The sequence below is a fragment of the Musca autumnalis genome, unplaced genomic scaffold (genome assembly GCF_047663935.1).
Source record: "Musca autumnalis isolate F117 unplaced genomic scaffold, ASM4766393v1 scaffold_3, whole genome shotgun sequence".
Classification (NCBI taxonomy): Eukaryota; Metazoa; Arthropoda; class Insecta; order Diptera; family Muscidae; genus Musca; species Musca autumnalis.
In genome coordinates, this window is record NW_027411866.1 from 7,444,674 (window position 1) to 7,713,122 (window position 268,449).

General features: G+C 34.3%; 1 protein-coding gene and 1 long non-coding RNA gene across 3 annotated transcripts; one reads left to right on the plus strand and one right to left on the minus strand.

Moving 5' to 3' along the window:
- Nucleotides 1-1,062: 1,062 nt before the first annotated feature.
- Atf3 (Activating transcription factor 3) lies at nt 1,063-120,031 on the minus strand. Of its 2 annotated transcripts, none has more exons than XM_073979450.1 (6): nt 118,323-120,031; nt 91,826-91,842; nt 69,715-69,735; nt 39,267-39,837; nt 39,084-39,173; nt 1,063-18,489 (listed from the first exon to the last, which is right to left on the minus strand). In XM_073979450.1, the coding sequence occupies exons 4-6, from the start codon at nt 39,468-39,470 to the stop codon at nt 16,972-16,974; spliced, it is 1,812 nt and encodes a 603-aa protein (XP_073835551.1). In that variant the 5' UTR covers nt 39,471-39,837; nt 69,715-69,735; nt 91,826-91,842; nt 118,323-120,031; the 3' UTR covers nt 1,063-16,971. The 2 variants fall into 2 exon arrangements, with proteins under 2 accessions (XP_073835551.1, XP_073835553.1); XM_073979452.1 differs by lacking the exon at nt 118,323-120,031 and adding an exon at nt 97,250-97,323.
- Nucleotides 120,032-129,136: 9,105 nt separating this feature from the next.
- On the plus strand, nt 129,137-147,327 carry LOC141400046 (uncharacterized). The gene is made up of 3 exons (XR_012412066.1): nt 129,137-129,305; nt 145,409-145,672; nt 145,736-147,327. It is a non-coding gene; the product is annotated as an uncharacterized lncRNA (long non-coding RNA).
- The last annotated feature ends 121,122 nt before the right edge of the window (nt 147,328-268,449 follow it).

Below are 268,449 nucleotides of genomic sequence, written 5' to 3' on the forward strand. Positions count from 1 at the left end.
TGGTTACCACTCTTGTTTACCATACCCTCGTAACAATTGTTGGATCGTGTAAAAGAGACCTTACAAAGAGAAATACATCTTATAGTACGTTTACATTTACGAAATCCACTCGATTTCAACTGTCAATTCCATTGCTCCAACGTCAAATGAAATCCAGTGATTTTCAGATGACTTTTCATTTGACGTATACACAAAGAAATTGACAGCTGAAATCCACTCGCTTACAACTCTTTCTCTCTGGGTTTTGTTTACAAAGGAAAACAGGTGTCGTGTGGGTGGTTATATTAGAGTTCGTTTACACGGTTGCAACAACAAATGTCGCATGAGTGGCTGAAGTGGAAACAAAAGTTGGCCAATATCACTCGGCTTTGCCAACCAATCTTCTAATTTCATGAAATTAAATGACATGAAAATATGCGTCTATAGGCGAAGGGAATGAGGGAAAAATAATAATAGTTCCTTTCCCTTATCTCCTTTGCATAAAAAGACATGATTTCATGACATTTTATTTCATGAAATTATTGTTTACCATTTTTTCGCTCTCTTCCTCATTCAATTATTATGTTCTGGCCAAGAGAAAGGGAGTGTTTTAATAGATTCTCTTGTTTGGGTTTACAATTTAAGTGTGCTTATTTTGAAAAAAGGAAAAAAATTATGAAATTTATATTTTATAACAAAATTGGGAACATTTAACAAAATTATTGTATATAAAAAACAATTGAATTAACAAAAAATATTAACATACAACAAAATCATAGTATATCGCAACAGTTTAAAAAATAAAAAAAAGAATAATCATAAAAATGAAACAAATGCTCTGTTCCAGAACCTGCAAGAAGCTACTATTTTTTACTACGATAACAATTTTTCCTTTATGTTATCGGAAAAAATAGTAAAAATTAGTAGATTCTTGCAGTACTGGAACAGACCAAAAGTAAAATAAATTAAAAATATTAAAAAAATATTTTTGCTCTTGTCAAAAATATCATAATACTTAAAAAGACTTCTCTCTGTACTACGTGTGTGATATATTTTTTTAGGTAATTTTTTTAAGAAACCTTATTTTTGTTACTTTTAGGGGACAGCGTTGGGAAAACTTCTTAACTAAGACACAATTACCAAAATTTTTGTAAGGAATTGGTTTTTGATTGTAGATTTTTAAAACAAAATTAGAAAAAATCTTTGAGCTGGGAGAAAACAATCGAAAATAGTTCTTTGACTTATAAGAAAAAATTGAAAGACGAAACAAATGGGACTTTTTGTGGACGATAAAAAAGTCGAATTTTGTATTCAAGGTATACATACATACCCGAATGACAATGAAGATGCATCAGGCGACCTCAGAATTATTACTTCCTTTTTATGGCCAAAATAAATAAGTCAGTTCAATTGCTATATGTTGAAGATTAAAGAGAAAGCTCTTTTTAATAAAAAAGGGGTGAATTTGAACTAATTTAAAGAAAATTATTCTTAATATACAGGTACATTGGTAGCGCCAAGAAAAATAGGTTGTTGTCAACCTTTTTTTCGTATTAAAAAGTATTTAAAAGTTAAAAACATTATTAGCTATAATTTGTAATGATGAGGAGGAAAGTATGAAAATGTGTAAAGATAATTCTTTTTGTGGATAATAAATAAATTAATAAAAAATTAATAAAATATAAGTTGAACTTCAAACAAGTTCATATTTTCTTTTAGAGACCGGCCATGAAATTTGCGAACTAATTAAAATGGGTTAATTTTTGTTTTATACAAATGCTCTATTCCAGAACCTGTAAAAGTCTAATATTTTTTTAAATTTTGAAAAATGTTTTTAAGTTAGTGAAAATTATTTAAAAAAATGAAAACGCAAGAAAAATTAAGAAATACATAGTAGCTTATTGCAGGTTCTGGAACAGACCAACCAGCATTACAATAATAATACATAGCATTCTGCTTTGAAACAGACCATGGCACAATTACCCAGGTAGTGGCATCGTAAAATCTTGAATATGTTATGTCAAAACTTTCTTTATGTTGTTGGGGAAATTACAACAAAAATATTTTTTTTTTATAAAGGGATTTGACTTTTCATATTTGATCAGCTGGTGTGATACCACTACCTGGTAGTTCTGTCATGAAACAGACATAATCTCACATGAGAGACGCACCCCTACAACTACTCGAAGATGGAATGTTAATAAACTCAACTCGTCTATTCTGCTTACTCAATTAGATAGATTAGCGGGAGAATGCTTATCCACAGATGATGCCACGCAAACAGCAAACCAGGTGATGTCGATGATCACAACCTGCTGCCATAAAGCAAAAATATACCAGGGCAAGAAGAAGAGGTGAAGCCGAAGCCGAACAAAGGGCATACAAAGATGCAAAAAAGAATTTACAGAAGTGCATTGATAAAAGCAAAAGAAATAAGTGGGAAGAACTGCGAAGGGACATCAATAATAACCCATGGGGTCAGAGATACAAGATCGTCATGCAAAAGCTCCGGGGGAGAAGCTCGGTTGACACGATAGACGATGAAATAATGAAAAACGTCCTAACAGCATTATTCCCAACTCATGATGACCGATGCGAGGAAACGGATACAGAGCCTCCGACAAATATACCACTTTTCACAGCTGAAGAATTAAAATCTGCCACCCGTGCACTTAAAAACACAAAGGCTCCCGGTCCAGATGGAATACCAGCAGAAGTCATTAAGGAAGTAGCGCTTTACCGACCAAACGTACTCTTATGGATGTACAACAAGTGCATAAGCGAGGGTATCTTTCCAGATGTATGGAAAACGCAGAAGCTGGTCTTGATTAACAAGGGTAAGGATGACCAAACATCGCCGTCATCATACAGGTCACTTTGCATGCTGAACACCGCCGGAAAAATGTTCGAGAGGCTACTGAAACCTAGACTACACGAAGCAATTAGCGGCGCAGGAGGACTCTCAGAAAGACAATATGTTTTCAGACCAGGAAAATCAACAATTGGAGCACTGAGTGAAGTTGTAAGTACTGTTGAATCAACACACCAAGTTAACCACTACTCCAGACCAATTATCTTGTTGGCAACGCTGGACATCAAGAATGCTTTTAATAGCTTAAGATGGGCCGATGTTCTCGATGCTTTTGACAAAATCTTCAACATTACATAGTACTTAAGAAGAGTAATAGGCGACTACCTCAAAAATCGTATATTGATATACGACACAAACCAAGGCACCAAAAAGATGAAAATCAGCTCAGGAGCGGCGCAAGGATCAATACTGGGGCCAGATCTGTGGAACGCCACGTACGACGAAATCCTAAAAATAGAGATGCCAGAAAACACCTTCTTGGTGGGCTATGCCGATGACATTGCAGCAGTTATCAACGCAAGAAGCACCGACGAAGAACAACGGAAACTTTGACAAACTATGATCCGTGCAAAGACTTGGCTGGACAATCATGGCCTGGAACTGGCGATGCAAAAAAACCGAAATCATATTGCTCTCCAGTAGACATATGACTACAGAAGTCGATATGCGTATTGGTGACTTAATAATTCCCACCAAGCCCTTCCTCAAATACTTAGGAATGAGGTTGGACACAAAGCTTACTTACGCCAAACAGATTGAGCATTCAACAACAAAGGCGGCAAAGATAACAGCTCAAATGAGTAGGTTGATGGCAAACACTGGTGGTCCCCTACCGAGCAGAAGGAAACTACTCATGAATGTGATAAACAGCATACTCCTTTATGGATGTGAAATCTGGGCAACGACGCTGGAAAAGCAGTCGCGAGCGAGAAAATTATTAGGTAGAAAACCGAAATCATATTGCTCTCCAGGAGACAGAAGTCGATATGCGTATTGGTGACTTAATAATTCCCACCAAGCCCTTCCTCAAATACTTAGGAATGAGGTTGGACACAATGCTTACTTACGCCAAACAGATTGAGCATTCAACAACAAAGGCGGCAAAGATAACAGCTCAAATGAGTAGGTTGATGGCAAACACTGGTGGTCCCCTACCGAGCAGAAGGAAACTACTCATCGAGATGATAAACAGCATACTCCTTTATGGATGTGAAATCTGGGCACCGACGCTGGAAAAGCAGTCGCGAGCGAGAAAATTATTAGGTGTACAAAGAACTGCTGCGCTCCGCGTGACATCAGCATTCCGCACCGTATCAGCAGAAGCCATCCTGGTAATAGCTGGCATAATTCCTATCGATTTGCAGGCAATGAAGCGACGAAAGGCTTACATCGCGAAATTAGAAAATGTAGCCAAATCAGATTATACACATGTTATACCAGATGAAACAATGGATATATGGCAACTCCAATGGACGAACGGAACAAAAGGAAGATGGACACACAAGTTGATCCCCGATCTCCGAATGAGGTCTAACAGAAAACACGGCGAGGCAAATGACTACATAACGCAGATGCTTCCGGGACACGGTTACTTCCGAAAGTACCTGTACGGCATGGGGAAATGCAGTACACCGTACTGCATCTACGAAGAGAAAGAAGTGTTTGATGACGCAGAACACACTTTTCTGAAGTGTGAAAGGTGGGCCTCAAAACGAGCACTACTGGAAGCAGAGGTTGGAGAACTGAGTTGTGGCAATATTGTTATCAAAATGGTGCAAGATGAAAGAAGCTGGGAAAATATAAAGGTCTTTGCAGAAAATGTTCTGCGAGAAAAGAAGACAGATCTTGATGGAAGTACTCAATGAGCAAGCGCGGGACCTGGACGCAGGTAAAAACAAGATGAAATGGTGCATCGACACCAATTAGGGGTTGCACCTCGAAGTAATGCGAAAGCGGTTCCGAGGTGGTGGTAATCGCCGGGGTGAAAGGAGGTGGGTTTTTAGCTGGTATAACACTCGAGTCCGGCATACGACGATTGTGACGACATCGCCAGATGCGTAAAGGATTTTCCCAAAAAAATTATTATTATTATTATTATTTTTATTATTCTTATTATTATTATTATTGTTATTATTATTATGATTATTATTATTAAAATTTTTTCCAAATTCAACATTTTCACTTTTTATATCCTTTTTAAAGAATATAATAATATATTATTATTACTATGATTATTATTATTGTTATTATTATTATTATTATTACAAATTATCCCAAATTCAAAATTTTCACTTTCTATATCCTTTTCAAAGAATATAATAATGACTTCTATGACGATTCGAAACCAAATTTTTGCGAAATACTAACGATTTCTTCTAATTGAAAACAAAAGTACATTCAATTTTTTTTCAAAAAATAAAAGTTTGGCAGAAAATCCAACAAATTTGGTTTCGAATCGTTTTTCACTTTTAATTTCCAGTTTAAACTTCTTTCTTATTTATTATCCACAAAAATTCCTAATTGAAATTGGTTATGAATGATTACTTTCTTATCAATGCAATTTAAATTTTTTTTGTTATTTTTACCCCTTTTTATTGTATTTAAAACATGAGTATTTAATCTTCAACAATTAGCTGAACATCATTTGCAAATTTTGCCTGAAATTGAATTTAGATGATTATGTTTTTTTTTTCTTCGTTTTAATACCCAAAACTGGTTTAGAACTTGCAATAAACAGAATATTCAATACACAGAATATCGAAAAACAGTCTGATTAATTGAGTCTTAATTGCAAAGAGATTAATTATTAAAAATAGCATAGAAGACAAAAAACATTGGATATTATAAAAAATCAACAAAAGTAATTTTTTCGCAAATCTCAACACCATAGCAATCAGACAGTCAGCCAATCAGACATATTAAAAGGTTACCAATGACAAATGGAAAAAAATATATTTTTAAAATTGAAAGTGAAAAAAATGATAAGAATAAAAAATTTTGAAGGAATTTATATGGAAAAAACCTGTAGGTCGCACTTTCAATTTGAATTGGCTTTCAAATAATTTATTTTGGTGGAGATGTGTTGAAATTCCTAAAAAATCAAATTTTTTATTGGATTAAAATCGGAACAAAACTGCATTTCCAGGATTTATGGGCATCTTAACAACTTCCATCTCCCAACTTAAAATATACTTCCATTTTTGACAATTTCAAAGGTTACCAATGACAAATAGAAAAAAGTTCATACCTAATTGGAAGAGAATACAAATATTTGTGTATTCCTTTGTAAATCACTATTTCGAGAATTTTTCGTTTTATGATCATTTTCATTGATACTTGCTAATTTTCAGTAATGGTGAGACATGTGGGTGAATTATCATTAAAATTTTAATTTTTTATCACTTTCATACAGAACATGAAATTTCGGACTTTTTTGGGAAAATAATAATGCCAATTAAATATTATTTACTCTACAACACCTTTATATCGAATTAGGCACTTTAAAGTTCATGTTCATTAATGACATATTTGCATCTGATAATATTACAATATATAAAAAAGAAAACTACAATGAATGGGGGGACCATTATTATCTTTCCATATCCTTTGTTGACTTCTTCTTTCATTATTTCTTAGAAATTATGCACTCCCACCTCTGTAAAAATATTAACAGCCTGTTTCTGTATGTCGAAAGAAGAATGTGTGCGAAAGAAACACGTCAAAACTCTTGTGTGTTTTTCAAAATTGTTTTTTGTTTTGAAGCAAAAGGAAAGGTAAAATTATTTCGAAAACTAAAGTTCATGCGTTTTTCATTCGCACGCATTCTTCTTTCGATATACAACAGAAACTGGCTGTAACTTGCAAGGAGAGTGATAGCACGAACTCCCCATGATAACGCCTATTTGCCAGCCCTTTGACAATTGAACACTTCCATCCCTGATTGATGTTAACCGTTAGCCATTGTGCCATGCCGTCACCGTGTAAAACATATCAAAGTGTACAAAACAGTAATGTCAATACATACTTAAGAAAAATCGTCGAAAATTCTTTTGGTATTGTGTCTTAGTTTAGAGTTCTTTTAATGGGGATTTTGTAATGTGATTTTTTAAGTATTGGGAATTTGATATATCAATTATTTTTATACATATTCAAAAACATTTACTGGCATTTTATAGTTAACAACAATTATAGGTGTTTTGTATGTTTTTTTGTTTGTTTGTATTGTTCTTTGTATAGTAGTTTTTGTTTTTTCTTTTATACATTTAAGTAATGTTTGTCAACATGATAATTTGTTTGTTGTTTTGTTTTTGGATTTGTTTTATAATGAGGTAATTTGATGCTTTGATTTGATTTCATTTGATTTGTTGTTGTTGCTTTGATTTTTAATTACATTTCAGCATTATTTATGTATTTATAATGTATGTATGTAGTTGCTTCTTGCTTGTGTACCTGTTTGACATTTATTTATATTTTTACAAATTTCTTTTATAATATATGTTGTATAATATGCAAGTTGAACCTATTCTTTGACAAATAGGAAGGCATGTTTTGTTTTGATATTTTTCTTTATTAAATTTGTTACTGAATTTATTTTGTAACTTCTAACGTCAATAAAAATATTTGATGCAATTTTTGTTGACCTTTGTTATCTTAGTTTGGCTTTTTGTTTTTTAATTTTCTGACCTAAAAGCCAAACTAAGCCAACAAAGATAGTCAATAAAAATGTTGTTTTCAAGAAAAGGTCATAATTTATTTAAAATTATTTCAAAAACCCTTGCTTTGGCGCCAATATTTAAAATGCGTGTAACGGAAACGGTGAATTAATTGTCAACCTTAAAATTTGAAAACTCTTGTTACACAACCTATTCCTAAAATAATCGTTGTTTGTATAGTACATGAACTAATATTCTGCTTCTTTATGTCGATTCGAAAATATAAGGGAAGGAAATGCTACAAACTCTACTTGGGTGCTTTATTTTGGAGTAAAAACTTTGAGGAATAGCAACTCTAACGAATAAAAATTATGATGAGGATTGGACGTTGGGTGCCAAGTTTTTCTTTAACGAGTTTTTTGACAGTGTATCCTATGATTTTTGACTTTCTTGACTGTTAGAATGTATAATGTTTTAGAATGAATAATTTCTTCTCTAGCATTTTAATAAATACCTTCAAAATTTGACTTATATCTTTCCTAATATATGTATATATCTGCAATTCGAACCAAAAGTTTCGACTGGAAAAAGAGTTTAGATAGTCATTTCGGCTACATGAATTTTTACTTATTGCATTGAAGAAATTTTTCCAAAGATCTTAAGGACAATCTGTATTGATAATGAAGCCGTATGAAGCCTAAGTTATTTGCACTATACATTGACTAGTTAAGTCAAGTTATGTATACAATACATCGTTGTTTTGAAGTCATATACATATTTTAAACGGAGGAAATATTTTTGATACTATAAAATGGAAATAATCAATTCTTGCAATTTTTATATATCTTGTAATGAGATGTCCCAATTTTCTTAAATTTAATTTTCCAGATGATAATTTTCTACGAAAATCGATTTTTTATCGAGACGAAATTTTGTTTCTAGTGCGGTTTAAAAGTTTGCTAATTTGAAGGAAGGACAAAGAGTCTTGTCTTCCAGTTTTGCTCGATTTCAATTATAAAAATACATATTAACATTATTTTGAGACTTTCTTTCTACTTCGAAGGACAATTTAGGGATTTTATATTTTATCTTTTGTAATTTTTCAGATTTTTTAACAAGAAGTAATTTTGTTTCTATTGCGTTTTACGTGCGTGCTAATTTGGAAGAAGGCTTCCCATGCAGTCTTCGCCGATATAAAACATTAAAGTTCCTAGTAAAATTATTTTGAGACATTCCTTCCATTACGTAGGACCATTTCTCGTTTTTTTTTCTAATTTCTGGAACAGGTAAAATTTGGAACAGGTTTAATATTTGTTTATACATTAAATACTTTTTTTAAATGATCGTTCTTCAATTTTTTTCTAAAACAAGAACGATTCAATTAGTTTTATAATTTGTTGATTTTTTTAATTTAAAAATACATAGAAATCTGAAGATACCATCGACAAAGATGAAACTTTATTTCCAGATTTTCCTTCTACGTCGAAGGATCAATTCAATTCGGAGTTTTGTTTTTGTCGGGAATTAAAATATTTGTGCTTATTACCCACAGAAATGTTATTTTTCTCACTTTAAAAAATAGAAATATAAAACACCTTCCCTAACATCTTAAATTCTTTAAATGTCATTTTATAATTTTTCTTTTCAACTGTAAAATATCAAAGAAACCCTTCTTTACACACCTACGTGTCTAAGAAATTTAAATATTTTTTTAGCTAGGACTTTAATTAACTCCGAAGTTCCATCAATAATTTTCTTCTAGAGATGTATAGTTCACGAACGAACTAGTTCAATTGAACGATATAGTTCATTATAGTTCAGTAGTTTACTGAGTAACGACGGAAAAATAAAAGAACGATCAACGAAGGAACGTTTCAATCTAGTTCAGCACGTCACGTGTGCGTTAAGCGACGCCGTTGACTGAGTTAACTGATGCCTTTGCACGCAAAATATTCATCTGTTGTTTCTTTTTTGTAGTATACAGCGATCAACGATCACAAAGTACAACTCTTTTTTTTCCGAATTTCCGATATGAGAAGTAGACTTCCTTACTTGGAAATAGTTGACTTTATATTATTGCCAAGGATGATTTTTGATCTAAAAACAAAAAAAATCTGTAGTTTCTAGAGTTGTGTAGATGCGAAACAAAGAACTATTGGAACTATATCCAGCTTTGTGTGCATATAGTTCAAGTCGTGCCTTTAATTCTTAGAGTTCCTCTCCTTCTGTAGTCTCTGAATATGTAGTTTGTAGAGTTATGTACATAGTTCCGAAATAAACTAGTTCCAAGGAACTATATCACTTCGATCTTTCGATCACGTCCCTTCCGTTCATTGTTCAGATGATGCCACATTGCAAAAATAAACGCGAATCATATGTACATTACATAGCTGCAATTTATTTATTTTGATGTCAATTCATCCACCAAACTATAAAAACAATACAAAACCATGAAAGAGAATGATTCGTTGAACTATTTCCATCTCGGAACTATTTGGAACGAAGGAAACAAAATAAACGATGGAGGAGAAAGATTAGTTCCATGAATCGGTCTCAGAACAATTGGAAACAATATTAGCTTTGTTCCTTTACTTTTTAATGGTAAGAGTGGTAAAAGAAAAGTGTCAACATTGCTCAAAATTGCTCTCTCATGAACATTTTTACCAGAAAAGTAAAGGAACGGAAAAATGGTAGATCTGGTAGCAATGTCAAAACGAAACATAAAAAATCAATTTTCGTCTTTTATTTCACAGTTTTTAATTTAGTTTTGTCAGCGTTCGACTTTTTCTTCTGTTTTTAGACCATTTTTTTCTTCATTGTGAAATAATCGTCAAACAGTCGAAAAATCAGTTCTACCATTTTTTACCTGCAGAAATTTGTCTGGTAGCCTGTGGCAGAAGAGAAAGGCATATGTGTTAAAAATTTCTGCCTGTTTTACCACTTTTTGGGGTTAATGAACGCTTTGCAGGTTAAAAATGGTAACAAATGGTAAAAATGGTAACCTCAGGTAAGTAAAGGAACACAGCTATTAAGTAACTGGTTCCTTGTGGGAAAAGGAACTGGATAATCTATCGAGGAACTAGATTGTCCAACTCTAATAGTTTCTATATAATTATTCTTGCATACAGAAAGAACTACCAATTCTCTTCTTAAAAAAATTAATAAACTTGAGCTTCGTTCCACAACCAGAAAGTTTATACTATTTTTTTCTGCAAATTTTTATGAAAACGCCGTTTCCGTATTCCAAAAACTAGCAAAACTTCGGCTTCTCATTAAACAAAAATGGCGCTGAATAGCTTTCTCTTTAGAAATTGTTTTTACACTTCAAATTTGGGCAAATAAAAAGTAGCAACAAGATTGATGGCTTCTCATTGGTTATATATTGATTTTTACATTTCTTTCAGAATTTGTTGACGTTTATTTTTCCGATCCCGTACTTTTTTTTAACAAATTTGTATGTGGAACTCATTGTGGGTAGTTTGCAGCTGGACAGAAAAAAATCTTGTTTTCATTAACGAGTTATTTAAAAAAAAAATTTAGAAAATTTTTAACAGAAATGAGTGCACGGAATGAAAAAAATGGTTTCCATTAACAAAACTAATTAAAACAATTTCTAGAATCCGGAATTCTTTTTACATTTGTCTTGAGATCGGAAAGATATTTTATTTTCGATATATTTCTTCCGTTTTCTTGTTTTAAACTCCTTGGTGACGTTTGGAAATAAAGAAAAATAGTTTTGACTTGTGTAAGCTTCAAAATAGTCTGACCTAATGTCATTGTTGTTATTTTAGTATTTTAAAACAACGAATGAGAAGGGTTGTCTTGTTTCTTTCGTTGAATAATATGGGATTGCCAAAGAAAAACTTCTCATGGAGATTGTTTCTTTGGTCACTCTTATATTTCGAGCCAACAACTGATTTTTGGCTATGAACAGTTTTTTTGGTGAAGAAGTTATTGAAAAATAACTTCGGTGGAGAATATTCACAAACAAAAAACAAGGGAACTAATGAGTTCCTGTGGCGGGGGTCGGAACTCTAGTCTTCCCTACCTTACCCCTTGGCGAAAAATTACAATAAATTCGTTGTTTTAAAATATTACAACAATGGGACTAAGCCAGACTTTTTTGAAAAACAAAATTGCAACAGCTATCCCAATAAAACCCCACCAATACTCTTACTATGTTTTAGTATTGCCAAATTCGAAAAGTCTGTCTGCTTTGGGCAGCTCCGTCCAAGTACTATTTCTGAATTTTTCATTTCAAGGTTATGTTTCTTTCAATAGGCCTTTATTTGGCCTTTAATGATTTTCCCAAAATGTACCCATTGTATACCATTAACGTTTGAAGTTACAAAATAAATTTCGTATTATTTTTCCAAAAAAATTTTTGAATTTTTTATTTTTTTTTTTTATTTTACATAAAAAATATTATTTTTTGTTATAAAGTGGTGGTTGCAAAACAAAAAAAAAAAAAATGATTTCTTATAAACTGCTGCAATAAAAAATAATTCCGCATTTCTTATTCTTATATTTTAAATAATTTTGTTTTTAGTTTTATTTATGTATGTATATATAAAGCACATTATGTTTTGTATTTAATGGTTATAGTTGTTTGTTGCTCTCTTATAGTTAAATGATTTTTTTTCTTTATACAAATTATTTTAAATTAAAAAGAAAATAACAAAAAATAATTTAAAGCACTTGTATGGATTTGTTTATATAAATTTATATGTAAGGCTTTTGTTTTTAGAGTTCCCAAAAATATTTTAATTTATTTGAGTTTTGAAGACACTTGTTTTTGAAAGGAAAAATTAACGAAAAAAAACTGAAAACAAAAACGCTTATTTAACACTTAATGTGTAATTATGATTCAGGCGTTGAAGGTTTGGTTTTTCTTAAATTTTAGACACATCTAATGAAGAGAAAAAGTTTAATATCGTCGTTAAATTGTTTGGTTGTTTTGTTTGATACCTAAAATTAATTTCCTTTTTTTTAATTTTTATAATAAAATAAGAGCACATTTAGTAGTTTTAATGAGTGTTTGTTTTGTTTGTAAAATAGATTTTTTTAAATATAATTTATTTTCAACATTTAAGGCATTATTTTGTTTTCCGTTGTTTGTTTTGTTTGTTTAGGCATTCATTGTTAGTTTTTTTTTAGTTAATAATAATTTGTGTTTTTTGTCTATCACTAGGAGTAATGAAATATCATTTTTTTGTTTAAATAATTAAGAATAGGTAAAACATAAAGATAAAGCCGAAAGTTGTGTTGTTGTTTGGGGGTAGTATAATTTTCAGTTTTTCTTTACAATTAATCTCGTTTTTTTTTCTTGTTTGGTTAAACTTAAATTTTAGTTTATAATTTAATTAATTTTTGCACACACATAAACTAAAAATAATAATTACTGTTGTAGGTTCTTCAAACGTTTTGTTTTGATATTCCAATTTTTTGTTTTGTAAGTATTTTTTTCTCTTAAAAAGAAAAAATTCACAAATAAATTAAAACTTTTTTAATGGAATGCATTGAAAGACAATATTTAGTATATAATTATTGGTTTTTTATATTTCATTTTTGTTGTTGTTGATTTTTTGTAAACAAATTGAGGTAGTTGGGCTCTAAAATGGCATACTTCATTAATAATCTGTGGGTGGATTTTTTGGTTATATTATTGCAAAGAATGGCAACCCTATTGGGATGGGGGAAAATGTCTTCTAACCAATATTCGAGGGCCAAGGGATGTGGCAAACACAACACAAAACCAAAACTCACACAAACGCAATCCTATTTCACAAATAAACAGGAGAGTTATATCCAAGAACCGTTGATGGGGATTATAAGGAGAGGAGAAAGTGGTCAGAGTAGGAGAGAAATGTGTGTGTCATGATGGAAAGTATATAACCGTTATTGATTCTATGGTTGTGTTTTTTTAAGATTTTTTAAAAAATTTTTTAAATAGGGCAGGGGAAGTATCAAAAAGTCGAAGAGAACAAAATAAACCTTGCGAGGGAGAGACCTGTTGAGAAATAATTCTCTCTGTAAACAAACAGAAAAACGGAGTTTGTCTTCGGACGGCTCACAGCACAGACATAAATTTCAATAGAATTCACGCCTACGGGCTTAAAAAATTGACAAAATGGCGGTGTTAAGTTTTCGCTTGGCATCCCACGTGCTTTAATTATCAAGGATTCATTCCTAAATATACGATTTCTTCGCAGAAGAAGACTTCGTAGTTCCCAAGTGCTATAAAGCCGACGTTTTAAATTAAATTAAAAGTTTTTCTTAATTTACTAAACGCAGTAACCGCGAAACTTCGGAAATATCGTTTTTTGGAAAATAAATGTAGACTAAGTCTACGTAATTGGTGGTGGCTCTAAACTTCTATCAACACCAAAGGAAGTGGGCCAAGGAGAAGTTCTCTTAACTTAACTGAGGAAAAAAAAAACAGAAAAACGAAAAGTGACCGATGTTTGTTACAGTGATGCCAAGTTGTTTACCAACACTAATAGGAAAGCGACAAGAAATAAGGACATTTAGACAGTGATGCTAATTTGTCGTGTTTTTTTATAGGATGTGGAGATGGATTAAGTGGATAGTAATGCTAAGTTGACGTTTTTAAAGTGAGGATTAATGAAACCAAGAGTCTTTTAAACAAATAGAGCCAGACTTGCAAAAGAGTGACAGTGATGCTAATTTGGCGTATTTTTGCATGGATGTGCAGATGAATTAAATCCGAAAATTTACAGAAATTAAGGTAAATAAGAGGGAAATAGGACGGTTTATAAGAAAATATTGACAGGACAGTACATTTTTTTAACAGTTCTGACTTGTCAGGTATGTGGAGATGAATTTAATCCGAAAATTTACAGAAATGAAGGTAAATAAGGGGGAAATAGGACAGTTTATAAGAAAATATCGACAGGACAGTACCTTTTTTTTAACAGTGATGCTGACTTGACTTATTTTTTCCTTGGATGTGGGGATGGATTAAGCGGACAGTAATGCTAATTTGACGTTTTTAAGGTGAGGACGAATGAAATCAAAAGTCTTTTAAAAAAATAGATTCAGGCTTTGCAAATGAGACACTGTGTGCAAATTTGAAGTGTTTTTTTTTTCAAGGATGTGGAGAGGGATCATGTCCGGAAATTTACAGGAAAACGTCAAAAAAGGAAAAATATGGACAATTTATAAGAAAGTGTCGACAGTAATGCTAATTTGACGTTTTTTAAGAGATGTTGAACGAAATCAAAAGTTTTTGAAACAAATATAGTCCGGGCTGCAAATGGGTGAAAGTGATGCCAATTTGGCGTGTTTTTTAGGTATGTGGAGGTGGATTAAATCCGGAAATTTATAGGAAAAGTTAAATAAGGGCGAAATTTTGACATTTTTTAAGAGAGGTTGAATGAAATCAATAGTCTTTGAAACAAATAGAGTTTTATTTGCAAATGGGTGACCGTGATGCAAATTTTACGTGTTTTTTGATCAAGGATGTGGAGGAAATGCGAGAATTTACAGAAACAATGTAAATACGAGGGAAATATGAACACTTTATTGGAAAATAACGACAGTTATGCTAATTTGAAGTTTTTTAAGTGAAATTGAAGGAAATCAAGAGTCTTGGAAACAAATAGAGTGTGAGTGATGCTAATTTGGCGTTTTTTTCAAGGATTAAATCAGAGAATTTACAGAAACAATGTAAATAAGAGGGAAATATGAACAATTTATAGGAAATTAGCGACAGTAATGCTAATTTGGCGTGTTTTTTGAGTGATGAGCAAATTTGACATTTTTAAGTGAGGTTGAAAGAAATCAGTTGTCTTCGAAACAAATAGAGTTTGACTTGCAAATGGATGACAGTGATGCTAATTTGGCGTGTTTTTTCAAAGGATGTGAAGATGAATTAAATCCGAGAATTTAAAGAAAAAAGTGAAATAAAGGTGCGATATGAACAATGTAAATAAGAGGGAAATATGAACAATTTATAGGAAAATAGCCAAATAGTAATGCTAATTTGGCGTGTTTTTTGAGTAATGTGGAAATGGATTAAATCCAAGAATTTATATAAAAGGTAAATGAGGGAAAATAAGGGTAATATTTGAAAAAAAAACATACCCCCAGTAATGCCTATTTGACGTTTTTTAAGTGAGGTTTAAATAAAAAAACAAATGAGTGCGAGAACCCATAAACCTTCTAAACCCACAGAACAGACAATAATTTGTTAAAAAAATGCATTTTATACTTCCTATGTTTACGGAAAGTTCAAGTGCAATCAAATAAAGCTTCACAAATTTGGAACAACATGTCAGTGCGTCAATTGTGCGTTTTTGTTAAATTTTACGTAGCAATAGCTTTATCATTTTGATAGATTTGGCGTCTCTGCCGACAATTTTGCGCACAGAATGATCACTATCAAGTTCAAAGATGGCAAAATGGAAGAGTTAACGGTACACAATACTACATTTTTCAGAAAAGGAAGATGACTTGTATGAGAAGAAAGGACAATTAATACAAATATGGAAATATTTTCAGTGTTGACAACTTCGCGGAATATTGAAAAACAAAGGTATTGGACTCTATGGGGGATCTGTGATTGGTGTATAAGAGGTAAAAGAAATAGTGTTGAAATGTATTTCTGATAACAACAATGAATTTGATACTTTCACAATTTTGAGGTGGGATGCTATAATCGAAGAAGAAGCCTAGAGAGCCATAGAAGACTTAACGGAAATAGACAATTATTATTTTTTAAAGAAATGATTTGTACACACATACACAACTACATACACAACTACAAAAACCAAAAATAGCTAAATAACAATTAAGGTGGGTCATTGAAATTAATTGGTAAATAAAAAATGAACGAAATGAAGCAAAACAAAACTACAAAAACAAAAATTCTAATAAAATAAAAATAAAATTTTAGGCAACTATCAAAAATGGAAGACACAAATTGCTTGATTTAACATTAACTCAATATAAAATTTTGAAAAGATAACTTGAAACCCTATGCAGCTGTGGGGGGGTAGAAATGGAATGATGGAACTTAAACTCTGCAGCAAAAAAGAATTAATACTGCTGTGATAATCGTTTTTGTGTTGAGATTGGTTGACACATTTTGGTAGGTAGTTAGCCGGCATTTTCTTTTCACTCCGCAGGGAAAATCACCATTAATCACACCCAATATATCCTCCTCAGATTGCAACTTTAGAAGTACGACTTTAGGCCTTGTTGCGGTTGCCAACCGATCTTTTTCAATATCTCTCTCCACTAACGCATCTCTAGCAGCCGTATTTTTTTTTTTCACTTACAGACAAATCTTATTTCTTTTTGACCAGCAAAATTACAAAGAAACAAATTGTTGTTGTTGTTCACATTAAATTAAAAAAATAATAATAATACAAAAGATAATATTACATACATATATAACACTGTTAGCAAACCTTAATTGGTAAATTAAAAAAAAAACCGCGGCATTTAAGCCAAACAGCCGCCATTCGCCATAAACGCAGCTGCCACTCCAGTATCCAAATCCACAAATTCAGCAGCATCTCCTGTCAAATGGGCCAGCAACTCCGCATCATTTAAATAATCATTTTTAATGGAAATTTGTTCATGAAAAGGTACAATGCTGCTGCTACCGTTACCACCCATCAGCGTGGTGGTAAAGTCCAAAAGATTACTACCTCCATTGGAGTTCTGTAGCAGAGTTGGACCACCGTGATTATGGTTAATGGGTTGATGGACATTCACAGCATGCTTGATGTCAACAAAACTATCACAATTACTCTCAAATAGAAATCTTTCGGCCGATTGAGCTGTCGTATAGGGACTCTGGGAGTCGACCAATTCATTCTTAACAAATTCGGTGGCTGTGGTGGGTGTGGAGACACAAGACATGGGACTGGCCACACTGGCCAATAGGGCACTACTGTCACCGCCATTGCTGCTGCTAATGGGCGTCCGGCAGGAGGTGGGTGTGTGGACCAACGACAGACCCAGTCCGGAGTCACAACTTGGAATGTAATCGGCCAGGGAATGGCCGCCAACTAGGCTGGAAGCTGAGCTGTTAAGGGCATTCTGGTGGGCGGTGGGTGTGCTGGTATTGCTGAGATGTGTCTGTGTGTGCAATGCTGCTATGCACAACGAATTGCTGTCCTGTGAGGGTGAATTCAAATAGGCCAATTCTTGATGAGTGGTGGGTGAGGGTTTACAATAGCCATTGGGCAATTGTAACGCAGCACTCTGGTGCTGATGCATGGGTGATAGTGTTTGCGTTAGACTGGGAAGTTGAGATACAATTGAAACGGGATTGGTAAGAGCGGCGGAGACCACAGCAGCTGCGGCCTTGAAACCATTACTGCGTGAAAATTTAATTGTAGACATCGGTGGGATAGCGGTGCGTTGTGGTTGGGGCTGCAACCCATTTGTGGTGCTGTTGTTGTTCGCCCCACTTGAAGAGGAGTTCACAGCGGACGAGCTGCTCGTGCTGCTGCTGATGGCATCATCCAAATTCAAATCCGCCAAATATTTAAAAGCAGGTGATTGTAACAATTTTGAGGGTAAATTTAAGCCACCCGGGTGTATGCAATTCGGTTCATGGGCCTTTAACATATCGAATAACTTACGTCGCTCTATTTCCAATTGACGTACCTGATTTTTTAAATCGACATTTTGATTGTCTAGCTGTTCGGCTTCTTTGATGAGATTTTGGGTGCGTTCACGTTTCTTCATGCGACATTTGGTGGCGGCGATTTTATTGCGTTCACGGCGACGACGACGCCGATCCTCATCTTCGGGTGTCAAACCCTTGATGCTGCCGTTTGCGCTACTTTTCTGTTCGCTATCATCATCGGTGGTTTCGTCGTATTCATCGTTGGGACGTGAACATTTCGATAGAGGTTGTTCAGAACCGGAACTTGAATCACAGGTGGATAATTTCCGTTTACTTTGGATGGACAGCTTGAGACCGGCTTTGATTAATTGTGAACAGGTCTGAAAAGGAGAAGAGAAATAAGAAAAATGGGTTAGAAGGTTAGAAGGGGTGGAAAACTTCGTAGACGAAATGTTGAAATGAGGAATGTTGGTCCTTAAATGAGGTTGATGGGGTAAAGAATGTTGGAAAATTTTATGTATGGAAATTTTTGCAATAAAGGCAAAGGTGACCCAGACTAAAGTCCTCGTCTAGAAAAAATAATGTTTTTTAATTGCTCTGTTCCAGAACCTGCAAGAAGCTACTATTTTTTACTACGATAACATTATTTCCTTTATGTTATCGGAAAAAATAGTAAATATTAGTAGATTCTTGCAGTACTGGAACATACCAAATAATTTATTGGCTTTATGGCAAATCATGGGGTCCCCTTTGTATAGAAGACCAACAATATTCAAAATCTTATTGTTCGCTTGTTTCCATTAAAACCTGGTTTTGACACTTGATTCCTTTTAGTGACTTGAACTTAGCCACTGTTATTATTAGTATTTTACAAAAATGGTAATAAATCACAACAGCTTATGACTTGTAAGTGGCTACCGAGGTGTCACATGAAGTTATGGTTTACAAAACTTTGTATTACTTTTTTTTTGTTATCGTGAGAATTACTCAGATTATCATGGTTTTCAAATCGCTGCAATTTGAAAATGTTGTTTTTCGTTTCAATTCGATTTTTGACATTTAAAGAGACATCACATGGTGGTAGTGAATGAGGTTTCTTTTTGGAATGAGGTTTGAAAAATAAAGAGGTTTTGGCCGTCAGTTTGTCAATTGCGAATATTTTTTTACAAATCATGCACAAACCCAACGTGTGATCCCAAAAACATCTCGACCAAGTTACCAATTTTGGTTAAACAAATAATAAAAAAACATAAAAACGCAGTGTTGTTTGTTGCACAGGTATCAAATACAAAATTAAATGGGTCTGATTGAGGGTTGCCAGAGGAAAATTAAATGTTTTCTACCAAAAAAATTCTTTAAAGATAAATTTATCCCAAAAGGGGTTTGAATAAATCGAAGGACCAAATGTAAAGTGTTGCTCGATTTTTTTTTCACCAAAAAAAAAAAAACGCGTTTGAACTTATGAAGGAGACCTCGAAGGACCAAAATACCAGAGTCTTTGAATTCATCTATGTATTTAGGTCGAAGGACTAATCACACTGAAACTAAAAGGAAATTACGAGTCAAACTGCGTACAGCCAAAACAGTTAACCAAGCGAAGGACCAAATGTTCAACCACATAAAGCTCATGTATGCCAAGACCTCAAAGATTGATAAAATGCCTATAAATCGAAGGATCTTATTTGCCCCCATTGAAAACTTTAAGAACATCGAAGACTTTTTGTAGATTCAAAATGTAGAAACGAAGGTTATTTTTTGCCTTAACATTCCTTTCCATTTTTTATTCTACCGCCAAGAATCACATGCAACCGACCAAAATTCCCAAACCCAAAACTCTGTTTCGCTTACCTGATGCCTTGTTCGCTTTCGTCTGTCCTTTCGTCCCAACAGTTTAATTCATTTCAATTCTTTTATAGCTATGCCGAACACAACACAACAACAGCAAACATCCAAATTGCCACGAGAGAGGTAGAAATAAAAATCTTGCGTTTTCAGTACGGATTTGGTTATTGGTGACAGACGAGTTTTACGTTTTGGAGACATGTCAGATTTAAGACGTAGTTAAGCTTATAACAATATTTATTTTTTTGTTTTGTTATGTGAAGCAGCTTTACGTAGAAACAGAGAAAAAACAAAAACAAATGTTTCGGTGTTCAGATTTGCCGGCTGAAAGGCGACAACGACTGAGTGACTTTTTTGTAAACATTTTGTTTTTGTTCAGGGTCGCATAAATACAAGGCAGGTAACACAAAAACCTTTTTTCTGTGGAGCGAGGAATTTATCTTGGGGCTCCCCAAGTTATACATTTCGGATAGAGGTATGATATCCCAATTTGAGGTTAAAAGGATCGAGGACCTCAGTCTGGGTCTCCTCAAACCAAAAATGCCCGATATAGACCTTAAATTGACATTTGAGATAACTCTAAGGATCAACACTTTGAAAACATTTTCAGGAAAGTATCAAACTGAGAAAAGTTGCCATAAAGGCCAAGAAATAAAATAAAATCGTTACTTTTTCTAGACGAGAACCTTAGTCTTGGTCTCCTCAAACCAAAAATGCCTGATAAAGACCTTCAATTGGCATTTGAGACACGTCGAAAGACCGAAAATTTGATAACATTCTCAAGTACCTATTCAACTGAGAATATTTGCCACAAAGGCCAATTAATAAAAAGAACTATTCTTTTTCTAGAGGAGGACCTTACTCTAGGTCTCCTTAAACTAAAAATGCCCGATAAAGACCTTAAATTACCATTTGAGACACCTCGAAGGACCAAAACTTTGAAAATATTCTCAATAACCTATCAAATTGAGAATATTTGTCATAAAGACCAAGAAATAATTAAAAATATACCTTCTTCTACACGAAAACCTTGGTCTGAGTCTACTCAAACAAAAAATCCCCTATAAATCCCCTAAATTGGAATTTACGACACCTCGAAGGACCAAAACTTTCAAAAAATCTCAAGAACCTATCAAACTGAGAATACATGCCATGAAGCCCAAGAACTAATTTAAAAAATTGCTTTTTCAAGACGAAGACCTTAGTATGGGCCTCCCCAAATAAAAAAGGCCTCATAAAGACCTTAAATTGGCGTTTGAGGCACATCGAAGGACCAAAACCTTGAAAATATTCTCAAAAACTTTATCAAACTGAGAATATTTGCAATAGGACCCAAAAAATAATTTAAAAACATTCCATTTCTAGACGAGGACCGTAGTATTAGCCGATACAAACCTAAAACTACTGATAAAGACTTTTAATTGGAACTTGAGACACCTCGAAGGACCAAAACTTTGAAAATATTCTGAAGAAGGTATCAAAATGAGAATATATGCCATAAGGGCCAAGAAATAATTAAAACACATTTATTTTTCTAGACGAGGACCTCAGTATGGGCCTCCCCAAACAAAAAAGACCTGATAAAGACCTTAAATTGGCATTTGAGACAACTCGAAGGACCAAAACTTGGAAAATATTCTCAAGAACCTATCAAACTGAGAATATTTGCCATAAAGACCAAGAAATAATTTAAAATGTACTTTTTTTCTGGGCGAAAACCTTAGTTTGAGTCTCCTCAAATAAAAAAAATCCCAATAAAGACCTTGAATTAGAATTTACGATACCTCGAAAGACCAAAACTTTCGGAAAAATTTCAAGAACCTATCAAACTGAGAATATTTGCCGTAAAGATCAAGAAATAATTAAAAAAAACATTGCTTTTTCAAGGCGAGGGCTTTAGTATGGGCCTCCCCAAACAAGAAATGCCTGATAAAGACCTTAAATTGGCATTTGAGACACCTCGAAGGACCAAAACCTTGAAAATATTCTCAAAAACCCCTACCGAGGTCTTCTATTCTATAGAAGACCTTTACCGCGGTCTTCTATTGTATAGAAGAGCCCAACTAGGTCTTCTATTCTATATAAGACCACTACAGAGGTCTTCTATTCTATAGAAGACCCATACCGATGTCTTCTATTCTACAGAAGACCCCTACGATGATCTTCTATTCTATAGAAGAGCCCTACCGAGGTCTTCTATTCTATAGAGGTCTCCTACCGATTTCTTCTATTCTATAGAGGTCCCCTACCGAGGTCTTCTATTCTATAGAAGACCCCTACAGAGAGACCTCAACCGAGGTCTTCTATTCTAAAGAAGACCCCTACCGAGGTCTTCTATTCTATAGAAGACCCCTACAGAGGTCTTCTATTCTATAGAAGACCCCTACAGAGAGACCCCAACCGAGGTCTTCTATTCTATAGAAGACCCCTACCGAGGTCTTCTATTCTACAGAAGACCCCTACCGAGGTCTTCTATTCTATAGAAGACCCCTACCGAAGTCTTCTATTCTATAGAATACCCCTACCGAGGTGTTCTATTCTATTGAAGACCCCTACCGAGGTGTTCTATTCTATAGAAGACCCCTACCGAAGTCTCTATTCTATAGAAGACCCCTACCGAAGTCTTCTATTCTATAGAAGACCCCTACCGAGGTCTTCTATTCTATAGAAGACCCCTACCGAAGTCTTCTATTCTATAGAAGACCCCTACCGAGGTCTTCTATTCTATAGAAGACCCCTACAGAGAGACCTCAACCGAGGTCTTCTATTCTATAGAAGACCCCTACCGAGGTCTTCTATTCTATAGAAGACCCCTACCGAGGTCTTCTATTCTATAGAAGACCCCTACAGAGGTCTTCTATTCTATAGAAGACCCCTACAGAGAGACCCCAACCGAGGTCTTCTATTCTATAGAAGACCCCTACCGAGGTCTTCTATTCTACAGAAGACCCCTACCGAGGTCTTCTATTCTACAGAAGACCCCTACCGAGGTCTTCTATTCTATAGAAGACCCCTACCGAAGTCTTCTATTCTATAGAATACCCCTACCGAGGTGTTCTATTCTATTGAAGACCCCTACCGAGGTGTTCTATTCTATAGAAGACCCCTACCGAAGTCTCTATTCTATAGAAGACCCCTACCGAAGTCTTCTATTCTATAGAAGACCCCTACCGAGGTCTTCTATTCTATAGAAGACCCCTACCGAAGTCTTCTATTCTATAGAAGACCCCTACCGAGGTCTTCTATTCTATAGAAGACCCCTACAGAGAGACCTCAACCGAGGTCTTCTATTCTATAGAAGACCCCTACCGAGGTCTTCTATACTACAGAAGACCCCTACCGAGGTCTTCTATTCTATAGAAGACCCCTACCGAGGTCTTCTATTCTATAGAAGACTCCTACAGAGAGACCCCAACCGAGGTCTTCTATTCTATAGAAGACCCCTACCGAGGTCTTCTATTCTACAGAAAACCCCTACCGAGGTCTTCTATTTTATAGAAGACCCCTACCGAGGTCTTTTATTCTATAGGTCTTCTATTCTATAGAAGAACCCTACGGAGGTGTTCTATTCTATAGAAGACTCCTGCGGATGTCTTCTATTCTATAAAAGAACCCTACGGAGGTCTTCTATTCTATAGAAGACCCCTACCGAGAGCTTCTATTCTATAGAAGACCCCTGCCGAGATCTTCTTTTCTACAAAAGACTCCTACCGAGTTCTTCTATTCTATAGAAGACCCCTAACGAGTTCTCCTATTCTATACAAGAACCCTACCGAGTTCTTCTATTCTATAGAAGAACCCCACCCAGGTCTTGTATTCTATAGAAGACCCCTACCTAGGTCTTCTATTCTATAGAAGACCCCTACCGAGTTCTCCTATTGTATAGAAGAACCCTACCCAGGTCTTCTATTCTATAGAAGACCCCTACTTAGGTCTTCTATTCTACAGAATACACCTACCGAGGTCTTCCATTCTACAGAAGAACCCCACCCAGGTCTTCTATTCTATAGAAGACCCCTACCTAGGTCTTCTATTCTATAGAAGACCCCTACCGAGGTCTTTTATTCTATAGAAAACCTCTACCTAGGTTTTTTATTCTATAGAAGACCCCTACCGAGGTCTTTTATTCTATAGAAGTCCCCTACCGAGGTCTTTTATTCTATAGAAGTCCCCTACCGAGGTCTTCTACTCTATAGAATACCCCTACCGAGGTCTTCTATTCTATAGAAGACCCCTACCGAGGTCTTCTGTTCTATAGCAGACCCCTACAAAGGTCTTCTATTCTATAGAAGATCCCTACCGAGGCCTTCTAATCTATAGAAGACCCCCACCGAGGTCTTCTATTCTATAGAAGACCCCTACCGAGGTCTTTTATTCTATAGAAGACCCCTACCGAAGACTTCTATTCTATAGAAGAACCCTACGGAGGTCCTCTATTCTATAGAAGAACCCTACGGAGGTCCTCTATTCTATAGAAGATCCCTACAGAGGTCTTTTATTCTACAGAAGACCCCTACCGAGGTCTTTTATTCTACAGAAGACTCCTACCGAGGTCTTCTATTCTATAGAAGGCCCCTACGGAGCTCTTCTATTCTTTTGAAGACCCCTACCGAGCTCTTCTATTCTATAGAAGACCCCTACCGAAGTCTTTTATTCTACAAAAGACTCCTACCAAGACCCCTACAGTTCTTCTATTCCGTAAAAACTGCTAAGGGTCTTGGAAATTTCCTGAATAAATTCCTCCTTTATCACAGAAACCACTGTCCTCGAGCAGATAACTACTCAATTTCTTCTAGCGCATAGTTTCAACACCGCAACAACAACAACAAACATGATTTCTTCATATCATCCATCGGCCATCAAAAGACACTCCCTAAATATGACATTAATACATAAAAGGCAATTTGAAGAGAAATACGAGAAAAAACCCTTTGCGGCGGCGGTATGTCACCTGACATACCCAAACCCAAGTGATGTGAAATGATAGTATTGTGTGGAAAGACAGACAGACAAACAGATGAATGCCTGGTTGCCTGCCTGCCTAGCTATCCCGTGCAAAAAAGCGCGTGTATATTAACAATTCAACAAAATCCCCCAAAAACAAGACAGCAACAGCAACAACAACACCAACATTTGGCAATTTGATGGCCTACAAAACTCCCAAAAAAGCCTTAACAGTTCGGAGACTATCATAAAAAACCAAAACGCAACGAAAAATGTTGTTAAATCATTTTGAAAAATCTTGATCACGCATTCGATTCATTGGAAATGTAAACAATTCCAAAAGCGATGAGCGACAACATGTCGCAGCCACCAACCAACAACTATCGTGGTATAATACAATAACAACAATCAAATCAGCTGAAGCAGCAGCCGCATATTGTCAAGTGTGACCTACATTTAAGGCAGTCAAGTCAGTCACTTGCAATTCCATTGATTTACTCACTGCATAGCTAGATGGTGGCTGGCTGGTGTGTGCAGCAGCTTTGTGGCTAGCTGGTGGGTGGAAGTTGCTGTTGTTTGTGGTGAGAGTGCAGCAGCGAGCAGTCAGTGCAGCAGACACCTTATACGGAAATGTCTTGTTATGTCTGGTGCATGTCTTCTTTCCAAACCATGGCTGCATTTGGGGTGATGATCGATGGCTTCGACACAACAATAAAATAGCCTCCAAAGTGAGCAGGCCATGGATAACTGTCGGCTGCTTGGCAAACAGGCGTTTTAAAGATTTATGCATTTTATTGAAAAAATTGAAAGTTTTGTTGCAATACCATAAGTTTATTGAAAAAAGAAATATTGTAGCTTCTTTTTTGTTTTGTTTTATTGTTCTGCTTACAAACTCCTACAACAAAATGCGGTTTCCCTTTTTATCATAAATATTCAATTTAAATGGAAAAAAGAAAAATGTTTTGTGGCCTCTATGCGTAACAAGTGAAAGAGATTTGTAAGGGTCTTCCCATTGTTGCTACTCCTCCACATGACATTACAAAGGTGCATAAATAAAATTAATTGTCTTAACGACAAGCTAGGCAGTCGGGCAAACCTGCCACAAATCATGCCAAACCATTGAATCTGATTTCCAGATATTTTAACCTCAATTTAATTTTATTTTTCTGCTACCTGAATTGGAACATGTTGCAGAAGCCAATGGTTGGTGGTTTGGTTTATTGATATGACCATTTTTGGTTTATGGAAATCAAAAAGCTATTTGTTTTGTGGTATGCTTACAATGCCGTTTGCGTTAAATGATTTTCACCAAATTCACCAGCAAATGATCGATCGATCATTGCCACAACGCATGCCATATGCCGCAGTAGCCAGCCACAGTAGTAATGGTCCCCTTTTGATGATGATTGTGTAATATCGTAATTCTCTACTTCTTCTCTTCCATTGCCCATAAATGGCTGTGATAATTTACCAACCAGTGGCAATATGTTTTCCCCATTGGGTTTTGTCACATTTTCACAATCGCCAAGCGAATTTATTTCATCAGCTGGCACAAGAATTTATGGCAGGCGTAGATATTTTCACTTTTTTTCGTTTTAAAAATAAATATTTTTGTTTAACAAGAAAAATAAAGTAATTAAATTAATAAATTTTAAGCCGAAAACAGGAAATAATAACAAATGGTTGTGTGGGAAATAATGGTCCTTCGAGGCTCGGCATTTTCAAAAGGGGGAAAAAATAAAGCTAAATTGGTGGAAAATGGTTTGAAGAATATTTAGATTTTAAGGTTAAAAACAATAGTTCTTCGAGCTGACATTTCCAAAGGGAGGAGGAGTTCTATTCTACAGAATAATCCTACGGAAGTCTTCTTTTCTATAGAAGACCCCTACGGAGGTCTTTCATTAAATACAAGACCCCTAAGGAAGTCTTCTATTCTATAGAAGACCCCTACGGAGGTCCTCTATTCTATAGAAGACCCCTACGGAGGTCCTCTATTCTATAGAAGACCCTTCGGAGGTCCTCTATTCTATAGAAGACCCCTACGGAGGTCCTCTATTCTATAGAAGAGTCCTACGGAGGTCTTCTGTTTTAAAGAAGACCCTTACGGAGGTCGTCTATACTATAGATTTACTAACTGCATGGCTAGACCCCCTACGGAGGTCTTCTATTCTATAGAAGACCTTTACGGAAGTCTTCTCTTCTATAGAAGGCCATTATGGAGGTCTTTTATTCTATAGAAGAACCCTACGGAGGTCTTTTATTCTATAGAAGACCCCTACGGAGGTCTTCTATTCTATATAAGACCCCTACGGAGGTCTTCTGTTCTATAGAAGACCCTTACGGAGGTCTTCTATACTATAGATTTACAAATTTATTTTTGTTTGTGGACTTTTCTATTCTATAGAAGACCCTTACGGAGGTCTTCTATACTATAGATTTACTAACTGCATGGCTAGACCCCCTACGGAGGTTTTCTATTCTATAGAAGACCACTACGGAGGTCTTCTATTCTATAGAAGACCCCTACGGAGGTCTTATATTCTATAGAAGACCCCTACGGAGGTCTTCTATTCTATAGAAGACCCCTACGGAGGTCTTCTATTCTATAGAAGACCCCTACGGAGGTCTTCTATTCTATAGAAGACCCCTACGGAGGTCTTCTATTCTATAGAAGACCCCTACGGAGGTCTTCTATTCTATAGAAGACCCCTACGGAGGTCTTCTATTCTATAGAAGACCCCTACGGAGGTCTTCTATTCTATAGAAGACCCCTACGGAGGTCTTCTATTCTATAGAAGACCCCTACGGAGGTCTTCTATTCTATAGAAGACCCCTACGGAGGTCTTCTATTCTATAGAAGACCCCTACGGAGGTCTTCTATTCTATAGAAGACCCCTACGGAGGTCTTCTATTCTATAAAAGACCCCTACGGAGGTCTTCTATTCTATAGAAGACCCCTACGGAGGTCTTCTATTCTATAGAAGACCCCTACGGAGGTCTTCTATTCTATAGAAGACCCTTACGGAGGTCTTCTATTCTATAGAAGACCCCTACGGAGGTCTTCTACTCTGTAGAAGACCCCTACGGAGGTCTTCTATTCTATAGAAGACCCCTACGGAGGTCTTCCATTCTATAGAAGACCCTTACGAAGGACTTTTATTCTATAGAAGACCTTTACGGAAGTCTTCTCTTCTATAGAAGGCCATTATAAAGGTCTTTTATACTATAGAAGAACCCTACGGAGGTCTTTTATTCTATAGAAGACCCCTACGGAGGTCTTCTATTCTATAGAAGACCACTACGGAGGTCTAATATTCTATAGAAGACCCCTACGGAGGTCTTCCATTCTATAGAAGACCCTTACGAAGGACTTTTATTCTATAGAAGACCTTTACGGAAGTCTTCTCTTCTATAGAAGGCCATTATAAAGGTCTTTTATACTATAGAAGACCCCTACGGAGGTCTTTCATTAAATACAAGACCCCTAAGGAAGTCTTCTATTCTATAGAAGACCCCTACGGAGGTCTTCTATTCTATAAAAAACCCCTACGGAGGACTTCTATTCTAAAGAAGACCCCTACGGAGGTCTTCTATTCTAAAGAAGACCCCTACGGAGGTCTTCTATTCTATAAAAAACCCCTACGGAGGACTTCTATTCTATAGAAGACCCCTACGGAGGTCTTCCATTCTATAGAAGACCCCTACTGAGGTCTTCCATTCTATAGAAGACCCTTAAGAAGGACTTTTATTCTATAGAAGACCTTTGCGGAAGTCTTCTCTTCTATAGAAGGCCATTATAAAGGTCTTTTATACTATAGAAGACCCCTACGGAGGTCTTTTATTCTATAGAAGACCCCTACGGAGGTCTTCTATTCTATAGAAGACCCCTACGGAGGTCTTCTATTCTATAGAAGACCCCTACGGAGGTCTTCTATTCTATAGAAGACCCCTACGGAGGTCTTCTATTCTATAGAAGACCCCTACGCAGGTCTTCTATTCTAAAGAAGACCCCTACGGAGGTCTTCTATTCTATAAAAAACCCCTACGGAGGACTTCTATTCTATAGAAGACCCCTACTGAGGTCTTCCATTCTATAGAAGACCCTTAAGAAGGACTTTTATTCTATAGAAGACCTTTGCGGAAGTCTTCTCTTCTATAGAAGGCCATTATAAAGGTCTTTTATACTATAGAAGAACCCTACGGAGGTCTTTTATTCTATAGAAGACCCCTACGGAGGTCTTTTATTCTATAGAAGACCCCTACGGAGGTCTTTTATTCTTTAGAAGACCCCTACGGAGGTCTTCTATACTATAGATTTACCCCCTACGGAGGTCTTTTATTCTATAGAAGACCCCTACGGAGGTCTTCTATTCTATAGAAGACCACTATGGAGGTCTTCTATTCTAAAGAAGACCCCTACGGAGGTCTTTTATTCTTTAGAAGACCCCTACGGAGGTCTTCTATGCTATAGATTTACCCCCTACGGAGGTCTTTTATTCTATAAAAAACCCCTACGGAGGACTTCTATTCTATAGAAGACCCCTACTGAGGTCTTCCATTCTATAGAAGACCCTTAAGAAGGACTTTTATTCTATAGAAGACCTTTGCGGAAGTCTTCTCTTCTATAGAAGGCCATTATAAAGGTCTTTTATACTATAGAAGAACCCTACGGAGGTCTTTTATTCTATAGAAGACCCCTACGGAGGTCTTTTATTCTATAGAAGACCCCTACGGAGGTCTTTTATTCTTTAGAAGACCCCTACGGAGGTCTTCTATACTATAGATTTACCCCCTACGGAGGTCTTTTATTCTATAGAAGACCCCTACGGAGGTCTTCTATTCTATAGAAGACCCTTACGGAGGTCTTCTATACTATAGATTTACAAATTTATTTTTGTTTGTGGACTTTTCTATTCTATAGAAGACCCTTACGGAGGTCTTCTATACTATAGATTTACTAACTGCATGGCTAGACCCCCTACCGAGGTCTTCTATTCTATAGAAGACCTTTACGGAAGTCTTCTCTTCTATAGAAGGCCATTATGGAGGTCTTTTATTCTATAGAAGAACCCTACGGAGGTCTTGTATTCTTTAGAAGACCCCTACGGAGGTCTTCTATACTATAGATTTACCCCCTACGGAGGTCTTTTATTCTATAAAAGACCCTTACGGAGGTCTTCTATACTATAGATTTACTAACTGCATGGCTAGACCCCCTACGGAGGTTTTCTATTCTATAGAAGACCCCTACGGAGGTCTTCTATTCTATAGAAGACCACTACGGAGGTCTTCTATTCTATAGAAGACCACTACGGAGGTCTTCTATTCTATAGAAGACCCCTATGGAGGTCTTCTATTCTATAGAAGACCCCTACGGAGGTCTTCTATTCTATAGAAGACCCCTACGGAGGTCTTCTATTCTATAGAAGACCCCTACGGAGGTCTTCTATTCTATAGAAGACCACTATGGAGGTCTTCTATTCTAAAGAAGACCCCTACGGAGGTCTTCTATTCTATAGAAGACCCCTACGGAGGTCTTCTATTCTACAGAAGACCCCTACGGTGGTCTTCTATTCTATAGTAGAGCCCTACGGAGGTCTTCTATCCTATAGGAGACCCCTACGGAGGTCTTCTATTCTATAGAAGACCCCTACGGAGGTCTTCTATTCTATAGAAGACCCCTACGGAGGTCCTCTATTCTATAGAAGAAAACTACGGAGGTCCTCTATTCTACAGATTCTATAGAAGACCGCTACTGAGGTCTTCTGTTCTATAGAATACCGCTACTGAGGTCTTCTACTCTATAGAAGAAACCTACAGAGGTCCTCTATTCTATAGAAGACCCCTACGGAGGTCCTCTATTTTATAGAAGACCCTTACGGAGGTCCTCTATTCTATAGAAGAACTCTACGGAGGTCCTCTATTCTACAGATTCTATAGAAGACCCCTACTGAGGTCTTCTGTTCTATAGAATACCGCTACTGAGGTCTTCTACTCTATAGAAGCAACCTACAGAGGTCCTCTATTCTATAGAAGACCCCTACGGAGGTCCTCTATTTTATAGAAGACCCTTACGGAGGTCCTCTATTCTATAGAAGAACTCTACGGAGGTCTTATATTCTATAGAAGACCCCAACGGAGGTCTTCTATTCTATAGAAGACCCCTACGAAGGTCTTCTATTCTATAGAAGACCCATACGGAGGTATTATATTCTACAGAAGACCCCTACGAAGGTCTTCTATTCTATAGAAGACCCCTACGGAGGTCTTCTATTCTACGGAAGACCCCTACGAAGGTCTTCTATTCTATAGAAGACCCCTACGAAAGTCCTCTATTCTACATAAGGCCCCTATTGAGGTCGTCTATTCTATAGAAGGCTCCTACGGGGCTCTTCCATTCTATAGAAGACCGCCACGAAGGTTTTTATTCTATAGAAGAGCCCTACGGAGGTCTTCTATTCTATAGAAGACCCATACGGAGGTATTCTATTCTACAGAAGACCCCTACGAAGGTCTTCTATTCTATGAAAGACCCATACGGAGGTCTTCTGTTCTGTAGAAGACCCCTACAGAAGTTACCTTTGATTTCTTTTTAAAGACTTCCCTCAACTCGTCCATAAAGTCTCTTGGGTTCGCCTATAAATACTGCCTTATGTAAAGATTCATTTTTGCTCACCTCTAGTATACCTCTCAATTTGTCTATAAATAGTCGCATTAGTTCCTAAGACTCTCTCAGCTCGTCTATGAAGATTATTTTTCTGTCATACCTTTGGTCTGAGTTCATATACATATAACGAGTATAACCACTGTCCTCCACGAAAAAAGTGGAAAATTTTCTTAAAAATTAAAAAATTTAAGGTACAAACTTCCCATAAAATTTAACCACAATACAAGGGAGGTTCACACATGATTGAACTTCAAGTCAGGTCTCATGTTGCTCTCGGAAATATTTTCTCTTTAATTTATTGTTATTTTTATTTGTAGACTTTTCTATTAGGAAATTGAATCTTCTAAGGTTTTCGATTTAAGCTTCATCCCTCAAGGAGCCAAATACAGTGGGTCGAAGGACCAAGTTTATAAAGATAATCGTGGTCCACAAGACCTCACTTTACAGCTTAATAACGAGGACATTTATTTAACGGACCCCAAATAGAGCTGTCGTAGTTTGCTTACAAATTTCAAATAGAAAGTAACTAAAACACAAGGGAGGTTCGCATATAATCGAACTATAATGAGAGTCTCATTTTGGCTGCAGAAATAATTTCCCTTTGAAATACTTTTATTGATGGACTCTTCTATTAGTACAATATATTCTTGATTTCTTAAGAAGTCAAATACACTAGGTCGAAGGACCAAATTTAATAGAAAATTGAATAGAGAGTAAGAAAGCGTTCAATCATTTCATAAATTTCTTAAAACATTTATTAACTAATACTAATATTAGAGGGAGGCTCACATAGTATTAATTTTAGTGACAGTCTCATCAAGTCGGTGGAAACATTTTGCCTGTAAAATACATCACTTTTTAAATGTTTCTATGGGAAAAATTGCTCTCCTAGAGTTTACTTTTTGATCTTGAAGATAAAATGAGTCACATATTTATTAGGCGAAGGACCAAATTTTTAGACACAAATTTCTGGGATTACAATTAACAATAAATTAAAGAAATAATTATTCAAATTTCTCATAGCAATTCGTTGGAAATTGAATTCAATATTTAGTTGCACAAATGTCAGTCACAAGCTTTCTTTACACAAAAATTTATTACAAAAAACCACAATAATTAGCTTCTTAATCATTCATCCGTTGTGGATACTTCATGTGAATAACTGGTCAATTGGTAAACAAAAAAATTTGAATATACATATTTTTTTTAAATATTTGTTGTTTAAAAATTTGAAACATTTTTGTCGATCCCTTTTTATTTTGTTTCATATATGTCTTGTTGTATTAATTTCATTTCTTTTTATAAAGAAACAGCCACAGTTTCAATATTTGCCTACAATGTTTGGTTTGGTCGGAACGCAGTTGTGTTTCTTTTTATTATTGTTTTTTTTTGCATTTCTTGCTGCATGCATTTAAAGTGCTAAAAATTACTTGACAGCAACAATATTTGGTTATTAGTGGTTGGTCTGAACGGGGGTTTTGGAATATTTCACAGTGTTTTTGTGATATTTTTTTTTGGTTTGGTTGCAAAGCTGCTGAAATATTTGGGTATATGAAAATTTGCATAGTAGCAGTTGAATGTGGTGAGACACAGTCTTCTTCATTTATTGTGTTTCTTCTTCTTCTTCTTTATCATCAACATAGTGTTAATTACTCGTATAAATATTGACTTTGCGTTATGCGGAAACCAACAGCAGAAAAAATTATTATTAATGTTGACTGAAATGCTTATTTTTTATCAGTTATGCATGATACTCTGCTCAAAAAAATTAATAAAAAAAAAAACAAGACAATTTGTTTGGTGGGTAGCAGATCGAATGAATTATGACCAAAAGCAGAAATATGTGTTAACAAAATATTGGAAGTCGGCTGGAAGGAATTTTTTGTTATTTTTAACTGTTTTATGTTACTTTTGCTGAAATAAATTTTTTTCAAACAAAATTTGGATATAAGCAACTGTTACTTATAAACGTATTTTGCTATTTTAGGCTGCATTTTTGTAACAAACGTTCGTATAAATATTTTCTACAGTCTAATTCTTATTTTGTTAGCATAAAATATACAAACCCAAGAGATTCTTATAAATGAATTGAGGAAACAAAAGGAAAAAGTACATTTTTAGTTTAATTTGATATGAAAACCAATGATAATATTCAAATCAAACTACAAAAGAAGCATGAAAAGCATCTTTTTCCATCAAAGGGTCCTTTGTATATCCCACGTATTACGCAAACGTTTTCAAATTACTATTGGTCTTCATTTTAACTATCGCATTTGAATAAAATAGGAAGAAGTGCTTGTATTTAAATAAATTTGATTACTATTCTGATGATTTTATTCGATCAGAATAAAAACAAAAGTTCTCAAATTGCTTAAATCTAAATTCCCCTTTAAAAAATCAAAATTTTTCCTAACCAAGTCAATCATCATGAAACGTAATTGCAACCCTGCACACTCAGCCTCCCCAAGTTTAAAACAACAACATCAATTATTTATGAAATTTGCATTTTACTATAAAAATCAATAATAATTAAAATCATTTATTTATGACATTTAACAATTTATCTATCTAATTGCCGGTAACTGGCGAGATGAGATGTGGACAATGAAATCCACCAAAGAAATAGGCAACAGATGCTTGGCAGCCAGCTTTTCATGCAATATGACGCACAAATTCCCGCACTCTTTCTCCTCCGGTTCACAAAACATTTAAACTTGTGGGAATTATGAAAATTATTAATAACAACAAGAAGAGAAAAAAAGTGCGATGTGCCTGCAACAGCATTTTAGAAACTGGCAGGCAACAACATCATTAAGGCCAATGTCGATGTATTTAAATGTTGTTTTATTTTCTAGTTTTGTTGCTGTTGTTTTTGCAAAGCAAAAAAAAAAAAATATTCTATATTATTTGATGTGTGTGCTGTTTTGCGGTTATGAGTCTCACTAATCTATATGTGTGTATGTCCACTGTACATGTTCTGGTTTATGCATGCATATGATGCACACGCATTTAACTGTCACTTTTTATGACATTTTACAATTTCAATTTGTTCTTATATTGTATAAGAAAAGAAGAAGGCGTGAAATCAAACGAAAAAAAGTTAAACAATTTTATAATTTTTCTGAGAAGTGACAGTGGGACCTTAAAAGCAATAATAGACTGGGCTGCAAAGACTTCATTTTGTTAATCATTCTAAAACAGATTATATGGCTTTCTAAAAATAGTTTAAAGCAATTTACTGTTGTTTTATTCATTTGGGCAGGTTTTTTTGTTAAAAATACGGATATAAGTAACTGTTGCTTATAACCGAATATTGGTCTAAAAAGTTGTATTTTGGCAGTTACAACTCATGGGATTAAGTTTTATATTATTTCCCATAGATTAAAATTTATATAATATAGGATAAAGTTTTGGGAATAAGTTTTAGATAGTTTCCCATTAATTTTTTAAGCCTCAAATGCTGTTTTGTTTATTTTTATAATAAATGACCCTACACAGAAAAAATCCGGCGATAAGAAAATTGTCAAATTGACGAAATTCGATAAAATTATTTGATCACAAAGTAAAAATACAACTGATAAAATATTTCACATATTGACTTAAATATTTATCGATTTTTTATAGAATTTTTTTCATCAAGAAAATATTTTTTGTTTTCAAGGAAAATGTGGAATATTTTAATAAATATTTTTGTCTATATGTGAAATATTTTATCAGCTGCATTTTTACTTTGTAATCAAAAAATTTTATCGAATTTTATCAATATGAAAATTTTTTTATCGCCGGAAAATCGATAAGTTTTTGACTGAATCTTTGAATTTTTTTATCAAATGGCAACAATTTTTATTCGGTGTAAATTGGGATGTGGAGCATCAACAACAATTTTTAGAGCAATATATAATTTCCATTAGATTTTAGCACAAAAAATTTTATTTTTTTAGGCTAGGTAAACGTGGTGTTTTTTTCTTGATTTTTGAAATAAATCACCCCAAATTGGGATGTGCAGCACCAAGCACAATTTTTTGAAGCAATTGCTACTTCTAATTTCTTTCAGAAATGTTTTTTTACACAAAAAACGGATATAAGTAACTGTTGCTTATAACCGAATAGTTGTGTAAAAAGTTGTATTTTGGTATATCGAATTCTTTGAATGCAGTTTTTTGCTATTTCCATAGCCTTCATCTCTAACGAGAGACCAGAGCTCCGATTTATTCGCGAGTGAAAAGTGGTAAGTTTTTTGGGTGCAATTTTTTGGTGGGGGTGTGGTAAGTTTTTCTTTGGTGGGGGGAGGAGCAAGTTGCTTCCCTCAACTTGCTCGAATTCGAGAAGAGTTCCACTCGCGAGTCGAATTCAAGCGAGTATTGGGAGCTCTGCAAGATACTGTTCTAGTAAACCAATAATCCGAAGAACACGGTTTCGGACCTTTGGAGGCCCAGTCATCCGTTTTATAACCACAATTCTTTGATAGTCGCAAAAAGGTCGACGTCTTAAAGAGCAGAACATGCAAATTATCGATAATAGATCAGGATGCTTTTAATGAAACTCTATGTACTTCCCAAGCATCCTTTGAGGCAGGGAAATTCCGAAGAGTCAAACCCTGCGAAACATCTAGTGTCTGAAACTAACCAAAACCAGCTCGATGTTGACAAACGGCAACCAGGCAGTGGTATTTTCTGCGAAGCCTGTGGAATCTGAAAAAATACTGACTTGAATGTAGCAATTGAGGCCAATATCTTCAGTTAAGTGCACCACTGAAATGTGGCAGGCTGCGAATGATATTGTAGACTCTAAACATTCCCTTAAAATCCGCTGAAGCCCATAAGAGGAGCTGCATACTGCTAAGCCGTTGATGAATAACGTTCGCCACAAAGGCGAGTCCGGAAAGACGAGTTCGAGGCGTGGAAAGGCGAGGAGGAAACTTTTAAAGGGCCTGGAGGAAATTACAAAAGGGGAATAGGACAGTTTTTCTATAGAAGAACAAAAATCTCTCCATAGTATACAAGGTCATCTAATAGAAAGAAGAGTGATATGTCTTCTTATAGAAAACCACCAGGTCTTCATGTAGAAGATAACCAGGTCTTCTTCTAGAAGACCAATAGATCTACTTTCAGAAGACCCCAAAGTTTGCTTACGGAAGACCAGAAGTTCTTATTCTTATAGAAGGCCACCACCAAGTCTTCTTCTTATAGAACACCACCAGGTCTTCTTATAGAAGACCAAAAGATATTCTTACGAAAGACCACGAGGAGTTTTTATAGAAGACAAAAGATCTTCTTAGAGAAGACCTCAAGGTTTTCTTACTAAAGACCACCAGGTCTTCTTTTAGAAGACCACCAGATCTTCTTATAGAAGACCAAAATGTATTCTTACGGAAGATCACGAGGAGTTCTTATAGAAGACCAAAAGATCTTCTTACAGACGACCACAAGGTTTTCTTACTGAAGACTACCAGGTCTTCTTATAGAAGACCATCAACAGGTCTTCTGATAGTCTTCCAATAGAAGACCACCAGGTCTTCCTATAGAAGGCCACCAGGTCTTCCTATAGAAGGCCACCAGGTCTTCCTATAGAAGGCCACCAGGTCCTCCTATAGAAGACCACCAGGTCTTCCTATAGAAGACCACCAGGTCTTCCTATAGAAGACCACCAGGTCTTCCTATAGAAGACCACCAGGTCTTCCTATAGAAGACCACCAGGTCTTCCTATAGAAGACCACCAGGTCTTCTTATAGAATACAATCGGGTTTTCTTATGTAAGACCACCAAGTTTTCCTCTTCTAGGTCTTCTTCTAGAAGACCACCAGGTCTTCATATAGATGACCATCAGGCCCTCTTATAGAAGACCACCTGGTCTTCTCATAGGAGACCACGACGTCAACCATATCATCTTATAGAAGACCACCAGGTCTTCTTATAGAAGACCATCAGGTCTTCTTATAGAGACCACCAGGTCTTCTTAGAGAAGACCACCATGTCTTCTTATAGAACACCACCAGGTCTTCCTATAGAAGACCACTAGGTCTTCTTATAGAAGACCACTAGGTCTTCTTATAGAAGACCACTAGGTCCTCTTATAGAAGACCACTAGGTCTTCTTATAGAAGACCACCAGGTCTTCTTATAGAAGACCACCAGGGCTTCTTATAGAAGACCACCAGGGCTTCTTTTAGAAGACCACCAGGGCTTCTTTTAGAAGACCACCAGGGCTTCTTTTAGAAGACCCCCAGGTCTTCTTCTTATAGAAGACCACCAGGTCTTCTTCTTATAGAAGACCACCAGGTCTTCTTATAGATGACAATCAGGTATTCTTATAGAAGACCATCAGGTCTTCTTATAGAAGACCATCAGGTCTTCTTATAGAAGACCATCAGGTCTTCTTATAGAAGACCATCAGGTCTTCTTATAGAAGACCACCAGTTCTTCTTATTGAAGACCACCAAGTCTTCTTATAGAAGACCATCAGGTCTTTTTATAGAAGACCACAAGGTCTTCTTATAGAAGACCACAAGGTCTTCTTGTAGAAGACCACAAGGTCTTCTTATAGAAGACCACCAGGACTTCTAATGAAAGACCATAAAGTCTTCTTATGAAATACCACAAGGTCTTCTTATGGAAGTCCATAAGTTCGTCTTATGGAAAACTACAAGGTCTTCTAACCACAAGCTCCTTTTAAAACAGGCCACAACCCAAAGTCTTGTCTTCTTTTTATAGAATCCGACAAGGTTTTCTTCATATAGAAGACCACAAGGTCCACACAAAGTATTTACCTTATAGAAGACCACAAGGTCTTCTCATAGAAAACCACAATGTTCTCTCATTAAAGACCACAAGGTCTTCTTATGGATTTCAATAAAATCTATACCTTCCTAGGGAGAGCCAGATTTCTTTGATTGGTCCTTCGATCCAAAATATTTGAATTTTAAGTTGAGGCCCATTTACTTTACATCCCTTCCTTCTCCTTTCATTCTTTTCCGTTTCCATGGTTCTAAATTGTATTTCTGTTTACAAAAAATGGTTCTTCGGTCTAAAGATTAATGGAGCTGAGGAGGATTTCCTTACAATTCATTTGTTCCACATATTTTGTTTCCACTGCCCTGAATTGCGTTTTTTTTTTAATTTACGCCTTCAGTAAGCTGTCAAAATTCGATGCTCATGAAAAAATAGCAACAACAACGTACTTGCCGGCGAGTCAGCCAGCCAGTCATTGAGGCGTGGGCGCATTTGGCAAACGTCTCCAATTAAATGGCACCATTTCAGTTGAGCTCTTTTTTATGTTTTATTTATTTTTTTTCTTTTTTGTGAATGAATTGAATGAAGAAAATGAGTTGTTGTTGTTGTTGTTTGTGGCGGACATCAATGAAACACAAAACAAACATTGTGATGAGTAATACTACGATTTGCATATAGAGCACAAAAATACGTATGTTCATATACATATATGTATGTAAGATGCTATAAAAATTGTGTTTAGGTGTGGGTGTTTGAATTAGAAAATGCCATTTGCCTTTTCCTCTGAGGCTTACCTGTTGTACACTGGGAGTAAAATTTGTATTAGCAGGTGAATCCAATGGTGTTGAGGAGCTGCTCGAATGACAGCTATCCTGGGAGATATTCTGTAAACAGAAATTTAATTACATAATTAGTTTAGGGGAAATTGGGACAATAGTTTTTTTTTTGTTTTTGTTGTTGTTTGTGTGTGTACCCACCTGGTTTGTAAAATTGCGCACTGTCACCGAATTCGGTGTTGAGGCACTGGAGTTATTGTTGTTGGCATTAAAATTATAATTATCCAAGGGATTTGTCATGGCAATTAGAGAATTGAGAATTTCGGGTGTATTGGGCTTGGAGCATAAACCTCCCGAGCCTTCCACACCCAACAACGATGAAGGAGGTATATTTAAATTAAACATTTTGTGTGTGTATTTTGTTATAGACTATTTTTTCTGAATTTAAATTTTTTTGCAAAAAATAAGGCTGTTGTTTTAGCTTCCTCTTCTTGTTTTTTGTTAAGCTAAGATTTTGTTGTTTGAAACACTTATAAATTAAAATCACAGTTTAAGGCCTTCGTTACAAAATATTTTCTTCGTTTGCTTTTGTTCTTAAAAAAATTTCTTCTTTTGGTTTTTTTTTTTGTGGGGAAAGAAGCAAATTTTGCGTTTTGGTTTTTAGAATTCTAATTTTTTCAATTTGGGATTATGGTGAGCTGCTGCTGCTGGGTATGCTTTGTTGAATCTCTTTAGGCGTTGACAATCCATTACCCAACAGAGACAATTTAAACTGCAAAGAAAAGCAAGAAAAAGAGAGAAATTAATACATTATAAAAAATTGAATAAAAAATTTGTACTTGAAAAAAAAAAAAAAAATAATTGAAATTTATGGGAAAAACATGTTGTTGTTGTTGCTTAATTGCAGCAGAGACTATTTAATCAAATCAATTAAACAATTAATGCTCAGCGTGGAGAGACTTTGAGCAGTCATTAAGGCGAGTGTTGGTGTTTTCCAAATGTATATTGTACGCGTTTTTTTGGGGGAATTTATGTCTGTCCGTCTGTCTGTCCGCTCCACCAAAAGGTGTGGTATTGTGGTTGTTTCTTTGCCGTCTTCTTCTTGTTCTGCTGCCTTTGTCCATATTTAACCCCCATAATGACTTTTTTATTTATACATATTAAAAAAAGAACATTTCCTATCCCAACCATGCTACGTTTAGAATAACATGTTTGGCATTCTTCCACATTTCTTGTGAAAAAATACAACACAACAAAACAAAAAAAAAAAACAAAGAATATTGAGAACTCAAGAGAAAAAAGAACTTGTACATGTTCAAGTAGTTCCATACGGGAACAATAAAAACTCATAAATCATAATTCTTTTTTGGTTTTTCGTGTGTGCGTCGTGTGTTTTTTCTATTCTTTTTTTTTTTTTTTGAGTTATGAATGTGTGTATCTCTTTTAAGAGGTTTGGTATACAACTTTAAATGGAACACTCAATGGAAAAACATTTATCAGAGTAGTTGGGCAATAATAGCACAAAAGTTCAGAATATATGAAATAGCTTAAAAATAAATTTTTCCCAAAAAAAAAAAGAAATTTCAAAATAATTTTCTTAAGAAATATTGTGGAAAAATCATCAAAACCTTTTTTAAACACCATTTAAAATCATGTAAACTATTCCAAATTGAAAATATGTTGCTTTTAAGCAAAAATTCGGATATAAGCAACAGTTGCTTATAAGCGAATTTTGCTTGAAAATTATTGCTTATGTTACCAAAGCCACAGAAAAGTTATTTGCAGTTTCTTATAAAATATTTTATATATTCCATTTTAAATATTTTGTCAAACTAAATGAATTTTAATAATTATTATAAAATTTAATAATAATTAATAATTATTGTGGACCTCATAACAACATAATACACGGGAGGCACACCGAAAATTAATAATTATTCTAAAAATTCCCTTTTCATTATTCTCATTGTAATTAGTTCATCGAAAGTTCCATAAATAAAAAACAGAGTTTTAGGAAAAGCTTCGTATTAGTCATTCAACTCTTTTCCCCACCCATAAACTCAGTCCCTATCCCATGAACTTTTTGGAGCGAAATTCCCAAAAAAATTTTAAAATTGTCCTTGTGGTATTGTGTGAGAAGCTCACGTTTTCAAAATATTATAGCTGACATAACAAAAAAAAAAAAAAAAAAAATAATAAATAAATAAAAAATAAAAATATGTAAATTCCAAAGGGCAATTGTTAAAAATTTATATTGCTGTGGTTTTTATGGGGGAAGCTTGACTAACTAGACGAACGAGACAGCTAGACTACCACATGTTTTCAAAAGAAATATTTGACATACTTCCTTGACAGACACATAAATTAACAGGCAAAATTGATGTATTAAAAAAAAAACACACAAAAAACAAATTGATGTATTTCAAAATTTTGCAAACAGGAACTGGGAAAGTGATCAAACAAACAACAAGCTGTGAAAAAGTTTGCGGATTTGAATTTTTATATTAAAAATTTAGCTGAATTGATTTTTTCAACAGAAAAAGTTCGTTGAATTGACTTTTTCCATAGAAAAGGTCCTTTGAATTGAATTTTTCTATAGAAAATGTCCGCTGAATTGACTTTTTCTATAAAAAAAGTTAGCTGAATTGAATTTTCTATAGAAAAAGTTCGTTGAGTTGACATTGAGACATTGAGAGTTGACAATAGAATGGAATTTTACTGTAGAGAAAGATAGCTGAACTGGCTTTTTCTATAGAAGAGTTAGCTGAATTGACTTTTTCTATAAAAAAAAGTTGGCTGATTTGACTTTTTATATAAAAAAGTTAGCTGAATTGATTTTTTCTACAGAAAAAGTTCGTTGAATTGACTTTTTCCATAGAAAAAGTTCGATTAGTTTCTAGAGAAGAAGTAAAATGAGTTGCATTTTTCTAGAGAAAAAGTTGGCTAAGTTTATTTTTTCTATAGAAAAAGTTAGCTGAATTGATTTTATCTATTGAAAAAGTTAATTTTATTGATTTTTTTCTACAGAAAAATGTTGCTGAATTGTCTTTTTCTATAGAATAATTCCGCTGAATTGTGTTTTTCTATAGAAAAAGCTTGCTGCATTGACTTATTTAATAGAAAAAGTTTGCTGAATTGAACTTTTTAAAAAAGTAAGCGGAATTCAAATTTTCTATAGAAAAATCTTGGTGAATTCAATTTTTTATACAAACAGTTTGCTGAATTGACTTTTTCTATAGAAAAAGTTTGCTAAATTAAATTTTTCTATAGAAACAATTTGGATTGGTAGACCTTTTTTGGCGAAAAAGTTAGCTGAATTGTATTTTTTTAAAGAAAAAGTTAGCTGAATTAGCTTCTTGTATAGAAAAATTTTGTTGAATTGCATTTTTCTAAAGAAAACAATCTTTAAATTAACTTTTTCTCCAGAAAAAGTTTGCTGAATTGACTTCTTCTACAGAAAAAAGTTTTCTAAATTGATCTTTTCTATAGAAAAAGGTTGCTGAATTCAATTTTCTATAAAAAATTTAGCTGAGTTCAATTTTTCTATAGAAAAAGTAAGCTAAATTATATTTTTCTATAGAAAAAGTTCGTTTAATTGACTTTTTCTAGAGAAACAGTTTGGTGAATTCAATTTTTCTAAAGAAACAGTTTGCTGAATTGACTTTTTCAATAGAAAAAGTTTGGATTAGAGAAAAAGTTAGCTGAATTGAATTTTTCTAAAGAAAAAGTTAGCTGAATAAGACTTTTTTGTAGAAAAAGTTAGCTGAATTGACTTTTTCTATAGAAGAAGTTCGATTAATTGATTTTTTCTAGAGAAAAGGAGCTGAATTGTATTTTTCTAGAGAAAAAGTTGGCTCAGTTTACTTTATCTATAGAAAAAGTTCGCTGAATTTTTATTTGTTGAAAAAGTTCATTTTATTGATTTTTTTCTACAGAAAAATTTTGCTGAATTGACTTTTTCTATAGAATAATTCCGCTGAATTGCCTTTTTCTATAGAAAAAGCTTGCTGCATTGACTTATGTAATAGAAAAAGTTCGCTGAATTAAATTTTTTATAGAAAAAGTTAGCTGAAATCAAATTTTCTGTTGAAAAATTAGCTGAATTCAATTTTTCTATAAAAAAGTTAGCTAAATTCAATTTTTCTATAGCAAAAATGTGCTAAATTTAATTTTTCTCTGGAAAAATCTTGGTGAATTCCATTTTTCTATAGAAACAGTTTGCTGAATTGACTTTTCCTATAGAAAAAGTTTGCTAAATTACAGTTTTCTATAGAAAAAATTTGTATTAATAAGACCTTTTTTAGAGAAAAAGTTAGCTGAATTGTATTTTTCTAACGAAAAAGTTAGCTGAATTAGCTTCTTGTATAGAAAAATTTTGCTGAATTGCATTTTTTTACAGAAAACAATCTTTATATTAACGTTTTCTCCAGAAAAAGTTCTTTAAATAAACTTTTTCTCCAGAAAAAGTTTGCTGAATTTACTTTTCTACAGAAAAAAAGTTTGCTTATTGATCTTTTCTATAGAAAAAGGTTGCTAAATTCAATTTTCTATAAAAAAATTTAGCCGAGTTCAATTTTTCAATAGAAAAAGTAAGCTAAATTATATTTTTCTATAGAAGAAGTTCGTTTAATTGACTTTTTCTAGAGAAACAGTTTGGTGAATTCAATTTTTCTAAAGAGACAGTTTGCTGAATTGACTTTTTCTATAGAAAAAGTTTGGATTAGAGAAAAAGTTAGCTGAATTGTTTTTTCTAAAGAAAAAGTTAGCTGAATTAGTTTCTTGTATAGAAAAATTTTGCTGAATTGCATTTTTCTAAAGAAAAAGATCTTTAAATTAACTTTTTCTTCAGAAAAAGTTTGCTGAATTGACTTTTCCTACAGAAAAAAGTTTGCTAAATAGATCTTTTCTATAGAAAAAGGTTGCTGAATTCAATTTTTCTATAAAAAATTTAAGAAAAATTAAGCTAAATTATATTTTTCTATAGAAAAAGTTCGATTAATTGACTTTTTCTGGGGAAGTGAAAGTGAGCTGAGTATGGAAAAGCAATGCTAAATTGATCATTTTTTATAGAAACACTCTGCTGAATTGCATTTTTTTAAGAAAAGATAGTTAAATTTACTTTTTATCTAAAAAAAACGTTGCTGAATTTATTTTTTATAAAAGATAACTAAATTTAATTTTTCTATAGAAAAACTTTGCTCAACTTTGTTCAATTTTTCTCTAGAAAAAGTTGGTGAATTCAATTTTTCTATAGAAATAGTTTGCGGAATTGACTTTTCCTAGAGAAAAAGTTTGCTAAATTAAATTTTTCTATAGAAAAAATTTGGATTAATAGACCTTTTTTAGAAGAAAAGTTAGCTAAATTGTATTTTTCTAAGGAAAAGGTTAGCTGAATTAGCTTCTTGTATAGAAACATTTTATTGAATGGCATATTTTTAAAGAAAAATTTCTTTAAATTAACTTTTTCTCCAGAAAAAGTTTACTGAATTGACTTTTTCTACAGAAAAGTTTGCTAAATTGATATTTTCTATAGAAAAAGGTTGCTGAATTCCATTTTTCTATAAAAAATTTAGCTGAGTTCAATTTTTCAATAGAAAAAGTAAGCTAAATTATATTTTTCTATAGAAAAAGTTCGATTAATTGACTTTTTCTAGGGAAAAAGTGAGCTGAATTGTATTTTTCTAAAAAAAGTTAGCTGAATTGACTTCTTGTATAGAAAACCATTGCTAATTTGATCTTTTTATAGAAACACTCTGCTGAATTGCATTTTTTTTAAGAAAAACATCGTTAAATTAATTTTTTATCTAGAAAAACATTGCTGAATTAAATTGAATTTGTAGAAAAACTTTGCTGAATTAAGTCCTTCTAAAGACAAAGTGCTCAGAATTTACTGTTATTTAGAAAAAGTTTTCTGAATTGACTTTTTCTCTAGAATAGTTTCCTGAATTGACTTTTTTGTAGGAAAAGTACGCTGAATTGACTTTTACATAAAAATAGTGCACCAACTTGACTTTTTCCACAGGAAAAATTTGCTGAATTTACTTCTTCTATAGAAAGACTTAGCTAATTGACTTTATCTATGGAGAAACTTTGCTGAACTGACTTGTTCCACAGAAAATGTTCGCTTAATTACTTTTTCTCTAAATAAGTTCGATGAATTGACTTCTTTCTTTAGAAAAAAAATGTCGCTGAATTTACTTTTTCTATAAGAAAGGTTCGCTAAATTGACTTTTCCATAGAAAAAGTTTGCTAACTTGATTTTTCCCACACGAAAAGTTTGCTGAATTTACTTTTTCTATAGAAAAACTTTGGTGAGTTGGCTTTTTTCTATAGAAAATGTTAGCTGAATTTAATTTTTCTTTTGAAACAGATCGATGAATTGACTTTTTCTACAGAAAAAGTTAGTTTGATTGATGTTTTTACGTTTTTAAGTGCCATAAAAACCCAAATTCATTTTGTGAAAAGTTTAATTCAATAATGAAAATGTATTCCCCTTAAACATTCTGGGATTTATGGTATCTTTCGTCGGCAATGGCAAGGATAAGAAATACTGTGACATGGTTTCTCAAGGATTTTAGTCATGTCTGACATGATTTTCACACATACAAAATTTTTATTAAAAGCAATGTAATAAAACCAAAAAAACATCAGCACGACATAAGCATGAACTCGATAACACAGCAAATGCGTTTGTTGATTGTTTACAACTTCCCGCGGACGTGATCAAATTTTGTAAAATGTTCACGCATAAAACCATAAACATTGAAATGAACAAAAAAAAAAAAAAACAACAACAGCAAAATGACAAATTGAAAATACAGACTAATTTTGGTTATATTAATGGCCAGGCGCAATGAATAACAAACTAAATGGCAACTTACTTATGCAGGACACTTTTGGCAAGAAAGAAAGAAAAAAAACAGCAAAATTGCAAATTTAATAAAGAAAGTTTTGAGTTTTAGGCCGTCGTTTGGGAGGTTTTTATGTTAACAACATAAAAACTTTAATGCTATTAAAAACAGCAAAATTTATGGTTCGGACTAATGCCACGAATACTAATGAACAAACGAACGAATGAATCAAACTTTGTTCCCAGCAAAATGGAATTGAAATTAGAAAAAAAATCAAAAAAAAAAGAACTTTTTATGGTAGCAGTAATAGCTTGCAAATATGGTTAGGGGGTTTGGTGCAAAGAGTAAGGGCAACAAACAAAGTAAAAACAAAAAACCAATTATCTGTCTTTAAGTGACTCTAAACAACAGTTCGATATTTATTGGGAACTTACTTTATTGAACGAAAGAATGAAGTAAAGAAAACGCTTAGAAATTCTTTATTGATGAATCGTAACAAACAAATAAACACAGCAGGAACAATGTACCGGCACCCAGAGACACAGAGAATGCTACCATTACCACCGCACCACCATGCCAACCAACAACCATCATCTTCCTCAACCAGACTCATTATCTTTGCCTGGTTATTTGTTTCTTTTTCTATCTCAACTGAGAAAACTTTAATTAAAGTGTAAAAACTGTATCTAAACATTGAGTGAGTCAAACCCTTGGCCTTTTGTAACCCCTGCAACCCCACTCTCTATGTCTCAGGGTTTGCAATCTAAACTAAACTGTGATGGAAAAATAATTGAAGAATTTTTATGAAAGAACTAAGTTTGGCCATAAAGTCATCTGTTGTTATTGTTTTTCGAAATTTCCTCGAGTTAAGGAGGGGTTTGGGGGCGGTAAAAGAAGCATAGAGGAAAATCCAAATAATCTCTGGTTTATTTTCCTTGTGCGTCAACGATATCAATGACATTAATTAGAAAATCGTAAGAAAATTAATGGTAAAACAAAAGAAATTGCGGCAGATCTATAAAATATCTAGGAAAGATAGCTTATTGATACAAGGCAAGAGAGGAAAATGAAATTAATCGGTAAAAGATTTTTAATTAAAATTGCTAAGTCTAATAAAAATAAAGTGGTAAATGACCTCTTGCAAGGTTTAACGTTTATTAAATTCGTATTTGTAAGAAAATATTTACTTGGAAAACTAACTAACTACATTCTTTTCTATCGAAAAGATCAACTCAGCGGACGTTTTCTATAGAAAAAGTCCATTCAGCAAACTTTTACTACAAAAAAGGAAATTCATGGAAAAAGTAAATTCAGTGAACTTTTTCCATAGAAAAAGTCAATTCAGCGAACTTTTTCTATAGAAAAAGTCAATTCAGCGAACTTTTTCTATAGAAAAAGTCAATTCAGCGAACTTTTTTTTATAGAAAAAGTCAATTCAGCGAACTTTTTCTATAGAAAAAGTCAATTCAGCGAACTTTTTCTATAGAAAAAGTCAATTCAGCGAACTTTTTCTATAGAAAATATCAATTCAGCGAATTTTTTCTATAGCAAATTTCAATTCAGCGAACTTTTTCTATATAAAAAGTCAATTCAGCCTACTTTTTCTATAGAAAAAGTCCATTCAGCAAACTTTTACTACAGAAAAAGGAAATTCAGCCAACTTTTGCTACTTTTTCTATAGAAAAAGTCAATTCAGCGAACTTTTTCTATAGAAAAAGTCAATTCAGCAAACTTTTTCTATAGAAAAAGTCAATTTAGCGAATTTTTTCTATAGAAAAAGCCCATTCAGCAAACTTTTACTATAGAAAAAGTAATTTCAGCGAACATTTTCTACTGGAAAAGTGAATTCAGCGAACTTTTTCTATAGAAAAAGTCCATTCAGCGAACTTTTTCTATAGAAAAAGTCCATTCAGCGAACTTTTTCTATAGAAAAAGTCCATTCAGCGAACTTTTTCTATAGAAAAAGTCCATTCAGCGAACTTTTTCTATAGAAAAAGTCAATTCAGCGAACTTTTTTTATAGAAAAGTAAATACAGCGAACTTATTCTATAGAAAAAGTCAATTCTGCGAACCTTTTCTATTGAAAAACAATTCAGTAAACTTTTTCTATAGAAAAAGTCAATTCAGGGAATTTTTCTAAAGAAAAAGTTAATTCAGCGAAATTTGTCTATAGAAAAAGTCAATTCAGCGAACTTTTTTTTATAGAAAAATTCAATACAGCGAACTTGTTCTAAAGAAAAAGTCAATTCAGCGAACTTTTTCTAAAGAAAAAGTCAATTCAGCAAACTTTTTCTATAGAAAGAGTCAATTCAGCGAACATTTTCTATAGAAAAATTCAATTCAGCAAACTTTTTCTATACAAAAAGTCAATTCAGCGAACTTTTTCTATAGAAAAGGTCAATTCAGCGAACGTTTTCTATAGAAAAGAAAATTCAGCGAACTTTTTCTTTAGATAAAGTAAATTCAGCGAACATTTTCTATAGAAAAAGTCAGTTCAGCGAACTTTTTCTATAGAAAAGGTCAATTCAGCGAACGTTTTCTATAGAAAAAGTCAATTCAACGAACCTTTTCTATAGGAAAAGTCAATTCAGCAAACTATTACTATAGGAAAATTTAATTCAGCAAACTTTTTCTTTGGAAAAGTCAATTCAGCAAACTTTTTCTGTAGGGAAAAACTATTCAGGAAACTTTTTCTATGGAAAAAGTATGTTCCGCTAACTGTTTCTTTCAGCAAACAATTTCACCCATTTTTTTTCCTAAAGAAAAATTCAGTTTTGAAACATTTTTTCTATAGAATAAGTCAATTCAGCCAAGTTCGCTCATAGAAAATATCAATTCAGCTAACTTTTCGTTGAGTAAAAATAAATTCAGCAAGTTTTTGTGTTCTATATTTGTTATGATTGTCATACAGGTCTCACAATCACTATTGTCCACTGCAAGGTCATTACGAAAATAATCGATAAAAATCTTCCAACACCTTAAAGTCCATATGATTTATTGTAAACCTGAAACAAATACTTATGTGGCGATCATATCTCGGCACTAAAGCCCAATGAACAGCAACATAATTAAACTTTTTGCTTATCATCTAAAGAGAATTACCCATTACAAGTGGTCTCTGGTATCTAGCAGAAGTTTACACTGCCTTTGGAAACACAATCAAACGACAAGACGTTACCAACAACACGTAAGCGTAGCATGCAGTTGGGAATCGAACCAGTCGGTATTGAACTTACAACATAGTGTTTTTCAGGGCACTGAAGTTTGTTTTGCTTGAAATCAGAGAGACAGACAGACATGAAAAATGTAATTAATTTCAACATTAATTCATTTGTGACACTCGCAAAGAGATTAAAAAGCTTTTGTTTTCTTTTAAATGGAGTGGTAATGGTGCCCCGAGGCAGACGAAAAGGCTTATGGGGGTAGATAATGGTTAATTGTTAAGTAATCTTTGGCATTTTTATAAAGCAATTTTTTTCTTAAATGAGGGGACATTATGCAGGGAAATTGATTCTTTGTGGCACTTTTCCATACTTCCTTCCTCACATTCAGGGGATGATCTGTGAATGGCTTGACATCTGTCTGGCCCAGTTTTTTCTTATTTCCATTCCTTGGAGATTCGAACATTAATGCATTTTAACAATGAACGCGTGTCATAAGGCAGCTCGTTGTAAAGTCATAAAAATTTTAACCCCCTTCCCAAACTTTCCACCCCCATCATCACCATCATGACAAACAATTTGTTTGTGAGAATTATTATAATCTGCTGAATTTGTTATCCGTCCAACCATCCATCGATCCATCCAACCACCAGATTAAAGTGATGAATGAAAAGCCCTTCTTCTGTTTAATGCATTTTGGTGGCACTCAATCTTTCTTTCTACTTTAATGTGTGTCCAGCACATCCCTCGCATATTAAATTTATTACAGGCATTATATTGCTCTGCAAATGAGTGAGTGTGTGTCTGTCCGTCCGTTGTAAAACATGCTGCAATGCATAAAGTAGCAACACAGCAGACGTGCTGTCTGTGACCCATTTTTCGCATTCGGAATTGTGTAAAATAACTGCATGACTTGAAACATGGAATAACTATCAACGACTATGCATAACAAAAGAACAAGAAGTAGGAGAAGAAGAAGCAAAAAAAAAGTTGGGAATAAGGAGTAGAACAATTCTTGTTAAACATTTATTGCAAAATGTTGCTTGTGTTCACAACTTATTTCAAACTTGTGACATATTTGCTATGTGAATTTTTCAAAACGGCGTTATAAGTTGTAATAAAACAAATTTTTGAGAACATAGAGGATGGACAATCACAAGAAGATAATAAGCAAAATAGGGGTGGATATTTGCTATGTCAAAAAAACTTACCTAAGTTGAGTTTTTCTATACAAATAGAAAAATCCGCTTAATTGAATTTTTCTATAGAAAAAGTTCGCGGAATTGACTTTTCTATAAAAAAAGTTCGCTGAATTGACTTTTTCTATACAAAAAGTTCGCTGAATTGATTTTTTCTGTAGTAAAAGTTTGCTGAATGGACTTCTTCTATAGAAAAAAAATCGCTGAATTGACTTTTTCCATAGAAAAAGTTCGCTGAATTGACTTTTCCATAGAAAAAGTTCGCTGAATTGACTTTTTCCATAGAAAAAGTTTGCTGAATTGACTTTTTCTATACAAAAAGTTTGCTGAATTGACTTTTTCTATAGAAACAGTTTGCTGAATTGACTTTTTCTATACAAAAAGTTTGCTGAATTGACCTTTTCTATAGAAAAAGTACGCTGAATTGACTTTTTCTATAAAAAAAGTTCGCTGAATTGACTTTTGCATTAGAAAATGTTCGCTGAATTTATTTTTCTGTAGTAAAAGTTTGCTGAATGGATTTTTTCTATAGAAAAAGTAGGCTGAATTGAATTTTTCTATAGAAAAGTTCGCAGAATTGAATTTTTCTATAGTAAAATTTCGATGAATTTACTTTTTATGTAGTAAAACTTTGCTGAATGGACTTTTTCTATAGATAAAGTTCGCTGAATTGACTTTTTCTATGGAAAAAGTTCGCTGAATTGACTTTTTCTATAGATAAAGTTCGCTGAATTGATTTTTCTATTGAACAATTTCGCTGAATTAACTTTTATCCATAGAAAGGGGCGCTGAAGTGACATTCTCGATAGATAAAATTCGCTGTATTGGATTTTTCTAAAGAAAAATTTCACTGAACTGAATTTTTCTATAGAGAAAGTTAGCTGAATTGAGTTTTCGATAGAAAAAAGTTCCACGAATTGACTTTTCATTATAAAAGTTTCGGTGAATTTGATTTTGCTTTAGAAAAACTTAGCTGAATTTACCTTTTCTATGGGAAAAGTAAGCTGAACTAAATTTTGCGACAAAATAGTCCGCTAAATTGATATTTTCTATGGAAAAAGTTAGCTGAATTGTGTTATATAGAAATAAAGTGTACGTTGGATTGTGTTTTTCTATAGAAAAAGTTAGCTGAATTGAGTTTTCGATAGAAAAAAGTTCCACGAATTGACTTTTCATTATAAAAGTTTCGCTGAATTTGATTTTGCTTTAGAAAAACTTAGCTGAATTTACCTTTTCTATGGGAAAAGTAAGCTGAACTAAATTTTGCGACAAAATAGTCCGCTAAATTGATATTTTCTATGGAAAAAGTTAGCTGAATTGTGTTATATAGAAATAAAGTGTTCGTTGGATTGTGTTTTTCTATAGAAAAAGTTCGCTGAATTGGTTTTTGGTTTGACTTCTTGTATAGGAAAAGTTACCTGAACTGACTTTTTACAGAAAAATTTCGCTGAATTGACTTTTCTGTAGCAAAATGTTGTTAAATTGGTTTTTTCGATAGAAAAAGTGCGGTGATAAGACTTTTTTATAGGAAAAGTTCGCTGAATTGTCTTTTTCGAAAATGTTAGATAACTTGATTTTTTATATTGAAAAATTTCGCTAAATTAACATTTTTCCATAGAAAGGTGCGCTGAAGTGACATTCTCGATAGATAAAATTCGCTGAATTGGATTTTTCTGAAGAAAAATTTCGCGGATCTGACTTTTTCTATAGAGAAAGTTGGCTGAATTGAGTTTTCGATAGAAAAAATTTTCGTGAATTGACTTTTCATTATAAAAGTTTCGATGAATTTGATTTTGCGTTAGAAAAACTTAGCTGAATTTACCTTTTCTATGGGAAAAGATAGCTTAACAGTATTTTGCGACAAAAATAGTCCGCTAAATTGATATTTTCTATGGAAATAGTTAGCTGAATTGTGCTATATAGAACTAAAATGTTCGTTGGATTGTGTTTTCTATAGAAAAAGTCCGCTGATTCGGTTTTTCCTATAGAAAAAGTTTGTTGAATTGACTTTTTCTATAGAAAAATTTCGCCGAATTGACTTTTTCTCTTGAAAAAGTTCGCTGAATTGACTTTTCTATAGAAAAAGTTCGCTGAATAGAATTTTTCTACAGAAAAAGTTTGCTGAATTGTCTATTCCTATAGAAAAATTTTGCTGAATTGACTTTTTCTATAGAACAAGTTCGATGAATTTACTTTTCCTATAGAACAAGTTGGCTGAATCCACTTTTCCCATAGAAAAATTTTGCTGAATTGACTTTTTCTATAGAAAAAGTTCGCCGAATTGACTTTTTCTCTTGAAAAGTTCGCTGAATTGACTTTTTCTATAGAAAAAGTGCGCTGACTTGACTTTTCGCTGAATTGATCTTTGATGTTGAAATATTTCGCTGACTTTTTCTGAAGGAAAATTTGCTGAATTGACTGTTTTCTATAAAAAAAGTCTGCTGAATTTACTTTTTCTATAGAAAGAGTTCGCTGAATTGACTTTTTCTATAGAAGAAGTCTGCTGAGTTTACTTTTTCTATAAAAAAAGTTCGCTGAATTGACTTTATATACAGAAAAATTTTGCTGAATTGACTTTCCCTATAAGAAAACTTAATTGCATTGTATTTTTCTACAGAAAAGTGGGCTAAATGAACTTTTTTGATAAAAAACTTTGCTGAATTTACTTTTGCTATAGAAAAAGTTTTCTGAACTATCTTTTCTATAGAAAAGGTTCGCTGAAATAATACTGCCTATAGAAAAACCGCGCTGAATTGATGATTTTTCGATGGAAAATCTTTATCAAATTGACTCGAAGTGCATTGAATTGACTTTCCTACAGAAAATGTCAGCTGAATTGACTTTTTGCTATAGAAAAGTGACTTTTCCTATAGAGACGTTTTTGTTGAATAAACTTTTTCCATAGAAGATTTAGCTGAGTTGACTTTTCCGATGGATAAAGTTCGCTGAATGAAAAGAAAATTCGTTGAGTTGACTTTTTCGATGGAAAAAGTTCGCTGAATTGTCTTTTCTTATAGAAAAAGTTGGCTGAATTGACTTTTTCTTTAGAAAATGTTGCTTTAAATAATTTTTCCTTTTGAACAAATTTAATCTCTGTTCCTTTGAGTTTATTTTATTTATAAACTTGACTCCATTTTTGTTTCTCTCTATTTGTTGTAGTAAAGTAATTTTCTCTATATTTTTTGTGGAATAATTTAATTCCAAGAACACTGCATTTTAACGATCTTGACCTTAAAAATATATTAATCAATCAATTTTGTTTATTTTCTAGTTGTGCATAGAGCGAGAAAAAAAATGTAAAATAGTTTTTTTCTTCTTTGCACTCTAGGCAATTATTGTTGCATTTCAAAGAAATCCCATAAAATGCGAATACGCTGAATGCAAACAGAAAACTTTGTTGGCTGGCTTGCTGGCTGACTAGTTGAGTTGTCTTATTGGCAAACATTTCCAAATACGTATCCGCAGAAATCGAGTTGATTACAAGATATTCTATTGACACAAGGCGATAAAAATGAACTTCTCAAAGATTATTTCTTTTTTGTTTTGCAGTTTGTTTTCTACCTTTAAACAAATAAATTAGCTTGGGGGTTTATGGCGGCCCATCCGTACAAAACGGAAAGAGAGCGTCTGTCTGGTTTCATAACACTGAGACGAGACAATTGGCGTACATGTGTGGTGCTGAGGCTGCTGGTTTCCCCCCCCCTTTGGTGTGATTTACTGAATTCATTGTAAATTTTAGATAATTTTTTTTCGTTTCAATTTCATTGACAGAGTTTTGTGGCATTTAAACAGTTCAATACTTATCTGGGGGTATGTAACAACAACAGGTTTACAAATTTGTTGCCGTTTTTATTCTCTCACTATGGGGCACGACGACAACAAACAAGCCTCTCTGCGGCCACAACATTTTTGTTACGTTTCAAAGTATTTTATTTTTCTAAGCCCTGACCTCAAAATGCGTGTGTTGTAAAGCTTCAAATCTACGCACTTTTGTGCGTTTTGTGGCTGAGCGTTTTTTTGCCACTCCATTCCACACACACCATACTTAGACGCCACAAAACTATTTGAAATATTTTTTCAAATGAATTGAATTTATTCTAAATACAGTGTAGGCCAATCAAGTAACGAAACAAAAAAAAAAAAAAAAAAAAAAAAGAAGAAAAAAAGCTTGGTTGCAAAATTTATTAGCTATCATTAAAACACAACCTTTAACATCAACTAATTGCCAGCTTAAATGTGTGATTAGATGTTTGCCAATGATGATGGTGGTGTATACGTTTCCTTCCATAAGGCCCTTTTTCCTGATACCATGTGGGCTCTGCTAATTACCAACCAGTTACACGCTTACATTGGGAAATTAGTTAAACAAAATTAATTGTTCTTAAACATGATCATCATTTAGTCTTCATTAAAAAAGTGTTAAATTTTGTTGTTTTTTTTTTTTTTGAACGCTTTAAAATGGCAAAACAATTGATAGTCCGCGTTTGAAACAAAGTTCGAGATAAAAAACAACTAACAATGTGTATTTTAATTAATTATTAAATAACTTAATTGCTGCCTTTAATAGAACCTTTAATTAAATGTTTAATTTATGTCAGTTATATTTTTTTGTTGCATTGTGTTGTTGCTGTTTTGTTTAGTTTTGCTCTCAAACAACTTTGGCCATTCATAAAATTCTCGCCGTAATTGTCTTTAATTGCAAAATTCTATTTAGTTTGGCATTTTTCTCGCTACGTTCAAACGTGCCAGGAATTTATGGCGACCAGGTCATGTTTTCCATCAAATGTTTCAATTAATCGATGAGAGTGGAGAAGATGATTTGATTTAAAGGAAAAGCCAATTCAACAAACATTTTCTAAAAAAAAAACAATTCAGCAAACAGCGAACTTTTCTATAGAAAATTCTACTCCAGATACCTCCCTTTGTAAACATTTGTTTCCCTTAATATTTTTCAACAAACATTTTTATATATTTCTGGCACAATGAAATGAAAGAGGCGTGAAATCTACAATACTATAAAATACATCACAATCAAAAAAAAAAAAAAAAAATAAATAAATTAAAATAAAATAAAATAAAAATAAAAACATTTAAAATTTGCTTTTAAAATTCCTCTTGTTCATTCAATCGAGACATGAAATAACGACTTATATTTTTTCTTTGAAAAAAGCAACAACAACTGGGACTTTGCAAGTCCCAAAAACGTGCTTATTTTTTGGCAATTAAATGTAATGATTTGTGCAAACATCGAAGCAAAAAAAAAAAACATCTTCCAAAAAACACGTTTTTATAACCCACACCAACAACACATTTTATAAACAATAACAACAACACATCATTCATAATATAAAATTAAATATGCAAGAAGAAGAAGCAAATATTGAATTCTTTATTCTTTAACGATTTTTATGTAATGAGAATAAATTAAAAGGAAATAAAATAACAGCAAAAAAGCATGAACATTTCTGACAAAAAACTATATCAAATTACATTTTTTGGAACCAAAAAGATAACAAATTTTACGGTTTGAAACAAAAAGCTAATTGAATTGTGTTTTTTCTGCAGAAAAAGATAGCTGATAGTTAGCTGAATTAAGTTTTCCTACATAAAAACTTAGTTTTTCTTAAAAATTTAGTTTTTCTATAGGAAAAGTCAGCTGAATTAAATTTTTCTTTAGGAAAAGTCAACGGAATTGTGTTTTTCTAAAGAAAAAGTTTGCTGAATTGACTTTTTTTGTAGAACAAAGTTTGCTGAATTGACTTTTTCTATAGAAAAAGTTCGCTGAATCGATTTTTCTATAGAAAAAATTCGCTGAATTGACTTTTTCTATAGAAAAAGTTCGCTGAATTGGCTTTTTCTATAGAAAAAGTTTGCTGAATTGACTTTTTCTATAGAAAAAGTTCGCTGAATTGATTTTTGTATAGCAAAAATTCGCTGAATTGACTTTTTCTATAAAAAAGTTCGCTGAATTGATTTTTCTATACAAAAACTTCGCTGAATTGGTTTTTCTACAGAAAAAGTTTTCTTTTTCTTTAGAAAAGGTTCTCTAAATTGACTTGTTCAATAAAAAAATTTGCTGAATTGAGTTTCCTGAATTGACTTTTTTATAGAAAAAGTTCGGTGAATTGAATTTTCTATTGAAAAATTCTCTGAATTGACTTTTTTTATAGAAAAAGTTCGATAAATTGACCTTTTAAATAGAAAAAGTTCGACGAATTGATTTTTTCCACAAAAAATGTTCGCTGAATTGACTTTTTCTATAGAAAAAGTTCGCTGAATTGACTTTTTCTATGGAAAAAGTTCGCTGAATTGACTTTTTCTGTAGAAAAAGTTTGCTGAATTGACTTTTTCTATAGAAAAAGTTCGCTGAATTGACTTTTTCTGTAGAAAAAGTTTGCTGAATTGACTTTTTCTATAGAAAAATTCGCTGAATTGAGTTTTTCTATATAAAAACAACTGAATTAGATTTTTCTGTAGAAAAAGTCAGCTGAATTGAGTTCAACAGTAGACAACGTCAGATGAATTGAGTTTTTTTACTGAAACAGCCAGCAAAATTGTGTTTTTCTACAGAAAAACTTCACTAAATTGATTTTTCTTAACAAAAACATAGCTCAATTGAATTTTTCTATAGAAAAAGTTCGCTGAATTAATTTTTCTATAGAAAAAGTTAGCTGAATTAACTTTTTCTTTAGAAAAGGTTCGCTAAATTGACTTTTTTTGTAGAAAAAGTTCGCCGAATTGACTTTTTCTATAGAAAAAATCCGCTGAATTGATTTTTCGATACTAAAAACTTCGCTTTATTGACTTTTCCATACAAAAATTTGCTCAATTGAATTTTCTATGCAAAGTGTTCGCTGAATTCACTTTTCTATACAAAAACTTCGCTGAATTGACTTTTTCTGTAGAAAAATTTTGCTGAAGTGACCTTTTCTATAGAAATACTTGGCTATATTGACTTTTTCTGTACAAAAAGTTGCTTAGTTGACTTTCGCTGAATTGACTTTTTATTTTTTTCGCCGAATTGAATAGAAAAATCTATAGAAAAAGTTCGCTGAACTTAATTTTTCCACGGAAAAATTCGCTGAGTTGATTTTTTCAACAGACAAAGTTTCATAAATTTAATTTTTGCAGAAAAAAAGTTCGCTGAATTCACACTTTATATAGAAATAGTTCGCTCAATTGATTTTTTCTGTAGAGAGAAAATTAATTCAGATTAGATTTTTCATAGAAAATGTCAATTCAGCAACCTTTTTGTGTAGGAAAAGTCAATTCAGCGAACTTTTTAAAGAGAAAAATTCAATTCAACAATGTTTTTGTATAGAAAAAGTCAATTCAGCAAACATTTTTTATAGAAAAAGTTTATTCAGCAAACAATTTCTATAGAAAAAGCTTATTTAGCGAACTTTTTCTATAGAAAAATAATTCATAATTAATTAAAATTAATTCAACGATTTTTTTTCTAGAGAAAAAATAAATTCAGCTAAGTTTTATCATTGAAAATATCAATTCAGCGAATTTTTGTTTAAAAAAAGCAAATTCAGCGAACTTCTGTTTATAAAAAAATCTATTTAGCCATCTATTTCTATAGAAAAAGTCAATTCAGCGAACTCGTTGTATAGAAAAATCAGTGCAGCAAAACTTGTCTATAGAAAGAATTCATAATTAATAAAAAAAAGTAAATTCAGCGAATTTTTTCTATAGAAAAAGTCAATTCAGCTAAATTTTTCCATATAAAAATTCAATTCAGCGAACGTTTTCCATAGAAAAAGTCAATTCAGCGAATTTTTTCTATAGAAAAAGTCAATTCAGCCAACTTTTTCTACTGAAAAAGTCAATTCAGCGAACTCTTTCTATAGAAAAAGTTTATTCAGCGATGTTTTTCTATAAGAAGTCAATTCAAGGAACTTTTTATATAGAGAAAGTCAATTCAGCAAACTTTTTCTACAAAAAAGTCAATTCAGCGAACTTTTTCTATAGAAAAATTCTATTCAACCAACTATTTCTAAAGAAAAAGTCAATTCAGCGCAGTTTTTCTATAAGAAGTCAATTCGAGGAACTTTTTCTATAGAAAAATTATTCAGCGAACTTTTTCTATAGAAAGAGTCAATTCAGCCAACTTTTTCCATAGAAAAAGCCAATTCAGCTAACTTTTTCCATAGAAAAAGTCAATTCAGCTAACTTTTTCTATAGAAAAAGTCAATTCAGCGAAATTTGTCTATAGAAAAAGTCAATTCAGCGAACTTTTTCTATAGAAAAAGTCAATTCAGCGAACTTTTTCTATAGAAAAAGTCAATTCAGCGAACTTTTTCTATAGAAAAAGTCAATTCAGCGAACTTTTTCTATAGAAAAAGTCAATTCAGCGAACTTTTTCTATAGAAAAAGTCAATTCAGCGAAAAAGTCAATTCAGCGAACTTTTTCTATAGAAAAAGTCAATTCAGCGAATTTTTCTATAGCAAATGTCAATTCAGCGAACTTTTTGTATATAAAAATTCAATACAGCGAACTTTTTTCTATAGAAAAGGTCAATTCAGCCACCTTTTTTATAGAAAAGGTCAATTCAGCCACTTTTTTTATAGAAAAGGTCAATTCAGCAAAAATTTTCTATAGAAAAAGTCGATTCAGCGGATTTTTTCTATAAAAAATAATAAGTTTTTTTTTTTGAAAAAAGTTTGCTGAATTGACTTTTCCTATATAAAAAAAATAGTGGGATTGTAGTTTTCTGTGGTGAAAGTTTGCTGAATTGACTTTTTCTATAGAAAAAGTTTGCAGAATTGACTTTTTCTACTGAAAAAGCTTGCTGAATTGGCATTTTTACAGAAAATGATCGCTATGTTTTCTTTTCTGTAGAAAAAGTTTGCTGAATTTGCTGATTTGAGTTTTCCTTAAAAAATCGTTGAATTGACTTTATCTATAAAAATATTCCGCTGAATTTTTGTAGAAAAAGTTTGCTAAATTATTGTTTTTTATAAAAAAAAACTGAATTATTTTTTCTATAGAAAAAGTTAGCTGAATTCATGTTTTAGTTAGAAATATTTAGTTTAAGTGATTTTTTCCACAGAAAATTTTGTTCAATTGCCTTTTTCTACAGAAAAAGTTGTCTAAATAGTCTTGCATTTATAGACACAATAACATCAACTTTTTAAAACACACCCGAAAAACTGTATTCAGCATATGGACATTTATCTCCTAAAAATTAAGGAGAAAAAAAGCACAACCTCCAACTCCTGCTTTCAAACGAAACAAACAAAAAAAAAAGAGTGAAGTCAAATTAATTATTGCCAATTTACAGGGGCTTAGCCATTATCAACATAACAAATGTCCAGGGTGTGTTTTTTTGGACAACAGTTCAAAAGGACTTTTGGGGTTAAGTAGCCTAAATCCTGTTATAAGGGTGTGCGAGTGTGCCTGTGCGGTTTTACGATGTGTGTGTGGCGTGCAGCAAAGTCCTTAGAGATTATCCATGTTGATATAACAAACAGCAACGGAAATGAATGCGTTCTTAATTCAGATGGCTAACATTTCTCAAAAACCAAAACCTCGAACCCCCAGCCTAGCACACAACAGCAACCTTGACATATTTTATGTTTTTTTGTGTTCTCGGTGTTTGTGGGCTTCTTCTTCTTCTACTTCTTTGTTTGATATTTCATTCATTTACTTAACATTTGACTGGCAACTTTTGCTTTCTTGTTGTTGTTTTTGTTTATAATTCCAAATAACCCAGTTTTAAAAAACTATATATGGTATGACTTGCATGTAATGGTGTTTGTAAGGACCTCCTAATGTAACAACTTTGCTTTGGCTTCTGCTGAATTTTGCTTTGAGGAATTTTTTGGCTTCATTTTTCATGCACGTTTTGTGGTTTAGTTTTCATTCCTTTTGGCTGTTTGGCTTTGTGTTTATTATATACAATGTCGTCCTTGTTTTTGTTGTTAGTTGTATGCATGTGTCCTTAGGATGACTTTGTTGTGTTGATTTGGCTTTCTCATGTCCTGTTTTTTGTTTTGTTGCCTTTTTTCTCTCCACTCCATGGTTATGTGGTAACCTGACACTAATGCTATTTATTTAACAGCTTTCGTTGAGTTTTAATGGCACTGCCATCGTGTATGTGTGTGTGCGAGAGTATTTACTTTCACCAGATATGTGTTTTTGTTTTTTTGGAAAGAAAGATCTTTGGCTTCGCCTTGGCTAATGACATGGAAATATTTTCTTAGCTATTAATTTTGACATTTCCATTCATTGTAATTTTTGCATTTATCACACACACACACTGCCCAAGAGAAGGAAACAAAAAATCTCTCAATTTAATTAGACACACCACATGACAGGTCAGAAAAGTAAATACTCACACAACAGCGTATCCTTGCATTCCGTTTCTTACGGGGGAAATTAAAATTGGACCCAATTAAAATATCAAATAACTATGAAAATGTTTGTTTTAGATATGGATATCCAATTAGAAATGAAATTTAGTAATCAGATAAGGTAATTCAGGAAAAGATAAATTTCACAACATAATTCAAATACAAGGTTCAATCCAGCTTACTTTTTTTTATGGAATTTTGTCAATTTTGGTAAATTTGTCTCGCCAAAAGTCTATTCAGCAAACTTTTTCAATAACTTAGGTAAGTTATCTACGTTTTTGCAAAGGAAAAAAATCATTCCATTTATTAATTTAATTAATTTATTAACAATTATATTTATAAGTAATAATTACAAATATAATAAGGATAATAGCTCTGGCTACTGAGGCCTAAAAACTAGTTCAGTCCATTTAATTTTAAGGAAACGCTCACTTTTGGAAGCATTTTCTATAGGAAACGTCAATTCAGCTATTATTTTAATGAACAAATTCCATTCAGCAAAATTTTTCTATACAAAAAGCCAATTCAGCAAACGTTTTCTATAAAAACGCCAATTCAGCAAATTTTTCCAATAGAAAAAGCCAATTCAGCGAACTTTTTCTATGGAAAACACTAATTCAGCTAACTTTTTCTATTGAAAAAGTCAATTTAACGAACTTTTGCTGTTGAAAAAACCGATTCAGCTAACTGAAAAAGTAAATTCAGCTAACTTTTTTTTTTGAAAATTTCAATACATGAACGTTTCCTATTAAAATAGTCAATTCAGCGAACTTTTTCTATTGAAAATGTCAATTCGTAGAACTTTTTCTATTGAAAAAGTATATTCAGCTAACTTTGACTTTTGAAAAAGTCAATTCAGCTAACTTTTTCTATTGAAAAAGTCAATTCAGCGAACTTTTTCTACAAAAATAATTTATTCAGCAAAAATTTTCGGTAGAAAAACTCGATTCTGCGAGCGTTTCCCATAGAACAGGCCAACTCAGCTACCCTCTTAATTACAAAACTCAATTCAGCAAACATTTGGTTGATTATTTGTTGAATTATTCACTGAATTTAAAATTTCAATAGAAAAAGTTCGCTGAGTTAACTTTTTCCATAAAAAAAGTTCGCTGAATTAACTGAATTAATCGCTGAATTGGCTTTTACTATAGAAAAAGCTCGCTAAATTGACTTTTTCTATAGAAAAAGTTCGCTGAATTAATTTTGTCCATAGGAAAAGTTCGCTGAATTGATTTTTGCTATAGCAAAAGTTCGCTGAATTGATTTTTTCTATAGAAAAAGTATGCTGAATTAATTTTTTCCATAGCAACAGTTCTCTGAATTAACTTTTTCCATAGCAAAAGTTCGCTGAATGAACTTTTTAACAGAAAAAATTCGCTGAATTGCCTTTTCCTACAGAAAAAGTGAGCCAAATTGAATTTTTCCATTGAACAAGTTCGCTGAATTGACTTTTTCTATAGAGAAGGTTCGCTGAATTGAGTTTTTAAATGAAAAAGTTCGCTGAATTAACTTTTTCCATAGCAAAAATTCGCTGAATGGACTTTTTGTATAGAAAATGTTCGCTGAATGGACTTTTTTCATAGAAAAAGTTCGCTGAATTGATTATTGCTATAGCAAAAGTTCGCTGAATTGATTTTTCTATAGAAAAAGTATGCTAAATTAACTTTTTCTATAGTAAAAGTTCGCTGAATTAACTTTTACTACAGCAAAATTTCGCTGAATGAACCTTTTAACAGAAAAAATAGCTGAATTAATTTTTTCTAAAGAAAAAGTTTGCTGAATTGACTTTTTCCATTGAAAAGTTCGCTGAATTGACTTTTTCTATAGAAAAGGTTCGCTGAATTGAGTTTTTAAATGAAAAAGTTCGCTGAATTAACTTTTTCCATAGCAAAAATTCGCTGAATGGACTTTTTGTATAGAAAAAGTTCGCTGAATGGACTTTTTCATAGAAAAAGTTCGCTGAATGGATTTTTCCCATGGAAAAGGTTCGCTGAATTGAGTTTTTCTATAAACAAAGTTCGTTTAATTAACTTTTTCCATAGCAAAATTTGGCTGAATTGACTTTCTCTATAGAAAAAGTTCATTGAATTATGTTTTTCCATACGAAAAGTTCGCTTAATAAAATTGTTTACAGAAAAGGTTGGCTGAATTAACTTTTTCCATTGAAAAGTTCGCCGAATTGACTTTTTCTATAAAAAAGGTTCGCTGAATTGATTTTTTCCAAAGAAAAAGTTCGCTGAATTAACTTTTTACTCAACAAAAATTCGCTGAATGGACTTTTTGTATAGAAAAAGTTCTCTGAATGGACTTTTTCTATAGAAAAGGTTCGCTGAATTGAGTTTTTCAATAGAAAACGTTCGCTGAATTAACTTTTTCCATAGCAAAAGTTCGCTGAATTGAATTTCTCTATAGAAAAAGTTCGCTGAATTGACTTTTTCTATAGAAAAATTCGATGAATTGACTTCTTCTATAGAAATTGTTTGCTGAATTTACGTTTTCTATGGAAAAAATTCGCTGAATTGACTTGTTCTATGGAAAGAGTTTGCTGAATTAACTTTTTCCAAAGCAAAAGTTCGCTGAATTAACTTTTTCCATAGCAAAAGTTCGCTGAATTAACTTTTTAACAGAAAAATTCGATGAATTGACCTTTTCTACAGAAAAAGTGAGCCGAATTTCGTTTTTCCATTGAACAAGTTCGCTGAATTGACTTTTTCTATAGATAAGGTTCGCTGAATTGACTTCTTCTATAGAAAAAGTTCGCTGAATTGACTTTCTCTAGGAAAAAGTTCGCTGAATTGACTTTTTCTGTAAAAATAATTCGCTGAATTGACTTTTCTATAGAAAAATTTCGCTGAATTGACTTTTTCTATTGGAAAAGTTCGCTGAATTGACTTTTCCTATAGAAAATTTCGCTAAATTGACCTTTTCTATAGAAAACGTTCGCTAAATTGACATTTTCCATACAAAGTTTCTCTAAATTTACTTCTTCTATAGAAAAAGTTTGATTTGCTTTAATGTGTTCCGTCATTTTGATAAGTGCACACGGATAGGGTACGCGTGCAACCCTGATAAAAGGATTAATTTCAATAACACTAGCATTTGCATAACTTCGGTCATACATCTGTCCATCAAATTAGTAAAATGTAATGGAAACAATGATAAAACGCACGAGAAAATCGCACACAAAAACAACAAACAAACAACAACACGGTTAACATATATGTAAACGGAAATAATGGCGCCAACATTATCATTTCAATATTAAAGTTGAATTGCGGTTTAGTGGGCAAAACAACAGCAGTCAGCAGCCGCCGCCAGCCGCAGTCAATCCGCAATCAACGCATGTTTGCCATACATTTTCCTGTGCATTGTTGTTGTTGTTGTTGGAATTACTATTTTGCTAAACATTAACATGACGTTTATCATAATTACATTTAACTATTACACATTCTGTTGGTCGAATGGTCGCTTGGTCGTTCTGTCAGTTACTCTGTTCCGACATTAGGGGCAGTGCGGTATTTGAAGCTGTAAAACGCTTCAGCAATTTTCAAATGCATTTTTATTCAGCCGAAACTGGAGCCTTAGTAGCCACAACTAACAAACAACGTGAGCAAAAAATGCCCGCCCCATAGAAACACAATAAGTGTGAAAAATTGTTTGAAACACAACGACCACCGACCGACCAACAAAATATTTTTCGGAATAATGCAATCGTAAAAAAGTAATAAAACAAAAAACTTACAACAATTTCGCTCCATAAATTTTAGTGGCAATTCTGGGTAGAAATTTTAATAAAAAACAGAATTTGTTGTATGTGCGGCAGTTGTTAAATTCTCGAAACTGACAGAATGAACAGTACTGGATGGAAGCACTGGTTTTGAAATGTGTCCTTAGTGTTTGTCTGTCATTTTTTATATGTAGGTGATAGCTGTGCTGGTGGTGGTGGCTAGTGCGTGTGTTGTACATAAAAGGACATTTTTTGCGTTAAACAAGGAAGTCGTTTCCTTTTTTACAACACATTTAACGTGGCGCCCAATTGTCTGTACTACCCCCACTACCAAGCCAAAGAAGTTATCAGCAGCACCACTACTACTGTGAGAGATATCAATAAAAATTCACTCAACACACACACACACGAAGGCCCGCACACACTTATGCAGAAGGATACAGGCGTTTGGAGGAAAAAGAAAACAAAAATTGTGTTTATGCTGCCGACAATAGAAATTAACAGTTATGCTGAAAAGTTTGGGAAAAAAGCTGAATAAAGTTTTTCCAATAGGAATTCAGTTGTGTTGTGTTTTCCTGTAAGAAATGTTAGCTGAATTGAATTCTTCTACAGAAAAAGTCTAATAAATTTTCTTTGTCTATAGAAAAAGTTAGCTGAAGTAACTTTTTTTAAAGAAGAATACATATTTCTATAGAAAACGAGAGCTGAATAACTTTCTTCTATAGAAAAAATCGGTTGGATCCAGGTTAAAAAGTCAGATGAATTCTTCTTTTTTATAGAAAAAAATCGACTAAATTGACTTGTCTTCTAGAAAATTGACTTTTCCAAACAAAAGGTTTGTTGAAATGACTTCCTCTATAAAAAAAGTTCGCTGAATTGTCTTTTTGTATAGAAAAAGTTAGCTGAATTGACTTTTGCTATAGAAAAAGTTCGCTGAATTGACCTTTGCTATAGAAAAATTCGCTGAATTGACTTTTTCTATAGAAAAAATTCGCTGAATTCACTTTTGCTATAGAAAAGATCAGCTAAATTAAATGTTTCATTAGAAAAGGTCAGCTGAATTCACTTTTTTGATAGAAAAGGTCAACTGAATACTCTTTTTCTATAGAAAAGGTCAGCTGAATTCACTTTTTTCGATAGAAAATGTAAGCTGAATTCACTTTTTCTATGGAAAAATCAGCTGAACTCACTTTTTCTATGGAAATAGTCAGCTGACTTCACTTTTTCTGTAAAAAAGATCAGCTGAATTCACCTTTTTGATAGAAAAGGTTAGCTGAATTCACTTTTTCTGTAGAAAAAGTCAGCTGAATTCATCTCTTCGATAGAAAAGGTTAGCTGAATTCACTTTTTCTATAGAAAAAGTCAGCTGAATTCACTTTTTCTATACAAAAAGTCAGCTGAACTCACTTTTTCGCTAGAAAAGGTCAGCTGAATTCACTTTTTCGCTAGAAAAGGTCAGCTGAATTCACTTTTTCTATGGAAAAAGTCAGCTGAATTCACTTTTTCTATGGAAAAAGTCTGTTGAACTCACTTTTCCTATGCAAAAAGTCTGCTAAACTCACTTTTTCTATGGAAAAAGTCTGCTGAATTCACTTTTTCTATAGAAAAGATCAGCTGAATTCACTTTTCTATAGAAAAAGTCGCTGAATTTAATTTCTTTACAAAAAATGTCAGCTGAATTAACTTTTTCCACAGAAAAAGTTACGTGAATTCATTTTTGCTATAGAAAAAATCGCTAAAGTCACTTTTTTATAAAAAAATTCAGCTGAATTCTCTTTTTCTATAGAAAAGATTTGCTAAATTCACTTTTTCTGTAAAAAAAGTCAGCTGAATTCACTTTTTCTGTGGAAAAAGTCAGCTGAACTCACTTTTTTATGGAAAGGGTCATCTGAATTTACTTTATCTACAGAAAAGATCTTCTGAATTCACTTTTTCTATAGAAAAGATCAGCTGAATTTAGTTTTTCTATGAATATAGTCAGCTGAATTCACTTTTTCTATGGGAAAAGTCAGCTGAATTCATTTTGTCTATAAAAAATGTTAGCTGAATTCACGTTTTTATACAAAAAGTTAGCTGAATTAACTTTTTCTGTAGAAAAGATCAGCTGAATTCACTTTTTCTATAGAAAAGGTTACCTGAATTCACATTTTTCTATGGAAGTAGTCAGCCGAATTCACTGTTTCGATAGAAAAGTCAGCTGTATTCACTTTTTCTATAGAAAAATTTAGCTGAATTCTCTTTTTCTATAGAAAATATCAGCTGAATTCGCTTTTTTTGTGAAAGTAGTAAGCTGAATTCACTTTTTCTATAGAAAAAGTCAGCTGAATTCACTTTTTCTATAGAAAAGGTTAGTTGAATTTATTTTCTATAGAAAAAGTTAGCTGAATTCAATTTTTCTATAGAAAAAGTTAGCTAAGTTCACTTTTATTATAGAAAAAGTTATCTGAATTCACTTTTTCTATAGAAAAAGTTAGCTGAATTCACATTTTCTTAGAATATGTTAGCTGAATTCATCTTTTATATGGAAAAATTTGCTGAATTCACATTCAGTTCAGTTTTTCTATGGAAATTCGGTTTTGTATGGAAAAAAGTCAGCTGAATTAACTTTTTTCTGTAGAAAAAGTTAGCTGAATTCACTTTTTCTATAGAAAAAGTCAGCTGAATTCACTTTCTCTATAGAAAAAGTCAGCTGAATTCGTTTCTTCTATAGATAAAGTTAGCTAAATTCACTTTTTCTATAGAAAAAGTTAGCTGAATTCACTTTTCTATAGAAAAAGTTAGCTGAATTCATTTTTTCTATAGAAAAGTTAGCTGAATTCGCTTCTTCTATAGATAAAGTCAGCAAAATTCACTTTTTCTATAGAAAAAGTTAGCTGAATTCATTTTTTCTATAGAAAAAGTTAGCTGAATTTAATTTTTCTATAGAAAAAGTTAGCTGAATTCAATTTTTATATAGAAAAAGATAGCTGAATTCACCTTTTCTCAGAAAATGTTAGCTGAATTCGTCTTTTCTATGGAAAAATTTGCTGAATTCACATTTTTTATGGAAAAGATCAGCAGAATTCAGATTTTCTGTGAAAAAAGTCAGCTGAACTCAATTTTTCTATGGATAGGGTCACCTGAGTTCACATTTTCTACAGAAAAGATCTGCTGAATTCACATTTTCTATAGAAAATATCAGCTGAATTTAGGTTTTCTATGAATGTAGTCAGCTGAATTCACGTTTTCCATGGAAAAGTCAGCTGAATTCATTTTGTCTATAGAAAAGGTTAGCTGAATTCACTTTTTTATAGAAAAAGTTAGCTGAATTCACTTTTTCTATAGAAAAGAGCAGATGAATTCACTGTTTCGGTAGAAAGTGTCAGCTGAATTAACTTTTTCTATGGAAAAAGTCAGCTGCATTCACTGTTTCGATAGAAAAAGTCAGCTAAATTCACTTTTTCTATGGAAAAGTCAGTTGAATTCATTTTGTCTATAGAAAAAGTTAGCAGAATTCACTTTTCATATAGAAAGTATTCACTGAATTCACTTTTTTAATAGAAAAAGTCAGTGGAATTCACTTTTTCTGTAGAAAAGGTCAGCTGAATTCGCTTCTTCTATAGATAAAGTCAGCTAAATTCACTTTTTCTATAGAAAAAGTTAGCTGAATTCACTTTTTCTATAGGAAAAGTTAGCTGAATTCACTTTTTCTATAGAAAAACTTAGCTGAATTCAGCTTTTCTATAGAAATGGATAGCTGAGTTCACCTTTTCTTAGAAAATTTTAGCTGAATTCATCTTTTCTTTGGAAAAATTTGCTGAATTCACATTTTTTATGGAAAAAGTCAGCTGAATTAACTTTTTTCTGTAGAAAAGGTCAGTTGAATTCACCTTTTCTACAGAAAAATTCGGCAGGATTGTACAAAAAGTATGCTGAATGCACTTTTTCTATACAAAAGATCAGCTGAATTCACTTTTTCTATAGAAAAAGTAAGCAGAATTAACGTTTTCTCTTGGAAAAGGTTTGCTGAATTAACTTTTTCTCTTGGAAAAGCTTGCTGAGTTGACTTTTTCTATGGAAAACTGTGTTTTTCCTCATTTATTTTCCTCACTGTAATTTGTCATATTTTGCCATTTGCGTTTAAGTGTTAGTTTCATTATTGCAATATTGAATGGTACGGGGATGGAATGAAGAGAGGCGTTATAGGAAGTTCCGGCTTTCGGCTATGAATATAAAAATAACGCACTATAAAAGAAAGTTTTGTTGTTTTGTTTTTCCTCGACAGCCAACCCAAAAAGTAAAATATTTACACAAATGATATTAAGACAAAGTCATTTGTTGTTGTTGTTTTTCCCTCAAGGAAAAAATACTACTATATGTGTGTATATGTATGTATATAGATGAACTCTGTTTATGGATTTTCTTTGTGTGAAGGTCAATTTGTTTGCCTTCTTCTTCTTTCCATTTCATCAGATTTCCAAAGTAAAAAGAAAAAGATAATAAACAAATGGAAGAAAAGTACTAAAACTAAGAGGAAGAAGTTCATAGTAATAAATGAAATTCTGGAAATTTTTATTACGCTTCAGCTTTTTTCCTTAATTTCCACTTTCACTACTTCCTTGATTGAGCGAGTGGCAACAGAATGGCAAATGACTTCCAGAATATATTGTCTTGTTGAAATTGAGTCATCCGCCAGAGCAAACAACCAGCCAGCCATTTAGCAATCCATCTATCTAGCCATCTTTTCATCAATTTGAGTTTACTTTGTGTTTTGTGATTTAGGATTTTCATGGCAGATTGAAATTTCTTGCAAGGAAAAATGCGTAGGTTTTCGAGGGGAGATGGGAAACTTAATTCGATTCTAAATCCCAATTGCTCAAACTCTTCATTGATCAGAATTTGCAATGATTTATTTCATAGTTTCCCTTTCCATGCATTGCTTTCTTGCTTTGATTCCCATAAAGTATTTTCTGCTTTTACACAACTTCTACGAATGAAAAAAAAATTGCTTGTGGAACATTGAGATCTGGGGTCTTTTCCTTAGCTTCTGTTTCTTATTAATTGATGGCGTGTTGTAAATTGATTTTGATTGATTGAATGGTTGGTTGGTTGGCTGGTGGTTGGTTACAGCTGTGGGTCAATAGGCAAAATGATTTAATAAGATTATGTTTAATGAAATAAAATGGAAAGGAAAGAAGAAAAATTGCCATTGAGCAGAGCAAATTCAATCATGATTCATTAATTTGCTAAGGTGGCGTATGATTGTTATTAATTGTTTAGCTGGTGAGAGCCCAGGTGGCGTATATTTAATATTAATTTAAAATTTTATGAGATATTATAAAGAAACTATTATTATTCTTTTAAACTTACCATAATTAGAAATATTCAAGGCTGCAAAGAGAATGAGAGAGAAGAAAATAATTAATTTCAAGTTGTAAAACAAGTAAAAGAAAAAAAATAAAACAAACATTAAACAATAATCAATTTCCGTTGGAAAATTATTACCTTAACAGAAAAAAAGAACAAACAAATAAACATTAAAAACTCATTATATGCCAAGCAATTTGGGAAGCTCAAAAACACTCTGACAACTTGTGTTAAGACCAAAAAAAGAGTTCCCCCTCTTTACAAAACTTTATAAGGTAGCGCAACGTTTAATTTAAACCGGGCCTTTAATTTACACAACTTGCCTAGAATATTAAAATGAAAAACCTCACAACATACACACAACTTTTTAAAGGCATTTAGCAATTAATAAATTATTAAATGGCCATTACCTCTATAGGTATGAGTGTTCAGCAACGAAAGGGTGTTTGAAAAAAATTTGTGAATTTTGTATTTGAAATGAATCACAAAAACAAAAAATGCAAATATTTTTTACTGCTTGCTTGATTATTAATTAATATATCCATCCAGTGATTAGTCACACAGCATTTTAGATGTATAGAAACAACGACGACAATGATTTTTTAAAAATCCTCTTAATTTCAACAACAACAAATATTTTAAATACTTTTGTTGCAAATTTTTATTCATGATTTTTTATTAATTTTTTATTTCATGCCATCCGTGGTCTTTTAAGTGGGAGTTGGCAAATTAATGTTTTGTTGTTTTTTTTTTCTTTTTATTGTTTACTTTGATTAATTTAATTTATTACAGTTTCTACGCTAAATGACACTCACACGGGTTGTTAAATTCTATTTGATAGATTAGAGCGAGGGAGAGAGGAAGGAAGGTGGAGAAAGGTATGGATTTTCGTAATTCATTTTTAATTTGTGAAACGAATTTTGTAGTATATCAACACATTTGCATTTAACGACCGAGAGAGAATCACATAGATAAATTATTCAATTGTCGTTATTTTAACATGTGATGGCAATTAACACATCAAATTTTTGAAGGTTAACATGCAATGAGAAATTTGGATCTTTCATTCACAAAAATTGCAATTTTTTTAGACAACGAAACGAAAGTTATTACCGCTTGTCTTCAACATAAAAAAAGATAAAATGGTCCTTCGAGCTCGTTCAAATGGTCCTTCAACTCTTAGAGAGTGAAATTCACATGTTTATAGAAAAAAATTAATTATCTTCAATCAATAATTTTTTTTTCATAAAAAGCTCGATTAATTAAATTAATTAAATCTCACAAATAATGGCCTTCGCCCCTAAAAAGGCAAAAAAAAAATAAAACTTTTTTAATTGACTTGAAAACATTTTATTTTTTTGCTTGTGGAAGCCATTTTGTAGAAAACGTTAAAGTGGTCCTTCCAGCTCATTTAATCGTCTTTAAATCCCCCATAAGCCAGACTTTCATAGCTTTAAATTATAAACTCCTATATCAATAAAGCTAAAATGGTCCTTCGAGCTAGTTTTAATCATTTTTCAACCTCACAAAAAAGAAAATTTAAAAATTTCATGGAATATTTTGCACTTTCGTGATTAAAATAAAAATGTTTTTGTTAATTTTTTTATTTTCTTGAAAATCTTTATTATTTGATATTTATTTAAAGAAAGAAAAAAAAGAAACTGAAATTATCTTTATGCTGAATTATCAGTTTAAATAGTGACTGTAGATCAGTCATTTTACGTTTTTATGATAAAAATTATGATTTCTTATACAAATAAAACAAAAGGGTCCTTCGAGCCCATTAAGGTGATCTTTCGATTAATTTGGGAAAAATTCTAAATCTTGCCAGAAATAAGGTTTTATTTTGAAAGAAACATCAAAATGATTTTTTATACAAATGAAATTAAAATGGTCCTTCGAGGCCTTTAAAATTATCCTTTGATCAAAAACTAATTTTTATTTGGAAAAATTCTAAAACCTGCATATATAGCACATTCTTTAGAGTTTATTTTTATACCCTCCACCATAGGATGGGGGTATTTTAAGTTTGTCACTCCGTTTGTAACTACTCGAAATAATCATTGTAGACCCCACAAACTATATATATTCTTGATCAGCGTGCAATTCTACATCGATATAGCCATTTTGAATGTATTAGTCCCATTTGAGCACCGAATTGGCTGTAATTTGGTATTTTGTGTCTCCAGAGGCTAAAAAACATTTCTACCAAAGTTTGTTTATATAGGTCCACGTTTTGGTAGAGCCCCATTAACGCCCCATATATAGTAGAGTTGTACAATCTACTTCATTTGAAAGATCTAGTTCAATAGCTCAGCTATTTTAACTGAACTAGTTCAGTAATCTAGTTCATGGTTCACTATCCAGTTCAATCATTCGGATCAGAATCGTTCACGAGCTCTTAATCGTTCTCTTGATGAAAACACATACATACATCAAATAGGAACAAACATTAGAATAGTATAATTAAACTACAAAAATATTATATTTAGATATTTTTATTCCATTCATAAAGAAAGATTAAGTTTAGAAAAAAACATCCTTCGAAAAAAAATGTAATTACAATTTCATTTAAGTGGCTGGCAAACAAATCTTACGATGTGTGTTTGTAGAATTTATCACTGTATGTATGTTTCTTTTTATTTTTTAATTTTTTTTTCTATCCAAAACAAGGCACATTGAATAGGTAATGGATTCGATATATTGGGATACGATGTGTTTAAAATGCTCTTAAAATTTATTTTTATTACAATGGGGGATGACACTTCACATTGATCCAAAACATAAACAAAACTTATTCATTACGAAGGCGTCACTTAGCACAGAGGACGGCGTCACTTTATGTGAATGGCATGCTGAACTAGATTGTGAATCGTTCGTTCGTTGATCGTTCTTTGTGGATCTTTCGGTCGGCGCTCAGTGAACTATTGAACTATAATGAACTATATCGTCTGATCTATTTCATACGCTCTTTTCAATGAATCGTTCAATTGAAATAGTTCATTCATGAACTATACAACTCCAATATATAGTACGCGTCAATTTAAGATATTTTGAATGTATTAGTCCCATTTGACCACAGAATCGGTTGTAAGTTTGTATTTTGTGTTTCCACAGCCTTAGAAATATTTCTACCATAATATGTTTATATAGGTCCAGGTTTTGATATAGGACGATATCTCCCGATTTTCGGTATTTTGAAGGTTTTAGCCTCGTTATCGCAGCGAAATGACTGAAATTTGGTATTTAGTCTTCGTTGGGTGTATACAACTTTCCCCCGGAAATTTGTAGGTATAGGTCTACGCCTTCATATAGCCCCCATAGGACGGTACCTCCCGATTTTCGGTACTTTGAAGGTTGTGGCCTCAATATTCCACCGAGTTGGCTGAAAATTCGTGGTTACTCTTCATTTGGGGTATAAAATATTCCATATGAAATTTGTCGGTATAGGTCTACGCCTTCATATAGCACCCATAGCACGGTACCTCCCCATTTTTGGCATTTTGAAGGTTGTGGCCTTAATATTCCACCGAAATGGCTGATATTTCGTGGTTAGTCTTCACTTGGGGTATAAAACATTCCATATGAAATTTGTCGGTATAGGTCACACGCCCTCATATAGTCCCCATATAACGGTATATCCCAATTGTTGGTATATTGAAGGTTTTAGCCTCATTATAACACGGAAATGGCTGCAAGATGGTACTTAGTCTTCGTTGAGGGTATAAAACTTTTCACCTGAAATTTGTCGGTATAGGTCCATGTCTTCGTAAAGCCCCAATAGAACGGTAACTCCCGATTTTCTACATATAGCTCGTTCTCCACCAAAATAGCTGATATTTGGTATTAAGTGTTTGATAGAGGTATGAAACATTCCAGCCGAAATGTGCCGATATAGGTCGACGTCCTCAAATACCCTCATAGTTGTGGCCTCAATATATCACCGGTATGACTGAAATTTAGTATTTAAATTGCCATGGATGTATAAAATATTGCAGAAGAGAAGTATCAGTATAAGCCCTTTTCTTCAAATAACCCCATAGAAGCGTACTTTCCGATTTTCGGTATTTTAAGGTTGTGTCATCAATATCCCATCGAAACGGATGAAATATAATATTTAATCTCCATTGGTGGTATAAAACTTTCCACCTGAAAATTTCCGGTATTGTTCCATGTTTTTATGTAGCCCCTATAGAAAGATTCCTCCCAATTTTCGGTATTATGAAAGTTTTAGCCCCAATATTCAATAGGAATAACTGAAATTTGGTATTTAGTCTTCGTTGGAGTTACGAAATTTTCCTCCAGAAATTTATCGGTACAGGTTAACGTTTTATACAGCCTCCATAGAACGGCACTCCCGATGTTGTTAACTATCCAAATCCAGAATATCCAGGTTTAGGTCTAGTCGGTTTTGCCCAATTTTATGTATTTCGCTCAATTCGGAAAATTGTAAATATTGGCCCATGTTTTGGAAACAACAAAAATGTCGCCCCATATTAGCTGTTTTGAAGGGAGTATTTTCAGTTCAGATATATGTACTACTCGTGCAATAAAAGTAAGAGTTTAGTACTTTCATAAACGAAATAAAACTTATCGTTCCTATTCACTTCAATACAGTTCGTGGTGGAGGGTATAAAAAGTTCGGCCCGGCCGAACTTAACGCTTTTCTTATTTGTTAATTTTCTGAATCTCACCCTTCCTTGGGTAATAATTTAAGAACTGGGTCCATCTTTTGTATTAGAAAGGCCCTTCCAGCTCAAGAAAATAGTTGTGAAGCCGTTCCGATTCTTCAATATAAAGTACTCTGGAATCTTTTTCCGATGTCTAATAATTTTCCACTTAAAAATGAAAAACCTTTTTGGTCCTTCGACTTGTACTGCAATACTCATATATACGAATTTTTCTTGGGCTTTTTACCTTTATAAAACACTTTTTGGTCGAACTCAGCTTGAATTGATTAATTTAAAATATTTAGAAAATATTTAAAATATTTTTTCGTAACATTTTTATCCTTTAAAATCAAATGTTGCACGTATGAAATAGATACAAACAATTTTGTAGGAAGTTATGGGCCTACTAATGGGATCAAAGGCCAATTTCAAGAACGTTTGATTTACTTTTTGGGTTCTTATAATTTTTGTCTAATAAATTCTTGGTCCCTTTAACTGGGCGTAATGCTTCATTTGCCAATTTTTGGCAAATGAATAATTTCTAAAGATATTTAAGTTTTTCAAGTGATGAGATGACAACCGGCTGTTAATCGGAATTTTTTAGTTCTGAGAATGCATTGCAGCAAGTTTTGAAATGATTATTCATACTCATTATTCTAAATGATGTGAATGGTTTTTAAAAGACATTTAAAGTTTTCAAAGGATGAGTTGGATGATTCCTTCAATATTTCCAAAGGGTTAAAAAGACTTTTGATCTTTTGAATGCCGTCGAAAATCCCCGCAATTGTCTCCTTGTTTTGAATGATTTTGGCGTAATAAATCCGAAAAAATACTCTTTAAAATGGTATATAATGGTTTATCGAATTTAAAATAATTCTTATCCTGATGCCACTAACTGAGACTTGTTTCTTTTGTTTATAAAGTTTTGTTGACGATGGACTTGATTTTATATTCAAAGGATAAAGAATTTATTTATCATATTTAAAACTTTTATCCATAATCAGTAGGATTATTTCATCCATCTCCTTTAGAATTTATTCATAGTCCTGAAATTCAAATTGTTGCAAGAATTTAATAAAGGTCTTTCTCTAAACTCAAAATCTAGAACCGAACGTTTCCTTGTCAAAGACAAATTTGTGTGTTCTTGTTTTATTTTGGGAAAATGTTCTCAAACCCCAAGAACTTTGAAAACACATGCAGTTCGCAGCCGTTTTGCAGCTGCTTTATTTGATCACCATCACATTAATTTTGTGGTTACTAATTCATCTGCTGAATGTAGTAATTTTCTTATGAATGAAAAGTTCTTTGTGGCTTTACTTCTGACCGGAAGTGGAGGTGTGTGATTGATTAGTTGTTGAAATGCCCTTAAAATCATTTGGTGGCCATGGGTATTTGAATTTGGCTGCCAAAAATTGCTTTTGCACTCTCTTTTTTGGTTTTCTTTAAAAAAAGACTTTAAACTTTTGTGTGTTATGCCAAAAAAATATATTATATCTCGGAGATCTTTTTGTCACTAATGCCAATTTTTTGTGGTTAATTGATTGAAGGGGTTTCTTATAAAGAAATTCCTCACTGTTTACTAGAGAAGGTGGTTTTTCAATTTCATTCATCATCTTTGAGGAATAAAAAACAACAAATAAAACTCATTAGCAGCAGTGTGTCAGATCTGCAGCCAAAATAACTTGGGCATGAGAGGGAAGTGAATAGGGGGTAGCATCGTTTTTTTCAGAATGCTGCGTTCTTTTCATTTAAATCCCATTCATCATCCATTGAATGAATTAAATGTAACTCTTAAGCGCCACAATGACACTTTTTAGAACAAATTTGTTGTCATCACACAAGTGTGCCACACACTTTTTCCGCTGCTCCCCCTTCGGATTGTTGTTCGTTCCTCCGCTCACACATCTTAGGTTAAGAATTTAATTTTGTCGTTAAAAAAAACACTAGTAAGAGGTTCGTTAGTGAGTTTGAAGGCGTTGCGCGCTTCTCAAGTGATTACTGATCGTATGGTTGTAGGCAGAGACAGACAGGCAAGTTTGTGGACTGACTATGTAGCATGCCACTTAGGCATGCAACGAATGCACGCTAGATGTTGTTGTTGTATTCTAGTTATCGATGTCGTGTGTTGTCTATGTGTGAAAAAACACTGACACTGAACACAAAACCAATATCAATTTTCAACATTTGAATGACAGGCAGGGGTACCGACAGACTTTTGGCCACCATTGCCTAGACTTGGAGCTGCTTTCATTTGGCATAGATTCAACAGAGAAAGGTTAGTTAATGGGTCAAATAGTTGTCATAGATTCTTGGGCGGTGTTGTTGTTGTTGTTGTCGCTGTTTTGTGTGCACTCACAACAAGCGGAATTCTTATATCAACGACATTTGTGATTGAATTTCGAGAACAAAGTCCATTTACATTGTTTTAGTTGAACATAAATTAGGTGCTTAAAAGAATCCGAATTGCAACACTAAAATATATTTTGTTGTGTTCAAAGTTCATGTTAGTTCTCGCGCAAAACTCAGCTACATATATACACTCAAACTTGCCATAATAAAATCCCACAACATTGTCATAGATTTGCAACAATTTTATGGTCATTTACATGCCGAATATGGGTTGCATTTGCTTGTCATTCACTGCTGGCTGTTGCTGTTGCATTGGTCATAGATCTGTCATGGCTCATTTTATGATCCTAAGATGACAGGGGGTTCGGTCTAGCTGCAGTACCACAACATCAGGCACATTGATGGTGTTTGGCCGGTTTTTATGAGTTTTTCAAACAACATTTTTATAGCTGCATTTGCCAGCTATTTGAGTCATAAACGTTTGATCACTTGTGCGCGTGCAAAGTGACTAAATTTCAAGGCCAAAGGATGCATAAAATTGTCTTCTACTCATTAGAATGTGTTAATGTTGTTGTTTTTTCCGGCCATAAGTGTAAAATTTCTTGAGGGGTCTTCAATAGAAGAATAATTTTCAGATTGATGATGAGCCATCATTTACACAAAGTAACAAAGCAGGCATTCAAAAAGAAGACATTTTCAAATGTTAGCAATTACAAGGAGAAAATGGAAATTTTAATTCAATCGAAGGACCAAACAAATTAGTAGGGTTAATAGAAGTATCTAAGAGGTAAAGCAAAATTCGAAGAACTTAAAAGGACATTTAATGAACTATTCTAATATAAATTTATTTTACAAAGACTTCTTCGATATTCACTGGAACTTGTTCTCAATAGATATGATTTCGAGTCGGTCGAAACACCATTTTTTTCTATTTATCATAAGTAACACATTTTTTACGATCTGTATTTATAGCTGTGTTCCTTTACTTACCTGAGGTTACCATTTTTAACCTACAAAGCGTTCCTTAACCCCAAAAACTGGTAAAACTGGCAGCAATTCTTAAGATAGTGAGAGAGGAGAGAGAGCACATATGCCTTTCTCTTCTACCATAGGCTACCAGACAAATTTCTGCAGGTAAAAAATGGTAGAACTGATTTTTCGACTTTTGTTTGACGATTATTTCACAATGAAGAAAAAATGGACGAAACACAGAAGAAAAAGTCGAACGCTGACAAAACTAAATTAAAAAGTGTGAAATAAAAGACGAAAATGGATTTTAATGTTTCTTTTTGACATTGCTACCAGATCTACAATTTTTTGTCCCTTTACCACTTCTCTTTTACCACTTTTACCATTAAAAAAGTAAAGGAACAAAGCTTATGTTTCATGGGCAGCACTTAGAAGTTATTCGGGTTCTAATTGACATAAGGATAATTTTTGACGGTAGTCGAAGGACCAAAATATTTTTTAAACCTTTTAAATACTCAATATATGTACCTCAAAGGCCATTTGAACTCAACTGTTTGAATGTTAAAGAGTCTGAATGCTTAAAAGAGAGTTTTCGGCGGCAGTTGAAGAACCAAAGGTCGTTTTAAAACTTGAAAAAATAGGCGGAAGGCTTCTACTGATCACTTGAAGGCCCTAAATATATTTTAAAAAAGGATTCAAAACAGGGAGAGTAATGAGAAATGCGGCAAATTACCATTTGAATCCAGTCAAATGCTCCAATAATCGTTGCAATGCATTTTGCGAACTAAATGGTCTAAGATGCATTTTTCGGACCCAATGTGGTTTAAAACTTTGAAAAATAGCCGGAAAACTTCTATTTCTACTCATCACTTGAACACCTTAAACGTATTTATTTATATTAAAAAAAACAAAGTCAAATTCTTAAAATGTTTTTTGTAAAAGTAAAAAAAAATTAAAGAAAAAATCGTATATGTATATGAGTGCTTCAGATGAAGTCGAAGAACCAACAAGTTTTTTTTTAACAGTGAAAATGGCTAGGACAAATACTTTAAAACCCAGAATATATTAAAGGCTATTTTAAATTAATCGTTGAACCGTTTAGTAGAAGCATATAAGGTTTTCAGCTGAAGTCGAAGGACCAAAAATGTTTTTAAAAGAAGAAAAATTTTTATATAAATTTTCGTCTGAAGTCGTAGGAACAAAAAGTATTTTTAAAATTAAAGAAATGCTAGGACAAATTGTTCCAAACCAGAAAAAGATTCAAGAGTACCCTATATGACTCGATGAAAATGAGCCAACGAATATAATCAATACACTGGATCCGTTTGGTGAACGGAATGAAAAAATCGTCCAACACTAGCAACCCCGTACTGCATAAAACCGATGGACCAAAATTAGGGTAATTATGTTTTAAAAGGATAAATAAACTATGTAAACATTAAAATTTAACTAATTTTCTTAATCTTGTGCCTAAGTAAGTACTTAAAAATCTATTTATATTACCCACTTTATGAATAATTTTCTTTATTTTCCTGCACTTCTCCTCCAAAGACTTCTGGTCTTCAGTTGTTATTATGACAATAAACGCTGTTGACATGGCTTAAAAGACTAATGACCTAGCTAGCCACCTAACTAACCAACTATCTAGCCAGCCATTGAGGCAACAACTTGTCGTTATGAACTTGTCATTGACAACTGTCATCACATTTCTCTTTATGTGTGTTCTTGTATTTGTTGACAGTGGAGTAGAGTGTGGAATGTGGCTTGAACTTTAGTAATATTACTTTTTTCTTCTTCTTTAAAACCCCTACCCCACCTAACACTTAATGTTTTGCTTTTATCAGACGGACAGAGAAAAAAAACATACGCATATTAATAAATTATCGTATGGATAACTATTGAATTATTTATGAACCGGATAATATATAAGCTGTTTATTATGATGGTGATGATGTTGGTTGGCGGTGTGGCTAGGTAGCTGGCGGTTTGTCAGGCAGTCAGTTCAGCCAACCAGTGTGGTCTAAAGTTTGTTCGCCTAGTTGTCTGGTAGTTGGACTAATTAAGTTTTAAGTTAGAGCGGGCTTTTTGGGAAGTGTTTAAGTGGAATTTGTTAGGTGTTGATGGGGAGGGTGGATGTGATTTTTGTTTTGTTATGGGGTAAGTGCTTGGGCTAAAGAAATGAATAAATCACAAGAGGAAGAATATTGTTAATTATAATAAAATAAAATAATTTTTTAAACATTTTTATTAGCATCTGAAAGGTGAATGAATATGCTATCAAAAGACAATGTCCTGATATTTCTTGAAATCTTGCAGAATATTGAATGATATGTATGTGGTAAATTGACATTTTAAAATGCTAAATGCTATGTTAATAAGAGATAGCATTGGCTACTATGGCGATCGCTTACAATGTGGATTTTATTTATCATAAAATTTTACAAATGAAATTTTTTAAGTGGTTGGTTTGTCTGTGTTTTCTGGAGATAAAGGCGATATAACCTTTTATGAGATTGCCTGGTAATTTTTTAAATGCATCTTGGAGATGTGACCTTAGCTAAGCTTTCTTGTTCGGTAACTGAATAATTGTGTTGAGCTTGATTGAGTTTCCTCGACATAATGGCAAATTTACTTGTTCATTTATGAAAGGTATCTTGGAGATGTTAACCTATACTTTTTTGTTCAGTAACTGAATAATTGCGTTGAAATTGATTGAGTTTCTTCGACATAAGGGTGATATGATCTTTAAATTGTTCTCATTTTTAAAATGTACTTTGGGGATGCGACCTAAGCTACTTTTTCTTGTTGGTTCAATGCATTGGGTTTGATTGAGTTTCCTCGACATAAAGGCTATGTTACCATTTCTCTCATTTTTAAATGACATTTGTTTTGGTTGCTAAATTGTTGCTTTTAATTATGACATTTATTAAATATTATATCTATGTTTACAATCAGATCTGTGTGGGAATTCGAAGACTCTTTACATTGTTTTTTTTTTCATATTTTTCTTTTTCCCTTCCTTGCTTGCCAACTTGTCTCCCATTTCTGTTAATGCTCCCAATATTTGTTTTCTTGTGATTCAAATGATCCAAAGCTATTGAACTGGCCAATTTTGTAAATTGTTCAATAGCTATGATAGTCACAAATTAGGTCTTCTCAAAAATAAAAATATATTTTGCTTTTAACGTGGGCAATCATACCAAATTTGCCTAATGCTTATGGCCAATATTTTTCCTACAACTTGGACCAAATTCATTCACTGTGAACAAATAATTTGCATTTTTATGTTGTTGATTGGTTTTTATGAGGAGAGATTCAAGTTAATTTCAATTTTTGTGAATGAAAGTTCTGAATATTAAAATAATTATTGCAGAGACAAAGAAAAAATATTAGCATAAATGTTTTTTGATGACGGTTAAAATGGCAATTTATGTGAACGTTAAGAAAAAAAAAACAGAAAAAATGATTTTGAGTCAGAATAGTTTTAATAAAATTATAAAAAAGTCTTAATTATGATAAATAAAAATGGAATATCCCGTTTAACAAGCTGTGAATGATTTATTAAATAAAAATGTTTGAATATAATAACTGCATAAGTTTAACATTCAATTCAAGTGGTATTTTGTTTTAAGTAAACAATTTATCAAATATTTCAAATTTGCATAAGCACTCAAGCACTAATTATAAAACAAAATATAAAATTATTTTATTTTAATCTCCCCCCCAGCAAACGGAAGAGTGAAAAATAGCTTGCATAATGAGTTTATTGTTTTAATATAAAAATTTGAAATTAAAATATTTTATGAAAATTAACAAAAAAGCATGGACTGTGGCATACTTCCTGTTATTAGTAATAATAATAATTAAATCACTAAAATATATTAACTATGTTAAGCCACAGACAGCCATAACTTTATGGTATTTTAATGAAATTGGTTAAAAGATTGAAAACCTAGCCATTTCATTACAAATTCCCTAATGATTTATGTTTACAAGGTGTGAAAATAACTTTAAGGGCCCACCAACCGCGAGGAACATAACCCAATACGCTGCTGCTGAGTGTTTGACATTTTAATAATGATTGAAACTGATATATGTGACAAAAGAACATTTGGCAGCCTTTCAAATCTGTTAAATGACTAGATTTTATGGACAAGTCTTGTAGCGTCACCACCAAGGAAAGTGTGACTGACCATTGGAATGGGGGGACTTCTGTTCAAACAAAAAAATCCCTGGCCTTTTTGTTTTCATGCCAAGAAAACAACACCAAAAAACATATTTTATTTATTTTAAATTAGCCATAAATCATGTTTTTATTAAGGTTGAATTTTCTATATTTTGATGACAAATATAAATACACATAAAATACCATATTCAAACAAAACAATAAAACTAAATAAGCAAATCAAAAAAACATTCAATTTAAAAGAAAAACTAAATTACCATAAACCCAACCCACCTATTAGCAAGACGGGGGACACATGTTATGCTCAGCTACAAACAAACCGGTCCAAAAACAAAAAATAGTTTCATTAATAATTAATTTCCAAAGTTTGTCATACTTTGTGAAGATGTTTTATTGTCGTTACTCACTCCCTCGTTTTACATTGTAAGCTTGTAAGGGACCTTGATTTGACAATAAATATTGACTGAAGTGTAGATAAAGGTGTAAATTATGGTTAGATGGATTTTTATTAGCATAAAATATATAAATTCATAAAAAGAAATACAAAATACTTCCGCAAGTCTTTTTTGAAATAATAAAACATGTTTAGCAAACAACTAAAATTTTTTTATTTAATATATGTTAATTATAATAAAATAAAATAATTTTCTAAACATTTTTATTAGCATCTGAAAGGTGAATGATTATGCTATCAAAAGACAGGGTCCTGATATTTCTTGATATATTTGCATTTAAAGTTAAATAAATTTAAAGCTTTAAAAACATGTAAAAATAAATCTTAGAGGTTGCAAAAGATAAAAGAGGATCCTCTTCTATTTTAAAGTTTTGCGGAAAATCAATTGAATAAGTTTTTTTTAATTATTTCTCTTTCGAGTTGAGCTATTATGACCTAAGAACAATTTGTAGCCTAACCAAATTCCCACACATCTAAGCATAATACCAGGTTTCCCCGGGTGCTTAGTTCGGGGATATTAGACGTCAGTTTATTGAGTTTGATTGTAATGCTAACAAAAATTTGGATTTCGATCCTTTGTTGTAGCAGGAATCCATCAATTCACTCACAAAGAGATGTTATGATATGCCATATCTAAAACAAAATCGATTCTTTTCTCCTCCCACATTCCCAAATAACTCTTAGTAAATTCCATGTAACTGTCATTTTGTGCCAGAATTTTTATTATGCCTTCAATGTCAAATAAGTGTTTAGGTAGAATCACTAAGTTTGCCATTGTTTTCAGTTAAACTTTACGACAACAACGACGTGACATTCTTCTTAACACCAACAACCGGCCGCCCACCTTATAAAGACAACGTGTTATTTGATGTTTAGCTTCGTCCGGTGGTTCGTTTCAATCAATTACCCGGTGTTGTCCAGTATTTGCCTAAGGTACAACACATATTTTTTGCCGTTTGCTGTAGTTGTTGTTGCCATTATTGTTTATTAACAATTTACAACAAATAAAATGTAAATATAAACCGGCAATTTTGGTAAACAAAAATATACAATACATACATATATAAAGCATGTACCTTACAAAAAACTACAGCGACAACACTTAGGTTTCAAATTATCAAAAGCAAAACAGAAAAAAAGCAAAGAGACACAAAATCTTCAAAGGCTTTTACGCCTGAAGCCGCCACCCGCCATTTGGTCAAGTTGAACTGCTCTATGTTGAAAACAAAATTGCCATAAAGCACCCTGCTGTTTGTATTCGGGGGGTGTAAGCAAAGCAAGGAAAAAAATATACAACGGGGAAAATTGTTTTTAAACGCATGTGCTTTGTCTGGGGTTACAGTTGTGGAAAGAAGTAAAATACTAGTAGAAAAAATAATGTTCTAATTTAATAATACTTTTTTTCTTTTCTAGATATTTTAGATGGATTGTAGGGTCCCCTTGGATTTTTCTTGACATATTTGCATTTAAAGTTATTTGAAAGGCGTTATTAAAAATATGTCAGTTTTTATAATAAGTTTTTTTTTAGTGGAAGAAGTTTTGACGAGCAAAAATAAAAATATTTCAAAATTGAGAGAAGTAGTGAGAAGAAGTAAAATAATATTAGAAAAAATAATGTTCTAATGTAATAATACCTTGTTCTTTTCTAGATATTTAAGATGGATTGTGAGGTGCCCTTGGATTTTTCTTGACATATTTGCATTTAAAGTTATTTGAAAGGCGTTATTAAAAATATGTCAGTTTTTATAATAAGTTGTTTTTAGTGCAAGAAGTTTTGACGAGCAAAAATAAAAATATTTCAAAATTGAGCTCAGAAATATTGATGGCTTCAGTAGGTAGCTAAGATCAAAGACGACTGAGGCCATTACAACCTTATTCGGTACTAGGAGTGCTCTTGCTGGTCTAGCGCGCTATGAGTCTCCTTCAAAAAAAATTGTCTTTAGAAAATTGTTTTTAAACGTTTGTGCTTTGTCTGGGGTTACCGTAGTGTGAAGAAGTAAAATACTAGTAGAAAAAAGAATGTTCTAATGTAATAATATTTTTCTTTTTCTTGATATATTTGCATTTAAAGTTATTTGAAAGGCGTTACTAAAAATTCTAAATGGCCTTCACATGCCAGTTTTTATGGTAACGTTTTTTGCGGAAGAAGTTTTGACGCGGAAAAAAAAAATATTTCAAAATTAAGCTCTGAAATATAAAGACGACTGAGGCCATAAAACCCTCTTGCTGGCCTAGACCGCTATGAGTATCCTTCAAAAGGTAGTGGAAAGAAAAAAGAAATAATTAAAAAATGTAATCATATTTTTTCCTTTCTAGATATTTAATACGGATTCTGAGACACCCTTGGACATATTCGCATTTAAAGTTATTTGACACATGTCAGTCTTTATAGGAATGTTGTATTTTGCGGGAGAAGTTTGACGCGGAAGAAATAAAAATATTTCAAAATAATATATGAAAATGAAGCTCAGAAATAATGATGGGTTCAGTAGGTACCTAAGATGAAAGATGAGGCCATTACACCCTTATTCTGTCCTGGAAGTGCTTTTGCTGGTCTAGCGCGCTATGAGTCTCCTTCAAAAACGGCTTTAGAAGTCTTCCTAAGGCCCAAATTGAAGTTTTCTTAGGTGTGTAAAACATTTTTGGAGCTTAGAAGCGGCCTTTCGCGTCAAACAAAGTATACAATGGTTTTTCCCGCATAAGTCATAGGCTTGGTTAAAAAAAACAGTAATTGATTTCGAGCGTGAATAAAGCAATTAAAAATAGAATGAATGGAGGCGCAGAATCAAAAAAGGGAGAAACTTCTTAAAAAAATTTTAAATTTTACACGATCAGCTCAGTTACATATCTAAACGAAGCAATGGTCCATGAAAACTATTTATCCTAATTTAAGGTTTCTTGTTCGGTAAATGAAAAATTTGGGTCCCTCTTCTTTTTTCATATATAATTGAAAATTGCATTAGGCTTGGTTGGGTTTTAGAAAGTCTCCTTATAGAAATCCCTTGTATACTGTTTCTTAAGTTAAGGTTTCTTGTTCGGTAACCGAATAATTGCGTTGGCTCCCTCTTTTTTTCATATATAATTGCATTAGGCTTGATTGAGTTTTAGAAACTCTCCTTACAGAAATCCCTTGTGTACCATGGTAGAACAAATACAAGGTAAAGTAAATACTACAACAAATACAACTCGAACAACAACCACAAAGGAATTTGTTTTTGTTTGTAAACCTTAGTGTCAACGTAAATGTAAACAAAACAAGGAAATGTCTATAAATTATTGGAATTTAAAAAACTAATAATTTTTCACATTTGATTGAATATTTTGGAAAACATGAATGAAAACTCGTTAGATTTTCAATTTGAATGTTTCCATATCATTCCACTAAATGCATAATTTCTCGCAGAAAGTAGAATACTTGCAAAAATGTTTCGGGTCGCTGGTAATTCATTGAAAAAAGAGAAGATGTTTCAATCATTTGCTTTTGAAAACAAAAAAGCACATGTTTATTAGGGCTTTATTCTTTTCAAGTTTAAGAAAATACCACACATATTAACAAATATTGTACCGCTTCTATAAGCGGTGTTTTAGTGTGCGGCATGTCGTTCGGACCTGGAGGAGGTTACATGTCAATGATATGAAGCCGTCTATAGTTTTTTTTTCTGATGAATAAATTTGTTCTTCAAAAATATATATCCCTAATATACATCGAACATAGAAATAAATACATAAAATGTCGAATGGAATTTGACACTAACACTACAACCCAGTTCAGTCAGCTGGGTATTGCTGCTACCTTTTCTTGTTCTACCATGCTTGTGTACGTTGTTTACACATACAAATCCAGCTTTAGCATAATTAAATTATTATCATAATTAAAACATTTAAGAGATCATTTCGACTTGGTATAGTTCCTGTCGATTTATGTCTACCACACCCTTTAGACTTCCCTTTAAGAAAGACAAATTCTCTACGATTTAGCTACAAATCTCCTCTCTGCAGTATTTGTAAAAAATAAGCATGCCTACTTTTTCCACTTACTGTTTGCATGCTTGAGATTACTCAAATTGCTCTAAAGTTTCTTGTTTCGGCGTTTCGTTATTTTTTTATTATTTGGCATGCAAATTACCACCATGAAATTCTTAACAGAAATTGCATTTTTAAATTGAAATTCGTGTTGAAAATTTAAAAAGCCTTACAATGTTTTCTGTGCTGCGCTGAACGATTTTATGATTGTTTCAAAATACACATACATTATGCATATTGAAATGTAAATATATAATTTTTTCTGAAAACTGGAATGTGTGGCACACTGACAGTCTGTCAGCAAGCTAGCTAGCCAGTCTTTATGTACATTCATACAACTAATATAAACAAATTTTCAAATGGATATTTCAATGCAATATGTATATTCTTCTTCAAACAAAGTGAAAAACAGCTGGTAAACATTTAACAATAATTTTAAAGCTCCCTAGTTCCTTCCTTTCTACATACATATTTAGGTCATTTCATATGTTTAAAACAACAGCATTTAGTTCCCATGTAAATCATTGTAACATTTCTCACATGGCTTTGGGTTGTTGTTATTGTTTTAGGTTTGGCTCATGTGGTTTTCTAAATGTTTAGTGAGATTGAGGAAAGTTTGCTTTCTACTTGCCCTCTTCGTCAAGTTACAATTGCCCACAAATGTCGGGTGTCTAGCGACAAGTGTCTTCCCATAACATGTTACAGCAGCACAGCACCGTAGAGTTGTGGTGACAGCTGTCAGTGTTTTCAATTTTGACTTGTCGTTCAAATGCCATTAGCAATTTTCTATTGTTGTTGATCATTACAGACAGCATTTATTTTATATTTTCTGCTTTACAAAGTGTAAAACACAGCGCAAAAATAATAGTAATCATATCAAATATCAAAATGATGGCTTGTATAAATTGTTTTTTTTTTTCAATTCATTTTAAAAGCTGTTAACAATTATTCTAACAAATATCTATGTAATTTTGTATTATTACACTTAGTTTGCAGTCATTCATTCATTGAACCATTCCAAGTATAAACATTTCAATTCAACACCATTGTAGGCCTTACAGTCGACTGGCGATAAATGTAACCGAATTGAAACATACAAATTTGCTTGATGTATTTGCATTTAAAGTTAATTTTGAAAATAATTTACAAGGCGAAGATGTTAAGAAGTTTTGTTTAACGCAATTAAAACATTTTAAGCTAGTTTGACCAGCAGGAACTAAAGAAGGATTACGATCGTTTAGATCATTAAATCTTTGCTTCAATAAATTCCAAAACGTTTCTCCCTAAACCAAGTTTCATTGGTATAGACCCAACTGTAATTACAATTACAAAATAAGCGGTATTTAATTCATCCAACATTTAATCAAGTTATTATTATTATTGTTATTTTTTGTTATTGCCAACAATTATTAAACCATCAAATACAAATTCATCACATTTTGTTGCTGTTTTTACACTAATCTTTGATTTAATAGCTTTAAAAAAACTTGATAGATTTACTAATCATTACAATGAAAAAGATTTACACCCACTTATGTAGTTATATCTGCTTTAGAAGTGGGTTATCGAAGCATCAATAAAAAAATCTAATGATTATTTTTTATGAAAGGAAATTTGATATGGCCATAAGCTTTATTTGGTCAGAACAACAATGGGAGATTAACAAAAAATGTAATCTGCACAGTCAAATTTGTTAGTCAGTATATATTCTATTTAAATTTTAATAGGCAACGGAAATTGGGGGTTAAACCGGTGTAGAGTTCTAGAAAAATTGTTGAAAATGTCTTGTTTCACAGAAGCTTCTGGCGGTACTTAGCAAATGAGTCTTCAACTGACGTTGCAGCATAAAGCTAGGCGTCAATAGCTGATTTGACAGATATTGCGTTTGTTTTTCTCGCATTAGCCATAGGCTTTCTTGAAAAAAGGACGTCCCTAATTTAACTCATGATCATTGCAGCATTAGCAAGATTACTTTACATTAAGTGAGATCAAACGTGAACAGAGGAACTGAAAATAGAGTAAAAATGAGGCAAAGAATCAAAAAAGGGACAAACTTTTTAAAATACCTTTCAAGTTTACACGATCTCTTCAGTAACCTATCTGAACGAAGCTATGTATAGTGCTCCATGAACTCGACTTTTTTCCTATGCTAAGATTTCTTGTTCGGTAACTGAATAATTGCATTGGGTTTCTCTACTTTTTTCATATTTTATTGAAAATTGCACTGGGCTTGATTAAGTTTGTTCGACATAAAGATTATGGTCTCAGTTTTGGATGATATCAGGATATTTCGAACGGTTATAGTGAACTCATTCCCTTGGTCATAGGTTCTAAATATTTCACGCATCTTATCTAAAAATTCTTGTTCGATAACCGAATGATCCTGTCCGGCTTGATTAAATTTCTTTGACATAAATATCGTATTAGCTGTTTTATGTCCCATTAGGCGTACACATATGTACATTGTACGAATAACTTTTGGGAGGAAACAAAGGGCAGAAATGGGTCTTAAAATAATATATAAGCATTAAGCTTTACTAAATAGAAAACCTCTTCCACTTTCAATAAATTCCTAGCCTTGAAATAAATATCTCCTGAGGAAACAAATCTGATTGGCAATATTTTTACTCCCAATTATTGCCAATTTGAACTTGTTAGTAATGTATAATAAATTTATCACCACTTAATAAATCTTATTATTAAACATTTGCATTATAATTATTATAAACACGTAGCAAAATGTTACGTGCAAGTGTAGTGTTTTTTATCTGCTTAGCCATATTGTAGCTTTGCAAACAAGGACAAAATATAAACTAATTCTTTAGAATTGCGTTTTTTGTTTTAAATTTGCTGTTGCACGTAATTAAATTAACCATAAAATAAACTGCAACATTGGCAAATCTTTTCAATCTAAATTGTTCAATTAATAGTCGTTATTTAAGACAATTTATTGGTACACAGAGCTTGTGAACAATAATACAAATAAAAAAATGTAGATTTAATGTTAAACAAATTGTTGATTGAATTTTAACAAAACTTGTAAATGAAGGAAGATTGCTTAAGGCCTTGCTGAAGATAATAGCAACAGCGGTGATCTATAAAGTAAAATCTTTTATTACCAAATGTGGACTTGTAAAAGTTGTTGAGGGTTTTCTGAGTGGTAAGGTAATTACAAGTGGGCGTCTTTTGTTAAAATTAGATAATTGTTATGCTTATAAGGAGGTAATGGCGTCTTAGAGAAAATTGTTTAAGATCATAAGTAAATGTTAAGTTTTAAAAACTTCTTACTATATCAAAAGTCATACGACAAAGAGAAAGACTATTTACAGAAATGGCCCATTAGTTATTATAGGAACTCTAGACTTCTAAGGTTGCGTTTGAACCAGGTAATGTATTTATTTATCATAATTAAAACTTTTCATGAAGAATAAAAGTGAACAAAAATCACTAATTTACTTCCTCTAAGCTAGACTTTCTTGTTCGGTAACTGAATAATTGCGTTGGGCTTGATTGAGTTTCCTCGGCATAAAGCCGATATTACATCTTTATGGGGCGTATTTTAGATGGTATTATTATCAAATAAACTATCTATTTCGGAGCTTAAGCTCACGACTTTGATATGCGATTTCCTTTTTTAACATATTATTAAGGATAAGTGTTCATGCTCGATTACTGATTAATTGCACTGGGCTTGATTGGGTTTGTTAGGCAAAGAGGTAATGCTAGCTATTCAATGGTCTAATTTTTAGAATGCCTATTGGTTTTTCGATAGGTTATAGTGAACTCATGTCCTTGGTCGTAGGATCTTAATATTTAATGTATATAATTCATGCGTTTCACTATTGATTTTTCTAAGAAATGAAAGCCTGCTTAAGCTTCAACTTGGGGTCCTTTCAATATTAAGATTTTATTGATTACCATTGTAATGCAATTGAAAACTATGTTCGTAATAGATTGAAATTAAGTAAAGAATGTCTTTAAAAGTTCACTGACATCAATGTCTTTGTTGTTTTTTTTTTTTCTAATTATTTAGAAGGTCAATTGTCTAAAGATATATGACAAATGATCTTAACCACATAATAGTTAATTATGTTTTAGCATGCACACCTTTTATTATAACCAACTAACCAACCAGCCAACTAATTTACCACTTAAATACATATCTCCTGGTTTAGTGCATTTTAATGCTTAATTAGTTATGCACAAATAACAAAAAAAAACTCTAATGCTCCATCTCTAAAGTGTTTGTCTATGGTTTGTTTGCTAATAAAACAAAAACACAAAACAATACTTCAAAAAACGATTACGAATTATACAACTATATTTTTCAATTCTAAGTTTCCGTATTGTTCGTCTTTTAAAGGTCTTTGAACTACATGACAGTTTGAACAAAAACAACAACAACACAAAAGAAGAAAAATCAGTGGGTAATTATTATTTTTAAATAAATAATTATTAATAATAGAAAAAACGCAAGCCAGGAAACACAAAACAACAAGAAACACCAATAATACAGCAATTTTGTTATCATGCACCAAACATGGTTTTATGTGGGCTGCTATAACTTTGGGTTTTAAGCGACGGCGGGCGACCAACCTGTTAGTTGGCTTGGTTGGTTAGATTTGGTGTGGTGGCGGCGGCGGTGGTGTTGTTTGTGTTCTCTTTGCTGTCTTATTAAGTTGTTGACATTTCATAGATAAACTGCATGCAGTTCGATTTTTTTTCTGCATTACCAATAGTTTTTTGACAGTTCAGTTCTGAAGGCGTCTATTTAAGCGAGGTAACCAGGTTTTGTTTTAACTTAGGCGTTTTTACACATTGTAAATAATGTTTGGAGGTGTATAAATTTTCATATTTTACTACACTTACTACTTAGCATATCTAGATTCGTCATTCATTGAAAACGAAAAAAAAAAACGTTGTTACATGACATTCATTCATAAAACCAGCCAGCAAAATGATGCATCCACCACAACATGTCTGCATCGGCAACACACAAATACTAAACATTACCACGTTTTTATTTTCAGTGCCATAAGGTCTTGAACCAACCAAACCGAACGAACTAACCATATGACCATGTGGGTTGTCTCATGTGTTTATTGTTGGTATAATCGTTTTCTTAATACGTTTTACATGTTGGCGTAGTAAAAATAAAATTTTTTCATTAACATTTTTTGTTTGTTTGCTTAATGGAAATATCATAAAATTGGCCACACAGCGGACATGACAGAAAAAAATGTGGTTAAAAATGCTATTTTTCCTTTACTAAAAATTATGAATGAATGTCTCGATATGCCATGGAGCCCTAATGTATGTTCTATAAATTAAACATAAAGTGATACTGTTTTACAAAATCATGCTTAAATATCCCAATATGCCTCGGAAGTCATAGACCAATGACTTCATGAAAGGAAGAAACAGCGACATTAGCATATTTTATAAACAAAAAATGATGCTTACCCGAATATTTGGAAATTCTGTAAACAGAGAAGAGAAAACAAAATATTTAGTAAGTTATTTTACAACTTGACATATTTGCATTTAAAGTTATGAAAAATAAACTATTCTTATAGTAAAAGCTATATTATCGATTTTATTGCCAATTTTTATAGGTTATGCTCTTGGTTATACGGTCTAAATATTTCACACGTCTATTTTCTGATATTTCTCTTAAGCTAAACTTTCTTGTTTTGTGCGTTTCTCCGGCATAAAAGTGATGAGAGAGTAATGCATTAATTTGTTGAACCAACAAACCAATGAATTGTAGACCTATGAACTCACGACTTCGATAAGACGTCCCCTTTTTCGCCTATTTTTGGGATTTAGCAGATTTTGTTAGCTATTCAATTCCAATTTTAAAATGCAATTTGAATTTCCGACCGATTATTCCTGCCCTTGGTCATTGGGTCTAAAAGTTTCCCACATCTAATTCTTGGGGTGCCACCGTGGTGCAATGGTATTCACACCCGCCTTGCACGCTGAAGGTCTTGGGTTTGATTCCTAGACCAGGCAACATCAATAATTTCAGCGGTAATGTTGGCGACATTTCCTGAGTATTTCAGCCATTTAAAACATCTCTGTAAGTAGTGTCTTAAAACACGTTGTTCGGACTCGGCAATAAACAGTAGGTCCCATATCATTGAGCTAATATGAATCGTATGTCGTATGGGATGTTTGTGGGACAATTATTATTATGTATAAATTCCTGCTACAAATACTGGTTCGGTAACTGAATAAATGTGTCGGGCTTGACTGAGTTTCTTCGCCATGAAAGCAGCATGGTTTGGTCTAATTTTTTCTAGGATCGTGTAGTATTGAACTCCGTATTATTGATACTTAACATTCTTGTTCGGTAAGTAAATAATTGCGCTGGGCTTGATTGAGTTTCTTCGACATAAATGCCGGTGTGACCCTCTTCAATTGTCAACTTTTATCTTCTGACATTGGTTAAAATATTTGTAAAGCTATAATTACATAGAGGTCTTGTTCGGTAACCGAATAACTGCAATTAGCTTTGTTAAATACTGTCATCTTAAAATAATTGGCAAATTATGACAGAACTAGGAAAGGTGATAGACCTCTTTTCCTTACTGATAGTAGGATATGACTTTAAGTCTTCTTCACTATTTTATTCAATAATCCTCACTTAGCATTGTCGCCGCTAAGCATTCTCATTCGGTATCTAATTAATTGCCTTGGGCTTTGTTACATTTCTTGCGGAAAACTAAATTGCTTTAATAAATTTTAAAGAAATTACACAATTTTCTATTCCCCCAAGATTACAACGGTAAATAGGTCACTTATTTATGGAAGTAATAGAACACAGCCAAGTAGTGACCCTACCCTTCTTCGTTTAGTTTTTTTCTTAACAATTCTAACTGACAGTTGTGTGGTTTGGTGGGTGTCCGTTTAATTTTCTTTGCATTAACTTTTTTATGGGTCATTTCCAGTTACCAAACAATTCTGACAGTTCTTCTTCTACAACAACTCCATATTAAGCTTAAACTTGATAGGTCGTAAAAACCAAACAAATGAAATTAAAGAAACAGAAGAAGCTTTGCTAAACTCAGAAACATAAAAAAGGCACAGCGAAAAAAATATGTAGCAAAGAAGAAAACAATAAAACCTAAAGTAAGAAAAAATATATAACGCCGCTCCCTTGCTGCTTTGTGTGTGTGCTTTATTGTGGAACTAATGCACAAGGCTTGTAATACCCTTCCCTCAGCCATTTAGCCAAAGTGGGCTATTATTTAGTTGGGAGACGCTTTTTGTTTTAAAGAACGAACACATGTGTTGGGAGAAGCCCAGAAGCGTTACTTGCATGTCGCAAAGAAATGAAACTTTTAGTGTGATGAAGAAATCGAAGCAGCAAAACAACTAAAACAACTTAGCAAGCCAACCAGCCAGCCGCTAACAGTTGTTAGTTTTTTTTACGGAAATCCGGTGGGTTTTTGTTACAACAAACTTTCAGGTCTAGCTATTGCTGTTTAGCATTGTGTACCTAATGTGTTGGTGGACTATAAAATTACTGTGACTTACAGTGTAGGTGATTTGAATAAGAACAGTAGAATAAATTAAAAATATTGAACTATTAGGAAGGAGAATTCATTTGTAAGGGCTTTGAATGAAGAGATAAATGAATAGGAATGGAAAGGAAAAATTTTTTTCTAGGCAACACAGAGAACATTTCACTATTGTGGAAGTATAGGAATTAAATTACAAAATAACTATTTGGAACGCAAAATCTTTTCCTATCTCATAACTCCTTGGTGTACATACATAAATATGTATGTCAAATTAATGTGCTAATTTCTTTTTTAATATGTATAAGAGCTGCCAACTGTGTCTTCCTTTACTGCCACTAAACCTCCACACTTCGTTTTCGAAGCAGCCGCCAACCCCTTGCCATAACTATTATCACATACCCAAAACTGTCTCAACCACCCACGTACTATCATTAGCAGGCGTTTCTAATTAATTGAGTTGGATGGTAGACCATTGTGTTTTTTTGTGTTGTTGTATTTTTTTTCGCTACATATTTAATTATGTATTACTTTTTTATTGTTTTCTATGTCTGCTCATCCTCTTCTAGTTGGTTGAAGTTGTTGTTTTTGTATTCATTTAATTACAATTTATTTCAATTTCTTTTATTTTTTCTGTTCTATTTTGTTGTCGTTGTAGAAAAAAATGTTTATTGTTTTTATGGGTTTTGTTGTTGTTGCTGTTGTTGTTATTCAAATGCTAATGATGACCTTCGTTGTCAGACTGATAACTTGATAGCTGACTCTAAAATAAATAAGAAGAGGACAAGAAAGACAAATGGACAGTTGTATTGTAGGCTGCAGAAATGTGGATGGCTTAATGAAATTATTGGTTTTTACTCATAGAAATGCAAGGGATAAATTATGTTAATTCAAAAGGGAAAATAAAGTGGCAAATAAAAAGAATAAGAACTAGTTTTTGGAATCCAAAATTTGTAGTTTTTTCAATGATTCCACAAAATTTCTTTTTTTACAGTGTTTCATTTAACTTGCTTTGGTCCGTTTAGTTCAAATCTGGTAACTCATTTTTATTTTAGTATTTTCTTATATTTAGTTACCAAAAGAATCTATCTATTCAATTAAAATTCTTTTTATTTACTCCCAGATCTTAGTTTCGCCGCCACTGTCTTACATTCCCGACCTCGAAAAAATGTGTGTCATTCTCTGTAGTCATATTTATTTTTTATTCTGTCACTTGTTATAATTTATGGCTATTTTTTGACATTCTTCCAGCACTTACCCCCTCGACTAAGCTCGAGAAGTGTACATTACTCAGGCAAAAATAAATAAAAGCAAATTTTTCTTTAGATTTGAAGCAGAACTGCAGCATGTGTTTTCTAGTAAATTTATATTTAATTAAGCTTGAGAGTTTGTACCTTAGCTTTTTTTGGCTTTGGCAGCTAGACATTCTAAATGCCATTTCCATTCATTACTTGGCAAATTGTCATGATTTGTGGGTTTGCATAATTTTTGTTTTGTGTGTGTGAATTGGAGCATTGCTTTCTTTGCAAAAACCAAGTTTTCTACTGAAGTTATTCATGCTGCTCATTAGTTATTCAATATATTAGACTGAAGCAGGGTCGTAGCTATATGGTGGGAGAATTGCGATTTTTTGTACAAGGGATTCAAGTTTCCATTCATATTGGAAACAAAGTTTAAACATTTGGAAAATTTATATGAGCCAATATTATTTTGGTCATTCCGTCCCCTTGGAAGTCATTCATGGACGTTTATTTTCACATTGCATTGTATTTGTAATAGGTTAAACATAATCTTATCAGCTTTTCAGCATTTTTGCAGTTTTATTGTTCTATCTCAGAGCTTTCTTCTGGCTCGCTTATCAGGCCTATGTTGTGAGAACATTTTGCAACATATGGCCTTGTCTTTTTTCTTTATTATGAATCAACTGTTGGTAAGAGCTTGTTTTATTATCAGATCTTGATATAGGGCTTGTCTTGCAGCCGTATCAAGTACGTACTTCAGTTGACATTATAAGGTGTTTCTTGTTAAAATGCATGGCCTATATTTAATACTTAAGCATATGTGGGTTAGAAGCAACCATATTGGAGTCTAGGGTCTTAAACAAGATATATGTAGGTTATATGGGTTATGGAATTTTTATTTTTTAACAGCATAACAGTAGGTATTGTTGAGGCCAAACTTTAGTACTCAAGACTTTATGGCAAGGAAAATATGACTAACAAGATTTCGTTGTTATTTTAGAGACATCAGCAAACATTTGTTGAAAGTGGTTAATAAGGGGATTCAAAATAAATTCTTTAACGGATGTTAAACGTTTGAAAGATATATAAAAACGTGTGAGAGAGTGTAATAGTAACTGTAAGTAAAATCATTAAATAACCCAGAATTGTATGATTCCAAATTTGGTAGGCTAAAAGAAATGAATCAGGAAGAATAATAAAGCTCTGACATATTTTGACTAAAGTTGAAGATGAAATTTCCAATTCCTTGATATATTTGCATTTAAAGTTAATTTTAGAAATAGTCAACAAACACAGACGATAAAAAAATATAAACACGGGTTCGTAGAATAACTTAAAAATCTACTGTTCTGATATTTTGGAAAGCTATAGTTATTTTAGAGACTTCAGCAAAAAAAAATTTTTGAAAGGTCTCAGAAGATGCATTAAAAATTCCCTCTTTCTTCATTCACGTTAGATCTAGAGGTCAAGTATTTTCCCACGTTTTGTTTTGGACATTCATGGACATGCTTGGATTAGTTTGGCCTTCCTTTAAGGTGATGTTTACAATTCAGCTGTCCCATTTCTAGAAGGTTGCATTACCACGATCTCACATTGGGCTCGGATTTACCGAGAGATTTCGGGGAGGTGAAATAGCTCCCATATAGTTAGAAGTATTATTCTGGCGTTAATAAAAGCCACGTTACTCCCTACTGATGCTTTTATGATTTTACTCGGCTTAAAACCATTATAAAGCCTACCGTTCCTTATAGATTGGCAGAAATGTTTTTCTTGTTCGGTAACTGAATAATTGAGTTGAGCTTTGTTGAGTTTGAGAATCGTCCCTTTTGGCTATAGCTTTTAGGAAATTTTAATTTATGATTTCCTTCAACAATCCCCAATAACGTCCTTTGGTATATTCAACTCCTTCAGGCGCCCTGCAATTGCTGCCATTATTACTTTATGTTCTAAAATTCCGCTTCTAAGCCATTTTTTTATTTTCATTGCACAAAATTTTCTACGCATTATAGATTTTTTTTTTCAAAATCACTTTTTGCGCCCCATAGACTTAACAAATCACTCGAAAAAGTCAATGAAAATAAATTTTAATTTGCAACACTTGAAAGAATCCAAGCTCTCACCCGCCGGCCGGTTGATCAGTCGACCAACTGTCTGTATGTCTCTGTCACGGTGTTATCTAAATTAGCAATCTTTTGAAATACAATTCTCGCTTGTCTATGGCAAAGCATTGGTGGATGGGAACGAAATAACAAAAGCAACAAAAACTAAAAACGCTAAGGCGAACATTGTGAAGGCAGCTAGCTAAAAACAAATCTTCTACAAAAACAAAAAGCTAGAACAGTAAATAAATTTCACATTCAACTGTCAATTAGAAAATATATTAGAAAAAATAAAAACAATAACTTGAGCGATGGAAACCCTATGCCCCACTACCCACAATGCTGTTAGATTTTTTCAGCTATAAACAAAGGCCTATTAAAAGCAATTTTTAAACAATTATAGAATAAAGGTTTGTAAAATTGCAGTGGCTAAGGAGGAGAAGCCCTTTCTCTAGCTTCTGAGACATTCACAGAATGGCGTGAATTGTGACCATTCAATGAATAATTTTCTATACAGTGTTGCAAGCATTAATTGCTTTTGTTCAAATTCAAACATTCGCCTTAAGCTGCTCTAAAAAAGGCGTGGGTGGTTGTTGTGCTGCTTGAGAGTCAAGGTAGCTAGCTGAGAGTCATGGTGTGGTGGCTGGAGGTGTTTGCGGAAAACCAAATGTTTTGATGACTGACTGACAGACTCTGGTGTATTGAGTTGAATAGGTGGCGTCTTGGTCAGCTGCCGCCGGCAGGCATTATCAAACATGTCATTAAATATCTACATTAAGGTCTCTCTTTACGAGGGAACACCCAACCCAGACGAAAACAGCGTTTGTTATATTTACTGCTAATGATTGTTGGCAAAAACTGCTACGATTTGGTATATGAAAAAATTTGTTTTTTTTTTTGTTTTCCATTAAGTAAAACATGTTTAGTTTAAATAATTTGTTTTGTTTATTTAAGTTAATAGACGCCGGCGGTATTTTTTCTCCGGTTGGCTGGCCTAACAAAACAATTGGCATCTCACAACTAATGGCTATGATTAATTATTTTAACATTGATTTTTGTTTTTGTTTCCAATATTCCACAGGTGTGAGAAATATTTTTGTTATATCTTTTGGCTATTTGGAATAAAGGAAAGAAATATTACAAAACAAAACATTTTTTCTCACTTTAAAAGGTTGAGCAAAAACAAAACGCTTTAACTGCATTTTGTAAACAGCGTTGTAGAAACGAAATTCATTTAAACGATTTTCATGTTTTTCGTGCGTTTCCAATGCGATATTCGTGCCACCCATAAGGGGATTTAAAATAAATTCTTTAATGGCTGTCAAATGTTTGAACGAAATAAAAAAACGTCGAAGTGAAAATGTAATAGTATGTGGAATTAAAATCAAGAAATAAAATAGAATCGTAATATTTCAAAGTTCGTAGGCTAAAGGAATGAATCAGGAAGTATAATGAAGCTCCGATATTTTGGTTACATTTGAAGATGAAATTTCAAATTTCTTGATATATTTGCACTTAAAGTTAATTTTAGATATAGTCAACAAACACGGACGATAAAGATATGTAAACACGATTTCGTTAAAATAACTTACAATTCTGAAGATCTGACATCTTAGAGATCTGAATAAAAAAAGAGCAAAAAAATAATATTTTCGAAGCTAGTATTTAAAATACCCCTTTCTTTGAATAAACGGTAAGCTGTGTTGAATTTAGTCGACTTAAAACCGTTATAAACCTCGAAGAATAGACTAGCATTCTTTTAGACTTGTACAAACTTTTTTTCTTGTTCGTAACCGCATAATTGCGCTGGGCTTCGAGTTTCTCGAACTTAAATTCGTTATAAACCATAAAAAGTCACATTCCTTTGCTCCTTTCCTGCTTTCGTTTTCATTTTTGCTCTTTACCCACTTCTGAAGTTATCTTGTTTTTTTTCTGTTTACTGTTTAGCTTGTTGTTTTCAACAATTATTTCCGTTTCAGTATTAAATTCTCATTGCTTATAGGTAAGCATGTAAAATTACTGAATGAATGAATGGATCTTTGTTAGAGTTTCTTGTTGTTTTACTTCTTTTTGGTGTGTTTCTTTGCCACATTTGTTTTTGGCCATTATTTTCAGCGTTGTTTTTTGGTGTCTGTATATATCTTTTCCGAATAGTTTGTTGTGTGGTATCTTTTGTTATTGTTTTTTGCTCTTAGTTGCTTAATGAACTTAACTTTGAACTTCAAAACAACAGCAACAGCCAAATCATGTAAGGCCATTGGTGTTGTAAAAATTTTAGAATTTTTTAAGCATTTCGTTTCGAACATAATCAACGGAAATACTACTTCCCTATTTCGCTACGTTAAGGTATTTATTTACAAGTTGGAGGCCTTTCGGGCGAAGACTTCGTGTCATTAGACATACATTTTGTGTTATTACAAGACAGAAATTGCTTGTAATATTATTAAGCAATTTTCAAAAGAGACCAAAAACGGAATTACAATTTATTTTGTATGGGTGGGGGGAACTACACGAATTTTAATAAGTTACTACCTGGCGTTTGGGTTAGGGACTTAAATGCGTCGTAATTTTTAGTTTTTGGTGGTAATAAAAATTAATGTTTTTGAGATATTTTAATCTGTTTGGAAATTATAAATAATTAAAAGCCATATTTAGAGAAACGCCTCTTTTTTGAAACCACGTTTTTAATTTGCAGTTCTAAAATTATTTCTTGGAAACTGTGGGAATGTTTGGTTAACCAAAAAATAATAATTTTTCTAAAATTGTAGCCAAATGATAATGCGTAAATATGTAACAAAAAGGAAAACCCCAAAACAAGTTCTGTATTCAAGTTCATATTCATTATGTTTGTTTGGTTTGGCCGGCCCCCTTTCCAGCAGCCACCAAGCACTCAACAACACATTTGCTTGACATGTGAATCAACGAAAGGAAAAGTAAATAAATTATTCAAATCACAATAAAAATGAAAAGCCCCCTATATAACATTGCCACTCTCTGTTTCTGCTACATCCCGCCATATCCATATCGTGTATGCCAAGAGCTGTGGGTGCCACAACAAAATATATTGCGGGCTTGTTTTTTGCCGAGTTTTTCCTCTATTGTTGTTTGGTTTTGTTATACTCATCATATCATTCTTTGGCTTTTTGTTTCTTTTGTTATAGCATTTCAAACACAACAAAAATGTTATACCGCCTTTGTTGTGGTATATTAAACCCTAAACCCAAACAATGCCATCTCTTCCCAACCGTGACGAAACGTGATTAAGTATAACCAACAAAAAATTACTGACTGAAATGACAGTCGCATTTTTCTTTACCACCTTTGCCGAAACTGTGGCAGGGTGAGTAGGAAGATCTACTAGATTTGTGTTTGGTGCGTAATTTATTGTGGGACTCCCATAGAACTAGAAATGAGACTGAATAACCTAATGTCGGCCAAAATCGGAGTTTTTGCTGTTATTTCCATTAACGATTAACTCGCTAATTTTGTGTCTTATTATGAATTGTGAATTAAGGTTCATAAATCGGAAGAATAGCATTATAAAATCGACCTATAATGTCCGATTATTAAAAGTCTTGTTTCCATTAACGAAAAAGTTGAATAATTTAAATAGAAAAATGTAAACAGGTTTACACTTCCGGGTACCTAATCAGCTTTTATCTCAGGGTTCCAGAGATTTAAAACCACTACAGACCTATTAGGGCCTATAATTTTCATCTTCAAAAATCTTGTTTCCATTAACGAAATAGATGAAGAACTTAAATATCAATCTAACGATTCCCGAGGGAATATCGGTCAGGTGACATCGCAAGAAAACTATAGTTTTTTTCTTAATCTTAATTTTCGTTAATGTGAAGAATCCAAACAGCATCTATCACAGGGAGATTTCCAACCATTACAGTTTTTCCATAACTCACAGAAGTAGAATTAAAGTTCTACATAAGGTCCATTAGTGCCAATCATTTAAAAAATCTTGTTTACATTAACGAAGTTTTTGAATAACGTAAATATCATTCGGATTATTCATGATGACTTTGCATGAGGATAATGCATTTCCCTTATTTCTATATAATAATATTAAAGGAATATTTAAAATATTTTATATAATTTTTCATTCAAAACCCCATGTGTGGTCCACCTTATATCGCAGAATTGCAATCAGCCCGATCATGAATATCAACTACACGCGAGTTTCCTCACTCTCTCTTTTAAAATGCAACCGTAGAGACACAAAACTCACGGGAAGTTTACATTCACGATCGGGCTGAATAAATTTCCAATAGTGTACAACTTATGTGACCCCCATATTATAAATCCTGCTTATCCCTTGACCAAAAACTACTTACGAAAAATTAGTTAAGGTTTAGTGAGAAGTTTCTCAAGTTCCCGAACTAAAATTTATGACTGGCATAAATTTTGTTTTGTATTTTTTTGCTGGCTTAATTGTTGTTGCTGCTTCTTGTTTTGGTTTTATGATTTTGTTTCAGTTCTTATTTCGGTTTTTCTCATGTTCGTTGAGCTGGCCAAAAACATAACAACAAACCCTCATTAACAATTTCGTTGTTAGTTACCACAAGAGACAGCAAAATGAGTTTTAGAACTTTTGTGGTGTGGTTTTTGGTTTGGTTTTTTGAAACTGTTTTTGACGACTTCCCTTGTGAATACTTGATGGCTTTTCGAATTTGTGCGAGACGAGTTGGCTATAATTTTTAAAATTTTTATTGTTATATTTTTTTAATGTAGAAATTTTTAGCACGTTTTTTTATTTTTGTGAGAGCCAAAATTTAATATTTGAAGTGTTCCCAAAGAAACTTTAAGGCAAAACAATGCGTGTTTAAATAATATATGTATTTGTTCTTAACATAAATTAAGTATTGCCTGAATATCAATCCCCCTGCTTTAACCTTGAATTTTATATTAGAAAACAAAAAAAAACATAAATATTCTCTCTACTAAATACCCTCTGGCACCACCTCATGTGGTGAGTTATTTATGTTTGTGTATATAACGTAACAGAATATTTGTTAGAATTCTCATAATTTCTTTTTTAGAGTAATTTTTATTCCGTCAAAATTTGACCGAATGTTTTTAATACTAAAGTATTATTTGGGGTGAGAAACCTTCAAAATATTATTATTTTAATTTAAAATTTAAGTAGCTGCTACTTAAGTCACACCTTTGGCACAAAATTTCAAGATCATACAGCAACAACATACATATATTGAAAATGTAAACAAAAAAATTGGTTTGTGCAAGAGTGTTTCCAATGTATTGCAATTGAATACTAATAATGTATAAGAATTAAAAACAAAATAAAAAAATAATTATTAAAAATATTAATCTTGATATATTTGCCTTTAAAGTTAAATTTAGAAAAATATTTTTCCATATTTAGATTCTTCTTAAGAAGATGGCAGATAAACTCAACTGTAAATTCCAATAGCATTTTTGATAGAAATAAGAAAAATGTGAGAGGTTGTGCTTAACGAATTCTATTTGGCACTGTTTTTTTACGAGAGATTCCCATTACATTCAAAAGCATATAATGTAAGATATTTTTAAGAAACTGCGGTAATGAATCTAGGGAAGATACATATGTAGTAGGTCTTCTTCATGAATTTGATTGTAAAGTTTGACTAGGAATGTAGCTGCTTTTTCGTAATATTTTCTTATAAAACTTTTTGTTAGAAATAAGTCCATATTTACATTAGCCAATTTTCTTTGCGGCAATTGTCAGTTTGAAGGTGAGAGAGGGTGTTGAGAGGCAAAGAGTTACCATATGCCTCAACTCTCTCTCCATCAAACTGACAATTGCCGCAAGGAAAATTGCCTAATATAAATATGGACTAAACGAAAAAGTTTCCTCACGAATACAGGACGCTCCGGCATACATAAATTAGTAATAATATTAAAGTCGTAATTTTTAATGTTCGTTAATGGAAACAAGATTTTTTGACTGCATATTTGGTACTCGGATAATCCTTCCTCATGTACATACATATTTCAATAGTTTCTTCCGAATTATTTCCCGCAATTCAACAATTGAGGGGCTGCAAAAGAGATTCCTTAAACCTCTCTGAGACTTTTCTTAAAATTGCTATATTGTTAGTTGTAGTGAGTATTTTTAAAGTTTGCTCAAGTATTAATATTTATTTTGCTAATGTTGATGTTGTATATTTTTATTTGCTTTTTTATTTCGTATTTGTTTAGTGCTCACATATTTTATTGTTTATATAAATTCAATAAAATATTTGCTAAATGCTTAATAAACCAAAATACAGAACAAAAAACAAAACTGAGGGCATAACACGTGAGCTTGATTGAAGTTAAATGATGATTTCAATGTGAATTCTTTCACGTGACATTTTATTTATTATTTTTTGTAGCTTTTTTATTTCGCTCTGACAAACATAAATTGCTTTAGTGAAAAGGCGAAAAGAAACGCAGCCAAGATAATCACTTTAAATGAGTTTTTGAGACTTTTAACCCTTAACAATTTTGTGTCAAGGGGGTTCTTCTTTGTTGAAAGGAAGTTGGGTGACAAAAATGCAATCGAAATAGGTTGTGTTATGCTTTCTTCTTGTTATTATTATTTTTCTTGTAATTCATTTTAATGATGATTGACAAGCCAAGCAGCAGACGAAATGTGTTAAATTACTTGGTAAAGTGATTTTCAGGAGTTTGGTTAAGAATTTTTGTTTTTATAAAACTTGTTATGCCATTTTATTATTTTTATTAAGCACTGAAAGCCATACAATAATAAATAATCTTAGCTGAAACAATAACAAGCGAAATATGTATAAAAAATGGGTTTTTATTGTTGATTGATCTACAGGCCTGACTGTTTGCCCTACACAAATTTTCTGTTGTTGTTTTTGGTTTTTATTATATTTTCTCTGATCATTTACTTGTCAGTCGCCCCTCAATTTGGGTTTTTCTCTGCTGACATGTTAACACACATTGTGTTATAAAAAAAGCGACGAAACACAAAATAAAAATCCAAAATATTTATTACTGTCTGCCATACATTCTCAAAACAGAATGAACCCCCCAAAAAAATGTTGCCTGTAGTAATAAAATACGTTGGATGTTTTTTGCTCATTGCTTTTCTGCCAGTTTGAAAGCTAAAACCATATCAGCACCAGTAGCATTTTAATTAGTAATGCCCCAAGTGACGTTCAAACTGCTGGACAATACCAATCCAGAATAGTATTCGTATTTTTTACATGAATCAGAAAAATACTCTTCATTCTTTGTCATTAACGATATATTTATATTCATCAAATATAGATTTTCTTTCAATTAGTCCAATCTTGGCATATTTACATTTTTAGATACTTTCGTAACTTGTAGAAAAAGTAATCTTTAAGATATGACGAAAATTAATTCCCATTATTGGAGACCCACATGAGAAGAATCATCAACATGATTCAATATAATATTTTTATATCTAGTATACAGAGAGGTATATTAAAATTTTCGTGAATTTTAACTATACAAACCTTGACATTAAAAGTTTACTTTAAATTAGCAAAGGGAAGAATTATACAATTAAAGAGGTATTCCTTTATTGGAGTACTCTTTTGTTTATGCATCTGCCTATGAGGGATGCTTTTCTACCAAAATCTCAACATACCTCTATTTTTCCAAGACGCATCGCAAGGCCTCCAATTCGAAAATTTTGGTAATTTAACAATCAAGTTGGACAGCCAGACAGACATATGGACAAGCAAACCGTCACAACAAAATACATACAAGAGCATTATGAAAATAAATGTATACAATTGAAATGAAAAGTCATATGAAACTGTGGACAAGAAAGCCAAATGGAAGAAGGAAGTCAGACAATAAATACGCAGAAAAAAAATCTTGTTTCCATTAACGAAATATATAATATAAATTTTGGGAAATATTAAAAAAGAGTATATAGCAAATCTCCATGATACGGTGTATTTGGAGATTTGCTATAAACTCACTTCTTCTGAAAGAAAAAAGTCTTGTTTCCATTAACGAAAAGTATAATACATTAAATTTACATGCTGGTAGAAGGGGATCTTAACCACAAATCTAAAAATTTATATAACAAAAGTTTTTCCATGGGACCTCGAGGTTATATTAAAATAATAGAAAAAGATTCTTTGAGCATTTTGCGTCTTACCAAAACATCGTGTTCAGAAGAAAGGGAGAAAAAATGGTATTTCCTTTAATGAGAAAATAGAAGGCTCCAAAGCAATCACAAGTACATAAAACATTTTAGAGAGTTTTGGTTACAGGCTTCTTGAACTGCCGAACTAAGTTGTCTTTAAATAATATCATTCTTTATTTGTTTTTAGATTCTAGGAATAGGTACTATGGAATACCAAAATCTCAAACAGAGAAAAAAATCTTGTTTCCATTAACGAAAAAATAAGGGACACTAAAGGTATTGTCTGAATGAAATTGAAGAAATGAAATTGAAGAAATTAAATGCCTAGCATTTCATAAAATAGTTTATTTAAAAGTTTTACATCCCACAAGTGGAAGGAAACAAAATAGGAAGATATATGATTGCTTCTTAAGAAAAAGAATTTCCTTAGAATTACATTTCGGTTGTTCAGTTATTTCGTATTAGTCAATGGAAACAAGATTTTTAATGATCGGCGGTAATGATCTTAAAAATGTTTTCAATCTTCTGCACAGATTTGGTGATTAGTTTCTAGTGCTAGAAAAATCTGAGCTTATTTATTAAATGGGCAATTTTGAGTAAAACCTTACAGAGAAGAGATATTGTTGGAGCAATCATATTCTGAGAACAAACAATGTGAAAATACTAAATTTTTCGTTTAGAGTGTGATTACTTCTACAACATATTCTCACCTCGCGAAGTAGCCAGAGAAATAAGAGTGTTAGTTATTCTATTTGTCTTGATAAGAGGGTTCAAATCTACATAATGACACTATACTTATTGTAATATTTACTTAAAATAGGCTAATGGAATCAAGTTTAACTGATTAGACCTGGGTATTTCATTGTAAGAGGGACCAATCAAGAAGATATTGCTACTTTGTGTGCCCTGAGAAAAAGGCTTTAGGTACAATAATAACATTGCGGTTGCATAAATATTTGAAATTCGTTAATGGAAACAAGATTTTTTCTTGATAATTTCTCTACGCGAATCATTTGCTGTGGGACTAAATTTGGCAAGATATTTTCTTGGCCATAAAGGTGAGTGAATTTTACATGTTTCTGATACAAAAACAAAGGAAAAAGTAGACAATCTCATCAAAAATTGGAAATGGGAGAGTCTGACTCACTCGGTGAGAAAAATAGCGTTTGATTCTCCAGCATATGGAATTCCCCCACTCCAACTTTTTTCACAAACTACTTTAAATAATTTCCATCTTTCGGATTGTTTCCACTTCCTTTAAACTTTTAACAAAAGCGTTCGATCGCATTTCTTTCATCTCTTCCTCAATTCCAATTGAGATAGTTTTTATTATCATTTTATGTTCTATGAGAACTAATCTTTAAAATCAATCTATCTATTCAGCAAAAAAAAAAAGAACAACACAAATCAATAATGAAAAGAAAGAAACACACTACAAATTTAAAAACAAAAGAAGTTTCTGTTATACATTCATTTATGCCTTAGTTTTGTGCGTCTTAGCAGAAACAGCAACAGCACTTAAATGACTTCCCTTCCCAGGCCATTTTTCAGCTAATGAAAGACTTACTTTGTTTTGAAACAAGAAAACAGATTACAGACAGAAATTTCAGCCCCTTCTTTCAGAAAAAATACGAAAAAAAGAAACTTGGACATGCTGCTGTGTTGTGTTTTGGGTTTGTTTTGAAAAGCATCATAAATCTAAATCAATCATATAAGGCAAGGCCGAGCAAACATCCAAAACCAACTAACCATCCAGGCATGTAAGTCAAGTATAAAGCTAATGCTTTGCGGAAGGGGATGGGAAGATATCGTTTTTGGTAAATATATTCTGGATATATTCAACATTTGTGTTTTAACATAAATCTAACATCTTACGCCCCGTTTTTTGGTTATTTGATGTATGCTTGTGTACGTTTGAGGTTAGGCCCATAAAATCTTTAACGTGTCATTTACTTTTATGTATTTTAAGCATGAACAATATTTACTAGCCAAAAAATGTTGTCACATGGAAAATGAAGTTTGGCTCTAAATGCTTATCATAATGAAAATCAATTGGTTTTACTTGATATCTTCTTTCTTTGGGTAATAAATTGTGAGCACTTGTCTATGGGTATCATCTATTTGGGGTGACAATCAGTCAAACAAACAACCACCACCACCATACATACCATACGTCGGTATACATAGTATCATCCATCCATCCCCCCTGATGATTTGTTATTCATGTTGTATTTTGGCAAACAAAAATCTTCACTGTTTGCAAATTCGTTATGCATTGCATGGTTATTTCAAAACACAACTCAATTTTTGTTTTATAGCATTAGTTCCCAGCGCAAGTACAACAAATCTCACCCCCATGGAAATAAATACAAATATACATTTTTATGAAACGTTTCTAAATATTAAAATGTTTCCAACATGTGTTAAAGCTAAAATCAATTGACTGCAGGCAAAAAAAATCACTAGCACAGCAGCAGCAAAAGTCTTTTCCCCCAATTTTTTATTCTGTTTGAATTTTAGTGCGGAAATTTCAAGTTGCGACACCAACAGACTTTGTATATTAGAAAAACAAGCAAATACAGTAAGGAGAAAATGTATGAAGCAAAAAAAAGCATCAACAAGCTAATACATGTTACCATAACAATGGTATATCTGCATTGAATGCAACCTAGGGCTGGGGTACGCCATAGAGACCTGTTTCAAAACGAGTGTAAGGTAAGGATGCTGAAATTATGCCAAATATTATTTCCAAGAAAACAAGGCTTCTTAAGAAGTTCGTTTTGAAGAATCTTTGGGAACGTCGAATAGTCCTTCACTTTTTGCAGCTACTGTAACTTTTGTGTATATCTTCTTTTTCATTTGTCCATACTAATGAAAAATACATGCAAATATAATTCACATGTGTGCACAAAATTTGGAAGAATATTGAACAAAACACACTTGAGGCATTCGTAAACAAAAAATAAATGAAATACATATAGACAAAGAGCTACGGAACAAAAGCAGAACGGCAAACATTGATTCATCGAGTGGAAAAATGGAAAAATTTGCAGGCAAGCATGTCAAAAAATCTTTAGGCAAAAAAATATAAAAGACACATTTTCCTCTGATAAAAAATATACACAAAAATCCTTAATATTTTATGAAATATATTAAAAAATTAATATACAATATTTTTTCAGAAATTTTCAATGCACAAAAATATCCATAAAATGCTGAATATCTTAAGCGACTCACCAAGCCCATTAAAAAGTCGACGAATTATGGCATAAATATTTTTTTTTGTGAAAATTTATTTTTTTGTATACTATACTGAAAATGGTAAAACCTCAAGACAGCCATAAGATTGGACACGCGCAAATTTTGGTCATTCAACATTTAAAAATCAAGTTGGACAGCCAGACAGACAGATGGACAAACAATCCCCCCTACAAAAAATACATACAAGAACATTATGAAAACAAATTTATACACTTGAAATGAAAAATCATACGAAATGGTAGACAAGAAAGCGAAATGGGAGTGGTGGGGAGTCAGATAATAAATGCGCAGAAAAAAAAACCTTGTTTGCATTAACAAAATATACAATATGAACTTTGGGATATTTAAAAAAAGAGGGTATAGGAAATCTCCAAGTGCTCAGTGTCTCTACACTTACTTCTGCTGAAAGTAAAAGTCTTGTTTCCATTAACGAAAAGTATAATAACAAATTTAAGAACATATTGGAAAGTACTATGACACTCCTCCACATAACATGCAAGAACATCTAGAAAGGGCACTTATCCACAAATCTGAAAAAAAACCATTAATAATGTTTGTCCTTTATACAATGTGGTTCTTAAAAATGCCTGAAGAAAGGAAGAACAAATTTTACTTCCCTTAATGAAAAAAATCGAATACTTCAAAGCTATCACAACTTCATAAACTTTTTTGAAGAAATTTGGCTATTCACCTCTATAGCTTTATAACGAGCTTGCATACGATAACAGGTTTGCTGTTATATGGAGTGGCGAGCATCAAAACCACAAAGACCGAAGAAATCTGGTTTCCATTAACGAAGAAATAAAGGATTCTAAAGTTATTGAAGGTACGAAAACATTATTAGGAAATTTGGCTTCTTAACCCAAATATTCCCAATGTCCTATTAAATGACACACAAAATTATTGCTTTCATGATACGTCAGCTTTATCAAGTACCCATTTATTGTTGACTTCAAGGATATAGCTAAAAATGCATCTCGACACCAATTCGGGGAGGCTACAGTACATAGAAACAGAAAAAAATCTTGTTTCCATTAACGAAAATAATTCAGTACATAGAAACAGAAAAAAATCTTGTTTCCATTAACGAAAATAATTCAACTTGTAGAGGAGTCTATCATGCCATCCTTTGTGAAGTAAAATTGTCCACACTGCAAGAAATAATCTCCTGTCTTTAAAAAATTATAAAACAAATTCTGAACAGTTTTACATCCTACTAATGCGGACTGGTAGTCCCAGACGAACAGAGAATGAACAAATCTTGTTCACACTGCTGAAAATGACTCTGATATATTCATGCCTTTAACAAAACCAATAAACAAGTTTCTTTAAAGGATCTAAATCCTACGAATACGGGCGTGGAGCCCCAACCAAACAATGGAATAAAAAAATCTTGTTTCCATTAACGAAAAAAATAATGCAATCTGATATCATGGTATCGTGATATCCTATGTGAAGAAAAATGTCTATACTGCAAGAAATAACAATAAAAAAATTACTTTAAGTGATTTAAATATTACGAATGCGGAGTGGAGTTCCGCATAAAGGACGAAAAAAATCTTGTTTCCATTAACGAAAACATAACCAGGGCAATCACGAATAAAAATTCCGTGCGGAATTTGTTCTCATTCGCCAATTTCACAATTTTTATTTCCAAATTTACGTTCAATATGTCGATTCAATGAGAATATTCCTTAATTAAGTGATTTCAGTCAAAATATTTATTTTAAAAGAATTTCACTTTTTTAAATTATTTTACTTACGGAAAATTCCGTGCGAATCATGTACCTGAATACTGCTTAGGTCTATTTATCAAGTAAACATACATGCATACATATTTCAATGAAAAGAAAATTCTATACTGCAATATATGACTCTAAAAATTTTGTTTTCTGATGTTTTTAAATCTTTGATTAACTCAGCAACAAAAAACTTACTTCAAACAATTTTCAACCTACCCTTGCATGTCAACAAATTAACAAATTTACTAATTCCTGTCAAAAATGTCAGAATATTCACCACTAAATGAAAAATTTCTCTCATATGTCCAAAAACAAAGATCAAAGGAAAACAAAATAGTCAATATGTTTTTTCTTTGAAGAAAAGAAGAATGCATATTAATATTCCCATCTATCTTTATTGGTTCATGGTCTTACCTTGTGGTCCAACGACAAGAGTCACATGAACAGTTATTCATTCATTCAAGGTTTTTTTGTTTTTTTTCTCTATTATATAAACCTTTTCACAAAAATATTATTATTAAAACAAAACACACAGAAAAAGACATCAAAAGAAATAGATTTTTAACACTTCAAGTCAATGGCTAATCGAAAAACTTAAAGTGTTTTTGACGAATGATGAGTAAATCAATAGGTTAGTCACAAAAAAGAATAGTTTTTTATTTGAAAAATATTAAAAATAAATGAAATCATATTTTGTTTAGAGCTATAGTAGATTGTAAAGGTAGAATTGCCAACAATTGTGTGACACAATCTGGATATAAATCAGAATATAGACCCATAACAAGTTCCCTAAAGACTCTATGGATATTGTCGTAAAATTTGCATATAACTTTGGCAAGACAGATTTCAAATTCAAGAATAGAACTAAGTAAGATATAGTTACCTATAATCTTCATATATGTAAATTTCAAAAGAATCAGTTGATCAAATGTTCTTACACTTAGACAGCTAGGACATTATTTCAACGTTCCATTGAATTCCTTTCTGCATTGAGATTATTGAATTTTCATTTCCTCTTTTTCTGAAGGAAGCCAAAAAATAATAATAACAAAATTTTAATGTAATAACTCACATAAATGAATATTCTTGTATAGAAATAAATATTTTGATTTTGTATCATCGATTGGGCACACAATTTCTAAGTAAACATAATATCTGCGATTTAACACGATTCGCCACCAACTGTAATCAATTAAATTGAAAACAAATAAACATTTTAGAAAAATAAACTAAAACAAATCGCCACTACATTTGCATGCAGCAAAGATTTTTCAAGAAAATCCCAAACGTAAATAACTAGAATTTCGCACACGCAAAATTAAACGCACACACATAGCATTCTAATATTTCCACAAAACGTGAAATTCTAATTGAAAAATTCCACAAAACGCGTGTGTTTTCAATAAATTATGCTCAAGGCAGCCATATTTTTTGGAGGATTAAATTTAAAAATTTATTTATTTTTATGAAACTGAAAAATAAAAAAAAAAAAACGTTTTTCACTTCTCTTCAATGTGCTGGCTGACTGATGACTGATGAAATTGGCCGTTAAACAAATCTCTCTGCTAATATAAATTCTGATTTTGGAATCTAAACAATGTGAGATGAAATCGTTTGGTTTTCATTTCACATGGACAGAAGTGCGCGACCCACCAACCTGAATTTGCACATCATTTATTTCCTCTACTTCCTTCCCTCTCAAACTTCCTCACACATTTTCTTTTCGAATACAAACAAAAACAACAAAAATTCATAATAACAAACAAAAAAACAAAAAATAATAAAGAAAATAAAACACCTGTTAAGAATTTTACCAAACAGCTGCCTAAGAATAACACACACAGCAATAATATGTGCCATTCAACACAGTTCTCTACCCAATTTTGAATCTCCTACATTTTTATAGGCCATTATATTGTTGTATTGCACACGACGTGTACGATTTGACGCAACTCACACTTTGTGTCCACCACCAGCACCATCAACCCTGTCAACGTGTGTGTCTTAAACAAAAAAAAAAAATATTATATTTATCTATATATTTTTTTTTGTTAAATAGAATTATTCAAAAATACATAAATTAGTTTTAATTACTTCCTTAAGAAAGAAAATAAAACAGCAGCAAATTTTGTGCCAAGTTCGTAAGAGCATTTTACACTTAAGTGCTAAAGTTTTGGGTCATTTTAAGTCTTAATAATTTACTTTTATGATTTTTGTTTGTAAATAAAAAAATCTTGTTTCCATTAACGAATTTTTAGACAGAGACGACTTGAGATGTTGAGAATTAAAATCGAGTTTAATTTTTTTCTATAGGAAAACACAGTTGAATGATTTGGAAAGTTGGTTCGTTAACTTTTTCTATTGAAAACAGATCAAATCTGTCAACTTTTCAGTACAGAAAATAATTTGAGCAAACTTTTTCTTGTTTTGGGTCATTTTATGTTATTATAATTTATTTCGTTGAGTTTCGATTGTAAATAAAAAATGTTTCCATTAAATGATTTTTAATTAAATTTTTAATGTTAAAAAATTGCAATCAAAGTGATTTTTTTCTGTAGGAAACACAAGCGTTCGTTCATTTAAATAGAGATCATCTGAAATCCGCGAATCCCTTTGTACAAAAAATAATTTCAGCGAACTTTTCCTTGTTGTGGGTAATATTAAGTTATTACAATTTACGGAAGTTATACCTGATTAACGGATATTATGAAAATTGTAATCAAATCCAATTTTTCTATAGAAAACACAATCGATTGTTGGTAAAGTTGTTTATTGTCTTTTTAATAAAGAATAGGTAAATTCTGGGATCATTTTGTGCACAAAGAAATGATTTCAGCGAACTTTTCCTTGCTTTGGGCAATATTAAATTATAACAATTTTTGTTTGTAAATAAAAAAATCTTTGGGCAATATTAAATTATAACAATTTTTGTTTGTAAATAAAAAAATCTTGTTTCCATTAACGAACTTTAAAGCAGATATTATGAAAATTGTAATCAAATGTTAGAGAAGTTCTTTCCTGTTTTTAATATGTCAAATCTGCGAACTATTCCTAGGGAAAAGTCATTTCACTATAGCTTTTTTAATGAAATAGGTTATTCATTTAACTGGTATTTAAGTATAAACAATTTTCAAATGTAATTAGAAACACTTCACTTGTAATTCGAAACATTTCAATTGCAATTTGAGAATTTCATTTGTAATTCGAATTAGTCCATTTATAATTTGAATTTTTTTTTTTCATTTGTAATTCGAATTTGTCCCATTGTTATTTGAATTATTCCATTTGAAATTCGAAAAATTTTACTTGTAATTCGGAAAACTAAATATAAAGTCAATGTTACATTTGTTCATTTTGAATTGGAAATAGAATAATTCGAATTTCAAATGGAATTATTCGAATTACAAATGGAATAATTCGAATTTTAAATGGAATAATTCGAATTAAAAATGGAAAAATTTGAATTTCAAATGGAATAATTCGAATTACAAATTGGAAAATTCTAAATAAAATTGGAATAATGCAAATTACAAATGAAATTCTCGAATTACAAGTAAAATCTTTCGAATTATATCTGAAAATGTTGTAGTGTTTAAAGTAGTATTATTAGTATTTTAACTGAGATGTATAAAAAATTGAGCTCACATGAATTTTTCATAGAAAAATGGTCGCTGATTCGACTAACTCTGAGGACAACGTTTGCTGTATTGACCTTTTTCTACAGAAAAGTTTGACTGAATTGACTTTTTCTGTTTGTTGAGTGGAGTTTGTGTAGAAAAAGTTAGCGTTTTCTATAGACTTCTTTTACAGGAAAAGTTAGCTGAATTGACTTATTGTAAAGAAAAAAATCGCTGAATTGACTTTTTCTATAGAAAAAGTTCGCGGCATTGACTTTTTCTATAAGAAAAATTTGCTGCTTTGACTTTTTCTATAGAAAAAGTTTTCTGCATTGACTTTTTCTATACAAACAGTTCGCAATTTTGTCTTTTTTCATGGAGAAAGTTTGTTGAATTGACTTTTTCTATAGAAAAATTTCGCCAAATAGACTTTTCTATAGAAAAAGTTAGCTGCATAGACTTTTTCTATAGAAAAAGTTCGGTGAATTGAACTTTTTCGCTGAATTGGCTGATTGCATAGAAAAAGTTCGCTGAATTGACTTTTCTATAGAAAAAGTTCGCTGAATTGACCTTTTCTATAGAAAAAGTTCGCTGAATTGACTTTTTCTATAGAAAAAGTTCGCTGAATTGACTTTTTCTATAGAAAAAGTTCGCTGAATTGACTTTTTCTATAGAAAAAGTTCGCTGAATTGACTTTTTCTATAGAAAAAGTTCGCTGAATTGACTTCTTCTACAGAAAAGTTCGCTGAATTGACTTTTTCTATAGAAACAGTTCGCTATTTTGTCCATGGAAAAAGTTTGTCGAATTGACTTTTTCTATAGAAAAATTTCGCTGAATAGACTTTTTCTATAGAAAAAGTTTGCTGAATAGACTTTTTCTATAGAAAAAGTTTGCTGAATAGACTTTTTCTATAGAAAAAGTTTGCTGAATAGACTTTTTCTATAAAAAAAGTTTGCTGCATTGACTTTTTCTATAGAAAATATTTGCTGCATTGACTTTTTCTATAGAAATTGTTTGCTGCATAGCGTTTTTCTATAGAAAAAGTTTGCTGAATAGACTTTTTCTATAGAAAATGTTCGGTGAATTGAACTTTTTCGCTGAATTGGCTTATTCTATAGAAAAATTTCGCTGAATTGACTTCTATATAAAAAGTTCGTGAATTGACTTTTTCTATAAATATAGTTCGTTGAATTGACTTTTTCTATAGAAAAAGATCGCTGAATTGATTTTTTTCTATAGAAAAATATCGCTGAATTGACTTTTTCTAAAGAGAAAGTTCGCTGAATTGACTTTTTCTATAGAAAAAGTTCGCTGAATTGACTTTTTCTATAAATATAGTTCGTTGAATTGACTTTTTCTATAGAAAAATATCGCTGAATTGACTTTTTCTATAGAAAAATATCGCTGAATTGACTTTTTCTAAAGAAAAAGTTCGCTGAATTGACTTTTTCTATAGAAAAAGTTCGCTGATTTGACTTTTTCTATAGCAAAAGTTTGATGAAGTGAATTTTTCTACGGAAAAAGTTCGCTGAATTGACTTTTTCTATAGAAAAAGTTCGCTGAATTGACTTCTATATAAAAAGTTCGCTGAATTTACTTTTTCTATAAAAAGTGCGCTGCATTGATTTTTCCTGTAGAAAAAGATCGCTGAATTGACTTTTTCTATAGAAAAGTTCGATGAGTTGAGTTTTTCTATAGAAAAAGTTCGCTGAAATAACATTTTCTATAGGAAAGGTTCATTGAATTGACTTTTTCTACAGAAAAAGTTCGTTGTATTGACTTTATCTATAGAAAATCCGCTGAATTGACTTCTATACAAAAACTTCGCTGAATTGACTTTTTCTATAGAAAAATTTCGATAAATTGACTTTTTCTATAGAAACAATTCGCGGAATTAACTTTTTCTATAGAAAAAGTTCATTGAATTGACTTTTTCTACAGAAAAAGTTCGCTGAATTGACTTTTTCTATAGCAAAATTCGCTGAAGTGACTTTTTCAATAGAAGAAGTTCGCCGAAGTGACTTATGCTATAAAAAGGTTCGCTGAATTCACTTTTTTTATAGAAAAAATTCGCTGTATACATTTTTTTTTTATAGAAAAAGTTTGCTGAATTGACTTTTTTATAGGAAAAAGTTTTATATTATTCTATAGGGAAAGTTAGCGGAATTGAGTTTTATATAAAAAAAATTCTGAATAAGCCTTTTCTATTGAAAAAGTTAGCTGAATTGAATTCTATATACGTTCTTTATAGAAGTAGCTGAATCGCTCTTTTCAACAGGAAAGTGAGCTGAATTGCCTTTTTCTTTAGAAAAAGTTCGCTGAATTTACTTTGGAATAATAAAAGTTAGCTGAATTGCTCTTTTTATGGAAGAAGCTGACTTTTTCTATAGAAACAGTTTGCCAAATTGACTTTTTCTATTCACAAAGCTAGCTGAATTGTCTTTTCCATTGGAAAAAGTTCGCTAAACAGATTTTCCATAGAAAAAGTTAGCGGAATATCAATTTTCTTTCAATTTTGTTCGCTATTTTGAGTTAGCTGAATTAACTAAATTGATCATGAATTAACTGTGTATTGTGTACAAAATATCATTTTTGATATTTTTCCTACTCGATGCAACTAAATTGAGTATTTATCCAAATTTCTGTCCATTAAAGATAGAAAAAATGTGCTGAATAGTGTTTTGTAATTTCTTTGGCTAATCATGATTGAAATAAGTATTTTCCTAATAAAAACCTTAGATGCATTGTGTTTCCTAGTGAATCTAGTAGCTGAAATAAGTTTTTTAGTATTGAACAATTGGCTGAATTTAAATTTTCTTTAGACAATGTTTGCTGAATAGGCCTTTTGTGGAAAAGTTTGTTATTTCTTAGGGTAATCATTGCAGAATAGAGACTTTTTGTAATAAAAAAACAATAGCTGAATTGGGTTTATCCTACTAAAATTTGTAGCTGTATTATTAACAATTTTTGGAGCAAATTACCTCGTTGAATACAGATTTTCAATACAAAAATCTTGCTGAATAGAAGTTTTGTATACAAAGTTTGCAAAATTGTAGATAAATCATTGTGGGCAGGGAGTTTTCTCTCAAAAAATGTAGCTGAATTAGGGTTTCTATCAAAATTAGTAGATAAATAAACTTGTTCAGTAGTAAAAACTCTGTCTGAATTAAGATTTTCTATAAAAAATGTTAGCTGAATAGAAGTTTTCTATAATAATTTGTCGCTGAACATAGTGTTTTCCATTAAAATCTGAAGCTGAATTGGGTTTTCTACAAAGTTAAAAAAGTTTTGGTAGAAACAATTTTTGCTGAATTAGGATTTCTCATAATAAAGGTTAGCTGAATAGTTTTTTTTTTAGAAATGATTATTTTATTTGTATAAATATTGCTGAGTAAAGCGTTTTATATTAAACACCTTAGCTGAATTGCGTTTTCTAACCAAATAAGTATTAGATTTAACTTTTCTGTAGTAGAAGCATTGCTGAATTGAATTTTTCTATAGAAAATCATAGCTGAATAGGCTTTTTCTATGGCAAAAGGTGCTTAAAAGAGTTTTTCTCTAGAAAAGGTTTGCCAAAATCATTTTTTTCACAAAAATGTCTGCTGAAACAAGATTTTTTTAATAAAAATATTACTTGAACCGGAGATGATTTTACTTTTTTGTACTAGAATCATTGCTGAATTGAGTTTTTCTATAAAAAATCTTAGCTGAATAGGCTTTTTTCTATGGCAAAAGGTGCTTAAAAGAATTTTTCTCTAGAAAAGGTTTGCCAAAATCAAATTTTCTCATACAAAATTGAGATTTTCAATGGGAAAACATTAGTAAAATGAAACTTTGTTCACCAAAAAATCAGTTAAATGTAATTTTTCATAAAACTTTTGATTTTTTTATTGAAAAAAGTTTATAATTCCGCTTAAATCCCAAGGAAAGTAATAAATTAAGCTTTACTTCGTCTCCTGTCTCAATTAAAATTTCGTGTTTTCATTTTTTCCTGTTTTATTTTTAAACCCAAGTGAATTTTCTGTTCCTCAAAAATTAGCTAAATTAAAGTTTTTTTGTAAAGTTTTGCAATATTTTTTCTGAAAAATTGTCATAATTTCCTTAAAGCCCCCTGGAAAATCATTAATTACAACTACATTCCCCATTTTTCAATCAAAAAATTCTTATTCTCTGTTTTATTTTTCACCCCAAATAAATCTTCAAAATCCCCTACTTATCTACCTTACCCCATCAAGGTGTTAATGTATTGGGACCATTAATTAGGCCTATCCTTCTCTCAAAGTGTGTTTTGCGGTGTATAGGTGTGTATGTGTGTGAGTGTACTTACCGTTAAATTGAATATCCGGAGAGAGTAAACAGCTGATTGATTAATAAAAAGAAAAACAAAACAGCTGTTCTGCTTGCTCTGGAGGAGCTCAGAGCAAGGCGTAGGAGAGGGTGGTTTGTTAATAAATATCCAATGATTAAATGTGTTATTATTTTTTTACTGGTTGTTGTTGTTGTGGGATGCAATAATATTGCTTTAATAAAAAAACTCAAACACACACAAATACAAAATTGTAGGCACTTTTTTAATACAGAAATAAATTATATAAGTTTTAAGTTGTTAAATAATTTTTGATTTTGTTTAAGGCTAAGCCGGTTGTTGTTTTTGTTGTTCTGAAATTTTTAATTCAAACATTAATAACGTTGTTGTTGTTGTTATTTTTTATATTTTTGTTATTAATAAGGGCACTGTGGTTAACGTTGTTGTTGGTTTTTTATTTCAAATTTATTTTTTTAGTTGTTGTTGGTTTTTTCGTATGTAAAAATTGCACTTGGTGATTTTGAAGGGGATTTGTTTTATTTCTTCTATAAATCCCTTTCGTGTGTAACTTTTCAGGCACTTTATTATTTTGTTGTAATCTTTTTAAGAATTTCTTTACATTTCGTTTTTTGGTTTTAAAAAATCTTCATTTTTAAGAAGACTTTTTGTGGACTTTAGGGACTAAAGCATGACCATTTTTTGTTGTTGTATATTGCACAGATTTTCGTTTACGAAATTGCTATGGTAACACTTCTTTCTATGTGAGAAGGGGTTCTAATTACAGGCCATTGGTCAAGAGGTCACTAGAATTTTTTATATTTTTTTTCAAATTTTCTTTAAATTTTCAAATTTATGATTTCAAACATAGTTTGGTATACATAGGTCAATTTTTTTTATTTATTTATGCTTCTTCTAAACTTTTTATTTTTGTAATTTTCAAATATTCCAAGTTTAGCGCTAACACGAGTGTTGCTTACGCGACGATTTCAGCTTTTTAAATAAACGCTTAAAATCAAACTGAGCATTCACGTTAACACTTGCGAAAAAATACTTAATGTTCGTTGTACACAAACACACACACGGCCACACTTAGAGACGACAACAACATGCCTTGTGCTGGCTGCTCTTCTATATTCTATCTACCGGATTCTAATACATTGTAAAACCATAAGAATCATAGGCGGGAGGGGGTAAAAGGGGGGTCATGCCATAAAGAACTGAAACCGAATGTTGTAGTTATCCCCCAATAGAGAGGTTTGTGTGGCTGTGTTTTTGTTATGGATGTTGTTCTGTTGTTTTTTTTGCTCTACTACTCGAAACGTTTGCTCACTTGGGCGACCGAAAATCTAATGAAAATCCACTGAGAATTAACAGCATGTATCCACCAGCCACCATTTGCCGAGCAGAAACTAATAACCGAAACGTCGTCTCACAATACTGTTACAGAGAGCATTAGTACGGCCACACACACTCAGAACACTCGACCATAAGTCAATGAGAACAACTCTAACAAAAGTCAAATGAAATGATATATCATTTGGTTGGAACACGAGGGGGCGTCTAAGAGGTTATTCTCCCATATTCCCACACACTTTTGGATATCTCTCACAAAAAGTGTGTATTTTTTAAACAAAATTGTTTTATTTACTTTTTTTCCAAACTTCACGAGTTCAAGTGTTTATGTTTTTTGTTATTGTTGTTTGCTTTTACTCTCTACTTCTAGTACCACACATGTGTCTCTGGCTCTGCTCTATGTACGACCATGGCTACAACTTAAATAGAACTGACTTTGTGGCAAAAGTGAACAACGGCAAAACTTGACAACAAACAAAACGAACGAAGCGACCCAGCGACCGACCAACGACGAAATACACACTATGCGATGCGTATTATTCTCATCATATCAAAACAAAAACATCCACACAAAAAAGAAACAATAACAAAATGTTTAGCAAAGGCGCATACTCCACCAAAAACAAAAATCACACAGCAAAAAATAAAGAGCAGAGAGAGCCAACCAGCCACCCATTAACCCATTAAAAGAGAGCACACCACCAATAAGTTTGTTTTCTTTTGTAAAAATTTACTTACAAAAACGAGGGAGGAAATAAGCGGAAACCACACACATATACAAACACACATGCATTGGCAAAAGAAAACTTCTTCTTAACCAAATGTTCTGCTTCTTCTTGTTTTGACTGTTTTACACCACACTTTTAGGGGTAAAGTTAATAAATTGTCCAGTTGTTGTTGTTGGTGACAGTCAGTGGTTGCAAAGAGACAAACCACCACCAACCATCTCCATTAACAACCCACACAGAAGCACACTCTCCCTCTCTATTTCGTAAACGAATAAGAGACAACGAGATACCACATACGCCACGAATTCTATGGTTTGTTTTAACAGCGCAAACGTAAAAGTTAACCGGTGACACCCTACATTAGTTAGTTAACGGCTCAGAGAAGGGTAAATGGAAATGCTGGGCTGAAAAAAATTTGTGAATATGGAATATTTAAAGCTGGGTCGACCAAGAGAGCCTGTAATTTATGCAATAGAAAGATATGATGGTCATCCATGATTTAACCCAGATAAAGCCACTGGTCGTTTAAACGCCACAAAAAATGGTTGCAAAAATTGACGTAAAACTCTGTTTTTTTCGAATATTTTTGTGGGGCATTTTGTTATAGTATTGTCTGTTATCTGCAATTTCACGCTGATAACGCTTCATTTGACTTACGCATTTCCACGCAATTGGCCAAAAACCCAAGCTATTCAAAAAAATCGACTTTTTGGAAATTTCGACTTTTGATGAAAAATTTAAATATGCGATAAAAATTTAATCAAAAATGTTAGAATCATATAAAGTCAGGGATTTGTTAGGAATATAGTAAGAGTATTTTCTCAATCAAAAACCAAGGGGCTGGCATGTAAGGATACACCTATATTACCCTCCAAAGTCTTTGGAACTTTTAAAAGAAGGCCCGATTGCAGGAAAACTATACATTTTAGAAAAAAAGTTACTTTTTAGAAAAAGCTTAAAAAATCTCAAGAATATAATTTCAAAAAAAATTCTCGGCGCTAAGTGGGTTAAAGCCTCTACATTCACTTCTCTATAAAAAAACAGGAGTTTGCTGAATTGCGTTTTATATGCTGTCGAGATGAATTTTTATTTCAGAATTTTTAACAGAATTGAATTTTTATACATGACAAGTTATGCGGTTTGCTTTTTTCGGTTGGCTAAATAAGTGAAGTACCTTTCAGATTTTAGGTTTTCACGATTTCGCTTGGAATCCTATCGATGTGGGACTAATGAAAACATTGTAGCTATGAAAATGCTCTACAAGAATGACCTTTATGATATTTTCGTAGGTTTTGCCGCTATTGAGATAAGAAGTTCAAATTGGGACAATGAATTACCTGTATCGCTTCCTTATAAAACAATGTCATATGTACATGGTGCGCCTTAACTAACTTTAAGAGAAAATCCGCTTACACCTGGGAAGTTTTTGCGGATTTTGAAACAACAATGTTCATAGGTGAGAAAAATCCAACAACTAGAAAAAATCAAAGAACAAGAAATCAAATTGATCACGTTGTGATAGGTGGAAGACATACATCAAGCGTGTTGGATGTACGATCGTTCCGAGGATCAAACATAGACTCGGACCACTACCATGTTGCAGCAAAGGTACGCACCCGGTTAAACGTAGCAAACAAAGTACGAACAGACACAACACGAAAGTTGGACATCGGTAAGCTGCAATCACAACAGATAGCCACAGCATATTCCACTCAACTAGCCCAATTGCTTAATCAAAGCAATCCTCATCCCGATAACATATCAGCGCAATGGCAAAGCATTGCCCACTCCATGCAAACAGCCTCAAAATCCATACTTGTATACCAGAGACCTCCACAAAGGAATCCATGGTATGATCAGGAGTGTCGTGCTGCTTCCGAAGAGAAAAATGCGGCATATAGGGCTACTTTACAATCCGTAGCAACACGCAGCGCACGAGAGGGAAATCGTGAGAAAAGGAGAGAGGGGAAACGTCTTTTCCGCAGAAAAAATAGGGATATGGAAAAGCGGGAGTGTGAAAAAATAGGGATGTACAGGAACCAGAATGAAGACCGAAAATTCTACCAAAGAGTCAAGCATCAAACTGAACAGCAAGGTAATTTGGTAACTGATACAGATAGTGTGCTAAGGATATGGAAATAGCATTTTTCCAAACTGTTGGTATCCAATAGTAGCGAAGTCGACGAAGATGGTATTGAATGTGTACCACCCGGCCAAGATGAGGTAAAGACAGCAATAAACCCGGCTGAAGAATAATAAGGCAGCAGGAGCCGATGGCTTACCAGCCGAGCTGTTCAAAACCGGAGGCGACGCGCTGATAAGATGTATTTATCAGTTAGTTAGCACCATCTGGCAGGAAAAACGAGTACCCAACGATTGGAACCTGAGTTCACTGTGCCCCGTCCACAAGAAAGGCGATAAGACCCCAGCAAAATGTTCGATGCCAAAGATGCCATTCAATCATGGGTGCAAGCGATCTGGCATGTCATCTTTTTAGCATCTTCATCGATGAATTTTATATGAGCGTGGACCCCAAAAGATTCTATTCATTTTTGCTTTGACATGTCATTTCCACCAATGCTTTGGCATGTCATTTTCACCAACCCTTTGCAATGACATTATCATTACGACGAGAGTTTTAACAACGTTGGTTGTGATTTCGAGTCTCCGACAACATCAAGCATATTGTAAATAATTCATCTGATATGTTAAGAAAAATTTGAATTAATAAAACACAAAATTCATCTCTATTGGATCGCTGGAATGGGTTCAAATGCTGATGAAAAGATCGGATCTTTCAGGAATTCCTTAGCATTGGTTCAAATGCTAATGAAAAGATCGGATCTTTCACGACTTCGTTTGAACCAATGCAAAAGATGCCATGAAATCACGTCATCGCATGGAACCCCTTCCCTCAAATTTTGCTGGGACTGTATGCTCTAACTATAGGGACATAAGCCTACTCCCTATTGCCTACAACATCGTGTCAGGGATGTTCTGCGAACGACTAAAGCCTATGGTCAACGAAATAATTGGACCATACCAATGCGGCTTTGGACCTGGCAAGTCCACCATTGACCAGATATTTACCCTGCGGCAAATCCTGGAGAAGACCCAAGAGATGCAGATCGAAACCTACGACATTTTTGTCGATTATAAAGCAGCCTTCGACAGCCCGCTGCATTCAAAAGTATTCCAAGCCATGTCTGAGTTTGGTATCCCCGCAACCCCCTTGTAAAATGACCCCCTTTGTAAAATGACTCTAACTGACACAAGATCTTCAGTTAAAAGAGTTTTGTACCAAAAGAGGTTTCAGGTAGTGTGATCTTTTCAACATCCTGCTGGAAAAGGTTATACGAGAGGCAAACGTCAAAAGAAGTGGCACAATCTACACCAATAGCCACATGTTACTTGCTTATGCTGATGATATAGACATCATGGGACGATCAGTAAAAGAAGTAACTGATACCTTTATGAAGATCGAAGGGGAAGCTGCTAAAGTGGGTCTGGCGGTAAACGGTGAGAAGACCAAGCTGATGGTGTCGACGCGCAATGCGTCCATTGAGAACGGACCAACTATGGAAGTTGGTTCCTATAATTCTGAGGTAGTAAAAGACTTCGTCTACCTCGGCACCTCCGTAAACACAACAAACGACATCAGTTGTGAAATAAAAAGAAGAATTGTATTGGCCAACAGATGCTACTTTGGTTTAAGTAAGCAGTTTAAAAACAATGCCACATCTCTTCAAACAAAAATAACGCTTTAAAAAACACTTATACTACCCGTGCTGATGTATGGCTCCGAAGCATGGGTACTTGCGCAAGCAGATAAGGCCATGCTTTGTGTGTTTAAGAGAAAAATTCTTCGAAAGATCTACGGCCCAATCTGCGTTGACGGTGAATATCGACGTCGCATGAACCACGAGCTGTATCTGCTATATAACGACATCAATATAGTTAAACGTATCGAGATGCAGCGATTGCGTTGGCTAGGCCATATCATAAGAATGAGCGAAGTTGAACCCGCTAAAAAGGCGTATAAATACGAACCGCTTGACGGTGCACGCAGAATTGGCAGGCCAAGGAATAGATGGCGCAAACAAGTGGATGAAGAGATTAAAATGCGCGGTATTCCAGAGTGCGAAGCAACAAATAGAGAGAATTGGAGATATTTTCTTAGTTCGGCCTATGGAACAAATGTTCTGTAATGGGCCAGCTAAGTAAGTAAGTAATTCAGATATTCCGTTTGAAATTCAGATTGTTTTTTCTTAACTCAGAAATTCCATTTGTAATTCATATATTTTATTAGTGATAGAGAAGGTAGGCAGAATATTAGAAACATCATTTGCACGTTCAGGTTGCGCTGTCCCAGCCACTTCAGATTTTTGATGATGTTGTAGATCAAGCAGGTTCCACAGTTGAGTAGAAAGTTAGACACGGTGGAAAGTGAACACCTATTAACCTATGTCGTCTTTGAGCCAGGGCTGGACAACGACACAGGAGGTTCTCGATCGTCTCCAACTCCTCCTCATCCTCACAGAGTCTGCTGTGATGGGAAAGGCCCTGATATAGCAGTGTCCAGTGATGACTCCCGTCCTTACTCTAACTTCAGCTTTACTCAGGTTCAACAGAGAGTTCGTTCTTTTGACTGACAGAGACGGCCATATGGATCTAGCCACAATGCACCTAGGTTCATTATGCCACAATTCAGTGGCTCTTTCGTCAGAGAACGCTTCAATTTTTTTTGGAGGAAATGATAAATGGGTGGTTTGATGGAGTCAGCGATAGCTAGATCAGTAGACTGCGATTCATCTGCTCTTTCATTATATATAATCGCGGTGTCCTGGTACCCAGCATAGCCGAAAGCCGTTAGCTAGCGTTCCCAGGGCTGATCTGCACTTAAGGACAACATCGGATTTGATGTTGCAGGATTTGATGGCTTTAAGAGCCGCTTGACTATCCACAAAGATAGTCACCGGTTCAACGATTACTGCAACCAAACTTTTTATCAATTCCGCTGCCTTCCAAATCGCGAAGATTTCAGCCTGGAAAACACTACAGTTGCTGTCTAGCCTGTAGGTGTACTCAAGAGATAGCCTTTCACAGTAGACGCCAGCCCCGGTACCTTCCTCCATCTTGGAACCGTCTGTATAAAAAGCCAGACCGTCCAGAGGGGGGATGATATATAGTCGCTCAGTTTCCCGCGTTGGTTCACATTTATACCTGATTCGTTCAGGATACATCCATGCCCATAGGCACAACCCCGCCAGAGATCCTGTTCATGCAGCCGTAGGGCACTGCGAGTTGCCTGACACTTAATGCTGAGACTCAATGGTTTTAAGTTCAGCATTGCGTTCAGAGCTGCCTGTGGTGTGCTCCTGGTGGCTCCAGTTATGAGAATCGCAGCAGCACTTTGCACTTTGTCAAGCCTACTGGATGTCGATTTTTGCCGCAGTGAGTGCCACCAAACAAGAGAACCATAGGATAAGATGGATCTAACCACGGTGTTATACAACCAGTGTATAATCGATGTGTTTAGACCCCAACTTTTCCCAATAGAATTCTTGCATGAATAAAGCGCAATCAATCCTCTCTTCGCCCGCTCATCAGCATTCCTGTTCCATCGCAGTTGACAGTCCAGGATTGTGCCAAGGTACTTTGCCTCGGGCGAGAGCTGAAGCTGCACTCCATCCAGTGTTGGTGGTACAAAACCGCCGAGCTTACGCTTTCTCGTAAACATTACCAGTTGTGTCTTTGTTGGGTTTACTCCAAGGCCATTGGCCTTAGCCCAGCGCGACAGCGTCGATAATGCTCCCTGCATAAGCTCCGAAATGGTTGACGGAAACTTACCGGAAATACTTGATTGTCCAGGTTAGTCAAAATATTGTTAATAGCAAGTAGCCACAGTAACGGTGAGAGCAACCCGCCTTGGGGGGTGCCTCTAGTTACTGTTTTCCTAATTTTTGTCTCCCCAATGCTGGAGTTTATAATTCTGCTTTCTAGCATATTATTTATCCAACAAGTTAGAGGTTCAGGTGTCTTAACTTTCTTAAGTGAGAGTTTTATGGACTCAAGTTCTACGAGTACGTTGTTAAAAGCTGCTATGTCTAGAAAGGCAGCCAAGGTAAAGTTTAAGTTTTCCATATTCCTCTCAATGAAGCCAACCACCTAATGCAAAGCAGATTCCACAGATTTGCCTTTGATATAGGCGTGCTGTGAGTTGCTTAAAGAGGCGGTGTCTACATGGCTCCTTATCTTCAGATCGATCAGTCTTTCGAGAGTCCTAAGGAGAAAGGATTATAAACTGATGGGTCTGTAGTCCTTTGGTGCAGAGTGACTGGGTTTTCCCGCTTTGGGAATGTAAGTAACTTTAACCTCTTTCCACAGATCCGGTACATACAAGAGTGTCAAACACGCCCTATAGATCTCTTCCAGGATTTGATATAAAAGTGGCGATGCAAGTTGGAGCATCGCCGGCCTTATACCATCCGGTCCAGGTGACTTATATGGCTTGAAAGTGTTGACAGACCATTTAATCTTATTTCTGTTAACCACCTTATCAATGAGATCCGAATCCATAGGCTCTTGAATTTGGAAGTCTTCACATTTATTATTGATGGTGTCCCCATCCTTACAGCCTGGGAAGTGCGTCTCTGCCAAGATGTTAAGAGTCTCAGTAGCAGAGTCAGTCCACGCACCATCTAGCTTCTTGATACTTCCAATGGATTTAGGGTCCTTGGAGAGTAATCTTTGAAACCTAGCTGCGTCGTTGACTCCTTCCCACAGAGTGCCAAAACCCTCAACTGTCCGAACAAGAAAATCTCGTGACTTCTTGTTCAGACAGTTAATAACCTTGACACCCTTTCGTAAGAAGGCGCTTCCAAACTGTCGGTCTTCCTGATCTTCCGGTCCAGAAACTATGGCAGACCGAAGACCAGTTTCAAAAAGCAACCAGTGACTGTCGCTGATTCTACCATTTGGGTCAGCTCGGTCGATGATAGCCAAATGAAGGTCTTTGTCATCTGCCACTGTGATCGGTCTACTATATGGCTTTTTGCGTCCTTGGCCGCGCGTTAACTTTTCCAGAGGAGGATTGTTGATGTAAATAAACCATATCATATTTAAATTAAATTTCATAAATTGATTATTTTGTGCAAAAATAATTGAAGGGCTCTGAATTTAAAATGAAATATTTTGACTTTGCAAATGAAATATTCTGAATATCAAATGGAATATCAGAATTACAAATAAAATATCTGTATTTCAGATAGAATTTCTGAATTACAAATAAAATATCTGAATTTCAAATGGAAATTCTGAATAACAACTGGTATTTTCTGAATTACAGTTGAAAATGGTGTAGAAGTTGTTGGTAGTTTCAGTGTTGCATAGTGTTGTCTATAATTTTCGTCTGTTTTCATAATTCCCTCAATAATTGCAGGGTGTTATTAATCCAACAAGATCGTCTATTTTCACAAACTTCGTTTGGAACAACACCAACAATACTTAACCGAAAAAACATACTGTATCCGTTCGTGTGTCTAGCACTTATGGGGAGAGCTCGGGTGGTTTGTGTGAATATTCATATTCAGTATATACTTCTCCATTTGTTGTTTGTTCTTTGCAATGTTATAAAGAACTTCTCTTCTCCCCAATAAAGAAACAAAAACAATACATAACTCCCAATGTAATATTATGAGAATAACTGAGGGAGCACCACGAATATGGCAAAATGAGATATTTTTTAAATGAAATATTAAATAACAAACATTCACGCATACACACATCCATACATATATATTTGTACACAAAATGTGTGTTATTTCGGGGGAGGGGAGCATTATTTGCCTGCTATGTTGACAATATTTACGGTTCCGTTGTGTGTTTGGAGAGTATAGTATAAAAGGGAGCGCCCATGCCATTTTCTCCTCTCCAAAATAAACACTATTCTCTTTTCACACACATAAAACTAAATTTACTGGTCGGATCGGGTAGTCGGAGGTTTGTGTTTTGTTATGAATTTTTTTTCTCGTGTCTATGGGGAGATTTTGGAGCACAGATAAAACCACACATCGGCTAATGCCGGCAAAATTCTCCCTTCTCTACTCAAATGCTGCAAAGAGAACAAGAAACAGTAAAAACAATACAATGGGTATCGTATCTGTATCTTTTGAATGCATTAACATAGAGGGAATATTGGAATATTTGTTCTGCTTGTTGTTGGTGTTTGTGTATGGGGATGTATTTTTTGCTTTGCATTAACTTAGAATGTATTTGCGCTAGTTGTTGTTATTGTTATTTTTTTGGCAATTTTTCTCTTGTTGTTGAAGTTAAGTTGAAGGTCACAAAAACGTTGTGGCTGCTCCTTGCTTTTTTGTTTCGGGATCCCCATTGTTCATTGTTTTGTCATGTTGCGCCTGCGCTTTTATGCATTCCCTCTACCGAAACAAAAAACACAAATGTTAGTCATTCAAAGTCATTTATCAAATGCATAGAAATTGTCTTCGCGTATGTGTGTGTACATTTAAGCGAATGAGTGATTCTTGTGTTGTGCGCAGGAGGTGACCTTGAATATCTTGAGTGTATTTGTTTTGGCTTTTTGATGTTTTTTTGGCAACCAGAAAAAAGAAACAAAAAGCGAAAAGCTCATGCACGAAATTTTGTTTTTATCTGCTGTTGCTTTTGTTGTTATTTATTTTTCTTTTAACAAAAATAAGAGTAAAACAAAAAAGAAAAGAAAACAAAATATAACTCTGGTGTAATCAAAGTGTTGAAGAAGATGTGAAAGGTGTGAATATTTGGCCGGCTGCTTGGTTGGATTCTTCTTCTGAGTTGAGTTACTTAAGTGGAAAAACATAGCGTAGTTGGTTGCTTTGCCTTACTTATCGGTGTGATATTGGGATTAACAATATTTAAATTAAAAGTAAGTGGCCTCTGTTTTTGTTTATAAACAAGAATTCTGTTTGTTTACTTTTTCTTGATGGACACAATTGTAAAGATATTTTAAATTTGGGTAAATCATAAATCATGGATGTTGGGGATTAATCATCACTGTTTACTAACTGTTTCAGCTTGAAAAAAAAAAAAGCTGAAAGGTGTTTTCATAGAAAAAGTAAGCTGAATTGATTTTGTTAGTACAAAAAACTCAATGGAATTATTTTTTAAATATAAAATTGTTCAATCGAGTTTTTAAAAGAAAAATTTTGCTGAATTGACTTTCTGTCTAGCCAAAATTCTCTAGCCATTTCTATAGAAAAATTTCATTGAACTGACTCTTTCTTTCTATAGAAGAAGTTAGCTGAATTGACTTTTTCTATAGAAAAGGTTCGCTGAATTGAATTTTTCTATAGAGAAAGTTCGCTGAATTGACTATAGAAAAATTTCCCTGAATTGACTTGTTCTTTTCTATAGAAAAAGTTCGCGGAATTGACTTTTTCTACAGAGAAAGTTCGCTAAATTGACTTTTTCTATAAAAAAAGTAATCTGAATGTACTTTTTCTATAAAACAAATTTGCTGGATTGATTTTTCCTATAGAAAAAGTTTGCTGAATTGAGTTTTTCTATAGAAAAAGTTTGCTGAATTGACGTTTTCTTTAGAAAAAGTTTGCTGAATTGACTTTTTCTATAGAAAAAGTTTGCTGAATTGATTTTTCCTATCGAAAAATTTTGCTGAAATGACTTTAGCTATAAAAAACTTTGATGAATTCACTTTTTCTATAGAAAAAGTTCGCTGAATTGACTTTTTCTATAGAAAAAGTTTGCTGAATTGACTTTTTCTATAGAAAAAGTTTGCTGAATTGACTTTTTCTATAGAAAAAGTTCGCTGAGTTGACTTCTTCTATAGAAAAAATTCACTGAATTGACTTTTTCTATATTTCAATAGTTTGCTGAATTGAATTTTTCTATAGAAAAAGTTCGCTGAATTGACTTTTTTATAGAAAAATGTAGCTGAATTCACTTCTCCTATAAAAAATGTTTGCTAAAATGACTTTTTCAAAAAAAAAGTTTGCTGAATTTACTTTTTTATAGAAAAAGTTTGCTGAATTGACTTTTTCTGTAGAAAAAGTTCGCTGAATTGATTTTTCTATAAAAAAAGTTTGCTGATTTGACTTTTTCTGTAGAAAAAGTTCGCTGAATTGAGCTTTTCTATAGAAAAAGTTCGCTGAATTGACTTTTTCTATAGAAAAAGTTTGCTGAATTGATTTTTTCTGTAGAAAAAGTTCGCTGAATTGACTTTTACTATAGAAAAAGTTCGCCGAATTGACTTTTTCAACAGGAATATTTCGCTGAATTGAGTTTTTCTATAGAACAAGTTCGCTGAATTGACTTCTTCTATAGAAAAAGTTTTTGAATTGATTTTTCTATAAAAAAATTCGATGAATTGATTTTTCTATAAAAAACGTTTGCTGAATTGACTTTTTCTGTAGAAAAGTTCTCTGAATTGACTTTTTCTATAGAAAAAGTTCAATGAATTGACTTTCCTATAGAAAAAGTTTGCAGAATTGACTTTTTCTATTGAAAAAATTTGCTGAATTGATTTTCTCTATAGAAAAAAGTTAGCTGAATTGACTTTTTCTATAAAAAATTTGCTGAGTTGAATTTTTCTATAGAAAAAGTCAATTCAGCTAACTTTTTTCTATAGAGAAAATCAATTCAGCAAACTTTTTTCAATAGAAAAAGTCAATTCTGCAAACTTTTTCTATAGGAAAGTCAATTCATTGAACTTTTTCTATAGAAAAAGTCAATTCAGAGAACTTTTCTACAGAAAAAGTCAATTCAGCAAACGTTTTTTATAGAAAAATCAATTCATCGAATTTTTTTATAGAAAAATCAATTCAAAAACTTTTTCTATAGAAGAAGTCAATTCAGCGAACTTGTTCTATAGAAAAACTCAATTCAGCGAAATATTCCTGTTGAAAAAGTCAATTCGGCGAACTTTTTCTATAGTAAAAGTCAATTCAGCGAACTTTTTCTACAGAAAAAATCAATTCAGCAAACTTTTTCTATAAAAAAAGTCAATTCAGCGAACTTTTTCTATAGAAAAGCTCAATTCAGCGAACTTTTTCTACAGAAAAAGTCAAATCAGCAAACTTTTTTTATAGAAAAATCAATTCAGCGAACTTTTTCTACAGAAAAAGTCAATTCAGCAAACTTTTTCTATAAAAAAGTAAATTCAGCAAACTTTTTTTTTGAAAAAGTCATTTTAGCAAACATTTTTTATAGGAGAAGTGAATTCAGCTACATTTTTCTATAAAAAAGTCAATTCAGCGAACTTTTTCTATAGAAAAATTCAATTCAGCAAACTATTGAAATATAGAAAAAGTCAATTCAGTGAATTTTTTCTATAGAAGAAGTCAACTCAGCGAACTTTTTCTATAGAAAAAGTCAATTCAGCAAACTTTTTCTATAGAAAAAGTCAATTCAGCAAACTTTTTCTATAGAAAAAGTCAATTCAGCGAACTTTTTCTATAGAAAAAGTGAATTCATCAAAGTTTTTTATAGCTAAAGTCATTTCAGCAAAATTTTTCGATAGGAAAAATCAATTCAGCAAACTTTTTCTATAGAAAAAGTCAATTCAGCAAACTTTTTCTAAAGAAAACGTCAATTCAGCAAACTTTTTCTATAGAAAAACTCAATTCAGCAAACTTTTTCTATAGGAAAAATCAATCCAGCAAATTTGTTTTATAGAAAAAGTACATTCAGATTACTTTTTTTATAGAAAAAGTCAATTTAGCGAACTTTCTCTGTAGAAAAAGTCAATTCCGCGAACTTTTTCTATAGAAAAGAACAAGTCAATTCAGGGAAATTTTTCTATAGTCAATTCAGCGAACTTTCTCTATAGAAAAATTCAATTCAGCGAACCTTTTCTATAGAAAAAGTCAATTCAGCTAACTTCTTCTATAGAAAGAAAGAGTCAGTTCAATGAAATTTTTCTATAGAAATGGCTAGAGAATTTTGGCTAGACAGAAAGTCAATTCAGCAAAATTTTTCTTTTAAAAACTCGATTGAACAATTTTATATTTAAAAAATAATTCCATTGAGTTTTTTGTACTAACAAAATCAATTCAGCTTACTTTTTCTATGAAAACACCTTTCAGCTTTTTTTTTTTCAAGCTGAAACAGTTAGTAAACAGTGATGATTAATCCCCAACATCCATGATTTATGATTTACCCAAATTTAAAATATCTTTACAATTGTGTCCATCAAGAAAAAGTAAACAAACAGAATTCTTGTTTATAAACAAAAACAGAGGCCACTTACTTTTAATTTAAATATTGTTAATCCCAATATCACACCGATAAGTAAGGCAAAGCAACCAACTACGCTATGTTTTTCCACTTAAGTAACTCAACTCAGAAGAAGAATCCAACCAAGCAGCCGGCCAAATATTCACACCTTTCACATCTTCTTCAACACTTTGATTACACCAGAGTTATATTTTGTTTTCTTTTCTTTTTTGTTTTACTCTTATTTTTGTTAAAAGAAAAATAAATAACAACAAAAGCAACAGCAGATAAAAACAAAATTTCGTGCATGAGCTTTTCGCTTTTTGTTTCTTTTTTCTGGTTGCCAAAAAAACATCAAAAAGCCAAAACAAATACACTCAAGATATTCAAGGTCACCTCCTGCGCACAACACAAGAATCACTCATTCGCTTAAATGTACACACACATACGCGAAGACAATTTCTATGCATTTGATAAATGACTTTGAATGACTAACATTTGTGTTTTTTGTTTCGGTAGAGGGAATGCATAAAAGCGCAGGCGCAACATGACAAAACAATGAACAATGGGGATCCCGAAACAAAAAAGCAAGGAGCAGCCACAACGTTTTTGTGACCTTCAACTTAACTTCAACAACAAGAGAAAAATTGCCAAAAAAATAACAATAACAACAACTAGCGCAAATACATTCTAAGTTAATGCAAAGCAAAAAATACATCCCCATACACAAACACCAACAACAAGCAGAACAAATATTCCAATATTCCCTCTATGTTAATGCATTCAAAAGATACAGATACGATACCCATTGTATTGTTTTTACTGTTTCTTGTTCTCTTTGCAGCATTTGAGTAGAGAAGGGAGAATTTTGCCGGCATTAGCCGATGTGTGGTTTTATCTGTGCTCCAAAATCTCCCCATAGACACGAGAAAAAAAATTCATAACAAAACACAAACCTCCGACTACCCGATCCGACCAGTAAATTTAGTTTTATGTGTGTGAAAAGAGAATAGTGTTTATTTTGGAGAGGAGAAAATGGCATGGGCGCTCCCTTTTATACTATACTCTCCAAACACACAACGGAACCGTAAATATTGTCAACATAGCAGGCAAATAATGCTCCCCTCCCCCGAAATAACACACATTTTGTGTACAAATATATATGTATGGATGTGTGTATGCGTGAATGTTTGTTATTTAATATTTCATTTAAAAAATATCTCATTTTGCCATATTCGTGGTGCTCCCTCAGTTATTCTCATAATATTACATTGGGAGTTATGTATTGTTTTTGTTTCTTTATTGGGGAGAAGAGAAGTTCTTTATAACATTGCAAAGAACAAACAACAAATGGAGAAGTATATACTGAATATGAATATTCACACAAACCACCCGAGCTCTCCCCATAAGTGCTAGACACACGAACGGATACAGTATGTTTTTTCGGTTAAGTATTGTTGGTGTTGTTCCAAACGAAGTTTGTGAAAATAGACGATCTTGTTGGATTAATAACACCCTGCAATTATTGAGGGAATTATGAAAACAGACGAAAATTATAGACAACACTATGCAACACTGAAACTACCAACAACTTCTACACCATTTTCAACTGTAATTCAGAAAATACCAGTTGTTATTCAGAATTTCCATTTGAAATTCAGATATTTTATTTGTAATTCAGAAATTCTATCTGAAATACAGATATTTTATTTGTAATTCTGATATTCCATTTGATATTCAGAATATTTCATTTGCAAAGTCAAAATATTTCATTTTAAATTCCATTATTTTTGCACAAAATAATCAATTTATGAAATTTAATTTAAATATGATATGGTTTATTTACATCAACAATCCTCCTCTGGAAAAGTTAAAAGTTAACGCGCGGTCAAGGACGCAAAAAGCCATATAGTAGACCGATCACAGTGGCAGATGATAAAGACCTTCATTTGGCAATCATCGACCGAGCTGACCCAAATGGTAGAATCAGCGACAGTCACTGGTTGCTTTTTGAAACTGGTCTTCGGTCTGCCATAGTTTCTGAATTGACTTTTTCTACAGAAAAATTTCGCTGAATTGACTTTTTATAGAAAAAGTTCGCCGAATTGACTTTTTATATAGAAAATGTTTGCTGAATTGAGTTTCGCTGATATTTCGCTGAATATATAGAAAGATTTCGCTGAATTGCCTTTTTCTATATAAAAAGTTAGCTGAATTTACTTTTTCTATGAAAAAAAGTTCGCTAAATTGATTGAAATTAGGTTAATGCAGTCGACTTGTCATCGCAAATTAAAATCAAGCTCTGCCACTGCTTCTTCTTCTTCTTTTTCATTATTGTGAATATATGTTTTCTATGCTCATTTAGATTGGTTTGAATGTTCAGTTTCGTATTGAACCGTAGGAATTTAATGTTTGCATTTTATTATTAGAAACCACAAGGTTCAAGGTCTAGGAGGAGCCTCTATACATTTCCATGAATCGCTAAATTGATTTTTTCCATAAAATAGTTCGCTGAATTGCCTTTTTCTGTAGAAAATGTTCGCTGAATTGACTTTTTCTATAGAAAAGTTCGCTGAATTGACTTTTGCTTTAGAAAAAGTTTGCCGAATTGACTTTTTCAATAGGAATATTTCGCTGAATTGACTTTTTCTATAGAAAAAGTTCGCTGAATTGATTTGTCTATAGAAAAAATTCACTGAATTGACTTTTTCTATAGCAAAAGTTCGCTGAATTGATTTTTCTATAGAAAAAGTTTGCTGAATCACTTTTTCTATAGAAAAAGTTTGCTGGATTGACTTCTATAAAAAGTTCGCTAAATTGACTTTTTCTTTAGAAAAATTTCGCTGAATTGACTTTTTCTATAGCAAAAGTTCGCTGAATTGATTTTTATACCCTCCACCATAGGATGGGGGTATATTAAGTTTGTCACTACGTTTGTAACTACTCGAAATAAACATTGTAGACCCCACAAAGTATATATATTCTTGATCAGCGTGCAATTCTACATCGATATAGCCATGTCCGTCCGTCTGTCCGTCTGTCTGTCTGTCCGTCTGTCCGTCTGTCCGTCTGTGGAAATCACTCTAGCGTCCGAACGGATTGACGTAGGTTGATGAAATTTTGGGAAAATATGTTATATTTACGTAGGACTTTTGGTATTGAAAGCGGGCTATGTAGGTCCACGCTTTCGTATAGCCCCCATACAAAATGACGCGTGACGCGTCGTCGTTTTAAGGAATTTTTAAGATATTTGGCCCATTTTACCACCGAATTGGTTGTAATTTGGTACTTTGTGTCTCCAGAGGCCAAAGAATATTTCTACCAAAGTTGGGTTATATAGGTCCACGTTTTGGTATAGCCCCCATATAAGGCCCCATATAAAGTACGCGTCATTTTAACATATTTTGAATGTATTAGACCCATTTGACCACAGAATTGGTTGTAATTTGGTATTTTGTGTCTTCAGAGGCCAGAAAACATTCTTACCAAAGTTGGGTTATATAGGTCCACGTTTTGGTATAGTCCCCACATAAGACCCCTTATAAAGTACGCGTCATTTTAGTATATTTTGAATGTATTAGACCCATTTGACCAAAGAATCGGTTGCAACTTTGTATTTTGTGTTTCCAGAGGCTAAGAAACATTTCTACCATAAAATGTTTATATAGGTCCACGTGTTGATATAGCCCCCATAATACAAATCTCCCGATTTTCGATATTTTGAACGTTTTAGCCTCATTATCACACCGATATGGCTGAAATTTGGTATTTAGTCTTCTTTAGGCGTATAAAACTTTACCCCAGAAATTTGTAGGTATAGGTCCACGCCATCATATAGCCCCCATAGAACGGTACCTTCCGAATTTCGGTATTTTGAAGGTAGTGGCCACATTAATCCACCGAAACGGCTGAAATTTGTGGTGGAGGGTATAAAAAGTTCGGCCCGACCGAACTTAACGCTTTTCTTACTTGTTCTATACAAAAAATTCACTGAATTGACTTTTTCTATAGAAAAAGTTTGCTGAATTGACTTTTTCTATCGAAAAAGTTTGCTGAATCACTTTTTCTGTAGCAAAAGTTTGCTGAATTGACATCTCCTATAAAAAGTTTGCTAAATTGACTTTTTCTATAGAAAAAGTTAGCTCAATTAAAAAAATTCGCTGAATTGATTTTTTCTAAAAAAAAAATCGCTGAATTGACTTTTCTATGAAAAAGGTTCGCTGAATAAACTTTTTCTATAGAAAAAAGTTCGCTGAATTGACTTTTCCTAAAGAAAAAGTTCGCTGAATTGACTTCTTTTATAGAAAAAGTTTTCTGAATTGACATTTTCTATAGTAAAAGTTCGCTGAATTGACTTCTTCTATAAAAAAATTTCACTGAATTGAATTTTCTATGAAAAAGGTTCGCTGAATAAACTCTTTCTATAGAAAAAAGTTCGCTGAATTGACTTTTCTATAGAAAATGTTCGCTGATTTGATATTTTCTATAGAAAATTCAGCTGAATTGACTTTTTACATAGAAAAAGTTCGTAGAATTGGCTTTATAGAAAAAGTTCGCTGAATTGACTTCTTCTATCGAAAAAGTTTACTGAATTGACATTTTCTATAGTAAAAGTTCGCTGAATTGACTTTTTCTCTAGAAAAAGTTTGCTGAATTTACTTTTTCTATAGAAAAAATTCACTGAATTGACATTTTCTATAGAGAAAGTTGTCTAAATTGACGTTTTCTACAGAAAATTTCGCTGAATTGACATTTTCGCTGAATTTTTTTTTCGCTGAATTGAATTTTTCTATAGAAAAAGTTTGCTGAATTGACTTTTTCTCTAGAAAAAGTTTGCTGAATTCACCTTTTCTTTAGAAAAAGTTCGCTGAATTGACTTTTTATACCCTACATCACTATGTGGGGAGGGTATTATAAGTTGGTTTTGGCCGAAAAGTAACGCATCGAAATAATGGTCGTAGACCCATACATATATATATCAAAATGAATGTCTCGAGTCGATCTGGCTATGTGTGTCCGTCGATCTGGCTATGTGTGTCCGTCCGTCCGTCCGTCTGTCCGTCTGTCCATCTAAACCTTGTAATCACGCTACAGGTCGCAATTTTGATCGGATCGTCACGAAATTTTGCATGTTGATAGGGGTCCCGGAGGGGAAGAAGCCTATTGATTTTGGTGATGGTCGGATAATATTTAGGGGTCGGAAAGGGCAAAAAACTTAGGTGGATAAAATGACAACGTTTTTTTCCAAAGCGAATATCTCAGCTTCTATACGGGGTATACCAAAAGCAAAACCTGACAATGAAAGAAGAAAATATCATCTTTCTAATGATGTAAAGCAGGTGCTCGTAGGTAATCAAACAACGAAGATATAACAATAGTAGCAAATAAAACCCCAATTTTCGTTTTTGCTATAGTAAAAGTTCGCTGAATTGACTTTTTCTATAGAAAAAGTTCGATGAATTGACTTTTTCTATATAAAAAGTTAGCTGAATTGATTTTTGAAGAAAGAGATCGATGAATTGGCTTTTTCTGTAGAAATGTTTCGCTGAATTGACTTTTTCTATATAAAAAGTTAGCTGAATTGAATTCTTCTATAGAAAACTATTAGCTAAATTGACTTCTTCTGTAAAAAAAGTTCGTTGAATTGACTCTAGAAAGTTTGCTGAATTAACTTTTTGTTTAAAAAAAGTTTGCTGAATTGACTTTTTCTCTATGGAGTATTTGTTGCTAAATAGCATTGCCCCAACGCCAATTTAAATCCAGATTATTCAAAGTTGCTCGGTTTCCTTTCCATTAACATTTTTTTTTGGTTTTGATTGATGAGTAAAGATGCGTTTGACGTTTGATTTTGTTACTCGCGCACACACATATTCCACGCTTCAATGACAGCCTATGAGGCAAGCCATTCAAGCAGGAGTGGAAGACAGCACACAAAAATAAAACTCGTTGTCTGTTTTTATGGATACCCTATGTTGAAATTATGTTGAAACTTTTTTTTAAAGAAGCTTCTTGTTGTATTTGAAATAGTTTCGGTGCATAGGACAACGAGGGAAAGTGAAGGGAAGCAGAATATAAACGAGCTGCCAGGCAGGCATGCCAAGCAAGCATGTGTGGAATGCGCACAGTAAATGTAAAAAACAACCAACCAACAACGAAAACAAAAACTTTAATGTCGGAAATTAGGTTAATGCAGTCGACTTGTCATCGCAAATTAAAATCAAGCTCTGCCACTGAAAGTCAGCAGCGTCATAAACAGATGTTATTGCTTCTTCTTCTTCTTTTTCATTATTGTGAATATATGTTTTCTATGCTCATTTAGATTAGTTTGAATGTTCAGTTTCGTTTTGAACCGTAGGAATTTAATGTTTGCATTTTATTATTAGAAACCACAAGGTTCAAGGTCTAGGAGGAGCCTCTATGACAAATTAAAAGGGGGAATTGAATGGCTGAAGTAACTTGTATGAAAATTGCTAATGAAAAGCGCGCTGAATTGAAGTTTTCTCTAGGGAAACAACAATGTAATGACTTATTATATAGAAAAAATCCGCTGAATAGACTTATTCTGTAGCAAAAGGCGGACCTTATCTTTAGAAAACATTAATACAGCATTAACGTTTTCTGGAGTTAGGGTCTGTCGAATTGACATTTTGTATATAAAAGTTGACTTCTATATAAAAGAGATGGTGCTAAGTTATTATTTTCTATACAAAAATTCCGCTGAATAAACTTTTTATATAGAAAAAGTGCGCTGGATTGACTTTTCTGAAGATAAACTGCGCCGAATTACTGTAAATTTATTGCCTTAGTGTAAATCGTGTTATCTGACAAATATCTTCTGTGACTAACTGTGGAATGTTATGGAATTCCATAGTTATCAACTATTTTTGTTGTTGTTACTGTTATATGTTCCAGCTAAAGAATACCCACCCTCTATACCAGAAGAAAAAAAAAACGGAAAAACAAAAGTAATTATTAGCCAAGAATACCCAGATAAGAAAAAGTCACAGTGTTTGCAAAGAACCTCGGAACGTGTTTATCACCGAAACACAACCAAAATGCTTATCTCTGATGATTGGAGATAATAAATTCAGAGGTTTTTTCGCGACAATATGTCTAACTATCTGTGGCATTGTCTGATTAGGCAAAACAATTTTATATATTACACCTCATCATCAGAATTCCGAAGTGACACATTCAGAACAGACCACCAAAGGCCCGTATGATATTCAACGACGACCCCCTTCTTCTTCTCTTAAAAATAATTATGTTATTTTCTTATGGAGAATCTCTTTGTGTGCGGCAATAATTTAGTGTTTGATTTATTGCTGCCCATTGTCCACTTTGATGGACATGGGAATGGAGGTGAACGTGACAATTGATTTCATTGCGTTCTGTTTGATTTCAATGATAATGATTTGTAATACCCGCTGGTGCTATCAGTGAAAGCTTGCTGTTGCCCTGCTTGTTTTTGGCCTGATAAGAATTGAATAAATGATTGTACTTTTGCAATTGCCATAATGATACGTCATTGTAATCGTGGCCCTAAAGATAAGACATTATAAATTGAGGAACCCGTCCGTAAAAAAATAAGAAGGAAGGTCATTTAGTGGTCGGTTTTATGTTCTGTTTGCTTAGAAGGGGTATTGATTTAAAAAGCAAAACAAATAAAAAGGGAAATATCAACGTGAACTTAGTTCAACCGGTTTTCGGAAGAAAATTCAATTCAGCAAAGGTTTCCCCTAGAAAAACTCAATTATGTAAAAATAAATTCAGCAAACTCTTTCAATAGTATAAATTAATTTGGCAAACTTTCCTCTTACAGAAAAACTAAATTTAGGAAAAAATTTAGCAACTTTTGCTATGGAAAACAAGCTTGTTCAATAAGCTATTTATACAGAAAAACTAGATTTGGGAAACGAATTAACTAGAAACCCTATTTTTTCTATGAAAAAGTTCGCTGAATTAACTTTTTGTATAGAAACATTACAGAAAATGTCAATTTAGCAACATTTTCTAAAGCAAAAAGTCTATTCAGCGAACTATGTCTAAAGAAAAAGTCAATTTAGCGATATTTTTCTATAGAAAAAGTTAATTCAGATAACTGTCTCTATAGATAAAGTCAATTCAGCAAAATTCTTTTTTAGAAAAAATAATTCAGCTAACTTTTTCTATTTAAAAAGTTAACGTTTGTCGACGTTTTCTATTGAAAAATTCAGTGAACTTTTTCTATAGAAAAAGTCAATTCAGCTAACTTTTTCTATAAAAAAGTTAATTCAGCGTACTTTCTACAGCAAATGTCAATTCAGCAAACCAATTCTATGGAAATTTTAAATTCAGCGAAATTTTTCTACAAAAAAATTTAATTCAGCGAAATGTTTCTATAAATAAGTCAATTCAGCGAAGTTTTTTAATAGAAAATCTCAACTCAGTGTACTTTTTTCTATAGAAAATTCAATTCAGCTTACTTTTTCTATAGCAAATGTCATTTCAGCGAACTTTTTCTATGAAAAAGTCAATTCAGCAAACTTTTGCTATAGAAAAAATCTATTCAGCGGAATTTTTTCAGCGAAAAAGAAAATTCAGCTAACCTTTCCTATAGAAAAACTCAATTCAGCAAATTTTTCTCTTAAAAAAAAATAACGTCGACTAACCTTTTCTCTAAGAAAAGTCAACTCAGCAAATTTTTCCTACAGAAAAATTCAATACAGCGAAATTTTCTATAGAAAAATTCAATTCAGCGATCTTTTTTTATAGAAAAAGTCAATTCAGCGAACTTTTTCTTTAGAAAATTCAATTCAGCGATCCTTTTTAATAGAAGAAGTCATTCTGCGAACTTTTTCTATAGTAGATGTAAATTCAGCTAACATTTTTATAAAAAAATCAAATCAGCAAACGTTTTTCAGAGAAAATGTCAATCCATCAAACTTTTCCTACAAAAAAGACAATTCAGCGCTCTTTTTCTATAGAAAAAGTCAATTTAGCGCAATTTTTCTATTGAAAAATTCAATTCAATTCTATAGAAAAAGTCACTTCAACGAACTTTAAACGCACTTTTTCTATAGAAAAGGTCAATTCGGCATAGAAAAAGTCAATTCATCAAATTTTTCCTACAGAAAAATTCAATTCAGCGAACTGTTTTTATAGAAAAAGTCAATTCAGCGAGCTGTTTTTATAGAAAAAGTCAATTCAGCGCACTTTTTCTGTAGAAAAAGTTAATTCAGCTCACTTTTTCTATAGACAAAGTTAATTCAGCGAATTTTTTCTATAGAAAATAAATTCAGCTAACTTTTTTATGGAAAAAATCAATTCAGCAAACTTTTTTCAGCTAACTCTTTTATACAAAAAATCAATTCAGCTACATTTTTGGGAGAAAGGGCCAATTCAGTAAATTTTTCTACAGAAAAATTCAATTTCGCAGACTTTCCTACAGAAAAAGTCAATTCAGCTACATTTTTCTATTGAAAAAGTAAATTCAGCGAACTTTTTATATTGAAAAAGTACATTCAGCTACTTTTTTATAGAAAAACGCAACTCAGCAAACTTTTTTCAGATAAAAGGTAAATTCAGCGAACTTTTCATATAGAGAAAGTCAATTCAGCGAAATTTTTCTATAGAAAATCAGTTCAGATAACTTTTTTTATAGAAACTATCAAATCAGTTTACTTTTTCTATAGAATAGGTCAATTCAGCGAATGTGTTCTACAGAAAAAGTCAATCCAGCGCACTTTTTCTACAAAAAAAGTCAATTCAGCGCACTTTTTCTATAGAAAAATCAATTCAGCGCACTTTTTCTAAAAGAAAAAGGCAGTTCAGGGAACTTTTGCTATAGCAAAAGTCAATTCAACGAACTTTTTCTATGGAAAAGCCAATTCAGTGCGCTTTTTGTATAGAAAAAGTCAATTCAGCGCACTTTTTCTATAGAAAAGGTCAATTCAATGAACTTTTTCTATAGAAAAATTCAACTCAGCAAACTTTCCTACAGAAAAAGTCAATTCAGCTGGCATTTTCTACTGAAAAAGTCAATTCAGCTAGCTTTTTCTATTGAAAAAGTAAATTCAGCGAACTTATTCTATTGAAAAGTTACGTTCAGCTACCTTTTTATAGAAAAACGCAATTCAGCAAACTTTTTTCAGAGAAAAACTCAATTCAGCGAAAATTTCCGATAGAAAAAGTCAATTCAGCGAATTTTTTCTATAGAAAAATTCAGTTCAGATAACTTTTTTATAGAAACTACCTTTTCTTTTGAAAAAAGTCAATTCAGCGATTTTTTTCTATAGAAAAATTCAGTTCAGATAACTTTTTTATAGAAACTATCAATTCAGTTTAATTTTTCTATAGAATAGGTCAATTCAGCGAATGTGTTCTACAGAAAATGTCAATTCAGCGCACTTTTTCTACAGAAAAATCAATTCAGCGCACTTTTTCTACAGAAAAAGGCAATTCAGCGCACTTTTTCTATAGAAAAATCAATTCAGCGCACTTTTCCTAAAAAAGAAAAAGTCAGAAAAAGGTAGTTCAGCGAACGTTTGCTATAGCAATAGACAATTCTGCGAACTTTTTCTATGGAAAAACCAATTCAGTGCGCTTTTTGTATAGAAAATGTCAATTCAGCGCACTTTTTCTATGGAAAAAGTCAATTCAGCGCACTTTTCCTAAAAAAGAAAAAGTCAGTTCAGCGAACTTTTGCTATAGCAGAGAGAAAAATCAATTCAGCGCACTTTTTCTACAGAAAAAGGCAATTCAGCGCTCTTTTTCTATAGAAAAATCAATTCAGCGCACTTTTCCTAAAAAAGAAAAAGTCAGAAAAAGGTAGTTCAGCGAACCTTTGCTATAGCAATAGACAATTCAACGAACTTTTTCTATGGAAAAGCCAATTCGGTGCGCTTTTTGTATAGAAAAAGTCAATTCAGCGCACTTTTCATAAAAAAGTAAAAGTGAGTTCAGCGCACTTTTTCTATAGAAAAAGTCAAACCAGCATAGAAAAAGTCAATTCAGCGCATTTTTTCTATAGAAAAAGTAAATTCAGCTAACTTTTTTATGGAAAAAATCAATTCAGCTAACTTTTTTATAGGAAAAATCAATTCAGCAACATTTTGGGAGAAAAGGTCAATTCAGTGAACTTTTTCTATAGAAAAAGTCAATTCAGCTAGCTTTTTCTATTGAACAAGTAAATTTAGCGAACTTTTTCTATTGAAAAATACATTCAGTTACCTTTTTGTAGAAAAACGCAATTCAGCAAACTTTTTTAAGAGAAAACGTTTATTCAACGAACGTTTCCCCACAAAAAAGTCAATTCAGCGAACTTTTTCTAGAAACTATCAATTCAGTTTACTTATCCTTTACAATAAGTCATTTCAGCGAATGTGTTCTATAAAAATAGTAAATTCAGCTAACTTTTTTTTATAAAAAAATCAATTCAGCTAACTTTTTTATAGAAAAAATCTAATCAGCAAAATTTTTCGGAGAAAGGGTCAATTCGACTTTTCCTATAGGAAGAGTCAATTCAGCAAACTGCTCATATAGATAATTCAATTCAGTAAACTTTTTCTATAAAAAAAATTCAATTCAGCGAGTATGTGCTATAGAAAAAAATCAATTCAGCACACTTTTTCTATGGAAAAATCCATTTTTTAATGGGAAAAGACAATTCAGCAAACTGTTTCTATTGGAAATTCAATTCAGCAAACTTTTTCTGTGGAAAAATCAATTCAATTTTTTATGGAAAAAGTAAATTTTTCAAGTCTTCTGACTTTTTCCATTGAAAAAGTTAATTCAGCAGACTTTTTCTATAAGAGAAGTCAATTTAGCGGACTTTTTGGAAGATCAAAAATATAACTCCGACGACTTTTTCCATACGAAAATTAAATTCAGTTTTTCAGAATAGTCTGGCTTAATCCTATTGTTGTTTTAAAATTCAAAACAACTAATTTATTAGTGGAGAAAGTTTGGAATTGTTCGCCAAGGGGTAAGGCAGGGAAGACTAGTTGTGATCCTCGCCACAGGATCTCATCAGTTCCCTTGTTTCTTGTTTGTGGATATTCTCCACCGAAGTTATCAGCAATCTGTCTCTGTAGAAAAAATCGTTTTAGTAATCTTCTTTGATAGAAAAACTCGACTCAGAAGAATTTTTCCATGAGAAAATTCAATTCAGCTGACTTTTTCCATTGGAACTGCAAACTCATCAGACCTGTATTATAAGAAAAATAAATTCAGAGGACTTTGTCTTTTGAAACAAACACTTGTCAGAGAAAAACTCAAATCACAATACTTTTTCCATAAGGAAATTCAATTCAGCTAACTTTTTCATAGGAAGTGATAATTCTGTAGACTTTTCTATACAAAAAGTCAATTCGGGAAGTTTTTGATAGAAAAACTCAATTTTTTTTAATAGAAACTCAGAAGATTTGTTATTGGCTATTGGAAAAATCTTATTTAGCAGACTTTTTAATTAATTCTATTCAACGATCTTTTTCGATAGGAAAAGTCAATTCGGCAAACTTTTTCTGTCGAAAAAGTCAGTATTTTTATTAACTTTCTCATTTAGAGTTAAGCTTGATGATCAAAATTGTTTGCAAGTGGAAAAGGAAAACCAGGATTTAGATTTTGTTAAAAACCCAAGTGACGGAAGAACAGGCCATTTAAGCCGATGTTTTCTATGGAGAAAGATTACCCCAAATCCTAGGGACAAACTTCTGCCTTCTACTTTAATTCCTTATAAAACAAAAACAATAACAACAAATACTTATTGTATTGTTCTCCAAAACAACAACAACCCAACAAAACATGAACATCTCACAGCGGCCAGACAAAGAGCAGCAAAGAAAGAAGGAGTGTCCGGCGACTGGCTGTAATGACTGGCTGGGCGTAGGTGATACGCAAAACAAAAACTGCGACGTTATTTAAAAACGATACGTTTCAGATGTTAAAGATTCACGAAGCATTTGGACTGCATGCGACATGGATGGAGCACACACAGAAGAAGTATCGAAAATAAGACAAACAGTACGCTAATCAAGCAAGCAGCAGGGCAGTCATGCGGCCAGCCAGCCAGCTAGCAAGTCGGTCGGTTTGTTGTGAGCGAGAATAGATATCATCCTCATTAAAAAAATGTATTTATCATTTCAGGCAAAAGCTTAATGGATGACAATAACGGCAGCAGCAGCAACAACAACAACGAAGCTAGAGAAAACGACGATGAAACAAAATAAAAGCAAAACAAAAATTGCAAATAAAACCGCAACCGGTCGGTGGGTCTAATGTTAAAAAATTGTAAATTAATAAAAAAAAAAACACAAAAACAACAAAACTGAAGAATCTACGGACGCACACATCAACGAAGCTGGCTAAGTACACATGTGCCACCATAAAGAGCATAGAAAACAGCAACAACAAAACCCAAAATAAAACAACATTTAACGAAAGTCCCAAATGCATGTTTGCGAATAGAAGTCCGCACACACATCGATACTCCCACTCACACTTAGCCAGGCAGCCAGCCAGTCAACAAGCCAAGCAGCCAAACCATTTGATTCACAACAAACTATCCATCCATCCGTCCAAGACACAACTAACACACATTCTAAGTGTCTAATTGGCATTCTCACCATTTGTCGCAGACACCAAACCACATTCAGTTGGGGAAGACAGTCGTCTCACCTACCCAAACGACAACAACAGAGGCAACCTACGAACCGTACGAATAACAAACAGCATGCCAACATGCACTACGACAAACAGGTCCCCCAAGACCCCCACCCAACCCGAGTACATCAAAACCTATTCAGCAACCAACAACAAACCCAGTTGAAGCTCGCGAGCCACTGTCAAACGTAACAACCAACGACGAGACACAAAGTGGGTCTAACATTCATTGAGACTCGTCAAATGCTGTATTTGGCTCCGCTTCGTTCACAATTCACACACTCGTCCCGCAGAACCAGCAACAACAAAATCGCAGCCAGGCTATTTTTAGCAAATTCTCTCATCATCATTCGCCTATGATTTGCCAACGATCACGTTATGCTCAATGCTGATTGGCTAGCAAAAATGTGGCACTCGCGAACGTTTGGCAGAGGTATTTAAACGACAACCAGTTTTTGGAGCAAAGACGAACATGGTGGGCAGCCAGTTTGAGGGGGGGAGAAGCTCTTAAGGCAAATAATCGCATACATGTGAAAGCAACAACAACAACTGGCATACAATGTGCAAAATAACAACACGAACAACAACCACGAAGCCGACAACAACGACGACAACACAGTAATAAACAAACGGCAAAAGCCGAAAGCGAAACGAATTTGAAGCAACAACAAAACACGAAAGAACAAATGAACCACCTCTTACCGCTCACCACACCACACCACCCCCAGCAAATACAGTAAATTGAACAACAACAACGTAAGGCAATAAGTAAATAAAGTTCTTAACACTTCTTCGGTAGGTTCTGGTTAGGGGAAGAGTGAGGATGGAAAGGTGGGGAATTTGTTAGGTTGACAGTGCAAGGTAGTTGTGTCGTTGTTGTTGTTGCTGTTTTTCGTTTCTTTTTTGCGAACAAACATCGTAGGAAACGAAACACATTTGCAAACACACAGTTTGGGCCAATCCCCGACCGCAAAAGTAACGAAGATTAACGAAAATCAAACAGAGACACAGTGGTGTGAAAACGGCAAAAACTGACGTTTTATAAAAAAAATAAATTTCAGGGAAAATATGGAAAATTTGTATTGGAAAACTGGGACTGATTTTTGTATAGAAAATTAGAGAGATAATTCAATATTTAATAATTCTACAGAAAGTGCCTATAGAACCACCTTTTCTTTGAGAAAGGGTCTATAGAAGCACCCTTTCTTTGAGAAAGGGTCTATAGAAGCACCCTTTCTTTGAGAAAGGGTCTATAGAAGCACCCTTTCTTTGAGAAAGGGTCTATAGAAGCACCCTTTCTTTGAGAAAGGGTCTATAGAAGCACCCTTTCTTTGAGAAAGGGTCTATAGAAGCACCCTTTCTTTGAGAAAGGGTCTATAGAAGCACCCTTTCTTTGAGAAAGGGTCTATAGAAGCACCCTTTCTTTCAGAAAGGGACTATAGAGGCACGCTTTCGTTCAGAAAGGGACTTTAGAAGCACCCCTTCTTTCAGAAAGGGTCTATAGAACCACCCTTTCTTTCAGAAAGTATCTATAGCCCACCCTTTCTTTCAGAAAGTATCTATAGCCCACCCTTTCTTTCACAAAGGGTCTGTAGTAGACTTGGGTAATCTAGTTCCTAGTTCCTTGTACTAGTTCCAAACGTATGAGTAACATCATGAAATATAACGCGAGATGGTAAGTATACGCAGTTTGTTCAAAGAAAAAATGTGGGCCGTTGGAACTGCGAAGTGAACTAGATAGTTCCATATAGTTCCTTTGGCACAACTCTAGTCTGTAGAAGCACTCCTTCTTTCAGAAAGGGTCTATAGAACCACCCATTCTTTCAGAAAGGGTCTGTAGAAGCATCCTTTCTTTCAGCAAGGGTCTGTAGAAGCATCCTTTCTTTCAGCAAGGCTCTGTAGAAGCACCCTTTCTTCCAGAAAGGGTATGTTGAAGCACCCTTTCTTCCAGAAAGTATCTATAGCCCACCCTTTCATTCAGAAAGGGTCTGTAGAAGCACCCCTTCATCTATAAAGAGTCTGTAGAAGTACCCCTTCTTCTATAAAGGGCCTATAGAACCACCCCTTCTTTCAGAAAGGGTCCATAGAAGAAGCCTTTCTTTCAGAAAGGGTCTATAGAAGCACCTATTCTTTAAGAAACTGTCTATAGAAGCATTCTTTCTTTGAGAAAGGGTCTATAGATGCACTCTTTCTTTCCGAAATGGTCTATAGAAGCACTCTTTCTTTCAGAAAGGATCTAAAGCGCACCCTTTTTTCCATAAAGGGTCTATAGAAGCAACCTTTCTTTCAGAAAGGGTGTATAGAAGCACCATTTCTTTCAGAAAGGGTCTGTAGAAGCAGCCTTTCTTTCAGCAAGGGTCTGTAGAAGCACCCTTTCTTCCAGAACCACCCTTTCTTCCAGAAAGGATCTATAGCCCACCCTTTCTTTCAGAAAGGATCTATAGCCCACCCTTTCTTCCAGAAAGGGTATGTAGAAGCACCCTTTCTTCCATAAAGGGTATGTAGAACCAACCTTTCTTTCAGAAAGTATCTATAGCCCACCCTTTCTTTCAGAAAGGATCTATAGCCCACCCTTTCTTTCAGAAAGGATCTATAGCCCACCCTTTCTTCCAGAAAGCATCTATAGCCCACCCTTTCTTCCAGAAAGGGCATGTAGAAGCACCCTTTCTTCCAGAAAAGGTATGTAGAAGCACCCTTTCTTCCAGAAAAGGTATGTAGAAGCACCCCTTCATCTATAAAGGGTCTGTAGAAGCAACCCTTCTTCTATAAAGGGCCTATAGAAGCACCCATTCCTTCAGAAAGGGTCCATAGAAGCACCCTTTCTTTCAGAAAGGATCTATAGCCTACCCTTTCTTTCAGAAAGGATCTATAGCCCACCCTTTCTTCCAGAAAGCATCTATAGCCCACCCTTTTTTCCACAAATGGTCTATAGAAGCAACCTTTCTTTCAGAAAGGGTCTATAGAACCACCCTTTCTTCCAGAAGGGGTTTATAGCCCACCCTTTCTTTCAGAAAGGATCTATAGCCCACCCTTTCTTTCATGAAGGATCTATAGCTCACCCTTTCTTTCAAAACGGGTCTACAGAAGCACCTATTCTTTAAGAAACTGTCTGCAGAAGCACCCTTTCTTTGAGAAAGGGTCTATAGAAGCACTCTTTCTTTCCGAAATGGTCTATAGAAGCACTCTTTCTTTCAGAAAGGATCTAAAACGCACCCTTTTTTCCATAAAGGGTCTATAGAAGCAACCTTTCTTTCAGAAAGGGACTGTAGAAGCACACTTTCTTTCAGCAAGGGTATGTAGAAGCACCCCTTCTTTCAGAAAGGGTCTATAGAAACACCCCATTTTTCAGAAAGGGTCTTAAGAACGCTGGATCTGAAGAAGCACGCTTTCTTTCAGAAAGGGTGCTTATAAGCATCCTTTCCTTCAGGAATGCAGCCTTTCTTTAATATTTTGCATTTTTAAAGTGGGAAGCCGTGATGCCTATAAGCAATAATAGCATGCGTATTGTTTTTACTACTGTGGTAAAAATTTCAATCGCAAATTTCTTCCAGAAAGGGTATGTAGAAGCACCCTTTCTTCCAGAAAAGGTATGTAGAAGCACCCTTTCTTCCAGAAAAGGTATGTAGAAGCACCCTTTCTTCCAGAAAGGTTATGTAGAAGCAACTTTTCTTCCAGAAAGGGTATGTAGAAGCACCCCTTCATCTATAAATGGTCTGTAGAAGCACCCCTTCTTGTATAAAGGGCCTATAGAAGCACCCATTCTTTCAGAAAGGGTCCATAGAAGCGCCCTTTCTTTCAGAAAGGATCTAAAGCGCACCCTTTTTTCCATAAAGGGTCTATAGAAGCAACCTTTCTTTCAGAAAGGGTCTATAGAACCACCCTTTCTTCTAGAAAGGGTCTATAGCCCACCCTTTCTTTCAGAAAGGATCTATGGCCCACTCTTTCTTCCATAAAGGATCTATAGCCCACCCTCTCTTTCATAAAGGATGTATAGCTCACCCTTTCTTTCAGAACGGTTCTACAGAAGCACCTATTCTTTAAGAAACTGTCTATAGAAGCACCCTTTCTTTGAGAAAGGGTCTATAGAAGCACTCTTACTCTCAGAAAAGATCTATAGAAGCACCCTTTCTTTCAGAAAGGGTCTATACAAGCACCATTTCTTTTAGAAACGAAGATTAACGAAAATCAAACAGATGCACAGTGGTGTGAAAACGGCAAAAACTGACGTTTTATAAAAAAAATAAATTTCAGGGAAAATATGGAAATTTGTATTGGAAAACTGGGACTGATTTCTGTATAGAAAATTAGAGAGATAATTCAATATTTAATAATTCTACAGAAAGTGCCTATAGAACCACCTTTTCTTTCAGAAAGGGTCTATAGAAGCACCCTTTCTTTGAGAAAGGATCTATAGAAGCACCCTTTCTTTGTGAAAGGGTCTATAGAAGCACCCTTTCTTTGAGAAAGGGTCTATAGAAGCACCCTTTCTTTGAGAAAGGGTCTATAGAAGCACCCTTTCTTTGAGAAAGGGTCTATAGAAGCACCATTTCTTTCAGAAAGGGACTATAGAGGCAAGCTTTCGTTCAGAAAGGATCTATGGCCCACTCTTTCTTCCATAAAGGATTTATAGCCCACCCTCTCTTTCATAAAGGATCTATAGCTCACCCTTTCTTTCAGAACGGTTCTACAGAAGCACCTATTCTTTAAGAAACTGTCTATAGAAGCACCCTTTCTTTGAGAAAGGGTCTATAGAAGCACTCTTTCTCTCAGAAAAGATCTATAGAAGCACCCTTTCTTTCAGAAAGTGTCTATACAAGCATCATTTCTTTTAGAAAGGGTGTATAGAAGCAACTTTGCTTTGAGAAATGGTCTACAGAAGCACCCCTTCTTTCAGAAAGGGTCTATAGAAACACCCCATTTGTCAGAAAGGGTCTTAAAAAAGCTGGATCTGTAGAAGCACGCTTTCTTTCAGAAAGGGTGCTTATAAGCATCCTTTCCTTCAGGAATGCAGCCTTTTTTTAATATTTTGCATTGGGAAGCCGTGATGCCTATAAGCAATAATAGCATGCGTATTGTTTTTACTACTGATACGCACCGTAGTCTCTTTTATCTCATTTTTCCGGTGGTAAAAATTTCAATCGCAAATTTCTCTAAAATGTCCTCCCAAAACAAATATTTCTCCTAGAATGTTCAATTGCTCTGCTCCACTGTGCACCACTACGATGATAAATACTAAGCTTTAATTTATGTTTGCTAACTAAAAAGATTGCAAACCACAATTTTGCAAAACCACAATTTGCTAATTCACGAACACACTCACCCACCAGCAATCGGTACCGGCAAAAAGCCATTTATCTCTTTATACACTGCCTCCACTGTACCCAGCCTCCAAGAACAACACACACTCTCATGTATGGTAATAATGATAACAATAATAACGGAGATTATTGGAATTACTTTCTCTTCTACTCTCACAAACGGTATATTCTCATCAGACTACACTGTGTTCCACAACGGTGCACAACGTTGCTTTATTTACCACCCACCCACCAGAGCATATGGAGGGGAGAAAGAGATAATTACTTATACGTACCTCAGGACTTGATGTAAATCGAGAGTTCTTCTTGTGTGTGTGTGTGGGTGTGAGCTGGGGCTAAATTATGAGCACGACAAATGCAATATAGAAAAGTGAAACAATAACAACACGAAATCGTTACTTCTCTTCTCAGATGCCATATGCAAATCGTTTTTTTTTATATTTCCCTACCAGTGGGAATATGCGTTGTTTTTGCTGTTGGCCTGTTAGAGAGTGAATAGAGTATCCCTCGAATTACAGTTTTGCTAATTGAATGAGTGAGTAAAAAAGCGAACAGATGGAAGAGACTTTCATTCTGACATATTGCACACAACTTACTTGTATAAACATCGAATTGTCATGACTCTCGTTAAAATCTCGGCGAGTCCTCTCTGAAAGAAAGGCTGCTTTTATAGTCCCTTCTACAGTCCCTATCTGAAAGAAGGGTGCGGCTAAAGTCTCTTTCGAAAAGAAAGGGTGCGGCTAAAGTCTCTTTCGAAAACAAAGGGTGCTTACATAGTACCATTCTGGAAGAAAGGGTGCTGCTATAGTCCCTTTCTGGAAGAAAGGGTGCTGCTATAGTTCCTTTCTGAAAGAAAGGGTGCTGTTGTAGTCCCTTTCTGAAAGAAAGGGTGCTTCTATAGTCCCTTCCTGAAAGATAATGTGTTTCTATAGTCCCTTTCTGAAAGAAAATGTGCTTCTATAGTCCCTTTCTGAAAGAAAATGTGCTTCTATAGTCCCTTTCTGAAAGAAAAGGTGCTTCTATAGTCCCTTTCTCGGCAAATCCTATCTGAAAAAAAGGCTGCTTTTATAGTCTCTTGAGCAGACCCTATCTGAAAGAAAGGCCCCTTTTATAGACTCTTGAACAGTCCCTATTTGAAAGAGAGGGTGCTGCTATAGTCCATTTCTGGAAGGAAGAGTGCTGCTGTAGTCCCTTATTGGAAGAAAGGTTGCCGATGTAGTCCCTTTCTGGAAGAAAAGGTGCTGCTGCAGTCCCCTTCTGAAAGAAAGGGTGCTGCTGTAGTCCCTTTATCGGCGAATCCTATCTGAAAGAAAAGGTGCTGCTGTAGTCCCTTTATCGGCGAATCCTATCTGAAAGAAAGGGTGCTGCTGTAGTCCCTTTATCGGCGAATCCTATCTGAAAGAAAGGGTGCTGCTGTAGTCCCTTTCTCGTCGAATCCTATCTGAAAGAAAGGTTGCTTTTATAGTCTCTTGAACAGTCCCTATTTGAAAGAAAGGGTGCTGCTGTAGTCCCTTTCTGCAGGGAAGGATGCTGCTGCAGTCCCTTTCTGGAAGAAAAGGTGCTGCTGTAGTCCCTTTCTGGAAGAAATTGTGCTGCTATAGTACCATTGTGGAAGAAAAGGTGCTTCTATAGTCCCTTTCTGGAAGAAAATGTGCTGCTGTAGTCCCTTTCTGGAAGAAAGAGTGCTGCTATAGTCCCTTTCTGGAAGAAAAGGTTCTTCTTTTGTCCCTTTCTGGAAGAAAGAGTGCTGCTATTGTCCCTTTCTGAATGAAAGGGTGCTGATGTAGCCCCTTTCTGAAAGAAAGGTTGCTGATGTGGTCCCTTTTTGAAAGGAAGGGTGCTGCTATAGTCCCTTTCTAAAAGAAAGGGTGCTGCTATAGTCCCTTTTTAAAAGAAATGGTGCTGCTACAGTCCCTTTTTAAAAGAAAGGGTGCTGCTACAGTCCCTTTTTAAAAGAAAGGGTGCTGCTATAGTCCCTTTCTCGGCGAATCCTATCTGAAAGAAATGCTGCTTTTATAGTCTCTTGAACAGTCCCTATTTGAAAGAAAGGGTACTGCTATAGTCCATTTCTGGAAGCAAGGATGGTGCTGTAGTCCGTTTCTGAAGGAATGGGTGCTGCTGTAGTCCCTCATTGGAAGAAAGAGTGCTTCTATAGTCCATTTCTGAAAGAAAGGGTGCTTCTATAGTCCCTTTCTGAAAGAAAGGGTGCTTCTATAGTCCATTTCTGGAAGAAAATGTGCTGCTGTAGTCCCTTTCTGGAAGAAAGAGTGCTGCTATAGTCCCTTTATGGAAGAAAAGGTGCTTCTTTTGTCCCTTTTTGGAAGAAAGAGTGCTGCTATAGTCCCTTTCTGAATGAAAGGGTGCTGATGTAGCCCCTTTCTGGAAGAAAGAGTGCTGCTATAGTCCCTTTCTGAATGAAAGGGTGCTGATGTAGCCCCTTTCTGACAGAAAGGGTGCTACTATAGTCCCTTTCTAAAAGAAAGGGTGCTGCTATAGTCCCTTTCTAAAAGAAAGGGTGCTGCTATAGTCCCTTTCTAAAAGAAAGGGTGCTGCTATAGTCCCTTTCTAAAAGAAAGGGTGCTGCTATAGTCCCTTTCTAAAAGAAAGGGTGCTGCTATAGTCCCTTTCTAAAAGAAAGGGTGCTGCTATAGTCCCTTTCTAAAAGAAAGGGTGCTGCTATAGTCCCTTTCTAAAAGAAAGGGTGCTGCTATAGTCCCTTTCTAAAAGAAAGGGTGCTGCTATAGTCCCTTTCTAAAAGAAAGGGTGCTGCTATAGTCCCTTTCTAAAAGAAAGGGTGCTGCTATAGTCCCTTTCTCGGCGAATCCTATCTGAAATAAATGCTGCTTTTATAGTCTCTTAAACAGTCCCTCTCTGAAAGAAAGGGTGCTGCTATAGTCCATTTATGGAAGGAATGGTGCTGCTATAGTCCATTTATGGAAGGAAGGGTGCTGCTGTAGTCCGTTTCTGAAAGAAATGGTGCTGTTGTAGTCCCTTGTTGGAAGAAAGGGTGCCGAAGTAGTCCCTTTCTGGAAGAAAAGGTGCGGGTGTAGTCCCTTTCTGGAAGAAAAGGTGATGCTGTAGTCCCATTCTGATAGAAAGGGTGCTGCCATAATCCCTTTCTGAACGAAAATGTGCTTCTATAGTCCCTTTCTGAAAGAAAGGGTGCTTCTATAGTCACTTTCTGAAAGAAAATGTGCTTCTATAGTCCCTTTCTGAAAGAAAGGGTGCTTCTATAGTCCCTTTCTGAACGAAAATGTGCTTCTATAGTCCCTTTCTGAAAGAAAGGGTGCTTCTATAGTCCCTTTCTGAAAGAAAATGTGCTTCTATAGTCCCTTTCAGAAAGAAAGGGTGCTTCTATAGTCCCTTTCTGAAAGAAAATGTGCTTCTATAGTCCCTTTCTGTAAGAAAAGGTGTTTCTATAGTCCCTTTCTGAAAGAAAATGTGCTTCTATAGTCCATTTCTGTAAGAAAGGGTGTTTCTATAGTTCCTTTCTGAAAGAAAGGGTGCTTCTGTAGTCCCTTTCTGAAAGAAAGGGTGTTTCTGTAGTCCCTTTATGAAAGAAAGGGTGCTTCTGTAGTCCCTTTCCCGGCGAATCCTATCTGAAAGAAAGGCTGCTTTTATAGTCTCTTGAACAGTCTCTCTTTCTGAAAGAAAGGGTGCTGCTATAGTCCTATTATGGAAGGAATGGTGCTGCTATAGTCCATTTGTGGAAGGAAGGGTGCTGCTGTAGTCCGTTTCTGAAAGAAAGGGTGCTGTTGTAGTCCCTTGTTGGAAGAAAGGGTGCCGATGTAGTCCCTTTCTGGAAGAAAAAGTGCCGGTGTAGTCCCTTTGTGGAAGAAAAGGTGCTGCTGCAGTCCCATTCTGATAGAAAGGGTGGGAAAGGGCCATAGTCCCTTTCTGGAGGAAAGTGTGCTGCTGTAGTCCTTTTCTGGAAGAAATGGTGCTGATATAGTCCCTTAGTGGAAGAAAAGGTGCGTCTATAGTTCCTTTCTGGAAGAAAATGTGCTGCTGTAGTCCCTTTTTGAATGAAAGGGTGCTTCTATAGTCCCTTTTTAAATGAAAGGGTGCTTCTATAGTCCCTTTTTGAATGAAAGGGTGCTTCTATAGTCCCTTTTTGAATGAAAGAGTGCTTCTATATTCCCTTTTTGAATGAAAGGGTGCTTCTATAGTCGCTTTCTGAAAGAAAATGTGCTTCTATAGTCGCTTTCTGAAAGAAAATGTGATTCTATAGTCGCTTTCTGAAAGAAAATGTGCTTCTATATTACCTTCCGGAATGAAAATGTGCTTCTATATTACCTTCCGGAAAGAAAAGGGTGCTTCTATAGTCGCTTTCTGAAAGAAAATGTGCTTCTATATTACCTTCCGGAAAGAAAAGGGTGCTTCTATAGTTCCTTTCTGAATGAACGGGTGCTTCTATAGTCCCTTTCTAAAAGAAAGAGTGCTTCTATAGCCCTTTTCTGAAAAAGGGGTGCTGATGTAGTCCCTTTCTGAAAGAAAGGGTGCTGATGTCGTCCCTTTTTGAAAGAAAGGGTGCTGATGTTGTCCCTTTCTGAAAGAAAGGGTGCTGATGTCGTCCCTTTTTGAAAGAAAGGGTGCTGATGTTGTCCCTTTTTGAAGGAGAGGGTGCTTCTATAGTCCCTATCTGAAAGAAAGGGTGATTTTATAGTCCCTATCTGAAAGAAAGGGTGATTTTATAGTCCCTTTCTGAAAGTAAGGGTGCTGCTATATTCCCTTTTTGAAAGAAAGCGTGTTGATATGTTGCCTTTCTGAAATAAAGGGTCCATCTATCTCTATCTCCCCCTCTCCACAAAAATTTTGCTTTGTGGGAATTTAAATTATTCTAAATGTTTATTTATTTAACACTCTATTTAAAACAACTTTCAATATATTTTTACTAATCTGATTTTTTTTCTAATGAGGTATGTCCTATTTTTATAAAGTAAAAACATTATTCTTATTGTTCTAATATCGCCTTGTTTTTATTATAAATTAATTTAATTGAAGTGACAGCTGTCATACCAACTGTTGTTTATTCTTACAATAAACCAATATTTTTTTAAGAGTTTTTTTCTATTATTTTAAAAACAACAATTAGATTAGAAAGTTTATCGTATAATTGTCCTAGGTTGCTGAGCTTTTATTGCAATGGGAAGTTCCAGAACGGAACATGAGTTTACTTGTGTGTTGGTAGCATGGAACGTCACTCCTTTCTTATCGAAAAAGGCCAATCAATATCAATCAAATTTTGCTATCAAGGTATTATGACGCTCTCCAAGATATATTCCTAAAAATGATCACATTTTAAAAATAACAGCGAATCATTTTCTGAATTTGTTGTTACTAAATCTTAACTATTGGTGTGATAACATTTTCAATTCCATATGTCAATAGAATAATAATAATAATGAAAATATGTAGTAATGTGTACAACATTTATTATCGCAAAAAGAGAGATTCCAATGATATTTAATGGGACAAAGTTCTTAGGAGTTGTTAAGCCCTAAAACCTATTGGCCTATTGTATGGCCATGGGTATATAAAGTAGTTATTATTGCTTGGTGTTTTCAAATGTAAACCAGGTTATAAAGTCTTTCCAATGAATCAATCGGGTCGTCTTTCTAATTAGGGATCTCCCCAACATAAAAGAAAAACTATAAGCATTATTTATGCCCTTGATTCAGAATAATGCATTATTTTTCTTTTTCTATTTTTGAGACTTACATGGTATGACCCGCAATCTATTGTTGTCCGCAATGCATAGCTCACTTTGGTTAGTTGTCAATTTTTATATCAAAAAATCTAAATATTGATGGTTTGTTGTCGCATTTTTGTATGTTTTGTTACTGGTTTTGGTTTTAATACCCTTTTAATTGAATAATATTCACACTTCTTTTTGTTGCTGCTGATGGTGGCTCCATAAATGCTGTCGTCAGTGATATTCCGTTTGAAACATAATAATGTAGCCAGTTTTCTTAACCGTTCAATAGTTGCTTATGGCCAAAAACCGCTAACGACAGGTTTTTTTCTTCTTCGTCCATTGGAGATTTATTTTCTTTCCCTCTCTCAATTTATTCACAGCCAGCCATTCAAGCATATAAATTAGCGGAAGTATAAATTATCAAAAAGAAAGAAGACTGGTTATGACCAAAACGCAAATAAGTAGCATGTTTGGGAACTGGTAGTTGTTGTTGTTGCTGCTGTCGCTATTTATCAAATTACCTTCAATGGCGCTAATTGTAAATTTACATTTCAAGAACAAATAATCAATCTACTAATCCCCCAAATTTTGACAAGCAACTTAACCTAACCCATAATTGTTATGGTGGTGACAAATGTACGGGAACTGGTTCTGTGAAATCAAAACAAATAACACAATAATCAATTATCTGAAAGCCATGCAGCGAAGGCCTGATAAACTCTGTTACATTGTAAGCACAATGTTATGGAATTTTGTTTCATTTAGTTTTCAAGATAAAAGTTTGAATTACAAGGGCTTAATTGAAAAAAAAAAAAACACATTATTCTATAGAAAATATTGTTTTTTTTCAAGGTGAGCTCTTGAATTGGACCTGGGACAATTCTGTGATTATAATATATGCAAATATAAGCATAGTATATGGGGTAAGATAAACATATATTTTCTAAAGACCTTTTCTGAAAGAAAGGGTTCTTCTATTGACCCATTCTGAAAAAAAGGGCTGCGTCTAAAGGCCCTTTCATAAAGAAAGTATGCGTCTGTAGACCAAACCCGTTCGTTAGTATTGATTTGGTTACGAAGTTTTTCGGCAAATCACACACACGCGACCCGAACGCAAACTAAGAGAGCAAATGTTTTGATTTTTTACTTCAGTCTTGTAGCAGGTTGATGCCGCTTTATTTGTTTTTTTAGGTACACTGAAAAGATTTTGCAGTTGTACAGCAAATATGTGGAGGGAAGAATTTGAAAATGATTTTTTGTTTTGTATTAATATTTTTAATGACGCAGAATGCCTCGTCTGGAATGCAACAATAAAAAATGTATATCCATCTTACCTTAGGCGTCATTATAATACGCATACAAAATATCATTTAATGACGGGAAATGTGCGAAAAAAATAATATGCCAACTTAAAGATAATTTAACAAATAAAAATAATAGGTGTCTTAATATTATAAAAGACAAAGGCAATTATGATAATGCCACAATCAAGGCCTCATATAAAACTGCTTTGGAATTGGCCAAGAAATGTAGACCTTTTGAAGATGGGAGGTTTTTTAAAGAAGTTTTTATGACAGTATTACCATTTTTTGGAGATACTGGTAGAAAAATGGAAGACATTTTCAAAGAGGTGCCTTTATCTCGGTCCACAATAGTCCGCCGCAACGAGTCAATAGGGAAATTCATAGAACATGAAACAAAGGAGAGGATTCGAAATGCAGTATATGTATCTGTTTGCTTTGATGAAAGCACTGATATAAGGGACACAAGTCAAATGCTAATTTATATTAGAACCGTAAACAATTTGCATTTGAAGAAATTTTAAAGTTGAAATCCTTTTATGGAAATGTAACTGGAAAAGCCATTTTTGATGCATTCGAAACGAAACCCTGTTCTGTTCTGTCAGTGTAATTTTACCCACACATAAACAATTTAAGCGCTCGCTCTTCTTGGTCGGCTATGCTGTAGACCAATGCCGTTCTTTGGTATTGTTGAAGTTATTAAGTTTTTCGGCAATTCACACACACACGACCCGAAGGCAACGAAAGAGCACACAAAAGAGAGCAAATGTTTTGAGTTGTTTTTGTTTTGCAGCATGCGTGCATACAACCTTACTAACACACTGTTAAAATATGCCAATATTCAGAAATTTGTGTGCCCTCTTCTAGGTCGGCAGTGCTAAAGACCCTCCCTGAAAAAAGGGACGTCTATCTACCCCTTCCGAAAGATGCTTTGGTTAGGTTGGGTTGAAAAGAGGGGCAATATAAAAATCGCCACATGTCCGTGAGGACATACACTTAAGCCAGGATAGGTCTGTTGTGCGCTCTAATAACGGAATTCTGAAAAAGGAAAATGTTTTATTGAATTTTCATCAGTTTAGAAACTCTGTGCCATTGACAAAATCTGTTGTTTTTGAACTCGCTTGCCCTAATTTGGTTGAGTTCTTGTATCGTGTCGTTTCCAATGAGATGGTTTCTCAGCGTTGCGAAAGCTGAGCCTGACAGAGGTAGTGTTCCAACGTTTCGTCGTTCTCTCCGCATGCTCTGCATTCACTGCTTTCTGCACAACCAATTTTGTGCTTGTCAGTCTACTGATGTCTTTTTACTCATTAGAAGTAGTTCCTATGTTTTATCATCGTCTGGGTTCCCCCATAGGATTTTTTTGTTTTTTTTTTCATTCTGTTCAGTGTTCCAGACTCTAGACGCTCGGCTTTAAAGGGCTTAGCATTATCTAAGCTTATTGTAGTTTGCTCCCTGGCGTTCTCTGCCAAGGATTTAGCTATCTTGTTCCCACTAATCCCTGCATGTCCTAGTACCCATATAATGTCAACCGAACCATGATGGGAGTAGTTGTTGATTGACTTTTTACACTGCAAGTCAGTTTTTTATTTCAGCATCTTGCTTTTATACACTCAGCATTTATGCTAACGAGCAGGGACGTACGCAGGGGGGGGGGGGCACGGGGGGCCCGGGCCCCCCCCCGAAATGGTTTGGTCGAACAAAATTTATTAAGCTACTGTAACCAATTATTAATTTTTTTCTTTGTCATAAACATTTTTTATGTTAGGAGATTTCAAATGAAAACTTATATATCAATCTTATATATATGAAGTTTCTGTACAGAAAATGTACAGTCAAGTTATGTAAGTTTTTTTTTCAAATTTTTTGTTTGTATACTCCTTTTGGGAGAAACTTCCAATGAAATCTGAATTACGTCTTCATGCCACATCATTCCACTATTAAATACGAATTCCGCAATGAATATACTCCATATTTGTTATGTCTTATTCAAGCTATATTGAGGTCTCGAGGCTTTACACTTATCCTGAATCCAAAATAATTCAGTATTGTGGGAATGGAAGTGCAAGAAAAATTTCTATTGGACAAAATGTATGAAGCGTTCTTCGTGGACTATATATTGAAAGCCAATTAGAAATTTGTTTCGCTGCCTTCACCAACATTTGTTTTACTTGTTGCTAAACAAGAGGAGAAAATTATGAAGAAAAATGAATTTGTGTTCGTCAAAAACTGCTAAAATCTGCTATATGTAGCATACTCACTTGCATTTTTTCCCTATAATTGCACATATCGCTCATTTATATTTCAAAAAATCAAGTTTCGAGAAAAACGCGTTTTAAGTTGCGGAATAAAATTTGACTTCCCAACTTAAAAAGGTTAATACACAAAAAATAAAATAACTATTGGGATCATCTTTTGTACAGATCTTGCCAGATATTCGTGCTAACTTTCTGTGCAAGATCAAGCATGATTCGAATTGTTTTAGTGCTTTAAAACCTCAAAAAACCTTTTTGTTGATTTATGCCAAACTCCTAGAAAACAAGCTGCAACTCGTTGATTTTTAGAGATATCAACATAAAAATTTGACACAAGATAAAATAGAAGTCGTAGAAAAAATAGAAATTGCTAACTCAAAAAACCCGTTTTTTGAGTTATGCCACTCTTTGAGTAAATGAGCGATATGCATCGCAGTATTTCTTCCAGAAATATATGGAACCCAAAATTGATTATATCGGTCCAGTTAAATAAATAAATTATTTTTCCAAATGTACAACAAGTTCCAAGAGAATATGTGTGGCCAACATCTTCATGTACGTCCCTCTCAAAATTAAACATAAGTGCAGCTTAAGACTGATCCTTTGGACTTTTTTGAAATTTGTAGTCTTGTTTACTGCGATATCAAATTTTGAGGGGGAAAGTCCATGCTTTAAAGCTCTAAATACTAAGGAGACCAACTAAAATGGCTTGTGAGCGCAGTAACTATTCATAGATGAGAAAAAAAACAAACAAAAAATCGCCGGAGGAATTTTCAAATAAATCGCGATCAAAGTTCACATTTTTGGGTTATTTTAGGTTTTTACGATTTTGCGTGGGAACGACAAGTCCTATCGAAATGGGACTAAAGAAAATGTTAAAGAGGATTTTCACTGCTACAACATTTTCCTTAGTTGCCTTTCGATAGGACTTGCCGCTTCCAGCAAAATCCTGAAAATCTCAAATGAACCTAAAAATGTGAACTTTGACCGCGATTTATTTAAAAATCCCTCCATCTATTTCCCCAGGTATAAGCCGTTTTCAACTAAAGTTAGTTAAGGACACCATACATGACATTGTTTTATAAGGAGGCGATACAGTCAGTACATTGTCCCAATTTGAACTTCTATATCTCAAAAATGGTAAAACTTAGGAAAAAGTAGTAAAGGCCAATCTTGTAGAGAATTTTTACAGCTACAAAATTTTTTAGTCCCATTACGATAGGACTTGCAATTTCCAAGCAAAACCGTGAAAACCTAAAAGACACCTAAAGATGTGAACTTTGACCGCGATTTATTTAAAAATCCATCCAGCGATTTTTTTCTTGTTTTTGGATTTTTCTCATCTATGAACATTGTAGTTTCAGAAACTGCAAAAACTTCCTAAGTGTATGCACCTTTCAATTAAAGTTAGTTAAGGCGTTCTTTAACATTATACCAAAAGTAAAGAATGCAGCCGGAACAACAATCATGAAAATTTTCGACTTATATTATTTTGCCACGACTTAGCTAGAGTTTGCCAATTGGTTTCTGAGATATTTGATCGACCATGCTGTGGCTTAGTCCAAACATGAGTTTTGTAGTCTCAAACCGTACTCGTCCGTTTTTAAATTTCTAAAGTTTTTAATTAATCAAATTTGGCGTGTTTATGGCATTAACGAATAGTTTATTCTTAGGTTATCGACACAATAGCTAGATATAGAAGTCCAATCTGTGTTCGCAGATTCGTGTTATTCTTCTTTTTAAAGGTAATTAATTTATAGAAGTCGTATGGGTATTTCGATATGTAATTAAAAAAATGAGGCGTTATATTCGGGTCGAACTATACCCCTATACCCTATAACTCCTGTATAACTCAATTCGTCCTACTCGCGAATATAGTTAAGTAGGGATTGGATTAAAACGTGGATATATTTTAACCACTTTCTGCATGGAGGCTCTTTCAGAAAAAGGAATCCCAAAATCCGTATTACAGCTGATATTCTAAAAATAAAAATTAGATTAAGAGCTTTGAAATACTGAAAATCTTGCGATAGCAGAAATAATGGCAATTCTCTGTACTTTTAAAATTTTGGGATATACCATAACGTTGACCTATATTTTTTAATCATATAGGTCCAAAATACTGAAAACGGGACGCAACTTTTATATGGCGACTATACCAAACGTGGTTTCAATATATTTATTACTCTGTAAAAAGTTAAAATTGTATCCTAAATATTGTGATCTTTCTCTACTGAATTTTTATACTTTGTGTCAATATTTCATATAAAATCAACAGCAAAACCTTAAAAAAGCTGTACGTAACCCTACACACTATTTTCAATTTTCATGATTTTTGGTCAAGTTGGGCCCCCCCCGAAATGAAATCCTGCGTACGTCCCTGCTAACGAGGGTATATACACTTTCATAAGGGCAAAATGTGCCTCATCGAAATAATGGTTTTAGACCCCAAGTATGTTTGGACGAAATCCGTTTCAGACAACTTGGAGTCGATATTGCAATGTCCGTCTGCCTGTCCGTCTGGCTGGCTGGTGAGCACGATAACTCTCGAACGAATGAACCGATTTGGTCCAATAGTTGGCTATCGCAATAGTTAGTCCAAACTTAGTTTAAGTTCGAAGATGGTTAGTTATATCGGTCCACTCCTTCCGGTACCTCCCCCACAAAAGTTCGAAAATGTTCGGAAAATTTGTGCGCACGATAACTCTTGAATCGAATAACCCACTTGGTTAATACTTTGTACATCGTGATATTTCTACCAAACTTAGATGAGTTTCTAATATGGACTCAATCGGTCCACGCCTTTGGGTACCTCCAACACAAAATTTCGGAAAAGTTCAGTTTAGGACCTGCTCTCGAATCGCTTTGATTTTTGTTGCAACAACTTGTATTCACTGCCCCCCATAAGACGGTGCAAGTTTCATCAGGGGCGAGTCCATACTTTCTGAGAAAATAGCTTAAAAGTTGCAAAGAGCCCCTATCATACCGTGTGTAGTGGTTGGAGCGCAAGATAACTGTCGAAGGGATCTGCAGATTCGGTCCAAAATTTGGCCAAACATAGTTTAAATTCGAAGATAAGCCATATCGGTCCACTCCTTTAGGTACCTCCCCCACAAAAGTTGAAAAATGTTCAGAAAAATTGGTGCGCACGATAACTTTTGAACGGTGTGACCGATGTAATCCATACTTTGCACATCGTAATATATCTACCAGATAAAGATCAGGTTCGAATATGGACTATATTTGTATACTCCTTCTGGTACCTCTCACACAAAATATCGGATATGTTCACTTTAAGACCTGCTCTCGAATCACTTTGATTTTTGTTGAAGCGATTTGCATTCGCTACCTCCATTACGACGGTAAAAATTTTTTCAGGGGCAAGTCCATATTTCTTAGGAAAACAGCCCGAAAGGTGTAAAAAATTCCTATGTCTCCTTATGTGGCTGTCGGAGAGCACGATAACTCTCGAACTGTTCAACCGATTTGGTCCAACATTTCGTCTTCGTCATATTATATCCAAACTTAGTTTCATGTGGCAATACCGGTCCACAACTTCCGGTACTTCTCCCCAATATTTAAAAATGTCGCTAAAATGCTAAGACGATATCACTTCAGTGGGGCAACCAATTTGGTCCAAACTTTGCATCTCCAAATATTTTGTCAAAATTTAGTTTAACTTCTAAAATGGCTCATATCATTCCTCCCTAAGGGTACCTCCCCACAAAAGTTCAACATTTGTGCCGTAGTGCAGTTAATTCCTAATCCACATTGGTTTGGTGGTATTTTTGGTGGTCCCTTCCGATCCACACGCTCATCGACTTAAGTCTTATAGCTGCGATAGCTGCTCCATACCTTACCTCAATTTCTATTGGGTGTACGAACAAAATTGTCTCTAAATTGTCGCTAATACTTAACTAGGCGTTTACACCAGACTGTTTGCATTCAAATACAACTTTAATATACTAACACATACATACATTTGTCGGCTGTCTCCCAGCTGTCAAATTTTTGACACTTTTGTGAAAAAGAAGAGAGATGATAATTTAAATGTGTTAAAAACAAAAGAATACGTACAAAAACAAAATATCTGAAATATGTGGGCTTTTGACAATCAATACATGAATTCAACTGTCATGTCTTTTGTAAACGCAGGGTAAGCAACACATTCTTGGGACTTTTGCAATATACCAGATACTACAGTTGCGTAATTTAGAATCGGTCTAATTACGCTTCTGTATAAGCAGTGTATCATACTAGGATTGAAAACCCATTTTGAGCCTATGTACAGGTTGACCAACATCTGTGGCCTATATTAGGCCTTTTCTTAATGTGGTCTTTCCATATCAGTTTTCTGTCCAGGATTACTCCCAGGGACTTAACTGTTGTAGAAATCGCTATTGTATCTAGGAAAACGGGTTCTTCTTAAGCTCCTACTTTCTTGTGAAAATACATAGTTCTGTTTATTGCGGGTTTACAGTTAGACCTCTCGGTCTAGCCCAGTTGTAAGCTATTTTATCGCCTTTTGCCTGGCCAGGCTTGGAAGCGTCTCTTACCAGGCTATTGGGGAACACGAAAATTTTAAATTTTAAGCAAGCGTTGAAAATCTCGACCATATTGGACGACTTTCGAAGTAAGACAGGGAAGATCTGGTCTGGACCTGCTGCTTTGTATGGTGGGTGAGTAGCTCATTATTTTTTCTTTAATCATCAAGTTGTTGATTTCTGGTGCTCCTTCTGATGTATGCGCTACCTCCGTCGATGGCACTATGTAAGCCGTAGTGCTCGACGGGAAATGTGTTCTCATCAGAAGGCTTAGAGTTTCGTCGGTTTCTTCCATCTTTTTTCACCTTTCATCAACCATAAGCTCGGGTTGTGAATGAGTTTTGTATGGAAACTGTTTGATTTTTGAAACATCACTTACGCTATCTATCTGTTCATAAAAGAGTTTCCAGCAGTTCTGTTTGGCGTTTCTTGTTTTTTAGTTGCATTCTTTTAATTTTGTTTGATAGTTGTGCCAGAATACAGCTGTTTTTTTTTGCTTTTTGCCCTGTTGTAAAGCCTTCGGGCCTCTTTGCCTTTGTTACGAATTTCCACTCTCTCGAAGTGGACAACTTTCTTCGAATGACCGTTTCGCTCCGATAGAGGTTTATCTGGATGACCTCAATCATTGGTCATCCAGTAGGTGGGCTTCTTGAGAGTCGCTGATGGCTTCGGCTCCTCTTCTGTGTTGCTCGGTGGATTATCCTCCTAGCAATTTGTTGGCCATCATCTTCCTCTCCGACCCTTGCCCATCCAACTATGAACGTGACTGCATTGCAGATGTAGTACGCCTTGCCCTTTGCCTTTGATAGACTGGCTAGGTAGAGGTCGTCAATTCCCACCACATCCATCCTCTTTCTCCTCCCTATGGAAGACTTGCCACCTCTTCACTTCCAAGGTCTCATTCTGCTAAAGTAAGACCTCGAGCATGCCTTCTGTCTCGAACTTCCAGCCAAAACCTTAGACGTAAACCGTCGCTTCAGTTCAGAGCTCCGAATACTCGCTCGAATTGAAACTCTTTTCGAATTCGAGCAAGTTGAGGGGATAACTTGCCTAGTTGCCAAATTTTCACTCGCGAGTAAATCGGAGCTCTGCTTTAGTTAGGTAAGGTATCTCCCAAGGATTTGGCACGCTGCTGACCACTTCCTCGAAATTGCGAGCGGGCCCAAGTTGTATAGGTCCCTCTTAAGCTAGCTGCTGGAAAATTTTATTGGTCCATTTCTTTAGATATGTTTCATTTTTTAATGATCGGCAGATGCTTCTTGGGTATTCTGCTGGACCCTGTAATGGCTACCTTGGCGTAAGAGGATGGCGGCTCCGCTCCAGTCTCCGCGACCATCTTCCTCTTCTGGAAGGTCGTGGGCTTCTTTTCTGGCTCCTTGGAACCTCCAGAAGATTCTGCTCGCCCTCTCCATGTCCGAGCAAGCCTTTTCGCCCTCCGTCGAAGGGTTCTTTAGGCTTGATCGGGGCATTTGAGAGAGGGTAGCTCTTTTTCTTCTTTTCGCGGTACTTTTTCCCTCTGAAGATCTAATCCTTTTCGCCGCTTCCGATGATGTGGAGGAACTCTTTTGGTGCGTCCCGCTGTACTTTGTTTAGCCGCGCCCGGATCTTCTTGTACTTCCGTCGCTGGGCTCTAGAACACCGCACTCGTTCCGTCGTAAATTTTTCTATGAATTCGCTTACTTCGTCCACCATCTTGTGGACATCCTCTTTAATGGGGGTTTCCACAACGGTCGTGTTAATTTTACTGCTGCTATCAGATTCGAAGTCAGGGTCGGTCCCATTCTATGATGGTTGGGTTAAGATTAAACTCTCCCTAAGCTTTCATTTCTCTTCCCCCCTTTTTACGTTGTAGTCGTGCCGCGCTTGTAGTCGTGCCATCCACCACAGATGCCAAGCCACCTACATCTGTGCGAGATGTTTGCACACGATCGCTTGATGACGACGAGGTGTGACTCGCAGGTCCCTGCCGGCACTGGGTTATTTGCGCCCTGCACCGTAACTTTTATTTCTTTTCCATCTTCCATACTTGTTTTTCCATCTTCCATTTTGGTTTTTTGCTTTTTTGTTTAAGAGGAACACCCCTTAGTCCGTTTTTTGTCCGATGGAAACTCAAGGTTTTCAGAGGTGGGCGGTCTTGCCACTCCACCCTAGAAAGGTCATGTCACAAGTGATTTCCCCCGTTTATGATAGAGTAGCACAATAATCCCCTACCCGTCGGTGGGGACCCTCGGGCTGAAAAAAGGGATGTTTCCATAGACCCTTTCGGAATGAAGGGATGTTTCTATAGTCCTTTTCTGAATAAAAGGTGCTTCTGAAATAAGGGGTGCGTCTATAGACCCTTTCTGAAAAAAGGGTGAGTCTGTCTACCTATTCTGAAGCAACGTTTCTATGGACTTTTCTGAAAGAAAGGATGCATCTATAGATCCTTTCTGAAAGAAAGGGTGCATCTATAGATCCTTTCTGAAAGAAAGGGTGCATCTATAGATCCTTTCTGAAAGAAAGGGTGCATCTATAGATCCTTTATGAAAGAAAGCGTGCATCTATAGATCCTTTCTGAAAGAGAGGGTGCATCTATAGATCCTTTCTGAAAGAAAGGGTGCATCTATAGATCCTTTATGAAAGAAAGGGTGCTTATATAGATCCTTTATGAAAGAAAGGGTGCATCTATAGATCCTTTCTGAAAGAAAGGATGCATCTATAGATCCTTTCTAAAAGAAAGGGTGCATCTATAGATCCTTTCTGAAAGAAAGGGTGCATCTATAGATCCTTTCTGAAAGAAAGGGTGCATCTATAGATCCTTTCTGAAAGAAAGGGTGCATCTATAGATCCTTTCTGAAAGAAAGGGTGCATCTATAGATCCTTTCTGACAGAAAGGGTGCATCTATAGATCCTTTCTGAAAGAAAGGGTGCATCTATAGATCCTTTCTGAAAGAAAGGGTGCATCTATAGATCCTTTATGAAAGAAAGCGTGCATCTATAGATCCTTTCTGAAAGAAAGGGTGCATCTATAGAACCTTTCTGAAAGAAAGGGTGCATCTATAGATCCTTTCTGAAAGAAAGGGTGCATCTATAGATCCTTTATGAAAGAAAGGGTGCATCTATAGATCCTTTATGAAAGAAAGCGTGCATCTATAGATCCTTTCTGAAAGAAAGGGTGCATCTATAGAACCTTTCTGAAAGAAAGGGTGCATCTATAGATCCTTTCTGAAAGAAAGGGTGCATCTATAGATCCTTTCTGAAAGAAAGGGTGCATCTATAGATCCTTTCTGAAAGAAAGGGTGCATCTATAGATCCTTTCTGAAAGAAATGGTGCATCTATAGATCCTTTCTGAAAGAAAGGGTGCATCTATAGATCCTTTATGAAAGAAAGGGTGCATCTATAGATCCTTTCTGAAAGAAAGGGTGCATCTATAGATCCTTTCTGAAAGAAAGGGTGCATCTATAGATCCTTTCTGAGAGAAAGGGTGCATCTATAGATCCTTTCTGAAAGAAAGGGTGCATCTATAGATCCTTTCTGAAAGAAAGGGTGCATCTATAGATCCTTTCTGAAAGAAAGGGTGCATCTATAGATCCTTTCTGAAAGAAAGGATGCATCTATAGATCCTTTCTGAAAGAAAGGGTGCATCTATAGATCCTTTCTGAAAGAAAGGGTGCATCTATAGATCCTTTCTGAAAGAAAGGGTGCATCTATAGATCCTTTCTGAAGGAAAAAGGGTACTTCTTTTCTGAAAGAAAAGGTGCTTCGGTATTTCCTTTCTGAAAGAAAAGGTGCTTCGGTATTTCCTTTCTGAAAGAATGAATTCTTCCCTATTTCCTTTCTGGGAGAAAGATTGCTTTTATAGTCTTTTTGTTAAAGAAATGTTGATTCTATAGTTTTTATTCCTCAATTCTTAGAATATAAAAATGTTGTGAATATTGAAGACTAAGTTCCCCTATTATTGTCGTCAAAGGAAGTCATTTATCCTTGCAAAGGTCAACCAACAAATGCGAAGCAATTCATCAAAATGCAAAAATAAACAGGGCAAGAGAAGAAGAAGTTGCAACAACAAACGGGGATTTGTAACAAACAGGGTCACACACATCTAACGGATAAGCGGCAACAACAACAAAAATCCTCCCAAAGGCACACACCCACTAGAAAGCAGCAGCAGCGCCTAATTGTGTTAGTTGGATGACATTCTAGAAGGTAGATACGTGTGTGTGAGTAGGTGGATAGGTGTGAGCTTTTAATAGATTTGTGTAAGGACACTCGGTGGTATGCGTTACATGATTAATGTTACTCATACGCCCTCCAGACTCGTCTTGGGGAATTCATAAATTTACTTTTGGGTTGTTTGTTTACATTGTTGTGGTTTTATTTAGTCCAAAATGTTGTTGTTGTTACTTTTTTCGTTTCTTTGCTTTAAATGTCTTTGCTTTTAAATGACTTTAGTTTCACTTTTTTATGATTATTTATGGGCCAACTACTGAAGACTTTTATTATTTTTGTTTTTGGCATTGCCGCAAAACTTTATGACAAAAGTTTTTCTCTTTACCTCCTGTTGTTTTTGTGTTGCAAAATTTGTGAGTGTGTGTGTTTATACAAAGAATGTACATATGTCGCTGTGTTAAGTTCAAATGTGTAATAAAGTAAAGTTATTCTTAGTAATTGTTGATTATTTCCGCAAATTGTTGTTTCCCAACTGTAAACGATACTCTCGAGGCATGGTGGATAAATAGATGGATGCCACCACCCACATACATTCTAATTTAGTGTAACTTTAATTTTTCTTCTTCTTCTTCTTCTGTGTTTTGTTCTGCAAAGTTATAAAACAGAAACAACCATAAAGTGTATAAGTAAACGCGGTTTGGCCTTCACAGTGTGGAAGTGTATTCCGCCTGTCCTCATGATTGGGAACATTTTACCACTGCCACACTTAGTTAAAGGGCCGCCACAGAGACTTTCATCGCAGATACTTTGTTTACTTTGTAATGGACTACTGATGATTGTAGGATGATTAGCATGCATTACGTACACAGAGACTTGCAGGAAGGAATATGAATGTGCATTAACATTGTTGTGGAGATTTCTTTTATCATGTCATTGGGAAGTGCATATAAGTTTGGATGAATGTTGGCCATAACCAAATTCAAATAAACTAATTGAAGGATACGGATAAAACAAACGTAAATGTTGCTTCGTTTAAAAAGAGGAGATGGATAATGATCTCCCGAAGTTTATATATAAAAATTATAAGAAGTTTATATATAAAAAATTATAATATAATGAAATGTAATAGTTGGATTGAAATAAAGACGTTGTGGATAAAAATTAAACACATAGAGAATATTTTGGATAAAAAACGGTTTTAGACCCCAAGTATGTTTGGACGAAATTAGTTTCAGGCATTTGGAGTCGATTTAGCCATGTCCGTCCGTCGGTCTGTCTGACTTGTGCGCACGATAACTCTCGAACGTATCAACTGATTCGAACCAAATTTTGGGTATCGCAATATTTTGTCCAAAATTAGCTTAAGTTCTAATATGGGTCTACTCCTTCGAGTACCTCCCTCACAAAAGTTCAACATTTTTCTGTAAAATGATGTGAACGATAACTGTCGAAGGTCCAAACTTTGTATTATTTCTTCCAAATATATATCGGGTTCGAATATGGACTGTATCGGTCCACTCATCCAGCTCCAAGAAACCCTGACGGCAACAACTGAAATATCAAGTCCGCAAGATAATTCTCGCAGGGAGTTTCTGATTGGTGCAGACTTTGCAACCAGTCATGTATCAGGTTGGAATATAGACTATATAGGTCCACTCTTTCGGGTACCTCCCACACAAAATTTGGATAAAGTGAAGTTTAAGAGCTCCTCTACTCTCTGTGGAGTCGGAGTCTAGTAAATTTTTCTGGAATCGGAGTCGGGAAAAAAGCTCGACTCCGCCTCCGGGCAATTTTTTTTTAAATTATAAAAAAGTATGTTATTTTTATATGATAGAGAGATGAACTTAAATTACATTTTGGTGATCGCTTATTCATTTTATAAGAAAACTATAAGAAAACATTCCTGATTTTTTACGTATTTCGTGGGTTCTTTGTCACATATTCGGATTGAAATATGGATACAAAAGCTTTATTGGGAAATGTGAGCTTAATTATTTCACAAACTAAAGGATACTAATTATTCCAATTTGTTTCAATACAACTCATGGTGATGGGTAAAGTTTTTCCCAGCTGAACTTAAAGCCATTTTTACTGGTTTTTATTTTAAAAAGATAATCTGTAGTGGGATTCTCTAACGCATTTTTTGGTTATCGACAAAAATATTTAAAATTACCGAAATTATAAGTATTTTAATTTTAACGATTTTTGTCGATAACCAAAAAAAAGTACTCGCAAAGTTATACCGATAGCAACAGTGATGTCAACTTTTATTTGCACTTTTCATTCATAAGTTTGCCTTTTAATTTGACCGGTTTTTTTCCAAAAAATGCCATAGAGAATCCAACTACTGATAGCATATATTTGTACATATTTTTCGGCAAAACCGGAACATTCTAACTTTTTTCTGCTGCTACTTTTCTATGTAAGATACAGCTGAATAAATTATGAACATGAATTTTACCTAATATTGCAGTACAAAGTACCTAGGAAAAACAACAGGTAAGCATGTAAGGCCCAAGTATAGGAAAAAGGAAGTAGAGGAAAAAGTTAAAAAAAATTGTGCATGTTTTATGAATTTTCAGTGGTATAGGAAATTACCCTCGGAGTCGGAGCCGGAGTCGAATTTGTTAAAAAACTGCCCTTGTAAAAAAACTGCCCTGGTGACTAATACTATTTACTGCGAATGAGGCACACGTCTCCAGTAAAATAAATTGGAAGTAGTGCAATGTAGACTAGTTCTTTCACGGCATGTTTTAATGCAGTTCAAACGGAGTAGTGAAAAAGGCACTCCATTCCCGACATTTTAAACGCATTCGGATTCGATCCAACGAATTACATCCTTTCCTCACATTTTAACAGCATCTGGATGCAGTTCAAACGGAGTCGTGATAAAAGCACTCCAATTCCATACAATTTAACAGCATTTGGATGCGATCCAACGATTGACACCCATTTCTCACATTTGAATTGCATCCGGATGCAGTTCAAGGGAGTCGTGAAAAAGGCACTCCGTTCGATACATTTTACAAGTAGTTGCTAAGTGATCCTTACAAACAAGCAAGCCAATTTGTAGATACCTACAAACAACAACAGAAGTTTTCCAAAGAGTGCATCAATTTCTAAATGGAAAATGGAACCAAAAGTTGGGAACAATTTTATGGTAACTCACGAGAAGAAAATTTCCTAATGAAGTGCTGTTGGAGTACTTGTCGAAATCTCAACTGGTGATAGGACGACAATATAAGAACCCCTTTAGAAGATGAAGCAAAAACATTTCAACTTGGATTAAATGGAGAGCGGACGAAACAGACTCAGTTGAGATTGAATTTAATGAAGAAATTTTATAATTTGTGTTAATGTAATAAAGTTTGTAATATTTTTGTTTCACACAAATACAAAATTCTTTTTATTTTGAAGTGAACTGAATAAAAACACATTCCGAAGAGTGCCTTTTAACTCCATCCAAAGCACTGGATCAAAACACATGCTTTTTATGCAAATTGGATTGCATTCTATTTTACCCTAAAGAATGAGAATTATAGTGGAAAACTGATTATTGCTAAATACTTTGAAGTGAAATTTTTTACTATGCCGACCGACCGCTGTTAAGTCCTGCAATGGTAGTGACAGAGTGTAGGAATATATGAAGTGGTCACGTAACAAAGATCGCCTTAAAAGCGTTCTTCCCTAAAGTGAAATCCTCTATTCTATAGAAGTTCAAGGGGTAATTTTGTATCAATAAGCGGAAGTGTCATATTTGATAGACGACACTGAAAGGCAGGTCATCCACAACCCACATAAAGGGAGACTTGAATTCCTCTTCATAAATATTCTATAGAAGAACCCCTACAGAGGTCCTTTTACTACAAATAGTAATAGATTTCGTTTATATATAAAACTTCTGCAGAAGTCTTCTGTACAATAACAAACTTCTGCGAATGTCTTATTTTCTAAATAAAACAGAGAAATCTCATTTCGAATATATAAGTCTTCTTATCTACAAAATACAGAAAGTTTCTTTTCCGTAGGAGTCTTCTGAACTACAGAAGGCCTTTACTAAAGTCTCATATTCTATTGAATATCTTTACAGATTTTTATACCCTCAGCCTTTAGGCTAAAGAGGGTATTTACACTTTGATACGACCAAAAATGTGCCTCATCGAAATAATGGTTTTAGACCCCAAGTATGTTTGTACGATATCCGTTTCAGACAATTTTGAGTAGATCTAACAATGTCCGTCTGTATGTCTGTCTGGCAGGCTGGTGCGCACGATAACCCTCGAACGGATCAATCGATGCGGTTCAAATTTTGGGCATCGAAATATGTTTCCAGATTCGAAGATGGGCCATATAGGTCCATTCCTTCAGGTACCTCCCCCACAAATGTTCGAAAATTGTCGCAAAATTGAGCGCACGATAACTCTTGTAGGGTATAACCGATTTGGTCCATACTTTGCATATCGTGTAATTTCTATCAAACTTAGATGAGGTTCTAATATGGACTCAATCGGTCCACTCCTTCGGGTACCTCCCACACAAAATTTCGGAAAAGTTCAGTTTAGGACCTGCTCTCGAATCGCTTTGATTTTTGTGTACGCAAGTTGTATTTGCTGTCCTCTATACGACGCTGTAAGTTTCATTAGGGGCAAGTCCATACTTCCTGAGAAAATAGCCTGAAAGTTACAAAAAACCCTATAACACCGTGTGTAGTGGTTGGAGCGCAAGATAACTCTCGAACGGATCTTCCGAGTCGGTCCAAAATTTGGCTTTCGTAATATTTTGTCCAAGCTTAGTTCAAGTTCAAAGATGTTTTATATCGGTCCACTCCTTCCGGTACCTCCCCCACCAAAGTTCGAAAATGTTGGGAAAATTTGTGCGTACGATAACTCTTGAAGGAAATAACGGATTTGGTCCATACTTTGCACGTTATGTAATTTCTGCCAGACTTAGATGAGGTTCCAATATGGACTCAGTCGGTAAACTCGAGTACCTCCCACACAACATTTCGGGAAATTTCAGTTTAGGACCTGCTCTCGAGTCGCCTTGGTTTTTGTTGTAACATCTTGTATTCACTGTCCCCTATACAAAGGTACAAGTTTCCTCAGGGGCAAGTCCATACTTCCTGAAAAAATAGCCTGAAAGTTGAAAAACAAACCCTATGACACCATGTTTATGGGTGGAAGCGCAAGTTAATTCTCGAACGGAAATGCCGATTCCGGCCAAAATTTGGCCTTCGTAATATTGTTTCCAAACTTACTTAAAGTTCGTTGATAAGCCAAATCGGTCCACTCCTTCAGGTACCTACCCCACAAAAGTTCAAAAATATTCGGAAAAATTGTGCGCACGATAACTCTTGATGGTAGTGACCGATTTGGTCCATACTTTACACATTCTCATAATAACTACCAGATATAGATCAGGTTCGAATACGGACTATATTTGTCCATTCCATCCCGTACCTCCCACACAAAATTTTGGATAAGTTCACTTTAAGACCTGCTATTGAATCACTTTGATTTTTGTTGAAGCAACTTACATTCGCTGCCTCAATTACGATGGTAAAAGTTGTTTCAGGGACAAGTCCATACTTCTTGAGAAAACAGCCCGAAGGGTGTAAAAACCGCCTATAGCACCCCCATGGTCTATGTCGGTCCATTCCTTTAAGTACCTTTTCCGCAAAATTTTTGAACTTTAATCCTAATCAACATTTTTGTCGGTTCATACGACCAAATTTTGAAACCCCCTAAATACATAAGTTTTTTGTGAAAAAGGTGTTTCAATTTGCACGGTGAGGTTATATCTCTGTCGGCAAAGCCGACTGATACTTTTTTACTTGTTTTACTATCAAATAACACAACAGAGTTATTTTTCTGTGGAAGGTCCGTTAAGAGTTGTTCTATGTATTCAATACCATAGAAGACCCTTAAAATGTTATTTCTTTCTATAGAAGACCCTTAAAAAGCCTTCCTATCCATATGAAACCAGAACGGATGTCTTCTATTCTAAAAAATTTATACACATATGTCTAATTCCTACACAAAGTTTCCTTAGAATTTCTTGTTGTTGTTTTATAGAAGAACCTAATAGAATTTTTATTTTTATAGAAAACAACTACTGTGGTATTTCTCCTAGAATACTTCTTTTGTTGTATACTCATCTATAGAAGAGTCTTATATAAGATTTTTCGCTGTAGAACAAGCCTACAAAAACCATAAAGGTCAAAACTGAGGTCTTTTGTCTATAGAAGGGTCCAACAGAGATCGTTCATTTGATAGAAGGTCTTCCCTATATAGAAAACCCTTAAAGATATCTTTTATCCGTAGAAAACCTCTACAGAAGGCTACTACGAAATTATCTTTTTAAGAAGAATCCTTCTTATATGCAGAAGACCTTTTCAGTATTATCTTCAAAGGCTTCTTTTCCATAGAAGACCCTTTTGGGGTCCTCTATTTAATAAAAAAGCCATGCAGGTGTTTTATGTTCTATAGTACAGAGGACTTTCTTTCTATAGAAGACATTTGAAAACGATTTCTTGTTTGTAGAAGGCCTGCATATAAAACTTGTGCTCTTTAGAAAAACTATGAGGAGCAGAAGTCTCTTATTCACTGGAAGATTCCTACAGATGTCTTCCTTTCTATAGAAGATAATTTTTTTTCTTTAACTTGAGGTCTGACATTTTATTCCATACGTGCCTTATTATATTCTCAGCATTTATGCTAACGCGGGTATATACACTAAGGTTATAATTTTTAGCATTTTTTGCAAATATCAAAAATACCACCACATAGACCCGTAGAGCATGGAAAAAATATTAAGTAATGCGTTATTACTTTTCTCCTACCGTTGAAAAGTTTCCGCATCGATTGCATAAAAGTTTTCCATATTTCTTCAATTTTACTCATTAGGACAAAAAGGTAACTAAAACACCTTTTTGTCGCAATGAGTAAAATTGAAGAAATACCTGCAATGGAAGCGGCTATGTGGTGGTATTATTGCACAATGACTTTTGAAGTGAGTAACCGATTTGGTTCATACTTTGCACATCGGCAAACTTCTACCATCCCACACAAATTTCGGAAAAGAATCGTTTTGATTTTTTTGCAACAGGTTGCACTCAAGGTCCCTATTATGATGGTTCAAGCTTTTTCAGTGGCAAGTCCATACTTACACATACACATGGTCGTATTTCAAACTGTCCTGAGTACGCTTATGCTAAAAACTATCAAACTTTCCAAAAAAAATGTCAAATGACGCCTGGCGACACTGCGTGTTGCATAGTCCGCAAACTTTTCTAGTTCCCCTCGTATTATATGAAATTGGTATGAAATTCCGGTACCTGCCCCACAAAAGTTCGAAAATATAATCGGAGCAACCGATTTGGTTCAAACTTTGGATCTCGAAATATGTTGCCCAAACTTAGTTTATGTTCAAAAGCGATAAGGCCTCCTTGGGATACAACCCACACAAACGTTCAACATTTTTGTGCGGAGGATCCTTTGGAAATTTTTACCAAAGGAACTCCTAGTGGCCCTGTTTACAGCGTTAATATGTTTTTCGTAGGCAAGTACACGTTTCCTCACATAATCGTCCAAAAGCTCTAAATTACGTGTTGACTAACTGAAATTACAGATGGGCGCAATATCTATCGAGAGGAGTGACTCGCAAAGTAAGACTCACTTCCAAAATGGACTATGTCGGTCTATTCCTTTGGATACTTCTCTCGCAAAACTTTTGAGCTTTAGTCCAAATCCATATTTTTGTAGGTTCATACTCCCAACATTTTGAAAACCCCCTAATACATAAGTTTTTTTTTGAAAAGAGGTATTTCAATTAACACAAGCTCTGTCGGCAAAGTCGACTGATTCATAGTTTTTAAAACCCCTTCAAAGACCTTCTTTTCGATAGATAACCCCTACAGAGAGGTTTTCCAATCAATAAAATATCCATACGAGTAATTTTTTCTGTAGGGGACGCCCACAGAAATTTATTACGCAATTCTTTTTATCTGTATAAGTTTTATATTCTATAGAAGTGCCTTATTATTTTCTACAGAAGACTCCACATTCTATTCTATGAAGGAGTACTATTGAAGTCTTCTGTTATATAAAACTGAGGGTGATCTATTCTATAGAAAATGGAGTTATGTTTTGATATAGAAAACATTTGGGATACAACGAGAAGAAGTTCTATCGCTCCCTTTAAAAGTTTTCTAACCCTACCCCCTAGAACTTGTTGTATCTGTAGAAGTTTTATAATCTATAGATGAGCCCAGCAAACGCATTCTTTCCCATAGATGTCCCTAGATAGGTATTCCATTCAATGGAAGATCCATTCGGAGGTCTTCTATTCTATGGAAGAGACTTAGACTATGGAATGAAAGGTGATATATTGCATAGAAGATGTCTGTAAAAAAGATGTGGGACAGAAGCACGTCCGAGAAGCTTGACACCCACGACAATATTTTTACACATATTTTAAAATTTTTCTTCCAAGGGGTCACATTTTCACCAATGGGTCCTTAGGGACTTGCCCACAATAACTTGGACGTGATGACTTTCTACCCCACTGCTTCTTTAATAGAATACAGCAGAATTTCAATTCTGTAAAAATGTGAATTTATGTTATCTACCACCCGTCAAGTGCGGCAAGTGTGCCGGAGCCTAGCAGGGGTTGGTAATTTGCCTACATTCCATCAAGAATGGAATGAATGGAAACAGAAAAACAAAAGGACATTTAAGTTCGTGTTAAGCTCTAAAACGTTTTCTGTTGTTGTTGTTGTCGTCGTAGTTCTTGCTCTAGACTCGAGCACAAAACGTTGCAAAGCTTATCGCAGCAATATAAAAGAACAGCAGCAACAACAATAACTACATTGCCATCCAAATAGCAATAAGGAATAAAATGCAACAATTTGCTGCCATATTGCCATCCATGCTGGCAATCATAAAACCGGAGGCGCCACTTTGACGTGGCGCTATGGCGGCTGGTTCAATTTTCATTTTCATTTCTTGTCATGTTTAAGGCAGCAGCAGCAGCAACAACAGCAGATTTGTATATTGCTCTCTTGCCACACTCAACCACTCATTCACTGTGGAACTTGTGAGCATGTATTGGTTGGCCATAATACAATTTAGTTGCGTGCCGCTAAGTAAGTGAGTGGTGAATTAGTGTTGGCGTAGAAGAATTGTCGTAAAACCAACTGGCAACAAAACACAGAAAGGACAGAAAACAAAAAAACAACAAGGAAACGAAATCCTTAGCCAAAGCAAGGAAATAAACGAACGTTGTTGTTTTGCGTGCGTGCACGACTATGAAAAGCTCATAAAATTTACAAACGAACCTTAATGTAGTTACTGGCAATTATGACCCTCATAACCTTTCCCCTTTGCACACACGCACACATATGCAGCAACATTCATCCCTCATTCCTTTGTTGGTTTTATGACTTTTTTACAACAACACACAAACAAAAAAATGTGTGTCCTTTTTCATTTTTGTTTGCGGAAAATATTCTCGCATATGCACAGCAGAGATACTCACCAACACACACACAGTGACACAAATAAGGAACAGGGATCAATAGTGAACTTTGCTCTATTACCCTCGGAAAACCCATAATACTAACTCTCGCTCAAGTGCTCATGCACACACACGCAAACATTCTTATAGGAGGATTTTACTTTTGGTGGTGTCTAATGAAATTGAGAATTTCCTATCCATGCTGACATTAATGACCCCAAAAAAATATTTAATATCAGCTGTTATGAAATGAATTGAGAATTTGCCAAAGTCTGCCACGAGCAGAATGCGAATAAGAAGAAGAAAATCAATTTTATTTTAGCACATTAAGCCAGAAATATAAACTGGGGAAAATGGTTTTATGGCTTTCGTTTTATTAGAAGCAGTGAACGTTTACAACGCTCAATTGCTGTTGCATATGGAGTGAATTTTGTGCGCTATTGAAGGTCAAAATAATGGATTTGGAGAATTACTTTAATAGAATTGAGGTTTATGGAATCATTAAGGATGTAAATAGTGCTAAGGATAGCATTTAGCAGTGGGGATAGTACATAAATTGAGAAGTCAAAATCTGAGGGGGGTGGTAATTTAGAAAAAAAAAAAATTAAGCGAATGTTAACTTGAATTAAAAATAAGAAATTGAATAAATGTTTAGATTAACTAGGTGGATGATGATATTTTGCATAAAAATATGGACTTGGAGGATGTTTGGAATATACGTCAAAGACGTGGTAGAGGTTTTTAACTTCGATAAAATATTTGATAGCAAAAAGGACGTGCATAAGTTTAAAGTCGTGTGTAAAGTTTTGGATAAGAAAAGGCTTGAAGAATATAATATATTCGATAAAAAGGGCGAATTTTCAATGCAAAATTGTAGAGAATAATAGTTTTGGACAGAAATAAAGTTGTGGTTACAATCTGGATAAAACGGGACGGGGCGTGGACAAGGGATTGACTAACAAATAATGAAGTGTATACAATTTGGATAAAAAAGTGTGGCTTAAAAGTTAAAAAAACATTAAAAAAAAACATAAAATTAGGGGTACTGATAATCTTTTTGAAAAACGATGTGGATAAAAACGGAATCAGGATATTGTTTTGGATTTTCAATAATAACATGGATAATAAGTTTAATAAACAAGTTGTGGATAATGTGCTGTAAAAACAATGTAATGTATTGGCTAATAATTAAGGAATACCACAATGATTAAGGCAACAAATGAGGAGGTGGATAATGTTTCGTATAAGAAACATCACGGTGCGCCTGAACTAACTTTACATGAACGGTGCTTTTACCTGGGAAGTTTTAGCGGATTTTAAAACTGCAATGTTCGTAGATGAGAAAAATCAAAAAACAAAAAAAAAAAAAAATGCGGAGGGCTTTTTACACAAATCGCGGTCAAAGTTCACATTTTTAGGGTTTGTTTAAGTTTTCACGATTTTTCATGGAGATCGCAAGCCCTATGGAAATGGGACTAAAGCAAATATTGTAGCAGCAAAAATTCTCTACAAGACTGAACTTTTTGATATTTTCGTAGGTTTTACCGTTTCTGAGTTATAGAAGTTCAAATTGGGACAATGCACTGACTGTATCGCCTCATTATAAAACAATGTCATGCACGCTGCGCCTTAATTATCTTTAAATGAAAAGCGCTTACACCTGCAAAGTTTTGGCGGATTTTGAAACTACAATGTCGAAGTTCTCTATAACAAACTTGTTTTTACGACACATGGTCTTCTATTCTATAGAAGACCCATACGAGGTTCTTCTGTTCCATAGAAGACCTATAAAAGACGAATACGAAGGTCGTATATTTTATAGAAGAACCATACGAGGCTGCTCTATTCTATAGAAGACCCATTCGAGGGTCTTCTGTTCCATAGATGACCCATACGAGGATCTTCTATTCTATAATAGGCCCTAATGAGGGTCTCCTATTTTATAGAAGACCCATTCGAGGGTCCTCTATATTATAGAAGACTTATACGAAAGTCTTATTTTCTAAAGAATACCCAAACGGGGATCTAATATTGTTTAGAAGGCCCACGGGGAAGTGTTCTTTTGTATAGAAGACCTATACTGTAGAAGACCCATACGAAGGTTTTCTAGTCTAAAGAAGACCCATACGTGGGAATAATGTTCTATAGGAGATCTATACTAGGATCTACTATTCTATAGAAAACCCATACGAGGTATTTTATGCTATAGAAGACCCATAAGACGATCTCCTATTTTAGAGAAGACCCATTTGAGGGCCTTCTATTCTATAGAAGACCCATTCGAGGGTCTGCTGTACTATATAAGACCCATACAAAAGTCTTATTTTCTATAGAAGACCCATAAGAAATTCTACTATTCTATAAAATACCCGTACGACCGTCCTCTATTCTATATAATAGCCATACAAGGTTTTTCTATTCTATAGAGGACTCACTCGAAGGTCTTCTAGTTTAAAGAAGATCCATAAGAGGGTTTACTATTACATAAAGGACCCATATGAGGGTCTTGTATGATATAGAAGACTTATTCTTCTATTATATAGAATACTCGGTCTTCTATTATATTGAAGACTCAGTCCTCTATTGGAAGATCCGGTCTTCTATTTTATGAAAGACCCATAGGTTATTTATTCTATGGAAGAACTCATAAGAGGATTTTCTATTCCACTGAAAGCAAAAACGGGAGTCTTCTGTTGTGTAGGAAACCCCATACGTGGGTCTTTTATTCTATAAAAGACTAAAACCTCGCTCTTCTATTCTATGGAAGGGCAAAACGAGGTCATTATTTTATATAGAAAACCCAAACGAAGGTCTTCTACTCTAAGAAAGACGCAAACGATGGTTTGCTATACTATAGAAGACCTAAACGAGGGTTTTCTCTATAGAAGACCACAAGGATGGTCTTTTATGCTATAGAAGATCCATACGAGGGTCTTCTATTCTATAGAAGAAATATAAAAAACCACACGGGAGTCTCCCATTCTATAGGAGACGCATTCGAGGGTCCTCCGTACTATAGAAGATCCATACGAAAGTCTTCTTGTTTATAGAAGACCCGTACGACCATCCTCTATTCTATAGAATGCCCATACAAAGCGGTTCTATTCTGTAGATGGCACATACGAGGGTCTTCTAGTCTAAAGAAGAGCAATACGAGGGTTTGTTGCTTTATAGAAAATCCATTCGAAGGTCTGCTAATCCATAGAGACCCATACGAGGGTCTTCTATTATGTGGAAGACCGATTCTTCTATTATATGGAAGACTAGGTGTTCTATTGTATTGAAGACCCAGCCCTCTGTTTTAAGGAAGACTTGGTCTTCTATTCTATGGAATATCGAGTCTTCTATCTTATGAAAGGCCCATACGACGGTCTTCTATTCTATGGAAAACTCATATAGAAGACCCAAACGGTGGTCTTCTATTCTATAGAAGATCTAAACGAAGGTCTTCTATTCTATAGAAGACCTAAACGAAAGTCTTCTATTCTATAGAAGACCTAAACGAAGGTCTTCTCCTCTATGGAAGACCATAACGTGGGTATTCTATTCTATAGAGGACCCATACGAGGGTCTTCTGTTCTACAGAACACACAAGCGAAGGTTTCCTATACTGCAGAAAACCTAAACGAGATCTTCTATTCCAAAGAAGAGCCAAACGAGGATCTTTTGATCTTTAGATGATCCAAACGATGATCTTCGATTCTACAGAAACCCCGAACAAGGGTTTTCTATTGTATTGAAGACCCAGATGAGCGTATCCTATTCTACTGAAGGGCTAAAACGAGAATCTTCTATTCTATTGAAGACCCAAAAGCTCACAAAAGGGTCATGGGGTTTTTTTGTTGTATAAACAAGTAAAAAAGTATCAGTCAGAGATATACCCTCAGCCTGTGTGGATTGAAATACTTTTTTCCCAAAAAATTAAAAACTTATGTATTTAGGGGGGTTTTCAAAATGTTGGCCGTATGCACCCACAAAAGTATGGATAGGATTAAAGCTCAAAAATTTGAGGGGATATCGATAGATAGGGCTTTTTTATACACTAGCCTACGAAAAACATAATATAGCTATATTCAGTAATATATTCGGTTCGAGCCCTATAGCCACTACATATGGTGCCATAGGAATTTTTACATCTTTCGGGCTGTTTTCTCAAGAAGTATGGACTTGCCCCTGACAAAACTTTTACTGCCGTAATTGAGGCAGCGAATACAAGTTGCTTTAACAAAAATCAAAGTGATTCGAGAGCAGGTCTTAAAGTGAATTTATCCAAAATTTTGTGCGGGAGGTACTCGAAGGTGTGGACAAATATAGTCCATATTCGAACCTGAAATATATCTGGTATATATTTTAGGACGTGTAAGGTATGGACCAAATCGGTCACTCCCATCAAGAGTTATCGTGTGCACAATTTTTCCGAACATTTTTAAACTTTTAGGGGGGAGGTACCTGAAGGAGTGGACCGATATGGCTTATCTTCGAATTTAAACTAAGTTTGCACAAAATATTACAAAGACCAAATTGTGGACCGAATCAGCAGTTCCGTTCGAGAGTTATCTTGCGCTCCAACCATTACACACGGTGTCATAGAGCTTTTGTGTACCTTTCAGGCTATTTTCTCAGGAAGTATGGACGTGCCCCTGATGAAACTTATACCGTTATATGGGCGGCAGTGAATACAAGTTGCTACAACAAAAATTCGTGAACAGGTCCTAAACTGAACTTTTCCAAAATTTTGTGTGGGAGGTACCCGAAGGATTGGACCGATTGAGTCCATATTGGAACCTCATCTAAGTCTGGTAGAAATGTCACGATATGCAAAGTATGAACCAAATCGGTAACTTCCTTCAAGAGTTATCGTGAGCAAGAATTTTCCGAACATTTCCGAACTTTTATGGGGGAGGTACCGGAAGGAGTGAACCGATATAACCCATCTTCGAACTTAAACTAAGTTTGGACAAAATATTGCGAAAGCCATATTTTGGACCAAATCGGTTCATCCGTTCGAGAGTTATCGTGAGCACCAGCCAGCCAGACAGACGGACAGACAGACAGACGGACGGACATTGCTAAATCGACTCCAAATTGTCTGAAACACATTTTGTCCAAACATACTTGGGGTCTAAAACCATTATTTCGATGAGGCACATTTTGCCCGTATGAAAGTGTATATATACCCTCGTTAACATAAATGATGAGGGTATAAAAAGCCATACAAGTCTCTTTTGTGTAATGGAAACCCCATATGAGGGGTTTCTAATCCAATGAACACCCCTACGAGGGGGGGTCTTCTATTCTATATAGAAGATCCATATGAGGGTCTAACATCCTATAGAAAACCCATGGTTAGATTAGGTTGAAAAGAGGGACGAGTAATAGCCACATGCCCTGGTGGACATACACTTAAGCCAGAAGTAGGCCTGTTGTGCGCTCTAGACTAGATTTATGTGAAAAAGGTGACTCAGTCGTATTTTATATAAGGAATTATGTGCCCTTGATAAAATACTTTAATTGTTTCAGATCGTTTACCCTTACCTGATTAAGATCTGGTATTGAGTCGTTCCCTAAAAACTGGGATCTGATGTTTGCGAAAGCGGGGCATTGGCAGATAAAATGTTCCAGTGTTTCGCCATCTTCTCCGCATGCCCTGCAAATGCTGTTATCTGCACAATTATTTTTGTGCAGATGAGTTTGTAAATCCAGGTGACCTGTAAGGATACCTGTAATAATTGTAATTGTTCCACAAACATCCCAGATGGGACAAGGATACCTGTAAGCCTACTCAACTCTGACTTACCTACTTACCTTGTGGCTTCCCTATTCCCTCTCTATTCCATAGACGTAAGTGGATATTTTTTGCCCAAGTTTTCATTTCTATACGAGACGCGTTTAGTGGCTTTGCATTCTCTAAGTTTACTGTTGCCAATTCCCGTTCCATTTTTCGCCAGAGAATTTTCTATCTCATTATCTCTATTCCCCGCATGTCCCGGTACCCATATTATACGCACCGAGCCATGTTGAAAATAGCGTTGATAGAATTTATACAATCCAAGACTGTTTGTGATTTTACTGTCTTGGGTGTTATTGCTTTGATTGCAGTTTTACTGTCCGTAAGGACGTTAACTTTAGTTGAAAACACCCAGTCCCGTTCTCCCACTTGTGTAGCAACAGTTTCCAGTCGGCATTTGTGCTAGAGTTCCGTCGATCCACAAGTGTCTGTCTGGAATTAATGCCTCGTATGAGGCAGCTACAATTGTTTCTGGTATACGGTCCGATACAATGTTATCCATTGACTCTCCCGTTGTCACCCATAAATGTTTTGATGGTATGTTACGTGGTCCTTTCTGATTCGCTTGTCCAATTCCTTAAGTCGTATAGTTGTGACGGCTGCTTCATACCTTATCTGGATTTCTAGGGTGTATATATAGAATAGTTTGTAATGCCCTCGTTGCGCCGCTTACACTTAAGCAGCACATTCGTTTGGACTTTCTGCAGTGTGTCATATTTGCATTAAGACCCAATTTGGAGCCTATAGCCCTTCTACAGGTTGATCAACATCTATAAGCTTTGTTAGCTCTCTCATGAATATGGTATTTTAATTGAAGTTTCCTATACAGGATTACTCCCAGATATTTTACTTTGTTGGAAATACTGATATCCTTTTTAGGAAAACTGGTCCTTCAAAAATTTCCAGTTTTGTTTTCCTAGTGAAAAGACATATTTCCGTTTTTCCGGGTTTACATTAAGACCTTTTGGTCTAGCCTAGTTGTATGCGAGTTTTAGGGTTATGGAAAACCCATACAAGTATATTCTGTTCTATAGAATACCCATACAAAGGCCTTTTATTCATAGAAACCCCTTACAAGGATCTTCTATTCTTAAGTAGACCCAAGCGAGGATCTTCTGTTCTACTGAAGACCACTACGATTGTCCTCTTTTCTATACTTACCTTCTTTACCCTTAACTGACCCATTTCGACTCTGTAGAATTACCATAAATAGGTGTTCTACTATAAAGAAGACCTTCTTCTCTAGAATATTCTCTAAGAACAGTTAAAATGTATCTTCTTTTCAATAAAAGTCACCTCTGTGGATTTTCTATTCTTTAGAAGGTTGATGATCTCTTCTATAGAAGTCCCTTCGTAGTAATGTTGTATATCTCTCACTGCTCGCGTTTAAGTAGTATCTCGATTTTGTGTTATTTTTTTATTTCAAATAATTTTAGTTTAATATTCGAAATCGTGCATTTGCAATGCTCCAAAATCCCAATTTCAAGGACATCAGCATCGTATGAAATTCCTCAACAGCAACACAGATCACTCACCACTGATTGTTGGCCATTGTGTTGTTTCAATAATTTGATATATTATTTTAATCTCACAAACTGACATATTTACACGACATTTCGATTGACATTTAGAGGAGACAAAACGTTCGTTTTGGGTTTCAAATTCCCAACAGCTTGTTGTTGTTGTTTGAATGTGGAGACACAATGAAGAAAAACAAAACTCCAAATGGTGGCCTTAGGCTATTTTTGGATTTGCGTGTTGAATATTAAGTGCTACTGGTTTTTAGCTAAAAATAGGTTTTTACTATTGTTGCTGTTGTTGTTGGTTTATGTAAAACAAAAATATTAATAAACCTTAATAGATATTTCCCTAGAGATTTTATTATAGCTGGAAAGAAATTGGTTTTTAATAGGGAAAACTTTTAAACGAGAGAAGGTAGTGAAAAACGTTAATAATTCGAGTTAGAAGGTCAATAATTAACTCTATGCCTACTTAATTTTTATTTTATAACTAATTATCGGGATTATACTACGAGGGCTGCATGAAAACTGTCTGGCCAAGGCAACACCGCTTGTTGCCAGGCGCCATTTGATTTTTTGGACAGTTTGACAGTTTTTAGCCTATACGTACTCAGGGCAGTTTGTCATACGGCCTTGTGTTGTGTTGTTTACAGTGACTTAAAAAAATCACTTAGCAAAAAAATTGCAATTTACTTGTGAACATTTTCGTTCGATAATTTTTCACAAGTTTCGACGTGGATAATCATCGATCAAATTAAATCTTTGTATGTCGATAAAGGGTCATCCTATAGCACTATGCAAAACTGGATTTATGAATTCAATCGAGCCCGACACTAGCTAAAAAAACTAAGGTCGTGAGGGTTGTCCAAAATCGGCCGTTGAGCCAGTGGGTATTTCTTCCACCAACTAATATTTGATATTGCAGAACACCTGGCCGATGAATTGGATTTTTCTCGTTAGATCCCGCTAAATTGGACAATCGCTCAAAAAGAGGCTCTTGTGGATTGATGCAAAGAAATTTGTAAATAAGTAGGATCGTTGTGCTTCAAATGACGTTTATAAGATTGTAACAGACAACGAATCTTGGATCTATGCTTAGAAGCCCGAAATAAAACAGGAATCGACCGTTTAGGTCTTCGAAAACAAGCCAAATGGAACGAACGTTGTTCATGTAAGAAGCACTTCGAAACAAATTGTCACCTATTTCTTGGGCAAAACTGACCCAGTGGCAGCAATACGGCTTCAGAAATATAGGACAGTAAATTTTGAGTGGTACACTACAATTTGTTTGCCGAAAATCTCCTGAGAAATTCTGCATCATGACAATGCGACATCTCACACATCGATTCAAACCTGCGCCTGTTTGACCGGACAGAACGTGGAATTGATGGGTCATCCGCCGTTCAGACCTGACTGGGAATCCAATGACTTTATTTGATTCCAGCATATCAAGAAAACCCGCGTGGTCAACGATTTACGTAACCAGAAGATGCTGTAAAAGCGTTCTAAAACCATGTTGTGGAAGTATCTAAATCGGAGTGGAAAAAGGGATTCAACACTTGGTTTGAGCCCATAAAAAGTGTATAAATCATGCTGGAGACTACTTAAGAAAACAATAAAACTATTTTTGATGGTAAATATTCGCGTTTTTATCGTTAGGCCAGATAGTTATCGTTCAGCCCTCGTATGTACATAAATAATTCCCTTTGATAAATTGCCTTCTATCTGCAGCCTATTTATTTCCTCTTTTATAGTGCTCTTTGTTAATTTAATATCAACAACTTATGGAGGATGACAAATTGTTTTCAAATTTTATTTCAACATTTGATATAAATCTATGTATTGCTTCAGTGTTGATGTTTTTGTCTCTTCCAATTTATTTTACCCCATTCATGTTTTGGGATTTTGACTATAAATAAAAATCAATAAATAATAATTTACGCAAAAAAAGTTATGTTTAGTTTTAAATAAATCGTTGGGGAAGATGTTCCAAACAATATTACGATATTTTGTTTTGGGGAAAACGCCTTTGTTTTTGTTTTCTAAAGTGTAGTTTCTCAACGCCCACATTCAATAAATTTGAATGAATAATTCAGCTTTTTATGTTATTTGTTTTTTTTTTTTTGTTTAGAATATATTTTTATTTTATTAATAAAAATATTAATTAAAATGTATATATCAATTTAATATACAGTGGAAGCTCTCATTTCGTAGAGTTGTTTTGTTTAAATTCATCTTTTATTTTAAAAGTTAACAAATCAAATCAACCGCCTTTTACAATTCCGCATCAATTTTATGTGGACAAAAACAATTTTTGAAGCGTGGTGTGAGAGGTTTTACTGTACTGTTTAAAAATATTCTATGTTAAATGCTCTGTTGAAGACGTAAGAACCTATTAGTCATTCTGAAATAACTACAGGTATATTTTTTATCCACAACATTTACAGTGGACATTTTATAAAAATAATTCGTCACAGACATTATAGAAAGAACAATAGGGTGTAGCCCTATTCTATCTTTAGCTGAACTATATTTGGCCTAGTTCTTATCACCAAGATCGAATGACGTTTGGAATGGAGTTATATATACTTTAGGAAAAGAAAACCAACATTGGACAAGGAATTTCAACTCTCAACATTGTGTGCAATCCGGCCATGTTAGCCTCTGCTTATCGGTGGCACCCGTTATAAAGTTACAACAAGATAATTAATTACATTAATTAACTAAACAACCTTTAACTCTTTCTTATAGACATTTCTCCATTACGCCCAAATTTCTCTTAAGCATTTTCTGTAAAAAGTTTCCACTGTACAAAATAAATTATTTTTAAATGGAAATTTCCGTGACACTTTTAAGAATTTTATTTGTTTAAAAACATGCTTTTTGTCCATAAAAAATAATAATAATTTATTGGTTCACCTGTTTTAATGCAACGCATGGTGTCTAATATGTTTCCAAGCCAAAACGATATTGAAATTCAGACAACTAATTGTTCAAAAATGCAAAATGCACTATAAAAGCTGCTAACATTATTCGACATAATTTATGTAGCTTTTCAGAGGCTCTGCTATGACGTTTTGGATTTAAAGTGCTCATCTATCTATCTACAAACACACATGTCAAAATTAATGTTCAAAGTTCAAAAACAATTCCGCTCTACATACTCATGAACATTTGAGTTTTGTACTTTACAGTGAAGGATAAAACAAGTCGTCATATGCAATTCTATACCAGTAAGGAAAGGATCCAAATCGGGCGTAGTCGACTATATGATACCCTACACTACTGTGAATATGTAAAATATATATGAGAGATATATATCAATCTGAACTGATTTCGACATAATATGGTACACTTATTACTGGACCAAATTCCATCACACATTCTAAATTTCATAAAAGTTGAACAGATATATGGTGTTTGTTACAGAAAAGACGTGAAATCGGCCGAAAATATATATGGGAGCTATATCTAAATCTGAACCGATTTCGATATAATTTAGAAAATTTATGTTTAGACCCAATTCAGTCACACATTCCAAATTTCATCGAAATCGGACATATATAACACAAAGACATAATACCCCTTACCGCGGTGTGGTGTAGGGTGCTGATCGGTTTTATTTTGAAAAAGTCCAACCCATATCTTAGGTGAAACAACCAAAGAATTTGTGGAAATAACCAAAATCCACTTGATGCGAACCGACAATCTGTTATTTCCCTCAGACCATCTAACATACGAATATATTGAATTCAATAAGGAGGTCTTCTATTCTATAGAACACCCATATCATTGTCCTTTATTATATAAAAGATCCATACAAGATTCTTGTTTTCAACAGAACATCCGTACATCCGATTCGAGAGAAGACCAATACCATGGTCAGTTATTCTATGAAAAATGCAAACGAGGATCTTTCATTCTATAAAAACTCTTACGGTGGTCTTCAATTTTATAAAAGAACCATAAGATAATAGAGCCTTTATTCTATAGAAAACCGGAACGAAGATGTTATATTCGAGGACTAGGGTATTCAATTCTATTAAAGACCCATACGAAGGTCTTCTATAGACCCAGTGAGTGACTTCCAATATATTGAAGACCAATACGTGGGTCTTCCATTCAATAGAAGATTCATACAAGGGAACTCTTTTCTGTTGGAGATCCATATGAGGGTATTCCGTCCTATAGAAAACCCACACGAGGAAACTTTTCCTTTCTGTTCTATAGAAGACCCATACGAGGGTTTCATGTTCCATAGAAGACATATACGAGGGTCTGCTATTCTATAGAAGACCCATACGAGGGTCAGCTATTTCATAGAAGACCCATACGAGGGTCAGGGTACTCTATAGAATACCCTGTGCGGGACTTACATTTTTTAATAGGCCATTCGAGGGTCTTATATTCTATAAAAGACCAATGCGAAGTCTAATATTCTATAGAGGGTATTTTATTCTATAGAAGACCCATACGATGATCTTCTTTTCTAAAGAAAATCCATACCAGGGTCTTTTATTCTATAGAAGACCCATACAAAGGTCTCCTATTTTATAAATGACTCATACGAGGGTCTTCTATTCTATAGAAAACCCATAAGAGGGTCTTCCATTCTATAGAATTCCTATACGAGGGTCTTCTATTGTACAGGAGACCCATACGAGGGTCTTCCATTGTATAGAAGACCCATACGAGGGTTTACTATTCAGCAGAAAACTCGTACAAATATATTGTACTCAATGGAAGACCCATAAGAGGGACTTCTAGTGTAGACCCACACGAGGCTCTTCTATTCTGTAGGTCTTCTATTCTATATAGGACTCATACGGGGAACTTCTATTCAATAGAAAACTCATACGAGAGTTGTTTATTCTATAAAATACCCATACGAGGGTCTTCTATTCTATAGAGGGTATTTCATTCTATAGTAGGCCCATACGAGGGTCTTCTATTCAATAGAAAACCCATACGAGGGTCTTCCATTCTATAGAATACCTATACGAGGGTCTTCTATTTTATAGGAGATCCATAGAGGGTCTTCCATTGTATAGAAGACCCATACGAGGGTTTTCTATTCAGCAGACAAATCGTACGAATATATTGTACCCAATGGAAGACCGATAAGAGGGACTTCTAGTCTAGACCCACACGAGGCTCTTCTATTCTGTAGGTCTTATGTTTTATATAGGACCCATACGAGGGACTTCTATTCTATAGATTCGGACTATCAACGGCCTCGGGAAACATTAGTGACTATATGTCACCACAAATGTCGTTCGGACAACGAAGGTGCATATACCCCATAGGGATGATTGGACACTTAGCAGCCCACCTCTAGACGGTATAGAGATCTATACCGACGGCTCTAAGATGGAAACAGGTACAGGAGCAGGAGTTTACAGCAATTCCCTGGATCTACGTATTTCATACAAGTTGAACGGATATTGATTAACAATATTAGAAGGGACATAGTTGGACCGATGACTTTTTATATTGATAGTCAAGCGGCCTTAAAATTTCTCAGGTCCCTTTACATCAAGTCCGCGGTAGTTCTGGATTACAAACTCGCGTTGGAGTCACTAAAATCAATCGTCACCTTATGTTGGGTCTCATGGCATTGCAACATCGAGGGAAACGATGCAGCCGACGTACTGGCACGCTGCGGATCGGAGTCACAAAATATTGAAATCGACAACTCCATCAAGCCACCATTGTGCCACTTCAGGAGAGAGATAGTACAAAAATTTCGAGAAAAATTCTGCCAACACTGGCAAAACTTGCCCAGCAAGGGCAATCTCGCCAATCCCGTCGAAGACAAGAACCGCCTCGCTGCTCTCAATGAGGAAATCAGACCTGAAACTAGCAGTGGGGAACATCACGGGTCACTGCAGAATAAGATCCATGACGAGCAAATGGGAAGAAGACTCGGCCGACTACTGTAGGCTTTGCGAGGTTGAGGAAAAAATAGAGACGATTGAGCACCTATTATGCCACTGTCCTATGCTCATTTCCAGAAGACTGTGTACAATGGGGGTACATAGCATCCAATCATTAACATCATTTAGGAGTGGCTGCCAATACAGCAGCTGCGCATCCTATAACCTAACCTATTCTATAGAAGATCCATGTGAGCCCATACGAGGGTATTCTATTCTATAGAGGTCCTTCTTTCTATAGAAGGCCCATACCAGGAGTTTCTATCCTATAGAGAACCAATTAGAGGATGTTTTATTGTATAGAAGGATCTTCTATTTCATACATGACACGCACGAGGATCTTCTATTTTATAGAAAACTCATAGGCGGGTCTTTTATTGAATGAAAGACTCATGTATGTGTCTTCTATAGAATATAAGATCCCCGAATAGTAGACCATTCTACTTAAAAATGGAAACAAGGATAGAAACCTTATGTGGTCTTCTTTGGATACGTAAGAGACCTCTTAAGCTTGTCCATTGAGAGAATAACTTCTAAGGTCTTCTATGGGTAGAACCTCTTCTCATGTGTTCTTGGGACAAAAGCTCATCTGTGCTCTCCCTAGATAGAAGTCTTCCTCAGGTTATTGATGGATAGATGAAATAGAATACCTTAAATTCTTCTATGAATAGAAGTCTTCAAGTCCTCTTTGGATAGCATTCGTTCTGAGGAACCGCCTCAGCTTTTGTATGGTTCGAAAACTTCTTCCTCAGCTGTTTTGAGGTCTTGTCTGGATAGCATATTGCTCTTCCATGAATACAAAACCTATATATATATATAGATAAGACCCTTTTGTAATTTTTTTTCTGAGGTCCTTTATGGGTGGATAGAAGAATTCTTCAAGTCTTCCTTCAAAGAAGATCTTCTATCTAGAGAAGACCTCTGAAGGTCCTAGATAGAAATCTTTCTCAAATGTTCATAGGAGAGAAGTCCTTCTTAAGTCTTCTATTAAAGAAAACATACTCAGGTATGAATATAAGGTCGTTTGTGAACATAAATCCTTCTTAAGTGTTCTTTGGATAAGAGACCTTCTGAGACATTCTAAGAATAGGAGACTTTCTCAGGTCATTTATTGAAAGAAGATTTACTCTTGTCTTCTTTGGAAAGATAAAATTTACTTTACTTCCATGGATAGAAGACCTTCCTAACTCTTCTGTGGATAGATAAAATGCTCAGGTTTGCTAGGAACAGAAGACCTCCTCAGATCTAATATAGGTAGAAGAACAGCCCAGGTTTACTATGGATAGATGACATTCAGAAGTCTAAGGTAGATAACCTTCTCAGGTCCTTCTTTATTCTCCTATAGATAGATGAAATTGTCAGGTCCTCTATGAACAGAAGACCTTCTCAGGTTTTCTATACTGAGAAGACAAGTCCTGGTTTACTATGGATAAAAGTCCTTCTGATGTCTAAGGTCTTTCCATGGGTAGATGACCTTCTCAGGTTCTCAGGCCCTCAATGAACCAAATACCTTCTCAGATCTTCTATAGGGAAAATACCAGCCCAGGTGTACTATGGACAGAAGTCCTTCATAAGTCTATGGTCTTTCTATGGTTAGATGACTTTCTCAGGCCTTCTATGGATATATGGGGTCCTCAGCTCTTGTATAGATAGAAAACCTCATCTCTATGGATAGAAACCCTTAAGATATCTTTAATGGATAGAAGCACGCGAGAAGCTTTCTACAGACAGGTACGATTAGGTATTTTATGTATACAAGACCCTCTACATGCCATTTATGGATGAAATACCATCTTCATCTGGTAGTCTTTTATAGATAGATGTCCTTCCAATGATTTTATATCATTGGAACACCTTCTACATGCCCTTTATGGAAAGATAGACCTTCTATAGCTCTTGTTGGGATTAAAAATCGTTCAGGGGAGTTCTGTGATTATAGCATCAGTTAAAGGTGCTTTACGGAAATTACATTTTAAAATTGTCGTTTGTGTTAAGAAGGCCTATTACAGGTCCTCTATATGATATTAATGGGTTTCCAGTGAAGATTTTTTAAACCTTTTAGTTTTAGTGTACACTTCTACCCTTAAGTGTTTGACACACTAATGCGTTTTAAGTACAGATCCGCTCAGGAAATAAATTAATCTACAAACTGGCAGTAATATTCTTGTTGTTGTACGGAACACAACGACAACAACTGCAACCAACAATGAAATGAAAACAATACTCTCTCATTTGTAACAATGCAGCGAACAAATAAGTAACCGACCAACCAACCAACGAAGCGAAAACAAGACAAAATAACTCACAAAATTATTTAAACAATCAACTTAATTTGTATTTAAGATGTTATGTGAAGGCTATTGGGGTGGAGCGTCAAAAATAATAATAAATTTTCCTACCATACAAGTATCTCATTGAAGTATGTATTAAATAAAGGCACTGACCGATAGATGCCTGCGATTTGTGGTTGTCGATTCTTTTACCAAATCAAGAAATACCCATTAAAATTGGACTAGTTTATTCAGGACTATGGATAAGGCATAAAAAGGCAAATATTAATGAACTCTTCCACGAAACTCTAAAAATCGGCCTTTAGAGATCCCCTTTTAAAATAAATCACCTTTTTATTCTTAGCAGGTATATTTCTTGCCATTGAACATACCATCAATATCCTATCCCTTCATTCACTTCAGAGGACTCATACTGAAGACGAGCCTACGGCGATAATATAGGTACATATTAGAGCTTAGCTTAGAACGCCACTGCTGATACAACAAAAAAAGTTCAAATTAGACTGATGAATCTTACTCTATTAACCTCTATAAGTAGGACATTGTCCCAAAAAGTAGTCCATACCCCTCCGTCAAGCATTATTCCACCATAAACATTCTGAATTAGTACCAACCCTCCCTTATAACATTCCACATTTCTACTGTTTTTGGAACTAATGGAAGTTGTTTTATGACTGCCGCCGTCGCCGGCATAGCTGCTGCCATTAAAACGCTAATAGCAACAATGTTGCGAACTTTTTAATTACATTTTACTGGCATTGTCTCTGATGCGCCAGTGTGAATTGTGAAATGTGAATTTCACTATATTCCTCCACTCTCTCCCCTTTCTCTGACAAACTAAAACAAATGGAAAAATGATTGGAAAATAAGAGGGTGGGTGGCGTATGGAAAATGATGCTTCTGCACTTGGCATTTTTGTTGTTGTCGCTGTTGTCTAATTGTGGTCAGTGTGTTAGCAGAAATAGCTAGCTGGCGTTTATGGCCCGTGTGTGTTTCCATTTGTCTGTCCGTCCATTCAATTGCTGTGAGTGATATTATTTTATATTTAGTTGCTTTCATTAATTTAAATCATTTAATTTGTTTTACAAGTGACATTTTTTGCGTGCCAATTAACTAAAAACACACACGCACACAAGAACACACATACAGTATCATGTACATATTTGTGTGTGAATAATTAAAAAATGTACACTTGGGCCTAGTTTTACTTTAAGACGTCAGAAAAATATTTATTCTTAAAGCGTAATTGTTACTGTAGAAGAAACTTCTGTTCAATAAAGGATCTTTTCGTAGCTCAAATATTTTCAAAGCATTTTCTCATCAACAGAAGTTTCCTATTAAACTTGTTCTCTTTAATATAAAGATAGGCGTCTTCTAGACTTTTATTTTTAAAAGACCCATTAATGAGTATTGCAGTGGCAATTCTAGGAACAACTCCTTGATGGGTTTTAATTCTATGTAAACCTTTTGAGAGATATGTATTTCATTCTACGGACGACCACATGATAGACTTTCTATTCTAAAGAGCACTCATTAAAAGATATTCAATTCTGTAGAATATCCACTGAGAGGTATTTTATAGAAGACCCTGTAAAGATCTTTTTGGAATGTATCAATTCTGCAATGTCTTCTATAGAAAATATCTTGAGAGACCTTCAATTCTGAAGAAAATACCTTAGACTTCTCCAGTTCTAACAAAGACATATTGGAAGAATTCTGTTCTATAGTTCTAATTCTTTAAAAACCCTCTTGAGAGAACTTCAATTCCATAGAAGAGCCTATAACGAGGGTTTTATCTAAGGCGGAGGTAAGTTCAGTCTCAGCCAGGGTCAACTAAAGGACCCACGAAACCTTAAGTGAAAACACGAGTGATGACAATTCAATTCCCTATTGTCACCTCTTGGTGCTTAAGTTATGAGAAACATGTGGGTATTTACGTGATATGGTGATGTATTTAAATATGTTGATTACACTGTGACACAAAATGAAAGTGAAAATCTGGGGCAGAGATAATTCCTTCAAGGGATGAAAGCCCTTGGTGCGTATATTAAGAATTTCGAAGGGCAGATCCGCAGTGAGTCGAACTTCTGAGTTATGGCGTGATGAAGTTTCTGCTAAAGACCCTGTAAGGCATGACATGTCTTCTGTCAAATCGAATGAGGATTATTTTCGTGGAGCATTTCGACCTTCTAACTCGCATCATTCAATGTCCTTTTTGTCCTTTATTTTAAGAACCGCTATAAAAGTACCACAGGATGACGTTTTTCAGCTTCGAAATGTTCTGCAAAAATGTCGCTCAGAAAATTTTAGGTACGGTTCTCATTGACAAGATATCGATATTGTTCACAGTGAGACGAATAGCTGCGTGAAATCTTATTGTGGGCTCGCAGTCAATCGTCTTCGGTTAACACGAAGAAGAGGAATATTGGCAAAGTTGTGGTAGTCGGCACGGCTGTGCTTAGGTGGCTGCTGTCGGTTCTATCGTACCCAGTGGTAGTGGTTGATATGTTGATACTCAGCTTAGTGTAGTCGTGTTGAAGTATTCGTGTTGATGTGATGTATTCCGATTGATGTGTGGTATTGAAGCGACTCGACGTGTTGTCGGACTGACGATACTCGATTAGTGTAGTCGTGTTGAAGCGTATCGGCTTGTTGTACTCGGGTTGTTGTGGTCGTGTGAAGCGAATCGGCTTAGTGTACTCGTGTTCTGACTCTCGGCTTGGGTTGATAACACTATGCAACACTGAAAATGCAAACAACTCCTAGTATAGATTTTTTGAAAGTAAATATTTAGACTACAAAAACCCTAGTTGGGTTTTGTCCTGTCAGATCCAGTTCGGATTTTATGGCCTCATCTAAACCGGGCTAAATCTACACTTTTTTGCATTTATCAGGCCTTTATCTCAGAAACGAATAGTAATAAACTAGTAGAACTTATCTTTTGAAGAAACCACATACGAAAAACTCCATCTAGGGCATCAAAATCTATAAAAAAAGACAATTTTACATAATTGCTGAAATTCTGGTCAGTATCGGCTAAACCGTGGTGCAATGGTTAGCACGTCCGCCTTGCACTCAGAAGGTCTGCGGTTCGAATCCCAGGCCAAGCAACATCAAATTTTCAACGGTGGCAAAACTCCCCCTCAGTAATGCTGGCGACATTTCCTGAGTATTCAAGCCTTGAAAAACTTCTCTACAAGTGGTGTCGTAAGACACCCCGTTCGGACTCGGCAATAAAAAGTAGGTCCCATATCATTGAGCTAATATGAATCGGCGTGCACTCATTGATATGAGAGAAGTCTCCCTTGTCCCATCTGGGATGTTTGTGGAACAATTATTATATCGGCTAAACTATTGGGAGTTAAACCAAGTAAACTTTTGCAAAAATCTTCCAAATAAAGTTCTCAACAATTCTTTGGAACATTATGAAACTCTAAAATGCTTACTTCATGTTGTTTCCGCGGTATTTTGCATCATATCTTTTACAACACGTATTTCAAACACAGTTCACACCAACAGTTTATTCTCGCATTTCGGTTTCACTACATTATTGACATTTTTATTAAATCGTCGTTGAAAAATGTAGTGAAAACAAGAGGATAGAGGCATTCTACAACAATGACATGTTCTGAGGAGTTGTTCTCCAAAAGAAAATATTCAGAAAAAATTAACGGTTTTGGATATACGGTGCGCAATGTATAAAAATTGTGATATTTTTGCATATATTTTGATATTTGAGGCAATAAAAGTAGTTTTTCGAGTTCATTATTTCTCCAAATATTGTATTCTTGTCCTTATCTACAAATTTGCTTCAGAGGTCAGAAGAAGAAACGCATTGGTTTCAGAAATATAGCCCCGAATTTCTTTAAAAACTCAATATTTAACCATGTTTAGATGGGGCCATAAAATCCGAGCTGGATCTGACACAACAAAACCCAACTAGGGTTTCTTGTCGTTTGGGTCTGTACTTACACTGTTGCACAGTGTAATACTCGGCCGACGATACCGGCTTGGTACTGTCCCTCGGTTGGTATATTCAGGTGCAGCAGTCGGGTTTGTGGTTCTCGTTGGGGCCCTTTGCTTTCTTCTGCCTGAAACGAGAAGACAATCGTACGAGGAAGGAAGCGAACGAATCGCAGAAAGCTTCGGCTATGTTGGGCACCAGGTGGACTGCGGACACTGCCACACGTCAACTTCGTGCATACTCGGTCGAACTCCACTGAAATAAAATAATTCCATTACAATGAGAGTTATGGGCTGATGAAACTTTATGAAGATTGCAGAGTATGTAATGACCAATGATAAATTCATAAACTCACGTTCCAAGCCTTGAGAGATCTTCAATTCTTAAAAGACCTTCAATTCCATGGGAGACCACTTAATAGGCCTTCATCTCTACATAATACTCATTAAAATGCCTTAAATCTATTAAAGAGAGGCCTTCAATTCAATAAAAGATCCCTTCAGAAACGTCTAATTCTATAGAACACTGCTGGAGAGTCGATAAAAGGTCCCTTGACAGGCCTTCTTTTCTATAGAAGGGGTTTACGTACCCTTAAAGCCCAACTATTCTATAGCAGACCCCTTGAGAGGCCATCAATTTTGTAGAAGATCCTTTCAGAAGCCTATAATTCGATAGAACACTGCTTGAGAGTCCTTCAGTTCGATAGAAGACCCCTTGACATGCCTTCTTTTTTATAGAAGGCCGCTTAAGAAACCCCTTTTGTATAGAAGGCCTTTATATATCCCTTTATAGTACTTTAAATCTCTAGAAGACCCTTTAAGCGGCCTTCGATTCTAGAAACCATCCCTTTGAGATGTCTTATATTCGATTGAAGCCGCTTCAAGAGACTTTCAGTTTCGTAGAAAATACCATGAGGTGTTTTCATTTCTACAGAAGACCCCTTGAGAGGCCTTCATTTCTATAGAAGATCCTTTGAGAGTTCTTCATTTCTATAGAAGACCACTTGAAGTCCTTTCTATATACGACACCTTGACAAAAATAAAAACATTGTTCCACAACATCCCATACGGGACAAGGGAGATTTCTCTCATATCAATGAGTGCACCCCGATTCATATTTAGCTCAATGATATGGGACCTACTGTTTATCGCCGAGTCCGAACGGCGTGTCTTAAGACACCACTTGTGGAGAAATTTTTCAAGGCTGAATTACTCAGGAAATGTCGCCAACATTACTAAGGGGTATTTTGCTACAGTTGAAAAATGTTTGAAGTTGCCTGGCCGGGGAATCGAATCCCCGATCTACGTGCAAGGCGGGCGTGCATACCATCGCACAGGGACATACGCAGGATTTTATTTCGGGGGGACCACCTTGACCAAAAATCATGAAATTTTAAAATGTTGGGTACGGTTACGTTACGTTTTAAAGGTTGTCAGTTGAGTTTTTGTTAATTATTGAGATAAGTTATATAAATTCAATACGCTCACATTTTCGTACATCCACATTCGCTCTTAATTAACACATTTGCTCTTAATTGGCATTTTGGTTTCTAATTTCCGCAGAGAATTGCAACTGTTTTCGCTATCGCAAGATTTTAAGTAACCGATGATCTTACCTTAATTTCTAAGAATATCGGCTGTTATACGGATTTTGGGATTGCCTTGGTTGGACAACCTCCATGCTGAAAGTGATTAAAATAGATCCACGTTTTAATGCTTATCGAGATACGCCCTTCAAGTCAATCCCATGTTTCAAAAAGTTTTTAGTTGGATAAATCTTTGACCCCCATAAATTACATCTTATAAACCTTTTAATTGGAATTTGGTATACTGTAATATGTCAGGGTATTTTATTTTGTCTTCTAAATTTTTTATCTGAATGGACACTAAACGACTTCTATGAATTAAATATCTCGCATCGGCGAGTGCATATTGGAATTGTATCGAATAATTCCAATCGAATTCCAATCTACTGCTATTGTGTCGATAACTTAAGCAAATATTTTTTATGTCAGAAAACGCAAAAACTTTCCATCCTTAACCGAAGTGATTAAGTCCGTGCAATCCAAAAAGAAAAAAACATTAACAAAAGAAGGCGTTTGCAATTTTGGTCATTACGAACCGTTTCTACAGAGTTCGTATGTTCTAAGGTATAATTTGAAATCTAAGGTATAATTTTTTGGTCAATTGTTTGCTTAAATTTTGATTGGTTTGATATCTGTAGACCAAAATTCGAGTAAAATTAAAACGTGAATTTGAACTTGAAGATGAGGTCAATGGACTTTATGGGTTCACAATAAATATTCTTTATTCTTAGTGGTTTAGTTGATATAGTCCTTTGGAGGCCTATAACCGCGAAAGTTGATGAGATAAGGAAAAACGGCGAGACACGTGTCTTCTTATTTTTGGTCTTCTATCACGCTGTGGTATCAGAATATTGTTAATAATTTACATGTCACATAGTGTTATATTTTGGAAAGGAAGTAAACCGTAACAGTTGGCTTTGCCGCCTCTGTGGATTGAGACGTTTGTCTATGTAGAGATCGAAATTCGGCTTCACAGAAAATATATTTTTCCCAGAGCTCCGATTTGCTCGTTTTTATTCGCGAGTGAAAAGTACTCGCGAGTGGGAGTACTCGAAGAGTGCGATTAAAAAGTCTGATTTGCTCGTTTTTACTCGCGAGTGAAAAATACCTACGAGTGGTAGTACTCGAAGAGTACGAGATTTACAATAAGTTTATTCTCCACTCTTTTGTTTTATTTGGGAGCACTCGCGAGTACTCTTGGTTTAAAAATAAGAGTGCGAGTGAAAATACTCGAAATAGAGTCGGAGTTTGCTCGAAGAGTAAGATCGAGTGAAAAAAAATATTTGTTTGCTGTTTCTGTGCTTTTGCCTGTGTAGTAGTGAACAGGTTTTGATGTTCCTGTGGACTGAATATTGGAAAGAGCAAGTTGTTCGGAGGTTTAGAGGAGGTTGTTCCGAAGTTCGGAGGTGGGTGGTCGGAGGTAGTTCCGAAGTCCGGAGGTGGGTGGTCGGAGGTTGTTCCGAAGTTCGGAGGAGGGTAGTCTAAGGTCTAGAAGAGGTTGTTCCGATGTTCGAAGGTGGGTGGTTGTAGGTCCAGAGGAGTAAACTCGTACTCTATTTCGAGCATTTTAACTCCCACTCGTTTTTTTCTTGCAAAATTCGCACTCTTCAAGTACTCGTACTCGCAAACACTTTTCACTCGCGAGTAAAAACGAGCAAGTCTGAAATATGCTTCGCGAGTGACGAGTAAAAATAGAGTATACTCGATTTATTTTTTCTACTCGCGCGAGTACTCCCGCTCGAACTCGCTCGAATTTCACTCGCGAGTAGAATTCGAGCGAGTATTTCGGAGCTCTGATTTTTCCCCAAAATGTTTATTCTGGGAGTTTTCAGAATTTTGTGGCCTTTTTTAACGATTGTGGACGTTCCAAATAAAAAAAGCGCAAAAGGGTTTAACTTTTGAGGAGAATGTTTCTAAAGGAATGTTCCGAGTTAGTCCATTAAACAATAAGATTTCATTATGAGAGTCATTCCATCCAATAGTAATCGCGCTCACCAGCCATATTTGTTTGTCAACGTAGAAGATGGCCAAATTGGATATTTGCGCACAATTTTAGCGAAAAATGTATAACTTTTGCGAATGTACCCGAAAGGGTGGACTAATATGACTTATGCTAAGTTTGGAAAAATATTATGTCGTCCAAAATTTGGACCAAATCGGTTAATCCGACTGGGCTAAATAGCTGCAGATTGTCTGCCCCAGATTGCGTACAAACTTATGTGGAGTCTAAAAACATTTTTTCGATTAGGGACACTTGAGGGTAAAATTATACAAATACAATAGGAAAAAAATCTTGTGGGTATGCTACATATAGCAGATTTTAGAAGTTTTTGAAGCACAACAATTCATTTTTCTTCATTATTTTTAAAGTGAGCCTGTGTACAATAAATAGTTAAATACCTAACGAAAATTTGTTTACGAAAAGTGAAAAATATGAAGCAATTTACAAATCAAATAGTGACAAATTGCCAATGTCGACAGAAATTGAAAAGATACGTATTTTTACGGAAGTTCATTGAAATATTTCATTAATCTGTTTTTGAAAGCCTGCTGAGAAACTGAAAACGTTTTTATATTAGGAGGCAACGAGTTCCACAACCTACCAATTCGGGTAGAAAAGGATTTCTAGCAAATACTTGTGGTAAAGAGATTTATTTCTATCTGAGAGTTCCTTGAGGACGATAAAAACAGGAATCAAATAAAAAAAGGATTTCGGATTTCAAGAAACATAGTAAATGAAAAACCTAAAAACCGAAGAAAACTGTGAATAATTATTTCTGCAAAGTCTGCCATACAAAAATTTTAATATTTTTCGAAAGCAAGACATAACTTTGTTTATATTACTTGTTCTTTTATTTCTCAAAAAGGTAAAACCTACGGAAATATCATATTTGTCAATCTTGTAGAGAATGTTCATAGCTACCACATTTTCTTTTGTCCCATTTCGATAGGACTTGCGGTTTCCAAGCAAAATCGTGAAAACTTAAAAACCCTTAAAAATGCTAACTTGAATCGCGATTTATTTAAAAAGCGCTCCGGCAATTTTTTTTCTTGATTTTTTCATCTACGAACATTGTAGTTCCAAAAACTTCGCAGGTATAAGCACCTTCCATTTAAAGATGCTTCAAGAGCACCGTGCATAAATAAATTTTCGAAATAATTGGTTTTCGAATTATAGTCTATGAAAACACCTTTATATATGGTACATTTTGTGCAACAGATATTTCATTTCATGTAATATTTTTTTGATACAGGTTCCATATACCTCGATAATTACCTAGCAAATATGGAGTATATTAATTACGGAAATCCTAGTTCGTTTATTTTTTGATACTGGAACGATATGGCATAAAGAAGTAACTCAGAAAAATTTGAAAATTTCAAACAAAAAAATTTAAAACTTCAAACAAAAAATTGGAAAATATTTCTTACAAAACTTGTAAATGAAGTACGTTTTTAGTACATAAACTTCAAACCTAAATTTCATTTAAAATCTCAAAAAAAAATGTATATTTACAAAAATGTTATAATTTGGTATAGTAAATTTTGTTAGACTAAACCATTTGGGAGAGGGGGGGGGGGGGGGAGGGGTGGCCGGTCCACCTATATAGAATATATATATAGAAGACCTATTAGGAGACTTTCTGTTCTGTAGAAAAGCTCATGAGAGGTCTTCAATTCTATAAAATACTCCTCGAGAGGCTTTCAATTTCAATTCCATAGAAGGTACTTTTTAATTCTTGAATTCTATAGACAACCCTTTGAGAGGCCTTCAGTTCAATAGAAACCCAATTAAGAGGTCTCCATTTCTATACAAGACCGCTTTCTATAGGAGACCACTTTTCTAAAGAAGACCCCTTGAGAGGTTTTAATTTCTATAGAATAACCCTTGAGAGGCCTTCAATTCTACAGAAGATCCTATAACCCCTTGAAGGGCCTCTAATTATTTAGAAGACCCATTCAGAGTTTTTAGAGAAGTTTCTTTATCTATAGAGGACTTTTTCTCTTCAAATAATCTTTTGAAAGGACTTCAATTCTGCAGAAGACTCCTTGAGAGATTTTCTATTCTATAGAAGAAACCTTCTTAGAAGGTTTTTTATTCTATAAGTTATCTATTGAAGGTCCTATGAAAGAACCTCTCGAAGGATCCTCTATAAAATAGAATAAAATTCCTCTGAATTAAACTCAATTCTACAGAAGAGACCTTTAGAGAAAAGAACCTCTGAAGAGGTGCTCTCTAGAATAGAAACATTGTGACATGACCCTCTACAGAAAGACATGTGCTTATGTAGTCTTATGTACAGAATAGAAGGTCGCTTAAATGGTTTTCTACAGAATATGGGGCCCACAGAATAAATAAAATATCTTTAAAAGGATCTTCTATAAAAAAGTAGACATCTAAAATGGTCTTCTGAATTAAAAACAAATAAAAAAGTATCAGTCGGAGATATATCAGTAACAGAGATATACCCTCAACCTATGTGAACTTAAACTTTTTTTCTTATCTGAAGAATCATATCATTTCGAAAGATATTGCTCCCACTAGTCATTTCAGTTGGTCATCGTATAAATTTTGGACCAGTATGCCAGGAAGCAAGGACTTGTGCACGGAAAACATAATATTGCTGTTAACAGGACCACACAAATGTCGAACTGTTGTGGGGGAGGTACCCTAAACAGAGGACCGATATGGGTCATTTTATAAGTAAAACTTGGACAAACTATTAGGGGATCCAAAGTTTGGACCAAATTGGTTGCCCCGTTCAGGAGATATCGTGCATACCATTTTAGAGATTTTTTTTAATAATGGGGGGATGTAGCGGTAGATGTGGCCGGTATTGCCCATCTTCAAAGTGAAACTAAGTTTGGAGAAAATATGGCGAAGGCCAAATTTTTGTATAAATCGGTTGATCTCTTCAAGAGTTATCGTGCTCTCCAGCTACCACATATGGTGCTATAGTATTTTTTTTACACCTTTCAGGCTATTTTCTCAGGAAGTGTGGACTTGCCCCTGATGAAACTTGTACCATCGTTGGGGAGCAGTGAATAGTAGCTTTTGCAACAAAAATCAATACGATTCGAGAGAGTTAACGTTCCCACAAATTTTCCGAACATTTTCGAACTTGTATGGGGGAGGTACCGGAAGGAGAAGACCCTTTAAGGTCAACATATTACCCATTAGAGGTCTTTTCAATACAAGACATTGCTTCTTTTTATTTCATTTGACCTTCTACAGGTCTTATTAGTGTCTTCTAAGTCCTATGAAGGATGTCTATTCTACAGCAACCCACTTACAGGTCTTTTGTTTTGCACAAAACTTCTTTAGAGTTTGTATGTTTTATAGGGCCCTATATAGCGCTGGTTCAATCTTGAGATGACCTTTCTTACATTTTTCATAAAATGTGTCCTTAGTGTAGTGTAGACTACTATGAAAGACCATTAATGCGTCATTAGTTCTTTAGAATATAATTTAGGAAGAGTTCGACTTATATCAAACCTACTTTAGAGGACTTATTTTCTACTGAAGATCATTGACTTTTCGTTCTAAAGAACATTCATTCCAGAGAAGACCCTTTGAGGTCGACATATTACCTATTAGAGGTATTTTCAATAGAAAACATTTCTTCTTTTAAGGTATTTCTTTTGACCATCTGCAGATCTTATCAGTGTCTTCTAAGCCCTATAAATGCTTTCTATTCTATAGCAACCCACTTACAGGTCTTCTGTTTTACACAAATCTTCTTTAGAGTTCGTATGTTTTATAGGGCCCTATATAGCGCTGGTTCAATCTAGAGATGACCTTTCTTACATTTTCATAAAATGTGTCCTTAGTGTAGCACCACATTTCCTTGACTACCCGCATTTGGTTTCGTTTTTTTGTTAACTTTTTGAACTTTTAAATTCTTTTGATTTTCTTGATTTAATCGTGCTAAGAAAATTGTGTATTTTTGTGAAGTGGTTTCATGTCGTTAACGGGTGTGTTTTTTTGTGTTTCATTATTTTTTTGATTGACTTGATCGTGTTGTGGGTCTTTTGTTATTAATGATATCATGCCGTGGAAAATAAAACAATTATTTAATAATAATAAATATTTTTTTAAAGTTAAGCGCTCATATCTGGCCTATGACAAAAACAACAACATTAACTACCACTACTACTCAAACTAAGTTGGCGTGCAAAAGTTTCTTTGCGATTGGTCATTTGCCTGTCAAAGGCGTTAATCAAAGATAAAGTGAAACGTACTTGAAATATTTGAAATGAATTTGAATTTTGATTGGCTACAAAAAATCGGCACAAAACATTCGAAGTCGCTGCCATGGCGGTCTGTCTTCATTGCAAATTTTTGTTCAGCTCTACAACAAAACAAAACTTTCAAATTAACATGCACATATATTAGCGACATGTGAATGCGGAATATGGGGAGGTGGGTAAAATAGCTAGATAGCCAGCCAGCTACCTACCCACTAATGAAATTTAATATAGAGATTATTGCATTGAAGAGTAAACAAAAAGTATTCGTTAAAAAATATGTTATAAATTATCGGTGTATTACTAATTACCTGTGGCCAACAATTTCTTTTAGCAATTTACAAGCCATTGATAAAGCCATGAGGCTAATTTGGAGAGGTTGATGGGAATTTGACTAAAATGATTTAGGAAAGTCATTAGATGATAATGAATATTGCAACTTAAGCTTTGGAAATTGTGGAAATTCGATGAACATGTGACATATTCATGTGAGGTCCTATAAAGTGTTAAATCTCACTGTACAACATTTTAAGGTAATCTTGTGCAAACAATTTTAACTGAGTATTTTTTGAAAGTACAGACCCAAACGACGGAAACCCTATTTGGGTTTTATTTTTTCAGATCCAGCTTGGATTTTATGGTCCCATCTAAACTTATAAATTGACTTTTAAAGCATTGGGGGCTATATCTCTTAAACCAATGCGAATTTTCTTCTGAACTCTGAAGCAAATTTGTAGATAAGGGCAAGAATGAAATACTTAGAGAAATAATGTACTCGAAAACTACATTTATTGCCTCAAATTTTATAATATGTCTAAATATACATAATTTGTATACATTTCGTACCATAGTTATCTTTTTGGGAAAATATTCTCTGGAATGTAATACACAACTTTTCAGAATATGCCATTGTTGTACAAAGCCTTTATTTTTAGTATATTTTAATTTAATAAATATATCAATAACGTGGTGAAATCCCAAATGCTAGAATAAACTGCTCGTGTAAACAGTATTTGAAATACGTGTTGTAAAAGATATGATACAAAATACCACTGAAACAACATGAAGTAAGCATTTTAGAGTTTCAGAATGTTTTGAGAATAGCTGAGAACATTACTTGGAATATACATACATATTTGAAAAAAGTTACCTGGTTCAGTTCCCAATAGTTTAGCTGAATTCCAGACCAGAATTCCAAAATGTATGTACAATTTTCTATATTTTTTTGTCGATTTTAATGTCCCAATTGGAGTTCTTCTTGTGTGGTCTGTTAAACAGATAAGTTCTATTAGTTTAGGGCTACAATATTGCTTAAGACAGTAAGGCCAAATTACCAAATTTTGTCTCGTTTCCCACCACACCCTTGCTATCGAAAACGATATAGTTTTTGAATGTTTCTCGATATGTATTTTGTTGTGCGGATATTTTGTTGGAGAACGACACACAAGAATGAACTGAAAACTATTCATTCGTCGCTCAGTTTGAGGCGTGAAACCCTTCGATTTCGAATATCGGCAATAATAATATTAGCGAATGAATATCTACGATAGTGGCGAAAACATATTTTGTGGAGTTTCTTGATGTTTCTGTTATGTAGCTTTTCCGCTTTTATTTCTTTGTTATGTTTGCGACTCGATATGTAACTGTTGATAAACATTATTGTCTTGTGTTTTGCAACCTACCCATACCATCCATACCAGTTGCTGTCGAATGTTCGACAAATGTTTTTCGTGGGTACACAAGCACGTTGTTCTTTTGTTCGTCAAAAGTTAAAAAACACAATATCGGTCCAAATGCCCAAAACGGCAACGCTGTTTTTTAGTGTTGCATGGTGTCTGTCGCCAAAAATGTTTGCAGCAATTTAGCCATGTCCCGAAGTTCATCTGTTGAAAGACCCTTACGGAGGTCTTCTATTTTATAGGAGACCCTATAGAGGGGCTTTATTCTAAAAGGACACCTACAGAGAGCCTGCATTCTATGGAAGTTCCATACAGCAGACTTCTATTCTGAAGAAGACCCTTGAAAGGTTTTCAATGGAAGTCTAATATTGTATAGAAGACCCTTACAGACGTCTTCTATTATATATAAGTCCCCGACAGAGATCTTCTGTTCTAGAGAATACCTCGACAGTTGTTTCCTATTCTATAATAGTCCCCAAAGAGGTTTTCTATTCTTTAGAAAACACCTAGGGAAGTCCTTTATTTTATGGAAGACACCCAGCAGAGAGACTTTCTCTACTACAGTAGACCCCTTCACAGGTGTTCTATTCTACATACGACCCCTACAGAAGTCTCCTATTCGATATATGTAGGACCTACATACCCTACCGAGGTCTTCTATTCTATAGAAGACCCCTACCGAGGTCTTCTATTCTATAGAAGACCCCTACCGAGGTCTTCTATTCTATAGAAGACCCCTACCGAGGTCTTCTATTCTATAGAAGACCCCTACCGAGGTCTTCTATTCTATAGAAGACCCCTACCGAGGTCTTCTATTCTATAGAAGACCCCTACCGAGGTCTTCTATTCTATAGAAGACCCCTACCGAGGTCTTCTATTCTATAGAAGACCCCTACCGAGGTCTTCTATTCTATAGAAGACCCCTACCGAGGTCTTCTATTCTATAGAAGACCCCTACCGAGGTCTTCTATTCTATAGAAGACCCCTACCGAGGTCTTCTATTCTATAGAAGACCCCTACCGAGGTCTTCTATTCTATAGAAGACCCCTACCGAGGTCTTCTATTCTATAGAAGACCCCTACCGAGGTCTTCTATTCTATAGAAGACCCCTACCGAGGTCTTCTATTCTATAGAAGACCCCTACCGAGGTCTTCTATTCTATAGAAGACCCCTACCGAGGTCTTCTATTCTATAGAAGACCCCTACCTACAGAGGACTTCTATTCTATAGAAGACCCCTACCGAGGTCTTCTATTCTATAGAAGACCCCTACCTACAGAGGACTACTATTCTATAGAAGACCCTTTTAGAGGTCTTTTTATTCTATAGAAGATCCCTACAGAGGTATTCTTTTCTATAGAAGACCCCTACAGAGGTCTTCTATTCTATAGAAGACCCCTACAGAGGTATTCTATTTTATAGAAGACCCCTACAGAGGTCTTCTATTTTATAAAAGACCCCTACAGAGGTCTTCAATTTAATGGAAGACCCTTACAGAGGTCTTCTATTTTATAGAAGACCCCTACAGAGGTCTTCTATTTTATAGAAGACCCCTACAGAGGTCTTCTATTCTATAGAATACCCCTACAGAAGTCTTCCATTCTACAGAAAACCCCTACAGAGTTCTTCTATTCTACAGAAGACCCCTACAGAGTTCTTCTTTTCTATAGAAGACCCCTACAGAGGCCTTCTATTCTATAGGAGACCCCTACAGAGGTATTTTTATTATACAGAAGACTACTACAAACGCCTTTTTATTGTATTGAAGACAACTACAGAGGTATTTTTTTTACCCCTACCGAGGTCTTCTATTCTATAGAAGACACCTACCGAGGTCTTCTATTGTATAGAAGAACCTTACAGAGGTCGTCTATTCTATAGAAGACCCCTACAGAGGTCTTCTATTCTATAGAAAACCCCTACAGAGGTCTTCTATTCTATAGGTCTTCAATTCCATAGAAGACCCTTACAGAGGTCTTTTTATTCTATAGAAGACCCCTACAGAGGTTTTCTGTACTATGGAAGACCCTACAGAAGTCTTCTATTCAAAAGATGGCCTCTACAGAGGTCTTCTATTTTATAGAAGACCCCTAAAGAAAATCCCTTCAGACGTCTTCTATTTTATAGAAAACCCCTACCGAGGTCTTCTGTTCTATAGAAGACCCCTACCGAGGTCTTCTATTCTATAGAAGACCCCTACCGAGGTCTTCTATTCTATAGAAGACCCCTACCGAGGTCTTTTATTCTATAGAAGACCCCTACCGAGGTCTTTTATTCTATAGAAGACCCCTACCGAGGTCTTTTATTCTATAGAAGACCCCTACCGAGGTCTTTTATTCTATAGAAGACCCCTACCGAGGTCTTTTATTCTATAGAAGACACCTACCGAGGTCTTTTATTCTGTAGAAGACCCCTACCGAGGTCTTTTATTCTATAGAAGACCCCTACCGAGGTCTTTTATTCTATAGAAGACCCCTACAGAGGTCTTTTATTCTATAGAAGACCATTACCGAGGTCTTCTATTCTATAGACGACCCCTACCGAAGTCTTCTATTCTATAGACGACCCCTACCGAGGTCTTCTATTCTTTAGAAACTCATACAGAAGTCTTCTATTCTATTAAGGACCCGACAGATATCTTACATTCCATAGAAGTCCCCTGCAAAAGTCTTTTATTTTATAGAAGACCCCTCCATTCTATAGAAGACCTCTTTAAAAGCCTCCTATTCTACAGAAGACCTATTTAGACGTCTTCTTCTCTATTGAAACGCCTCTCGGACGTCTTCTCTTCTGTGGAAGACCTCCTTTGCGGAATCTATATATACAAAATTGAAGTTATATGTATACAAAAAATTAGGTTTTTGAAATAGCTCCTCAGTCCCTCAGATATGGTTTAGATGGTTCGAACATAGAACACAGTCTCGAAAAGGCTTCATTTGTAATCGGAAAACAAGGCTGTATGCACATTCCCATGATGAAATTGTTGTTAGTATTTCAATGACTTATAAATCCCTAATTAATCCGATAGGGGGACCTATAACCCCTCCCACCTTTATTTTAAATTATTATGAGATATTATGAAATAAATTAATTATGAAATGAAATATTCGAAAATCTCCCTTACAATGTATGAAGATACGGCACTTGATTGAGATTTCAGATTCCGATTGAATAAAAAGTCAAAAACATCACGTTGCACCACCAACCATTGACGGTTGTGGTGGTGGTGCAATGATGACAAACATTTCTATTCATCATTATTCCATTAGTAATAGAAAAAATAATAGAGTGAAATAGAAAATCGCTTAGTGCGGTGGTTGGTGCTATACTCGTATGCTGTGTAGGCGTTTTGGGGGCCATTGATGATATTCTCATTTGAAATGAAATATAGATTTAAATTGAAATTGAATTTTCCAAATTGAATTTATGCAAATTTATACAAAAACAACACCACGACAATTGTGTGTCGTGGCACTTTACATGGACGGAATATGAATTAGATTTCTATTGTCAAAATGCAGCGATAACGTAGAGGAGTAGCGGAGGAGATTAAAAAACTAACGCCACAGGAGGTATTGTGTTTATTGAATAGTTGTTGTTGTTGTTGCCGCTGTTCTTTACAAGTTTACAACAATGTCAGGCAATGTCCACAACCTCCACCAACCACCCTAGAACCGATCATTTGATAAATTCCTTTTAGTAATTCAATATCTGTTATTTTTGTGAATATGCAAAATTTAGTTTTTTAACAAAACTATAAATGTTTTATTTGATTTATGATTGAAATGATTTGAACCTGATACATGACAATTGAATGGCATTCAGTCAGTTAGTCAGTTGGATGTACTTCAGTTTAACAAAGCCTCTCCACCTCTTAATGTCGCAATAGTTTTGTGACAAAGTTTTTTTTCTATGAAATATCCAAACCAAAAATGCAGTCATTAGTGATGCATTGTCAGATTGCTGTTGTTGTTGCTGCTGTTGTTGTTGGCCTAAGAGTAATATTTGTCAATTTTACCATTAATCATCAAGTGTATTTTTAAAATCATAACTAATAGAGTCGGATAACTGACAAATACTGCACATTCTGTTTCAACTTCGATAACTAATTGATTGGCGGTAATTTAACATCGAAAAGGTGGCATTTGTTTTGAAGACAACAATAACAAAAGACAATAATTCATTGGGAGTGGATATGTTTACTTCATCAATACATATCATGTTTAAAGTGTAGACAATAAACTAATCTATATGCTAATGAATTTGCTAAGATGATGAAGGTCAGATAACACCCACCTAGGTTATGTATTCTGAAATCCTTTCTACAAGGAAACATTTTATTTTGCATAAGGGAACCTTGTCAGAACAATACTTTGCTCTAGGAAACATATTCGATGCGGGTTTCTTATCCTCAGCCTTTAGGTACTTCTTGTTGTCCCGTTTACTTCAGTAGGGGTCTTTTATGGAATAGAAGACCACTGTAGAGTATCAAAAAAGCAGACCACCGTAGGTGTCTTCTATAAAATAGACAATCCATTTAAGGGTCTTCAATTGAAAAGAATACCTCAGTAGGGGTATTCTATAGACTAGAAGACCTATGTCTTTTGTAGAATAGAAGACAACTGTAGGAGTCTCCTATAAAAAAATAAGACCATCGTAGGCGTCTGCTATGGCATAGAAGACCACTGTAAGGCTCTTCTCTAGAATAGAAGATTTCTGTAGGGTTATTCTAGACTGGAAGACCTCTGTAGGGGTCTCCTGTAGAATGCAAGACATATGTAGGGGTCTTCTATAGAATAGACGGCCTCTGGGACGGCCTCTCAAGGGTATTCTCAATAGAGAATAACGGGCTTAACGTGATTTGTGATTAAAACTGGAAGTAACCAGAGGTCCCTTTTCTGGTACCGCAGGTGGTGTGAAGAATCTCAACTCTTCACACCATCACAGATCTTTACGATCTTGTCGGGGACACTCTCACACATAAATAGGTTTCCGTTCGCCAGTCTCAGAGCGAAAGAGGTGAATATGCCTCGCTCTTCACAGTGAGAAAGCTGCATCCTTGAAAACGTGGTAATTGAACTGTTCCACCTGTGTAGCACTTGTGTTATACTTTCCCTATTCCATGATTGTGTCTAATCTCCTACGTCCTGGGCGACCAGTCCCAATATATATGGTATCAAACTAGTAGTAGTGCCAACTACAAAGTCTGACCAGAGACTCTTTTCTGATGAAAGCTAGACCTCAACCCCTTACCAAGAGGGAAGTGAAACCCATACAGTGGATCTTTAAGTTGGTGCGCGCGGGATAGACCTGGGAGCTCCGTGGAGAGCAACAACTCTCTAAGAGCACTACAAGTAATTCTAAAGGGACGCTGGCCGACGCATGGTATCGCTGCCCCAGTGTAGTGGTGCACATCTCCAACGTTAATTACTGTCTACTGTCTCCAGCAGCGTCTGACCCACATTTGGTCGGCTTCTTGGTCTGCGTCGGAATCCAGGAGGGGCGGCAGTAACAACAAATTTGCCGCCCTTTTGGGCATTAAGATCGAGACCAGTAAGATCTTAATTATGGCATTCTGGACACATAACTTTATATTTACTGATGCCCTGGCCTGAAAGTTGTAGTATTCCGGAACCTGAGTAAGTGGAGCGAAATCTTACCGAAATGGCGTCCAGCCTAATGCTGCATCTGCCTCCGTCCTATTAAAACCTAGGAAGTCTTGAAAAACGCTCTTATTTCCGTCGCACCAAGTTGGATGCGGAGGTCCAGGCTTGTCCCGGTTTATACGGGTCTGGCTCTGAACGCAATTTCTCATAAGGATTCTGCGTCAACCGTCGCATGGCCTCCCCGATTAAAACCAAGGGGGAATCAATTACGATACAAGCCAACGATTCGTCCTACGCTGATATCTTAAAAAAAACGAAAATTTCTATCAAACCTGTGGAAATTGGAGTGGGAATAAAAAAATCCACAAAACTAAGGACCACAATGTACGCATTGAGCTAGGAAAGGGAGATGGGCAGGCCACAAAATTGGCAAGTGCAATCAAATCTTCATTCGGTGAAAATGTCGTAGTATAAACGCAAAAGGAGAAATTTTTGGTGGATATCAGAGATATCGAAGCAACTACGGATGAGGATGAGATTGTAAACAGCATCCTTTTATAAAATAGAGGACCTCTGTAGATGCCTTCTATAGAATAGAAAACCTCTGTAGAGGTCCTCTATGGAATAGAATACCTCTGTAAGAATCTTCTGTAGAATAGGAGACCTCTGTAGGAGCCTTTTATGGAATAGAAGACCTCCGTAGTGGCCTTCTATACAACAGAAGACCGTTGTAGGGGTTTTCTGTAAAATAGAAGCGGTCTTCTATAAAATAGAGGACCTCTGTAGGTGTCTTCCATAAAATAGGAAACCTCTGTAGATGTCCTCTATGGAATAGAAGACCTCTGAAGGGGTCTTTTATAGAATAGAAGACATCCGTAGTGGTCTTCTATACAATAGAAGACGGTTGTAGGCGGTGCTGGAAGCGGTCTTCTATAAAAAAGAGGACCTCTGTAGGTGTCTTCTATAAAATAGGAAACCTCTGTAGATGTCATCTATGGAACAAAAGACCACTGTAGGGGTATTTTATAGAACAGAAGACCTCCGTAGTGGTGTTTATAGAATAGAAGACCGTTGTAGGGGTTTTCTGTAGAATAGAAAACCTTTGTAGTCGTCTTCTATAGAATAGAAGTCTTCTGTAGCGCTCTCCTGTAAAATAGAAAACCTCTGTAGGGTTCTAATATAGAATATAGGACTCTGTAGGGGTCTTCTATTGAATAGAAAACCTCTGTTATATAGAATATTTCTGTAGGGATCTTCTATAGAATAAAAGATCCCTATATGGACTTTCACAGGTTTTTATTCTATAGGAGAGCCCTACTGAGGTCTTCTCTTCTTTTTAAGACGACTACAGAGGTCTTCAATTGTGCAAAAAACGAGTAAAAAAGTATCAGTCGGCTTTGCCGACAGAGATATACCCTCAGCCTGTGCAAATTGAAACATTTGTTTTCACAAAAAACTTATGTTTTTAGGGGGTCGTATGAACCGACAAAAATGTTGATTAGGATTAAAGTTAAAAAATTTTGCGGAAAAGGTACTTAAAGCAATGGACCGACATAGACCATGGGGGTGCCATAGGGGGTTTTTTACACACTTCGGGCTGTTTTTTCAAGAAGTATGGACTTGCGCATGAAACAACTTTTACCATCGTAATTGAGGCAGCGAATGTAAGTTGCTTCAACAAAATTAAAAATGATTCAATAACAGGTCTTAAAGTGAACTTATCCAAAATTGTGTGTGAGAGGTACGGGATGGAGTGGACAAATATAGTCCATATTGGAACCTGACCTATATATGGTAGATATTATGAGAATGTGTAAAGTATGGACCAAATCGGTCACTCCCATCAAGAGTTATCGTGCGCACAATTTTTCCGAATATTTTTGCATTTTTGGGGGGTAGGTACCTGACGGAGTGGACCGATATGGCTTATCTACGAACTTAAACTAAGTTTGGAAACAATATTACGAAGGCCAAATTTTGGCCGGAATTGCCATTTCCGTTCGAGAATTATCTTGCTTACACCCATAAACATGGTGTCATAGGGTTTGTTTTTCAACTTCCAGACTATATTTTCAGGAAGTATGGACTTGCCCCTGAGGAAACTTGTACCTTCGTATAGGGGACAGTGAATACAAGATGCTACAACAAAAACCAAGGCGATTCGAGAGCAGGTCCAAAACTGAACTTTTCCGAAAATTTATGTGGGAGGTACTCGAAGGAGTTTACCGATTGAGTATTGGAACCTCATCTAAGTCTGGTAGAAATTTCATAATGTGCAAAGTATGGACCAAATCGGTTACTCCCTTCAAGAGTTATCGTACGCACAAATTTTCCGAACATTTTCGAACTTTTGTGGGGGAGGTACCGGAAGGAGTGGACCGATATAATCCATCTTTGATCTTGAACTATGTTTGGACAAAATATTACGAAAGCCAAATTTTGGACCGAATCGGCAAATCCGTTAGAGAGTTATCTTGCGCTCCAACCACTACACACGGTGTCATAGGGTTTTTTGTAACTTTCAGGCTATTTTCTCAGGAAGTATGGACTTGCCCCTAATGAAACTTACAGCGTCGTATAGAGGACAGCGAATACAACTTTCGTAAACAAAAACCAAAGCGATTCGAGACCAGGTCCTAAACTGAACTTTTCCGAAATTTTGTGTGGGAGGTACCCGAAGGAGTGTACCGATTGAGTCCATATGGGAACCTCATCTAAGTTTGGTAGAAATTACACGATGTGCAAAGTATGCACCAAATCGGTTATTCCCTACAAGAGTTATCGTGCGCACAAGTTTTGCGACAATTTTTGAACATTTGTGGGGGAGGTACCTGAAGGAGTGGACCTATATGGCCCATCTTCGAACTTAAGTCGAATCTGGACAAAATATTTCGATACCCAAAATTTGAACCGAATCGATTGATCCGTTCGAGAGTTATCGTGCGCACCAGCCAGACAGACAGACAGACGGACAGACAGACGGACGGAAATTGCTAGATCGACTCAAAATTGTCTGAAACGGATATCGTACAAACATACTTGGGGTCTAAAACCATTATTTCGATGAGGCACATTTTTGGTCGTATCAAAGTGTAAATACCCTCTTTAGCCTAAAGGCTGAGGGTATAATGACTACAGGGGTTTTCAATTCTATAGAAGACTACAAAGTTCTTCTATTCTACAGAAAACCCCTACATAGGTCTTGTATTCTTTAGAAGACCCCTAAAGGTGACTTCTTTTTTATGGTAGACCCTTAAAGGGATCGTCTTTTCTACAGAAGACCCCTAGGGTGGTCTTCTTTTTTAAAGGAGACCCTACAGAGGTCTTCTCTTCTATAGAATAATAGAAGACCTGTGAAGTGGTAGGGGTCTTCTATAGGATAGAGGACCTCTGTAGGTGTCTTCTGTAGAATAGAAAACCTCAGTAGAGATCCTCTACGGAATAGTATAACTTTGTTGGACTATTCTCTAGAAGAGAAGACCTATGTAGGGGTCTATTATAGAATAGAAGACCTCCGTGCAGGTCTTTTATAGAATAGAGGACCTATGTAGAGGCCTTCTATAGAAGAGAAGACCGTTGCAGGGGTAGAATAGAAGACCTTTGTAGTCGTCTTTTATAGAATAGAAGACGCCTGTAGGCCTCTCCTATAGAATAGAAAACCTCTGTAGGGTGCTTTTATAGAATAGACGACCTCTGCAGCGGTCTTCTATTGAATAGAAAATCTCTGTTTATAGAATAGAAGATTTTTGTAGGGTCTTCTATAGAATATTTCTGTATAATAGAAGACATATGTAGGGGTCTTCTATAGAATAGTAGACCTCTGTATGCGTCTCCTATAGAATAGAAGACATTCTTAGGGGTCTTATATAGAATAGAAGACATCTTTATGAATCTTCTACGGATTAGAGGCCTTTATAGAGTAGAAGAAATTTGTAGAGGTCATCTGTACAACAGAAGGCCTCTGCAGCGGTTTTCTTTAGCATTGAAGACCTCTGTATGGTGTATTTTATAAAATAGAAGACCTCTGTAAATTGACATTTTATCGGCCTTCTGTGGATAGTAGGTATTCTATCATCATAGGCCTTGAGTGGTCAGAAGACCTTTCACAGGTCTTATGTAGACAGAGGATCTTTCGTAGGTCTTCTATGACAAGAAGACGTATCACAGGTCATCTATAGTCATAAGACCTTTGACTGGTCGTCTACGGACACAGGACTTCTATGGTCAGAAGACCTTCATAGGTCTTCCATGGACCAAAAAAAAAATAATTCACTGATCTTCTATGGACAGAATGCCTTACACGGGTCTTCCATAGCAGAAGGGCTTTCTCAGGTTTTCTATTTATAGATATCCCTTCTCATTTTTTCTTTATCCAAAGGCCACTCACAAGTCTGCTATGGGAAGAAGGAATTTGTCAGGTCCCTGGGTTCAGAAGACCTTTAATAGGTCTCCTATAGACAGAAAATCTTTCACAGGTTTTTTATGGACGGAGGTCCTTTCACAGGACTTCTATGGAAGAGGGTCTCCTACAGGCCTTCTATTGGAATAATGCCTTTTACAGGACTTTTATCAAAAGAAATCTTTCACCGGACTTATATGGAAGAAGGCCTCTCACAGGCCTTTTATGGAAAGAATGCCTTTTACAGGTCGTCAACGGTCCGAAGAAAATTCACAGGTCTTCTATTGAAAGAAATCTTCCAAAGGTCTGTCACAGGTCTTCTATGGGCAGAAGGACTTTTAGAGGGTTTTTATGGTCAGAGTACCGTTCATAGGTCTTCTGTAGTCAGGGGACTTTTCACGGTCTTCTGTGGACAGGAGACCTTCACAAGACTTCTATGGACAGAAGTCCCTCCACATGTCTTCTATGGGAAGGAGTTATTTTACAGTCCTCTCACAGGTATTTTGTGGTACAAAGACCTTTAATAGGGCTTTCAGAAGGGCATTTACAGGTTTTCTGTGGTTAGAAGATCTCTCAATAGGTCTTTTGTAGACAAAAGATCATTTACAGGTACCCGACAGAAGACCTTTTACAGGTCTTCTTTTGGCAGAGTCCTCTTATAGGTCTTCTTTTGAACATTTCTGTAGACCTCTATATGGTTCTCCTTTAGAACAGAAGACATCTATCTATAGAATGGTAGACCTCTGTATGCGTCTCATATAAAATACATTTGTAGGGGCCTTATATAGGATAGAGGACATATTTATGAATTTTCTACGGAATAGAAGGCCTCTATAGAATAGAAGAACATTGTAGGGGTTATCTGTAGAACATAAGACCTCTGTAGGTGTATTCTATAGAATAGAATACCTCTGCTGGGGCCTTGTATAGTATAGAAGTCCCATGTAGCCCAGTCAAAATAGACATTGAAATAGCAAAAATTCCGCAAATCTGAATTTTGGCGAAGAGCTAGGATTTGCCATTAGAAGCAACGTCCTATAAGTCCCCATCGATCACATGTCTGCAAAAAAAGTTATTGGGGGTCAAAGGTCAAATTTTAAGGGTTTTTTAGGTTTTCGGATTTATTTTTTGAAAACGGTTGATCTAATCAAAAAGTGACTAGAGTGAATATTGTTGGCAAAAAAATTATCTGCAAGTTTGGTCTTTATAATTTTTTTCTTAGAAGGGACCATTCTTGAGATATATCTGTTCTAAAAAACAAATAATTTTTATGCACATATTCAGGCTCAACGGCTAAAATAACCGAACTAACCGGGTCTGTCCCCCCAAAAAATATATGTTTCCAGCGAAATTTTACCTATTTTTTACAACAAAGTTCCAACAAAATCGGAGCTTGTTTAGTAGAGTTAATCCATGTTAGAGTCATTTTATGCAAAAATAGCCTATTTAACCCACATGTGTAATCGAAAGCCCAAAGGCCAAAAATTACCTTTGACACCGAATAACTTTTTTTGCACACATGGAATCGGTGGAGACTTTTAGGACGTTGCTTCTAATGGTAAACCCTGCCTCTCCACCAATATTCAGCTTAGTGGGAATTTTTGTTATTTCCCCCCTAAATGCATGCCTATTTTAACTGGGCTATATATAGAAGAAGAATAAAATATAGTAAAATATGCCAGTGTATACAGGCTTGCCTTACTCCACACATAACTTGAAAAGTTTGGGTCAATTTTCCTTTCTGCAAAACATAGCCTATTGCGCCCTTGTAATTTGCCGATATCAGACTTATGATTTTCGGCGCAATACCTCTTTTGGGCAATGAATTCCAAATTGCGTTCTAAAGTTATTTCGAAATCTATGAAAAGAAGATGCAGCTCAGACTCGTTGATCAATGATTAAAGGGATGGTATTTGTATGATCTGCATATGAGCATCGACTCCGGAAACAGGCTTGTGCGGCATTTATGAATCCTCCACGTGATGCGGTTGAGGAAAATTTTGGGAATTATTTTCGATATTCTTGGTAGCCCACAAATGACCTGCTAATTTCTACCTTCTTAGCAGGTAGTCTCTTATGTCCAGAAGTATTGCAAGTATTCTAAACCCAACCATTGCATGCCTTAGTTTTTGGCTTCCCCTTACCAAATACCATTTGAAATCAAAGAAAAAAAAACAAAATTTGAAATCTTCAAGTTTGATGTGTATCAAAATATTTGATTTTTAGACACTTTAATTTTTCGGTTCGTTCGCAGCCAGGGACCATAGAGCAATGTATGTAACTCCATTTCGCTTTGACGATATCAGATGGTAATGGCGATCATTTTAAACTTACTACTACCTCATATAACTGATGCTTACGTGATAATATAGAGACAGCTGAGAAAGTTATGTCTATCAACACCATAAGAGTACCTTGGCCAGTATGTGTTATTGAGGTGATTCCACTAATCAATAATGACTCATTGAGTAGAATACTCGGCAAAGAAGTTGGACTGGACCATATCTGCCAGTTGTATTACCCGTGGGAAATGCATATGCCTATACCTTCTTTCCTAACATTGAAAATTCCTCTTACTTAACCTCACTTTTCAATTGGCAAAACTGCTAATTATTCTTAGAACAAAAAGTAGGTCAGTTGATATTGAAAATCAGGTATTTCTTATTTCGTTTTTTTCTAATTTATTATGCCTGAAGTAACAAAAATGCGTTGCCAACAACTTGGCTTCACTGAAACTAAGATAACAATCTAAATCGCTATAACCTGTGTAACTCTCGAGACATTTGTCAACAACTCATTTGACAGTTCACACATTTTAAATGTTTGCTGTAATTAATTTTATTTAAATCATTGGCATGAATAATTGAAAGAAACAATAACAGCAACAACAGCAAATTAAACATGGTTGGCGATTTGATTGGTGAGCTTAGAAAGAACTTTACATATTGATGCCACAAAAAGGCAAACTGAAAACAACAAATATTGTAACAAGATATGGATTGATTGTGTTTTAAAGGTGCGTATTATCGAATGCTACTGCTGGACTACGTACTATCCACTTAGTGCTAAATTTGTTTTATGCTTCATTTGCAACGCTTTTTCAGATTAAAACCTCGTTGAACTTGAATCATGGCCAGTTGAGTGCCTACCTGGCGTTAAGGTTGGGGGATTATGAAAATTGAGGTTTTTATACAAAAGCCCGAAAAGCGAAGCTTCCAACTAATGAATGCATGATTTGTCTAATTTTGTATTTATTTATTTTTTATTGTTGTTGCATTTTATGTTAGTTTTCTAATTATTTATGCCATTCTATTAAATATTGTTGCTTTTTACACATTCATTTTTCATTTTTGTTTATTTTTCTTTTCAGGTAATAAAACAAAAATTTGCAACAACCAACAAATACCGGCTGCAAATATTTTTTTATTATAATTTTTGCCTAGTATTTAAAGGTGCAGCCAAACAAAACACCAGCGAACACACAAAACGCACTCACTCACTCGCTTACTACCAGCTCACTCGCTCGCTCATTCACTTGCACCATTGGGTGAAGGTGACATGACTGGCGGAGGTCAGTCAGTTCGTTTTTATTATTTGATTTGTAAATGAAAAATTATTATTTATTGTTGTGTTTTTATTCTTGTTGTTGTTGTGGTTGCTGCTGCTAATGGTGTTTGTTGTTGTTGTTGCTTTGAATATAACCAGGGAGCCAACCAAGCAACAACAAAAAACTAAATTGTCATGTTTGACAAACAACAGCAAACGACGAACTTTGTCAGCAAACAAAACACCCGAGTCACATTCACCCAGGCCACCTCGTGATGGATTAGTATAATCCAAAAGTGATTGAGACTATGAATAAGGTAAGCTATTTTTAACAGCAACAACAATAACAACACTTCATATCCAACTATTCTAGATTTGACGAATGAATTACTGTTTTAATGTGGTTTAAATTAGGACTAAGGTGCACACTTATCCCACTGGGAAAAAATTGCATGTCTAGGGTTTTCCATGGAATAACAACTCTAAAAGGTGTTCTATGGAAATAAACTGTTCCCCAGATCTTTTAGGAAATAAGACGTTGTATGGACAGAAGAACTCCACAGGCCTGCCACTGATCTCCTATGGGAAGAATACCTTTCACAGGTCTTCTATGGAAAGATTGTCTTTAATAGTTACTCAATAGATTGACCTTTTATAGGTTCCTTCAGAGACCTTTCAAAGGACTTTTATGGAATAAAAAATGCCCCAAGTCTTTTATGGAAAGAAGGTCTTTTACAGGTCCTCTGTGGTCAGAAAACCTTTCACAGGTTTTCTATAGACAGATGACCTCTCTATGGGCAAACGACTTTATGGAACGAAGACCTTGGACAGACCTTCTATGGATAGAAGACATTACACAGGTAGAATAACTTTCTCAGACTTAGGTATTTTATGGAAGAAGACCTTTTACAGGTCTTTTGTGGAAAAAAATGCCTCTCATATGTATTCTATGGAAACAAGGCCTTTAAAGATTATCTGTGGTCAGAAGACCTTTCATAGGTCTTCTGTAGACAGAAAACCTTTCATAGGTCTTCTATGGGAAGAAGACCTTCCTTTTAAAGGTCTTCTGTGGTAAAGGCTTCTCAGAGGTCTTTTATGGAAAGAAAGCGTTTTGAAGTTCTTCTGTGGCCAGAGGACAAAACCCTTTTCACAGGTCTTCTATTGACAGAAGAGCTTTCACAAGGCTTCTATGAACAAAAGGCCTCGCACACATTTTCTATGAGAAGAAGCCATTTTGCAGGTCTTTTGTGGCCAGAAAATCTTTCAAAAGTTTTCGATGAGTTGAAGACCGCTCATAAGATTTCTATGCAAAAAGGCTTCTCACAGGCATTCTATGGGACAAATGCCTTTTAAAGGTCTTCGGTGGTCCGAAGAACTTTCACAGGTCTTCTATGCAAAGAAACCTTTCACGGGAGTTCTATCGAAAAGGCCTATCTCAAAACTTCTATGGCCAAAAAGGTCTCTCAAAGTTCTTTTTTGGGAAGACGGTTGTCATAGGTTTTCTGTAGTCAGAAGACCTTTCACGATTTGCTATGGACAGGACTTCTATGGACACATTCCTCTCATAAGCTTTCTATAGGAAGAATGCCTTTTACAGGTCTCCAGTGGTCCGAAAGTCTTCTATGGAAAAATACCTTTCACAATACTCCTATTGGAAGAAGGCCTCTCACAAGTCTTCTGTGGTCACAAGACCTTTCATTAGTTTTTTTGGTCAGAAGACCTTTCATTAGTCTTCTGTAGACAGAAAACCTGTCAGAGGTTTTCAAAGGAAAGAGGATTCACAAGACTTCTTTGAATAAAAGGCCTCGCACACATTTTCTATGAGAAGAAGGCCTTTCGCAGGTCTTCTGTGGCCGGAAAACCTTTCAAATTCTTCGTTGAGTTGAAGACCGACCACAAGATTTCTATGGAAAAAAGGCTTCTCATAGGCCTTCTATGGGAGAAATGCCTTTTTAAGGTCTTCGGTGGTCCGAAGAGCTTTCACAGGTCTTCTATTGAAAGAAACCTTTTACGGGAGTTCTATGGAAAAAAGCCTATCACAAGACTTCTATGACCAAAAAGGCCTCTTAAAATTTTTCTTTGGGAATACGGCTGTCATAGGTTTAGGTTTTCTGTAGTCAGAAGACCTTTCACGGTTTGCTATGGACAGAAGACCAGCACAGGACTTCTATGGACAAAATGCCTCTCACAAACCTTTTATGGGAAGAAGGCCTTTTACGGGTCTTCAGTGGTCCGAAAGTCGTCTATGGAAAAAATACCTTTTACAATACTCCTATTGGAAGAAGGCCTCTCACACGTCTTCTGTGGTCACAAGACCTTTCATACGTTTTTTTTTTTTTTTTTTGGTCAGAAGATCTTTCATAAGTCTTCTGTAGACAGAAAACCTGTCGGGAGGTTTTCAAAGGAAAGAGGATTCACAAGACTTCTATGGAGAAAAGGCCTCTCGCAGGCCTTCTATGGGAAGAAGGCCTTTTACAGGTCTTCTGCGATCAGAAGACCTTCTACAAGTCTTCTGGGGTCGGAAGAGCTTGTATAGGTCAGAATACCTTCCAAAGGTCTTCTATGGAAAGAAGCCTTTCACAAGACTTCTATGGACAAAAGAACTTTTAGAGGTCTTCTATGGACAGAAGACATTATATAGGTCTTTATGAATAGGAAGTTTTCTGTGGACAGAAGTCCTTACAAAGGTCTTCTATAGATAGGAAAGAATACCTATCTTCTATGGAAAGAAGCCGTTCACCGGACTTCTATGGACAAAAGAACTTTTAGAGGTCTTCTATGGACAGAAGACATTGTACAGGTCTTTATGAATAGGAATTCTTCTGTGGACAGAAAAAGGTCTTCTATCGATAGGACAGAATACCTATTTTCTATGGAAAGAAGCCTTTCACAGGACTTCTATGGACAAAAGAACTTTTAGAGGTCTTCTATGGACAGAAGACATTATATAGGACTTTATGAATAGAAAGTTTTCTATGGACAGATGTCTTAGTTGGCCCATTACAGAACATTTGTTCCATAGACCGAACTAAGAAAAGATCTCCATTCCTCTCTGTTTTTCGCTTGACTTTTTGGAATACCGCGCCTTTTCATTTCTTCATCCACTTGTATGCTCCATCGAAGCTTAGGCCTGCCGATTCTGCGTGCACCGCCATGTGGCATGTATTCATACGCCTTTTTAGCGGGTTCATCATCGCTCATTCTCATGATATGGCCTAGCCAACGCAATCGTTGCATCTCGATACATTTAACTATATGCATGTCTTTGTATAGCTTATATAGCTCGTGGTTCATACGACGTCGATATTCACCGTCAACGCAAATCGGCCCGAAGATCTTTCGAAGAAGTTTCCTCTCAAACACACCAAGCAGTGCCTTATCTGCTTGCGCAAGTACCCATGCTTCGGAGCCATACAATAGCACGGGTAGTATCAGCGTTTTGTAAAGTGTTATTTTTGTTTGACGAGATGTGGCTTTGTTCTTAAATTGCTTACTTAGACCATAGTAGCATCTGTTGGCCAATACAATTCTTCTTCTTATTTCACAACTGATGTTGTTTGTTGTGTTTATGACAGTGCCGAGATAGACGAAGTCTTTAACTACCTCAAAATTGTAGGTACCAACTTCCACAGTTGGTCCGAGCTCAATGGACGCATTGCGCGTCGACACCATCAACTTGGTCTTCCCATCGTTTACCGCCAGACAGACTTTAGCAGATTCTCCTTCGACCTTCATAGAAGTATCAATTACTTATTTTACTGATCGTCCCATGATGTCTATATCATCAGCATAAGCAAGTAACATGTGGCTATTGGTGTAGATTGTGCCACTTCTTTTGACGTTTGCCTCTCGTATAACCTTTTCCAGCAGGAAGTTGAACAGATCACACGAAAGGCTGTTTCCTTGTCTGAAACTTCTTTTGGTACAAAACTCTTCGAAGAGGTTCTTTCCTATTTTAACTGAGGATCTCGTGTCAGTTAAAGTCATTTTACAAAGCCAGATGAGCTTTGCGGGGATACCAAATTCAGACATGTCTTGGAATACCTTTGAACGCAGCGGGCTGTCGAAGGCTGCTTTATAATCGACAAAAAGGTGGTATTTGTCGATCTGCATCTCTTGGGTCTTCCCCAGGATTTGCCGCAGGGTAAATATCTGGTCAATGGTGGACTTGCCAGGTCTAAAGCCGCATTGGTATGGTCCAATTATCTCGTTGACCATGGGCTTTAGTCGTTCGCACAATATCCCTGACACGATCTCCTTTCTTGTGGACGGGGCACAGGATACTCCTGTTCCAATCGTAGGGTACTCGTTCTTCCTGCCAGATGGTGCTAACTAGCTGATGAATACACCTTATCAGCGTGTCGCCTCCGGTTTTGACCAGCTCGGCTGGTAAGCCATCGGCTCCTGCTGCCTTATTATTCTTCAGCCGATTTATTGCTGTCTTTACCTCATCTTGGCTGTGCGGTAAACATTCAATACCATCTTCTGGGATTGGATCTGTGGTATCTACGTCGTCTTCGCTGCTATTGGATACCAACAGTTTTGAAAAATGTTCTTTCCATATCCTGAGTACACTATCTGTATCAGTTACCAAATTACCTTGCTGGTCTCTACAGGAGGATGTGCCTGAACCAAAGCCATCAGTTTGATGTTTCACTTTATGGTAGAATTTTCGGACTTCATTCTGGCTCCTGTACATCTCGATTTTATCACGCTCCCGTTTTTCATCTCTCTCTTTTTCCTGCGGAAAAGACGTTTCTCCTCTCTCCTTTTCTCCCTGTATCTCTCTCGTGCGCTACGCGTTGCTACGGATTGTAAAGTAGCCCTATATGCCGCATTTTTCTCTTCGGTGGCAGCACGAGACTGATCATACCATGGATTCCTTGGTGGAGGACTCTGGTATCCAAGTATGGATTTTGCGGCTATTTGCATGGAGTGGGCAATACTTTGCCATTGCGCTGATATGTTATCGGGATGAGGAGTGCTTTGATTAAGCAATTGGGCTAGTTGAGTGGAATATGCTGTGGCTATCTGTTGTGATTGCAGCTTACCGATGTCTAACTTTCGTGTTATGTCTGTTCGTACTTTGTTTGCTACGTTTAACCGGGTGCGTACCTTTGCTACAACAAGGTAGTGGTCCGAGTTTATGTGTGCTCCTCTGAACGAACGCACATCCAACACGCTCGATGAATGTCTTCCATCTATCACAACATGATCAATTTGATTTCTTGTTTTCTGATCTGGAGACAGCCAGGTGCCCTTATGGATGTAGAGATGGTCAAATCTGGTGCTGCTGACTACCATGTTTTTTTGTCGCTGCTAAGTCTATCAGCCTCATACCATCGTCAGATGTTTCACTGTGGAGACTGAATTTTCCAACTGTTGGGCCAAAGATATTTTCCTTTCCAATTTTGGCATTAAAATCGCCTAGAATAATTTTAATGTAATGGGCAGGACAACGCTCATATGTTTCTTCTAAGCGCTCATAAAATATATCCTTGGTCAGTTCGTCCTTGGCTTCAGTGGGAGCATGAGCGCAAATAAAGCCGATGTTGAAGAATTTTGCTTTTATTCGAATTGTAGCAAGTCTTTCATTCACTGGTGTGAAGCTGGAGACCAGGTGTTTTAACCTCCGACTAACTATAAATCCGCAACCAAACTAATGCTTTATGTCATGGCAGCTATAATACAGTGCGTCACCTTTAGGTGTTGTTGTGACGCCTTTCCCATTCCATCGTATTTCCTGTATGGCAGTAATGTCGGCCTTGTACTTTTCAAATACATCTGCCAATGCGTAAACTACACCTTCTCTATAAAGAGTGCGAACATTCCAGGTGAAGATTCGCAGATCATGGTCCTTAAAACGTTTGCGGGGGTCGTCAACTTTAGAGGGGGTTGTTTTTCTTTTCTTTCGTTTTTTCATAGTAGTCTGTTTTTTCTAGGGGAGGGTTACTAACCCGACGCCCAAACCCAAGTTTTTAACGTTCTTATGGGTGAACGCGCGGCACATGTTAGCTTACTACCTTTAACGGGTGTTAAAGGCACCTCCCCAGGTGACACCACGTCAGTGTCCACTTGAGATGAAAGAGGGACCAAGATAAATCAGGGCCGTTCCTTGGTATCTTCCATCCCCTACGTCACAAGACCTTTCAGGTATTCTACTGAATTAAGATAGGTTTTCTATGCCCAGCTGACCTTTAAGAGGTCTTCTGTGAACAGACGACCATAGAAGTTTTCCACAAGTATTATCTGGTCAAACAACCTTTCGCAAACCTTCTATCGGAAGAAGGTCGTTTAGAGTTCGTCTATAAACAGGATGGGGTTTAAAGGTCACAAGGGTTCTATGAAAAAGGTCTTTAACAGGTCTTTAGCGGAAAAAGTGCCTCTCTCGACAGACGACTTTTCAAAGGTCTCTTTGGAAAAAGCTATTCCCAGGTGTCCTATGGATAACTGTTATTGTTGTTATATTTGTTCTATCGGAAACTTAGTTCATCTGTTTACAAAATACTGTTAACAAGTCACCGATCATATGCCGAAAGAAGGAGAAGATCGCTCAATGTGACACTAACTTAGAAAGGAGGAAATTTCAGCATTCTTCTTATGAAGAGGTGCCTTAGCATATTTAAATATTTCATCAGCTCGTTGTTAAACATCACAATATTTACTAATTATGGTTATTGCCGTCCAAGGCAATCCAAATTTATGGCCATAAAATAAAAAATTCCACAAAAGATATCAAATTTCTACTTATTTTACGGTTGGATTTGAATTATTAAAATTAAAATTAAAAAGATGCCTGGCGGGTTTCTTAAAAACGTTTTTCAAATAATTTGATATTCTATTTCCAACCTAAGCGTTTTGATTTGGCACGATTTGTTTCACGAATGTTTTCAAACAGTTCCCCTGACATTTTGCATAAAATACGCAAAACGCATTTCATGGTACTGGTGGCTACCCATGATCTCTCTACATATTGCCTACAAATAATTGAAACCTGACTTAAGATTGAACAGAAATTTTTAAAAAATGATTTGTTATACAAAACGTTTGCAATCGGTGGCCATGCATTTTGGAATCCCAACAACAACGACAGCAAACATAATCCATTAAAATGTTTTTATTGTTAGTTTTTTTTTTTATAAATAACAAAGGCGTTTTAAATAAAACTTCAATTTAATTTACACGCACACACAGCTCAAAGTTTTTAAATCTAGACAAATTTTCAATTGCCAACAAATATGAAAACTATTAAACTTTTCAAACTTTAACATATTAATCAGGATCTAACTGGAGGCTATTAAACTAAACAATAAAGCATTTAGCAAACCGACAGACGGACAGACATACTGATAGACATTTGAATGATTATTATTATTCGCACACAACATTTATGGCAATTAATTAACATAGTTTCGTAATGAAAACATAATCGCCTGGCATTGCAATCTCAGACGGTAAGGTGGAGTTCTATTCATTAGCCGGCAAACACTTTGTCGTCGTCAGATTTTGTCGTGGTACACGAAACCTCTAAACTTTGTTGTACAAGTATTTGCTTTATCTTTTGGGAAAGATAATTGACTGAAATAAAATTGGAGCCAAAATCAAAGTCAGTACTAAATATTGGGTGGAGACTCCAGCATAAATACAGTTGGGGACGAAATTACGAATGGAACGTTTAACATATAAGAATAAACAAAGATTTCGATGGTATAATGGATCTTGCACAGAATTTCCAAAGCATTCCAAGAACAATAGACTATTTAGAAGATTTTTATGGACAGAAAACACACGTTTATAAAATAGGGCGTGTATGGGTAAAAAAAAAAGATTATTTGGATGGAAGGCCTTCCAAAGATCTTTAAAGGAAGACCAGAATCAAAAGTTATTTACCCATAGTCCATAATTCTGCGAAATGTTTCTCACTATAGGAAGTCTATGAAAGGTTTTCTTTATACGGGTGTCTTGTGTGAAACGTCTTGGGTCCACTGAAGTTCGTTGAAGAGTTTTCTTTATTTGGAACTTTTTGGAATATGTGACCTTTCACAGGGTTTAAATTGACAGAACATCATTTTCAGGTCAGCTAGGGGAGAAAGGCCCTTCTCATAACTTCTGTGAAAATTAATGATTCCAAAGGACCTCCAAGGAATAATTTTCTGTATCCAGGTGACGGGCCTTCTATAGACTGGAGATCATTCACAGGTCTTCAACGAACAGAAGCACATTCCAGGGTATGCTACGAACAGAAGAGTAACTTGTCTTTTATGGTCTTTAACATGTTTTCTATGGGCAGCATACCTCTCTCAGGTCTTCTATAGACGTAACACATTTCCTTTGCTACCGGCAGAGGATATTTCACAAATGTTCTATGGATGGAAGACTTTTTGCAGCTGGGGCACAGACCATTGAACAGACGAACTTCCACAGGATATCCTTCATGGGGGGTTCCTTTCACCGGAGACCTTTCAAAGGCCTTTCTGGACAGGAGATTCCTTATCTTACATCGATAGAAGAGACCTTTAAGAAATCAGTTTTCAACATATTACATTTCATAGGCCTTCTATGGATAGAAGACTCCCAAAAATATTACATTAGCAGTCTACCATTGGTAGGTATTCTATGGACCGACATCCTACCACAATCCCACGGCAGCGGGTTCTTTCGTACCGGATTGACCCGGAACCACACAACATCAGCTTTCCGGCCAGCGGCTGCCACCTCGGTGTACATGTGTTTGTATTTGTTTCGTTGTCTATGTTGGGACCACCATATCCTGGAATGCCTGCTCCGAATTTTTTTGGTCCGTGCCGGGACGGAGGAAAACCCAGGACCGATTTATTTGTGCTCAGTTTGTCACATCCGCATCTTCCCCCATGCCCAACCTTCGGTGAGATGCAATAGATACATCTAAGGGATTGCTATGGACTTGTCCACGTGAGGGACTACGACAGGGACTATGTTGCTTCATGCTGCGTGAATACAGTCCCCACTGAGTCGTCGTCAGATTAAAAAACTCCCTCGTCGTCAGATTACGAAACCCCCCCACAGTCCCTTCGACAACAACAGCACACGCAGCCTTTAACACCAGCCGTTGTTGTCCCAATCCCAGAAAATGCATCCTTTTTGCAATTTAATTGCAATGGACTCCGATGTAAGATCGAGGAAATAGTAGATTTCATGAGTCGGAAGAACATCAAGGTCGCGGCGGCGCAAGAAACCAAGCTCAACAACAACTGTAGCTTACAACGTTGTGATGGTTACAACGTGTTAAGGAAGGATCGCACCAGAATTGGAGGTGGGAGATTAGTTTTCCTATTGCACCAGTCTGTCCAATACAGAACTATCTTGATTGAGCATGTCTCTAATGACCCGTACATGGAATGTAAGGGTGTAGCAGTCAGGTGTGGAACTGTCGAGATAGAGTTGGTTCAGCAACTACATCCCGCCGAGAAATAGCTTTATCTCAGATTACGAGCCTGACATTAGCCCGCTTTTGGAAGCTTATAATCGGTTGGTCCTGGGGGACTTTAATGCGCATCATGAGATGTGGCATTCGGCCCTCGGAAACGACCAAAGGGGTACAGCGCTGGCTGAGCAGATTGATAGCTCTACGTTTTGCACGGTCGATGAGGATGCCCATACCAGAGTGTCACAGTTCGCCACACATAACCATCGTGTCTCCTGGGCTGACAAATAACGTTACATGGCAACCCGTTATTTCCCTTGGATCAGACCACCTCCCCATAATTGTCTCCATAAGCAGACAACCCGATTTCATCACCTCTGAACGCCGCACGTTCGTCAATCATAGGAAAGCTGATTTTGGCGAGTTTCAGAGAGTTCACCAATCACCGCTTCAGAGAAGTGCCCAATCCTTCTGATGTTCGGGTAGCGGACAGACATTATCACTGCTGCAGCCGCTCGCCATATCCCTGCTGGTCGAATTCCCGAAGTAAGACCAAACTTCGCCTCCGGTTTTGAACAGCTCGGCTGGTAAGCCACCGGCCCCTGCTGCTATATTATTCTTCAGCCGATTTGATGCTGTCCTTACCTCATCTTGGCTGGGCGGTATTCATTCAATACCATCTTCTGAGATTGGGACTGTGGTATCTTCGTCGTCTTCGCTGCTATTGGATACCAACAGATTTGAAAAATGTTCTTTCCATATCCTGAGTACACTATCTGTATCAGTTACCAAATTACCTTGCTGGTCTCTACAGGAGGATGTGCCTGAACCAAAGCCATCAGTTTGATGCTTGGCTCTTTGGTAGAATTTTCGGACTTCATTCTGGCTCCTGTACATCTCGATTTTTTCACAATCCCGCATTTCCATATCTCTCTTTTTCCTGTGTTTCTCCTCTCTCCTTTTCTCCCTGTATCTCTCTCGTGCGCTACGCGTTGCTACGGATTGTAAAGTAGCCCTATATGCCGCATTTTTCTCTTCGGTGGCAGCACGACACTCCTGATCATACCATGGATTCCTTGGTGTAGGTCTCTGGCACCCAAATATGGATTTTGCGGTTGTTTGCATGGAGTGGGCAATGTTTTGCCATTGCGCTGATATGTTATCGAGATGAGGAGTGCTTTAATTAAGCAATTGGGCTAGTTGAGTGGAATATGCTGTGGCTATCTGTTGTGATTACAGCTTACCGATGTCTAACTTTCGTGTTGCGTCTGTTCGTACTTTGTTTGCTACGTTTAAGCGGGTGCGTACCTTTGCTGCAACAAGGTAGTGGTCCGAATCAATGTTTGCGCCTCGGAACGATCGTACATCCAACACGCTCGATGAATGTCTCCCATCTATCACTACATGATCAATTTGATTTCTTGTTTTTGATCTGGAGACAGCCAGGTGCCCTTATGAATATCGAGATGGTTAAATCTGGTACTGCTTATCTGGATAAAAATATTCAATAGAAACCCTTATCCGGATAATAACTTTCAATAGGAACCTCTTATCCGGATAATAATTTGTGTAGAAAAAACTCCGGATAACATTTTCTATAGAAACCCCTTATTCGGATAATAAATTGTGTAGAAAAATTTTATCCGAATAAAAATTTTATAGAAGAATTATCTAATATAACATTATCCTTTGATATGTTATAGGAAACCCTTATATATAAAAGCCTTATTCAAGTAACATACGAAAGCTTTATTCGCAAAATTGTCTACAGGGAACCTTACCCAGATACAAATTTTGAAAGAGAACCTTATCTATAGGAAAACCTTATCCTAATCCCTATATAATTTCCATAGGACGCCCTTATCCGTTTAACATTTTCTACAGAAAATCCTTATGCGGATAGTAATTTATTAGAAAAACCTTATCCGGATAATCATTTTTCATAGAAACCCCATGAAATAATTTGAGCTGAAAAACTTATTTGAATAAACATTTTAATGGAAACCTTATTCGGATAACAATTTTTAGAGGAAACTGTAATGGGATAACCTTTTCTACAGTAAAACATAATTTAGATTGTGCTTCTTAATAAATACTTATATACGTATAATATTTTTTTATAGAAACCCCTTATCCGGAAATTATTTTTGATAGAAAGCCCTTAATCGGATAATAATTGCATAGGAAACTGTTATTTTAATAATATTTTTTTATTGAAAACTGTTATCTGAATATGTACATATGTATATACGGTTTTTTGAAAGGCAACTTTATTAACTGCATTGGCATAAAATTATTGGGATTAAGTTTTCTATAGAAAATATTTCATTTTGGTTCATATTTGTTATACAAAAAATATCCCAAATAATATATATAAATATATATATATATATATATATATATATATATATATATATATATATATATATATATATATATTTTGTAAAATATATTTACACTTCTGTCCATCACTGTTTGTTGTTGCTGCGATTGTTCACAGTACTCACCATATTTATTCCGCAAATAATCATTTAATATTAACGTCTAATACCAATAGATAAATACACCATTTGGAGTAGCAATGGCAGCGACAGCAGCAGCAGCAATAACAATCAATACGGCAGCAAACAAGCAGCACAGTTAGGCAAAGTGACATATCACCAGTTTAACTGAGTGCTGTGCTGGTGCTTTGTAACTTTGCCACAGACAGACAGACAGAAAGACAATCTTAGCGTATTTAGAAAATAAATTAACTATTTAGACAGTCTGTCTGAGTTGAGAGTCAACACTCAGCATAAAAATGCAAGACTTGATGTCATGGTTAACCAAAGCAAAGGCAGCGAATAAGCTGGGCGGATGGTGTTTAAATCAAACAATTGGACAATTCACGACTTTATTTTGTTATTGCGATTGATGTTGCTGCTGTTGCCATTGTTGCCGATTGATAATGGGTGGGTTTTTCTATTGTGAACTAATGGCTGATCATAAGCCTTGAGGGGCCATAAAAATATTTAGATAATTTTAAAGGAAATTAAATTTTTTAAAGATTAATGTGTGTTTAGGAAATTAGGTGGTAAACATAGACTTGTCCAAACATGCAATTCAATGTTATGTTACAAACAAAATCATAATTTGTATGTTGTGGCGAAATCCAAGAGATCTCCCTCTGAAAAAACATTCCTATTGTCTTCCCGATTTTATTGCTTCTCTTTTTTATTCAAAAACCAGACTTAGTAGCACTTTATTGGTTTTTTTTATTGACTGCGACTGAGTGGCTGACTCATTGGTAAATAACGCCATTAGAAATTCATAAAAAAGCAAATAAAAATCATATTCTTCAGATACAAAACTGCGTATTTGGACATGAGTTTTGTTCAAATCTGTCCATGTAGTTGTGTTAGAAATATGGCTTTTACATAAAAAATATCGAAATTTACATTTTTAATTAAACTTTGAGGGATTTTTATGGGCCTAACTGTATATAATATAACTTTTTAATATAAAATAACTTTTTCCTATATATAAGCTTATAATCTCTATAAGCCTTAATTTTTGTTTTAAATACATATTATTTGCCAATATTTTTTTCCATTTATTTGCCTCACTTTTCCATCATAACTATGTCAGTTTGATATATCGTTGCAAATGATTTATTATACTTCTGATCTATTCCAATCTATTTATTTAAAATTCTATTTAAATGCATTGAATGTGTTATTTGAAAAATTCATTGGAAATCGAAAGATGCATTGCTCCATTTTTTTTTTTTTTTTTGTTTCTTACAATTTCCATATACAATTTATGCACGTTTTACAAACAATGTTGTAGGGTAGGTGGTGGTGAGGGGGGTGGTGCTCGGTATTTGATTCAAGGCATTTGCATTCATAAATTTAATATAAATGCATAAATGTTTCAACAACAAAGAAGACTATCGGCACGAAAGCATTTTTTGTTGTTATTCGATGGGAAAAGAAAACAGATACAATAGGCTTAGCAAATTTGAATGGAGCGAGGTTGTATTTCAAGGAATCTCGATAAAAAAAACTAACTTGAAGTTTAATATCAGAAGTGGAATATATCCTCAAAAATTATTTACAGCCAATCGTCATGGGACCCTAAACTAATCCTTAAGGGTTTGTGTGCATAGTCGAGCATAAATTGTTTATAGGTTGCTTTTCGACGGTTTTCTATACAAAAACTTTATTCAGATATCATTAGCTTTATCTGCAAATATTTTCTACCGGAAACATTATCCAGATAAAAATTCCAAAAAGAAAATCGTATCCGGATAACATTTTCCATAAGAAAACCTCATCCGGATAAAAATTTCCACAGAAAAATCTTATTCGGATTACAGTTTCCATAGGAATATCTTATCCGGACAACATTTTCCTTATCCACTGCAAAAGCCTATTCGTATAACTTTTTCCGTAGGAAAACCTTATCCGGATAACATTTTCCATAAGAAAACTTTATCTTATATCACTATCCATAGGAAAACCTTATCCGGATAATATTTTCCATAGGAAGACATTACGCGGATAACATTTTCCATAGGAAAACCTTATCCGGGTACCACTTTCCATAGGAAAATCTTATCAGGATAACATATTTTACAGGAAAACCTTATCCGGATAACATTTTCCATTGGAAAACCTTATCCGGATAACATTTTCCATTGGAAAACCTTATCCGGATAACATTTTCTATAGGAAAATCTTATCAAGATAACATATTTTACAGGAAAACGTTATCCGGATAACATTTTCCATTGGAAAACCTTATCCGGATAACATTTTCCATAAGAAAAACTTATCCGGATAACATTTTCCGCAGGAAAACCTTATATTATAACATTTTCCATAGGAAAACCTTATCCGGATAATATCTTCCATAGGAAAACATTACGCGGATAACATTTTCCATAGGAAAACCTTATCCGGGTAACACTTTCCATAGGAAAGCCTTATCGGGATAACATATTTTACAGGAAACCTTATTCGGATAACATTTGCCATAGGAAAAACTTATCCGGATAACATTTCCATAGGAAAACCTTATCCAGATAACATTTTTCATAGGACAACGTACTACAGATAACATTTTCCATAGGAAAACCTTATCCGGATACATTTTCTATAGGAAACTCTTATCCGGATAACATTTTCCATAGGGAAACCTTATCCGGATAACATTTTCCATAGGAAAACCTTATCCGGATAACATTTTCCATAGCAAAACCTTATCCGGATAACATTTTCCATAGGAAAACTTTATCCGGATAATATCTTCCATAGGAAAACATTACGCGAATAAGATTTTCCAAAGGAAAACCTTATCTGGATAACATTTTCCATAGGAAAACCTTATCCGGATAACATTTTCCATAGCAAAACCTTATCCGGATAACATTTTCCATAGGAAAACTTTATCCGGATAATATCTTCCATAGGAAAACATTACGCGAATAAGATTTTCCAAAGGAAAACCTTATCCAGATAACATTTTTCATAGGACAACCTTATACAGATAACATTTTCCATAGGAAAACCTTATCCGGATAACATTTTCCATAGGAAAACCTTGTCCGGATAACATTTGCCATCGGAAAGCTTTCCATAGGAATACCTTATCGGCATAACATTTTCCATAGGAAACCCTTATCCGGATAACCTTTTCCATAGGAATACCTTATCCAGATAACACAATCCATAGGAAAACCTTATCCGGATAATATTTTCCATAGGACAACCTTATACAGATAACATTTCCATAGGAAAACCTTATCCAGATAACATTTTCTGTAGAAAACCTTATCCGGATGACATTTTTCATAAGAAAACCTTATCCGGATAACATTATCCATAGGAAAACCTTAACATTATCCATAGAAAAACCTTATCCGGACAACATTTTCCATAGGAAAACCTTATCCGGATAACATTATCCATAGGAAAACATTTTCCATGGGAAAACCTTATCCGGATAACATTTTCCATAGGAAATCCTTATCCGGATCACATTTTCCATAGGAAAGCCATATCCGGATAACATTTTCCATATGAAAATTTATCCGGATAAAATTTCTTATAGGAAAACCTTATCCGGATAACATTTTCCATGGGAAAAACTTATCTTCATAACATTCTCCATAGGAAATCCTTATCCGGATAATATTTTCCATAGGAAAACCTTATCTAATAGCATTTTCCATAGGAAACCATTACGCGGATAACATTTGCCATAGGAAAACCTTATCCGGGTGATACTTTCCATAGGAAAACCTTTTCAGGATAACATATTTTACAGGAAAACCATGGAAAGCCTTATCCGGAAAAGCTTAATCAGATAACATTTTTCATAGGAAACCCTTATCCGGATAGCATATTTTACAGGAAAACCATAGAAAACCTTATCCGGATAACATTTTTCATAGGAAAACCTTATTCGGATAACATTTTCCATTGGAAAACCTTATCGGGATAACATTTTCCATAGGAAAACCTTATTCGGATAACATATTTTACAGGAAAACCTTATCCGTATAACATGTTCCATAGGAAAACCTTATCCGGATAAAATTTTCCATAGGTAAACCTTATCCGCATAACATTTTCCATAGAAAAACCTTATCAAGATAACCTTTTCCAACGGAAAAACTTATCCGGATAACATTTTCCATAGGAAACCTTATCCGGATAATATTTTCCATAGGAAAACTTATCCGTATAACATTTCCCATAGTAAAAACTTATTCGGATAACATTCTCCATAGGAAAACCTTATACGGATAACATTTTCCATAGGAAAACTTTATCTTATAATATTTTCCATAGTAAAACCTTATCTTATAACATTTTCCATAGGAAAACCTTATCCGGATAATATTTTCCATAGGAAAACATTACGCGGATAACCTTTCCCATAGGAATACCTTATCCAGATAACACAATCCATAGGATAATATTTTCCATAGGACAACGTTATACAGATAACATTTCCATAGGAAAACCTTATCCAGATAACATTTTCTGTAGAAAACCTTATCCGGATGACATTTTTCATAAGAAAACCTTATCCGGATAACATTATCCATAGGAAAACATTTTCCATGGGAAAACCTTATCCGGATAACATTTTCCATAGGAAATCCTTATCCGGATCACATTTTCCATAGGAAAGCCCTATTATAGGAAAACCTTATCCGGATAACATTTTCCATGGGAAAAACTTATCTTCATAACATTCTCCATAGGAAATCCTTATCCGGATAATATTTTCCATAGGAAAACCTTATCTTACAGCATTTTCCATAGGAAACCATTACGCGGATAACATTTTCCATAGGAAAACCTTATCCGGGTGATACTTTCCATAGGAAAACCTTTTCAGGATAACATATTTTACAGGAAAACCATGGAAAGCCTTATCCGGATAACATTTTCCATAGTAAAACCTTATTCGGATAACATTTTCCATTGGAAAACCTTATCGGGATAACATTTTCCATAGGAAAACCTTATTCGGATAACATATTTTACAGGAAAACCTTATCCGGATAACATGGTCCATAGGAAAACCTTATCCGTATAAAATTTTCCATAGGTAAACCTTATCCGGATAACATTTTCCATAGAAAAACCTTATCAAGGTAACCTTTTCCAAAGGAAAACCTTATCCGGATAACATTTTCCATAGGAAACCTTATCCGGATAATATTTTCCATAGGAAAACTTATCCGTATAACATTTCCCATAGTAAAAACTTATTCGGATAACATTCTCCATAGAAAACCTTATACGGATAACATTTTCCATAGGAAAACTTTATCTTATAATATTTTCCATAGTAAAACCTTATCTTATAACATTTTCCATAGGAAAACCTTATCCGGATAATATTTTCCATAGGAAAACATTACGCGGATAACATTTTCCATAGGAAAACCTTATCCGGGTAACACTTTCCATAAGAAAGCCATATCAGGATAACATATTTTACAGGAAAACCTTATCCGGATAACATTTTCCATAGGAAAACCTTATCCGGATAACATTTTCTATAGGAAAAACTTATCCGGATAATATTCTCCATAGGAAAACTTTATCCGGATAACATTTTCCATAGAAAAATTTTCCATTGTCCATAGGAATACCTTATCCGGATAACATTTTCCATAGGAAAACCTTATCCGAATAACATTTTCCATAGGAAAACCTTATTTGGATAACATTTTCCATAAAAAAGCTTATCTGAATAATATTTTCCATAGGAAAACATTGTCCGCATAACAATTTCCATAGGAAAACCTTATCCGGATAACATTTTCCATAGCAAAACCTTATCCGCATAACATTTTCCATAGGAAAACCTTATCCGGATAATATTTTCCATATGAAAACCTTATCCGGATAAAATTTTCCATAGGCAAACTTTATCTGGATAACATTCTCTATAGGAAAACCTTATCCGGATAACATATTCCATAGGAAAACTTTTTCCGGATAACATTTTCCATAAAAAAGCATTATCCAGATAATATTTTCAATTGGAAACCCTTATACGGATAACATTTTCCATATGAAAACCTTATCCGCATAAAATTACTCATAGGAAAACCATATCCGGATAACGGAAAACCATATCTGGAAAAAATTTCCGTAGGAAAACCGTATCCGGATAACATTTTCCATTGAAAAACCTTATACGGATAACATTTTTCATATGAAAAGCTTATTTGAATTAAGCTTTCCCCCAGCAAAACCTTATCCGGATAACATTTTCCATAAAAAACTTTATCCGAATAACATTTTCCATAGGAAAACCTTATCCGGATAATATCTTCCATAGGAAAACATTACGCGAATAAGATTTTCCAAAGGAAAACCTTATCCAGATAACATTTTTCATAGGACAACCTTATACAGATAACATTTTCCATAGGAAAACCTTATACAGATAACATTTTCCATAGGAAAACCTTATCCGGATAACATTTTCCATAGGAAATCCTTATCTTGTAACATTTTCCATAGGAAAATCTTATCCGGATAATATCTTCCATAGGAAAACATTACGCGAATAAGATTTTCCAAAGGAAAACCTTATCCAGATAACATTTTTCATAGGACAACCTTATACAGATAACATTTTCCATAGGAAAACCTTATACAGATAACATTTTCCATAGGAAAACCTTATCCGGATAACATTTTCCATAGGAAAACCTTATCCGGATAACATTTGCCATCGGAAAGCTTTATCCGGATAACACTTTCCATAGGAATACCTTATCGGCATAACATTTTCCATAGGAAACCCTTATCCGGATAACATTTTCCATAGGAATACCTTATCCAGATAACACAATCCATAGGATAATATTTTCCATAGGACAACGTTATACAGATAACATTTCCATAGGAAAACCTTATCCAGATAACATTTTCTGTAGAAAACCTTATCCGGATGACATTTTTCATAAGAAAACCTTATCCGGATAACATTATCCATAGGAAAACATTTTCCATGGGAAAACCTTATCCGGATAACATTTTCCATAGGAAATCCTTATCCGGATCACATTTTCCATAGGAAAGCCCTATTATAGGAAAACCTTATCCGGATAACATTTTCCATGGGAAAAACTTATCTTCATAACATTCTCCATAGGAAATCCTTATCCGGATAATATTTTCCATAGGAAAACCTTATCTTACAGCATTTTCCATAGGAAACCATTACGCGGATAACATTTTCCATAGGAAAACCTTATCCGGGTGATACTTTCCATAGGAAAACCTTTTCAGGATAACATATTTTACAGGAAAACCATGGAAAGCCTTATCCGGATAACATTTTCCATAGTAAAACCTTATTCGGATAACATTTTCCATTGGAAAACCTTATCGGGATAACATTTTCCATAGGAAAACCTTATTCGGATAACATATTTTACAGGAAAACCTTATCCGGATAACATGTTCCATAGGAAAACCTTATCCGTATAAAATTTTCCATAGGTAAACCTTATCCGGATAACATTTTCCATAGAAAAACCTTATCAAGGTAACCTTTTCCAAAGGAAAACCTTATCCGGATAACATTTTCCATAGGAAACCTTATCCGGATAATATTTTCCATAGGAAAACTTATCCGTATAACATTTCCCATAGTAAAAACTTATTCGGATAACATTCTCCATAGGAAAACCTTATCCGGATAATATTTTCCATAGGAAAACATTACGCGGATAACATTTTCCATAGGAAAACCTTATCCGGGTAACACTTTCCATAAGAAAGCCATATCAGGATAACATATTTTACAGGAAAACCTTATCCGGATAACATTTTCCATAGGAAAACCTTATCCGGATAACATTTTCTATAGGAAAAACTTATCCGGATAACATTTTCCATAGAAAAATTTTCCATTGTCCATAGGAATACCTTATCCGGATAACATTTTCCATAGGAAAACCTTATACGAATAACATTTTCCATAGGAAACCCTTATTTGGATAACATTTTCCATAGGAAAACTTTATTCGGATAGCATTTTCCATAAAAACGCTTATCTGAATAATATTTTCCATAGGAAAACATTGTCCGCATAACAATTTCCATAGGAAAACCTTATCCGGATAACATTTTCCATAGCAAAACCTTATCCGCATAACATTTTCCATAGGAAAACCTTATCCGTATAACATTTTCCATATGAAAACCTTATCCGGATAACATTTTCGGTAGGAAAACCTTATCCGGATAACATTTTCCATAGGAAAATCTTATCCGGATAACCTTTTACCATAGGAAAACCCTATCCGGATAACATTTTCCATATGAAAACCTTATCCGGATAAAATTTTCCATAGGCAAACTTTATCTGGATAACATTCTCTATAGGAAAACCTTATCCGGATAACATATTCCATAGGAAAACTTTTTCCGGATAACATTTTCCATAAAAAAGCATTATCCAGATAATATTTTCAATTGGAAACCCTTATACGGATAACATTTTCCATATGAAAACCTTATCCGCATAAAATTCCTCATAGGAAAACCATATCCGGATAACGGAAAACCATATCTGGAAAAAATTTCCGTAGGAAAACCGTATCCGGATGACATTTTCCATTGAAAAACCTTATACGGATAACATTTTCCATATGAAAAGCTTATTTGAATTAAGCTTTCCCCAGCAAAAACTTATCCGGATAACATTTTCCATAAAAAGCTTTATCCGAATAACATTTTCCATAGGAAAACCTTATCCGGATAACATTTTTCATAGGCAAACCTTATCCGGATAACATTTTCCATTGAAAAGCCTTATGCGGATAACATTTTCCGTATGAAAACCATATCCGGATAACATTTTCCATTTTCCGGGAAATCTTAGCCAGATCAAAATTTCAAAAACATTATCTTAGCCGAAAAAAGTTTTCTGTGGAAAACCTTTATGCGCGTAAGTTTCCCTGATGGAAAATTTTATCCACATAATATTTTCCCTCAGTGTACCCACTCTTTTTTTTATCATTTTTTTCATACCTAGTTGAAATGACACAGAACATAATTCATCTTATCTCTAACACTATTTCGTGTATGTGTATGTTCTTTATGTTGTTGTTGTATTTTTTCAAACAATCTCAGCATAACTTTGCGGATAGATGTGAGTGATGTTAAAACAAAGATAAATCCATCCATTCGTACGTTGACTCATTGTCTGGCAAGATCAGCAGCACTGGCTGGCCGCTATGGGGCTAGAATGATGGTGGCACATTCTATCTATGATCGCGCATTCAAACACTCATTGTGTCGCCATCAGCTTTGGGATTGGCCTTTTGCGAAAAATCAACATTAGAAATTATTTAATAAAAGCAAGAAGAAGAAGAAGCACAAGCAGAAGCTAAGCAAATATTTTCAATTTTTGCAACATCTGTTGTTGGCAAATATTTGTTTGGTGGTGTTGTCCACTTGCCACCATTTTTAAATGGCTTGGCCCTCGTCGCGCTTTTTAGAGACCCATCACGAAAATTTCAAAGAATTTGTAGTCAGCTATTTGGGGTTTCTCGTTATTGTTGTTGTTGTGGCTGTTGCTTGTTAGAAAAATTTACATTTGAAAAATTGCAATTTTTCTTGAGTGAAAGGGAGTGCGGAGGGGGGATTTGAGTGTAGCGCTTCATAATTTCTTTGATCTTTTGACTTATTTCGGCTAGCGGCACACACTCACACACAATTTGTTGCAAAGATTCGGTAATTTGTCTTAAACGCTGCAATTTGTTATTTTTCAAATGAAATTCTACAGAATCATCAGCCTCATCATCATCAGCATCTGCAGCTGTGCAGCGGCAGCAACGGCCATAAGGCAAGGCACGTCTGACTATTCACTAGAAACTATAAAACAATTTAAATTTAGATGCTGATGAAAGGCAGAAATGTGCAAACTTTCTATCACCCCAAAAATGCAATGCAACCCGTTTACATGTAACCAGTATTTCCCAGTTTAGCTACGGTTTTCCCCAGACGCATTTAACATTCTAAATTTGTAACAATTATTATTTAGTTTTTTCTACTTGTGGTTGACTAAAATAGTCGCGGTTTTTCTATTTTTATTGTTGCTATTATTTGTTGTTATTCTTTGGTGTTATGGCCTTTTTGACAAGTGTTTGACACATGTAAATTGTGTTGTTTGAGCATTGTTTTATCTATTTGTTAACATCTTTTCAAACGATTGCGTTAAAAAAATTAACAATTATTTACCACCTTGGATTTTACAAAACGTTTTGTTTTTTTTTTTTTTTTTGTTCTTTTCAGGCCTTAAGCGTTGTAAGCGATTTAGAGGAGGCTGTTTAATCAATACAAGATGCGTTTTGTCACATGATGAACATGAAGAGATAAGTTTGCCTATGACAAAAGCTAATCCGGATAATTTCTTCTTAAGAAATTCTCAAAAAAAAACATTAGTTTCTTAGTAAAAGCTTTTCCGGATAGTAATGATTTTCCGAACAAAATTTTCTATAGGAAATAAATATTTCTCGAATAATCTTTTTTCTATAGTGGGGTGACGTAGGGGATGGAAGATACCAAGGAACGGTCCTGACCGACTTTAACATGGCAAAGCCCAGGATTTATCTTGGTTCCTCTTTCATCTCAAGTGGACACTGACCTCCCCGTGGTGTCACCTGGGGAACTGCCTTTAACACCCGTTAAAGGTAGTGAGCTAACATGTGCCGCGCGTTCACCCATAAGAACGTTAAAAACTTGGGTTTGGGCGTCGGGTTAGTAATCCTCCCCTAGAAAAAACAACCTACTATGAAAAAAACGAAAGAAAAGAAAAACAAACCCCTCTAAAGTTGACGAACCCCGCAAACGTTTTAAGGACCATGATCTGCGAATCTGCACCTGGAATGTTCGCACTCTTTATAGAGAAAGTGCAGTCTTCGCATTGGCATACGTACTTGAAAAGTACAAGGCCGATATTACTGCCATACAGGAAATACGATGGATTGGGCGCCTTTCCCAACAACACCTAAAGGTGACGCACTGTATTATAGCTGCCATGACGTAAAGTATGAGTTTGGTTGCGGATTTGTAGTTGGTCGGAGTTTAAAACATCTGGTCTCCAGCTTCACCCTAGTGAATGAAAGACTCGCTACAATTCGATTTAAAGCAAAATTCTTCAGCATCAGCTTTATTTGCGCTCATGCTCCCACTGAAGAAAAGGACGAACAGACCAAAGATATATTTTACGAGCGCTTAGAAGAAACTTATGACCGTTGCCCGGCCCATGACATATATATACTAGGCGATTTTAATGCCAAAATTGGAAAGGAAAATATCTTTGGCCCAACAGTCGGAAAGTTCAGTCTCCACAGTGAAACATCTGACAATGGTATGAGGCTGATAGACTTCGCAGCGGCAAAAAACATGGTAGTTAGCATTACCAGATTTAATCATCTCGATATTCATAAGGGCACCTGGCTGTCTCCAGATCAAAGAACAAGTAATCAAATTGATCATGTTGTGATAGATGGAAGACATTCATCCAGCGTGTTGGATGTACGATCGTTCCGAGGCGCAAACATTGATTCGGACCACTACTTTGTTGCAGCAAATGTACGTACCCGTCTAAACGTTGCAAATAAAGCACGAACAGACACAACGCGGAAGTTGGACATCGATAGGCTGCAAACACAACAGATAGTCACAGCATATTCCACTCAACTAGCCCAATTGCTTAACGCGAGCACTCCTTGCCCCGATAACATAACAACACAATGGCAAAATGTTGCCCACTCCATGCAAACAGCCGCAAAATCAGTACTTGGATACCAGAGACCTCCACCAAGGAATCCATGGTATGACCAGGAGTATCGTGCTGCTGCCGAAGAGAAAAATGCGGCATATAGGGCTACTTTACAATCAGTGGCAACGCGTAGCGCACGAGAGAGGTATCGGGAGAAAAGGTGAGAGGAGAAACGTCTTTTCCGCAGGAAAAAGAGAGAGATGGGAAAGCGGGAGTGTGAACAAATCGAGATTTACAGGAGACAGAATGAAGTCCGAAAATTCTACCAAAGAGTGAAACATCAAACCGATGGCTTTGTAACTGGCACATCCTCCTGTAGAGACCAGCAAGGTAATCTGGTAACTGATACATATAGTGTGCAAAGGATATGGAAAGAGCATTTTTCCTAACTGTTGGTATCCAATAGTAGCGAAGTCGAAGAAGATACCACAGATCCAATCCCAGAAGATGGTATTGAATGTTTACCACCCGGCCAAGATGAGGTAAAGACAGCAATAAATCGGTTGAAGAATAATAAGGCAGCAGGAGCCGATGGCTTACCAGCCGAACTGTTCAAAACCGGAGGCGACACGCTGATAAGGTGTATTCATCAGCTAGTTATCACCATCTGGCAGGAAGAACGGGTACCCGACGATTAGAACCTGAGTATCCTATGTCCCGTCCATAAGAAAGGAGATAAGACTTTATGCTCCAACTATAGGGGCATAAGTCTTCTCGCTATCGCCTGCAAGATAGTGTCAGGGATATTGTGCGAACGACTAAAGCCCCTGGTCAACGGCAAGTCCACCATTGACCAGATATTTACCTTGCAGCAAATCCTGGAGAAGACCCAAGACACCTACCACCTTTTTGTCGATTATAAAGCAGCCTTCGACAGCCCGCTACGTTCAAATGTATTCCAAGCCATGTCTGAATTTGGTATCCCCGCAAAACTCTTTCGGCTTTGTAAAATGACTCTAACTGACACAAGATCTTCAGTTAAAATAGGGAAAGAACCTCTCCGAAGAGTTTTGTACCAAAAGAGGTTTCAGGCAAGGAGACAGACTCTCGTGTGATCTCTTCAACATCCTGCTGGAAAATGTTATTCGAGAGGCAAACGTCAAAAGAAGTGGCACAATCTACACCCATAGTCACATGTTACTTGCTTATGCTGATGATATAGACATCATGGGCCGATCAGTAAAAGAAGTAACTGATACCTTTATAAAGGTCGAAGAAGAATCTGCTAAAGTGGGTCTGGCGGTAAACGCTGAGAAGACCAAGTTGATGGTGTCGATGCGCAATGCGTCCATTGAGCTCGGACCAACTATTGCAGTTGATTCCTACAATTTTGAGGTAGTAAAAGACTTCGTCTACCTGCCTTGGCTAGGCCATATCATAAGAATGAACGGTGATGAACCCGCTAAAAAGGCGTATAAATACGAACCGCTTGGCGGTTCACGCAGAATTGGCAGGCCAAGGAATAGATGGCGCAAACAAGTGGATGATGAGATGAAAAGGCGCGGTATTCCAGAGTGCGAAGCAACAAATAGAGAGAAATGGAGATATTTTCTTAGTTCGGCCTATGGAACAAATGTTCTGTAATGGGCCAGCCAAGTAAGTAATGTTTTCTATATGAAAATATTATCCCAGTAATGTTTTCTATAGGAAACTAATTTTCTGTTGGAAAATATTATTCGAAAAATATTATCCGACTAATGTTTTCTATAGAAAAAAATATCCGAATGATGTTTTCTAAAGAAAAATATTTTCTGAATAATGTTTTCTATAGGAAAATATTATCCAAATAATGTTTTCTTTAAGAAAATACAATCTGAATAACGTTTCCTGTAGTAAAATATTATCCGAATAATGTTTTCTTTATGATTATATATTATATATTATCCCAATAATGTTATCTATAGGAAGATATTATCAGAATAATGTTTTCTAAAGGAAAGTATTTTCCGAATAATGTTTTCTATGGGAAAATATTTTTCGAATCATGTTTCCTCTAGGAAAATATTATCCCAAAATGTTTTATATGGGAAAATATTATCTGAATAATGTTTTCTATAGGAAAATATTATCCAAATAATGTTTTCTTTATAAAAATATTAATGAATAACCTTTTCTGTAGTAAAATATTTTCCGAATAATGTTTTCTAAAGGAAAATATTTTCCGAATAATGTTTTCTATAGGAAAATATTATCCGAATAATGTTTTATATAAGAAAATACTATCCGAATAATGTTTTATGGGAAAATATTATCCGAATAATGGTTTCTATAGAAACATATTATCCGAAAAATGTTTTCTATACAAAAATATTATTCCACTAATCTTTTCTATAGGGACATTTTATCCAAATAATGTTTTTAAAAAGGAAATTTTATCCGAAGAATGTTTTTTATAAAAAAATATCCGAATACTATGTTTATATTTAAGAAAAAATGTCTGAATATTGTTTTCGTTTAGAAAATATCCGAATAATATTCTCCTTAGGCAAATATTATCCGTATATTATTTTCTATAGGAAAAATTATCCGAATAACATTTTCTGTAGGAAAATATTATCCGAATCTTTTCTATAGAAAAATATTTTTAAAATAATGTCTTTTATAGAAAAATATTATCCGAATAATGTTTTCTGTATTAAAATATTATCCGAATAATGTTTTCTGTAGGAGAATATTATCCGAATATTTTTTTTTTTTTTTTGATAGAAAATATCTAATTATTGTTTAATGTAGGAAAATATTTTCCGAATAATGTTTTCTTTAGAAAAATATTTTAAAATAATGTTTTCTATACAAAAATATTATCCGAAAAATGTTTTCTCTAGGAAAATATTATCCGAATAATGTTTTCTATAGGAAAATATTATCCGCATAATGTTTTCTATACAAAAATATTATCCCAGTAATGTTTTCTATAGGAAAATATTATCCCAGTAATGTTTTCTATAGGAAAATATTATCCGAATAATGTTTTCTATAGGAAAATAATGTTTTCTATAGGAAAATGTTATCCGAATATAGTTTTCTACATGAAAATATTATCCGAATAATATTTTCTACAAAAATATATTATCCTAATAATGTTTTCTATAGAAAAATATTGTTATATTATTATTGGAAACATTATTTCTATAAAAAATTGTATCCGAATATTTTCTATTGGAGAATAGTATCCGAATAATGCCTTCTATAATAAAATATTTTTCGAATAATGTATTTTATAGGAAATTATTGTCCTATTTATGGTTTCCATAGGAAAATATTACCCGAATAATGTTTTCAATAAGAAAATAGTAAGAAGTATTATCCGAATAATATTTTCCTATAGAAAATAATAATATAATGTTTTTATACGAATATATAGCAAAATAGTATCCGAATAATGTTTTCCATAGGAAAATATCATGCGAATAATGTGTTCTATAGGAAAATATTATCAGAATAATGTTTTCTATAGGAAAATGCATTCCGAATAATGTTTTCTTAAGGAAAATATTATCCGTATAATGTTTTCTTGTGAAAAATATTATCCGAATAATATTTTCCATAGGAAACCCTTATCCAAACGATTTTCTCTACAGGAAAATATTACCCGAATAATATTTTTTATAGGAAAATATTATCTGAATAAGGTTTTCTATAAAAATATTACCCGAATAATGTTTTTATAGGAAAATATTATCCGAAAAATGTTTTCTATGGTAGAATGATATCCGAATAATGTTTACTATAGGAAAATATTATCCGAATATAGTTTTCTACATGAAAATATTATCCAAATAATGTTTTCTATAGAAAAATATTATATTATTATTGAAACATTATTCCTATAAAAAATTTTATCCGAATGTTTTCTATTGGAAAATAGTATCCGAATAATGTCTTCTATAATAAAATATTTTTCCAATAATGTATTTTACAGGAAATTATTGTCCTAATTATGGTTTCGATGGGAAAATATTACCCAAATAATGTTTTCAATAAGAAAATAATAAGAAGTATTATCCGAATAATATTTTCCTATAGAAAATAATAATATAATGTTTTTATTATTATCCGAATAATGTTTTTTGTAGGAAAATAGTATACCAATAATGTGTTTCATAGGAAAATATTATCCGAATAATGTTTTCTATAGGAAAATATTATCCAAATAATGTTTTCTATAGGGAAATGCATTCCGAATAATCTTTTCTTAAGGAAAATATTATTCGTATAATGTTTTCTTGTGAAAAATATTATACGAATAATATTTTCTATAGGAAAACCTTATCCAAACGAATATATAGCAAAATATTATCCGAATAATGTTTTCTATAGGAAGATATTATACCAATAATGTTTTCCATAGGAAAATATCATCCGAATAATATGTTCTACAGGAAAATATTATCCGAATAATGTTATTTATATGGAGATCTATAGATCTTTCCCTATAGAATGCTTTATCCTCAAATTTTTTGTTCTGTAGGGTATCTCAAATTTGTTTTAGTACCTTATCGCTTTTCAAGCTCACAACTTTATCTATTGTTTAATCTTACAGCTTAATCATGCATTGACTAATATGATTTGTATTGAAAATGAAATATGTAAATACGCAGCACAAAAGCCAAGTCAGGTCCATCAATTTAGCCAACAAATCATCTATCTCCAAGCAACCAAATAACCCATGAATAATTGGCAGATCCAAACAAATAGAGATGTCAAAACGCTGGTCAAGCTTCTTTGGCAGAGAAGAAAAAAGTGATTTAAACACCATTATTTTGTTGGTTGGTTTTTTCTTTTTTTTTTTGATAATTCAAAACAAACCGCTTGATTAATGTTTTCTTTGTGCGGCTCCCGTGAAAAGCTAGGAAATTTGTCAAGCTTAACAAAAAACAATTGAGAAAAAATATAAACAAAGTTCAAAATTAATACTGAAATTGAAAACAAAATGCGTATTTTGTTGTCGTCGTTGTCCACTTGGCTAATTTCCAAAAGAAGTAGTTGTTGTTGGGGGCTTTGTTTTTGTTTTGTTTTTTATTTTAGCCATTATTGGCATAAACATAACTCACATGGCCCAAATGCTGTTGAGATTTACGATTCAGACACAATTTTTTTCTTCGTATGCACTTTGTGTGTGTGTCTGTGTGTGGTTCAGTTTATGTTTGGATGTACCACTGGTCTCATTCCCATTTCCAATGTTTGGTTTTTTCAAATTCAATTTTTGTTTCAGCAACAACAAGTTGTTTATTTGCTGCTGTTGTTGTTTTTTTTCTCAATTTGGCTATTTGCCCAACAAATTATAAAAAATTCTGCTCACTGACTGACTTTCTAGACAAAATGTTGCTATAATATGGCTTATATGACATTATTAACTAGACAAGACAGCCAGTCCAATGTAGAAGGGGTTCGTTAGTCATCTAAGTGTTTGGTTAGTGGGGAGCTAATAATGTTGGGAACAGATAATGGAAATAAAAAATTAACTTTGAAAGAAATATTTTTTTAGGTTTTTATTTGAAGAAAAAATTATCATTTTAATAATTCAATATTTACCTTTTGAGGATTTTTTTTTTAAGTGCTTGGTTTTTTTTTTAAATAGATTAAAAATTTATTAGCTTATTTATTTTGGTTTAAACAGTACTTAATTAAACCTATAACAAATTCTAGATTTGAGTCTAAATATAAACTCCCTTTAATTAGAAATATTTATTTAGGGGATTTTTAAAACAGATGTCTGCTTTTGTGGAAACAACATGAAAGTAGAGAACCAAAAATAACAGTTTTCATTTTGGGATATTTTTATTTTTAATGGAAATTGCTAGTTTCGATAATTTTGATTTTGAGTCTAAATAAAAATGTATCCACAAAAATTTTAGAAAACATTATTCGGATATAAAGACATGTTTTTTTAGGAAAATAGCATCCGTGTAGTATTTTTACAGGAAAATATTATGCGAAAATTATTTTCTATAGAAAAATACTATCGGAACAATGTTTTCTATAGGAAAATATTGCCCGAGTTATCCGAATAATGTTTTCTATAAAAAAATATTATCCGAATAATGTTTTCTATAGAAAAATAGTATCTGAACAATGTTTTCTATAGGAAAATATTATCCGAATAATGTTTTCTATAGAAAAATATTATATTAACAATGTTTTCTATTGGAAAATAGTATCCGAATAATGTTTTCTATAAACAAATATTGTCTGAACAATGTTTTCTATAGGAAAATATTATACCAATAATGTTGTTTTTAGAAAATATTAACCGAATAATGTTTTCATTAGGAAAATATTATCTGAACAATGTTTTCTATAGGAAAATATTATCCGAATTATGTTTTCATTAGGAAATTGTTATCCGAATAATGTTTTCTATAGAAAAATATTATCTGCTCAATGTTTTCTATAGAAAAATAATATCTGATCAATGTCTTCTATAGGAAAATATTATCCGAATAATGTTTTCTATAGGAAAATATTATCCGAATAATGTTTTATATAGAAAAATATTATCCAAAAAATGTTTTCTATAGAAAACTATTATCTGAAGAATGTTTTCTATAGGAAAATATTATCCGAATAATGTTTTCTATAGAAAAATATTATCTGAACAATGTTTTCTATAGGAAAATATTAATCGAAAAATATTTTCTTTAGAAAAATATTATCTGAACAATGTTTTGTATAGAAAAATATTGTCCGAATAATGTTTTCTATAGAAAAATATTATCTGAATAATGTTTTGTATATAAAAATATTATCTGAAGAATGTTTTCTATAGGAAAATATTATCCGAATAATGTTTTCTTTAGGAAAATATTATCTGAACAATTTTTTCTATAGGAAAATATTATCCGAATAATGTTTTCTTTAGGAAAATGTTATCCGAATAATGTTTTCTATAGAAAAATATTATCTGAACAATGTTTTCTATAGGAAAATATTATCCGAATAATGTTTTCTATAGAAAAATATTATCTGAACAATGTTTTCTATAGGAAAATATTATCTGAACAATGTTTTCTAAAGAAAAATATTATCTGAATAATGTTTTTATAAAAAAATATTATCTGAACAATGTTTTCTAAAGAAAAATATTATCCGAATAATGTTTTCTATAGAAAAAAAATTATCTGAACAATGTTTTCTATAGGAAAATAGTATCCGAACAATGTTTTCTATTAAAAAATATTATTTGAACAATATTTTGTATATAAAAATATTATCTGAACAATGTTTTCTATAGGAAAATATTATCTGAACAATATTTTCTAAAGAAAAATATTATCTGAACAATGTTTCCTATAGGTAAATATTATCCGAATAATGTTTTCTATAGAAAAATATTATCTGAACAATGTTTTCTATAGAAAAATATTATCTGAACAATGTTTTCTATAGGATAATATTATACGAATAATGTTTTCTTTAGGAAAATGTTATCCGAATAATGTTTTCTATAGAAAATTATTATCTGAACAATGTTTTCTATAGAAAATTATTATCTGAACAATGTTTTCTATAGAAAAATATTATCTAAACAATGTTTTCTAAAGGAAAATATTATCCGAATAACGTTTTCTATAGAAAAATATTATCTGAACAATGTTTTCTATAGGAAAATATTATCCGAATAATGTTTTCTATAGAAAAATATTATCTGAACAATGTTTTCTATAGTTAAATATTATCCGAATAATGTTTTCTATAGAAAAATATTATCTGAACAATGTTTTCTATAGAAAAATATTATCTGAACAATCTTTTCGAAAGGAAAATATTATCCGAGTAATGTTTTTTATAGAAAAATATTATCTGAACAATGTTTTGTATAGGTAAATATTATCCGAATAATGTTTTCTATAGAAAAATATTATCTGAACAATGTTTTATATAGGAAAATATTATCCGAATAATGTTTTCTAAAGGAAAATATTATCTGAACAATGTTTTCTAAAGGAAGATATTATCCGAATAATGTTTTCTATAGAAAAATATTATCTGAACAATGTTCTCTATAGAAAAATATTATCTGAACAATGTTTTCTAAAGGAAAATATTATCCGAATAATGTTTTCTATAGAAAAATATTATTTGAACAATGTTTTATATAGGAAAATATTATCCGAATAATGTTTTCTAAAGGAAAATATTATCTGAACAATGTTTTCTAAAGGAAGATATTATCCGAATAATGTTTTCTATAGAAAAATATTATCTGAACAATGTTTTCTATAGAAAAATATTATCTGAACAATGTTTTCTAAAGGAAAATATTATCCGAATAATGTTTTCTATAGAAAAATATTAACTGAACAATGTTTTCTATAGGAAAATAGTATCCGCATAATGTTTTCTATAAAAAATATTATCTGAACGATGTTTTCAATAGGAAAATAGTATCCGAATAATGTTTTCCATAGAAAAATAGTATCTGAACAATGTTTTCTATAAAAAATATTATCTGAACAATGTTTTCTATAGAAAAATAGTATCTGAACAATGTTTTCTATAGAAAAATATTATCTGAACAATTTTTTCTATAGGAAAATATTATCTGAACAATGTTTTGTATAGAAAAATATTATCTAAACACTGTTTTGTATAGAAAAATATTATCTGAACAATATTTTGTATATAAAAATATTATCTGAACAATGTTTTCTATAGGAAGATATTATCCTAGAAAAATATCTTCTGAACAATGTTTTCTATAGGAAAATATTATCCGAATAATGGTATCATTAGAAAAATATTGTCCGAATAATGTTTTCTTTGAAAAAGAATGTCCGAATAATGTTTTCTAAGGGAAAATATAATCCGAATAATGTGTTCTATAGGAAAATAGAAATATCAATAATCTTGAAGGATACTATAGAAATGTTGAGTTTCAAGCATAAATAAAAATTTCCCTCCAAAGGAAATTAGTCGTAGACAATTTTTTAATATTTTCTACATTTTTGGCAATTAAATGAAAAATTAAGACATTTGCGATCAAAAAACACAAATTTCTCTTATGAAATTTTTTTAGGGAAATTTTTGTTTTAAGTGGGAATCAAAAATATTCAATGTGGGATCCTCAAATTTGATTAAACTTTGAAGTTTGAGCAAACAATAAAATTTCCTTTAAATATCCCGCTACGGAAGAAAGTTTCCTTTCAAAGGTATTCTATGTGCGGGAGACATTTTAAAGTTATTATGTGACAAAAGAAGACCATTTGCATCTCTTTCCCATTTCTATGGGAGAAATGTAACCGGTCGTCTATAGAAGAATACGCTCTTCAATTCCTTTATGGAAAGGAGTTCATTAAATGGTCTTCTACGATAAGAATGCCTTTTGAAGGTTTTCTATTGAATTAACTTTTGAGGGTCTTCCTTAGGAGAAAGTCCTTTTCAGGGTCCTATATGTCTTTTGAACGTCTTCTATGGGAAGAGGTCCTTTTTGACGGTCTTCATGGAAATAAACTCTTTTGACGGTCTACTATGGGAAGAATACATTTTTAAGGTCTTATGTGGAAGCCTACTTACCTTCCATGGGAAGAACACCTTTGGCGAACAAAACCTTTTGATGGTCTTTTATGGGAAGAAGACTTTTTGGAGTTCTTCTATTGGAGGAAAAACTTTTGAAACTCTTCTATGGAAAGAAGACCTTTTGAACGTCTTCTACGGAAAGAAGACTTTTCGTAAGTCTTCTATGGGAAGAAGACTTTTGGAGGTCTTCCATGGGAAAAAGGCCTTTTTAAGCTCTTCTATGGGAAGAAAATCTTTTGAATGAATTCTACGTGACGAAGATCTTTTAAATGTCTTTTATGGGAGGATGACCTTGGGAAGTTCTTCTGGTGGAAAAAGAGCGCCTTCTTCTATAAGATGAAGCCTTTTGAAAGTCTTCTGTGAGAAGATAATCTTTTGGAAGTCTTCTAGGGGAAGAAGACCTTTTGAAGGTTTTCTTTGGAAAGTAAACCTTTGAAGTTATTCTGTGAAAAGGAATACCTTTATAAGTAGGATGACCTTTTCGAAGGTAAGAAGACCATTGAAGGGGCGAAGACCTTTTGAAGGTCTTCTGTAGAGACAAGACCTTTTGAATGTATTTTGTAGGATGAAGACATTTTGAAGGTCTGCAGGAAGAAGACATTTTTAAGGTCTTCTGTTGTATGATGACCTTTTGAAAGTCTTCTGTAGGAGGAAGACCTTTTGAAGTTCTTCTGTAGGATGAAAACCTAATGAAAGTCTTCCATGGGAAAAAGACCTTTTGAACGTCTTCTTCTATAGGATGAAGACTTTTGGGGGTCTCTTTGTGAAGGTCTTCTGTAGGAAGATGACATTTTGGAAGTCTTCTAGGGGAAGAAAACCTTTTAAGGTTTTTTTTGGGAAGAGGACCTTTTGAAGGTTTTCTGTGAAAAGGAATACCTTTGGAAGTAAAAAACCTTTTGGAAGGTAAGAAGACCATTGAAGGGATGAAGACCTATTGAAGGCCTTTTGTAGGGCGAAGACTTTTTGAAGGTCTTCTGTAGGAAGAAGACAAATTGAAATTCTTCTAAAGGACGAATACTTTTTGAAGATCTTCTATGAGAAGGTATTTTATAAAGAAGAAGACCTTCTGGAAATATTTTATGGGAATGTGACCTTTTAAAGGTTTTCTATGGGAAAAGACATTTTGAAGGTATTCTACGAGAAGCAGACCTTTTGAAGGTTTTCTGTCGGAAGAAGACCTTTCGAATGTATTATGTGTGAAGAAGACCTTTTGTAGTTGTTGTACGGGAAGAAGAAGTTTTAAAAGCCTTTAACGGAAGAATTCTTTTTGAAAGTCTTCTATGGGAAGAATTTTGAAGGTATTCTAAGGGAAGAATATCTTTTGAAGGATGACCTTATGACGTTCTTCTATGAAAAGAAGGTCTTCATGGGAAGAAAACCTTATGAACGTCTTCTTCGGGGCTCTCCTTGTGAAGGTCTTCTATGGGAAGAAGGCCTTTTGGGATTCTTCTAAGGAAAGAAGACATCTTTATGGATTTCTTTGGGAAGCTGACTTTTTGAAGGTCTTCTGTAGGAAGAAGCCCTTTTGAAAGACGTCTATGAGAAGAAGACCTTCTGGAAGTATTTTATGGAAGAAGACCTATTGAAGGTTTTCTATGGGGAAAAGACCTTTCGAAGGTCTTCTATGGGAACAAACCTTTTGAAGTTTTCTGTGGGACGAAGATTTTTCATAGGTCTTCTGTGTCAAGAAGACCTTTTGTACCTGTTGTATGGGAAGAAGAAGTTTTTAAAGTCTTTTGTGGAAGAATACCTTTAGAAGGTATTTTATGGAAGAAGAATTTTTGAAGATCTTCTATGAGAAGAAGACTTTTTTAAGGTCTACTATGGGAAGAAGACCCTTTTGAAGGTATAATATGGGAAGAAGACCTGTTAAGGGACGTCTTTGGGAAGAATATCTTTTGAAGGACTTTCTTAAGGCAAAGACCCTTTAAAATTCGTCTATGTGAATACGACCTATTAATGGCTATTAGGAATATTGCCTTAAAAGGCCTTTTATTAAAAATTAGACCTTTAAGAGAAGCTTTAGTCGGAACGCGGCATCTATGGAAAAAGGTCTTTAAATGGAAGGCCTTAGCAAGTTCCTCCTACTACCCAAAGAATATTCAATACAAATGAATATTAAAAAAAATTAAAAAAAAAATATTTTACTAAAAATATTTTATAATTTTGTTATTATTTTTTAATAACCTTAAAAATCAATTAAAATTTGTATGCGTACATTTGTGTTTGTTGTAATTAATTTTCTTTGCCAAAAAGTTACAAAAAAGCCGACAAAACATACATATGTACATATATACTCATTTGTATGTCCGGTCGAAACCAAACTAACCAAAAGACATTCGTCCAAACGAAATCAACCATCCATCAAGTTACAAGGTGGCGGTGGCGGCGATGGTGGTCCCCCGAAAAAAAAACTATATAAATATATATTCTATTAGAACCATTATGAAATATCTGCCGTCAAAAAATCATGACAATAGCACTAAAGCAGGCAGCACAAACGCCAAGCAAAACAACAAACATAACACCAACAACAACAACGCCTAAACATAAACATTAATGTACAGTGAGCAGCCAGCGACTGACCGACTGAGTGAATGAGTAATAATCCAATGAATATTGACCAAGATGAAGGAAGATATGGCCACCACAAAAACGTATTGGGGGTTTGTTGTTCTTTGTTCTTGCACGGATTTTTTATTGTTTGTGGTCGGCAATTGTTCTTTCATCTCTCATGGCTTTTTTGGCGCATGCACTCGCTCGTCAACTGAACACGCACCATTTATGACAAACATGTCAGTTTTACTCGGTGTCAAAAAGATTCATTGTCCAAGCGTCTAATTTTTGTTGGATTATTAATTAATCCAATAAGATTACAGTCAGATTTTTCAATGTCAATAGATCAAGGTATAGCAGAAGGGGGGTGACCCACATATAATTATGTATTATTTAGTGAATTTTTCTGAACTACCGCAGATTTTGTTTGAACAATTTTTGTGAAAAGTAATGGAAGATCTTTGCGACACATAAAGAACCATTTTTGTTGGTGAAGCTCAATCTAAATGGGACTGGGGAAAATATTAACAAAAGTATTAAAGTGTAGTATTTAGTTGATATAAACAGACACATATATTTTTTAAAAAATATACATACAGTTACGGACAAAAAAATAGTGTCACCTCCCTCTATTTAAAACAAAATACAAAAAAATGTTTTTATTGTTTAATACTGGGCATTATTTTTTTTATTTAGTTGGAATCATATTTATTCTTCTTACTTAAAGCAAAAAATGGTCATTATTTGCTAATCATAACACAAAAAGTGCAATATTTGTGAAGTCCTTAAAATTCGAGCGGACGAAAAAATAGGGTCATATTAAAAAAATAATTAATTCTGAAAATAACTTAAATTATTTGGATCATTTACATTATATTACGTTAGTATTTTGTTGTAAAGCCCTTATTTTTCAAAACTGCGGTGCATCTCCTTGGCATTGACTCCACCAATGCCCTGCAGGTTTCCTTTGATATAGAGTACCAATCATCTTGAACTTTTTCCCACAATTCATTTTTATTTCGTGATTTTTGAGGTCCAATTTTCTCTTTGACTATTTTCCACAAGTTTTCGATCGGATTTAAATCCGGCGATTCTGCTGGCCATGTCATTATATCAACGCCTTTGTCTTTAAACCATTTTTTGACAATGCCCGAAGTATGTTTCGGGTCATTGTCTTGTTGAAAATCCCATTTCAGCGGCATTTCCCATTCGGAATAAGGCAGCATTACATTATTTAGGATATGGCAGTACACATTTTCGTCCATATTTTCCTTTATCCAATAGATTGGTCCAACACCATACCATGAAAAACATGCCCATACCATAATATTTCCTTACCATGGTTGACAGTTTTTGTGGTGTAGCGGGAACATAATTCTTTGTTTTTTTGCCGTCTAATCCATTTTTTACCGTCACTACCAATCAAATTAATTTTGGATTCATCTGACCATAAGATATTTCGCAATTTTTTCTTAGATATTGGTCCTTGCCAAGTTATATGAGATTTGGCGAATTCAATACGATTTTTCCGATGTCTCTTGGTTAATAATGGGACTTTCCTGGACGATTTTCCCAACAAATATTTTTCCACAAGCCGTCGTCTAACCGTCCTCTCTGAAATTTCAAGCCTCAGCTCGCTCCTAATTTTTGCGGCAGATTGAAATGGGTCCCGAGTTGACAATAACTTGATGTGGTTATCATCTATAGCTGCAGTTTTTCGGGGTCTTCCTCGCGAGAAATTATGACCTTTTTCTTTTAATGCGTTGAAAACAAAATTTTGCGATCTGCCAATGGTTTTTGCAATTTCCCGTTGACTTTTGCCTTTTTTTCTTTAAATTTTTAAGTATGGAACGCTCAGCTTCTGTGCAATGTTTCGCGTGACCCATTTTTGCGGTATTCAAACTTTGCGACAGGAGAAATTTAATAAAATTAATTATTTTATCTGATCGAGATCTACGTTTATTATTTGTTTATTTTGCAAATTATAGTAGATATTGTTGTAATTTACCGTTGACCCTATTTTTTTGTCTCGTTATTTGTTTGTGACGTTTATCATTATGTACCATCTCATTCTTATTGTAAACAAACGTTGCCATATTTCATGATCAATAATTACAACAACAAAAAACTCCGAGTAACGTTATAAAATTCGTTTAAATAAATAAACTGTTTTTTCCTTAGTAGTGACCCTATTTTTTTGTCCGACACTGTAGGTATAAACAATAAAAATGTATTATTTTTTTGTAAAATTCTCAAAAAGACCACAATGTACATTATCGAGCCCTATATGTAGGAGCTTTACTTCTTGAAAATATTAAAAAAATAATAATTATCGTGCCTTTTTATAAACATTTTAAAATTCTTAAAGTAAATATAAATGACATTATTATTTTTTATAATGTTCTTTAAAAAATTTTTTAAAAATATTTTCTTAACAAATTGTAAATTATTTACCCTGAAATGTTTCTTTAATTTTCAGGGGAATTATTTATTTTAATTTTGTTAGGAAAATATTTTATAATAATTTTTTAATAAATAGATATCATTTTTTCTATTTTATGAATTTTAAGATAATTTCTAAAATATTATTTTTAAAAAAATATTAATTAATTAATTATTAATTTGTTTGAATTAAATATTTTTAAAAAATAAAAATGCAAGTATTTTTCTACAACAATGTTTTTTTTCCTAAAAAATAAAATTATATTTCTTATTAAAAGAAATCTAACAAATATTTAAAAAACAAAAACAATACAATTTATTTTATTTTTGCCTTATTAAGGCGAAGGTCATTTTTAGTGATTTTTTTATTATTTTATTAATTAATTCTCTTTCGAGTTTGAGCTTTCATGACCTAGAGATACATTGAAAAATTAGGAGTCTACTGAAGTCCCACGCATCCAACCATTACGCTACGTTTCACGGGTGGTCAAGCCGATCTTCAGGCGTATTAGGATGTTTATTATTTTTTGTAAAATTCTCAAAAAGATCATAATGTGCAATATCGAGCGCTATATGGAGGAGCTTTTCTTCTTGAAAATATTAAAAAATAATAATTATCGTGCCTTTTTAAAAAATTTTAAATTCTTAAGATAAATAAAAAGGATATTATTATTATTTATAATGTTCTTTAAAAATTTATTATAAAATATTTTCTTAGCAAATTATAAAGTATTTCCCCTGAAATGTTTCTTTAATTTTGTTAGGAAAATATTTTATAAAAAATTTTTAATTGAATATTTTAATAAATAGATAAAATTTTTCTATTGTTTCTAAAATATTATTTTTAAAAAATAAATATTAAATTTTTTATATTCAATATTATTAAAAAATAAAAATGTAAATATTTTTCTCCTAAAAAATAAGAACATTATATTTCTTTTTAAAAGAAATCGAACAAATATTAAAAAAAATGTTTCTCATCTCGATTGGCACTAAGCGTCTAGCAACGAGTGCAACGACTGACTTAGCTTCCTTCAGAGAAATTTCATCTCCCTCCTACCAAGGGCACGTTCCAAATGCCAGGGGATTAGCAAATGACGTGTGGCGGATAATTGGTGAGGGATTCAACGGGCTTATTACTGAATAAACATCGTTGTATTAGAAAGAATCTACAATATTCAGTAGAGAGAAAATTACCAACCTAGGAATCGAACCTGGGATCTTAAACAGAACGTATTTTCAGCCGCCTGCTAGACACTTAGACTACATACTTGAACGAAAACCATTCACCATGAAGAATAAGAAAAAATAAAACATTTTGTCATTAGAGTGGTGAAAAACTAAATTATTCACCACGATTATCGAAAGGGGTTGCCATGATTCCTGAAATAACAAAAATATTATATTTGATGGTGGTGTATTAACAAACAATTGAAATATATGGGGTGAATTAATAACAACAATGTGACAAACAGATGTCGCTGTACGAGATTGAAATACATAAATAAACCCCCTGTGATCCAATTTGAACGATACAAGGTTACCCAGAAATCCATTTAATTTACCAATTTAGGTATAAATTTAAATATAATTTTTATATAAATTTTATATTAATGTAATTTTATACTATAAAATAAACAGTAATTTGTTTTGATTTTTGTGCCTGTGAAGAAACTTCCCCAACTTTTTTTGTTTGTTGTCCTGTTCCCCTTCGCTTTTCTTTATTATTATCTTATCAAACATTAAAAAGAATCAGATATTCTGAAAAAGTTTTAAGCCAAATACTTAACCCACTTAGCAACGAGTATTTTTTTGCAAGAAAACTTAAAATGTTATATGATAAAATGTCGAGCCTTTTTAAGCATTTAAAAATAAAAACTTTTTTTCTCTAACACCTGCAGTTTTCTTGAAATTGGTCTTTCTTTTAAAAAATGCCGAAAACTTTGAAGGGTAATATTCCTCATGACAATCCCTTTGTTTTTGATTGAGAAAATACTCTTACTACATTCCTAACAAATCCCTGAGTTTATATGAATGTAGCATTTATGATAAAATTTATATCACATATTTAAGTTTTTCATCCAAAATGGAAAATAACAATCAATTTTTTAACATGTTTGTTGACGTGTAGGCTATAGAATTCATTTTCTTGGTGATGCAAAATGCCACATTCAAAGACAATTTTTATTCATTCACATCAGTGGAGACCAACAAAATATAATCAAAACGAAAACATGTGTTAATGTATGAGTGAAAAAAGCAACAACCAAATGATGTTTATCGTTTGTTTTTGTTCACTTACAGTGTGCGTGAGATATAATATGTGGTATAAATAGAGTACGCCCCATGAAAAATGAGGGCAAATAGAGTACTGTACTCTATAATAGAGTACAATTGGTCACCGTATAATAATGAAAACGGGAATATTTATCATCAAAAATAATTTTATCGTTTTCTAAAGTATTCCCAATATGATTTATACACTTTTCCATGCTTTCCAACCAATAAGCGAAGCACTATTTCCACTCCCATTGAGACGACACCTCCAAAACATGGTTTTTGAACTCTTTTGCAGCAAGATCCTTCGACGCATATTTTCGTACTCATACATCCATGATTCGTCACTTGCGTCTTTTGAAGTACCGCGATCGTATTTATTTTCGAAATTTCTTGCGCCGATCGACATGGGAACCCTACACCACCTCCTCTGGGCACTATTTTTCCATGATTTTTTTATGATTGCGACACGTTATCTGTTATATTCTTTGTTTTATAATGGAAAGACGGACAGTTTCCTTCAAAAAATTAAAATTTGTATTAGGAACAAAATTACCAAAGGTATTTATAACTTGCTTTCGGTGATTTTTAGCGAATCGATCAATAAGAAACAACATTTCGAAGTATTACATACTAAAATGGCTATTGTGCAAGATAACTCTAAAAATTTTTCATTTTTTTTTTTCAAACTTAGTTTAACGTAATTTAATATTTCGAGTCCTTTATGAAGAAGTTTGGTTACTAAAAATGTTTGGTATATGTCGATGATTTGGTATAGCCCCACATTACAGTACATACAGTTTGACAACAAATGTATTGCACAGACCAAAATTGTAAAAAAAAAATCATAATAATTGTTCGTTTATTTCAACAAATTATGTTAAAACTATTCGGCTTTTTTCAAAAATCTCTTGCTATTGGCTATACTACATTTATTTGCAATTTATAACAAACACGGACTAAAATAAGAATTACCTACAACTTTTAGGTGATAAATAAATGTATTGCAAATGGGAAAAGCAGTACTATAAAACTAATCATTTTTGCAAATATGTGTAGTTATTATGCATTTTTATGACTTTTGCAGCTAATAATGAACCAACAGTATTGAATGTGATAAAGTACAGTGATAAAAAACGTCATGGAGGGCCTTCATACAGGTAAAAAACGCTTGAGACCATATTAACAGTAAACAATGACGAATCAGCCACAGACACCTATGCAAAGAATGAATATTTGACTCAATATGTATTGTCGGATAATGGACCAATGCAAAACAGTCCGATTTTGGCTTTGAAAACATCAATATACCTATGGAAAGTATAGGGGAAAAATAGACCCTTGGTGCAGTATTTTAAAACTACCAACAACGACCCTATTTACTCTCTCAATAGTATTGGAAAGACTTCATTTTTACAAAATAGAGAGATATTATCCTCTACTATTATAATAAATCACAAAAAGTGTGCCAAATCCAGTAAAACCTATCAAATATGGAAATTAAACCCCCTCTGAAAAAGCTGGAATACCGAATTTTTGACTAGTATATTTTTATCAAGCAAAAAAGTATGCGAAATCGGGTTCACGGACATAATAATGACTGTGAAGACGTTCTCACTGACATAATTAGGAAATATTTAATAGTCATTATTCTGAAAGTCAGTAAAAGGGATCCAGAAAGCTCAAATAAGTTCAACTACCGCCATTCCAAAGGCCAGATCATGACAAATAATCCTTATTTGTGTAAATTGCTGATGTAATATAACAACACTAAACTTATAAATACCTCGGGCATATATCCTGATATTAACCCTCATAAAATTTTTAGGTCCATTTAAAAATAAAACTCGAAAAAGACTCTCCAACGATGGATCAAGATTTACTAAATATTGGGGTGGATCCAGCAACCTTAGAGTGGAACATGCCGAGGGTTAACTAAGTTCGTTAAAGATCCAATGAATGTCCAAAGTGGATAAACAACTTATTGAGGAACACTTATTTGGTAATTCTCCAAGAAATAGTAGATTTGGTAATTTTTGCAATACATTTATTGTCAACTCAAAGTAGTAGGTAATTCATATTTTTGGCCGTATTTATTATAAATCGCAAATAAACTTTGCATATTTTGACGGAATATTGTTTTGAGGACCAATAGCAAGAGATTTACACAAAAAAACGAATAGTTTTTACATAATTTGTTGCCATAAACGAAAAATTAATATGCAAATTTTTAGAATGTTGGTCTGTGCAATACCTTTGTTGTCAAACTGTACATATTTTAAAGCAAACTCGTGATAAGAAATCAATATATTTTATATAGGGCCAACAATTTTTTCCGAGATTTCGTAAGCTTTTTTCCGATTATTTTCCGAGTGCTCTGCACAATCTCTGAAGGGAAATGTTGATTCGTTTTCTTTCCGATTAATTTCCGAGTACTCGGCACATACTTTGAAGGGAAATTTAAATTCAATTTTTTCCGATTAGTTTCCGAGTACTCTACACATAATCTGAAAAGAAATTTTAATTCGTTTCTTTTTCTCACGAACAAAATTCCCGAACTTCGGCTGATTGTCTACAATAAACGGCAAGGGAAATTTCTATGTTTTGTTTGCATGATGTACCTTGTTTTTAGTTATTTCGCAGCAGTTAAGTGAGTCAGACGTAGCGGAACAAATGAAAATGGAAAGTTTGCATACACATTTTGTAAAAAGTTATTTATAATAACAAAAACTGTTAATTCTATTTTAGATACGCCAAATAAAGAACAACAGTGTGATGGCATATGCAAACCTTATTAGGAAAGGCTGTGTTTTATAATGAATACTATACAGGGTTGCGGAGTCGGAGTCGAGCAATTTTGCTGGAGTCGGAGTCGTAGTCTGAGTCGAAAAAAATAACTCGACTCCGACTCCGGGCAAATTTTTTTCCACGTTATAGAAATATAACATTAAATTTGGAACAAGAATATTTTTTTAAAAATCATTATTTATTGTAAAAGAAAGGTATAAGAAAACATATATGCAAACGGTATATTATACTAAGTTAAAGGACAATTCACAGGATATTTACTATCTTCTGAAGTGTAGTCCATTCATCACTATTTTGTTGATCCAATTGATTCTTCACATTTTTGCAAACAAAAGTAAAGTTCTATGACAATCGAATTAAGATTGGACATTTAACCTCTTTCGTCAGAAGTCTTACTGGTCTTCTCACAAAGGTCTATTGGTATTGTCATATTTTTTTATGAGAAGTCATTCTTGACTTCTATTAAAGACATTGTGGTCCCTATGGGAAATTTTACTGAATACCCTGGAAAATTTTCTTTTTTGAAATGAAAGCCTCAATTGAGAACCCCAACGGATGCCGTAGCTGAAATTTCTGAGTTATGACATAATGAATTTTTTGATTGACCCCCATCAATCATTGAGAAAATAGCTTTATATCTCTTTTTGGAGATATTGTTTCATAATTTTTAGATGACATGTTTTCAGTTAAATAGAATATGCAGTCCTTTCTGTCGAATATGCAGTCCTTCTAGCTCAGTTCCTTCCATGCCCTTTTTGTTCTTGAACTGAAAAAGTAAGGGCCTGTTTATGTATGTCGATAAGAAAACGAATGCGGAAGAAAAACTACCAAATTTGAGTGTGTATTTCAAATTTGTTTTTTGGTTTGAAGCAAAAGCAAATGAAATAATATTTCAAAAACTAAAGTTTGGGTGTCTTTCATGCGCACACATTTTCGTTTCGAAATACATAAACTAGGGGTAAAACAAAATGAAATTTTGTACAAAAATGTTCCACTGAAAATTATATGTAGGTTTCCCATATACAAGAAATCGATATTGTCACGTTTTCATTGTCCTTTATAAGTTTTACCCGTTACTTCCTCACAATAACTGTATGTTTATGTATTTTGGTAAATTTCGCATAACCTATTAACTATATATGAAAATTTAATGGTTACGCTTCTGAATTAGGGCATCATAAATTCGTTGTTGGTTAACGACAGATTCATACCGCTATAACTCAGAAGTCTGACAAACGGCCAATATTTCTTCTAGGATTCATTATATACTCAATGAGGGCTTTAGATGTAGACATTCAAATAACCGGATCTGTCCGCCAGGAACAGATATAGTTCATTTGTATCCGAGTTTTCTACACAATCAATTGCATATATAAAATTCAATGAAATACAAAATCATAGAGTTTTCATGAGAAAGGATCGGGTAAAAGTGATAAAGGACAATAAAAACATGACAATATCGATTTCTTGTCCTAGTGGACCGACCCTACATAAATTTTTCCTAACAACATTTTTGTAGAATATTTCCATGCACGACATCTTATCGTGTGTTAATTTTTCAGTTTCAGCAAACATACATCAGCCTTCGTGCTGGGTGGTGTACACAATATATCTCAAATATTTCAATAAAATTATCCACTCCACACCAAAGTTCAAAATGTGAGCGCTGAATTTTAGTTTAAGGGGTGATTCCTACTTATAAATCTCAGAAAAGAGTAGAAAGTATAAATAGCATAGAATATGTGGTCAATTTTTAAGTCGATCGGAACAATGATGCCTTAGTATGAGCGTAGGATAGGAAAAAATTATTTTATTTTGTATGCAAAAAATATGACAATTGGTTTATTAGTTTTCGAGCTAGAGTTGGCATCGCAAAATGCTTTAATAAAAACAGAGTTTTGTAGACGGCCTCAAAACTTCGTAATATTTTTCTATTTCAGATGAAGAAAAAATCTGCTAAAGAGTTATGTAGTTTTCTCGGAAAAAAATCATGAAAAATGGCTTTGACTGAGCTTTACATCTGGGGATCTCATTTTAAGGCTAAGCACACTAAAATGTAGGCTTACATCATAATTTTTATTGCATGTAGTCCTTATAATTTGTATTGCCCCTTCATATTCACAGATTTTGAAAGCTTAAAGATTTTCTCACGCGGAACAATTCCGTCCAGAATATACTCGTGCCAAAAATGAAAACCGACAAAAACTTTCTAACTTTGCTATTTTTTGCCCTTTCTAATGAATATGTAAGGCAAGACTAACACGTTAGCCTATATAGGCCAAAATATAGGAAAAAGTTAAAAATTTGTGTATATTTTATTCATTTTTAATGGTATAGGAATTCACTTTCGGAGTCGACCCGGAGTCGGAGTCGGAGTAGTGAAAAAAACTCTTCTGGAGTCGGAGTCGAGCCAAAAATACCTCGACTCCGAAACCCTGATACTATAAAATACAATTTATAATGTTCATCAAATAAAGAAACTAATTATTGAGAAGTTCGCATCAAACATCCGAAAATTTTCCGAATTTCATATAAATCAACAGAATTTGTTCCGATTTTCGGATAAAACTTTCGAAAATATTCCGATTTTTTAAACATCAGAATTTGTTTCGATATTCTGAAAAAGTATCCGAAATTCTTCCTATTTTCTGTCCATTGTCGAATTTTCTTTTAGAGTTTTTTTTTCCTAAATTGTGCAGAAAATAGAAAATTTCCCTTCTTTTCATTCGAATTTTTTACGAATTCGTTAAGAATTCTGAAAGAAACTCTAATGTTCCTTCCGATTTTTTTCCGACAAAACTTTCCGAATTCGTGGGCACCTTCACACAAATTTGTTCCGATTTCGGAAAGAATTCGACATCAGAATCGGAAACTTATGCAGAGTTTCTTTCCCAATTCGGAAAAAATTGTTAGCTGGGTAGTTATTGTGTTTGGTTTTGTTGTTTTTTTTTTGTCTGTGATTGAGGTTATATCTCCGATACTGATACTTTCTTACTTGTTATATATACACTGCTGGACTTTTCTCAACCGGTTTACAAAATAGTTATAAATGCATTATTTAACAACTAACTACAAATTGGTTGAAAAGTCATCTATAGGTCAACCAGATTGAAAACTAAAAAATGGAGAACTGACTACCAACTGACAACCAACTATAAATTAGTTGAAAAGACATCTAGAGATCAACGAGTGGAAAACGTTGAATGTTCAATAGTGTGTTTTCGACGCAAATAATTCTCATATACACTTTCGTAATTATTTCGATATAAATGCAGCATACAATTCTAAAAGCTGGTTTTGATAGACTCGACATACCAACAGAGGAACAACAAGGGAACATAACTGAGGAACAACTGGTGTCGAAATAAAAATTCAAAGATAAAAGCAAAAGGGAGAATTAAAAGAAATAAAAAATAAATAAAATATAATAAATAAAAAAATACTTTTTTCTCTCTCTTTAAGACAAAAACAACATTTTTAAACTGACTATAAAAAGTCAAAAAATAGTTAGATATAAATTAGTTAAAAATAGTTGT

Excerpts from the sequence above, each read along its gene's own strand:
- Atf3 (XM_073979450.1), bottom strand. The coding sequence starts at position 39,470 with ATGTTTAATTTAAATATACCTCCTTCATCGTTGTTGGGTGTGGAAGGC. Across the intron at positions 39,174-39,266 it reads TGCGCAATTTTACAAACCAG|AATATCTCCCAGGATAGCTG; the intron begins GTGGGTACACAC and ends TTCTGTTTACAG. Across the intron at positions 18,490-39,083 it reads TTACTCCCAGTGTACAACAG|ACCTGTTCACAATTAATCAA; the intron begins GTAAGCCTCAGA and ends TCTCCTTTTCAG.